This window comes from Patagioenas fasciata, chromosome 1 (assembly GCF_037038585.1).
Source record: "Patagioenas fasciata isolate bPatFas1 chromosome 1, bPatFas1.hap1, whole genome shotgun sequence".
In the NCBI taxonomy this organism is placed as follows: Eukaryota; Metazoa; Chordata; class Aves; order Columbiformes; family Columbidae; genus Patagioenas; species Patagioenas fasciata.
In genome coordinates this window covers 119485063-119761766 of record NC_092520.1, presented here as the reverse complement: position 1 = coordinate 119761766, position 276704 = coordinate 119485063, and the positions used below count along the sequence as shown (strand labels likewise).

The following is a 276704-nucleotide window of genomic DNA, read 5'->3' as shown; positions in this document are numbered from 1 at the left end:
AAGACTTATTAGAGCATATTTCAATAGCTTTCCCTCACAAGCTCATGACACATTAAAATAAGAATGGAAAGTAACTACTTAATCAAATGAAAAACAAACAAACATACAAGTCTGCATCAGCTAACTTGGATGATTAATAAAAGCCAAAAGTGCTTTAGCAGGGTTGGAGGGGGCAGCTTATAGATCAGAGTCAGTTTTTTGCATTCTTTCCCTGAATTTGCTATTTGTCCTCAGTCATAGAACCATTTCAGTTGGAAAAGACCTTTAAGATCATCAAGTCCAACTGTTAACCTAACACTGCCAAGTTCACCTCTAAACCGTGTCCCTAAGAACTTCGTCTACACATCTTTTAAACAACTCCAGAGATGGTGACTCAACCACTTCCCTGGGCAGCCTGTTCCAAAACCCGACAACCCTTTCATTGGCAGGTTCCTGGAAAAGGTTGTTTTCTCCCAAAATTTTCTTTGCAACACAACAGCTGGGTGATGGACATTTTGAAAAAGCATGTTAGGTTGAACAGAAATCCAGCTCCCCACAGGAAACTACAGGAAAAGAACATGAGTAGGCCTTCTAAAACAGGCACTAAGGTGTTAGGAAGTGTCCATCACTATCTCCAGCAGCCTTTTAAAATCTTCCTGTGTTTTGTTTTTGAGACATAAGAGGGTATGATCTGTTGTGAAACCAAGAATTCTGAGTTATAATCCTGTCCTCTCCAGACAATGTCCTCTGCTTCTGTCCTGGGTCACATAATCCTTCTGTTCTATTTTTCTCTGTGTGAATTACAGATGATAGCTACCTTTTGTGCTTTAGAAGGATGTCAGGGGCTTGTTTAGAATAATATTTTTACAGCAGCATGAAGGGGAATGGTATCTGAGGTCATCAGTGGTTTTATTGGCACTTATGCATTATTTCCCTGAGTTTATTTGCTTTCTTTCCAACATTAGTTCTCTATCTTATGATTTTTACTCCTCTGTTGTGCTGAATGACAGGTTCCTGCATGTTCCTTCATGCTTGCTGCTCTCTAGTGTTTCATTCACATTGATTTCTCCAATACCTGACAGACATTTCTGAATGTTAAACTGCAAAAGCTCAGTTATATCTCACATTCCTCTTCCAACAAGTTCACACTGACAGCAACACTGTAGTTTATCCATCAGAAGGAAGGCATGGAAATTCCTTTTCCCTCACCACTCCAAAAGTTCCTCTTGCCTCTCTTGATATTCAACAGCAACTGTCCTGTAAAAGGTCTGTGATTTGAAGTATTGTTTATTAAAAATACACAACATGGTGTTTATCCTGATCAGCAGCTTTGGCTTTTCAGTCTGTAGTGTTTTACTCTATGAAGTTAGAATCACTTTTGTAGTCCCAGGGAATGGCATAAATGCACCCAGAGAAGCTGGATCTCTTTCTTAGAACCTGCAGAAGTGACTGTCCTGCTTACACCTACTGCTGAGCAACATGGGCTGGAGAAGACAAAACTTACTCTGGTGCTGTCAGAGAGGTAGAAGAAAAAAATAAGGAAAAGAAGATTTAGGAACAGAAAAAAGCAGCAACTTTCTTTCTAATGAAAATATACAAAAACGTAACTCTCAAAAGGATCCCTGTACTTAAAATTAAGATTTATGAAAACCAAGTGAAAAAACCTACAGTACTTGGAAGAAGTAATTGAAGAAGTCAGGTGAACTTTAGGTGTATGTTTCTGTAAGGAATTCAACAGGAATTGCGGTGAAGAAGGAGAGTGTCTAGCTAGATATGCTGTATTTCCTGACATTCAGCAGAACAATGTATCTGCTGTTCACAGATTATAATCGTTCATAAACTGTAACTGGAAAGGAGCAGTTGCTTTTCATTCTTCTGACATTCAGTCAAGCCAACAACAATATACAGGATCTCTGAAGACGTCTATTAAACTAGCATTTGCTAATGTCATACATTTTATTATCTCTATTGGGCACCCAAGTGTTTCATTAAAGCCATGAAGACAAGATAGGACAATGAGAAAAAACAGGAACATATAAATACAATATAAGGGAGCTGTCCTCTCCAGGATGTTTCTAAACAAGATGAAATGTCATTAATTAAGAATCAAGGTTCCACCTCAGCTCGGAGAACGTAGTGTATTTTATAAATCTGACAGAGAAGATATTTCAAATAATTTGAATCATATGCATCAGTCTTCTTTTCATGGCACAAAAACAATTTCAAGAGATTCTGCTGTTGTTATTGGATGGAACCTTTCTTATAAATATTAATTTCACTATCATCTCCTACATTAGCTGCATTGTAATTATACCTCTCAACTTTTGGTACACTGTCACTCTTTTCCCATCATCTTTCCCATTTAGGATCCTGTTCCCAATTGGGTTGTATCTGGAGTTTCCCTCTCAGCTGCATGGGAAACAAGATGTTGTAATAATCTTTGACTTACAATCAGAGAAGGTCATGAAAGTCCCACATGTACAGTAACGATTTCTGGCAGGGTAAATATGTTTTGCTTAGCCTCGCAAATGAAGAACGGTTAATCTCAGATAACTTTCTATAGGGTTCTGAAGAAAATTGTTGTGGAAAGTCACCTTCACTCACACAATTATGTCTGTGTTGCCCATATCTAGAGAAAAATGAGGGTGGTTGGTTACTGGAACAGACTCAACAAGGAAGTGGTCATGACACTGTCAGAGTTCGTGAAGTGTCTGGATGATACTCTTAGTAATACTGTTTAGTTTTAGGGAGTCCTCTGAGAAACAGGGAGTTGGACTTGATCCTTATGGGTCCCTTCCAACTTGAGATATTCTATGATTCTATGACATTCATGCAATATAATCCTTTCACATCTGGAAATTCTGCCATCTACTATGTAAAAACACACTGCTTTACATTTATTCACACCTCATGCCTCTACTAATGAGGCTTGCTTAAACATCATAACAGAAACAAACTTTAGATGAATGAGATCAGAAATATTTCTCACCTTTACCAACAGTGCAAGCAACACAGTGGATCGGAGAGCACAACATAACATCAGCATAAGAAATGTCATTCTCTGAATATTAACTTTATTAGGTCACTGCTTTGGAGGTCACTAGCCTCTCCAGTGTATATTTGGCATAGCAGTAATATTTATGTAGTCATGAAAACCATAGGTGACTCTAATTTTATCACCTCTTCAGACATCTTTATTCCTCTTTAACAAAGTAAATAAATATAGAGCTGCATTCAAAAACATCCTGTGCAGGTTCTTAGTCTGTGCTTTGCATGAATCAAAACTACTTACAAAACCCTCATGTGGAAGTATACCTAATTCAAATTCTTAAGCAGTATTTCCTCAGAAATCAGAATGCATATGCACCTTCACTTTCTAGTGGCATCCTTGCTTCACAGATGAAATTCAGTGGGTAACCCCAGCCACATTCATCTTGCCTTTCTTTAGACAATTACAACGTGCATGTCTACTTTAGAACTATGCAGAATGGACATAAGAAATATCATGCTTCTAGAGGGCCTATTTCTCTCTGTAGACTTCAAAAGAAGTATGGGATGGCTAGCCTACATATGGACACCTAGGATGTAACTCAGTTACGTACGGGTGCCTATTACCATTTTGAATCTACAAAGTTATCTCAACTTGTTCCCAGGTCTGTCCTTCTGTAGGTCCTGTATCATACTGTTAGCAATCAGAACACATAACCACGGGCGTAGTTATATGCGGTGCTTTATTCCAGCGCTGGGAAACCAGGGGTTCGCACCCAAAGCTGTCTTCGCCAGTCAGTTTAAGTTACACAGTATTTATACAGTCCATTCACACACATATTCATATATTCATTAAGATACGTAACAGTTACTCAATATTGATTGCAACATCGATTGCAACATCTTGGAACTATTTTGATCATGCGCAGTGTCCTCTGGTGGTCTTTCAGGGGGTCTTCAGGATGAAGTAAGTAGTCTTCATCACTTCTGTCCTTTTCACCTTTGGGTACTGCACAGGCATACTACTTCTATAGCTAGATAATTGCTGACTTGCTCAACCTCCAGAGATACTGTATGTACTTCTTCTCACTCTATGTGTATTTGGGCTAAGATAAAAGCTAGGTTGATAAGATAAGAGTATACTCGAATCCCTTGTTAGGTAAAACACGATGTGCTTGAACATCCTTTCAGGGACAGTTGACAAAACTGATTCATCCTTTCAGGAACATTTTGTAAAACTGATTCTGTTACTAACAATACCTAACTGGCCTGTGCAGAAATCTCAGGTAATATTGGGTGTCTGAAAAGCCCTATGGTTGGCAACTGAAAACTGCTTCTGCACTTTGAGCCTCTGAAATTTGATTCATGAATCCCACTATTTGCTTTACAATTGCATTCGTTGGACCCTCAGAGAATGGGTATCAGGCTACATGTGGAGTAAAACTCCAGGTGCCATGGAGAATTCTGGCTAAACAAAAATACACAGCATCATTTTAGAAATCATGCAGTGTCCAAGATGGGTGGATGAGGCTGGTAGAAATGGCTGAGGAGTGAAGGTAGGGGTCTGTCCTTCAGAAAATGCACAAAGCAACCAGATGGTTTTTCTCCAAAGAGGTGGAACAGGAGTAGGTACCAATTTTTAGACAACTGAATTATCACTTATGTGGAAATTAAGCCTAGGACTGAAACATCATCAGGTGTCTATGTCGTAGATATCAGCTTGTATGCTACATGTCTAAGTTCTCATTATCATTAGTAGTGATCCAGATTTTTACTTGATCACCTATCATTAAACTGAACTGATCAGTAAAGACAAAGTCTAAAGACATCTTTTCAGATACGGAAACACTGGCATCTGAGTTGTCCAAGCATGAGATGGATAACTTGCTACAATCTCCTCTACCGGCTCCATCTCAGGAACTTAGACATCTGTCTTAGATACAGACACCTGGAATTCAGTGTCTCAGTCCAGAGCTGAATCATCCCCCCCACATTTGGAGGTTTTCTGGGATCTCTGTCTAGTTTCACACCTTTAGAAAGGCATAGAAGGTCAACTTTCTACATCTAAATGTTACTGTCAGATGTCCTTGATCTCTCTCGAATTTCTTCTCCAAGCCATGTTCCTCTAAAGCCAAGAAACTGTCTCTCTGCAAGACGTAGTGGAGTAAATGCATACCGTAGCCTTTTCTGGGAAATCAGAAAGCCATACTCTCACCCACACAAAGGTAGCAGAAGAATATAGTGTAGTCTTGCATAAGCATTCTTTCAAAAGCAACACAGTTAAAGAAATCTTTTTGCTTAATTTTAGGAAGTAAAGAGTTCATACTTCATAGAGAACTGATCAGGGGAAAAATTTGTAATAACTCCCCAATGTACAATTATTAGTAAAACCGCTGCAGCATACAAAAATTCCTCAGCTAGGAACCTTTGCATTGTTATGTGTTCTGACTTCTAAAATCAGTATGTATTTTTTCATGCATTACCATTCATTACTACTGCTATAGTTTCTGTACAAAGTGGAGGACCCACTGTGTGTTTTTCTCTCCACTGGTAACAGGACCATTATTCCATTCTTCAACAATTTGTTAAAAAATAAGGTGGGCTAGGTGATTTCTGTAAAAAAGTTGGCACATTTATTTCAGTTTTTAATGAAATGTTGTTAAACGTAAGCGAATTTCAGACAGATATTTTGTGGGATCATTTTTTTTTAATTATTAACCTTGCAAAATAGCTCAAGATGAAAAAGATAGAAGAGAGTAGCTAGTCTAGAACTCTACAGAAAACCTCTTGAGAAAAGTGTTAACAAGAAGGTGCCTTCTTCCATGAATACCAAAGACATTTTAGATTTAACCTCAGTTAGGGAAGGTGAGTCCTCATGAAGTCAATATTCACTGTGCATATGCTAAGAAGCTGTTCTGGGAATCTGAGCCTCAGTTATTAATGTAAGGGTATATTAAATGGAACAAGCAGATCTATAGGCACTACAGGACATACTTTGAAAGGGAGAGAATGATATGTCTGAAAACTACTGCCACTAAACTCATGAACAATAACAATCAATCAGTCTAAACCACTGTATTCAAGAAACAGTTATTTTGCTGCCCAAGTCCTTAACTCATGAAGTATCTTCTCAGTGCTAGCCAGATTACTTTTCCTTACTGAGTCTCTCTTCAGGTTATTGAGAAACCTTCCCAGTAAGTCCCATCTGAGTGAGGAAGTTATCAAAGCAGAGCTCTTGGCAAAGTATTGGAAATTTATTACTATCTGGTTTACAGTCTGAAATCTCCTTCTCCTTCTTGAGAATCACCTCTCTAATTCTAAGTTTCAGTTTATCAGTTCCACTACAGGATCAGGTCTTGGTTTCCATCATTTTTGCACAAGATAAACTGGGCCTAGAAAAACTTTGCGATGCGCACTTTATTCTCATTAAACTTTTGCTAGACTTCTCAATTCACAGAAACAAAAATAAACAGATCTACTCCTAGTGGAAAGTTCTATGTACATATTGTTCAAAAGGGATTATTTTTACTGAACTACAGTAATTTTTTAAGAGTCCATTATGGAATATCTTTTGCTAAATACAGTTGCAATAATGCATTGTCCAGCTTACAAACTACACACAGCTGGAAATTGTGGACTTAGAGTAAATTAGAATATCATTCTAAAGATAAGGTTAGATTTAAATATCAGATTTGCACCAGTGTCTGTTGAAACATCCTTAATGTGTCTACAGGGCACAATAAACTGCAGTTATTCTGCACAGTTTTGAATAAAAAACGGTGACTATCAAAACAAAAGAATCTCATTGAAAGACAGCTATACTTTTTTCACTGTCCATCTATTTCACTTGGAATCTCATATAACCACCACCTGGAAGTCAAACATGCCATTGCTTCCAAGTGTACGTTATAATAAAACTAGCTAAGGTTTCATTAGTTTCCTTCTGCTACACACAGTTAACAACCAGGCAAGAAACAAAATATGTTAAACTCTGACAGAAAAAATTTACTGGTTAGCAAGGAATTCAAACATTACCCAGTAAAGCCTGCTAAAAACAGCAATATAAGAAAATGCTGGTCTTCTTAGCTATTATGACATACAATGCATGGTGATTAACACAGAGGAATATGCACAGGGTCAATTAGCCAGTGGGATGAGTAACCAAAATTAGCAAGTGATCATTATACCATTTTTACTGCATCCTCTTTTCCCCATTTCCCCCTGCAATTAGTATTCAAGTTTCTTTAAATTGTTTGTGATATTTTGGAAGCTATCAGAATACATTTCTTTCAATAGAATTTTTATTACTTTTATCACCACAACTTTATAAGTATGTTTGCCAGGAAAATTATAATCTGCAGTTCTCCTCAAGCACTTATTGCTTTCTATTTGACAACACAAATATTGCTTCACCTCTCCATCTCTCACAAAAGGATGGACTCTGCAGTGGGAAGGGAGACAGGGACAAAACTCTGGAAAGTCTAGTCACTGACACCATAATTATGTGCAATCAATGCAAGGTTATATAAAATAAAAAGAAATGGTATCTTAAGATGTTTGAGGAGAAGGAGAAATATAAGAGCTATTGCAGTATTAGTCGCAAAATTCATTAAATACATACATTTCTTGTCAGCTATGGTTACAAAAGATAAATTGGATTTGGAAAGGTACAGAAGGAGATACCATGATAGTAGAAGCATGAGGATTATATTATCTGAGAGGAGATTAGAACAATTTATTAATCTGATCTGATGAAGTCTAGGCCAGGAGGAATGCTGGTGAAAGCTTACCAGAGAGGCAGAAGAACATGTAAGGAAGACAGAAGACAAATACTGGCACAAGGAAGAGATGAGTTTAAACTGACCATGAGCAGGGTGGGACTCTAAGTTAGGAGAATGATCCTAAATATGGGAGCATCCTAAATACTCTGGGTCAAATTGTCAGCAGGGAGAGTCAGAGGGAAGGCCATGAATAAGTTTCAGATTGAGCAGATAAGCTTATAAACAGGAGGAAATGGCATGGCTTTCCCCCCTGGCTCTGCATGGGAAAAGAGCAAAGAGGTGCCAGCCCTACTTCCCACCCCTGCATTTCAAGGTTGGCTGGGGGCACAGGCCTGCCACCACGGCTGTTGCAGAATCCCTGCCTGCTAAGGCCAGGCCTATGGGGCAACAGCAGATGGTGGGCAGGGCGACCCTGGGACTTGCTCCCCCATCTCACAGTGCTCTGCTTACACGTGGCATTGGGGTATCTCGCTAGCTTCATGGGGGGAACACAGTACAGGTGGCATTTGTGAGGTTCAAGGGAAGGAATGAAGTAATGTGAGGGATTTATCCTGTGTGGGCATCCCACCACAGCAGCAAACTGGGAGGACTTTCAGTCCAGCATTATATCAATTCAAAATTTTCTGGAAGTAAAAATGTAAGACAGTAATATATTTTTGTTGGCAGCACTGAGATGGGTGATGTGAATTTACACAAACCAGTGAGTATAGCATTGTCACCTTAAAAAGAAAAAAACTACTCCTCTTCAGCTGACCTCACTAAGGGGCAAGTGCAGCGTTATTTAAACAAAGAAAAACTTTTTACAGCTGTTAATATGAAAATAATACATGTATACAAAAAATGAACCAAAGAAAATGTTGCATACTTTTATCAATGCAGATATTTTCAACATCTCAACCACATTCCAACCTGCTCAAAATGCTAATGTCATTAGCGAAACCCCCTGTGTGAATGACACAAACCCTTGTTTGTCTTAAAAACCATGAATACAGGTTCACACTGTACTCTAAACTCTACCTCACATATTTCATCTAAATCCAGTTTGGAGTATGGTGTTCATCTGCATACCGTTCTTGAATAATAATAGCCCTAATGTACTTGTATAGTCCAAAGAAATTCAAACTGTTAATTCTTAGTTCACAGTATTAGGTCTCATATGGATGGATGGGTGTCCTGGCTTCAGCTGGGACAGAGTTTTTTGTCTGTCTCTCCTTGATTAATATCTTTGGTCAAAAGTCATGCTGAACATGTATGAATATGGAGCGTTTTTTTAATGAGAGAGAGCTAGGAGTGAATAAGAGTTCATTGCAGAAGAACATTGACAGGCGAGATGATTAAAACCTTGTAAAAGGTTTTATATGTGTTTTACTGCAGAGTTAAATTAAAATGTGCATATAGCCTTAACTACCAATATTATTCTTCCTCTAACAACACAGTTATCTATTTAGTTTCATAATCAAAGAAGCCTAACTTTACTTATTTGAAATATTTTTCAGATGTTTTAACAGAACTATAACTGTCCTCAGAGAATATCCTCCCTTTTGGGGGTCAAAGGTCAGAATGAGGTCTACCCAAAAGTTCAGATCTCCAAAGATGGCTCAATTTCAGTATCACATCACTATTTAGGGAGGTTTAGCACAGAAATAGCGTATGTCATCTCCTTAAGAAGTTAAAATAAAGAATGTAGTTTTTTCCATATTTGTAATTAATTCATGACAGCATTTATCGATTATTAACCTTCACACTAATCTGTCTAAGAGTATTTAAGAGCTTCTCCTTGAAAATGTCTGAAGTATTTGTTCATTTTTCTGCATGTCTCCTCCATGCGTGCCTTGCAGACATATTATGTGATCTCTCAGAATCTGTTAGAAACTTTCTATAAAGAAAGATTCATCAAGATGAATCAGTTGACCATCACTATAAGGATTTTGAGGCATAAATTCACCTAAGCACCTATTTATGATTAAAAACATGTGGTTTTTTGTTTATCATCCTGGTTTAGCTCTTCTTTAACCATGATGTCCTAGTGTTATCACTTCGCAAGTCAGAAATGAATCATTCAGTGTGGACTTCTGAAAGATTTAACCTCCACACCAAAGTCCCCACTCTTTCAGGCTTTTTCTGAAAGACCTGATTTATCATTTTAGAAAATCCTATCTTCCTAGTATAACTGATTGATAAATCCATGTTATAACTAATTTTATAGTCGTTATTACCACCTCCCACCATTACAAATCAGACACAATCAAGTTCTCTGAGCATTGTTAGGGATGCTCAGAAATGACAACATTCACCACAAACCATGCATCTTCTCAAGCCTATGCAAGCATGTCCAGGATGAAATGAAGGCATAAGTTCCTTACCTTTATCAAACCTACCAATAGTTTATATAACAGGTTTTGTGGAAGATATGCTAAGAAAATACACTTTTCTCATTCTTTAATGAGTAGGATGTCTCTCCACAGATCCCTTTCAAAATTTGTCAATACAATAATAATACCCAAAGAAGTGTCATCATGACTCACAGTAGCTTCCAAAAGTGCATGAAAAAAATAGATCCTTAGTCCAATCACACCGCTTCTGCCATTGATGTAACTGTCCATCATAACCAAAAAGCAAAGAAATAAATTTTTGCTCTATTGGTATAACACACTTCTGTTCACTGGAAGTTTATTATTCCTTCAGTGAGTTATTCAGAGACTTCACCTCTTTTCACTTTCTGTGAACAAGACTGAATGATTTGCTCATCTCTAAGGGAGAAAATATCAGGAGTCAGGTCCTCTGCTGCCTTGTATCTTCCATTGCAAAATAAATACAACCAACCTCATTTTTATTTAACAGCATTTTTCCTTCTTCAAAGGCAATGAACACCTTAAAAAGTCTCCAGGGAATCTAGTGCTATACATTATTTATGTAGAGAGAGTTTTCAGTTCTCTGAGTTCTTATCTCACAAGCCATAAATCAAGAGGCAATGGTGTTAATTACACTCCTGTTTCAGACTAGACTTTGTCTCCAAAGCTGAACAAGAGTTCATTTAAGCAAGGAACACCTGACCTTCTAGAAATGTCATTGTGTTTCTGCCCATGCTATAGGTTTCCCTTGTCAGAGATGGGCAATAATACCTGAATTATTTACTGTTTTCCAAATTTCCACTGAGCCTATCCTTGCCAGAAATAATTTTTCACAGTTATTCTTATTTTAAAATCTTTGTGAAGTCATCAATATTTAAGTGATGAGGACAATATATCTAGATGGATATTATTACATGTACTATGCTATAAAGCTAAAACATACAAGGAAATTTAATTAGCATGTAATTCACTGTTACTTCATAAGCTTTCATTTCACTGATTTCCTTTATCCAGCTCTTACCTGTCTTCTCTCTCTCTTCTAGTCTTTTTCCTTTTTCTTCCTGCCCCATCTGTCCACCAAAACACAGCACAAACAACGACAACAAACAGAGGGAACAAGCAGAGCTCACTCAAGCATGCAGAGATAGGACTGAGAAGCACAAGCAGTGAGCACTGGCAACATTTCTCTGAGCCTGCTGCCCTGATTTCCAGCATTTTAATGAAGCAAAACAAGTAAATCTTAGTCATTGAATAATTCTGGAAATAGCTGAAGCAAGCATAATGGATGCAAGGATGTGTCTTTGACAATCTGTGGACAACCTTGTGCTATACCTTAGAAAAAATGGAAAACGTCCCTTTTCTGTGAGATGCTGAATCCATTGTCCTTATGTGACTACTTTGCTGTCAACGTTGTAGAAATCTGCATTAGTCTTGCAAGAAGGAAAGGGATTTAAAACTCTGTCTTGTATATTGTGATCTATATCTCATTTCAATGTCAGAACTCCAGTGTTTGAAGAAAAAGAAGTAGGAGCTTTTCTCTACAGGGAAGATGGCAAATCTAAGAAATCTGACATGGTCCCTGAGCATCTTCAATCCCCTGAAAACAGTCATTAGGAAGGAAGTAACCAGTTCTACAATGTATTATTTTTTAATATCTCTACAGTCTTCCACAGGCATTATTTGATTTTGGCAACTTTCTCAAAGTCTATTTTGCGCACTTCAAACCAGTAGGATAATCAATGCCCTTTTCCAGGTTTGTGCTCTACAGACTTTTAAACCAAAGAGAAAAGTCCTGCACTTTTCTAATGGACTTTTTTTCTTTTTGTTTTAACTCATACAAAACTCATATAAGACAGACTTAAAAAAGAACTCAAGAGGTCATTCAGTCTATCTGTTTGTTGAGGGTTAGGATTGCGGGGTGACAATCAAACCCTGGCAGATGTATTGTTAACCTCCTCTCCCCCCCCACTTCCCCTTTTGCCCCTCCCTCTCCCCCCTTCCCACTCAGGACAGGCGATCGGGAGGGAAAGAAGGACAGAGAGAAGAGAGTTGGAAAAGTTAAAGATGTTTTACTAATGCTACTAATAAGAATAGAGAAAATAATACAAAATATACAAAACCAATCTTGTAAGTCTCAGTAACTGCAGAGCCAGCACCCAAAGTCCTGGATTAGACTCTGTAGCCAACCGGAGCTGGATTCAGTCTCTCACTAGGCCTCAGTTCGCAGGGACGACCAGCAAGGTCCTCTCCTAATGTCAGCCATAAGGAAAAAAGGGAAAGAGAGCCGAGATCCTCGTGATCTCCCGCTTTTATATGAAGTATTCACGTGAATGGAATGTTATACACCGTTGGTCAGTCTCTCGATCACCAGTTTCTCGTTGCCCCTCTCGCGAGATGTCCATCCGTGCTTATCAATAAGTTTGCATTCCATTGCTAGGTTTAACCAAAACATGTGTCGGGTTCTCCAGGAAAATGCAGCTAATATGAAGGCTTTAGCTGACAGGCAAAAATTTGCTAAAAGAGAAACTTGTTTTTAACAAAACCAGGACACTGTTTCACCCCACAGTTGAACTTGATAAAACCATGACATTCCTAGTAGAGTTTCCTAAAAATCTCAAGTAAAGGAGCTGTTTTTATCCCTCTAAGCAATATGTTCCTGTGCTTAACTGCAAAAACTGCTCAAGAGTCTGTTTAGTGTCTTAAAAAGGATACCTTATAAGTGGTAGACTAACATCCTGAAAAAAAAATAACTTTCTGGTTTTACCACAAGGAATTTTTTAAATTCCAAGTAATAAAAAATGTGTTTAAACGACACAAACAGCTGGAATACAAAGGTTTCCTAACCTGCTTATTTTACTGTATCTATGCTGCTATTTACTTCAAAACAGCAAAAGAAACATAGGAAAAATGGGCCCTATGTCTAAATTATATTCTTTGTAAGGACAAAACACAGACACATGGAGCAGAGGAGGCAAAGGACCTTGTTACATATGTAAGACCTCACAGCCTGGATGTCACTCTCCGATTTCCTTGTTGACACTGGAGATGGCCAAGCTCTGTCAAAGCAAGCTCAACTCAAATCACCTAAATACCACAGGAGGTGTCATCTTGGACACCACAACAGGCACTCCAAATGCAGCCAGAGATGCTACAGATACCTAGGAGTTAAAACATTACTTGCAATAGCTCAACAAATGCAATTTATTGAAGTGCAATGAATATGCCCCAAAGGAATACAATCTGAATGAAAAAATGTAGAGGGAGTGTAGTGCAGTGAGTTGGACTCTGGTTGCACAGATAATTAAAAGGAACCCCTAGCACTCCCTGAGGATTCGACTTGTTCAATTATCGGGATATGGCTGTCATAAAGCTGCCCCCTCTAGTTTTGGGGGTGTTGTTTGATTGGCTGGTTGATTTTTGGTTGGTTTTGTTATTTTTTTTTATGTTTATGTTTTTGCATTTTTTTTGTTTGTTTTGTTTGCATTATTGGTTTTGGTTTAGTTTGTTTTCTCTTTTGTTTCGGTTTGTTTTCTGTTTTTGTTGGTGGTTTTGTTTTTTTTAACTTGCTATCAAACACTTTGATATCTGTGGCAAAAATAATTATGCCCAGAAGTGCTTGAAGACAAAGATAAATGAAGGATGTAACTGCAGAATTGCTAGTGCCTTTTAATAGCCAACAGGGACATACTCAGTGAATCTCAGAAGTGTGATTCTTGACTTGCCATGGGTTTGAAAAAAAAGGAAAGGTCTGTGTGAGGTTTTCCTTGGTTTTAGGGGATTGCACTTCAGTCTTTTGCATCATCTAGTGAGTCTGGCTCAATGCTCACTGAAAGATATATGGCAGCCATTAAAAAACACATGATAATTGCTACCACCTCTCTTAGCCTTTAAACTGAGACTTAAAAATCACCTGTGTATGATGTCTACTTTTTGCAGATGCAAGGGTTATTTGGAAGGGAGAAGAAGGAAGGCTAGATCCTTTTGTTGATCTTCAAGTTAAGACAGATGGAGAACATCTTCATGTAAAAATTCAACAAAACTTTCTATTATTAAATAATTTATTTCTCTCTAAAAATACATGTTTGTTGTGCAAAAGATTGCATCATTCCTTATGTATAGTAGAATGGCTGGTAGCAAGGATAATTATATTTAGGTTACCTCTGGTTTATGTGAATCATTCAGCTGAAAGGAATCTTCTTTCTGACTAGAGCTCTAATACTTCTTATAGGGCAGTGTACTAAAAACTCTTGGGGATTTTTTCCACCGAGAATCACAATCATGAGCCCTCATCACTTACAGTTATTAGAGACTCCCTGGTAGTACTCATAAGTGATAGGGAGAGACACACATTTTCACCTTGGCACAACATTCTCCGAATGACTTGTATATGCCTTTGAAGTTATTACTGAATGCACTACTCTTCGTCTCCTACCCTGAGCTTCTAGTCGAACCAAGGGAGATACAGGCTACAGCTGATGTTGTTATGCAGCTTATCTCACCATCTTGGACCCAAGTCCATTTGGGACTTTTCACAAGTGTGCAGAAGGTGTGAAATGTGCCTTGTAGAAGGGCTGGGCCAGGAGAGGTAAGTCCCCTTCTCTGACCAGTAGATCCAAACCAGTATAGTACACTGGAGTGATAAACTATGCTTCTGTAAGTATACTAACATTCATGGGAATCTGTTTGTATGTTCTCTTGGTGGCCTGCACACCATACTGTGCCTGTGGAATAGCGTAGGCATGTCTCAAATAGCCTAAATGAGCTAGCCTATACACAAATTCGAAACAATGAGCTTGACACAGGTTGAAAAGTCCATCTGAAAGGCTCTTCACAGTTCCAAGCATCGTATGTAAGAAGTAGCTAGCTGAAGCTGCTTCCAAATACGACTGGGCTATGGTAGGAACTGTGAACAAGGCCAGGTGGAAAACTGGCATGTGAGCTCCTAACTCATATACCTAGATCTGTTTGTGGGAATCTGTGATTGTGTGGGGGCTCTACAGATTAAGAGTCTGCCCTGAAGCAGAGTGGGTCCAGGCATGGTCCCCTTGGGCTGAGCTGCAGCAGTACTCCCTTGGTTACCCATGAAAGGCACTGAACAGCCTTTGCAGAAGAGTTTGGTGAGTGTTTTGCAACCTAAACCCTGCTGACTTTCAGAAAGCTTAAGGCAACTGAACACCCAAATGATTTTTAAAATGGAAATTCTAAGGGACATGTAATCTGTTCACACCATAAAATGAATGTGGCAGATTTAATCTAGACAGCAGGGGCAGCAACAGCAACAAGGGTGGGATAGTTTCAGTGTCAACATGTACTGTTGGAAGGCCTATACACATAACCCATGTGGCAACTACAGGGTACTCTTGATAAGTGTCAGTCCAGAAGAGCTGCAGACTGGGATTTTAGGCCTTGGAGTAACTCACAATAAAAATAAAGAGATCTAAGAGGATGGACTTGATTCTTGTTTTTTGTATCGTGACCAGAAGAACTGTTTCTTGGTGTGACCAAGTTTAGAGGAAAATTAGAACTATAGCGTGTTAATCACCTCCAAGCTTCTGGAGACTCATGAAAGGCAAATTATACTGCCTGGAAGTGTTAAAATCATCTCCTATCTTATATGAAAGCATGGGCATAAAAATTGAAATAATCCCCTCAGGGCGCAATCCAGGGAGAAACGACAACATGACCCTGAGTTATAAACAGGAAGAGATTTTCAGTGTACTGCAGGGGATTTAGTGAAGGCATCCCCATTAATGTTAATAGGAGGCAGAAGGATGAATCTCATGCACCGAAGTGGAAATTTAGCCCTTCATGTCAAATGTTCTGAAAACCAGGCAGATTGGTGCTGCCTGTGTATCTAGTCAGAATCTGGATGAAAAGAAGGTAATTGCTTTTTGATGTTTGAGTTGAACCAAGGACACAATATAAGCATAAGGCATCTGGAAATAATTCTCCTTTTAAGAAACCTGAGAGGTAAGTGCCTACTTCACTGCACAGAAATGAGATCCCTCACTCTGCAGCTCTCTGGCAAAATCTAACATGATCGACATTTAGATTAGAAGAGATTAACCTCAAACTTCATTGCCCATGCAAACAAGGCAATCTAAGTGCACTAACATATATGCTAACCATTTTTATCAAAACATAAGTGCTTCTCTCTGCAGGGCTTTTAAGCAAATTACAAGCCAAAATGAGCATAAAGTGCAAAATGAGCTATTCTGTTGTAAAGGTCTTGTGTCTTTTGTATAATTTCTGAAGCTTTTTATGCTTTGTTATGTTTAGTAATGTAAACTATAAAACATTCTGGTGTATTCTTCATTCACTGCATTTTTTTTCAGCTGAAGTTTGTCTTTTTACAATAGAAGAGTCAAAATATCGAAAGAAATGCTGGTTTACTAAAGCAAATGATGGATTTCTCACCGTTTTGGAAGTAGTTCAGATTTAATTAACTTTTTTCTTGTGCATCCAAAAGTGAGGAGAGACAAACAATGGAAAATAAAAATTAAAACCAGTGAAGGGAATAATGGCAATACACAACAACTGAAGATCTGACCCTATGACTAGTTGTTTGAATGCACAGTTGTAAAATTTGCCATGAGCTCCAAGACAGTCGTGATTAGGGAGTACTACCTAGTCCTACTGACATCACTTGAGGACAGGTTAAGTGCAACATATATGCAAATTATTATGATTTACCAACTGGAGTGTGGGTGAGCGGCTGACAAACTGGAGGGCAGGGCTGCCAATCAGAGCAGCCTTGACAGGCTGGAGAAATGGGCTGTTGGGAACCTCATGAAGTTCAGCAAAGACAAGTGCAAAGTCCTGCACCTGGGCTTGTGTAGTACCATGCACCATGACAGGCTGGGGGCCCACTGGCTAGAAGATAGCTTTTCAGAAAAGGCACATTGGTCTTGGTGGAAACCAAGCTGAACATGTGTTAGCAATGTGCCCAGCGATGAAGACCAACCGCATCCTGGGCTATAGAGGCAATGTTACAGTCAGCAGGTCGAGGGACATTATTCTGCCTGCTGATCATCTGAGAGACTGCTTCTGGAGCAGTGTGTCTAGTCTGGGCTACCCAGTGCAAGAGAGATGTTGACAAACTTGTTACTCCAGTCTTCAAAAAGGACATGAAGGATAGCCCAGGGAACTACAGGACAGTCAGCTTCACCTCCATCCCTGGAAAGGTAATGAAACAGCTAATTCTGGACACCATCTCCAAGCACATGTAGAAAAAAAAGGTTATCAAGAGTAGTCAACATGGAGTCACCAAGGGCAAGTCATGTTTGACCAACATGATAGCCTTCTATGGTGGTATGTCTGGCTGGGTAAACAAGGGAAGAGCAGTAGATGTTGTCTACCTTGACTTCAGCAAGGCTTTTGACACTGTCTCTCACAACATCCTCATAGGGAAGCTCAGGAAGTGTGGGCTGGATGAATACAGGGTGAAATGGATCATAAACTGACTGGGTGGCAGAGCTCAGAAGGTTGTGATCGACAGTGCAAAGTCTGGTTGGAGACCTGTAGTTAGTGGAGTTCCCCAGGGGTCAATGTTAGGTCCAGTCCTGTTCGACCTGTTCATCAATGACTTGGATGAAGAGACCGAGTGCACCCTGAGCAAGTTTGCTGATGATACCAAACTGAGAGGAAAGGTTGACACACCAGAAGGTTGTGCTGCCATTCAGCAAGACCTGGACAGGCTGAAGGATGGGGTAGAGAAGAGCCTAATGAAGTTTAACAAGGGCAAGTGTAGGGTCCTGCACCTGGGGAGGAATAACCCCATGCACCAGTACACGTTACAGGGGGACTCGCTGGAAAGATTTGGGCATGAGTCAGCAATGTGCCCTTGTGGCCAGGAAGTCCAATGGTATCCTGGGGTGCCTTAAGAAGAGTGTGACCAGCAGGTCGATGGAGGTTATCCTCCCCTTCTACTCTGCCCTGGTGAGGCCACATCTGGAATATTGTGTCCAGTTCTGGGCTTTCCAGTTTAAGAAGGACAAGGAATTACTGGAGACACTCCAGTGGAGAACTGCAAAGCTGATTGAGGGTCTGGGGCATCTTTCTTACGAGGAGAGGCTGAGAGGGCTGGATCTGTTCAGCCTGGAGAAGAGAAGGCTGAAAGGGGATCTCATTGATGCTTATAATATCTCAAGGGTGGATGTCAAGAGGATGGGACCAGACTCCTTTCAGTGGTGTCCAGTGATAGGATGAGGGGTGACAGACACAGACAGAAACATAGGAGTTTCCATCTGAATATGAGGAGAAACTTCATTACTTTGAGGGTGACAGACCACTGGAAAAGGCTGCCCAGAGAGACTGTGGAGTCTCCTTCTCTAGAGACAGTCAAAAAGCCATCTAGATGCATTCCTGTGCAATCTGTTCTAGCTGAACCTGCTTTAGCAGGTGAGTTGGACTAGATGATCTCCAGCAGTCCCTTCCAACCCCTATAATTCTGTGATTCTGTGATTCTGTCTTATCCTTTAAAGCTGTGTATACACTGCTTGCAGGGTCTCTGCACATGTTAGAACAAGTGACCCAAAGAGGCACCATCATAAGAGTATAATTTTGAGCTTTGCAGCAATGTTTGGGTTTGCATTTTGGGGTTGGAAAAAAATTACCTTTTAATCTGTCATCTTATTAGTCAACTTGAATTGATTCAAAAGCATGAATGTTGTGTGAATAAAGCCCTCAGGACTATTCATGCTACTGTTCCTGACAGCTTTCTAAGTGGTTAGTTTGCTTGGGAATTTTGTAATTAATGTCATTTCCAAACACGTAATTGAAGACTAGCATTTCTCAAGGGTTTTCGATGCAGAGTCACTCTTCTTTTTGCAAACTTTGAGCAATGAGCCATGAAACCAAGGGTAGCAGCATGATTTTAGGTAATTTATGCATAGTTGACTGTTGGTTTAAAATTATTACTCTTAAGTAAAATTGCCCGCTTTCAGTTTATAGTAGTGGAACTCCTAGAACTTGAAAATATTCAAAAGAAGTAGTAGCAATATCATTTAAATTACCATTGACTGAAAAAAACACCAGCATCTACTGCGCTACCAGGGACCACCATAGTCTTTGCCAAGGGCATCATGTCATCCCCCAGAGAAACCACTCTCCTTACCTTCTACCAAGTTCTTCTTATGCTAGAAATCTCTGTCAGGTGCTTGTTCTTTGTCAATAAAACAGCATTACAAACAGACTCCTGGCTGTTAGCTCTTTTACTCTATCTTATTTAACTTGCCAGATTTTTGTCTTCCATACTCATTAGAGCTGTTGATGTTAAGCAACTAGGCAGGGTTCTCTTAAGAAATTTGTTTCACATAACTTGGACAGGTTAAGCAAGCATGTTCTGTCTTGATAAGAAATTCTCCTGGTTGACCAAGTAGCTGAGACCCTCACTTTGTGGAGGGAGACACCTTTGCATGACAGCAGATGATGGTCATGAAAACATCACAGGCTCAGCAAGCCCTAAAATCTTCTCAAAGAGGTTACACTTCCACACCCATCAACCAGAGCTGTTGGCATATTTGCCATATACCTAATATTCCCCCCCTTTTCTTCAGCAGTATGTTGCCCATTGGGAGGTCTAAGCCGAAATCTAAATTCCTCAGCTGAAGTTGTCAAGCTGGCTTCTTAGTAATGACTTATAGAGCCAGGTATCATTATTGCTCTGAGAGATGCAAAGGGAGGAAACTGAGCAATTAGGAGAGCTTGTAAAACCCTGCCAAGCTGCAGAGTAGTTAATTTATTTTCCTATTGATCTTGCCTTTCTTTGAGGAATAATGACTGTCTCATCAAATTCCTCAAGTTCCCCATGTCGCACTGTGACTTAACCTTTGTAATGCTAAAGATCTCAGATTTTTCACTCTGTAATCTTTCACCTAAACTGCTGTGGTGATATTTTTCCTGCATTGTTCTCCTGCTGTTATCCTTGTGCTGTTATTCTGAAAGAGCTTTTCCAAATACATGGTAGATAAAACTAACACCAGAGGCAATGTAGGCCTACTGATGAATGAGTTGGGTGCCCCAGTAACAGAAGATAGAGATAAGGCAGAATTACTGAATGCCTTCTTTGTCTCTCTCTACACTACCGGAAGCTGTTCTGAGGAGCCTTGTACCACTGAGGCCTCAGAGGAAGTCAGAACAATGGAGGAGTTTGCCTTAGTTGATGAGGACTGGGTTAGGGAGCAATTAAACAATCTGGACATCCATAAATCCATGGGTCCAGATGGGATGCACCCGCGAGTGCTGAGGGAGCTGGCTGAGGTCATTGCTGGACCACTCTCCATCATTTTTGCCAAGTCTTGGGAAACAGGAGAGGTGCCTGAGGATTGGACGAAAGCAAATGTCACTCCAGTCTTCAAAAAGGGCAAGAAGGAGGACCCAGGTAACTATAGACCAGTCAGCCTCACCTCCATCCCTGGGAAAGTAATGGAACAACTTATCCTTGGTGCCATCTCAAGACATATCAAGGAGAAGAGGGTCATTAGGGGCAGTCAACATGGCTTCACCAAGGGGAAGTCATGCTTGATCAATCTCATAACCTTTTATGAGGACATAACAAGGTGGATAAATAATGGCAGAGCAGTAGATGTGCCCTATCTTGATTTCAGTAAAGCATTTGACACAGTCTCCCACAGCATCCTTGCAGCTAAACTGAGAAAGTGTGGTGTGGACAATCGGATAGTGAGGTGGACTGGGAACTGGCTGAAGGAAAGAAGACAAAGAGTTGTGGTCAATGGGACAGTGTCTAGTTGGAGGCCTGTATCTAGTGGAGTGCCTCAAGGGTAAGTACTGGGACCAGTTCAACATATTCATCAGTGACTTGGATGAGGGAATAGAGTGCACTGTCAGCAAGTTTGCTGGTGACACCAAGCTGGGAGGAGTGGCTGGCACGCCAGAAGGCTGTGCTGCCATCCAGCGAGGCCTGGACAGGCTGGAGAGTTGGGCGGGGAAAAAATTAATTAAATATAACAAGGACAAGTGTAGAGTCTTGCACCTGGGTAGGAACAACCCCAGATTCCAGTATAAGATGGGGAACAACCTGTTAGAGAGCAGCATAGCGGAAAGGGACCTGGGGGTCCTGGTGAGCAGCAGGATGACCATGAGACAACACTGTGCCTTTGTGGCCAAGAAGGCCAATGGTATCCTGGGGTGAATTAGAAGGGGGGTGGTTAGTAGGTCGAGAGAGGTTCTCCTTCCTAAATAATCTTTTGAGGTGCCTTCCAATCCCTAACATTCTGTGATTCTGTGATTCTCATGCCCTTTCATTTCTAAAATCAGATATCAGATTTCTTGTAGGAGATGATTGCCTTTGCATGACAATTGCCCCTTCTCCCCTGCTATTCCCTATACCATGTTGTTTAAATTTTGGTTTAGTTATATATCTGATGAGTATTATGCACTAATATACACAGGCAGTGCTTAGCCAATGATTTCTCCTTCTGTACAGATGTCCCAGAAACAAACCTGAAGTCAGTGTTCATCTAATAGGCTACTAATTAAAAGCCTGTTTTAAATTTATTTGGCATATGTTGCTGTTGCGGTTTTTTTAATTATTATTTTTAAGGTGACAGCAGGATGTTGTGGAGCACTTTGAATAGGAATGGTGTTTTCCCATGAGCCAATTCAACTGCAAGTGTCATGGACACTGAATGTGACCACAATCTAAGTGCCACCACAGAGCTAGGGCACCAACCTGGACTACCTATGTATCTATTCATCTTAGGTTAAAAGTATTAATTTACTTTTATATCCTTGGGTTTACAAATACTGAAGAAAATCGGAGCATTTGAAATCTGAAATCCCCTCTGCAGATATAATTTTTGGGACAAATGGCGCCTTATTGCTACCTCTTGGGCTGGATGTGAGGACTTGGGCAACTGAGACATTGTAGCTGGCTGTGCTTCACAAAATCACTGTGCAGATGAACCTCTGCTCTCCCAGGACAGCCATACTCAGCCAGCCACACGGGACACTTACACCTGCTACACAATTTGTGAACTCTCCTGAGGATATTTCGTCACAGCAGATACATCAAAAGCAGGTTGAATGACAGAGCTAACCTCTTTACCTACAGTCCTTAAAATGTCCCAGGCCAAGTGTTTGCATGAACAATGTCAGAGTGATCAGCACAGCACCACAGTGTACAAAGTCTTACCTCTGGGCTGCTGGGGCTTACGCCAAATGCATTTGCAGGCAGAATGTGTCTTACAGACCTGAAGGTGTAGAGTAGAGTCTGGCACAAACAGAAATGAGTCTTATTGGGAGTCAGAGAGTCACAGAGGAAGAGAGTTCAGGAAGCACATCTAGCCTTTCCCTAGGTCAGATCAGCTGCTATCATGTAATTCCTAACAAATATTTATCTAACACCATGGTTCAAGCTTTGATATATTAGTATCTTCTAAACCTTTTTTTTTTTTTTTTTTCCCATAACTTGAAAGGAATCACTTAATTCCAGTTGAGCAGATCCAATGGAAAAAGGAGAAAGTAAAATTTGAGTATCTGTGGGTTATTTGGTTTTGCATTTGAAAAGCAATGTCTCATAGATTGGCGGGCAGCATTTTAGATGACCTCAAGCCGTGGCCTGATGCCAGGCTGGAGGAGGTTTAAAAAGCTAAATAAAGAAACATTTAAATCTAGATATAAATGCAGGAAATAATTCTCCCCTGCAAATAATAGTACTTTTAAACAAGCAAACATAAAAACTTTTATTTATGTTGAAGTAAATGATTCTGATTGAGTTGGAAATATTATGGTTTCTGTGTAACTTGAAGGAAGTAATTTAAAACACTAAATAAATAAATAAATGTTTATCTTCCTCAAATCTCAGATTTTTCTTATCTTGTTACTCAATTACCATAATGAAATTTCTATTATTTGTCCAGTTAAATTTTTGAGTAAAAAATTTATATTCTGGGAATGGAAATCTAGCCCAGAGTGGTCAACTCTTCGTCTAAAATTATGTCTATGATGAAGAGAATTTGTACAAGAAATCTTGTTTGCTCTCCTGAATTTTTTCATGAATTGAAGCCTTATTTTTGTTAAAGTCATCCCTGGATTAAGGCAAATACAGTACCATAGCCAAGCTTTCTTGCAATTCTACATAATGAGCCAGAATAAAACAAAAAAATAAACGTTATTTCTCTTTGTAAGCACACATATATTAAATGATAGATGCCTTGTTGCAACATGCAGAATTATCACTCACCACAAAAAATGGGCCAGATTCTCTAATCTGGTATCATCACTTTGCACTATATTGCAAGTATAATCCAGACCTAAAGCCTTGTTAGCTGACATGGTAAGGATTATCCCATTGCAAAGATAATCCTTTTGAACACAGACCAAGTCTTAGAGCTCTCCTGGGGCTTCTTCGTTTGCTATAAGTATAGCAAGGAAAGAAGGGTGTTGCTAAATGACAAGAAAAAATAATTAGCATCTTACGTCACATCAGACAACCCCTTATGACGATTTGTAGCCTGTCTGTAATAGGATTGCCAGAAGGACTTCCCCCAAATCTTGCTATGTGTGTGCAAGTGGGTGAAGAGGATTGAGCTTGATGGTGTAAGCCTTCTCAGCTGACTATTTATCCTCACTTTCTGGGGGCATCATGTTTAACCTGATTCTGAGTCTCGCTTGAGTCCCCACAGCCAATCTACAAGGTAACAGTATGATAATACGCTAAAAATTCAGTCTAAAGAAAGGACTTTGATTTCAGATACTCTGAACTTTTTCAGTATTTGTGAACTCCAAGCAATAAGTGTGCATCACGGGATACTCAGAGATAAAATAAATAAAGATCTATCAAAAAGACTGTGTATTCAACGTCTAAAAATTTTGCTGGGTCATGTTCAGGACATTAACAGAACCAAGAAATGGCAGTCAAAAATTATTAGGTGCAATGTATCGAATTAAGGAGGAAAAGAAAGGGTAATGAGATAATTCCCAAAACATGAGGCAGTGTCCTCATAGCCAGTCAGATGTCAGCCAGGCCTGGAAGAGGGAAGAGGCAGTCTAGCCTGGGTTGGCACTGCCTTGGATCTTGTTCCCTGTCAGTGGGGCTAGGCTGGGCTTATCACAAAAGTCTCTGGAAAACAGACCCCTCTCCTCTCAATATGCAGACAATGTGCTACCCCTGAGCTGCTTGCTGACATTAGTAGCAGCAACATTAGAAGTCAATCCTATCTTTAGTTCTCTTACTATGCAAGGCAAAGCCAGGTGCTTGGAGAGCAGAGGATCATTAACAGAGAAATAAATGAGTCAGATACAGAAACCGGATTCCTAGGTTGAAAAATTCTCTTTGGAGATGGATGAACTTGTGAATAGGAAACCAGAATGGTGTTGGAAAAGTCCAGCTCTCCCTGCGAACTCTGTGTGAGCTCAGATAAGTCACCCAGACTACCTGACAGTTCTTTTATCTGTAACACAGCAAGAATAATCCTTTGTTTTCCGTATTCTGTGACCATGTATTGTTCTATTTACTGAAACAGAGGCCATCACAACTGTGAGCTGTCCTGGACACAAGGACATTTTGAGTTTGTTTATTGACATCCAAATAATAGCGATAACAACAACTGACTGGACACTCTGGGATGAGTTTAAAACAGGTAAGGAGAGGCCACTTGAACCATTTTTCATTTAGCTTGTAATATGATCTCATCCTAAACTGATATATCAGTTGTCCCTAGGATGGAAGAAGAAAAACATGATTCAAAAGATATGCCTAATCCAACAGATCCTCCTAGGCTTCAGTATTATGGAGAATTCTTCAGGTGTTAATAGCAGCTATAGTTTACAGAGAGCAGCTAACGGGTATGCCTGTGGCCTCCTTAGCCATATAGAAAACCATATCAACCTTCTAATAGATGAGATTTCTTCACACTTGTATAAAACACATGAGGTTATTCTCTAAAAATACAACTGAATAATGTTCACATGGGTCTTGACTCCCACTAACATTAAGCAAATCTTTGAATTGAGTGACCCACATAACTGCTATCTAAACACTAAAGTCTGGTCTAGGCATATACCATCGCTAAGCTCATTCTCCTATTTGGGAAGATGATAACAAAAGCAGTGTGCACAGCTGCTGCTGCTCAGACAACCCATGTAAATACACCAGCACTGCTCCAAGGCATGTGGCATCTGAGCTTGCGGCCAGTGGGCACTTCACCAATTGGGCCTGTGCAAAACCCTGTCAAAAAAAACCCTGTAATCAACGTGCCTGTTGCATGGAAAACAGCATGCTCCCTTTTTAAGAGTAATTTCATTAATTAACTGAATTTGTAAGCATGTCCCTCATTTTCTCATGCAACTACAGTTGAAAGTAGTTGAATTTAAAAGTAGTTAGAAGTTGAAAGTACCTCAGCCAATAATTTCAGGGAGGCTGTGGCAATGTGTTTGAACTCCCATATGCACTACGGCAAATGTCTGAGCTGAAAAAAAAAATTATGAATTGTTCTATGGAACCCATATACTACATGAGCCCTGTGACAGGTAGAGTCCACCTACCTTCTGAGATGGGATGTTGTGCCAACACCAAGTGTCTGTTTAGGAAAATACAGTGCAGAACACATTGCAAAACCTTTGCTGATGCTGGATCACTGTGGTTGCCACAGAGATTGTATTTTTCTACCTACATGTGGAATCTGCTGCTCTGTGCTACCACCTTATTTTTGTTAGACACTTACAGAGCTTCATAAGGTCAGTACACCCGTGACATCTGAAGAATTTTTGCCCATGTGTTTATTTCCTAGAGAGGTATCTGTGAGTGAAACAGTGGACTGTGTCCTGTCCTAACAGATGGGATGAGGGATGAGTTAACTCTGAACACATGTCCTGACTCAACAGATGAGACCAGGTGTGAGTTAACTCTGGGTTAATTCTGTGTGGTTATGCAAAGTGAATGACAGACAATCACCTCCGGGGTCCAATTCAATTATGAGTTTTACTAAAAGTATGTGTTGGAATACTAGTTACAGCGAATAGTGGCTTGGCAAAAGTATAACAGCAAAAAGTCCTTCTACAAGCAGTGTATTGGCAACCATTAGTAGCTATAATATAAAACTTAACAAGAATCCAACAGCAGAGCTTAAGATAATGCTACTCTTATATGTTCAAAAGGAAAAAAGAGAAAGAGCGTGGCAGAGGGGGAAGGAAAATTAAGGTATAAGAGAGAGAGAAAATATAAAGAAATTGGGGTAGAGAAGAAAAAAGAGAGAAGCGCAGAAAGAAAGGAAGAAAGAGAAGGATGAGGGATCTAGCCACTCTTACAGCTCTGTAGCGTGGATGACAGGACTTGTACGATGATGTATGGCCTCTGGTTTCCCACGGCGAGGATACTGGGGTTTGTAATTCAGGAGCAAAGCGTCCTCCGGTATCTGGTCCAGTTCCCACGGTGAGGCTGGTGGGCAGAGAGTCCTCAGGGTGGTGGGTTACCTGCCAGTGCTGTTTTAGGTGAGCTTTTTTATAGCTCTCCGAGTAGAGGAAAAGTCTGGGGGAAAGGGGTGATTGCCAAAGATCGACAAGTCCCGGGCCATGTTGAAGAGTCTCAACTTTTCTCCTTTGTGTGCCAAGCTGGGCATATCAGAAGATGTAGCTATGTGCCCTCCGGCACATCCCCCACCTCCGGTATCGGACATCCAACCTGGGCTGTGGCTCATTAGCTTGTCATTGATATGTAAATAGCACTTCACCCTATGCTATGTGTTGTCTCCTGCTGCAATGTTTGAGGCATGATTCCTTTCAGCCTTTGACAATCCTGGGGCTGGAGAAACTAGTTTTGCCACAATATTTCAGCCATGATCCTTATCAATACACAACAGACCGAAATAACTCTTTTGCTCTTTACCTGTACAGTAATGGCATAGAAGTGATCTTGGTGATTTGTCCTTCATTTCCACATGGGTAAATATCTGTTGTCAGATTAAATAGGGAGTTTACTGGGGAATGTAGTTTCAGCTTTGACCACATAAGAAAAAAAATAAAAATAAATATCTTGGTTTTACATTTCTAAAACTAAGAATGAGGTTCCATTGCCTTATTGTAGGTACCTAGAGACATCTGAACACTGCTTGAATACCCCACTTGGCCCCCACTGTGGAGCAGCCTGGTACCGGTCTCCCAGCTCTGTAGTTCAGCTCATAGTTCAGCTATGCTAAGACAGATCACATGGCTTTAGACACTCATGTTTACACATCTGCATTTCATTCTCAATGTTTTATTTTTAAGGACCAGTACTTTGATGACATGCACAAAGAAGAGAAATGGGGTGTCATTGTCTATTCTCCCTCCCTGTCAGCCCCTTGAATCCATGTTGGTGAGTAACGGCGTTTGTCAGAGACATGAGATATCCAGATTCAAGTCTCCATTCTGCCTGGTTCGAAGCAGGGATTGAAACTCTCCCCAAAGACACCTAAATTATCAGGTAAGTGTAGAGTATCTCCTGTTACACTTTGTATAAAATGAATATTTATGGAAACAGGGATTCAAACCTACATTTTACAGCAAGGTCCTTAATTAAATTATAACCAAGATTTTCTTCCTCTGTCTACTGTGAAGAATATTTAGCTATATGAAGAGTAACAGCTACAAATGAAGAGCCTTATCTTATAACAGTTTGTAAACATTTGCAAATGTTTCATTTTAGTGGGCAAATCAGAAACTCAAACAGTTGAAGAGCTTAGCTGTGGTTGTTCTCTAAGCTTTAATGTGGTCTTATAAGTAACAGACTATAACAATGGCTGATTATAGAGATGTTCAGCACGCAACGAATTCAGTGTGGAGCTCTTCTGTGAGAAAGTGCACTCAGCACACCTATAAAATTATGAGGAGTATATTGGCAAAGAAAACAGTTTTCTTTATATAAATATTTATTCAGGTTTTAGTATTCTGTAGCAAAAGTCAACAAACCCTTCTGTTCTTTTCTTTGTCCTTTCCTGAATGAGACTTTTTGATTAAAATTTTTTGGCACAGTTGGTCTTACTACCCAATGCAAATAGAAGATGTCACCCTGAGGAAATATCTTGCTAAATTCAACAGGATTAACATAGCCTGCATTCATCTTTCAAAAAAAACCAAATAGAGATCCTGGGCTAGCTAAAGAATGGGTGTTCAAAGGCTTGTGGACTACATTTAATACCCAGGCCACAGGTATCGACTTTTCCAGTCTAAGGTCTTTCAGGTTTCTCTCAGTGATTCCCTGTTGCTGTTTCACCAGAAGTACACTTCTGAAGCAGCTTTGCCTGTTGTGCTTTAGTTCACATTGCTGAAGTGTCATCGGAATGTACAAACTAGATTATTCTTGGATTAAAGTAAACTAGAAGATGTGTGCCAGGAGCACACCTAAAAAACTCCAGGTCCTAAATGGAATGTAGTCCACCAGACCAAGCAAGACCTAGTCCAAAACAAACTCCCCTGACAGGCATTTCTAAGGTCTTCACAAACATCTGCCTCAGTCTGCAAACCTGGTCCTATTCATTTGTTGTATGGACAATGCAAAAGTAGCCTCTGTGTCTTATCTGTGAAAAGGCACCTCCTTGCTCTGGAGGGAGCAGTCACAGTGGTGAAGACAGGGAAGATGCATGTTTGGACAAAGGATATTTGGTGTGACAGGGTGGGAAGAGGTGACAACTCCCCAGTGCCCCTAAGAGGAATAGTGGGACCCCTTGTGCACAGCATGAGTGTTTCCTTATCTGTCAAAACTCACTGTACATTCAAGAGACCTCCAGGCACAGCTGGGTCAGGAGATGGTCACTCCTCACAGCCCCCTACATCCACCCTGCACTGTCCCTACTGATACCACTGCCCATCACAGTGCTGTCACCCCTGCAGTGCACATCTCTGAGTGCAGCCAGGTGCAAGTTCATCTGGCTGAAACTGATTTCAATTCTGACTTTTGGAGACATACATGTACACGGCAGTAAAACTAGTTTTTTAAAAGCAATCTGTTTGGCATACAATGTTTTGCATGGGTTTCATACTGAAGCAGGAGACAAAGTCTCTTTAAAATATTTCCCCTATTTGCTGCCTTCTTTTGAGGGCAAAGGGCTGAAGAGGGAGAGCACTAACATGTGGCAAAATCAAACTATTTTTCTGGTTTTCCTCTTTGTTCCTCCGTAAGTGGGGATAGTGCCTGCAGCTTCTCAGATAAGAAAAATCATGTAATTTATTGTGTAGTATATATTAACTTTGAGCAAATGTCCTTGTCTTTACTGGCAGTGGAGAAAATCAGATATCTTTATGGCTTCTGTTTATAAAGGCTACTTTTATCAGCTGAAAGAAAAATACCCATCTACTATGCATTATTTTTCTCCTGATATTAGTTGTCTGCCAAATAGCATCTGCCCATTGAAATGACTGATTTAGGTGTAGAAGAAATCTTTATTTAGACATAGGGAAGACTCCAAGTAGGAGGAGAACTATCCAAATACTTTAGCTGAAGGAAAGACTTCTGAAATAGCAGACATCCAATATTTTTAGCTGTCGGTGGGAATTCAGTAGGTTGAAAAATGTGTCCAGTAATAAATTTCTTCTATAAACTAAAGAGCAATCTTGCAGGGAGCTACTGTGGAATTGAAAAAAGTTATGTCTAATCACATTTTCCTACTCTTCTGGGAAATTACAGCAAACATTTACAGAAAAACCTGCAAAAAATATATGTATCCTAATTACAGATTATTTCAACCCAAACCAAGCAACTTCCATGCGTGTTTTTAAATTTAATGTATACATTAATTAATTAACAAACAAAAGGAAAGGACTAGGCAGCAAAATCACTTGGCTCTTTCTAATCAGTCTCTGGCTGCATGGTGCCAATTGCGTGGTGTTAGCTGCAATCTGCCACTGACAGATGTATTGAGGTTTGGAAGCTGTTACTTAACCTAGAGGCAGTGACAGTGTTTGGATAATTCTGATGTTATCCTGAGAGGATTAGGATACAAACACAGATTTAAACTCTCTTCTCCAATGCGTATTTGAAGGTGATGTACATTTGCAGGGACCAGGCTGTCACAAAACTAATTTGGCCCATGGTTTTATTTGAACATATGTGGTTTTTCAGAGGAAGTGGATTGTAGGCAGAGATGAAAGCAATCCAATGCCTCTGATCTCTGGGTTGTCACTTCCAAATGAGATCACCTTCACCGCACATTTTTCTTTTCTGGTGCCAATCTGGGGAATTTTAGAGAACTACAAACACACTCTTTTATTTTCAGAGTTTTAAAAAATTAGACTGGTTACTCATTCATTTTCTTCCTCTTCAACATATAATGCATATCATAGAAACAATTTGGGGCTTTGCTGTTTTCAGGCTAATTTCCTGAGAACTGAAGTAAACAGTATTTTCTGAAGACAGACATAATGATACCACCAAAAAGCTTCTGTTTCCTCCACAAATCTGCAACAACACAAAATGCATCTAGAATCCTTTCGAACTCATTTTATTGTCCCCCCCAAAAAATAGCAGTTCAAGGAAACTATCCTTTAACTAGTAAGAGCATCACCACTTTTCAGAGGTCGAATATAAAAGCTAGACCTGTATTTTTATACACAGTACATCATGAAATCCTTGTATGCTGAAAAGAGTGAAGCAGAGATCAAGTTCTTCCACATCAGAAAAGTCAAACTTACTCCTGCTCTTACGAGAGATATGACAAAATTGTCATTTTCTATTTCATCTCCTATTTGTTGGTACATTTTAATAAGAAACACCGCTGTAAGATCCACTTTTCAAATGACAAATTGAGATGGATAATACCACCTCTGTTGCTATATTGGCATTTCAGTAGATACTTCTTACATCTGAAAATGTATTATGATAGCTTTGTGCATCTAATCTTCCCAGGTCATTAAGGGGAAGGAGGGAAATGTACTTCTAAAAAGAAGTTAAGGAAAAAAGATATGGTATTAAGCATCTCTGATGGAGTTTCTTACACCTTAATGACTTGGCTTGTAAAAATTAATACCTCGTATTTATACGCATATAGCACATTAAAAATGTTGAATAACACCAAGCAGGTTGTAGCCACTCCCAGATTGTGGACAAAAGTTTAAGAAAACAGTGAGCTTAGTCTAATGGTACCTTTGCCTGACGCGATGCTTAAAGACCCATATGGCTTCCAGTTTTATTTTTAATAAGTTATTTATTTTTCAAATAAAAAATAAAACAAAGAGACAGCAGTTGTCACAAGCATTTGCTATAAAACATAGATTTGCTAAAAAGAAGCATATTAGCAAACAGCCCCTAAACTACATGCCATGCCTCAAAGTCAAGTCATCATTAGGTACCACTTGCCATTAGGAAAAAAGAAATGTATATATATTCTTAAGGGTTTGTAGAAATGTGAACAACACCTTGAGTGTAAAGAGCTGTTCAGTATTTACTGAGCTTAGAAAATACTCTGATTTTACTGTTCCATGTTCTGCCTTGAAATGTTATTTCTGTATGTTAGGCATAAATACTGATTATATAGTTCCACTGAGGATCATAACTACAGAATGCCAAACTGGAAATGCATGAAGGTTTGAGGTTTAGACTTACATGTTCTTAAACTAATTGTGAAAACAGCCACTTTTTTTTTTCTTTTCCTTCCTCATCACTCCCTCTTTATTTCCAGCTGAAATAAACTGTTATTTTTGCATCTCATTGTAAGACTGTTTTCATAGCTTTTGAATTGCATGTCCTTTGAGTCTGCTGCAATTTTTTAAAAATATTTCACATTAAAAACTTGTTATATTGCCTCTCTGCAGCACTCTTGAGGCGATCCAGACTTCATTTATTATACCAAGGAAAAACAATGGAAGAGATGAGTGTGAAAATAATTTTTTATTTTTTAATACTATATATTTTTGTTCCTTATATTCTTCTTCAAGTTGCCACATTTCCAGGTTTGGCATTTTCAAGTTTTCCTCTGCAATAATGAAAATTAAAAAATGAGAACCAGGTTTTTGTGGCTTTGAGACAATGACCAAATGTCAAAAAAAGTTAGCAACTTTGCTTACAAGAACACAAGACGAATTTCACATGGAGGACCTTTTGCTTTGTGCAGGTGACCTCTGAATTTCCAGGGAAGATTTTAAACCTTCACAGAGGCCACTGAAGTTGATAGGGTCTTATTCAGACAGAAACCTTTAGCCTTATAGGTTGTTTCCAGACTCAGATTTGTGCTGTCTGAGACTGTAGAAAAATGCAGGAGGAATATTTCTCCTGATATACTGAGATTAAATCATGAGCGAGAAAATACTTATTAAACTTCATTATTGCAATGCTTACTTTTAGAAGGTTTAGCTTTAAGCTATTTAGCTAGTCTGTTGTAAATTTGGGCTCATGTCATTGCCTGAAGAGAATGTCTACACTTTCAAAGAAATCAGATTGCAGAGGAGGGAGAGTTATAAAGTTAAACATGGTGTGGTACTAGGAATATATTTGTTGTTACATTATGTGATAAAAGTTTGTCTGCACACCTGCACAGGAGCACAGTGGGAAAGCCCACCTAACGCCTTGCTCCAGCTTCTCCCAGGCCCATCACAGGAGCCATCAGCCCATCAAAGGCCCATCTCAGCAAGCTCAGAGGAGCACAGTGGTACAAAGGCAGGTCGAATCCCAAATTAAAGACTCAAAGGAAAAGACAAGCTGTCCAGACCCTTCTCAGGGCTGACCAAGGAGACCCTCAGCCTGATGCCTCAGGTGTGAAACCCATCAAGAAGCGTCAACCCCAAAGCACCTTTTGGGCTTAAGGAGGATGCTGTCTAGGGATGTAGGACAAATGATGGTATGCAGGGGGACAGCATTTTGGTATTGTTCGTTATGGGATGTTTAGGGAAGGAGCCAAAAGTGGAGGAAGTCATGGAATTAGGTGATTTGAGGAGGAACAAGTGTGGAAAAATAGAGAGGTGAGAGACAAAAGAAGGCAGTCACCTGTAAGCAGTTGGCTGGTTGGTATCCTCGTCCGGCCATGGCCTCTGTGTGTGAATGGGGATCTGACCTTAGCAACTGGAATGAGCATGGATGTGTGAGGAAGCATGTGATGTTCGGTGAGGATTAAGGCCAGCTAGCTAGTGAATAGGTTGCCTGGGAGCCAGAGCAAGATCAGGGTGTGTTGGACAGTGGGGACCAGGGGACTCCCAGCCAATGCCAGCGAGACATCAGAGTCCAGGGTTTTCAGGTGTGAGTCTCATGTCTCTGTGTGTCTGTGCTCAGGGTCTGTACCAGCAACTGGACAGTGGTGGTGGCCTTGGGGACTCAGATATCCAGACTGGAGCCAGCAACTGGGCAGACTGTCTGAGCCTAGCTACTGGAGGGATCCAAACTGTACAAGTGTATATATATATTCCTACTAGTGTATCTTCATCCTGCTCAGCCAGAGAAGCTGACAGGATAAGTCCATTGGTGCTGTCTGTGCTCATGTGAGTGTTCTATGTGTCTGTCTGTGGTTTGTGTGTCTAGCCATGTATAGTTATATATATACCTATAAATATATATATTCTGGAGTATGGGCACTGTGTGCAGGTGCCTATTGGGAATGCATCTTCAGACTCTCTACTGGTTTTACCTGGGGCATGGAGCTACTGCAGCTTCACCTTTCTCAGACTGTCAAATCCAGTGCATTATGTTTTTCTCCTAACATTTGTGTTCCACTTCATATAGGCACAAAAATCATGCCTGTTCTCCCTTCATTATTAAACAAACAAAAATTAGACTCATTCAGAAACAGACACAAGCCTAATTTTCACTTGTATTTTAAACTACTCAAGGAACTGTTCCATGACTAATTCCAGATGAAGCATTTAAGGTTCATATGTGAAAATTAAATATGATACCATTAAAAAGAAATTAATTGCAAGGTTCCAGAAGGACACAGTCTTTATACAAAATATACTAAGAACCATAGCGGCATATGCCCGGGCTCCCTGCAGCTTCAGTTCAGCTCTTCCTGCTCTGGTATTCGCACTTCAAATACTGTGTCCAGTTTGAGGCCACTCATCATAAGAAGGACATAGAGGTGCTGGAGCAAGTTCAGAGAAAGGCAACGAAGCTGGTGAGCACTGTGGAGCACAAGTCTGATGAGGACTGTTCAGTCCTGGAGAAAAGGAGGCTGAGGGGAGACCTTATCGCTGTCTGCAACTACCTGAAAGGAGGCTGTAGCATGGAGGGGGTTGGTCTCTTCTCCCATGTGAAAGGACGAGAGGAAATGGCCTCAAGTTGTGCCAGGGAAGGTTTAGACTGGATATTAGGAAAACTTTCTTCACAGAAAGGGCTGTCAGGCATTGGAACAGGCTGCTCAGGGAAGTGTTTGAGTCACCATCCCTAGAGGTGTGTAAAAGACATGTAGATATTGTGCTTAAGGACATGGTTTAGAGGTGGACTTGGTAGTGTTAGATTAATGGTGGGACTAGGTAATCTTAAAGGTCTTTTCCAACCAAAATGATTCTATGATTCTGTGATTCCTTCCTCATGTATGTCTGTTGCTAGGTGACCAGGTGGCATCGCGAAAGTCCCCTGCTCACCGACTGGGGCTCAGGAGTGCAAAACTCCCTGTGTAGCCAGCATGATTTCTTGAGCCTTTTTCAGCTCAAACCCTGCAAGCCTACTCTGCCTTTCATTCGCTCAGATCACTGCAGCAATGAAGCATAAAGAATGCTCCTCTACTGCCATACAGTGTCTGCCAACAAATGACCAAAAGGAAGATTTTCCCAGGTTTGCCCCAGCAGCATCTGCTGGTTGCACTCTCAGTGCCTAGGGATGCTTTGTTTGTCAAAATATAAAGGGAACAGAAGAAAAGGAGAGACAGCAACTGCTCTTACTGATGGTAGGTGAGGGAGGTGGTGTTATAGCAGAAGTTTCTCTCCGCACTAAATTCTCTCTTGAGAAACTTGGAAAAGTCTCCATATTCTCTCTTCAAGAGGTAGCAAAAGAAAAAGAAAACTTGTACGGAACTTCTCATTTATGCCTATAATATGTGATAAGCATGGTAGTATACTCCTTATTTTACAGATGTAGAAAGTGAGGTAGTGATTAGGTAGTTCCCCTGTAACTGCAAATTGCTGTGAGCCAGAGAAAAGGAAGAGGGATAAAAGAAAAATCTGCACATAGTATTAATCGCAGACAATTGCCCAAAAGCCTAAGACTCATTACAGTGCAAATATTTTTTTAATTATGATTTTGATTCAGGCCAAAGACAGACCCTACCTGATTGCATGTAATATTTCATCGTTTCATATTCTTAACCACTGTTTGGTTTTTGATGTTTTGTATGGAAATGAAGAGAATTAATAATAATGTGTTTTCACAACAATGCTTTTAAAAAATATTTTAATATATTTTATAGGATCATTTTGTTATGAAATACAAATAATATGGGGTAATATGGTGGGTAACAGGCCAAGGTATGAAAAAGACTGATGGGAGAGCAACAGTCCCAATACATAATTACATTAATCTCCTTAATAAAGACAATAAAAAGACATTGCTGTACATTTAAGGGAAACTACAAATGTCTGTGTGCAACTTAAAGAAGCTTGAATCAGGAGAAGCATGCAGAAGGCAAGTCCATCACATAGTTCTTTCTGTTCCAAACATTCAGTCCAAACTTCATATAAACCAAAGAGAAGTTCTCACTTAGATTCTGACTGCTCTTTGTTTTTGTTGAGTCATTGAGCCAAGGAAGCAAAAAAAGTCACTGCGTTTGCAGAATGCTCATCCTTCAAACGTGGGATAGAAGGAGGCCTATTTGTCCACAGAAGACAGCAGCTGGAAAGAGACCAATTTCAAAATTTTAGGCTCACAGTGACAGCACACTGGTGCCTTAGGGGAATGATAGACCAGTGGAGTATCAGAACACATGTACTTCAGATCTTCATTTACACCCTATCACTTGAATAATTGCTCAACTGATTCAGTGATTTCGTAACACTTTCAAAATTTTCACTGAGTTTGGCTCTGCTTTTAACCACCTGCTAGTGTGATAGGTGTTTAATCTGCAACACTGGATGCCATCTCCCAGAAGTCTGAGAAACACCACTTGTCATTTCAAAAGCTGTGATTTGCAGCATGAGTTTGTCTCCACGTCTTTTTCAGCAACTTCGAAATACCAAGATCATAATCTGCTCAGAAAAAAAAAGCAGCTGAATAAATTTGCAACTAACCTTTCTAGTCATTTTGGGTTTATTTATTGTAATGACCTTGTATCGAGTCCTTGTTCAGCAAGATATCATCATTTACTTAGAATTTACAATAGGATCAGGCTTCATTCTTCTGGAGGTTACTGGAAATTTAGGAAGCCATTTGTATTCTTTTGAAGAAGATCAGCTTCTTCAGACTTTGAGAGTGCTAGTTCTTGTGTCAAGTTTTTTTTTTTTTCAGTTAAGGAATCCAGACTGTATGAAAACTTGCATATATCTGCAGTCAGATGCAGGTTGTCCCTAAATACTGTGCAACGCTAACACAACTGGTATCAACTGATGTCACTGACATCAGAATGATGGAGCCACCAAAGCTGTTGAACCTGGATGAGCACATACACTTTCCAAAGTGGTTTACTCGGAAAGGCACGACGTGCTTGGTAAACCAGTGAGAGCCAGAAAAGTTAAGTTACTTGCTGGAAACAAAGCTCTTACATAACTTATTTTTCTTTCTTGTTCTTTGCCTTCTTTTCAGTCAGGCACAACTTAAACTATTTTGTTTTAACACCTCGGAATTCTTCATCTTCTTTGTACCCCATTCAATCACTAGTCTGACAGTAGTACTTGTGCAGGCTTGAGAGACAGAAACACAGCCAATACCATCTGAAAAATGGCAGTTTTTATTTGGCCTCTGGGTTTTGTAGCATCCTTTTTTTTTGTTATTGGGTCGTGGTTTGTTTTGGTTTTGTTTGTTCATTTTTTTCTTTTTTTTAAAGAACATAAAATTAAGAACATCTAGACTGCATCACTGGGAGACGATGAAGCAGCATAGGCATAATGCCTTGATTATTTGGGATAACTGCTGTTTTCATGATTCTGCTAAGTAAAAATCTGCTGTCAATAGATGCTCTAACAAAGAAATGATTGAAGTTTGGCTAACAGGCATGACAGACAAGTCAGACACATCTCAGGCTTCAGGTCTTCAACAGTGTCTGGCTTTTCTTTTCTAAGTGAAAGAACAACCTGGAGTCAGGTGGGGATGGGAAAAAGGAAGAGGGGATAAAAGTCAGTGAGAAGACTTGGAGGCACTCTCAGAGAAATGACAATGTCAGACGTTCTCTGATGTGAGAACTCTACCACACAGAGGGATGAAAACAAGTAGTAAAATGAGAAGAAAAAGTTTGCTATGCTTCAGAAAGTCAGGAGAGGGAGCATGCAGGGCAGGCAGAGGGGAACAGGCAAGGACAGAGAAAGAAAATCCAAACCACAGACAAATGGGTCTCTTGGGGAGTGATTCTGCAGCCAGGGAAGGAAAGAATCAGGTTCCCTGGCAGACCAGCCTTTAGCCCTGTCAGCAGCAGCCGGGTGGGCATCCTGTCCTCTGGGTGACACATAAGATGTCTTTTATTCCAACAGAGTTAGAAAGTTTAAAAAGTTATTCCTTTTCACATCTCATCTGTTTCCCTAAATTAGTAAAAAAGGGGAGTCTATGTTTCTTCTGCTACAGATATTCCTTTCCTTACAGCTGTCTCTTCTTTCTAACAGAGGTGATAGTACTATATTACCTGCAAATCACCACTCACATCTCTGCTAAAGGAAATCTTTATTGTAGTCACATAACTTCTGTTTTTAACTGCATCTTGTTCCTTGCTTTCCTGATTGTTTCAGTTTCTTTTAAGATTTTTGAAAAGGCTTTTGAAAGTCCCAAATAGTGATGTCCCCCATATGAACAAGAGATTTTTCTGTTTAATGGGAGTGGAGTCAGGGGACCTGACTGCTAACTATGACTTTGAATAGCATTCCTGTTTCAGGTAACTGAATATCTAATCTTTCAGCACTGACCAGTAATGACTTAAAGTGTAGAATGTTAAAAAAAAAAAAAATAAATAAATTTAAAAAAAAATCCACTTGTCTTTGAAAATTCTTAGACATGATGGAAAGGAAAGGGGGCAAAAAGCCAGTTTTCTGCTTTCCAGTCCACCAGTTTTCTGCTTTCCAGTCCACCTTTAAAGTATTTCAGCTACAGATTGTGCTTGATCTCCAACTGCTCTCTTGACATGTTATGGAACAGTTATTTGCAATTCAACTGTCCTCAGAGGCAATCATGATTTTTTTCCTGAACATTGTAGGCCTTTCTTGAGCACTGAATGCCTCTATAGCATTCCCCACTGTATGACAGGTCTGCAATTATCATTGTTGCAAACTATTATTTAAAAAGCTCCAGCGTGATCCTGAAGCTGTTAAAGGGTATGAATTATAGGACCTGCAGCAGGAATGTGCCAGAGAACATTTTTGTCACTGCAGACAATTGTGAATCATGTTTCTACTCGATGGAAATAGTCACACATTGCACTGCAGTCAAATGATGCAATCGCCTCTTGATTTACTATTTACTATTTAAGACTTTCTTTTTCCAATCAATTTTGCCTTTTAAAATTATGACCTGGCCATACGAAAATTCAAGACAACAGAATAGGGAGAAATACAATTCAGTTTATTTTGTCTTGCAAGAGATACAGGAAGACACAAAGGAAAATGGCTCCAACACATGAAAACTTAGTTCTAGGGAGGTACTGCAAAAGAAGGAGAGATTGTTCTTTGGCATGAAAAAGCAAATAGTAATTTTCAGGTATGGAACAAGTCTATAAGATCCACTCGAGGACATGACTCTGCTGCTAACAAATAGAATTCTCTGAGGACAGCTAGTGTTCTACAGAAAAGAAAAACAGATCAAAGGTACAAAAGCAATTACCTGGCATGAAAAAAATATAGAAAACAAGAATAATACTGAAGAATGGTAATGTCAACAATGTCTTGGTGCAATAAAAAGTGGGAGCAAAACCTTGAAGATTTGAAAAAGAGATAGAAATAATCAGAAAGGAAACAGCCCTTGAAGATACCATTCAGATTTGAATGTCTGGCTTCCCCATCACCTCTCTTCTTTTTATTCCCTCTACTAGACTTATGGACCACATTGTTGACCCAAAAGCCAAAGAATCTCCTCTTAGGAATTACATATCTTTCTTGTTGCCAATAAGTACCTGCACCCATAAGAAGCTCAAGGACTTAGGTGCCCAGATCCTTGGATCCTCTAGGACACATCTGGGATTATGTCAGAAAGACAGTGGAAAGCTTCAGAACTGAGTTTTCAGATGATCCCATAAACTTTCCTGCTCTTATCCCAAAATTATTCTCTAAAACTTAGCTGAAAATAAGGTTGGAACAGTGTATGGTTAAAACATGCAGAAGGAAAATGACATTTCCTCTTGTAATGCCCATTTACACAAAGCATATGAATAACTAAAGACGACTCAGGCAGATACATGGCTGTAAAGTAGGAGCTGAAAAGATCTATTGACCCCATCTGACATGCTTTGCAAAGCACAACTCCAGCTGAGTGGAGTGATGCCATTCAAAGGCGGCTGATAAGAGGCAGCACAGTGTCCTGAGGGGACCACACTTTGTGAACACAGACAGTGATTATGCTGAAATAATTAACACCTCTAATCAAGCAGAGAAGATGCAAGGTTCAAAACACTGATTTTTTTCCTTTTATTTAAGAGAAAGAAGCTGTTCTTTTATCCTAAACACTGTATCAGCTCTATGCTCACACTGCTACAAGTCACAAAGCTCTTATTTTTTACAATCCATTCTGAACATGCCAAACTGTGCACAGCATGAACTGATAAAGCTTGACTTGAACATTTTTTTCTGAATGTAAATTGCTGCAGGCTTTAAAGGATTCCAGATCTCCCTGGGGTAGGTACAAACTATTTTTTAAATGGATTTGATACGACGTCTGTTTTAAAAGTCAATTTGAAACAGAATATGTTTTTGCTAATGGGAGTAAATGGGATTGTGAAACACGCTGCAGGCCTTTTCTTTTTAAAGTATGTGAGAATGTAAGCAAACAAACAGTAAAAATAATAGCAATACTAATTTAATATGTATTCCAGTCACTGCATACACATCCAAGTGTATTGATGTCATGACAGAGACATACTAGGCAACTGTCTATAAGTCTCAGAAACTGTAGCTGAATTCCATGCTAACAGCAGCCAGTGCATAACATGGGGGCAGAGAGGGTTCCTTCATGGAAAGTGTTACAAAAACTATTTTATATGTAGATATGTACATAAATACATAATGTACAGACTTTTACATAGATGTATGTACATGCATATATATATATACACACATTTATGTACATACTTTTTGGACAAGATTTCCACAGCAGTTTTCAACTTACCAGCAAAGTGTCAAAATACCAGCTGTTCCCCAGCCACTGATGTATTCCCATCTTTAAATGTCTCTCCTCTCATCTGGGCTCCCAGAGAGCACTCAGCATCCCCAGAGGCACACAGGTGCTTCCAGGAGTAAGGTAAGGAAGCACCTCAGGGAAGTTTCTCATCTCCAAGGAAGGTGGTTCCTGGCCTACAGAGGACAGGAAGGAAGGCAAGAATCCCAGACTGTCAGTCCTGTGAGATTCTGTAGAAATGTCTATTTGCAAAAGACATCTGTGGCAAAACACGAAAATGAAAATAAAACATCTATGCATTTTAAAACCAGGTAGCATTATTTTCCATTATTTTCAACAGAGACAAGGATTTAGCAGTTTTCAAAAGGCAACATGTGTAAAGTATTGCCCCCTTGGGTGCCTCAGCACAGCGGTGGATGAAAGGGCAAGCAGCAGTTTCCCAGCTGCATGACCTCCCTGCCCTTGTACAGGAACTGGGACGTGCGGAAATTGTAATTTTGTTTGGCGACTGCTTCTGGCTCCATTACCATCCATTCATCCTTTCTCTGCCAGCATCTGCAATCACAGTCTGCCAAACTCAATTCTCTAAAAAACAATTAAAAAAGAATAACATTACCTTTCCTCAAAGAAAAACACAACAACAAGGAAAAACAAATGAACAAACAAACCCAATACAAGGAGCCAACCAAACAAAAAGACACCACAGAGTTAAACAAGAAACGAGACAGGAAAAGGGCACTTTAGAATATCTTAGAGAATTAAATTGACACATTTACTCTGAATAATTTATCTCATAGAAAATAACTACCTGCTCTCATCAGCTTGTTCTTTATCCTTGATGCCACTGCTACAAAACTATGCTATAAAACAGTGGGCTTAAAATGACTGTTTCAATCATGTTTTATGAAACTTCATGAAGCTGTCAGTCCACCTGGGTAAATTCCCCTGAAAAAAAAAAAAAGACAACTTTTTAGGTACTTCTCTGATACCGGGAATTGACAATTAACTAAGTAACACTTAAAGAACTAACACTTGACACTTAAAGAACTAACCCTACCCCACATCACTAGACACTTAGAGAGCTAACCCTTTAACCCACATCACTATTGCCTAGCCTTGCTTAGCTCTGTGTAACTTACTGTACGAGACACAGGATTTCACTGACACCTTGCAGAGATGATAATCCTTGGATGCATCCTTGGTGCATCCTTGGGTGAAGTAGATAACAGAAACTTGGGCACAGGACAGGAAATATGGCAGTTTTAACCAACTCAGCAGTCTGAGGCCTAACCAACTCATCACACTGGACCAAAGATGACCGTGTACAGAGAAAGAAGACCCCAGGTCACGATCACTGTGCAGCTGCAACAGGAGGAGCCAGAGGTGGAGACTATGGAAATGGTCTCCTGGAACTCATTGTAATAAGAACCACCTTCTTGTGGACAGGTTATGAATACATATAGGCATTCCTAAAAACTTTCATGAATATGTAACACTTTATTGCATTTAACCAAGCTCACAACTACTGTAAAATATACATGTATTAGGCAAAATGATTCGCCATGTGTCCAGCATTGTAAATAAATAGGTAAAATACATACCTTCCTTATAACCTCAAGGGTTGTAAGGTCATTTCCACGCCTCATTTCAGCTTAGCTAGTGAATTCCCAGAGAGCTTGTTTTGACTTGCTTATAATTTCTTAGAAGTGTCCAACATGCAGGAATGGACATTTAACCCCTATTTTAAACCTCTGTTACAGTGTAGGCCAAGATGAATAGGGACCTGAATGTTGTTTTGGTTTGTCACCAAATCATTAGAAGTGATGAGAGCTATCACTCTTCTAGCAGTAATGGTAGCATTTAAATGGTAATGTGTAGTAGTAATAAATTCGACGAATCCAGACGCCGGCATAAGCTCTTTGATCGAACGGGCGGGCCGGGCGAGAGTAAGGAGTCTAATTCAATGTGAATTTACCATCCGTACTCTTTAATGAACTCTTAAACAACACTGAATATCAATGTCCCCGAGACCACGTTTTTCCAAGCCTTATATACTCTATACCAAAAGGCCATGCGGCAAGTGCAGGCTACAATTGGTTACACTCACAGTCACTCATCCCCCCCCACTATGGTGATTGGCTGCAGGGCACTGTTCACAGACTGTTCATGCGCAGTGGTGACGCCCCTCCTGCAGCCTGGGTCGAGGGCAGAGCAGCTTCTGTCTACTTTCTTTTTGTCTCTGGTGTCTCAGGGAAATCCTTCCGTGTAGCACAGCCGCATCAAGCCCTGGCTTGTTCACAGCACACAGCCAGAGACTCTCCACAGTAATGGGGGCATATAAGTGAAAATCTTCCTTCCTTCCTTTTAAGCAAAACTATGGTGCTAATATGTCAGTGTCACAGTGCCTAAACAAGCCCGGGCCCTACCGCAGAGCTCCACCATCAGCAGCATGACAGTAAAAATTCTTCCACTTCTGAGATGTAAGGGACTGAAGACTGGCAGCACCCCTAATTGCAGGCTAGTACCATGAGTTAACTCCTACTGTCAGTATAGAATTAATAAAGAACCTGATCTTAACAGAACAGACAGGTGTTTATGAAACCTATGCTAAACCAGGAAAACATCCCTGTAGGCAAAGGTGTCAAGGCTACAAAAATCTGAAAGTAAAATTGGTATAAATAATTATCTGGAACCAATGAGGCAAGAAAGACAGGCAAATATTGTCAGTAGAGAATAAAGTACAGTTTTAAAACCAAAGCTGCAGGAAGCAAGACACATGAAAGCAAATCATTGCTATAAAGTACAAGATAAGAGGAACAGTACTGAGGTGATTTTGTTCCAGTAGAAAAAATGATACTATGAAAAACAGTTAATCAAATCCAGAATATTCATACATTGCTAGTTAATCTAACTTCACTTCTCAAGTGTTCTTGTTTTCCATTTCAAACACAACTATAGAATATGAATATGTTGATTAATCTAATACTGGAATTAATTTTTATTATAACTGGTGAATATCTGTACAGCAATACTATATTGCTGAAACACACCCTACATTTTCAATTTAGTACTGTGAATCCATGAATGCCTCTTTGGACTGAATTAGTGGAACCTTTTAAAAGGTTTGTGCTCTGGTGTCAAGTGCTTCACATAGATGTTTCCAAAGGGAATGCAAAAACCATCAAAGTGAGGTTATCTGTGCTTCATATCCTTATATTTGCTGGCTCACATACCCTCGCTGCAGCACAAGCCTTTGGGACTGTTGTTAACCTGCACCTAACAGGACCCTTTCTTACCTTTGTTCATCCTGCCCTGGCAGGCTGAAGAAACATCCTGCTCCTTCTTCTCAGACATGCTGGTCACTCAGGACAAATTCCCACACTCATCTTTTTTCTTCCGTCTCCTTCCTTCCTTCCTACTCCTCCACCTGAGATGAAGTGTTTTTGCCTAACCCCTGAATTCTTGAGCAAATCGCAGCTGGTTATTTCTGATCAGCCTCTTGGACATCGGGGGGCTCATCCCCACCTTTCTCCCAGGCTGCCTTTCATGGGGTCCAAACCACAGACCAAGAGCAGTGACCACCACCTCTCAAAGTTGCTGACATCCCCAGGGACCACTTCTTCCCTGTCTCCTCTAAACATTTTCTGTTTCTGCACTGGAAAGATTATAAGCCACATGATCAGCTGGATGTCAAAAATAATAAACTTGTGGATTTGTTGCTACAATCAAAATTGCCCATGTCAGCATTTACAGAAAGGAGATACTCATGGAGCTGGTGGCCAGGGCCTTTAGTATCCATTCACATGAAATTCAGGAGTCACAGCAAATCGAGCAGAAGAAAATATCTTCTTCCTTGCCGAGACCTCACAGGCAGGGAAGGCAAACAATTAATATTTTCTTCTCTGCGTATGTGATGTTGCTGAAGGCATCTCTCTTCTGAGAAGACTCAAGATTAGAAGAGCAAGAAGATGCTGGAGGTCATAGAGATATATCTCATATCGCTGAGGCCAGCAGCTCTGCCAAGGGAGATCAAGTCTCAGACTTCTGAGCTGGCAACTTCAACACTGTACCTCCATAGTGCTTGTTTTGGTCTCAGCTTTGAGGCACGGAAACCATTCAGATCCACCCACAACAAGCTACATTGCCCTGAAACTAAATATGAATCTATACACAGTTCATTAGATCACTGTGATGAGAATGTCTTGCTAATGTTATTTTGCTTAAAAATTGTTTACAGGGATTTCTGCTTACATGTTTTCCCATGTCTCCTGTCTGTAACTACACAAGTCTTTGTCCATTCAGTGGCCAAGTTGCTCATACACCTTTGTAAAAATGCCTGAGCATTGTGTCTTGCCATCACATTGTCACAAAATACTTATATGCTGTTGTGGATCACACTGTTTTAGAGCACTTATATTTATGTTCAAAGCAAGCTATTATTAATTATATCCTCATTAGTGCATTTATAACTTACGGACACCACAGAACTCTGCTGGGACTACAGTTGCATTTGCTGGCACTTATTTGAGTTTGTACTATTTTGAAACACAAAAGCTTTATTTTTTTTTTTAATTTCCAGCTTGTAGGCTACTGCTGCATGTGTTGTTTACAGCATATATGTCCTGCAACAAATAGATTTTTTTTTAAGCCTCTCATTGAGGAAGGTGGCAGTCATATGAAAATGGTGTGAAAAATCCATTTTTACAGACAATAAGAGGATTGTCTAGAAAGAGACTGGAGAAAGAGAAGTGAAGTGACAGAAAAAGAATCTCAAGGAGCTAGATGAAGTTAGGCAAAAATACAAGTCTAGGACATAAGAGAAAAAGCGGAAGGCAGAAATGGGAAATGTATTCATCACAAAATGTAGATGTGCATATCTTACAAGGGAAAATTTAAAAAAAAAAAAAAAAAAGAAGGAAAAGTAGGAGAATTCTAGTGAGAATGAATGATCATGTATCTGAGGCAAAACAGCCTCAGGGAAGGAATAAGGACACAAAAGTCGTATTGCTTTAATCATGCTATGTAGTTACACCAGTAAAACCTTCTGAGCCTAGACTCAGAAGCATGTTCTTATCAATAGAGCATACTAGTAAATGAAATGGAAAATCTGCAGGGCACTCAGCTAATAGCAGCAAAGGCAAAGCAACAGTCAGGTTGGAAAAAAGAGATAAAGAATTGCACATTCTACTCAGCAGTAACAACAGAGCAGCATTTTAATGGTGCCTCTTGAGTTATTTTGCAGAAAGGTTTCACTTCTGCAGTCAAACAATAAATTCAGTTTTCAAATGAAGGTTTCCAAACCTTGCATGGTTTCTCCTCATGCCAAGATAGTTCAGGCACAGACTTAGACTGCACACTTTCTGGTACATTTGCTTTGCAGAGAATATTCTTATCAGCTTAGGCGATTGCATTTGCCCCTCACGCACACTGTTGAGGTTCTGTGTAAAGTTTTAAAGTTTTGGACTTTCCACTTTAGTCCTCTTCTCTGCAGTTAAACTCCAGGCCAAAGGCAGATGACAGGACTACCCACCCGTACACTGTGCTGGGATCCACTGCAGTCAATACTGGACTCTGCAGAGGTAGTCCTACATTTATGTATTTCAAACACATTTTCAAATGCAGTTATAAATCACACCAAAAAGACTGTTGTACAGACTAATCCTCTTTTCTCTTGGGTTTCAGAGCAATTATGCTGCATTTGAAGCACCGTGAATTTCAGCAGACTGAACTAGTGACTGGACACCAAAGGCTTCTTGGTAGATCTAATAAGGCAAGTAATTCATGCACAGTTGAACAGCAGTTACTGCTATGCTCATCCCTTTCTACCATTTATATTTTTGCAGCTGGCTTGCTTTCTTAGATAGGGGATAATAAAGATTCACATGATAAAGACCAGGGTCTCTATTATTAGTGTGCAAAAGCAGCCTTCAGTAATGTCTACTGACAGCATGACCACTTAAGTGACTCAGTCTGGTGTCCTTCAGTTACAGCCTCTTGAGGGCCGAGGCTTTCTCTGTAGCAGCAGGGACCACTTTCACACTAAACACTGATGCTCAGTTAATCCAAGTTCTAATTAATTGGTTTTCTTTTACTGTGTATTCATGTCTAAAAGGGATTTTTATATCAATTTATCGCATTTAATAAAGCAGCACAAAGCAGAGTTAGAGCTGTTGTGATCATTGTATTCTTTTTCACTCTGAGTGAATACAGAGCATCCATTTTAATTCTAGTGCGAGCAGGTATATCATCACAGAGGTCTGTCTTGATGCAGGAATGTGGAGTGAGATCCTGGGTAGGTCAGTCTTAAAGGCAATAGGGCTCCATTTCACTGCATTATGTATGCATAAACCCCGTCCAGCAGAGCCAGACACATTCCTACATTACAGAAATTTCCATAATGAGGCATAATCAGTGGAGTTGAACTCATTAACAACAGAGCTAAGTGTATGTTAACACAGTAACAGGTAAGCTAATAATTATTAGAGAAAAGCTACTTCTGGAGAAGCAGATTTGTGCTTCCATCAGTCATTGTCTCAGTGATACAGATAGAGGGAGGGTTATGTCTCATTCTCTTTCTCTCAAAAAGACGGGTGCTTTATAATATAGGCACAATAGATTTGCCAGCCAGGGTTTTTCTGGGCAGTAAATACAGGCTGATCTTTCTACATTTTGAGTCACAAAGGTGTTACCATTAAGTGTGACAAAGGTAACCTCTCAGCAGGTCTTATGTATCAGCTTTCTCTGACCCCTCTTGTGAGATACCTATAGATGTCTGTGCAGTCACTTTATGTTAGTATATTGGCTTGCATATCATCAGATGCGGTCCTAGGTTTCCACAAAATAAACTAAATTTCAATTCCAGTTGATAGCTTTGGTTTCTAAGTACAATTTCATTTAACACTAGCACAAATTTACAATATTTCAAAGCTATTAGCTTACAGGATAAGATCATTTATTCTGCTGGAAAACTTAGAAAGGTTCCTTCTCCTTGGAGATAAATAGGAGAGACAAAAAAAGCTCTTACTACATGGGGAGAAAATGAGCATTTCCAACAGGAGCACTTCAAGGCTTCAGGTACTTAGCTGAACTAAGTTTAAAAGGTCAGAACATAAAGTTATTTTGATAAAAAAAAAGCTATAGTTTGGTCAGAAGAATTAGGATTGGACTTAACAGGGACCAAAACACCTCCTAAACAAAGGATGCACTAAGCTCTGTGCATGCTAAGGTACTGCCTTAAAACTATTTACCCAACTCATAGTCACTTGTGTGGATTATACTTACTAGACTTATTTCCAGATTCAAGATAGGCATAGGCTATCAGCCATCCTTGTACCACAGGAATCTCTTGTTCCTCCACAGTTCCTAGGTTTTATTTGCCATTTACACTATCCAAATACTAGATGCATGTACAAGAAAGAGATCTAATCCTTCATATGGTTTTATGGGTGACAAGGGAATTCATCAGCTCCTCCTTCGCACATCCATTTACTTCTGCCCAAAATCAATATTAAAACCCACCTAGCAGTACTTGCACTGACATTAACTGTAACTGCTAGAGTACCCTGCAGGTTTTTTGATCATGGCTCAGTTATTCTTTACCTTCCATATCAGTTGTGCATGAGAGAAATTGCCTTAAGAGACACAATTGCTGGCATTGCTTACGGCCATGAAGCCTCATTCCAGCCTCCACAACCTCTGCAGCAGAGAGCAGGTCCTTCCAGCAGACTAAATGATTCAAATATTTTCTTTCTAGGAAGCAGAGACTCATGCAGCCAGGACCTTACTGGTGCTTTTCTTGCATCTGTTTTCTCTTGTGAGCTTTTTTTGTGTATGCTGCCTTTTGCTTTTGGTCCTTCAATGGTCCCCTTGGCTGTCCTGAGCAGACATTAAGAACCATCATTGGAGGCAATAACTATAAAGCTTCAGCAAAACTGAACAACCCAGTGTGAAATGAAGCTGCTGTCAGGAGCCACTGGGATCTATGACCCTCAGGACAGTTTGGTGGGGGGAGTTGTTTTCATACCACCAGTCGGAACTGGTTCCCGAGCACCACACCCGTGGCAAAGTCCTCCTTCTTGCTTCATTGCAGCCTGGGAGAATCCGTTGCAGAGTCCTAGATCAGATCTCCTGTGAGGGGGAGCCACAAAGCCCAGAAAAATGGAGGCACAAACATGTCTCATGTCAGAGTAATGGCTCCATCCCGAAGGGTTATTTTGGTTCATGAGCAGGGTTGGAGAAATCCTCTCTCCCTTTCATTGCCTTCCTTGAGCTTTGTCATTCTTCAGTTACCAAAGCAAATGTCACTGCTGTGCTGTTTGAAGCAGCTCTGATTAATTCATCTCCCAATATAATGATGATAAAGCCAACAGAAGGGAAAAGCTCACAACCAGCTGCTAGGCACCAGCTAGAAATGCCGAAAAGAGAGCAGGTCTGACTCTTAACTGCCCTGTTAAATGGCATGGAGATAGCAAACTGAGCACACATTTCTCATTTGCTGCATCGAATCTCTTCCCATCCTTTTCCTCCATCATCCTGTGAATTGTAATGAAACACAGTGTCTTCACTGCTCACTACATCCTGCAATTACAAGACATTTTCCTTTGAAGCACATTGAAGAGCTAAATGTGTATTTATGGTATGCAAGCTACTTTGCTTAGCATTATAGAGGAGAATACTGCATGAACCCCTTTATATTCTATTACTGGGGTGTGTTTATCATTCCACAATCAAATGTAATGCAAGTTGGCACCTATTCTACTAAGAATAATAAGCCAAAACATAATGCGAATACATAAAAAGTGCTGTTGACAGCTTGTTTACAAAATCCAGGAGTTTAATGCAGATTTTGTTTTAGCACAAAAACTATTAACATAATAAGAATACTGTCTGCTTCAGACAAGCTGTTATCCCTAGCTGCACTTTTTTTTTGGAGAAGTCATACTTTCTCAGACACACTGAAACTTTGCTTACACACAGTTCTCACTGCCTCTAGTCCCATGGATTTCTGAAGATTTTATGAAGGCTTCTCTACCAACTGGTATGGCTGTTCTTCCCATTGCCCAGGAGAGATAGATACATTTGTTTTATTAAATGCTTGTACTTTAGGTACACATTATCTTGTAACCCTCCAAATTCAGATTTGCATATGCAAATAGGGTAATTAGGTACACATTTCTGTGTGTCAGCACATTTTCAGGGACAAACTCACTCTTTCTCCAAGTGCTGAGAGTCAAAATAAATAATCTTAAATATTCGGTCTAAGACACATCTCAAGAAAGCAGTTACATAAGTGTTTCACCATTCAAGAAGAGCAGAGATGTCTTAAAAAAACACACTTAAATATTTTATAAATAAAAATGTTTTCCTGAATTAAGGAGTTTTTCTGAAGAACATCTAATTAATATATCAGACTGGAAGAAGCAGCTTCACAAGAAACTTCCTGAGTGTTTTTTCTTTCAATCTGGTGTCTTTATTAATCATTATAACAGAAAACATAAACCATACATTTGAAATCCAGTGAGGACTGCTGCAGGCAACACTACACAAAGTGAATAAATGCAGCCATATATCAAAAAAGGCGGTGCATAGTGCCCTGTTTTAACTGTAAAACACAAAGGAACAAACCAAAGCTTGGGTGTGTAACTTTTATTTCAGTGTTCTCCAGCTCCCAAGTGCTTGACTTGCAAACTCTTTTAATGTTTGTCTATGAAACAAAAATCCATATTGAATCTTTTATCCGTCTCAAGAAAAGAAAAATGTATTGATGTGGTGGTTCTTAAATTTGTTCCCATGAGAAATGCCAAGTTTGATAAATCTTTTACATAGGCAACAAAAAAAAAAAATCATGTCTAATATGGACCATGGAAAAATAATGTAAAATTTAATATTGTTAAGGGAAACTTACAGTAAAATTTAAAATCCACTTGTATCGAATGCTAAATCCAAAATATAAATATTTACAAATTTAAATACGTAACTATCTCCTGCCTGTTTATACGCAGAATATATAACATGTTCTCTGCATTTTGTTGTTATCTAAAGCTATCTACAGTAATTGACAAAAAAATCCAGATTTTGTTGGTACTGTAGAATATTTGTATTAATTTTGAGTCCATATTTTGAAACAAATTTCCAAATCTAACCTGCATTGGAGAAAACCTGAAAATCTGACAACTAATTTATTTTTCCAGTCTGACAGTGGAAATAAGATTACAGTGAGTATTTTATTGCACACAGGAAAAAGAAAGAATTTGAAAAGACTGCAGAATCAAGAAATACCAAACTAAAAGTTTTACATTCTAGTTAAAGGCAGCTTCTTTATTCATCTGCTTTATCACACAGTTTTCGCTTCCATGATTACATGATTTTTTCATTAAAAAATGCAACCCTCTTTAGTCGACAACTGCTATGAGTAACTGTTTGGCATGTTGCTTTACATCAATTCATGATGTAGTCACACATTATTCATTGAAAGTTGTTCAAGCTTTTTCCTCACATCAGAATTGCAGATTTCCTCACAGACATCCTCGCGGAGATTCACAAACCTTATTCAACTTATTTGCACAAGAACCCTTCAGCGCGATAGATGAAGTGAGACAGAGAAAGTTTAAGAAAAAAAAAAGCTGTTTGCTAACTTGGAGTTCACAATTTGCAACCGTGACTAACCAGTATGTCAGGAAAATCAGGTAGTAAATTCTCAGTTGAAAGCCTTGCTCAGCCTCCAGCGGTGTCCAGATGCAGTATATGCACTGCAGATACCGTCTTAGGGGTTTTAACTGCCAGCCTAAGCAACAGGTAAGATTTTTCAGAGGCTTATGACAAGGTCAGTTTGGAGGACTTTTCTTATAAGACACCTAGAACTATGTCTATGACAGTACCTCATTCTCTGACAAATTTCAAACCCTGAAGTCTGCTTCTGAAAAACATGAGAGCACTAAAGCTCTTCAACTGAAAGGATTGTGTGATAAAGTATTTAATATTCATCTTCCCTTAATCTTGTTCTTGACAAATAACTAGAACTGTCAAGGGGCCTTCTTTACTGGCAGCGCTGAAAACTGCCTCTAATGAAAATATTTATTACCTGGAATATATCTTGTCAAGATTTTCCTGGCACTCATCATGCATGCTTTACATGTGAATGCCTTATGTCCTGTGCAGTAGTTGAACAGAGGTCTTTGAGCTCAAGCAAATTACGTTTGGACTCTTCATTGACTTCAGATGACATGGTACAAAACCTCAGCATGTTATTCATATTCTTCTTCAGTCTCACATTAATGTTTCTTCCCATTTTCACACAGTCAAGACAGAAAAGTATCTTCTTCATATATATTTTGGCCAGTTGAGTCACACTGCTTGGGCCCAGAGCTGGTGGATCTACAAGAGAACACTTTGCTCAAAGGTCAGAACATAGGCTCATATTATGCCCAAAATGTTTTTTTCTAACCATCTCTTAAAAATGAATATTCAGTCATGTGTTTCCTGAGATCATGGACTGATCTTTGCCTACGGAAATGTGTATACCTTTAAGACAGATAATGCATGAAAGAGATTACATTATCCACAGCTTTAATCACCACTAAAAATCTGGATCAAAGTTAAATATTTTCATTTACCAAGTTAGTTACTCATAATTTATAAACCTAAAAATATATATATGTAATACTTCACAGGATTCCGTTTCTCAGGAATTCTGGGAGCTTAATAAATTAATTCACTGTAGCCACCTGAGCTCAAAAGGGAATGCAGAAAAAACAAGAAGAAACAAAACATCCTGAAGTATTAGCACTTCTGAGTCAATTTGAGGAGAATCTTAAGTTTCCAGTCTATGTTCATGAGCCTCAGCTATGTCAGACTTCCTGTGATTTTTTACTTCAAATCAGTGTCTGTAACTTTTTTCATGACTGTTATATGAAATGCACATGAGAGGTTATGGATTGGAAAGTGTAATAGGTGAATATATTAAGTAGAAGGATGAAGACAAAAAAGGAGACTGCACTGGTAACTATGCATATCACTGACATTAGTATATTTAGGAAAAAATAACATTTTTCCCTATTGTCCTTAAGACTGCTTGTTAAGTAAGAGGTTCTCCCCTCCCATCCTCCATCCCCCATTGAAATTTATTAAGGGTAAGTAGGCAGAGGCCATCTGGAGAAAGAAACTGGAGACAAAATAAAGAATTTAGGGATTTGTTTGTCAGCTCATTGACTGGAGGAACAGAATGCAAATGACCAAGGAGTAAAGTTCAAAAATAGCAGATGTCTAGAAAGGGAAAATGTCTGCTGGACAATAAATTCAAGTGGGAAGGGAGAGACAAGGGAAGAAGCAAGAAAAAGAGAAAAATCTATAACTCCCCACTGATTGTGCCTCTTGTTTATAGCACACTACAGCTCCCTTCCGCCTATTATCTTGTACAGTTAGGGCAGCCCATACATCATGAACAAACCAATGTCTGTTGATTTTCTTAAAAATAGCAGCAGGTCTTTTGCTCCAGCCAGGATAACAGTAATGATGGCCATGGCTACATCTTGAGGGGGTTTTCTTTCCATTACTGATTCATTAGGCAAAGCAGTAATTGAAACTACTGCTAATAAATCACTGTTACCTCTCAAAGTTGCAATAGCAACCTGAAAAAAAAAAAGAAAAAACAGCTTGTGATCAACGTTAAACACAGTACAAAAATTCTTTTGCTTCTTATTATTTTGAGTGGCATTGGATATTGCTAATCCCATAATATTATCCTAATAAGAAATGTGTGAGAAAAGGTTTCTTCCCTCATTCTCTCCCTCTAGAATATCTACAGAGGAAAATTTTAATCCTTCTCTCAATAAATCTCCAACACTTGTTGATTTTCATATGCTGACTTCATCTGAGGTGGTTAGCACTTATTGTGAATTGCTAGAATTTCCTGTTGTAAACTCACTTCAGAAATATTAATTTAATGCTTCAGATATTTCATTATGTTTTCTGGCTTGGTTCCAAATCATTTTCTTAGCTTCGCATTACAACAAAAACAGAGGCCCATGCTTAGAATATTTATTTTCTGTCTATTTCGGATGTCACTGATTTTCTGCCATTTGGAACCTATGAATTCTTTAATGGTGGTTAAAGTAAGAAGTAACCATCTGATAGCTGTTAGGATGATGTTTCCACATTTTTTATTAGTATCTTTAAAATAATAAATGATGTTTGTATCTAACTGTAATTCCCTGCTATTTGATCAATGGTATTTATTTCTTTGCAAAGCCCAAATCTACCCTTTTTTAAAGCACTTCAGAAAGCTAGGTAAAATCAGGAAACAAACAAATAAGTTCATTGACTGTAAAAGGTTACACAGAAATTAGCAACACAGAAAGAAATAGAAGACTTTTCTTTCTGAATCTATTCCCATACATTAAATATAAAATCATTCTGAGTCACTGGAGGAAGTCTGCAGTACAAGATGTCTGAAGAGAGTTTTTGCAAATACTTTGCAAATAACATTTGATTTCTTAGGTGAGACCTTCCTCTTTCTAGGTGGTCAATTTTCATTTCTAACTGTACCTTTAAAATGTGGTTTCTTAGAAACAATACACTTTATTTTGATCTTTTTTAAGAAAAGCAGAATGACTTTCTAGAACTAGATTTGATGTTAATGAAGGCATGGTACAAGAAGTTTTAGTATGGTCTAAAATAAACTTTAGGAGTAGCTATGGAACAATCCATTCAGTTAAGCAAGTTTCCTTCTATAGATATGAGCTGAGGTTGGCTTACTCCCCAAAGAATAAATCACTAGATCTTTTTCAAGATAGTTGGATGTTTCTAAATCCTTCAGTATAATTTGAATATTCTTACAGAAATGAGAAATGTTTTTTCAATTATACCTCAGTAATATCTCCTAGCAAGGTGTTTACAAAGCTCACTGTGCAGTACAGGAAATCATTTCCAGCTTTTAAACTCATTTTGACTTGTCTGCAATAAAGATAGAGAGTAAATATATTCAGTCCAACAGCTCTTAAAGAAATTAAACTACCACAGGATAAGGGGTATGGCCCTTCCATGATGCCCTAGAGGGTGTTAGGCTAGCTCTGCAATGGTCAATGTATTTTCAAGTGGACTAGATTTTGAAGTAAAAGGTTAAATGTGAAAGTCATTGGGTTATTCAGAGTAGTAGAGACAACAGTTAATAGTAAAGAATTACAGAAAACCCATACAAGAGCAAGTTATTAGGGAAAATTAGCCTGTGACATTCACTGTGGACAGGAGTGAAGTAATTTAGACAGAGGAGCAAAAATATATTTAATTTTACATAATAAACAATGCAAGTTAATAACAATCACTCAGGAAATGTATCTTGTTATTAGAAGATGTTCTTATATAAAAACACATTTCTCATCTTATTTGTCAATAACAGTCTGAGAATTATATCTTTACAATTATCAGGAATAAAATGGAAAAGCAGAAATCAGCAGGTTGCCATGTAAACCCACTGTGCCTTTGTTTCTTGGTTAATGTTTATACCTCTCATCCTTCCAACTCAAAAAGGCTATAGTGAAACTTCAGTAAGTGAAAAAAGGAATGAGCAAAGATATGAGAGAATTTCCATATAACAAATGAGCAAATAGGCTGTGATCTCCAGATTGGAATTAGGTCTATATAACAATGATTTTGAAAAAGGATGGTTATACATTATCCCTTCCCAATCAAAGAATTTAGGAAAGGTCTTGGGAGAGAGGTGTCATAGAAATTAAATTAGCAAAGGGCAAGTTCAAAACAAACAGCTGGAATATTTTTCCCACAGTGTATAGTTTATCTGTGAAACTCCCCGTGACAGATGTTAAATTTACACAGATTCAGCAAGGAGCTGGCTAAGTTTGTGAAAGGAAAATCCATCGGGTGCAATGCAATATAAAGATGCCATCCCTCATTCAAGAAGTGTCTGAGTCACAGAAATCTCTCAAAGTTTGGATAATATTCTGGGAAAACATTATTTTATGTTTACTCTTAGTTCTTCACAGACACCTACCATGTCCGATTGTCAGAGAGAGATGCTGGGCTGGAAAGACTCTAGGCCACTCTCACTGCTGTTCTGTTTCTGTCTTTCCTTGCTTTCAGTAATTGCTGTGCTAATCTGCTGGAGATGGCTTCTTTAAATGGGCTTTGTTTACATTGCCATGCAGTGCCGTAATTCGTATATTGTTGTCTGACTGCATTTTACACTATTCAGAAAGGGTAAATTAATCTCAGAGTAGTCATATATTTATATTTACTCCATGGCTTAAAACAAATGTCACCCAATAGGCTAAGGCGATCTCAATGAAAAATGAGAATCCCGTCCTCTGAGATCAGCCATGAGTATATAAAGATGATACAGTTTTACATAATTTATTACTTAACTAATATTTTGTTCAGCCTTTTAGAGAGAATTTCACTGCAAAAATAAATTCCACCCACTCTTCAAATTCACTCAGTTTTTATGAGATTGCACACACTAGTTTTGTCACTGTAACTTGTGCCTTTCTGATGTGCAGATTAGGGTGGTAACTATAATGGAAGCCAATGAAAAATATACTTCATTACCTTGAAATGATCTGAAGTACCTGGGTAATTTTCATTTTAGCAGATTGTCTGCTAATGTGAGAAACAACAGCAAGAGGCCAGGAAAACATGTTTATCACTGTTATTTTGCTGGTTATTGAACATTAGATTACACTCACGTAGAGACCTGTGCAAACAAACAACTTTATCTTCTTCTTACAATGAAGCAATATAGTTGTTTAAAGAAGGAAAGCCAGTTTATTTGAAGGAAATCCTCAGGAAAATAGTATATAATAAAAAATTTCTAGAAGCAGAATGAGTTTAGCCTTAAGTTTGGTTGTCTAAAAGTGTGATCAACATGATTTTGTACTCCCTGTGCACTACTTACCTTCTTTTGACAGGACAAGTAACATAAGGGGAAGAAAATCTCATTTAAGCCACACTGATGTATCATTTCTGAAGCCAGAGAGATGTCTCTCACACCATAGTGCTCCAGAGCATTTGCCAAGATGAGTGAGTGGAAATGAATTGCTGCAATTCTATCTTCCTCCTTCCAGCAAACTGTAAATGCAGACATGCATTTTCATGTCAGCTAATGTGTTCATATTGTTAGCATGAGTTTGCTTAGGATTTGCAAGAGGATCAGGTTTTCTTTAGGTTTTCTACTCCTTTAAAGGAACAATAAAAAATAATTAGTAAGTTATGCTGTTACATCATCTTATTTTTATACTCCTACAAGCCAATGGTGTTTTAATGGAAGAGAAAATAAAACCTTAAATTGTTTGAGTGAAAAAAAAAGAAAAAGAAAAAAGAAAAAAGAAAAAAAACCAATCCACTCAAAACAGATAAAAACAAATGTGTTTTATCAGAACCCTGATTTTGCATTCTCCAGGGCTTAATGCAACAGCTCTTGCACAACCAGTGACTGTACCAAGATTGCTCCAATGTGAAAAATGCTGAGGGCTATAAAATACTTTGTGAATATTTTTAACCAGGGATCAATGCTAAGCTGATTAACATAAATGTTTCTTTAATTGAAACAGAATTCCATTTATTACAGAGTGAACTGCTCTTACAAATGAAAAGTCTCAACATTGAGATTGAGACAGGCCAAATTCAATTTCAGATAAATTGTCTGAAGGAGTATCTTTCAGGCTTACCTATTTGTTTTGTGTTTTAATCCAGACTTGTTGCAGGGGTTTGGTTTGGGGATGTGAGGGGCAAGGGGGGATGTTTTTTTTTTTTATATTATATAAAAGTAAGTGGAAGTTATGTTGGTTCTTGGCAGAGGATCTTGTGATCTGCAGCTGATCACTGTTAGAACAGCCTCAAGGTTTCTCAACAGTGCTGCAAAACTCAGCCCTGTCACAGGAGACTTCACCAATCCAGGGGATCCAAGCATGGATGGGGTTGGAAGTCTTGGTGGGAGGTTTTGGGGCAATGGTGAGAGTTCTTCACCTCCTGCTCCACATGCTTCCTCTGTTACCACTGAATCTACCAGGAGGGAGTGGGATCCAGCCTTGCTTTGCGTGCGTGCTGTGACTCATTTCCATTAGCCTTTTAGCATCATATTTCAGAATTTAAAAAAAAAAAAAAAACACAAACAAACAAATATTTATGTGAGAGAGACAAAACCTGCATGAGTAAAATGGGATCTGTGATTAAGACACCCTCTCTGGTAGAGATACTGCCTCTTTCTCACCAGGTTATCTTGAGGACTAGGCACAAGTAAAAGCCACATTTGATCATCTCTACCGGTTTCCTGTAATTCAGCCTCATTCACTTGGTTTGTGCTCACCAGACTGGCAATTTCTCTGACTCAGGATAAAACAGACCCACCAATAGTTAAGACCACTCCCAGAAAGGTATTGAAAGAAGGGGACTGAGACCTTGAATGCCTCACAGGACTTAATATAATAAGAAGTTTGACCTATTCTGGTAGTCAATTATATAAAACAACATATGTGGTTGAACATATTATTATCAGAGAGAAGGAAATCAAAGCCAAGGTATGATCTCATTCTTCCATATTAACCTATTAAAAGATCTAGAGTACTTCATCACAGAAATGAATTAATAATTAAATGGAAGATGTCCACTGCTTTATCACATTTTATGTCCATACTTTGCTAAGAAGAGAAGCATTAGTTTATTCTAAGAAAAAAGGCAGCTTAATGCTGATTAGGAGCCTCAAGACAAAAAAGCAAAGCCTCCATAGAAAGCAATCCCAGTTGCAAAATAATAACTCTTTCCAAAACACATTTTCAGGAGATGTATTTATTTTTAAATGTATATAATGATACATCCTTCATAGTGTACAGACTTTCTGCTTAACTGTTTATTATTACAGCTTGAATATTAGTTACTTTAACACAAATAGCTAAATACATTGACAACAACAAATGAAGCCCTAAAAAGAAATTACTGAACCTCTGCTATGGTGAATGAGCTTTCATTTGTGACTATACTCAAATTGTGTCAATACAAACTTTCAGGCACAATGTATTCCCTTCTGATGGTGCCTTTTCATCTGCACAATAGTTTTATTCATAATTAAATATACAGATTCTCTTAATTTTGATATTCTAGTTTTGCAAATTGTTCACAAGACAGAATGTTAAGAATGACCAAACCTGACGCAGATGCTGACAATCATTTTGATTGATGCCATATGTTGGGGCTTCAGACATTTTGTTCCTGTGATGTGTGTTCTTAGTGTTCTGATATATAAACTAAATGAAAGAGAAAGCTTCTATGAGTCTTGAAAGTATAAATTACTATGAGTTCCAACCTACTACGACATGAGCAACAAGAAGATAGCACATCCCGATGGTACAGGAGACAATCATCATGGGGAAACCTAACCTGAAACAACAATAAAATAAAGGAAATATCAATAAGGATATAATACTTTGTTCCCCAAGCAATCTATGAAAAGGAAATTTAAGTTATTCTACACAATCCAAGCCTCAAATATGATTATAGTTGTGCCAGAAACATGGATGTACTGAGAGTATGACAATGTCTAGGAGTCTAATATTCAAGCTCACATTTCTACTTCCAGCCTATTTAAGAGATAAGCGGTCAGAATTAACCCAATTTCATTGGCTGCAGGGCACCTCTTCCAGTTTACTCTCAGCATCTGGCATGTCTTGTTGGTTTGGTTTTTTTGTGTTTCCCTATAGACAACATGCAATTATATAGGTAAAATAACAATTCTTACAAATTACACAGCATTAGAATATATCATCCAGCGTGTATAACTTCATATTAGGTGTGTAACCCTGGTATGGCACTTGTAACTTAATTTAAGGCTTAAACTCAATAAATTGTTTCCCTGAAAATCTGTAGTGATTTACACCTGGTGTTCCTCATCTGCACCTCTCACCAGGTTTAACAGACTTGAATATTAATGGACATTTGGAAATAAACCACAGACAGCTGTAAAAGTGCTCAAACTTTGCTGTTCTGTCAAAACAGTTGTTTGCCTTTCACCACAGATTAAGCTTTTCAGATAACATCCAGATTTTATAGCTTTCCTTAGACTGACAAACACAGGCAGCAGAGACAGACAACTGGAAAGGATGCTGTGAAGTTGGCCAAGTCTTACTCTGCTAGATTTGTACGTCTTGCATATGTGTGAGAAGAAGGGAGTTTTCTGAAACTTAAAAGCATTATTGTGTGATACTAAGGGACTGGGTACAATTGCTGTGATCACTCTCCTTTGTTTTATGTTACTAAAATCACAGGGAGAACTGAGATGAGAGATGACCCTCCTTTCATACTTGCTTTTGTCAAGTTCAGCCAGGAGTTCCCACAAACCTCATTAAAGCATGCAAATGTTCTCTGGAGTGCAGAACTTCATTTATTCTCTTCCTTGAAGTACAACCTGTTTATTACATGTGGGCATATTAGTTGTGTCTTTTTGCCTTGCTCGTTAGGAACCCTCAGGAAGGTTCCTTGAGCCTGTTCCTTTCTGCCACTGCTGATCAGAGCACTAAGGAAGAGGTGCCCATTTAGTAGGTGACAAGAGAATAACACCTTCTGAGCTATGGTGGATCAACAGCTCCTTTCTCTAGGAAGTTACAGCTAGAAGGAATCTCTCAGGACATATAAGTCTGACCTTCACTTTCTTGAGATATGAAACCAGTTGTATGAAATGAAAAACTTCTTGATGGCTCAATGCAATCTGTTCTTTATACCTGCAACTGCAACATTACTCTAAACCTAGAGATCCTCATACGTCATGTTTCTTTCATTGCTGTTTTACTGGAAAGCTGACTGAAGAAGGCATAGATGAGACCAGTAGATTAGAGGTGCTTTCGCCTTTAACAGCCATTTGTTCAAGTTACTGACAAGGGAATTTTACCAGGAACAAGGGTCACTGCAAACAAAAAATAATCAGCCCTGACCTATAAAGTTTGCAGGATAATTAGGAAACATATAAAACCTAAACACTCTAAAAAGTATGTTGAAATTATTTAGTGAAGAGCAAACTTGTTCATAATGCCTGCTTCATGGCCTCTCTTGACCCATTACCAACGTGAGCCTATCCCACATACTGGTAGAAACAGAGGCAATCCACAAACAAAACAAAACCTTTGCAAGGCTAGAAATGTGCAAAGAGCAGGACTGTAAAGTCTGACAGATTATCTCATTTCTATCTCCTTGACATCCCCCTGAAGAATATGGTGTGTCCCTGTGCCCATGACCAAATATTGTCTGCAAGATGTACCCCAACAGGACAGTTCCTATGCTTGGCTCCAGAGGCGTTGTCTTCTATCTCTCTGGGAGTTAGGACCTGGTGCGCTGGTCTCTTCTGTTGTTCTGGTAACAGGCTTTAGTATAATTATTTTATTTTTCAAATGAATTTGTGTTAGGTTGGTATTTGGAATTGAGAAAAGAGAAAGGGAGGAGAGACGGAAGGGTTGGACATATGCAAGTGTTGAAAGGTATGAAAAATTGTCAGAAAGGGCCATAAGATTGTCATATAGATTTCAAATATTTCCTGAAAAGTCTGAAATGCATTTGGAAAATTTCTTTTCCGGTTCATATGAATATGCACAAATATACTGCAGATAAGTGTTATTTCTTTTCCAGACTGATGGGTCAGATCCTTGTTTTTGAATGACTCAGTACCTGAAAGAGCTAAATCACAATCTTTTTCAACCTAAAGGATTCTTTGATTATTCAGTCACTAAACTATGATCAAGCTGATAATATTGTAAAAGAACAGAACATCTCTTGGAATTATTTTAGTAATAAAGTAAAATTAATTAATAAATTTGATGGCTAGCCAACTGCTTCTCAGACCCTTTCCTTCCTTCTCTCAGCAAATCTGATCTCTGATCTCTCCTAATTTCACCAAGATAAAAGTGTCCACATAGGACATAAAAGCAAAACCAGCAGTGGCTGTAGAAATAAAATAGCATGGCTAAAAAATCCTTCTACATCCTTTGGTATATCTCATTAATGATCCCTGCAGCAGTATCCACATGACAGGCTGGTGAACCGGAGATGGCTGCAACTCTCATAAGAAAACTGACTGTAGTTTGACAGAAAACAGAATTTTATTGACCTCACAGCAAACAATGAGCTGGTACTGAGAGGAGTGGGGACAGAACAGTACTGATGCAACCTAACAAATCTCCCTGAAGAACACATAGCACCTCAGCAGTGAATGGCAATATAATGCCTTTGTAAAGACTGGCAAGGGGAGGGAAGCATTCAAAAAGATTCAAAGACTACTTGACCACTGGACAGGGAACAGAAAAGCTAGTTCCAACTTGTAGGAGGTCCCTGCAAGAAAATGGCTGAATTATGCAGGGCCACATATAAAGACGCAGGAATTGTGATCATACCCCCACTATCACTGTGCCAGTCCAATGTGCAGCTGGAACCGTACACAGCAAGTCCAGGAAGGAACCTCATTTCACTTAGTGTGGGTGCTTGTATTGGCCACAACTGCGACACCATTACTCTCATTGCATGGACAATTACCCCTCAACTTGAGGTCTGAATTTCAGGCTCGCTGGCCTGAGCACTAATGTAATTGGATCAAATTCAATGTGCAATTTGTGTACCAGAGAGAGGATAGATAAAGCTCAGTCAGTAAATATTAGTTACTGTAGAGTTAATCAATTACTTGAGTTGATTCAATGTCCCATTATGTTATTACACTACCCATTGCTCTCCCCCAAAGGAAGATACAGCTGTAATACAGCCCAGGCCACATACAACGTAATGCTTAAGTACATGTGCTTTCTTTAGTTATACTAAGAGTGCATTTTAAATAATGCAAAAATTACTTTCAGCAACTCCCATTTTCAGTATATTCCCTGAAATTAAAAAGCACCATGTCACTCTGTTGCTCTTGGCCAGGAAAAATAATCAGCGGAGTTTAGAAGTCACAGAAAAGTTTCTTGAGTTAAAACTTCGCATTCATAAAAAACACTAATTAGCATCTTTGGCATTAAAATATATTTTTACATGATCTTGTAACAGCATCTGACATGACATTTTTATGCACAAACTAAGGGAACAGGGCAGATGGGTCCTGCACAGGGCAGTCTTTTCTTCCCTCTCCTCAGCAGGCAGGGAGTTACACACCTACTGCACAGTACTAAAGGTTCATCCCAACTCTCCGCAGTCAGCTCAGGGATCAGATGCAAGGAAAGGATGGATGACAGGATCTGGCATTCATCCTACTCTTCCCTCCTCCTCTTTGTACTAGAAACTTATACATAAAGCTGCAATCTAAATGAAATCTCTCAGCTTAAATATACACAACAACCAGATGTTAGTTCAGTGAAAGATAATGAGAGCATTTCAAGTGAGAGCCCCTGGGATTTGTCTTGAACAAAAATTTTCCTTATTAATAACTTCAGCGATCCAGTAGTGAAAACCTTGCAAATCACCCCAGTGCAGGAGAGATGTCAGACTCCATGGAGAACAGAATTCAGCGTGTTCTTGACAAATTAAAATGAGAATTTGAAATGAACAAGATGAAACTGTGAAGGTAAGTGTGAAGTATGTATTAGAAGTCAAACATGGGCACAAAAACAGAAAGGAAAGTGAAGCTTTTCACTGGTAATGACCTAGTTATTTCTGATTCTGCCTCTCTGCAAGATTTATGGCTCTGTATTTACTTAGAAGAAAAGGAAACTGGTGCATGATTCTTCTGGGAATAAATCCCACTTCTAATGAGTATCTACAGATGTGAATACTACAGTTTTCTTAGGTTATAAATTCATCCAATATTATTTGCTAAACAAGAATAACAAAGCCTTTGTAGTGTAAATTGTGTTTTCCTGGACAAACTGATTTCCTACCTTGCAGGTCTATTTTGTGATGCTTCAAGAGCCAGCAGGATCTGGGATGCACAAGACCCAGGTCCAGCGCTCTGTTCTGCCTGATTTGGGACATGACATATGAAACATTCTCACACAAAAAAAAACACTCCTACAGGCACTGCCTTCCTTGACAGCTCATAACTTACACAGTCAGGGCATCCTCGAGCAGATCTGTAGAAGAACCATGGCTCCAAAGAAATAGGGAACCTTCAGTGGTTCCTCAGTGGAAAAGCAACAGCAGAAATCTCCCAAGACCAAACCACTGACAGTGAAAGAAGCCTGGTGGTTGTCAGGGGTAAGAATTAAAAAAGAGTTAAAGCGAACTTCTACTGTCATTTGTATTTACAATTTAATGTACAATTTAAACTCAACTTATTGACTTTTCGTCAGACTTAAAATTGTGCTTTTAGAGCTCCATATTGGTTTCATACTGCGAGTTCTGTAGAAGGTATAACCTTATCTTTGCAGAAAAGGCCCTGGGGGTCCTGATGGACACCAAGTTGAACGTGACCCACATCTGTGTTCTAGCAGCAACAAAGGTAAATGGTGTCTTGGATTGCATTAGGTAGAGTTTTGCCAGCAAGTTGAGGGAGGTGATCCTCACCCTTTACTCAGCACTGGTGAGGCCAAACCAGGAGTGCTGGGTCCAGTGTTGACCTCCCCAGTACAAGAGCAACATGAATATAGTGGAGGGGGTCCAAAAAAGGGCCACAAAGTTGATGAAGGGAATGGAGTATCTCTCCTATGAGGAAAGGCTGAGAGAGTTGGGACTGTTCAGCCTGTGAAAGGCTCAGGAGGAACTTACCAATGTGTATAAATGCCTGAAGGGATGCTGTATAGAAGACAGAGCCAGGACCTTTTTAGATAGGACCAGAGGCAAAGGGACCAAACTGAAACACAGGAGGTTCCCTCTGAATATTAGCAAATGCTTTTTTATTGTGATGTTGACTGAGCATTGGCACAGGGGAGATTGTGGAGTCTCCATCCTTGGAGATGCTCTGTGAACAAGTTTTTCTGTAACTCAGCTAGGATTACATAGGAAAGTGAAATCCTTTTTTGGGGAAAAAAGAGAGGGGACAAAATTACCTTTATAAATGTAACACTTGCTTCTGAATATTGTATTTTATGAAGTTCTCCATGTTTTTCCAGATTTATCCAAAACAATCTATAAATTATTTGTACTAACATTCTTATATAACTCATTTTCTTTGTGATTATTTGCTGTCAAATTCTCCTATGGAGAGATTTTTCTCAAAAGTTTATTTTGACTTTTCATCTCAATTGTTAAAAAAAAAAAAAAACAACACCTCAGAATTCCTTGGGGGAAAAAAAAAAAATAGGTCTACTGATTAATTCCCTACCTTTAGGGAAATATTTTAAACTTGTTGTCTGCCTTACTCTCAAAGCCACTAGGAATATTCCTCTTGATCAGTTTTTCTGTTGTTATTATACCTGGGGTCACCTTCCTGCCATCCTATTTCTTCTCTCCCTTTCTTTAAATGCAGATTACTTTATGAATCTCCTGTTATTTTGATTGTGTCAACCTTTCTATCATTCCAATTCTTTGACATACTGAGTCAGTTTACCTGAAAGGAAAGCATGGACTTTACTAAGAAATTTAAGAAAACAGATTCAAAATGTTTATCACATGCCCATGACACCTGTTGTAGCTCAGAAAACAGGTGGTTAAAACTGCAAGTGATCATTAATACAACATTAAATTGCTGTGAATTTCATATAGTCTGGAATTACACAAAAATTGCAGTGTGGTTACCTACTAGTTTCCATACACAGGAGTTACTGTGTCATTTAAACCACAGAACAGAATAAAACCTATAATTCTATTTTCTTCTGATTGCTAATATTATAATAATTTCTCCTTATATTCTATCTGTTCTGAGTGTATGCCAAGATTTCCTGTACAGTCACTACCAGGAGTGAGAATGAGATAGGCAAAATCAGATCATGAGTGAGAAAAATTAAAGGTGTTAGCTTTTGCCTCTCACAATCTACAACATCTTCCTAAAGGTGTTTTCCTGTAATCTTAACACTTTTACATGTGGAACGAGCAACAGGCCTTTCCTTGGTCTTCCAAAATTTCAGCCTTTCATTGTAAGAGGACAGCTAGTCTGTTAGCTCCACCTGAAAGATTCAAATGACTAGGTTTCTGTCTGAGCTGAAATACAGAACTGTCTGAATAAGTGACTTTGATAACTATCTAAACCTATACATATATGGTAAGCTAGCAACCTGGATGAACACCACAAAAAAAAAAAAAAAGTGGAATACACATCAATTCTAGCAAAAAATACTCTGATTATTTAAAAATCATCAAGACACTAGTTATTAGATGACAGTAGCATCTGATCTTTCACTTAAAACTAAACATAGGAAATGCTGAAAAAAAATTTTGTATCATGCATATGGTCTCTTCAGAGATAAAAAGGTCCTTCAAGACAGCTTTGTATTTAAGCCATTTCCCCTAAGTTTTAGTACTGCTAAAGTCTATGCAAATTGTTTACCATTACAGTTACCAGAGATGAGATAAATTCTGCAAACTTAAATTCGCACATCAAAAAAATTCTACCAGTAGACTAAGTTTCAATAACTTAAATTCACATGAGTTTCTGGTCCATTAATGACTTTTTAAATTATTATTATTATTTTTGCCAAGACTATTTGAGTCCCCAAATATTCCTTAACAATCTGTTACCTGGTGCTTTAATATGAAAGTCCTAGAAGCAGAGTAGATTTTCCCTTTATTGTTAGGGGAACATATATAGACAGACTCCTTTCTGTCCTACTAAAGAAGTAGGATATGCCATGATAAAGTGTGGCATAAAAATTCAAAATGATCTGCTAGCAATTTGTTCAGTTTATCACAACTTCCTGTCACCTTTGGATCTATTCTCGTATATTAGCAATATATTTTCTCTCTACATCCCCCAGCAAGACCCCAAAACAAATTTTGTCCTCAATTTCTTGTTTCTGTTTTTGTTATGAAACCTTCACACCTTTCTAAAGTCTAGGAAATGCACATACATTAAATTGATTCCACTCCTTGGGAAAGCCATACTTATTTCTCTCCCTACACATCTGTGTAATGAGATGTAGTTGTGAATCTGAGCTTAAGATTAAAATTATTATGGGTGGCTAGAAGAGAAAATCAGTGAAGTATTTCTTCCCTGACAATACTTCAAGAGACTCACATACTGGTCGTGAGTAGAAACCTCAATATTCCTGGTAGTGAATTGTTCTCTTGAATTCTTTGAATGGTTCTGATACCTATATTCTACTAATGAGATAGATATATACAAAACTAGTGAGACATACTGTGATAAAATGAGTGCACTGGGACTGCTGAAACAGTTTTTGCAATGTTTACAGTTAGTGTTTCTGTATTTTATGAAACATTTAACATACTGTGAACTGGCTTTTGATGATTATAGGTTTTTTGTTTTACAAAAACAAATCTGAGACTTATCCATGTTTTTGTTTAGATATCTTTTTATAGCTCAAACCTCTCTGTTGTAGAAATGTCTCAAAATAATATTTTGTCTATTTTTGAAACAAAATTTATCTACAAAAAATATTAGCCTACATTATTTTTCTACGTAGTCTAAAGAAACCAGAGATAATGGATAGGGCAGAAATTAACTGTGATTTCTTTTAGTTGCAAAATGTTTCAAATTAAATTACCTTTACTGACTCTGTATTATCCTGCTTTTTCTCAGTGAAGATTCAGGAATGGAAGTTGCCTGAACGTTATTTCCATTAATTTCCTTAATCACAACCCCCACAAATGGCATCTCAGGGCACTTTTCTTAGGGTTTGGTTTTGGGGTTTTTTTGGTGTTTCATTTTTTGGCTTGTTTGTTTATTTAACTTCCCTTTGCTGCCTTCCCCCCCGCCCCCCACATGCTCTAATTTGATGAAAGCAAATTTTATTTTTTTTTTTTTTTTAAGAATAAGATATTTTACATTAGGGATTAATGAGTGAATTCTTTAATAATTACAGCAGAGCACTGTCAACTATATTAGAAGTCCTGGACTTTGCTAAAAAACCAGATTTACATAAGAAATACTATGTTCCATCCCATTCTCCTCTTTCTCACCACTTTGAGACTCCTATTCATGTGTCATGTGATAATAGAGAACTCATGTACAGTAGTTTACCAGGACAAAGAAGCAATGTAATTGCATTTTGAACTAAAAAGCAGAAAGATGTTTCCTGTGCATTAATGATTATTTTTCATCATGAACTCAGCAGACACCTTCTGATAAAAGGTTACTGATTTTGTAAGGCCAGTTTCCACCACAAACTCTGTGCTTCAGGCCACCCAGGTTAAGACAAGGACAGAGAGTGGAGATTTTCATTCCAGCGGGGTGCACTTGGAGACTTCTTTCCAGCCCACCATGAGATGCCAACCAAAGGCAAAGAAGGGGGCAGCTGGAACCTCCCAAGCCCTCCCTGCCGCCACGGTTCATTGCAGTGTACAGGTCTTCCTACCTCAGAAAATCCCCATATCTGAGCTCTTATGCGCTCACTATAAGGAAAGATTTTATTAATCACAAGTCTAATTTTAAGTGAACTAGAAAATTAAAGTTAAATCTACTGAATTTTACTTTAAGGGCATCAACTCCTCAGCACATTAAAGCTCCCACATACAAAGCATTAGACAAATAAATATTAGACAAACATATTCCTTCAGATATACCAACTTTTCTTAGATGATGAAAAGAGGAGACCTAACAGATGGACAAGATAGAAAAAGTATAGTATAGGGACACACATAAGTATCACTAGCAGTATGTTTTAACATGGGGTAGCTGCTTGACCAGTTCACAGGTGTTGCAAGTCAATCGGAAGCATCGATTGGAGTTCACTGTCTAATTGTTATAGATGGCAGATAACCCTCAAGGTGCTTCAAGTTGAGAGGTCAGAGCTTGAGAAACTCCAGTTCTCAACTCCTAAAAATGCACTGAATTTGCAGAAGTTTCTTTGAGAAAGACTGCATCAGTCCCAGTGTTGTCATCTAACCCACTCTTCTAACCCACACTATCATGAGTGTTACTCAGGCTTTCATCAGGATTAAGGATTACAGAGTGACAGAAATTAGGGAAAAATTAGAATAAAATTATTAGACATTTAAAAAAAATATAAAGAGATTTTATTATCTTCATATTTTCAACAAGTGGGAGAAAACTAAGCTAGTTACTTCTCTAACTTCTGCCTTCCTCCTTGTATCTCCATCACTGCAGTGGAAGAGCTGGGTTGCTGCCAGCAACTCGAGTGTGCACCCAGGTCCCTGGACATTGTTTCACGGACCTACACTTAGCTCAGGACATGGCACAGGAGTGTCAAGGAAGTTCCTTGGCAAGTGAGTTATGCAGGAGACCAGATGGTCTAGACTAACCATTTACATTAATGCTACATGCAACTCAGTCTTCCTCCTTTACTGTTTTAGTTTTTCCACTTCCTTTTGAACAGCTTGGACAATCAAGTGGTTGGTTTAAGTGTCACTGAGTGATTCTGAACCATCCCTAAGTCCCACCACAGAATCACATAATTATCTCTCTAAAATATCAGGATCATTGTTTCAGATATGTGTAAGACATTTTCCACTTTAGTTTATTTCTCCGAATTTGTCCTTTTCAGCTAAGGTCAACAGACTTTTGAATTTCCTGTCTTAGAAGGCACAGAGATTCATTTCAGTTGTAACATTATGAAAAAAAGTCTTGAGCAAAAGCTTGCAATTAATATCCTCACAGTGCTAGAGATGGAATATGAATATTTCTTGACTGCTTGGAATAATTTAAGGGTTTTTTTTTTCCCTTTGCCTTTAGAAAATGTATTCTTTAGATAATTTGCATAGCACTAGGAAAACTAAGTGCATGGATGTCACTTGGTTTTGAGCCTCAAACAGTTTTCATTCAGCTATCATTATCAGGAAGCAGTAAAAAACAACAAATGAACAACAAATATAATCAGCTTGATCATAATTTTAAAAAGTTATCAGAAATCACTGCTAAGTTCAAGCAATAAAAAAGCAAAGGATATAGTAAATACTACCACATCTTCTGTGTGAGAAATATCATCTAATTTGCACAAAAGAAAAATAAAAGGCTATTTACTATTCCATTAAGAGCACTACTTCCTTCAAGCAGTTCTATTTTCAAATGCATTATAACGAAAATAATGTAAACAGAAATCCTCCTTTCTTCTGACCATGTTGGAAGACATTATTTAGTAACAGAGGGCAAATCACCTTGCTAGCTCTATTAAAAATATCAAATCATTTGAGAAAATGAAATGTCACATAAAACTATGATTCTGATGCAATACCAAATGTCTGTATGATGTTTTGGCAAGCAAACATGAAGCATGAGATCAAGCAAGCTCAAGATGAGGAGAATTAATATACTCTCTTCAGAGGCTTATTAGTCAGGGTTCATACAGCAAATGTATGTAAGCTTCATCCTTACAGCATTCTCTTAGTTTTCCAGACTTCATGTCTCTTCCAGCCATTTAAGTTAACTCTGTGTTTGGATCTCCTGCAAATTGTTTTTTTAAAGTACCCTTTTTATTTAGAAAATCACATTCTAATTTCAATAATCTTTCAGTAAAACTCTTTTTCGGCAGCTATAGTGACTGTCTAATCAAATTGAGGGTGTTGTAATTAGCTGGAAACTTGGCATGTGATGTAATAACTGTACGAAACTGCAAAAACTAAGAATTTTTTGGATAACAAAAACTGTTTATGCCAGCACATATGACATTACCTACATGAGAATTCAAATACATCTCACTCATACAAACAGCTGTACATTAATTTTATACCTTCTCCCAGGTGGAATAAAAACATTAATCATTCTTCCCTGCATCTTCCTAAAGCCGAGTGGCACTATTGCTTTGCTGCCTGCCATTCCCCAATTATTTTTTGTTTGCCTTTTGATGCCCTCTCTAATAGAAACTCCACATCCTCTCCTGCATGCTTCATCACAACTATCCTTACTAAGGTAATTCACGTATATGTGAGAAAATAATCTATGTTGTGGGACAAACCTGTACACATTTACATCTGAGCTACTGGCCTTTCTAAGATAGAATATATTTTACCTTTATTATTTTTTGCGTTAGGATGAAATTAATCACCTTCTAAAACTTATTTATCTCTATTGACTACAATGAGAGCTGGGCATGGAAATAAAGGTATCAACACTGCAAAATGGAAAAGTGTGGTGAGATGAACCTTTCCTTTACTGACAAGCAGCTCTATGAGCACTGGAAAATAATGAAGCTTTATTTCCTACCAATTTGTGTCTTAAGTTCAACTGACTTTCTGTCTGAGTAGAAAGCTCTAGCTGAAGCTTTCTTCCATAACTTACAATGACATTCACCTGCATGATTTTTTTTCAGTGTGTAAAGAAGTGTGGGCTCAGACTGCACTTTCCCTCACTGGGAATACTAATAGGGTTTCTTTTTCTCTTCCCAGCCACTGACTTTGATGAAAATTCAGGGATTTTAATTATATTTGAGAAATCAAGCCTCCTTTCACCACCATCCTTTCTCCTGTCAGAAGTGTTTGAAGTTGCTAAGCACATTCAGAAGTTATTAGGTGGGAAACACAGAGACACATTCACAGCAGTATGTTTGCACAGGAAACCAGATTGAAAGTTGGGCTTTGATGGAATGAGGGGAACAAAAAGCTTTTCAAAAGCATTCTTTTTCTTTTTTTCCTGAAACATACTTGTTAGAAGCAGCTTTCCATTTAGCAAAATATTTTAAAACAGCTGTATGACTTAATGTCTTAAAAAGTTCAAATAAAAGGAGCATTTTAATCAGTTTACTACTCAGATGTATACCTACTGAACATGAAATTATTGCTGAAGTAGGGAATAATTTGTCATTATTGGTCAGTGATAATACTTCTGAATGCAGTCTGTTTTCTGAATAGTTAGATTCTGAATACTGTTCAGAAATCTCACAAAGCAAAAAATTAATATTCCAGTAGTGTACCTCATAACTGAAAAGTCAAATTATTCTTCCTATGAAGAATAATATATGCCAAAATACAATGAACAAGTGGACTGCTTGTGTATCTTGGTTGAAATTATTAAACGTGAAAAATATACTTGAGGGTTTTTTCTAAATGCAACTGCATCATTAGTTTGGATGAAATATACTGTGCCCTGGTAGTTACAATGGAAATAAACAACTTGCACAAGTGTCACTGAAGTAATCTATTTAATTATAAGCTTTAGCACATGTTTAGTATTTCAAATTCTTCTATGCATTGACATACTAATTGCTCACACTTCAGAATATACACTGACCGCATATACTTTGTGTCAGAAGATATAGTCAGTAGATTTTCTGTGCAATGTTCAAAACATGGGATAATCTTAGCAACCATTTAAGTGAGAAGATACTTATTCTGCAGTCTGACTAGTACAATGATAGAACATCTAAGTCTATGTAAACATATGAAGTGATTGTAGATTTAACCAACAGCTTTTTGGGTGTCAGTGTACCAGACATAAAGCTTCTTTTCCTTGGTATGTATGCACATGCATTTACTTCAGGGAAAGGAAATCATTTTACCCTGTAAGACAAAAAGCCCTGCAGGTCATGTAGCTCTCCCCTGAGTTAGTGTATACATAAGTATTAGAAAACAGGATTTTCCTCGACTAAGTTGTAAGGTAAATTACTACAGTCAAATGACGATTTCATTTCAGGCCAGAACTTGGCCCTAAACCTATTCCTTTTTTTTTTTCATAAGTCAGTGACAGGAACATCAAAAATACTTTATAATACCAGAGCATTTCAGTTTATTACCAACAAAATCACTCTCACTAAAGTCCACTCCACAGACTTCTTCAGTGAAACTAGAAGCAATATTTCTTCCTCATCCTCTTAGCAGAGTCACTGGCTTTGACATGGCCACCTGTACTATTCTTGACTTTGGAGGCTGCCTCATCTTCCAGCTTTCCTCTGATCTCACTTTGTATGTGTGTCACTGTGTCCCCTTGCTTTCAAGATTCTGTGCTTTACCATCTTCTCCCTCTTCCTCTACTTCCCATGTCTGGGTAATTTCATCACAGACTACATTCAAGCCAGCAATGTTTCCTGTGCTGACAATTCACTGATGTCCTTCCCTCCAATTAAGCTAACTTCACTCTCTTCAAATCACAGTTCTGTGCCCTCCTCTGACAGGTCTTCACTGATGTCTAGCTATCAGTTTACTCTCCATGTGAGCCTGCACGGTTCTCATTTCCCTCCCCCTGCAAATGTTTCCATTTATTTCCTTTTTTCATAGCACTATCATTGTAGTCCTTATCCTCACACATCATTTTAGTCAGCTTGGGTCTACATCTCTGTTAAGAGCTCTACATTCAACCTACATCTAAAACTCTTGCAGATTAGCTCTCTGTAACTGTGCTTTCCTACCTATTCGTATAACTAAAATACTAACCTAGAGCTTTCTCACTTCAGTTTCTCAATGTCCCTTTCTTTCACCTCAAGAAATACCAAGAATTATTCTCTAGCTCCAACAGTTCAATCATTGCAAGAGCCTCTTTGCATCCCTCCACTAGTTCTTTTTTAAAGAAAGCAGATTTGCTAACTTTCATAGACTTGCAAGGTATGCTCGTTTTGGCTGGGATAGAGTTAATTTTCTTCATAGTAGCTAGTATAGTAGTATGGGCCTATGTTTTGGATTTGTGCTGGAAACAGTGTTGATAATAAATGAATGTTTTGGTAGTTACTGAGCAGGGCTTACAGAGATTCAAGACCTTTCTGCTCTTCATACCAACCCACCAACAAGGAGACTGGGGATGCACAAGAAGTTTGGAGGGCACACAGCTAGGACAGCTGACCCCAACTGACCAAAGGCATATCAACACAATATGACATCATGCTCAGTATATAAAACAGCAAGTAGAAGAAGGAAAGGAGGATGTTAAGAATGACCCAAGTAACCATTATATGTGATGGACCTTGGCTTTCCTGGAGATGGCTGAACACCTGCCTGCCCATGGGAAGCGGCGAATGAATCCCATGTTTTGCTTTGCTTGCATGCACGGCTTTTGCTTTACCTATTAAACTGTCTTTATCTCAGCCTATGAGTTTTCTCACTTTTACCTTTCCAATTCTCTCCCTCATGTCACCAGGAGGAGTGAGTGAGTGTCTGGTTGGTGCCTAGTTGCCATCTGGGTTAAACCAAGCCACTTCATTAATTCTCTGCTTATTCACAGTGCACTGTTCCCAGCTGCATCCTGGTGTCAGTCCTCATCACCATTTGTCGTATTTCATGTTGGTACCTCACTCCCATAATGCTTCCCAGCACTGGCAGGGATCCTCTACAGTTGTCAGTAAAGTCGCCTTGTCAGTATTCCTCCATTACATTTTGCCTTGGCACAACTGGCAGTACAAAGTTGTCTTCAATGCAGTCTCAGTATTACATTTCTTTGTGTTTCTCTCTCAGTTGAACTTACATCACCCAACATGGGGTGTCCAAAACTGAGACACTCTGAAATGGACTGCAGTTATCAGAAAGAGATCAGCACTTACAGGCATACATGACCATTGTGATTCCTATGTATCTTGCACATTTTTTCCAGTTATACTTAGTAAGTTTGAAAAGAATTTACTTTTTTCTACAAGTCTTGTCCTTATTATGACCCCAAAACATGTGGCAACATCTCCCAAGAGTACAAGCACAGGATGACAAGGGAGGTCCTACATGTATAAACACAAATCACAAAAGGTCAATTACTCATGGTTGAAGGGAAGCCACCTTCAGGGACAGGCAGAACTGGTTTTAGGGCATAATAAAGAGAACAAAGAAGATGTATCTAGTGTATGTAAAACACCATATGTATGTTTAAAATGCAAAGAAGATAAGAAGAAATTATAAAAGCTCGAATATGAATGATAGCAAATGAAGAGAAGAAAGAAATAGCTCCAGAATGGGATCCCACACATCTGACCAATACTTCCGTATCAACAGGGCCTTCATTACCTTTGGTAAAGAGTCCTGCACTTTTGTTTAACTTTTACAAAGTTTTGCTACCGCAACTCCATAATCATTTGTAGCATATTATTATTTACTATATAACTGGGCTAAATAAATTACTAATTCTAAGGAGATGTGTTTTCTGCTCCAATCTCCAATTTGCTACAGTTACTGATATTTTAGGGCCAAGCTAAATTACATGCAGATACAGTATGACATCCATGAGTCTTCTGTTTATATTGACCACACAGGAGGTACAGGGCAGGTTAAACACCTCACTTTAGTACCCTAATTAGGTGAGATGCACCCTACTTTTTGTATTCATTTCTATTGAACAATCCTGTACTCAGATTATGTAATCCAAATTGGCTGGACAGGTACCATGTTTTTGATCAGCCCTTTTACAACTCTTCTCCTTTTTACTGTGCTGGGCCTTGGCCAGTACTGGGCTCTGTGGTAACAACAGCTGCACTAATCAGCACAACAAACCCACGTGGAGTCAGCAGCTCTGGGTTAAGAACATGCACATGAATGCAATCCTCATGAAACTGCCTGCACAGTAACCCCACAGCAACCCCACCTTGTACTAGCACAGCATAAATCAGAATCACAGTATGTTTCTAAATGAAACCAAAAGCATTTACGAGAAGAAACACAGTGCTCTCCGCAAACTGAGCTGATATCAAAAGAACAACAAAATATTCTGCAACACTGAAAGATTTTGCCTAGACTGTTTCAGTTCACAATCCTGACCATCAAGAGCAATTTAGCTACCACATATTATGCCAGCCTCAGGAGCTGACAGATAACTCCTACAGTCTGGGGAAGTGAACTTCTGTTACATGAATTTCTATACGTGCATCTTATTTGATAATGTGTGTTTCTGTGAATTACATTTAAATTAAACAAGCACTGAAAGAAAAGAAAAGGTGGTATCTGCAACTAACAGACTCAGATACTGCTAGATTAACCAGGTCATTTTGGTCCCAAAGCTAGACAAATGGCCCAAAAGCCATTTGCTGTTTTATAAGCAGCCCTGGAATCATCTGTCCGCCATGAACAGCTCCATCTGACAGAAGACAATATCTTGCATTAGATTTCTTGTATCACCTCCCAGCTTACCCCACATTACTGAACCATCTCATAAACTCTGTATATAATCCAACAATGCCTACAGTGACAGCACATAGTCTAATTGTTTGCACTAAGGGAAAGAAGTGCCCTTTCACAGGAAGAGATAAAACAACTGTACAAGAGATTCTGGAAATATCATTAAATTGCAAGGAAAATATATTTTCTTTTTTGACACTATCATCAGGACTCATATTTGTTCCAGAAATGCCTAACCCTTAAAGAGGTGTGAGCCACAGCTAAGTATATAAAAAAAGCATAGTCTGGCCTAGTTCTGCCCTCCCCTAAACACACTGAAGAATGCCCCTTAACTTCAACTGAGATATTGGACCACCAATGTCACACAATGTGCAATCACAGTCCTCACTCTTTTATTTAAAAAAATGAGATAGGATCAGCCTTGGCAATAACAACAACAGAACAAAACCAGGTTCAGCTTCTGATATTTCCATCTGTCTCAGAAACAAGGTTAAAAGTAATGGCGTGTGACATGAACCTCAGCACAATGAACAAAACAGAGCTCCCTCATCCTGAGCACGCGTTCCTCTGCGCTTCAGCCATCCCAGCTCATGGCCGCTACTCCCTGTCATTCACCAGCACACTCAAAGCCTGAGGCTTCCGGGACAGTGATAAAAGCTGTTGCCTTAAAATATGTAACTCAGCCATAGAATCATAGAGGTGTCCTGAAAAAAACCAAAATGAAACATGCAATAAAACCCAAAACACCACCATCCCCCAAAACAAAACAAAACAACAACAACAAACAGGTATTCTGTCAGTCAGGATTTGTTCCATTGTCTGTGAAGGTGCTTGCGGTGTGTGGACATGCTTCCAGTTTCAGTTTTCCACTGTTTGGCTTAAGGGTGTTCATCCCTGGATATACACAAGTTGATGCACGTGCCCTAATATAAAATCAATCAAATCATTCCTTTGGCAAGAAAACAATGGCTTTCCAGTTTTCCACATTCTACCATGGCTGCCATTAAAAGTATGGATTTTTTTACAGCGGGAAAGTTTTCTTGGGGTATACTTCACCACAGTTACACTAAAGATCATAGCACAAAGTGGATAGTGTGGACAGGGCTGAGATAGCATTACATCTGCAAGCAGAGCCGACAGCAGCAGTCTAGTCCCAGCATCATGGAGCTCAATGCATTCCACTTCATTAACCATGGAATTGTGATGACACTGCTACAGCCGATCAAAGGCATCAACATCTGCATTACACTGAAGTCACCTGACATGACCTGGACTGTGGGATTCAGCTCCAGATTCAGTCACCTGAACCCAGGTGCCTGCTATAAAGACATCTACATGGGAGGTAGCTAAGTTTTCACTGCAGTCGATGGGGACCAAGTCAATACAGCAAATGGAAACTGCAGAGGTGTCTGTCTCACCTTGCTCTGTATTTGGTAAGATAAGGAACTTTTTAGAGATAGCCAAAACACTTCTGAGGAGAAAGATTTTTTTCTTCATTGTTTAAATAGACTGACAAAGTAGAACTTGGAAGTATTTATTTCAACTTTCCTTATTTTTCTGTAGTTAAATCATGCCTTCCTTCCACTATGACTTTGCATAAAACTGCATAAAGCACAGGCTATCTCTTTGTAAAAAGCCAGCTTTTGTGGCAGTGAAATTAAAAGATAAGCCAGACAAGTGTATTTTCTCCCACTGCCACCACATCCAAGCGCCCCTGTTATTATCTAAGACTTACTTGCAAAGCAAGCCCATTCATCATTCACCCCTAAAGTAGTAAACAACTCTTTTAACCCTTTTAAACTTGGATATTTGGGCTCCTTTTAAAGCAAGGATGTATTCATTTTATAACTCTAGATATCAGGAGTTTTCTTGTGTTTGCTGTGAACTACATACTTCCCATTCTTCCGTGTTGTTATACATGTGTGGCACTTGAGCTGCATGAAGACCAAAGATTTTCTGGCCTACTGAATTAATTGTATCTTCATATAAAGTAGCAGGTCCTAGGCCAATTCAAGTAAGTATGTGTATGTTAGCACAGTTAGAAAAATCATCTGTTAAATAGAAAGATAGTTCCAATCTCAACCACCTCCTGCATCAAATGTTCAAGGAAAGTAAAAATAAATATTTTCTGAGATAAATCCTGATCCATACTGACAAAAATATTTTAAAAATATGTATTAATTACTTGCTAGCAAAATAGCCCTGTTTTATTTCTAGCTAATGAACTATAAATATGTCCAACAGACCTTACTTTTAATTAGATAAAATGTTTTAAGAAATGAGATGTCAAAGTGAAATAATAAAACAATATTGATATATTGTCTCTGAGGATACATTCTCCTTCAAAGCTAGTCAAGTAAACAGCGGTTACTGCCAGAGCAGATGTTTTCATTTCAGATTACCATTTTTGTAACCCAAAATAGCAGAACACATAGATAGCAAAACATACTTCGTGGACACAGGTATGTGGAACCCTTCCCAGTTGAAGCAAATTTTAAATAAATTTTTAAAAAACAAAATTGACTGAAGAGGCAAACATCATAAATTATGCATGCTAAATTCCAAATTCAAGACTGACTTTATTAAGAGTCAGCACTAGCCACTGCAACAATAATATAGAAGGAAACTACTACAGGAGAAAAAAATTCTCTATTGACTAACAATTGCCTTGTTCTTGTGGAGCATTTTAGGAGGTTATTTGAGGAGACCGCAAGGCTAAAATGTCACTGAAGGAATCGTTACACAATTTCTATGCAAAAGCCATGGAAAAAATATTTCATTGATGTGAATTTTAATTGAAGTTGAATTCTATCTTCAGGTAAATTATTGTATTGAAAATCATGATACTTTTGTTACACAAAGATTAGCCAGAATGACAATTGTATTAAAATCGTGTATTAATTCACTCCTTGGTTCTACACTTTTCTGGAATAAAAAAAAACCTTTTTTTGTGCTTACTTGGTCAGTAATATCTGAAGATTGCATTAGAATGAAGTCTAAATTATTTCAAAATCTATGTGGGTTTGATCTACTTATTTTTCAATGGAAGTGTTAATTAAAATTTGAAATACTAACTTTTAATTAAATGCACTATATTACTGTAGAATTACTCTCAGTTACTATGTCTTTCATTGACATATGCACATTCATGCAATAATTCCACTAAAAATTGTCAAGATAAATTAATTGTTTTACCCTTTAGCTCTCATGAATCTGAAAGTAGTAAAAGTAATGTCGTGCATCGTTATCTCTTTTGTATATGTGCTATAGTGCAGACTTTATCTAAGAGCTGCTAAAAAATAACTCTATTGATGCTTTACCTAAGGTACAATTTGCATTATTTAGCTTTAAGACACAACAGTATAGCATTATTTTTAGACAGCTGAAAGAAAGAGATTTCTAGAAGGTAATTCTTCCCATTTCAGGATATCCCTTTAAGATGTCATGACAAGTGTTCCCTTTTCCTCTCCACTCATTGCAGATGAAATACAAATGAATAGGTTGAATGAAATGGATTAACTCAGGTATGATGAGTCACATTTCAAGTCAAGTATCCTAACAGTTGTCTTGTTTATAAGGAAAATTCTGGAGATACACAACCCTAGAGAAAAACTATAAGTTCTCTGAGGTGAAGGTTCACCCAAATGGTAACCCAAAAAGTCACTATCCAGGCTAAATATTTTTAACTCATACTCACACTCATATTCATACTCATGAGTTCAGGTGAGATTAGGTATGCAGTTTTTTGTGTTGTGTCTTACTACTCAATATGCACAAGACAGAACAGCCAGCAGACACTGCTCATGTTGGTAAATCATCTGATTTTCAATTACACTGCAAATCTATCACAGCCGTGAGGGCACCAGTCACCACATTGTCCCTGAGCAGCCTCCCCGGAGCTCCCGACCCACTCATGGCCCAGGAACCCCTTCCACCACCCTCTGTGGCTCCTCCACCCAGACATTCTTAATGTCAGGAAACAGTGTTGTACATGAGACAGCAATGTGTTTTAGCAAATGGTGGAATTTTTTAGCAGTCATCTGCATTAGGAGAGAATTTTAATAATTTTTCTATGTTACAATAGTCCAGAAATCAGCTGCTTTTCTGAAAAGTATTTTTGAAATTTCTACGTAAGAAGAAAATTTAAACATTCCTAAACCTGTAATTCTACTCCATCTGCAACAGTAGTTACAAGCAGCACTGGCTTATCATGCTTTTCTTAATTATTTCAGTAATGCTTGTTTATTGCATTTATTAATAGTCATATTCACTGTCTCAAAACTTATAGAAAAGCTGACCACTCATTCTGAATTTATTCTATCTCTTCCTACCTGAATAGTCATAGAAATTAATATTTTTATGGCAGTTTACTCTCTGCATAAAGTGTCGAATATTTTTAACCTCTAAACTAAGACACGCTGTCTGTCACTGAACTTTTTGAGTTCGACATCAGTTAAAGTTCTCCCATTAAAAAGGAGTTATTAGAGTAATATGACGACTTACACAATCTGTCAAAAAGATCTTCCTATGAAATCTTCAAAAGAAAATCTTTCTTGTCAAACAGGCACAATTTGTAGGTGGGAGGCTTTAACTTCAAAATTAAAGGTCAGAGATCCCAAAGACCCTACTTGGCTCCCTTGTCTGTGACAGATAAAAGCAATTAAAATTAAGAAATAAAATGCGACACACTGTGTATTATACAGGAATATAGCCACGTTTCTCATCATATTAGCCACTAGGCCAAATACTCCATACAGTGATAAACCTAAAAGTGAGATGCAATCTAAGATGCCCTTAGACTCACACAGTTTATTTAACTGTATAATATAGAAAACACTATAATTATATTATAGTAAATTAGAAAAGATTATATTAATATACTAATGACCATGTACTGGTTGCAATAGTCAATGGAAGTAGTGCATGGAAATATCACTATCAACAACAATCCAAAGTCTTGTGAATTTAAATGAGACCACTGATTACAATGATTTTTCCCTGAAGCAGTAAAAGCAGAGGCCTCCATAAGCAATAAACCTGTGTTGGGCTGTTCTCCCAGTCACTACAAATAACATTTAGTATAAACAGCCTTCATTGATATGTTATATTCAAGAAACACAACAGATATTTTTTATTAAAAAAATCCCAGGTTTTGGCTTTTGCTGTTTTTTGAATGGTCTCAAGTTTGTGTTCGCTCTCCCTGGTTTGATTATTCATAGCTATACTGCTCACCTTCTTTCTTTTAACATTTTATTTATCACTATCACCACAGACAGACCTCCTGCTCTTGCTAAGAAAAGCACACTTTTCAGATGCGAAAAGCTCCTCGTTACAGTGGGACAAGTAAAAATGTAACTCAGCCTATTTCAAAATGAATCCCCTTCAAGGCACACAAAGTCTCAGTCACAATGAAATGAATCAATGAACAAGGTTCCCATTAATAGTGGGGGCAGCATCTGAGCATCACTCAAATTAATTTTTTCAAATAGTCTGGCCAGCACCTCAGTTATGTAACAAACCAACTAACAGCGTTTCAGTACAGCTTCTGAATTTTTTCAAAGTACAAGAATTTAGGCAAAAGGCAACAATTTAGAACCTCCCTAGAAGATGCCTTGCAAGAATAAAATGAAAATTGTAAGATCAAAGAAGCATATGCAGTAGCCACTGTCTTTCTGACAAAGAAATGGAAAAAGAAATGAAAAAAAAACCTTAAACATGAAAGTAACAAAATGCACACAGCTGTGAAACTGATGTAAAATGGCAAGAAAGCTTCCAGCAAGTCCTGTTCCATACACAAGTCCGTACATTAAGAACTTGAAATATTTTACAGGATTACAATTAACTAGTTTTTTCTTCTTTATGGATGGGCTATTTACACTGGCCTGAATGGCCATAACATACAGCTGCCCAAAGGCAGGATCTGACCTGATAACCTGAATGACAGGAAGCACACATCTCCTATGCTTTGTATGAGAGAGCATCTTGGATTCAGCCATGCCAACCCCAAAGCTAACCTCAGCATGATTAACTACTTCTGGGCCGGGTGTCACTCAAGAATAACTAATGAACCATGAGCAGGCAAATTGTTTAGTTGTCCGCAAACAGGTGTTCTAATGTACAACTATAAGGATTCAAACAGATGAATTTCCTCCCAGAAAGTCGGAGGGAGAGGAAAGTGTTTTGTACATCATATTTACTGTTGGATCAGGCACAGGAGATGGATGACTCCTAGAATAACAAATACCATGAAAGAAAAACAACTTGTACTCTAATGAAGGGAATAACACGATTATCTGCTGCCTAAAGAGAAGAGTTTCCAGTGAAAAACGAAGTCAGACTGGACTATTTGAACCCCGATGGTCACAGGGAGACAGTGAGGGGGCACCATAGCTGATGTGAATTTAGAAGTAACCTGCACGTTTCAGAAAACTATACTTGTAACAGCATGGACTTGCTCTTTTTTTTAGGGTTTCTGTTCCATTTCTTATCATATTTTACCACTGTAGTTTAAAATACACCAAAGGCTTACCACACTTGTGGCAAACATCTCATTTTTATAAATATTTTCTAAACCACATTAACTAAGATTAAGATATTGCATTATTACATTTTGTCCCCTTGCATAAGATACAGCTCTTTTACCACTACACAACACACAATTCAATTGGGCACCACATCTGTCAAAAGGAGATCCTTTCCTTTTCCATACACCGCATGGACTGAGATGTCTGCAAGAAGAAATCCAGCCCAATAGTTAACTCCAAGAGATGGTTGAGGAAAGCAGCAAATATATTCTTCTAAACTTAGTTAACAAAGCTGGCAATATGAGGTGGGCATGACCATCAGTGAGTGGATTCACGCTGAAGAGTCTGTGGACACTCTCTCCTTTCTTCTTGCATGAACCTATTCATGGCTTGTAAGGCACTAACAAACCTTTCAGTTAATGAGCTGCAATGAAACACGAATGCTAGACCATGATGCTAGCAGAGATGTGGATGCACTAACCCTTGACACATGGCCCATATTCTCATTAGCACTACTGACATTGATGAATTATCTAGGAAAATAATGCACTGACCTCTTTTAACTACAGAAAATTTCTCTGATTTAATAGGATCCAGGGGGTTTTTAAATTTTTAAATCACAATCACAAAAAGCCTAAAAGTATAATGGTACATATGACCTTCATTTTGTGCTTTTTAGCATTTAGCAAAAGCATATTTACCTCAATGCAAAAGCAGGAAGGCTCCAAATTAACTCCTGCTTTGATGCTTTAGAAGCTTAATCAACTAAAGGGTATTCCTATTTTCACTCCAGATGCCCCTAAAACTGGATCCACCTATTTTAGTTATATCTTACAATGAACCATGAAATTCTATACATTCAGACACAGTACCATTCAAACTAGTTTTAGAGAATCTGGTGGAAATCAGACTCTGTGAAATGAAAAATGAGGTAATTTACTTGCCTTTTAAAAGCCTGCTAGAAAGGTGAATATTCCCAGCTAATTTCAGGCCATATTAGTCGTGGTAAAATATGAATCTTCATGGCCAGACATGTCAGCAAAGAGTTTTTATTTAAACTCCATCACCTACCAGTGAAAAATTGTTCCCTGCAGAATTTTCTAGTAATTAATTTTTTCATTTTTTCCATGACTAATATGTAAAGAGACACTGAAGAAGCACTACACTATTCTTTGGAGCAGACATTTTGATTTTCAAATCCACTTTTCCGCAGAAATCATAATCTGCTACTAAAATCTTGGGCTTTGGAGATAATTCAAGAATCTTTTCATTAAAATATTTTTCTCTTCATTTTAAAAAAGAAAAGTATGGTGTAAAAGTTCCACCAAACACTTCCCCAAACCTATCTATCTCACCCACCTAAACATAGACTTTTTCTTCTCTTCAGCTTCCTTTATGTATTATTAGATAAATAAATACAGAAATACTTGAGTAGTCTAAAGAAAAAAGTCTATAAATAAATAATCTATTTCTTACTGCAATATTCAGTTACTCAACAACTATGATAGCTCTGTAACTTGAAAGTGGAATTAATTTAGAAAGCTTATACAACCTTGTCATATGCAAAAAGTCAGCTATGGAGAAAACAGCATTAAACTAGCACCTAAAGAAAGACAAGATTTTAAATCTTTCACAAATGTTAAGCCAAGGCAAGAATGAACTTCTTCACAGATACTGTTTAAATCTCTATTTTATAAGAGATCATTTTCTATTCAGGACTTCTCTAGAAAAAAAAAAAAAAAAGGACAATAAATGAGATTTCTTATGTATAAGTTAAATACAAATCCATAGAGCGAGCTAACTGTGGGTTAGCTACAGGAACCATCCCATCCTGATGCACATCTGCTTTAGACTGTGCATTTCAACATTCATCTATATGTCAAAACTCATTAAATTTAACAATTCAACACGGTGTTGGTAGAGAAGATGGCCAAGAAACATACAGGTGAAGATTATGAAGCTAGGTGTTAATAGCAGTACAAGAAGCCTTGCTCTAGAACGTGAGCAAATGAGTCTCTAAATGAGCTGTGCTCTAGTCATGTGCCAGCTCCAACCTGAAACTGGACCTGGATGCACAATGACCTCTCTCATTCCTCCTTCTCTATCTTCACCTCTTCTTCCGCTACTCCCCTCTCCACCTCCCATCCCCCATCCCCCCAGTGTCTGTAGGAAGGAAACATAAGTAGGAATGTTAAATTAGAAATGCAGCACGTTTCGATCCATTTCTCAAATTGGAAGACCTAGGGACAAGGAGCCTAGGGTGAAGGACCATGTTACCGCACATCTGCACCATGTAACATTAAGTCACTTCAAGTACAATCACGTTTTTCTCCAGAATTCAAAAAATGACAATTTTGTTCTTTTTTCTAGTTATGCAGCTGCCCTATAATTTCAAAATATGAATCAGATAAATATGAAGTTTTTGTTGAACCCAATTTATCACTTTTGTTATCTATAAGAAGTCCCAAACCAAAGTTCATGACAGGAATACATCTTTTTCTCTTTGCACAGATCTTGGTGATGGGTTCTGGTAACAGGTGTCTCACAGAGTAGTAGAGACAAAAAAGCAGTTATTAACAGTGGTAAAAGTTAAAGAAAGCTTATATACACTTAAAGTTGGTGATGCCAGCCAGATGTTAGCTAAGCAGATGAATATATTGTTATTTTGTTTTAAATGTGTGATCATTTATTCAAAATACTTCAGAAAAATATGTGTTACAAGAAGCAAAAAGGCATTGCTGTTATGTCCTTGCCTTTTCCACTCTAGGGAAAAATCACTAGCATTTTTATGCTGGACTTCTTGAAAGCTGTTTCATGTTTCCAGAATGCGTCAGCATGTCTCTCAGTTTCTTTAATATCACATTTCCCTTCCTGGTCTCTAGCTTCCACTTGCCATCTCTACTGAACACGAAAATGACGATTGGAATAGACAAGAAAGGAGTTCATCTTGCAAGATTTTACCTGTGTACAGGTGACAGGCTAACTCTATGCTCAATATAGCTACAAGTATGTGCACAGAAAAAAATCCATTCCATGTATTTTAAATACAAAGCTGGGAATGTAATTCTTTCCAGGTGTACTTATGCAACTTTTTAATGTAGATTAACACTGTAGAATACTATAGATGAACATAATTATTGAAAGGTGACTCCTGTCCCAAGAGGTTGTATCAGCCTGATGACACAACTAGTGCAGATGCACTGGAGGGGGAATTTTATGTCTTTTCTTCCATGAAGGGAGACACAATTCAATATCTCTTCAAAAGTCTTTGCATGAAATAATTTGTATAGAATAGAGCTGTACAAATCCAACAGGATAACAATTTTCTGACATTGCCAAAAATATCTAGAAAATATTACTGTTAAAATTACTTTAATTCCAAGTGCTGTTGGGAAGTTATTAGGTATTGATTCAGTTGGTAGCCTGTATTTAGAAAAGATGACCAAGTATGTGTTATAGTCAATGTTACAAAAATCTAGAGATATATTACATTTACTACTCTCCACATTGTTCATTGATTGGTTTTTAAATGTTAAATTACCTTGTTCGGTTTGTGACTTATGGCATCCATTGCATGCAATTTCTAGCAGAATACTCTATAAACATGATCACTCCTATAATTTGCACATCTAGTAGAAGCACTAATGTGATCACAAATTCTCTAGTAGCAAACCTAATTCTTCCATCCTTACTGAATACAACTATTATGTTTTTTCAGAATAAACCAGGATCAGTAACCTGCATTTCAGCTAATAATAAAAACTAAATTCCCAGCTGGTTTTACTGTGATCGAAAACAGTCTTTCTCTCTATGCTCTATTTTATTGTATTTATTTTCCTTTATTACTTTAGTGATATGTAATGTCAGATATTCTGAAGTCCTAGGAGATTATAATCAGACCTCTTAAATGGACTCCAACGCTTCAGAATTTAAAACAAGAACATTTGGGAGCATGAAAAAAGTTGATCTGGCTCTTATCTTGATATGGTTTGTTTTTATTATTCAGCTTGCTTTACTTTTTTTCTCTAAAAAATGAATGTATGTATCTGATAGTCATTCCACAGTCATGTATCTTCATGATATGAGGTTACAATAATTCTACCCACTTGGGGTACTACCATTCATGCTTGGTCACTGCTGATTCCTACTCAAAATTTATGCCAATAAAAGTTTAATTAGATTTCTTCATGTACTTCATGTATACATATATGCATTGAGTATACAATTCATAATTGCTTTTAAATCATTCTTCAAACCTTCAGTGTGAAAGTCTTGAAACTAATGATTTTATGATAAATTCTTCAATTAATAATGTTTTGAATAAGTATCATACAAATTGAACATTGTACATTTTTGCTAATTAATATCTTAAGCTAAATAAATAAATGTGTTGTATATATCATATTTTACTATTACTTGTTTCCTAGCTTGAAAATGTCACTTAATGAAGTCATGGTTTAATCCCAGGTGGAAACTAAGCACCACCCAAACACTCGCTCACTCCCTCCCATCCACACCCCTGGTGCGATGAGGGAGAGAGTTGGAAGAGTAAAAGATAGAAAACTCCTGGGCTGAGATAAAGACAGTTTAATGAGTAAAGCAAAACCCATGCATGCAAGCAAAGCAAAACAAGGCATTCATTCACCACTTCCCATGGGCAGGCAGGTATTCAGCCATCTCCAGGAAAGCTGAGCTCCAGCATGCGTAAAGGTTACTTGGGAAGACAAATGCCATCACCCCAAACAAGCCCACTTTTTTCTTCCTCCTCTGCTCTATATGCTGAACATGACATCATATGGTATGGGATATTCCCTTTGGCGACATGGGGTCACCTGTTCTGGTTATGTCCCCTCCCAGCTTCCTGTGCACCTGCACCTCACTTGGCAACAACCAAAACATCAGTGTGTTATCAGTGTTGTTCTGATAATAAATCCAAAACAGTGCTATACCAGCTACTATAAAGAAAATTAACTCCATCCCAGCTGAAACCAGGACACAGTGCAATAATTAATTGGATATAGGCTATTTTGTTTTCAGTTCTGTTGCTTGAAAACTGCTTGGAACATTTTTAGGTTGTTTTTGGTTTTTCTGTGGTCTTTTTTTTTTTCTGTTATTCAAATAATTTAAATAAGATCAACACAGAAGATCAAATAGATCAAACTCTGCTACTTACATGTAAGGCTGAATCAAAATTCCCATTTCAACTCAAACAGCTATTTACAAAGAGTTTCTTTCTTATATTGGCACCAATTTGAATACTAGTACTGGATATCATTGCATACCACAACAGCTGTGCAAAGTTTCACTGGAAATACCAGATTGTAATCTTACATTGGTTGAAATGGTAGAAGGTAGTGCCACCGTCCTGCAGGACTTGGACAAACTGGAGGAATGGGAAGACTTATAAAGAATTATTGAATTATAAAATTCAACAAGGACAAATGTCATGTCCTATCCAGGGGGACAAAAAAGCTCCTGAAACACCACCATCTGGAGACAGAGTCTCCTGGGAGCAGCTCTGTGAGAAAGGCCCTAAGGGCAGTGGTCTGCACATAAACCTGCAGGAACCCCATCAACGAAGGCAGCCAACAGCCTCCTTTGGCTGTATGAAGAGTGGAATGGGCTTTAGATCTACGGAAGAGATTGTTCCCTTCTACATAGCACTCATTAGACTGTATCTCAATACCACATTCAGTTTTTGATCCTCCAACACATGAAAGACATGGACAAACTGGACAGAGGTGATAGGGGATCCCCAAGGCAGTGGGGTTTGGAGCATTTGCCCCATGAGGAGAGGCTGAGAGCTGGGCTGAGTCAGCCTAGAGAAGAGACAACTACAGGGGCACTAACAGTGCCCCTGGCACCTAAGAGGGGTGACTGAGAAGCTGGGCCCATGCTTCTCAATGCAGCACATGGCAGGACAGCAAGAGAAAAACAGCATAAGTTTAAACGAAGGAGGAGAAACATTTTCCTCATGGAGACAGCCAGACAGTGGAGCAGGTTGTCCCAAAAGGCTGTATTGTTTCTGTGTAGCCCATAATTGACCCTGCTTTGAGCCCAAGGTTGAACGAGAGACTTCCTAAGCTGCCTTCCAGCCTGAATTTTTCTATGATGCTGTGATTAGATACTACTCCCATGAGGATACACCATAATATTAAAGTGATGCATGTGTGTCTGGAGGATCAGCGCTTCCTATGAAGCCCAGTGAAATACTAGATCGTTGCAATTGTTTTTTAAATGTTCTTTTTCAAAAATTTAGAAGAAGAAACACACTAGACTTTACAAGACAAAATAATTTTTTAAAAAATTAATATCTGAATCACATAACTTTATTTTAAGCTGGGTAAAATGATAACTGTTTAAACCCCATCTACCTTTACCGGAAATTAATTTGCTAATCCAAAAGATTTCATGGCAAAAAGAGAAGAAAAAAAAGTAATACTTTTCTGTCCACAAGGAAAAAAATACAAATATGTTGGCACTAATTGTAAGAGATAGGAGCATGTTAGACTCCATGGAAAACTTCACATGATACAGACAAATCCTATTCCAAGTTAGTAAAGGAAATATTCTCACATTTAAAGGAAAAAAATACTATTTCTCCCTTTTTCCTTAAAATAAATGAGCTAAAAAACACATTCATTTGAATTTGAACTTACAGTATTTCTTGACATTAAATAAAATTTTAAAAAAAAAAAAAACAACCAAACACCTTTCAAAAAATCCATCCATAGCACTATAATGGTTTTTTAAATGTTTTGTACCACACTACTGCAGCAATACTTACTTTCATGGGGTTTCACGCAAGCTGTGCAACTAGTTAAATCAAACAGCACTCTGATCAACTGCCACTGATGTCAATGTAGCATTTGCTTGTTTGAGAGCAGTTGTTAGATCAACACTGACAATTTAAAATCTTGCAATGATTGTTCTTGGATAGATGAAAGAAAACTAAAATTCTTAACAAACCCAGCCTAGAATCTAATATTGAAAGATTAATGCATGCTGAGATACCTTCCTATTTTGTGGATTGATCAGTTAAATATTAAGTTTTTCTATAGCTTTCCCCTTCCTAGCATAATAGTGAATAGGATGTTAAAATCTAAATTACATTCATTCAACTCAGTTCCCTAGGTCTGATAATAAATAGAGATTTTCATATGTAACTGGGTATGAAATGTGTGATAAAAATGAGCTATTAAAAATAAAATCTAATATTTTCCTTACTCATGCAGAGAAAAAAAGCTAAAGATGAAAACAAGCTGATGTAGTAAACTTAAAAGATCCACATTTTTAAAGTTAGAAATTCTATGAAGCAAAAGTTGTGAAAATTTAAAACTTGCTTAAATCGGAATGGTATATTAGTACGTGTTTGTTGAGAGGTCTTTGCTCAAGTGTTGCATTTGCACTTATTTGAACAGAAGAAATCTGTTATCACGTCAAAAATCAACATCTCACCCATGACCAATTACTCTTCCTTACTGATCAGAAAAGTACGTTGAGATTGAGCTAACTTGTGTATCACAATCACTAAACCTTTACTCTGCAGTTCACTGAATCTTCATTAGATAATTTGAACATCCCAAAACTCTGTCTTCTGGAGAAGCATAGTTGATCTGAAAGCCTACAGGTGAATTCTATTCAGGTATTTGGATGTCACATTCCTCAGCTGAAGTCTTCATCACAAAAATTCACACCCAAAACAGCAGTCTGGTTTTCTGATCAGAATCAGCCTTAAAACAGCAACAATGTTTGGCAGAGCAGTGTTAATAGCAAGAAATAGAGGACACTGAATTAGCAGGAATGAACAGGACTACAGCAGTCTAACACATAATTAAGTAGAGACATTTATATGGCTTCACAGAGCCCAATGTTTTTTGAAAAAACAGTTATTTTCAATAAGTTGTGTGAATAGGATACACAGTGGGCAGCAAAGAACATCACATTTGTCCTCCCACATACATGAATGACAGTTCTCACAGGAAGCACTGTTTCACAGTCTTTATGGGTTAGTGCTTTCAAGCAGGCATAAATGGGTTATTCTACTGTAAATATTTTTACTGTGACTATGTCTCAAGACAAATCCCATGACGAAAATAAATTCTTTCCTAAGCTATTATCAGAAACCAATACTTTTCGACACTTCCAAATTATTGTTACTCACAGAGGAGACAGAGAATATTTATTCAGCTCTTCAGATGGCATATAAAGGGAGAGTAATGACATAAAAATGCAAAACCTCAAAGTACGCACAATGCTTTCAGGATCATGCCCAGCTGACATTACCACTGTAATTTAAATTAAGTTCTTAGGCTCATATCCTGTTCTTCTGGGCAGACTGATTTCCTCATGTATCAAATAATCTCATATTCTTATCCCATTACATAGAGTTATCCAACCCATTCTTCTCTTACCTATATATCCCACACCATGATATATTCACAGTCAGCCAAAATTTGCTTGAAATAAAATTAGACTATTTCCCATAATACTCACTTTCCTTTTGTGTCCAATAGGTTCAACATTTATCTGTGATTCTTTTTTTTTATCACATCATGCATCACAGACACATAGGAGTGATTGGCATTGAATTACAATAGGATGAAGGAACATGACTTATTTTATGTTTGAAATACTATCTATCTTTATAAGGTTATAAATGCCTCTCTTAAAGACAAAATAAAATCAAGCTGGAAAATTTATTAGCAAGTGGAAAGAAATAATTCAAGCCCCTACAGCAATGAAAACTTCTTATCCTCTGAAACTGGAAACAAATTTTTCATTGGTAACAAAAAGATTTCTGTGAGTCGTTTTCATATTTCATAGGGTGGATCGACCTAGTGGAATGCTATACTGGAACAAACAAACTCAGAGATAAATTAGTAAAAATTTAAAAACTAACATGAAATGAAGTATCTAGATTAGAAGAGACATCTGCAATGCTATTTCTTTTATCTTTTTTCTCAGGAAAAATAAAGCTCCCTTGATTATTCTACAGTCATAATCGATATGAAATCACTATGTTAACCTCTGGAAATCATTCAGGCAACAAGACTATACTGTCTTATCTGACCATTCACTAAGAGAAATAGTACTGTCCTACATTTGGGAATTTCCTTTATGTTAAGCTCTTACTTATGATTTACTATTTCTCTGATAAGTAGACTAAAAATCATATTATCTTTCATATATTATTTTTCCCTGCCTTCTGTTTATTCATTTATGCTGTCCCTGAGCAATTACCTTCATATTATTAACACATTAACGCGGATTAACACATAATAATACATATTATTGACCCCTAAATGGTCAAGACTAAAAAGAAACCTGCTCTTTTCTCCAGAATCCTAATGCTCATTTGTTTACTCTGATGTTTACTCTCGGCCATGTACAGCAAATATCCCACTGCTCTCTATCTCCTTTTCCAAAACCCACTGATTCACAATTATTTCAGTTTTTACCACTTAAATATTTTTCTTTGTGTTCATCCTCTAATTCACTTACTAGATCACATAGTACACCAATTCAATTTTTTCTCTGTCCATTGATCATTTGTTAATTAGAAACACAATGTAGGCAAAGTGTAAGAACTTGTTGGAGAGAACAGATACACTCACACTCAGCTAAGTAACATGAAAGCTGAAAGAGACTTGGATTTAACAGTGAATCACAAATTAAACAGAAATTTGAAATGGCCTAGATTAACAGTGAAAAAGCAAATAGCTCTGTATTTTGCATTTAATCTTATATTTGTAAAATGGGGAAAAAGTAAGAGGGCTGTGCCTGGAATATTGTATTCAGCTCTGCCTTCTGTATTATTAGAAGAATAATGAAAACTTAGGGTACATATAAGATTTTTTCACACAGTGGCAGTTCTTCATTGTTTGCCTTGGGTTTGTCTTGGGTTGGTTAAAAGCTAGATCCCAGAATGGCTGAGCTTGGAAGGTACCACTGGGGATCACAAGCACCTTGGGGAACACCACTACTGCCTGGCCTCCAGCTGGATTTTGTGTTGCAAATCACAGCGCTGAGAACCTCTATCTTCTCCATGTCCCTTGTCAGCAGGTCGTTTCCCCATTCAGTGACAGGCACACATGTACCCTAATCTTCCTTTTGATGCTGATACACCAGTAGAAGCCCCTTTTTGTTGCCCTACCACCACGTATTACAGATTCAAAGGTAAAAATACTTCCATAATGATAAAGTTTCTTACAGTATTTTTATATTCTAAGGGACATGGGAATCTTTTTTAGAGGAACATAATGAAGTGTCAAGATAAGCTCCCAAGGGCCAGAAACAGCAAGTTGAATTCATAGCAACAGAGGAACCTTTTCACAGAGGCAGTCTTGTCCTTCCTCTTGTGAGGACTGTTTGGGCAGAACTGGTTTCTACATTTGTTTACAGGTAATGTGGGCAAAAGGAACAAGACCTGAATGTGTTCTGGGTAAGATGCTCGGTGATACTGGCCAGCACACTTGCAGCCGGACATGTATGGCTGGCATCTGTTATCTCCTCAACCAGCAGCATACTCTGGACACCAGGCTGCCTTATGGTGCTTCAGGGGGGGAGAACATATGCCTTTCTCCTTCCTTTCTCATTGTAATCTTTCCCACCTACATGCCACTCTACTGGGACCTCCTCAGAGGTGCTGCATTTCCAGCATATAGGCCTGAGTTGTGTGGATGTTGGGACACCAGGGCTGGCTGTCCTCCCCTTTCATCCAGCTATACCCAGAAGTCTGGAAGGAGATAAGTGCTCCCAGCTCCTTGGGCAGGTAGCACTCTTTATCTAAGGAAGAAAGCAATTAGACGTGGGTCTGAAGGGCAACCTTTCCCAGGATACTAGATTTCTGTTAGACTATAGCATTCATGGTCATTTAGGCATGGCACCCTCCTGGCACAGGATTTCTTCTGCTGAAGGCACTCCAGATAGTAGCATATCAAGCTGGTCAGCCCAGAGCTTTTGGGACAAGTTATGGCACCTGACCACCTAAGGCTTTGGCTGGGTAGCAGAACAGCACTGGGCTGCCACTGCTCCCTTCTCTAAAAACAAAGGGGCAGAGGAACCTCAAATTGCACCAAGTGCCACTGCACAAAGATCCACATGGGAAAGGTCATGAGCCCATCATCCCATTTACATGACACAGAGACTGTTTCTTGCCTTTTCTCTCCTTACACAGAGTCATCATGATGCCTCTCACCACGAGGCACCCACAGCCTCCAGAGCCTCTTCACCCCTGTTTGTGTCAAGCAAGGTGTACTTACCAGCCATGCTTAGCAACCTTGCCAAGAGTCTCTACTCAGACCACCATGTCAAAACATGATATGCAAATAAGCTGCTTCTAGCAAAGGCCCTTGAGAAGAACAAAACAATGCCAGCCCATGTTGCACCGAAGACACCTTTTCAAAAGTCAGGCAGTAGAGGGCCATCATCTCCCCAGACATGGTAGCCATGATTTTTTCCCTGGTAACTCACAGGGGTTTGCAGGATGAGAAATTAACAATCTGTGTCTGTAATTGTAGAAGCACTCCAGGGGACTCTGAATAGGAATGTGAAACCTAACGAGTGATCTTGGGCAAAGAGGAAGAAAGGTAGAAAAATCACTTCTTGCTTTAAGACAACCTTCATAAATAAAAGCAAGCAAGATCAAAATCCTCAAGGGATACATACAACACTTCTTAATGCCTCAGAAAATATTGAATTGAGGCACATTCAACTGAAACAAATCATTTCCTAAGACAAATTACAAAGGAGTTTATGATCTGCCTGCTTGGCGATTGAGAAGAAGCCAATAAAAGTTGGCTTTTACATTCTTTCTGATAATTAATATCCATTGCTATCTTCCTGTCATCACTCTGGATTCAGTCGTCACATCTTTGCTCACAATGGCTACAATCTTCCCCAGTAATCATTTCTACTGAAAGCATAAGCATAGAAGATGATTTCAGAACAATCTGTATATTGTCTTTAGTGTTCCCAAAGAATTCCAGTGAATGCTGCTAAAGAGGACGGTCAAGCTTTACATCTTTTTTTTCTGCTTAGATACTCAGTCAGTGTCATGGAAGCTTTGAGAACATTTCATTACAAAACCTACACAGAAGACACTGTTAATGCTAAATACAAGTTAAGTCCTGCAAGACAAGAGGAACGCTTGCAAAACATGAACAGAACAATCCACAAGCCCATTATTGCTGTATTGCTATCATTTTGTACAAGGGTTTGATGTCCAAGAGGTCTGTTAGTTATCATTGTATACTATGTAAGACTGTAGTTCAGTCTCAAAGGTCCTGACAACCAAGACTTTGATTTGGTAGGCATTCTGCCTTTCTAAGACATATCATCAGAAAACTATGGGTGAAGAGATACACTGTCTTGTGAGCAGCACATGCTCATAGCAATAATTTTAGCAAGAATGGTTTAGATTATCTTTTTTTTTTTAACATTATTATTGGCTCTGGTCTAGACATCCCTGTATGTTTAATCTTATCAATTATGCAGGTTTGAAGGCTTCGAAGTAAACAATGTAAAGGAAAGTTGAGAAATTACAAACTATTGGTTTGAATTTGACAGTATCCTCTTCCCTAAATATGCAGAAAAATAAAAAGGAATTATGTTTCAGTTAGATCAACTATACTTTAACTTCATGTCTAGTCTAGTATTCGTCCGCTTCCCTTCACAGTTTTCAACCACAGTCTCAAAAACTGAAGGTGTTTAGAAAAATATTAAACTGTTGTATGCATTAAGTACATTAAGTACACCTTGTTGTTTAAATTTCTGCTGAAAAATGATCTGCAGAGGAACTTCCATTATCAAATGGCAATGATTAATTATTTATTAAACAATTATTAAATAATTACTTGAGCTGTTATTAGCTGCTCATTGCACCTTCACTCACACTTGCTAAACAGTTGGTCAGAATAAATAATTGCTTTTAGATAAATAATTTTACTCAGGGGATCACAGAGTAACCTAAACTGTAACATCCCACTTAGATTGAATATTTGTGAAAATGTGCAGATGAGACTATATGTTTAAAATGTATTTAACAATAAAGCAACAATTTAGTATTCCTACAGAGCTGAAGATAAGTTTGAGGGTGATAAAGCAGGAATTTCTGAGGCTTTCTTTCTCCTGGGATTCCACTGTGTTCCACCACCTTTATGCATTCTATCTACACAATGCAAAAATAAAGTGATCTGTCCTCCACCCACATTTCAGTTGCCAAAAAAGTTTAGGAACACAGGTCTATTTTATAAACTCTTTCACCAGACTTTCTACTTGGAGGATCCATTGTTTGCCTATGCCTAGAGAAATAAAAAGTGTCAGATTTAAGGCAAGAAGCTTAAAATTGTACCTGAAAAACTCCATGAAAGAGAAGCCATACCCATGTTGTTCAGCAATTCCTGCACAAACAACGTTCGCAGATGCTCCAATCAATGTTCCATTACCTGCAGTTCAGAAAATAAATACCAGTTTACAGTTGTGCTCTGTTTGTCACCCGTCCTCTGTTTATTCTGCACTAAATTCCCAAGACGTACCAGTTGGAAAAGAAAAATCCATTTCTGTTGCATAGGCTTGAAAACATACAGACTGTGTCTTCACATTCTATAAAAATTTCACGCTTTGAAATATAAGCCTGGTATCATTCTCTGATTCTACGTAAGACAGAAAAATAAGGAAGGAATTTAACACCAATCTAGCAGTTGTCAAAATGACACCAGAGACTTGCATTCAAGACAAACTTTCTGGTTTTTGGTTTTACAGACACAAGGGTGGCACCATCACCATCTGAAAACAAAGGATGAAATAGCTTGAGGATGCTGAGAAAAACTGATGCTTTTTATCCTTACACAAACCTAACACTGAGAAACTAGTGACCTTTTTATAGAGAAGGTAACTAATTACTAAGATTTTTTTTTAGCAGAAATTTAAAACACAAGGAGTGGCACAATGCAGGGGAATTGATCTGTTTCACATCTCTCTGGTAAGGCAAAGGGATCACTACAGATACAAAGATTTCTTACTAAACTGCAATGGTTCTTTATTACATAAAAGAGTATAACCGCATTCACTGAACTTCACTAAATTATATTATACAGGTCCCCTTAAGAGAGGGGGACAACAAAGAAAAATAAGCTGTTGTGTTTATAGTGTGCATCTATCCTTTTGAAAGAACTACATGCTTCTCTTTGCTCCTTAGCCTTTTCCAGTAACAAATCTATATCTGTGTTTTCTCTAAACTTTTAACAATCTGGCAGAGAAGTCAGGTATTCAGAGCTCAAAAAGACTAACCTATTTTCTATAGCTTTCCCATGAGTAATGCCTCGGACTGAAATGCTGTATACTTGGCTTCCACAAAGCAGATATCTTCAGCAAATGTTTCTGATCTAAGACACGACTCAGGAAGTGACAGTGACTCCTACATTCTATTCCTTCACTTAAATTTTGAACAAAAGCACTAACAATCTAAGAGAATTTTTTTTTATACTATGGCAAATCATCTCTTTTGTCATATACCATGATATTGACAATCCTTTATTGTAAGCACAAGCCTTCCTTGGCTCCCATTGGCACATACTTACACTTCTCATTATGTCCCTGTTAAACATTACTGCTCAGTGGATATTCTTCTGGTCTGACTTTGAGAGAAACAGTTCAGAAGACAATACTCCTTTTTTTTACTTAGTAAATGTTTGAGGTCAGCCAGAGATCAGTTTGCCAAATAATAGGTAGGATTATTCCCCTAAGTATTCACACATGGCACCCATATAGACTTCTGCACCTGAAAGTGCACACGAAAAGAGTAAACTTCTAAAAATAGTCTCTAAAAATAATAGAACACAATTAAAGTCAAATAAAATTAAGTGATAGAGTTCAGAAGTAAGGAAAAATGAGAGATAAGATGTGATGTGGAAGGAACATTGGAGGAAAAAACATCTTCCTCTTCCAGTAAGTAAAAGAGTAGGAAAAAGAACTTGATCGAAAATATTTTCAAAACTGTACCAGTGTCAAAGGACTGTCAGACTGACCAGTCAAAAACCTGTATCTCACTATCCACTGACATTGGTATGGCTTTGAATTCAAACTGGGAAAGAGTGTCAACTTAGAGAAACAACTAACACTCAAAAACATGTTCAGGAGTTTTTTTTCTTTTAAACTTGATTTCATGAAATCCAAAGCCTTCCAAGAAAAATTCCTTGTGTGACCAAATGTTTTTCAAAATTGAGTCCAAAGAGAAAGCATGATTTTTATTTACTGCAGGATGGACAGTTATTATTGACAAAAAGTAGGCAGCAAACTGAGATTTTCATCGTGGAGTTGAGATCTGAACATGGATATCTGTTGACTCAGGTGAGTGGCCTAAACACCATCTATTAAGAGTCGGAGACTGGTTTTGTTTTCTCATCAGCAACCTCAAACAGCTTTGAGCTGCTCCCGCTATGGAATGAGAAAGAAGCTGATATCTTGCAGACAATGTGAGATGAGAAAAGCATGCCTCCCCACTCCCTGCATGTCTAAAGATATTAAACTGAACTTGGAACATCACCGTTCCTGGTAGGTTCTGGCAGGTAAAAGCCAAGACACAAAGTATGTGGCTTAATGTAAAAACAGAATAAATGAACACAGCTGATATTATTACAGAAGTCAGGCAGGAACACTTAAGGAATTTTCAATTCCAAAACTAATCAGTAGTCTACAGCCTCCAAACATTTCATAAGAGGTTTCTGCTCTACATGTAGCACAATCAAATATCACCATCAGAATAATATTACTGTAGACAACGAATATGACTCTGGCTTCAAATTAAAGAAACAGGACTGAAACTGCACTTGTCCCATGGCTGTGACTAGATACAGTTGAGATCTCCAAACAGCATATGCTCTATACTGTACACAGGCTATAGTAATGCCTTCACATAATGAAGTATTACAGAAAAAGTTTCTGCTTCAGCAGTGAATTGATTTCCCCAAGTAGATTTTACTTGAGGAGAAATTGTCACCTTAAATGTTATCAGAAAGGAGCAGCATTTCTTTTTCATTTGTTCAGAGCATGTGTGCAGTTTAATGAGGTATTGGCTCTGTGGACTTCAAAGAACTACATGGAAATTAACAGCAGAGGCAAACTTTTGTTTCTCCTCCCAGGAACATCTGTCTACATGGCAGACATTTAACTCAGAAGTGAAGCAGCAACACTGTGACTTCTGAATCACAGAAAACCCAAGACTAGGTTAATGTACATGGAAACCTGCACACCTTAAATCAATTCCAATTGATGCAAATGAAGGATAAGCATTTTCTAGAGCTTCACACAGTCTTGATTTCATCTTTAAATCATCTTCAGTCTTAAGAATAATAGAGCTTAAAAAGCATAGCTTGTTTGTATGCTCAAAATGTTATAACACATGGGTGAACTGTATCAAAGAACTATGTTGTAATAACCAATGTATTCTGATGACTCATATTGAAACTTTTTTTGATGACCCCTATTGAAACTCATCCTATATCACAAGTTAGATGGTTATTAAAACAACTGGATTCATTACAATTAATTAAATATTATATTTCTAATATCAATGTTATGTGATATGTTTGAGGTAAGCTATACATTTTATCCTACATATCTATTCTGCCTTTTATTCTTGGTAGACTACATGCATTATTATCAATAGTAATAATTCATAAACATGAAATCAAGAAAGATTTTTTTCTTAAAGAAAAAAAATCTTACATTGAAGTGTGATCATAGAAATATACAGACGTGCCACCTAAAGAACTGGTGCTGATAAGGTTACAGAGAAGAAAATGACAGAGAAATCCTCACAGATCATTTTTCCATGGACCTGCCCTAGCCTTGAACAATCATTGCAGAAGCTCAGCAGAAGGTCTTCTACTGTTTCTATCCAGAAAGGTGACATAAAAATATCTTTCTGATATTTCTCAAGGCAAACTACTTTGAATATATTTAGCGAATGTGAAATCAACTGCACATATAAGGAACTAGTCAACAGTCTTTGTTAAGTATAAACCTACCAAGAAAGGCTCAAAACCCACACATTAAACCGTGCCTTTGCATTCCCAGCTAACTTAGACATACAAGTAGGAAGATGTTGACAAGGTTTGGTAAGCCTGATCTGATAACTGCCATGTCCACCAGTCCTGATTCTTCCAGCCTTCTGCTTCAATTTGTAGCTACTTCTTCTCAAACCTGTTTTCAGTTATCACCCTGTGCTACATCGCTCCTTCAGAGGCTGCCAAGTTCAGACCCAGAAACCACACACCACAAGTAATGCACCTCCCTTGGGCTCAGACAGTCTCTCCCTCAGTAAACAGAATTTGCCCAGGTGACTATAATGTGAAATGTGCTGAAAATAAATTCTGGGAGAACTCATTAAGCTTACTAAAGGCAGGGGCTGGGAAATTGGGGTAGAACCATAGCAATCATAGTATTTCCTCTCACTTTAAGTCTCATTTTCCATTCTTGATTTTTACTTGTCAGCAGCACATCTAACATATCTGAACAGTGTTAGTTCTCAGGACTCTCTTCGGTATTGCCCAATTTTGTTTGCTCAAAAGCAAGCCTGACCCTTGGGTTTGCTGCATTAGTTTGTTTGCCTGGAGAATCACCTCAAAGTGCCTGGTAGGATTAGTGCTTACTACTCAAAGCACTGAGAAATCAAAGAGAAAGGATTATCATTAATAAAGCTATTTGTCCTAGCGTGAGCAGCCTTCATAAACAGTAACTTTCTCAAACATAAAGGTGATAGTGCTTTGTGCAACAGCAAGCAAGCTTAAAAGTGGATTGTCTACAGAAAAGTGTTGCTTTGTTGTGAGCATTTCAGACCACTGCTCTTCCATGTGGTCTGACAGTGGATAACACTACACCTGTGCTTAACTGAGACACTTTCTGAGTCTTCTCTTTCCTGTATCTCTGGCTATCTAATGCAGACGCAAAAAGACTACCCTGTTTCCATGTCAACAGAAGCCATGAAAACAGCTTTTCCCTGGCTGTGGACAAACATCTGTGCAAGGACCAGATTTACACGTGCACAGATATTTGCAGTGTTTTGTCCCAGGCAAGGGTTCTCACTCTGAAACCAGGAGTTTGCTCTGGAGCCATAGGTTGAGAACCCTCAGCCCTGCTTTGTTGCTGTAATCAAACCGTCCCATTACAGTGTCAAAGCAAAACTTACTGAGGGAAGATAGCTCCTTCCTTTCTGTCCATTTTTGAGAGAAAACTCTGGGCAGTCTCCCACATGATTTACAGTATTAAATAAAGGTAGACTGACGTGCGTAGCATCTTTCTATAGCATATTCCATTTCTCTATTTAAAGCACAAACTGAGCAAATGTAACATTTGGTTACAGAAGTGAACAATGGACAGGGATGGTTTTGGTTAGTGTTACAGGAGACAGCCTTCATAGTTTTCAGAAATTTTCTGTTTCACACAAAACTAATCCAGATTTGCCTCATTAAACAAAGCCATTTATACTCATCTGTTAAGTGTCTGCAAGTCTTGAATATCTTCTAATAATTTTTATGTGTAAAAATTAATGAGCCTTGTATAATCAAACTTTGCAGTCAATAAAGAGCTATGGAATCAAGGTCAATTAAACCATTAACAGTTCCTAAAATAACAAGGAACCACAAGTCATAGGCAGCAAGGGGAAGAAGGTATGCATGAACTCATTCAGCGTTGTTATATGTTATAGATTGCATATGATATCAACTTTTTTTTGAATGGGATGTTTCTGCACAAATACATACATACAAAGTTTATTGGAAAAAAGAAAAAAAAAAAAGTGAATCAAACTTCTGGGTTAGTTAACTTATAAAAAAATTCACTGAACAGTATTCAGTCCAACACTTCTAATCAGGTGAACTTTGCCATTTTTTATTACCACTACTACACCACCAATAAGACAGTTACTGTAAGTATTGCACTATTCAGTGCTCATTACTTTCTTTTGCTATAAGAGGAAAAGGTGAAATTTAAATTTGTCACTTTTCTACCAGAAGTGTGAAATAAATAATGCAGGCTGCTGAACTTCTTGTACTCGCTGGTTTAATGACATAAAAAAAAAATCCATAAGCTTCTTTCAAATCCAGACATCTGTAAGAGACAAAATCTGAGGAGAATAACTAAAGTCACCTCTCTCCTCAAAGGCAGCTTGCACAGTACAAGGGTAAAATAAATGGGTATAACAAGGGACAGTGTAAGCAGTGTACTCTGACATACCATTCCCTCATGGCCTGAAACATATATTCAAGTAGTTTCCATTTAAAGCCTTCAGTGCTGCACACAAGCCCCAGTTTGCACATTTTTTTATTTCTGATTTTAGATTCGGTGGCTAAAACTGTGTCAGCTCAGTTTCACAGCTTCTCCACATATGGCATTATTAGGGATCAAATATTGCAAAACAGTATAGACAGCTGGCATAAAAGTACATTATTCATCTTTATCATAACTTACTTGGAAGCTGAGCAGAACAAGATGATGTTAATTAATTATATATATATATATATGTCCCTCCATTAAGTTATTTTAGAATTTTAAGCTGTTTTAATTTTAGATTCTGACTTTAATCAAATTGACTTTTGATTGGAGCCTACCTGTTATGTTTTGCTATGGTTCAGGTTCCTTGTTTACACAGTTTAACAACTCCTGCTAGTGTACATTTTTGGTTTAACTGTGCTAACCACAACTGTGCTATTTATTAATATTTATAGATAAAATATCTAGGGTATGATTATAACTTTCTTTAGCATCATATAGAGGGTCTAATTCATCAATATAAATCAGTATGGATATTGCAGGCTGAGATTTTTTTTCTCTTCTCTGTGGCACCACTCAAGGTACAGAAAAGGGGATATTGTCTGGAAAGTGTCTACAGAGGAAGGAAAGTAGATAGTCCATTATTATCTTCTGCACTTAAGTGATTTGAAGCTTACTAGAGCTTTACTCTCTTGTTCTGTCTGATAGTCTGAGTGCTACCTTCTAACAGAATATGCCTCTTCCTCTGACAACTCTGCAGAGTCTGTATTCCTGTATTGCAGCAACTCACCAATACAACGTAATGAGTTTGAATGTTCTATATTATTCTGAAAATAGAAGTAGCCAAGGCTTCGGGAAAGAACCTTCTGTAATTTATGATAGACAAATGCACAAAGCAAGTAAATATAATTAAACAAAACTGCACATATGCTTTGTAGGAGTCTTCGATGTCATCTCTGATCACTATCCTATCTCTAATTTGCAGAACTTCATAGCATGCAATTATTTAACACAGATTGAAAATCATTGATACAAGCATTTCAAATTCATGAGTAATGCAAGAGTTATAATCAAGTGATTTTGATGTTTGGTATAAATTATTTTTCTAAATCAATTTAAATAGAATAGAATTCTACATATTACAGAAAGCTCTCTTCCTTTCCATTTTAAAATCTAAGATTTACCATTGAAACAATAAATCCTCATCAGTACAGGTGAAACAGCATCCTTTACCCCATATACTTCATATTTCATCCTTAATAACATACATACATCTATATATGCATGTTTGCCAAGGTAGCTCTTTCTAGGCTTAGAAAAATGTCCTTGCTCAGAAAAATTGATGAGGTTCAATACGTTTGGGTTGTTTTTCCATATTAACTCAGTGTCTTAAGGGCAAGCAAGCCTCTGATATTGCCTGAACACAGACAAAGGTACATCTATCAATGGTACACACTCAGTTTTAGCTGCTTTTACATTCCACATTCACAACTTTCTTCTGTATATCCTCCATGCTACAGATGATTATCTTTGGTAATCTTAAAGATTAGAGAATCTACTTTAGCTGCAAGGGCTCTGGTAATAAGGCTGGCTCTTACACTAAGGATTTTACAGAACTGCTGGGCTTCAAGGACTTCATGCTAAAGAAGTATGAATATCACCCAGAGTTTGAATGTTGTGAAAGAGCTAGGGAAAACAGCAAGTGGATTTTTATAAAACCTTACACATTCTGGCGGTTCCAGAAAACTGCAAGAGGACAGTTTTGGTACTCAAATATCAATATAGAGAAAAGATTCCTTGTGCTTATATCTGATGATGTTGTTCTTCATGCTACAACAAAACCCCAAAATTTTGATTTAACACCTGGATGAGTTCTTCATTAAGAACAAGCAACTAGAACTGCCATTGAATGGATGGATAGCAATCACTATTTAAGTCTGTGTTACTTATTCCATTGTTGCAAACATCATAGACACAATGCAAAGTATATTCAAAAAGTGAATCGGATATTTAGTGTAAGATATACAAAATACCTGCTGTATTTTGCCTCTCGATCTATACAATATAGAGGCACTGCTAAAGACCGCACTGAGTTCTTTCGAAAAAAACTGAGAGACATTTCCTGAATTTCCTTGTTTGTTTTGCCTACTGTTCAAAGTCAGGAGCAGCAACATCCTTTTCTTTCGAAAGATCTCAAATCAATCCCATTGCCCAAAATATCACTCCTTGATTTGGATTATGAGTTGTTTATCCATAGATAAAATATTTATCTAAATCAGGGCTATCTCACTGATAAGACACAAAACTGAGCCCCAGGATTTCTCATCACTGAAAGACTACAATGGCCTTACAAAAACAACAGGAACTTTCAATATCAGTGACCTGCTTAAATTCAAGCTCACGTAAAGACATTCTCTTCACTAAAACTTCTTCCTATAGATTCAATTGCAGATTGTATGCAACAATTAAGTTCAAAACCAAATCTGAATAGTGGTTCTCTTTAATAAGTGCTGTATTTTTACTCAATACATTCAGTTCTTAATATACTTCTTGAATCTTTCAAATTTAAAATTGTTATACAAATTTGATCTATTGTAACTGTAAAGGAACTTCGAAGGATGTACAGTTGTGCTTTTTTCATAGTATTAATTATTCTGTATTTTAATACATTTTATGTTTTATTGAAGGCTACCACTTTTCCCTCATATTGCAAAGAAGGAGAGTTGGTTTAGGAATATAAATAATATTTCTAGGTTTATACCTTAACTGTGTCTGGAGCTTTAGAACTAGTTTAGGATTTTATTGAGCAGGATCAGTAGGAATAATAAATCAGTGATACTCCACTGTGCAAGACCCCATGTGCACAGGGGACTGAAGGAGGGGTGCCAAGAGACAGAATAGCTATAGTGCTGGACCACTGAGAGAAATCCAACTGTTTAGCTACACTGTGGGTTGCACTCCTTTAATAGCTGTAATTAGCACAGTGTCCTGTGGATAATGGATTTTACCCACACCTGGATTTTGACCCTGTAAGGTTAGAAGAAAAGAACCAGTTGTCCCCTCCTTCTACATTCTTGAAGCAGAGCCTACAACTGAGATTGTGTGGTCAAAACAACACAGCTGTATGCATTGTAGAGATTGCCTCTTTCTGCAAGAGTGTGACAATTGTGACTTTCTGGTGTCATCCTCCAGGAAAATATACAGAGAAGAAAAATAGTGAAAAACTATACACTGCAGAAAATATCCCCTTTGGACTTTAGTGATAGTCACTGCAGCAGAGATATTTACTGCACTTTTCTACACTAGCAACTGAGAACTCAAAAGGTAAGGACTTTCAAATACGAGCTCAGTCATTTTTTAGCTCAAGCTCTTTCTTTTTTTTTCCAAAACATACTTTCTATAAATCATGGAAAAAAAAAAAAGAGATAAAAAGACGAATAAATACCAACTCTTTAAATGTCAGATGTAAAAAGACCCTTCAAATAATATCTTAGCTATAGCCTCTCCATCTCAGTGAAGAATTTGCTTCTAAACAATTGAACGGTCTTAACAGATGGATTTCTGGCTGTGTACTTACTCAAATTGAGTTGAATCCTTATTTCCTGTTATTTTAAAACATATGAGCCAATAGAAGCCATGCAACTAAATCTCCTCTTGCTCTGAAATTACTGGAGCTAGCAATCTTCATTTATCCTCCAAAATTTTAGGGTAGCATTCCTTAGATGCTTTTGGAAGATGTATATACAACTCAGTTTCAAGAGGTGCCATAATTTGGTCATGTACTAGAATAGGAAGCCTTAACAAATAAAGCTTTATTCAATATCCTCACCCACAAAAGAAATACAGATGCAGATTCATCACAGATTCACCACAGAAAACAAGTGAATTCCTTGTTAATTTCCTTTAGTTTATTTTAAACTTCCCGTTTTCCTTCACTTCATGGACAAAACATAACCAAAATCCTGGCAGATAGTACATAAAAAAAACTACGAGAAATACATTTTTACCAGCTAGTACTTAACCTGATCATTAATGCCCAGACAGGCATGAACTAATTGGGTTATTCATAATTCAGAAGTCCAAATTAGTTTGACCTGTTTTGGGGCATTCCTCACAGCTACTGAAGTTCTGCATGTGAGGCGCTCTGATGTTCTTTTCAGAGACCATCTGGCATTTTCAGTGAATGGAAAAACATCTATCTCCTGGACATGCTGGTCTACTCATCACCAGAAAGCCTGGAGCATCCAGACTCCTAACTTACCACTCAATTTAAGTTCCTAAAGATAGCTGGGACAGATATAAACCTGAGTTTCCAGAACCAGATCCCCTGAAAAAAACTATCAATCACATTTATTTCTTAACTGTGCAAGATTGACGAGACCTGAGCAAGAAAACTTCTGCCGGAATAGAACTGGCAAACTCAAAAGACCCAAAGATTTCCAAATTGTGACCATCTAATCAGGAATTGCCCGTGGCCACCACTGAGTGTTCTCAGCTTCCTTGACTAAGAGGCAGGATTTTTCATCCTTTCTCACTTTCAGAGACACATTTTACAGAGCAAATTGCTTCTACACAGTATTCGTTTACACCTCATGTCTGAGCCCAGTGCCATGAAAGACAGAAATCTGATAGCAGCAGCTCTCTCTTTTGGGAGACACTGCTAAGATGACAACAATGTGGCAGTTATACTGGCAAAGGTCTCTTCATCTTGCTTGAGACTGATCATGCCTTCTTTCATTTCCAGGAAAAAGGAAGGAAGGGAGGAAGGAAGGGAGGGAGGGAGGGAGGGAGGGAGGGAGGGAGGGAGGAAGGGAGGAAGGGAGGAAGGGAGGAAGGAAGGGAGGAAGGGAGGAAGGGAGGAAGGGAGGAAGGGAGGAAGGGAGGAAGGGAGGGAGGGAGGAAGGGAGGGAGGAAGGGAGGAAGGGAGGAAGGGAGGGAGGAAGGGAGGAAGGGAGGAAGGGAGGGAGGAAGGGAGGAAGGGAGGGAGGAAGGGAGGAAGGGAGGAAGGGAGGGAGGAAGGGAGGGAGGAAGGGAGGGAGGGAGGAAGGGAGGGAGGAAGGGAGGGAGGAAGGGAGGGAGGAAGGGAGGGAGGAAGGGAGGGAGGAAGGGAGGGAGGGAGGAAGGGAGGGAGGAAGGGAGGAAGGGAGGAAGGGAGGAAGGGAGGAAGGGAGGAAGGGAGGAAGGGAGGAAGGAAGGAAGGAAGGAAGGAAGGAAGGAAGGAAGGAAGGAAGGAAGGAAGGAAGGAAGGAAGGAAGGAAGGAAGGAAGGAAAGTGAAGGAAAGTTCCAGTGAAGGAAAATTACTGTCTTTCGATCATCTTATCATCTTCCAAACTTATGGCTGCCTGTGCACTTTCTGACAATAGAAAAAAGTAATTGCATCCATTGGAGAATTTTCAGGACAAAATGTTTCATGGCATTTTCCAAGACGCATAAAAGGTGACGCACTCTTCATGGACACATAAGCATATATCAGTGTTTACTCTGAACCCCAGAAATGCTACCAAATGACAAGAATTGAAGCTCTGCATTATTTAGTAAACAATTAACCCTGAAATTTGTAGCTATAATGTATTATTTTTTTCAGACTCTTCTGCAAAATGTCTTTGGTTGCATAAGTAGTGATAAGGTCCAAACTTTTGCCTTAAGCAGCAGGCAGTAATGATATAATTGTCATCTACCCCTTCCACAGTGGGATTAGCCTACCTTGAGGATTCTTTCACACCACTTCAGTGCCGATAAGACTTTTCTTTTGGAAATAATTTTTAAAGGTCATTAATACTTCCTTTAAAAAAAAAAAAATCCCTTTTCCCCCACATTTGGGGGCTATGAAACTCTTCAAAGTATTAGTTTTTCTACACTTTTCTTTCCTTGAAAATAAGCTGCTGTCCGTTAGCTTTTAGTTTTGACATGGGAAAGTCAGAAGTGTACTAATTTTCAGGTCAACACTCCTATGAGACATTTGCCACTATAACTCAGCATGTGCTCAGCTTTATCGTAATAGAGCACAGTCTGGAAAGTTGAAGTTTTTGCTAAAAATGATAATCATCTAACTTTTTATCGGAATATTTATATGAAGCCCATCTGAGTACCTGGGTACTTCCTATGGATCCTTAGTGCCTTTAATTAAAATAATTCCCATGGTACTGTTTATATTTTTACTTTTGTCTCACAGTGCATACACACAGAAGTCACTGTTATAATCCCAGAACTCCTTCAACAAATTAAATTAAAGTAATTTGGGTTAAGATTATAACTGATACTTTAGGAAAATTGGCTGAGATTTGTAAAGGCTCAAAGGCTAGTGAAGTACCTCCCACTCAGAATATGTCAGCATAAACTTGCCAAATTTATATTCCTTATGAGGTTTTGTTGTTGTTGTTGTTGTTGTTATTGTCTTCTTTGTTGTTTTGTTCATCGGAAGGTTTAATGAAATCAGAATATGTTCGGTGAGTAGCAAATTGTGAAGAAAGAGTATGTTTTTATGGCAAACATCTATATAAAGATATTCTGATTTTCAAAACACCGGTTTTAAAGAGGAACAGATCAAAGCCACGATATAATGATGAGTAATTATGAGTACAAAAAGATATTCCTCCAATGAACAACCGTTGTTTGATATAAATTGTCCTGCCTTTGCAACATGCTCTTAAAATTCAGTCTCTAAATTACATGATTATGATCTTTGTTATGTATCAAGGTCACTGGCACTAGCAATCAGTTAGCTAAATAAATGAACTTCTATTACGGGCAAAACTAGTTTTAGGTTTAATCTCTGTAAAGTCAAGGAAACTACGTGGAGGAGCATAGAGGGGGAGAAGGCATGGACTCATCGCAGAATACTGTTTTTTCCATTTTAACTTTATTTAACCTGACTACCTAAATATTTAGGGATCAAGCCACAGCCCAATACAATGCAATTAGCATTAAATTTCTCAGTCATAGAAAAAAAAAAAAAAACAAACCAAAACACCTTTCTTTCTCATTAAAAACTTACACATTCTAATTACACTTAGAACATTTGCTGCTTGGAAAAGTTGCAACACCTTCATAAACCACTTGCAAAATGTAAAAAAAAATAATCACCTTTAAATTTCAATTTAAAAACTAATGAATGACTATTCTCTGTTATTGTTATAACAAATAGGGGGGAAAACCTGGGCCTACAATATATACATGGTACCTTTTCAGTTAAAAAAAAAAAAAAAGTAATGGAACCACCTGCTTGTTTTGTGCTAATGCACTGACAATGCAAGAAACCTCAGTTAACTCCAAGATAGGTACTAGGAGAATGGTTATTAGCTTTCATTACCAGAGGTACATTTCTCAAAGGTATGAAAAAGACTTTCCTTAGAGTAAGGGATGCTAAACAGGTGAGTAAATGGATACTCAAACCATTTCTGTGAATCAGCCAGAAAGCCTCCCAGTGACTTCAGCAGACTTTGGATCAAACCTTCAGATCTCAATTATTATGCATTTTCTGCATCTCTTCAAAGAGAATGATGAGTCCCTGTTCTGAAAGCTAAATGTATCTTTGTGTTTTCTCTCACAAAAGATCAGAATCCTACAAGCGCCATCTGGACTGCTGCTTTGTGCGTCTATACTTTATGCAGATGCAGCCTTCAAACACTGACTGCAAGAATCCTATTGTAGCAGCAGGCAGTGGCTTGGATCCCTATTCGGGAGTCCTTTGAAGTCAAAAGAGGCTGGATCAGGCCCTCCCTATGCTTTTGCATAATAAAATCATTGAACCTATTGTGCCAGTTTATACATGCTATAATTGCATAGCTATTACCTTTTGTCAGCTTTCTCAGATAAACTCTTACCTCCAAGGCATGCACCCATGGCCAATGAGAAGATTAATGGTTTCATAGGCAAGTTAACATCAGGATCTTTACTCAGGTTGAGAAGCACAGGAATCTGTGGTTTAAGAAGAGATAGTCAGGAGACATCCAACCACCAGCACAACATAAATAAAATTCATTCAGGTAAACAAATTAAACCACCAGTAAGTCCAAAGAATAACTTGTGGGTGTTTTGGGGTTTTTTTCTCTGTCCTTTTTTTTTTTTTTAACTTGGTATCTTTGCATCATATTCTCAATCTCTGCTCATTTTTCCTCACTGTGCTAGTACCACAAGCCACAGAGAAGGTATCTGCAATGTTATGCCAAGCCTGACACAGGCACTGCTAACAAAATTGAGGATCTTGTTAGGTTATAAGTGCCTCTCATTAGATCCTTCTGGTCCAATAGGGATCTGCAAGTGACTACAAATAAATTCCCGCTCCATTTCTTGAAATCTAAGGGACAGAGCTATATCTCCTCTTCCTGCTGGACGCAGCTGTCAGAGATGCCCAGACCTTCACCATCAAGATGCCTGTAGATCATGTATCAATAACTAATAAAATCCTGAAGGCTAGTTATAATGAAAGTGTCTGATCTGTTAGGGAAAAACTGAGGAAGAACAATGTGGCAGGCTTCTGAATTCATAAGCAGTGCTGAGCTATTTTACTTTCTGTTTACCAGAGAATGTAGATTTAGCTCACTGGGAAATGTTTGCAAGTTTTATGAGTTTCATTTAATCATTTTAGCAAATAAAATAAAATAAAATAAACCCCCTGAAATGTCAAATGAGGCTTGTAGGGAAACGTAATAGACTTCATTAGGCAATTGGTATAGAGCCCAAAAATAGAGCAGGCAGGTTTTCTAGTAGCACCAGATCTTAGTCAGTAACATCCTTCAAATCTAAACAACTTTCACCTTAGTTGGGAAAAACTGGTTTGTGTTCAACTGAATTGTGTAGCCACTTGGTTTGAAAGAAAGGTTCAATCAGTACCTGTAGAGATAAAGTCATTAGCAAAGGAGAGAGGTGATAATGTTATTATCCTGGTTTTGATGTGTACAGAGGTTTGTGGGACCAAAGGGAGACAGAAAGAATAAGCAAACATGGAACAGCAAGAGATCAAGCAGGAAAGGATTTGTGGAAATAACTGTGATATGCCTTAAAATTAATGCTTTTTCAGAATCTAGGATTTTCAATGGTGAATAGAGTGAACAAAAGACTTTTAATCCTTCAGTTTGCCATTTGAATGTATTTCACAGGTCCATCTCAAGGGGTATGATTTCAGAGATGAAATAGCTTCTTCCTGAAAAATGTTTGCTCTTTGATGGCTGAGTGACGCTCACCTCTACTGACTGTAGGTTTTCTTTCAGTATGGAGCAATATATAGGCTTTATGAAGACTTACAACCCTTTTCTCATCCCTCCTGTCAGTGGTGTTAATCATCCCTCTTAAATTCTGTTAATTGATTAATCTGCATGAGTTAATGTTGAAACAGTTATTATTGAATTGCCTGAAAATGTCTGTTTCAATTTTAAGGCCTGAAAAAGGTTCAGCATGCCCAACATCTTAGAATCATAGAACCATAGAACGTTAGGGATTGGAAGGGACCTCAAAAGATCATCTCATCCAATTCTCCTGCTGGAGCAGGAACACCTAGATGAGGTTACACAGGAAAGTGTCCAGGCAGGTTTTGAATGTCCCCAGAGTAGGAGACTCCACAACCCCCCTGGGCAGCCTGTTCCAGTGCTCTGTCACCCTCACTGAGAAGAAGTTTCTTCTCATATTTAAGTGGAACCTCCTGTGTTCCAGTTTGTACCCATTAACCCTTGTCCTATCATTGGTTGTCACTGAGAAGAGCCTGACTCCATCCTCCTGACACTCACCCTTTATATATTTATAAACATGAATGAGGTCACCCCTCAGTCTCCTCCAAGCTAAAGAGACCCAGCTCCCTCAGCCTTTCCTCATACGGGAAATGCTCCAGTCCTTTAATCATCTTTATTGTCCTGTGCTGGACTCTCTCCAGCAGTTCCTTGTCCTTCTTGAACTGAGGGGCCCAGAACTGGACACAATATTCCAGGTGTGGTCTCACCAGGGCAGAGTAGAGGGGAAGGAGAACCTCCCTCGACCTACTAACCACCCCCCTTCTAATACACCCCCGGATGCCATTGGCCTTCCTGGCCACAAGGGCACAGTGCTGGCTCATGGTCATCCTGCTGTCCACCAGGACCCCCAGGTCTCTTTTCCCTACACTGCTCTCTAATAGGTCGTTCCCCGCCCAACTCTGCAGCCTGTCCAGGTCCCGCTGGATGGCAGCACAGCCTTCTGGTGTGTCAACCACTCCTCCCAGCTTGGTGTCATCAGCAAACTTGCTTATCTGTTTTTTTTCCATGAAAGTCATGAAAGGTCTAATTTCTCTCACAAACTTTTCTTCTCTGAAATCATCACTGCCAGAACATGATACGCAATTCGAACTGCAGTTGTATTTATTGAAAAATAATGTCATATTTAACCGTAAAACAAAATTTTAATACAAATACTAAAATGGCAGGATAAGCTGTCTTGCTCAACCTAAATAAACCATCTTTTCCTGCTATATAATTTTGATCAGAGAACCCAAAGCAATTATTTAGTTCCTCAGATTAATTTGCAAGTATCCTGATGCACTACAGTAACTCAATTGTTGCAGGACACAATCCTGAACTGTGCAGACTAGCAAAGGCTTTTTAAATTAGGCAACTCCTGGTGCATGCTCTGCACAGCATAGAGAAGGTAGTTAGGCAGAGAAGATTAAAACTGTAATTCTTTTTTCTTGCTGTTGAGGTCAGTCCTAAAGCTGGTGCCAGCCAGCTCCAAAGTGCAGAGCAATGAATGCCATTTTCACACCCCACGGGTGAGAACCATGCAGAAAGCAGAGCTTCTATAGCCCTCCGGAAGCCCCCTCCCTAACTACAGTGCTGTGAAGGACAGGAGAAGAGGGAAGCAAAACAGAGATCCCGGGCAGAAAGTCCATGAGGTAATACTCTCCTAGGTATTTGCAGTTCTATATGCATAATACTTCCATCAGAAAATTTGCTTCTCTTTTTAATGAAGGAGCTCAGCATCAGGAGCTCTCATGTCATGTAAATCTATTCACTGAAGACACAGAAACTGCCTAGAAGAAAGTCGCTGCACAAAGGTTTCAACTCACTGTGTCTTCTTTTAAACACAAAGATACATTGCAACGTATTAAGAGAAGGTGCAATGGTGTAATGCGCTTGAATCTTCATTTCTTATTTTTTTTAAACCCAGCAAAGTTTTAGGAGCCAAAATATGCACTTAACTGCATTGGTTTTATTGTTCTGTTCTTGACATAACATTGTTTTTAGAAATACTGTGAATTCTTCTGAAATTACTTCGTAATAATTAATCATCTGGGTTAAAATTATCACTAGTGATGTCCTGCTCCCAAGCACATTAAGAGGTAGTAGGGCTAGATCAGGAATCTCTGCTTCCATGAATGTTGATTCTTCTGGCAGAGGACAAACATTGAAATCTGTCCTATCAATACACATTTTTGTACACTTAAATTGAATATTCCCCTACTTAAAGGAATTCATCTCTACCAAAGAATAACAGTTATAAGTTGTAAAGGGAACAGAAGTCCTACAGACTTCTGATACATGCTTGAAGTTAGATTTAACATGAAAATACCCTTTGTAAGTAAATGGTATTTCTAACAAGGAATGGTTTGCCATAAGTTTCAGTTTTGAATACAAGGATGAAAGACGAATGCAAAACATTCAGTTAAATTTCTAGTTTTTCAGAGAGAAATATTTAGTTGATCCATAATGTACACTATTTTTCTGGCAAACATTATGGATTATCCCCTGTGACAACTGTATGGCACAGTGTCTCCAAAAGTCACTGGCATCTAATTATTTCGGTCTAAAACTAGACACAATACAAAAAGATTGTTCTAATTTCCATCCCAAGAGCTCCCCTGCTCCAAAAAAATTGAAGAATTAAGAAACATAATCACCAGTAAGATGCAAAGCACTTAAAGCCAATGGACATTTCTCTTTGTTTGAGCATTTACATTTTAAATAAATAAGGAATATGCACAGGCTCAGTTACAAAGGAACCTGTTCTCTGTTTTCCCAAAAATCACCTTTAACATTTTCACATTTGTTTATGCAAATATGTGTTAGGTAACATTTTTGCTCTACCAATATCCCAAACCTCAGTTTCATCTACTGTTATAGTCAATCTGAGTACTAAAAAACTAAAGAGAGAAATGCAAAATATAAAAAGGTTAGAAGGAAACTTTTCACTGTAGTTTTCAATGTTTTTGGAAAACTGAGTTGGTTATAGAATCACAGAATAGTTTCAGCTATAAAGGACCTTCAAAAGCCATCTAGTCCAGCCGCCTGAAATGAGCAGGGACATCTTCAACTAGATCAGGTTGCTCAGAGCCCCATCCAGCCTGGCCTGGAATGTCTCCAGGGATGGGGCATCCACCACCTCTCTGGGCAGCTTGGGCCAGTGTTTCACCAACCTCATTGTAAAAAAATTTCTTCCTCATGTCTTGCCTGAATTTTCTTTCTTTTAGTTTAAACCATTGCCCCTTGTCCTATTGTAACAGGTCCTGCTAAAAGGTTTGTCCCCATCTTTCTTATAGGCCTCTTTTTAAGTACTGAAAGACTGCAGTAAGGTCGCACCGAAGCCTTCTCTTCTCCAGGCTGAACAATTCCAACTCTCTCAGCCTGTCCTCGTAAGTTCCGCAACTCTTTCTGATTCAAGTCATAAGCATTTACAATAGCATCAGAAGCACTCCAAGCTAGGATACTTTGCCAACTCTGGTATAGTTTGCTGTGACACATACTGTACAAAAATCCTGCCATATTGATTTAATTTATTGGGATGCAGATTTTTTCATGGTTGTAAGAACTGCTGTCCCTCAACAGAGAGAAAAAGAGTAAAACAAAACAAAGCAAATAAAACCTCACACATTAAAGCTCATGAATCCTCGTTTCCTTAATTATCCCCTCTTCAGATTATGTAAACGGCACCTTTATCAATATTAGCAGGAGAATAATAATGTTTTATCAGGAGAATATATTTGATTTCTCATACTCTTTATTTCAAAAATCTTACCAGGATAAAACTCTGTTGGATTAGTTTCTAGAAAACTTGCTAATTTTGTTGGAAAGTTTGGTACTGAACCACCCCACATTGCTGTTTGATTGACAGGGTTTAGACAAAATGAGTAATGTAGCTTAACAGAGCAAAGCCAAATCCTCCTTACACAGAATCACAGAATCACACTCATCATAAGACTCTCTGTCTCCCAGTTTTAAAACAGAAAAATGCAACTCTAAGAAATAATGATTGTACCTGGGAAAAAAAGAGAGTATCTTCAAAGACTTGATACAGAAAGGAAATAGCCTTTAAACTTGAGTCTATTTAGGGTGTTATGTGTATTACATATTTATATATATACATATATATATATATAGGATGTAAGCCGATGCATAAAGAACTATTCTAGCATCTACAGATGTTGGCACATTTGTTTACATAAATATTCTAATTGAAATCAAACCTTGTGAAGAAAATGTTTGTTTATACCATAAACTGTGAAAGTACATAAGATATGTTACAAATATAAAAAGAATAAAACCAGAAAGGTATATATTTTCATCTTTCACACTGTTTTTAATCTTGAATCAATATTCTAAGCATTTAAAAATTGGATGGGATTGTATTACTGTTATAAATCATTCACCTTTCTGAGAAAACCTCATCTATCAACAATTAATGATAGTAGAAACTAATTAACTAATTCAGACTCAAAAAATACAATTCTGCAGGACAGTGTATTTCTTATTCTCCCTCTCAGTTCTCTACAACAATATCCTGAAAATGTAAGCCAGATGAAACACTCAAAAAGAAAGAAAGGTCACCTTTTACTTTAAATAACTAAAACTAGACAAGAATTATATACACCAATTACTACTAAGCTAAATTTCACTAAATATTACTCATTTTCTCATAACAATCCTTACATTTATATTGAGGTATGCAGTCCTTTTTTTGCTAAAAGAGACTGGTCGTGATGTTTGCACATCTCAGTTCTGTTGCTTACTTGACAGAGGTCTACTTGACACTTCCCAAACCTTGTTGCTTCAAGGTTTCTTTGTACAAAAGTGGAATGAAGACCCTTGAATATTTTACTTTCACATTTTCTTTGATACATAGACTGCATCCTTTTTAAGTAAAATCACAACCAAAGAGTTGACATTTTCACACCTTGCTATCACATCCTCTTTTCCAAGACTCAAAACTACCAAAGAACCAGTTGAATCAAGACCTTTATCCTATTCACCTATTTAAAACAAAAGCTTCTCATGAGCATGGCATTCCACTAGTCAAAGAGATGAGGTAAGTTTTGGACCTTCTGAAATACAAATAGAAAATACAATTTAGCGTTACCAGCTGGACCCTGGACATATGGAGAGGAGACCAAAGAGGAGGTGCATTAGTCCTTCTCTGTCAGTGAGCGTCTCCTCCTGGGATGGCAGGAAACTCATAAAAAACAGCAGAGTGAAGCCCTCTCAGCTACTTCTGCTTCCCAAAGATAACACTTGTACAAGTAATCGCACATCTCCATTGTGCAAGAAGAGTAACTTAGACAAGTTCATCTGATACTTGTGCAACGCAGTAGAAGGTATCAGCTCATAGCACCGATTTTGTCTATTTGTGCAAAATGAGAATGAAACAGCAATTCCTGTCTTTATTTTAGGGATTCATGGCTGCTCAACACCAGGGGCTTTAACATCACACTCTTTGCTAAGAACTGTATGTGGTAAAGATGTCTTCTGTGAAAACTGCAGAGAATATGCATTAATAGAAAAAAGCTTATTTGTAACTTCCCAAATTATTGATTACTGTCCTGTCTTTGCAGACAGTTACGGCCCAGTCGCATTTTTGTCAAGCACTTAAATGCACGACATAAAAAACTCTCGTAGGGCAGATAATAAGGAAGACCTAAAAATAAAACTGTCACTAAGAATATAAGATATATACAGAATACTCAGTATTGCAAATGAAAAGCCTTTGATAGTTTTAGAGTCAATAAATATTGAGTCAAAATTTTTCCAGTTTCTAACAAAGATCTGTGAAAGACTAAGTTACCTTGCCAGCCAGGTGGTTCATGGAAAATGTTTGCCACACTATATTGAGGAAATAGTATTTAAAGTCAGCTAAAATGGGGGGTTACTATGGCTGTATTTTTGGTTCTGGTAATAAAAGAAAAAATATAAACAGATGGCTCCAGCATGTGCAGGTGATAAAACATGTCAATTAAACTAAATAGCATACTGGTAATAAAATCATGTCACCTAACATTCGAAGGGCAGAAATTCATGCCTATTTAAATGACAATATTAGGAAAGTGCAGGCCTTAAAAATGAATAAGTCTGCCTGTCAAGGAATGACATTGTTACTTTAGCCTGTTGGAAAAGGAGGGAAACTATGAAAGCATCAATAGAATGGCTGAGCATCACTGCATGATTCACTACATTTATTCTTCCAAGAAGGATGGATATTCAACATGAAAAAAACCCTTGTCATTCAAGAATTAAAATGTGTGAGACTTAATAAATAAGCTGCTGTTTTATTAATTGTATATGCATAGAACATTTTGTGGGTGTTTTTTGCAAATCCCAGATATATCTATTTATATTAAATTTCCTGCTGGCAAGATAGTCTTTTGCACACAGTCAGAGCTCATGGAGTTTGTCATAAAGTATATCTCAAACTCAAAATGTTTTGCCACAGTACATTTTTTACATATTGGCAAAAAAAATTATTGATTTTCCTATCATGATTGTTAGGCATGTTTATGCAATGAAGTACAATAAACACTCATATAAACATATGTTTAATTGGGGATCTGGATCTTTACTCTCAAATGCTTAAAGAGAAGGGAAAAGTCTGGGAATTACAGCTCATCATGCAAGTTTCAATCTCCTCTTCTTGTTTTGGGGCAGTTCATGATCTTTGCGTTCAGGACAAATTATGTGAAACAAGCAGCTGGAAGATACTCCGAAGACTGTTTTGTCTTTGTGCGGTTCCAATGCTTTTAGTTTAACACAAACAGAATTTCACCAAGACAGAAACAGTAAAAGCAATCAACCTATGATGAGCTAAGCGTCCCTAGAAACACATTCCACTGTTTCTTGTATGCAATTATCTTTCTGCAGCATCCTCTGCAGCATAAGATATTTGCTATGATCTGAGCTCTTTGCAGAGATTTCAGTTTATCAACCTCTGTATGTGAATTCCATATAGTACTGACATTTTTGATGGTGAGGTTATACCAGACTTATCTTTGTCTAGAGCAAAGAAGAATTTGATGAATTACAATGTTGCACTGAAAAGGTATTTTCAGGGTAAGATGCTTCAAATACTAAACTAATCTAATTATTGTAATTTCAGAATTTTTTAGTAAGGAAGAGTTCTTCTCCACAATGCTGGTGCTGAAGGCTGCTGAAAAGCATCACTCTGTTCAAAATGTTTAAACACATGAATATTTTGCACCATAAAACATTTCCATCTTAAAATAACTGAAAATATTTAGGTTTTGTTCTTAAGACTGCAGATAATGTGTTGCGTTTATGTTTCCAGGTAAGCAAGGATCATAATTTATGTACGTAGATACTTAGCAATTCTTGAAAATGCTTAGGTATTCTTCTAGGAAAGTATTTTCCTTATGTGTGTTCTTTACTTCAATTCATAAAATAGTTTGTTTCACAGAATTATTTGTAATGCTAGCTCACATATATTCATATTCTAATTACCTTCTTAAAATATTGATCTACAGCTTCCACTTTTGACATCCAACTAAGGTAAGAATCTGCAAGCTATAAATTTTAATGCTGTCAAGTCTGAATATTAAAATGGACCAGTCAACTTTATCTAAACACAAATAAAATGAAATTTTTAGTCTTGAGATCCATTAATTAGACATTCACATTTTCTTCATTTTTTCTATACACAAAGCCAGTCATTATGAATCTGATTATCCCGCTAGTACAAACAAAGACGGTGAAATGAAAATTTGGACAACCATCCTTTAACTTGTTGTTGTGGTTTTTTTTAAGAAACACAGTATCACAGTTATTAACTTTCACATCTATAGTGATAAACAGATTTTCAAAAAAAAAATATTGCTTGTTTTGATAGTAGGAACCAAGTGACAAAGGAACAAAAATAATTTTAAATGAAAGTTTACACAACCTTATGTGAGAACTTGAGACTTAGTTACTTCGGAATTTTCTGTAAGTGTTTTATAATGTAGAATGACAAAGACCAAAGTATAAGCCCATTCATTCAGCTAGATGATGCTAGGTCTCAACTTTTGTGTTCCATTAGTGTTCCATATAACATATTAATGTCTTAACACCTCAGCTAATGACTGTTTTGCATAGCTGAGAATATGCCTGCATTTTTCTTTCTTCCTGTTCCCTTCTTTGCCTAGTTAAATACTAATAATTAAAAAAAAAAAAAGTAAGAGTCTCTTAGGTTCATCTCAGAACAAAATGAAAAAGATATACATTTTAAATGTCTAATATGTTGGCAAGGATCCTTTCCTGTCTACCTGTATTTCTCTCTGCCAAAGACACAAAAGTGGTCTTCAGACACTCGAAAAAAATCCCTTATTTTAGTCCCATTCCCCAAATCATACTCCTTTAAAACACAGTTATTTTCAAAACCTGTAAAAGACCTTTTGGTTAATATGCATGTAGGTTCTTTTTGGTATTGGTTCAAAACAGTTTTTCATAGACTGGCTGGATATGAGGCAAAACCTTCTAAGCTAAGATTTCTACAGTTTTGCTTAATAGTCCTGAAGTGTTTGCTGAGACGTGACTCATCCTGAACCAGTCTTTCCTTTCATGCTTATTGCTTGCAGTCTGTTGTTGTTAGATCAATATAATTCCACAGGAAACACCACACTAATCAAACCAAAATACCATATTAACATATCCTTATAGTGCACTTGCAAATCTGTTCAACCTGTCGTGTGCCCAATAAGAAGTGTCTTAAACCTGGATGCAGGTTAAGGGTGGACGTAACCAGCCAATAACAATGGCAGAAAAAATCATACTTAGTTGAAAACAAGCTGTAACAATGAATTATTCCTATGGGACAATGAAGAGATTATTGCACTTTAAACAGAGAACTTGATTGAATAAACCTATCTGATCATGCCCTAATTTGTTATAATTTGATATTTTTCTGATATTAAAACTCAGCTACTAAGCAGCATTTGTTATGCTTAACCTTATTTGCTGGTTTTTAAACTAATTACTTAAGCAAGGTAGCAATAAAAGGTTCAGGTGTTAAAACAGCATTAACATATCTACACAGTACATAGAGGGAAAATATTGATAGCAGTGGATGGATAGCGACAGTTTCCATCAAAAAGACAATTTTACTTGTCAGCACGGATGTGGATATAAGAGGCAAAGTGCAAAACCACAGTTAAAACTGTGCCTCTAGTTCCACGGCTAACTGTAGCTGCTGGCAGCAATGTCTGGCTAGATGCCTAAACGGTACAAATAAGCTTGTAATAATATTCAGTCTTGAGGGATCAAGTAAATGACAACACAGAAGAGGTGAAGAAAAACCTGAATTGTAGTCAGCAAGCTCAGTTCCCTCTCCACCACCAGGAGGAGGATGTGCAAGGGCTGTGCAGAACCCACGTACCATTGTAGCCGTGAAGGGGATGTTGTCGATCACAGAGGAGGCCAAAGCGGACACCCAGAGCACTAAAATTATGGCCACCGCCAAGCGCTGGTCCTCAGGAACCCCCTGGAATTGAGAGAGATCAAATTACAACGTTGATGAGATCGGTGTTGCTCTGTCCCCTCCATGGCATAATTGCATGTTCGTCAGAGTTTTAATTTATCAACATTTATTACTCCTTCAGGCTCTAAGATAGGAAAAGCATTTTAATGAGAACAGCCCGACATTTAGTGATACAATTATTGTTCTTTTGCCAAGAAAATTTGAACAAATAGAAATACAAAGACTATTATTTCTAGTATTCATACTTGCACATTTCTAATACTCCTACTTGCATTTCAGATGAGAAATAAACTGTGCAGCTCTAAATTTTCCCCTTTTACTCTTTATATTTTAGGGGTTTTTTTAGACTACAGAAAGGTTTTCCCTTTTGCATTTGTAGCTATGTTGATTCTGGCTCTGGACAGATATTAAATATTAAATATCACCCATGCCAAAGTATAACATGCTTTCTTGATACTGCTGATGCAGGAATGCAATCATTGACATTAAATTCAAAAGGAAAGTATCATGCATTATTCTATTGGAGTAAAACTATTTTCCCTATGACTTAAAAAACCGTAAATGTTTTAAACAAACCTTTATTAACAAAGCTGTCTGGTCTCCTATATAGTCTATTAAGTGCAGATTAGCCAAAGCCTAAAAAAAAAAAAAAAAATTGTTATTAACTAGTGAAGTATCTACTGCAGTTTCTTTTTTTCAGTGGATGTAAGAGAATACAACAATTCCTTCCCATTCACAATTCATTGATATTCATCTCAGGTAGCTTCTATAGCAGGTTTGCAATTGGTGGAAATAAAAGACACAACGGAAATTTGTAGCTAAATTTGCAGAAGTGGGTCAGTTGTACTGGAACAACTGGTGGGATTGCTTAAGAGTATGGGGCAAAGGCATCAGAGAGTGGTTGAAATTTAATTATGTCCTTCAGTGGATGCAAGTTTTCCTTAATACCTGAACACAACTGATTTTAAACCAGCTTCCCCAAAACCACAATATAGATAGAAGTAAATCATGCGTTTAAAAGGTCAGATGAAATCTGACTCTGCTCAGTCCCAGATGAAGAAAAGAGAAAGCAAAACATATTTTTCTGTTAAACAGCTTCCTCAGATCCATCAAAAAACAATAAAACAACAAAACAAACAAAAAAAAACACCACCATGACTAAAAAACACCACACACAAACCTGTCAACCCATCTGTAAACTAGGCCAGAGATCTTGGGTGAATGGAAATTGGCACAGAAACAGCAGCACCTGAAGGGCAGGAAAATCAGATCTCTGATCCCCATGTCAGGCACCCAAACCAAGGTGAGCCCTGTAAGCTTTGGACCAGGGGACTGCCTGGACCAGAGCGCTCTGTCATCCCTGTGAGACTCATTCACATTTGTACAGGGTGCTCAGACAGCAACCCGTACAACCATGTTTACTACCACGCATGAAAAGATATACCAAGGCTCCAGCCTAGAGATGGTGGCTCTGATCTCTCCTTGGGCGGACTAGAGAATATAAACTGAGAACTCACACCCTGGGAGAATGATCTATTCCATCAAACTACAAGGTTAAAGAGGAATTTTAACTCATGAGATCTACCCTTTAACTCACTTCGATTTTGTATTCTTTTCTTATAACAGTCCAGAATGAAGTACTATTTCCAGGTTGAATGGGGTATATCTATTTTGACACTTCTCAGTTTCTCAGAGGAAGAAATGACATCATTTTTGGTTCAGCCTGAACCAAGCTGGTTGGCTTTCTTTCATTTTTCTTCTACCATGACAAAGAATCAGCCAGCTGTGATGTCTCGCTTACTGAGTCCATTCCCACATGGAGCCACAGAAGTCAATATTCACATGACACAGCTCCATGTAACACCCACACTTGGCCATCAGACAGAGCCCTTCAGAGACAGCAGTGAAAAAAAAAATCATTCAACTCGCACACTGTCAAATTCCATGACAGAGATGAACAAAGATCCTCATAGGCGCTGAGTGGCGTGGTATTAGACACGATAATGTCAGAGCGATAAAGGGGCTGCCATTCAGATCGACAGTTCCTGTACCTGCATCTCATTCAGGCAACAGCTGAGTACTAGTGGTTTGGGCATCACCACATGTTAAATTTGGCCCAGAAATTATATTTCCTTTAAACAATGTGTTGCACAAGAAAAGGTAGATCTACATTTAAAAACACAGCATGCAGAAAACAAGTGATAAGGCTTTTAGATACACAAACACCCCTCTTACATTAAAAAAAAAAATAAATTAATTTTTTCATTACTTTGACTTCTCAGGAGAAACTTTCCTACGAAATGGATTCTTGTTGGTAGTTTTAAATTACTGGTTTCATTCTAAGCTATCTACCTTGCTTTACCAACTCAGAGCTTATTACAGGGACTTCTAAAATCTATGTAAAGTCAGTATTTTTAATGAACTGTAATTTTTTTTCTGCAATTGCTTTGTGTTGACACTTTAAAATAAACTTTTTAGCACATAGCTGTCAGCAACCAGGACTCAGAGTCACATTCAATTAACATTGCTGCCTTATTACTTAATTATCCATTAACACAATATATTACTTTTCAGCAACACTCAAAATTTATTCTGGAATGCAGACATGATACCACAAAAGAGATATTCAGGAAAGAGGGAAGGAAGTGAAGAGCACGCACATGGTTCCTGCAAGACAGTCAGGCTGCCCATCATGTTAGAGACAGAACTAATCACGTAACCAACTTCAGGATGTCTCTACAATATCCAGACCGATTGCTTGCAAGCACCCAGACAGAAAGTCCGCAGTTAGCATCCTGGCACTGACCTCCCCTGGGTGTAAACCACACAGAGGGCCTCCTGCATCTTCCCGTGCTTCTAAGAGGAATAAGTATTACTGCATTAACTGATGCCTTCAAGCATACTAGCTCCTGTCTGTCAGCTCAAAATAGAGTTTTACTGCAGAAAAAATAAAGTACCATTTTAGATCAAAATTTAATTTATGCACAGAAGTTTACATGAAACCCTCATATGGACAGCATGTCATGATGACTGTTGTAAATACACCCTGCCTGAAGGGATTAAGGTAAAATGCCAATTTTGACAATAAAATTGAACAGAAATATTCTATGCTGTATCCCTGAGAGGCACAGGAACTTACATCACAAAGAGACAGAAGGAGAAAGAATTTATAGCCTGTAACAGCCAGTTGTCAACAAGGACTAAAAGACAGTTGTAAAGATGAATTACATGAAGGACACAACAGAAAACAAGGATTTCTGACTTTTTCATTGCAAAAGATCTCGCAGACCAGACCAATGAGCACCCAAAGGCAGAACCTCCAAGAGTTCCCCGGTGGCTCTGGAACTTATTTCAAATTTTCCAAAATGACTTGCAGACTAAGTCCTGCATAGGCTTTTAAAAGTGCCTTGTAATAGGAAAGGAAACATTTATATCAGTAAGAAATAGCTTCATACTGAGAACCATCCAAGACGAAGGATCACCAAGGATGAAGAATATGAGTTGACAACTGCTGAGTGCCTAGTTCATGGAAAGATTTCTTATTCTTCAATACATATCTTTATTTTGACCTGTTTCTTCTTGACATTGTTAACTTAAAGGAAAGAAAAATGCCTTGGTGAGGACTGTCATATCCTCCTAATCCAAAGGGTAATAGATTCAGACCAGAATTAGCAGCAATGATACTTAGAACATTTTTCTCATTCATTTATGGGGAAAAATTTAGTGTCTCTCACTTTTTTCTTGATTATGTGTACAAGTTTCTTTCATGACCTTAAACTGCTGTTATTCCAAACTGTTCACTGGTGACCTGAGAGACCATAAAAATGAAGTTCAGTGAATTACAACAGTCATATTTGAAGTCTGGCAGTAAATGACAAATAAATTCCTATGTGTTTTTATATCTTATTGTGTAGCCACACAGCACCCAAATCAAAACTCTTCAATCTAAGCTAAACCAATAAACACATCAGGCAATGCAACTAATAAACTGTTACAGCAGTAGCAGACAAAAGAAACATGGTTTCAATATGGATTCTCTATGAGAGCTAGAAAATGCAAGGATATATAGAGCATGATAGCACAAAGAACTAAAAATTGTCTGTACTAATGGGTGTACAATAAAGCAACATTTCCTGATGACTTTTAGAACTACTAGCTCTCAAACAAGCTTCCTAATGATAATCGGAGTTTCTATTTGTATTCTCAGAGGTTGCTAGATTTTGACTTCCACTTTGGCATTAAGTAGAGTTGGTTGAATTATTCACTGTTTGTACTTGGTTCAAATTTCATCCCTTTTACTGTTGATGTTTTTGTTGGTGGTGGTTTTCGGGTTTTTTTCTATAATAGATCCCAATTTACAAATTCTTGGGCTCTTTGCAATAACTGGGGATGAGGGTGAGGGAAGGAGTCTGTGCAAGCAAGTTTGTTATACAGGCTTTGCCCAGGTTGCTCACTCAGACAATTCACTAGCCATGGCAGTGCAAGTGGTCACTTGAGTTTCATCAGTAATGTTTCTACAACATAATTACATCGCTTAAACCCAATAAACAACAACTGAAAAACATGAAGCATCTAATGGAATGCACAGAAGCCTGATTGACGACTAAATGTGGGTATTCATACAAAGAATTATACAAGTATTTGGGGTAAAAATAAATCCTCTCAGGCTATACAAAGGTCTCAAACAGTAAATAAAACAGGATACAAACATGGATGGACAGTTTCTAATAGGCAAGCAAACAAATGAAAAGAAACTACACAGCAAGATATCCAGGCATTTCAAGAACTGAATATCTTTTAAAATTACAATTGTAAACTGAAATTCAGTTATATTATCCTTTCACAGCATATTCCCATGAAATCTCTTAGGCCATTTGGTAGACAGCATGTAGCAGACAGCATTAGGACCATTTTTCAACTTTTGTTCATTCCTATTCTTCTATATTTCCGAAGACTTATCTAAGTAATTGCAAAGCAAACACATAAATACTTATAAACTATCTGCACACAAAGACCGCTGACAAAACTGGAAACTAAAATTCCACTTATGGGAAATGATTGTGTCAAATATATTCAGCAAATGAAGCAGAAAGAGAGAGAGAGAGACCAAGCCTACAGTGAAAAATTAGCTCTCAAAGAGGTCCAGTCATCTTCCACTACTCTGCAATTTCTCTCTGTACTACTATGACTACACTCAATCTTCAATATTCCAGTGGGACTGAATCTCCAGGAGGCATCTGCCCAGGAATATAATTCACATTTTAAGTCAGTTGTAAATCTTCGGGCTTCAGAAATCACAGTACCTTACCTCCATGAGAACAAACAATGCTGCAAAGAAAAGCAGGGTTGCCCATTCAACTCTGTTCAATATCATCTCAAAATCATGGATGTCTGCTAGCACTAGCAGCCAAATGGCTCCCAACATGGCAATCCAACCTACATGAGAAAAAGAGAGAAAAACACTTTATAGTACTTCACAGACTTATTATATACTATCAACATAAAAGCTACAGCATCGTGATTTTCAAAGATTCTTGCCACACTTTTGCTTTGCTGGTGTAACAGAGAAAGTTCACAGATACCCCAGGATGAATGGTCTCTGTTTGCAAATTTAAATAAATTTAAAAAGCGGGGAGGGGAGCAGAGAGGAGGGAAGGCAAATATGGCATATTTGGGTTATCCCAAATAATCACTGTGTTTCAATGACAGAGAAACCTTTAGGTGTTTAGGAGGCAGACTGAGGGATACTGCAGCCCCTAAAGGTCTGGCTGCAGCCCCACCTGAAGACTTACTGGCTACATGCATGAGCAAATAAACAGAGGAAAGGAAAATCTCTTTAAAATAGAAGAGGGATTGAATTTGAATAGCAAAACAGGCTCTCTCCAGACAGGATCCCTCTATACATCCTGAAGTGTTTTAAGGGATATATTCAGGTAACTGATTGAAAGAAAATGCAAACCAAATGCACAATCAGCCAGAGAACGTAATCAGCAAATCTTCCATCCAAGCAAGACTCGCTTTCTCTCTGCACAGTTTAAATGCTTTCTGGAGCTGTTTTATTCCTCTGGCACTTTTATCTTAAACAATAGAATGGCATTTCAGACATGAAACAAAAGGATTTGGGGTGGCTTTTTCCTCAGAATGATCCTCCCCTTTCTACCTTTCTTCTCTATTTTTTCCCTTAATAGTAGACATTTTTTTTACATATAAAAAACTGACACATGCTTTTAGCTTTTCTTTAATTCATGGAAATAAAGCCTTCCACATCTTCAAGTTATTTCTCCCTTTGTTGTGGTTATTTCATACATCTCATCCTATTTCATACATTCAGTCAGAAGGTGATAGATTCACAAAACTGCAGAAAAAGTGAGGAAGAATAACAACCTCTGCTGGCAAACAACTTTAAGTCGCAAACTTATAATCAAATACCAAATGTGAGTTAGGGAGAATAGGCCTCTGCTAAAAAGTAGATAGATGAATTAAATGAGCCCTCTCCAAAAGTCTTCAATAACCATAGTTGTAAGAATATAAGATAGAAGACTGTTTCATGTAATTTTAGGCCATTCAACTTACAGTTTATACATAGTGGTTTTCCATTAAGGTAAAAGAAGAAAGTGATCCAAAAACATCCAAGTTTAAAATTAAGCTATATTCCTTTTCAATCCTATTTAAATATAAGATAAATAAAGACAACAAAGGTTCTTACTGTTCATGAAGCTGTAAACATTAACTGTTTTCTCTGAAAAATCCTGTACAGTGTCACATTAAGTATTCCCCAATCAAAACATGCATCTTGCTCTCTCAAGTACATTTTAGGAGTTTTCAGTGTCATACTTCACTCTTTAAAGGAGAATTTCAGGTGAACTATGATCAGTAAGCAACATCCGCTGAATATATTGCAGTTCAGTGCAGGCAACCAGACCTGCCCAGGCACCAAAACCAGCAGTTCAGGAACTACTCCAGCTCACCTGCTTGGTAAGGAGAGCTAAACCAGGTACCTTGACATCACCTCCAGCATTCATGCATTGAGATGGTTTTATTTTCTTCTGCGGTATTTGAGCAGCAGGAATATCACACTTCTTGCATTGTTTGGCTCCAAAAAATGAACAGCCCTCAGTGACACCAACTCTTCAGTCAAGGATCTATTTGTTTCCTCTCAAGCATCTCCAAGTGTCATCTTCTTTCCATTTCAGCTCTGATCTTGATGCCCCTAACGTGACTTCTGTCCTCTCTGCTTAGCTGAAACCATGTTTTCCAGTAGTACGAACAGCTGCTCACTTCACCAGCCCTCTCCCCATGATCCTTCTTCTTGGAAAGCTTTGACACAACTGATTGCACTGGCCTTGCCTGTTCCTTGTAAAGCAGCCCTCATAGGATTTTTTTCTTTAGCCTGGTCCAAACCTAATCTACAGTGAGATGCTGGGAAATCCTTGTAAGGAAACAGGTGTGAAGGACAAGGATATGGTTTGTTAGCAGAAATACCACTATATAGGTGGAAACTTAGCCAAAGTTAAGCAGATAGCTGAAAACTGAAGGAAGTTTGTATGTCAGATATTTTAGCTTCAGTTCCTACATTGTTCCCAATACAGATTTTGAGTATAAACTGATCCGAGTGCCTCACTGGATCCAAAAAAACATGTCTCACATCCAGCACTCTTCATCTCCATAGACAGAAATGCTGCCATGCTGCAAGCTGAGCAAGTCTGTTCCCTGTTTTGGTCACAGTGATCTAATCCAAGCATGTGGTTAAAGATAGCTCATGCATGAGCATCATACTGCAAGTGAGGAGAAGAGCAAAAACAACCACAGAAGAGAGCAGGGTGGGAGTATCTGGTCTCTCTCACAAATCCCTTCCTAAAATCCAGCAGGGAGGTAAAGCTGCTCTCCCTTCCTTTCAGGGAAGCCCCGCTCTGAAAGTAAACTCTCCTTTGTCCATTCTTTGCCCTAGGGGATTCAAAACATGTCACAGGCAGGATGAAATCCACCCCGTGTCACCGAAGCAGGGAGAGAGATGCCAAGTGCTAGAAAAGGTTCAGTTTGACTGTATGAGGAAAGCTGGGTGTGGTGCCCTGGGGTAAAACACGCAAGCCCTTCATACTGTTATGGAGTTTCTCTTCACAAAGGCTCATATTTTAGAAAATTGAAGAAGTGCTGGGCCACAACCATCTCAGCTTTCCAAATTTTGCAAAGGGCTAGAGCAGCTGCCCTCCTCTGTTCCCAAACATATCCCTCAGCCACTTCAGGTACCACCGCTTTGCTTCTCTCCAAAGAGCTGCCAAATTTTCCTGTGAAGAATGGCATTTTTATCACTCATTGGCAAGAGATTCCAGGACTGAGTGAAGAGTGGTAATATTCCTTACTGCTTAGGATGAATCCTGGATTCTGGAATAAGCTGAAAATCTATGCAGTTTTTTTGCATACCAGTCTCTGGGTATGTGTGTAGCTTGAATGTTCAAATGGTAAATGTCATACAGAGGATCTTTGAGGAAAATGTTCTGAAGATTCTTGATAATCTCATTCATATCAAAGTCAAATCAGACTTGGCTAAAACAGTTACAAATCCTAGGAACAGGACTGCTCCAGGAGTTTCCAAAGTTGCAAAAGAAAGGGAGGAGAGAACTGTCAGTTCATGTCTACCTCTAGGAAATGAACTGGCTAATTTTCTTGTGACTGTCAAGTCTTGGTTGTTCTCTGAATTCCAGCAAAGAACAGTGGGTTCAGCTCTACCTTAAATAAACAAAGATGATAGCAATTCCTATGAGAGCAATACTGCCAGAGGAAGAAGATATGTGCATATTAGGAACTTAGCAGCAGAATTTTACTGCTATTTTTTACAAATGTAACTGACAACACTACATTTTGTTACACATACTTTGTATGCAAGTACAACAAAGTGAAGAATTAAAGAACAGCAATTTTCTCAATCGTTCTGGAACAATCTGCGTAATATCTTGCCATTATTTCTACCGCCCACCTCCAACAAAAACAAATCACCTTGAACATGCTATACAGAGATAACAATTATTAGCTAAAGCTGATGAAACATAACTGAATGGCATGAACGCTGGATAGAGCCAGGCATTTTCTTGCACCATGAGTGTTATCAGCACTTCTTAGCTCCATGTACAAGGCTCTGCATGAGAGAACGGTGCCCTGTCCTGCAATATTGTTCCCTGAGAATATGGACAGGCAAGGGACATGTCCCCCTGCAGTGCTCTAGCAAGCACGGTTCAAACACGTCAGCTGCCAGTTTTGGCTGAGCAGAGCTTATCTCAGTCTACACACACAGTCTGTTCAGAGTATATTGGCTTTCCTTGCTATGCCTGCAATGCGGAGATGCAGCTACCCTTCTCTGAGAGGGATCCAAGAGGAGAGCAAGGACGAAGTATCTCAAGGAATTTGGGGCATTTTATGCAACATCTCCATTCACGGTGCCTTGTAGTAGCACAGTTTCACCTCAAGCTCCCTGCAGCTGAATGAGAGTGAAGTTTTCTTCTGAAGCCTGAAGGCCACAGCAGTTAACCTCTGCCATAACTGCTTGACTGACAGCTCTCTGCTGAACTATTTGCCAAAGTTAACCACAAAGTTAAGGAACTCACGGCAGCCTGCCTTTTCAAGTGGGCAGCATTTCTAAGGCTATTCCAAGACCTTCGTAATACGTTCATGAAAGCGAACATATTATATCAGGGTTTTATGTATTTGGGGAGCTTTGCTTTTGCCCTGGATTCAATTTGACGCTATTCCTTCCTTTTTGTAGAATTGAAAGTACGAGGATACATTAGAGAGTGGCTTCTCCATTTATTTTCTAGCTTACTGGGCCACAAAAGATACCAGGAGGAAGAGAAATAGAAATAATTTCAAAAAATAACTTCTCATTACTGTAGTGAAAGCAAAGCCCAATTCTAGTTCCACAGACCACTTCCTTTACTGCCTTTTACTACCTCTGTTTCACAACAATTGATGTTCTGGAAATATAACATGGAGAGAAACTGAATCTAAATTCCATTTCTGCACTTATATGGTACCTGTTGAAGATAGTGATGGTTTCTATTTATTTTAGGAAAAATAAAAGGAAATTTTATTATCAAATGCACCTTGCAAATTCATAATGCATTCTTCACACAAAAGATTCCCCTGTCTTCTGCCTGAGATCAGAAAAAAAATGTACAGCAGAAATAGCTTGAGTGCTTTGCTTTTCTCCTACAGTTTACCCAGTAGGGAAAATCGCCTTTGGAACAATAAACGGCTCATGATGAGAACACAATTGCAATCCCACTAAAAAAAATAAATAATAATAATAAAAAAACAAATTTATTTTGAAATAATCAAGCAGAACTTGAAAATAGAAAACAATCTGATAGAGTCAAACATAACTCTAGAATATGTGGGAGGAAGGGAGGTGAAAGAGAAAGAAGTGAAAGAAAAACATACTGTATAATCTGTAGACTTTTCAAATGCTCATAATGAAAAACTTATATTCCTTAGTAAAAGTAATTTTGTCTGACCTACTACCAGCTAAAAATCATAATAAGCTTCCTCCTAACAATGTGAACATGTAGACACTGTATGTTCACTTATGTGCACAGAATTTCAAATTATGTCATTATGAATACTGAAAGCACACTTTAAATTCACTTTTGTGGAAACTGAAACGACATTTGAGACACTTGCACTGAAAACCAAAGCCAGGATAACATTCACCATCTCAGTGCTGGACTAGTCAAAACATTGTGCTGCTCAAGAGAGACAGGCGCAGGGTACTGCATTTGGGCAAGAAGAGTAACATTGCACATATCCAAGATGGGAAGCAACTGGGTGCCTAACAGTCCTGCAGAAAATACTCAAGAAATATAGTGGACCACAACTAAATCTAGTCGCCCACTGAAATACAGAATAAGAATGATAAATGGCAAATCCTGTGAAGCAAGCCGCTCTCTTCATCCCCAGTAAACCCTGAGAAGATATACTTTAAGAAAGATGCATACTCATTAGGAAACACAATGCAGAGTAGCAAGTACAATCAACAGTCTGCAAAGTTGAGTTTTGAGGAAAAAATTTAACAATCCAGGATACTTAGCTCAAAGATAAGCAGATTAAATGGGTCCTGGCAAGTCTTTGGGATAGTACCAGATAGCTCCAGAGGGCAGAGAGCAACCTGCTCAAGGCAGCAGTAGTGGGTGGGACAAGAGAGAGTGAAGAGGTCTAATAGCAGTGAGGAAGGTTCAGGCTACACAGTATTCAGGATCACATATTTAGAGTGGTTGAGAAGTGAGTTTTCTAAAAATCAACTAGACCACCACCTACCAGATTAAAATATAATACTCCTGTCTGCCAGCAATGGGATGGACACACTGATTTTTCAGACATCTGTCACTGACCACAGTATGATATTCTTTTTCTGTGATCTTAACAATTCTGTTTTTGTGAACTGTAGAAACACTTTTAGCCCACAATGTCTATAACAAGCTTACAAGCTAAAACATGTTTGGCCCTTATCTTTGAATAATTGTTCACACAACATGTTATTGAACATAAAAGGAAGTAAAATATATCACTGTGTTCCAACAGCTTAATCAGAAGTCTGATAAGTCCACACCCCCTCAAAATTTAGCCTAAGGATCTATGCCAGTCCTTCATACACTATGGTGTAGTTGTAATGTTATGTAAAGCATACACTGTACTATATACTTATATATGTATATATGTATACAGAAAAATTTGCTCTACTCGTGGAATACGCTTTATCAGCAGCTCTGAATGTGAATGAAAATGTCCTCTATTTCAGTTTCTGTATTTTTTTGTTTTATTTTATCAGGTGTGCCTGAAAATATACATTCTGAAATCATGCTAAATATTTATAAGTAGTACTTGCTGTCAATTGATAAACACTGTTTTAGCTCTAACACTAATTTTTTATAAAGCTGCCCTCTTACAAAGCAACTTGCTGGTCTTTTGAGCAGTCTCTTTTCATAGGTTTAGTTTCAAAAAAAATAATTTGTTCTGTGCTATTTGTAACACCACTGTTTAAGGCTACTCCATGGGGGCAGAACAGTGATGTTGACACTCCAGGACAGCTTGCACCACAACAGGAAATCCTTGATGCAACATAGGAGGATTGAAAGAACATGAAAAAAGGTGGTGGAAACCATAAATGCATGTAAGGCAAAAGAAACAGAAGACCATAGTGACCGAAGGTAATTGGGAAGTTAAAAACCAGAAGTGTAGCATAAAACAAGCAGGCAGAGGACTATCTACTCTGTAATCACAGATCAGCACATGTGTTTTAGGAAAGGATGGGCTGGACTTTGTGGCACAGCTCTAATACCGTGAGGTCAGAATGCAGAAATCACATTCACCTTTGTACTGCTATGTCAACACCAAACTGTGTTAATTCTGCAAGTGTGATTTCATAAATGAGATAGGATGGCATTCACAATAGAACAATGTGAGAGAGAAACGCTGGTTAGAGATTCCTATAGCTAGGTACTCTATCTAAAGGAAAGATGTGTTGACATATATAAAGCTGTGTACATTGCATCAGTCCTTAAGCCTAAATAACTTACAGAGTTATCCCAGTAAAGGTCACTACAAAACAACATGCTCCATCGCCATGGCCTCATTAACTCTTGTGAACCAAAAATAATTTTAGAAGATGCAAACACTAAGAAAGAGGAAAGGTCAGCTTATCTAGAAGTAAGCAATAAAGTGCAAAAAATGCACTAGCAGATACAACTGTTGCTGGTTCTTGTTTTTCTCGAATCAAGTATGTGGGCAGGTGCAAGCACAGAGGATATTTTCCATGCTTAATTACATGTTTGTAAAGATGACTGTGCAATTTCAAAGGCAGAATTTTTTTCAAAACTATCCTAAAAAAATGAGACTGCAAGGATCATGGAAAACAGATTTCTCTTATTTTCAGGTGCAAAATGCTGTGCTAAGAAGGAGGAATAACTAAGATCTGGACCAGACTTTCAGAGTCTGAGTCAGCATTGACTGCATCAGTTTAGTTCCCTTCCAACATTCTCATTATTACAAAATAATTATCAAATTTATTTTTAACTCATTTTCACATATACTGTACCAGGAATTTTTTCAACATAGCTATGAATCAAAGATGTACTAAGTGTCTTAAATACAGTTACATCCATTCTAATTTTAAAACAACAGTTTATATCTTTGTGGTGCAACCAAATTTCCATAGCACATACTCAGAGGCCAGCAGGTCAGCCACATGCAGTGCTCTTCTTGATCTCAAGGTAAAAGTACTAGACAACTTAAACCAACACCACTGTATGCCAGAACAGATAAAATAGTAAGTGAATGAAGCAAGAGCAGGGAGGCAAAGAGCAATAAATAAGGACAAATGTGTCAAACTCCACTGACAGTTGTTGCTGATTCCACCTGGGTAAAGGGGCAGCAGATCAGCCACTGCAAGCACAACTGCAAGGACCTGGAAGGGTCTCTAGAAAGAGTTGGGGACTTTCAAAGAGGACAGCCTAAAATTATGGCTCTAACCTGATTATATTTTACTACATCAGGCTGGACACCCTTGTCAGATGCTACAATTTGCTGATCTGCTTACCATTATCAGGCCAGGAGCTAAAACAAGCACTTTAGTCACAGAAAGCAGTGTCACAGCTTTGTGTGGGTGGAGTGTTAATGGAAAACAGTAAAAGAATGAAGAAGTTTCCACAGATGAGAGTGCGTAGGATAAGTACTTGCAGCTAAAAAGGGATGCATAGATTGATACTAAAGGCCCCAGGTTTATCAGCAACTCAAAAGCAGTTAGTTACGGATGATGAAGCAAAACTTAGAAGATGGTCAAAACCCATTTTTAGGGGTAATAAAAAGCACAAGAAACAAGTAACATACACACAACATACCTCATATGATAAAATTGGGCCTAATACAGAGCCAAAGACTGAATTTGAAAAAGTAAACTGTAAAGGTTTAGAAAATTCATAAAAAAGAGGTCAAGGGGACCCAAGCACAGAGAGGAAGAAACCATCAACATCAACGCTATTCAGCTCCTGGTAAAGAGAAGGAAGACACCTCTATCGCACTTATCCCAGAAAAGACCTGAATATATCAACACTTTGTTGTGACTCCTCCCCACCTAGGCCTGCGAAATTTGACACCTTGCAGAGCGTCAAAGGGTGACCCTAGCATCAGAATATAAGAGGGAGATACTGGGACTATTTGGGGTAGGGTTTGTCTTTTTTTTTTTTTTTTTTTTTTACAACAGTTTTAACTGCATATTGTTTGAGTTTTGTAGTAACTAGATAATTTGAACTGTGTAAGTATTATCTTAAGAGGACTAAATATATCCATTTGTCATGTTTCGCTTACGCTGATACAACTTTTAATTAGAATAACAATAAATTCTTAGCTCCAGTTATAAGGAATGTTCCCCTTTTTGCCCACAATATCACAAGCATAGCATCACCAATGATATTTTGAAAGCTGGAGCCTACTGGCATGCACAGAGAAGGCATCCCTAATCCAAATGTTTTGGGGACCAAAACCATTTACTTTACTGAAATGTGTGAAGGAGTTTCCAGGCAACCACAGATTATTCAAGCTCGTATTTTTAGCTGTATAGAAAAGGCCCCCAAATGTTGCTTCCCAGTCTTTGCATCTGGTTCCTTAACTTATCAAAACAGGTTGGAAAGCTTTGCAAAGTAAAAAAAAAAAAAAAATTAAAAAAATTAAAAAATTAAAAAAAAAAAAAAGAAAACACGATTGATAATTCGGTATAATTTGAGCAGTCAATATCTACAAGCTTTCCTCAGCTAAAACTGATTCGTATCGTAGACCCTACATAATCTGGAGATAAATGTTAGATTCAGTGGCAAATTAAAGAGCAAATGTGCACTTTTTACACTGATGACAGTTATATAAGATGTGAAATATGAGATGTGCTAAATATAATTTTGGGGCTTTTGACATTAAGCCCATGCTTCCTTAAATCTCTGTCATTCACCAGTTTTTACAGTTCAATAGCCAACTGTCTCACCAGGATTTCATTTTTCTCTTAAGCACTGAACTATTATACATCAGCTTAATAAGCTGACCTGTTTTTTTAAACATTTTATAAAATAACTCCCCAGTGACATAGACCGAAATAAACCTTACTTTTTAACTATTGCACAAATTCACCTGAAACCAAACATTTCCAAAATATGAACAATTTGTCTTTTCTTCCCTCTCTGACTACAAAGACTTAAATTTTGAGAGCCAAGTTTGTTTTTTTCTGTACATATTATTTTATTGCTTGTAAACAGTGTCAGACTTATACAACTCCAGCACCATACAGGATAGTAGTTTAACATAGTTTATTTATCACTGATAGCAGATGGCAAAAAAGTTCAAGAATAACAATTTAAAGTGTCAAAAGAAGAACCTTATGGATGCTTTGACTTTAACACCCCTTTCAGACTAATGGGGTCTATCCACACCTTTCTCAGCCCTGTGGTCCTTCTCCATGACCATTTATAAATCTTTTGGTCCTAAGTTCTGCTGCACACTGTCAAGCAGGATCTTACTCACCGAGCTGTGGGGGAAGTGGTTAAAGCTTAAAAATATTTTCACTATTCTAAAGAAACTTCTTAGCACAAGTTGAAATGTACATACACACTCTATCCCAGGGCCCAGATGAAAGCTGGGGAAAAAGCTTATTAGAGTTCTTCTTAGTCAGCTTCCTAGGCTGCACATTCAGGACAAACCCACACAGACTACATTTATTTCACTTCTGCAATATTAGTACTTTTTTAGCTTATTGCATTAAATAATTTAGCCAAAGATCTCTAAGTTTAAGGTTTCCATCATTGGTTACAGAACTGCTATCTCCTGTTCAGGCTTTGACACAGACTGAAACACAGGAGGTTCCATCTACTCATGAGGAGAAAATTCTTTACTTTGAGGGTGCCAGAGCACTGGAACAGACTGCCCAGGGAGGTTGTGGAGTCTCCTTCTCTGGAGACATTCAAAACCCGCCTGGACACCTTCCTGTGCAATCTGCTCTGGTGAACCTGCTTTAGCAGGTGGGTTGGACTAGATGTTCTCCAGAGGTCCTTTCCAACCCCAAACATTCTGTGATTCTGTGATCCTGTGGATCAGTCTCAAAGTTGTAGGGAATGATCATTGCTGCAGTGAATTCGTTGTGCAAAACACTGCAGAAAAGAAAGTTGGTAAATTAGTTATTAAAACCTTAGTAGGCTGCAGTAGTAGAGGACTAGCTACAGTGTTTCTAAGCCAAGTAAGGAACAATATGGAACTTCTGACATTCTGTGATTCAAGAGCAGATCTAAGTAAGTTTGTGAAGCTCTCTAGGGCAATGCAGCCCTTTCTTCATCACTAAGCAAGCTACCAGACAAGTGCTATTCAGTCCCAACTCTATTACAATTCTTGGTTCACCTAGGTAAGTGACAGTGTAAGCTGCAAATCATGCACATCCACTTCAACAAATGCAGCAAGAAAATCAAGAGGGAGAAACTTCAGATCCAGTCCAGACTCCTGAATTTGAGGTATCACACTTCTCTGCAGGTTAAAGACAAAATTTTTGCTATAATTTGCATAAAATTCTCTGTACAGCTCATTTGGGTCCTTGTTCTTCTGCTGAAGCCCTTTCCAGTTATTTAATTTATCTGGTGAATTTCAACAATTTTCCAGTAAATTATGGAAATTAGTCAGAAAATGTGACAACTGGTGTACAAAGGAGTGACTATAAAACAGGAACCTTTTGTATTTACAGCAACTGAAAACTTTTCTCCTTTAATTCATCAGCAATAGAGTCCTGCACATCATGGTCTACCAAACAAACAGAAGTCAGTTCAAATTAAAAATGAAAACAATTATATCCCTAGTTTTCCACTATTTTAGTCACAGTTTTAAAATGTCTCAATGATGCCAGATACAAATGGTTAAGACAAATTGCTAAAAGAGAGTTTCAGATCCTCAAAAGTATCTGCAGCAGAATTTGCAGACCAAGAGTGCAGTCAGAAGTTAAACTGCAGTGAATATAGAAGAGAGTTTTCCAAGAGAAGATAGATTTAACTACATAAATGAGGTGTCATCCAGCAAAATAATCTAAATATAATCTAAAACCATAACTTTTTTAAAAGTTCATAAGCCTGGATTTTTTGCTAACACTGTTTTAGTTAATATCATCAACATATAACTAATTAGCAAACCAAATGTCCATCTAGCTATCATGTTTTTTTCTTATTAATTGTCTAAAACCAAAATTTTGTATAGCTTCAGAAGATGCTTCCTGGCATATCAAGAGTGAAGTGACGTAGGATAAAGTGAATCATTTCATTAATTTGACCTTTAAAGTAGGTCAAATGAATCACAGGTGTTGATCACCTCTTACTGATTATTGACCTCCTCCAGAAATTATTTTGAGGGCCTCTGGAGATGATTAGCTTAAACACTGATGTCTGAAGCACCATAGACATTGAAGAACCAAAATAACCAGAATGGAATCAGGTAATAGTGTGAGGACTTAACTACTCTGCAAAAGAAAAAAAAAAAAAAATACAACCCAAAATAGCTCACTCAAGGTGTATGATTTGAAACTCCCAGTCTTCTGCTGGGGCTGGAGTAAATAGCAGTCCTAAATTATGGAAGAATTCAGTGAATCCAAAAATCTCTCTCTTTCACAAATAACTAATTCATCAAAGGAAGATAAGAACAGCCACATATGGTAATACTAAAGATTCACCTAGGCATGAGCCTTGTGTCCAACAAGGGCAGTAGTGGCAATGGTGCGTGAATGAATATACAAACAAGGCAAACATACAACTGTAATTCTACTGGCATAACTTTCCAGCTTCCAGCAGTCTGCAGCCAATGTAGAAAGAGTATCTCCACTCTGAAACTAGGAATATCTCTTTTGTTTGCTCTTGGGTTTGCACCTTGTTTCTTGAAGATGGGAGGAGAAGAGTTTGTGGCAACCCTCTAAAAGGAGGAGAGGACTTTCCCCTACCTCAGAAAGTACTGAGCCTGGCCCTGGGAAAGAGATGTCGAGAGGTGGAAGAGAGCAAGAGCGAGGAGGTCTGCAAGGAGCAAGGTGTCTGCATTGCAGGCAGAGGCCACTGAGAGGGGCAGACAAAAGCAGGGCCACAGAGGTGATGGGTTCCTCTGTATGGATACTGGAAGGAGCTGCACAGAGTTCACAACAGCTCAGTAACTCACTGAACTGGCTGAAACCAAATCAAGGAGGAAGGACCTGCCCCACAGAAGCAGAAGGAAATAGGTTATAAATTGATTTTGTCTATTCTTTCTGACCCAGTCACTTAGAGCATACTCTATTAAAAATAAAATCTAGTTGATATTTCAACAAAATCTTGCTTATTTCACTTGAAAAATCCTTCGTTACTTTTGTGGAATCTCATTACAGTTCCAGGCTCTAGCCATGACTCCCCAGAAGTTAAAGACAAAATAGGAGTCAGGTACAATCCTCAAAGGGGCTTTACTTTCATCTTTTGTCATCTTTTCTCAGATGTTTCATCATGCTTTATCAATAAAGTAAAATCCCATAGGGCAGAATGTACTGTAGAAGTTTAAAGTTTTCATATCTATTATTCAAAGTCTGAGTACTAAACTTTCGTTACCATCGATACTCCATAAGATTAGACTAAATAAATAGATGAACAGATACAAAAAAAAATTAATAGGAAAGTGTTCTGCATTTTAAAATGCAGCTAAGTATGCAAATTTTATTCTTTAAATTAAAATGTCAGTTCCCTCAAATTATATTAATGATTCCAAGTTCATAATGGAAAAATTGTATCAAGGCTAGGGACTGATAAAGAATTCAATAATCTTTCTAATTCACTCTACCAAATGCAATTAAAAGTTATTAGATTTCTAACACTTCAGCTTCTATATAAAACATTATTCTGGTACAAAATTAAACACTTTCATTTTTCTGAGAAAAACATATTGAACAAATTTACCCAAACCATCAGAGTACAAGATGTACTGTATTTTAGGAAATTCATTTCCACGCACTAGAGAACGAAAGTCCATAGAGACTCACAGTGGCACTACTTCAGTAATGATAAAAAAGTGACAGCTATCATCAAGATAGTGGAATTCAGGAGGCACCAATGAGATCTCGGTATAAGTCCACAGGTTACATTAATTGTTAACAGAAATTACAGATATGCTTTAATAACACTTATTCATCAATTTGGCAGGTTTGCCTTGAATATGGAACAGGAAGAAATTATACAAAACATTTGCATCCCCTATTTACTTTTAAGGTTGCAGTGGAAGACCAGCTTGCGAATAATAGAAGCCTGCACTTCCAACCATGCCAATTTTTTTTCATTTATTTTATTGACATAAAGTAGGACAAAAAACAATCACCAGTCATTAAGTTTTTTCTAGTATTGACTTCAACTACTTTGTAGCTTTGAAAATACCTTACCAGGAACATATATAACCAGTACTATATGGTCTTTACTGACTCCCTGTGGCTTTTGAAAAACAATTATCAATGTTGGGTTTAATTCAAGGAATCCTACATGGTTCAATGCCTACCTATCTGAGACAGAAAAGTAAGGGTGAAAATTGATTTCTTAAATTCCCAATGTGAATGCCTTCCTTATGTTCTTAGCCACCATGACTTCAAATGCCTTCAAGTGTCATCAATTTCTGCATCTTCCTACACCTTAGTAACATTAAACCATGTCCCTAAGAACCTCGATAAATGCCTTTATTGGCGGAAATCTCCCATTTCCATGGCAAATACACAGGCAAGCTATCACAGCAGCTGTGGCACTGGCTAAAACACCAAAGCAAATCTGGTTGTCATGTCCCCTTTCCTAAAATCATACATCTCCAGGGCACCGGGACTTCCACTGCATGCCAACAAGGTCTTGCTGGGTGTATTGATACTGTTAAATGGATACTTAGCCTAAGCCCAGAGCAAGGTCCTGGTTCCCCAAAGGCTTTGTAAGTGTTGCTTTGCTCCCAGGTTCTTTTGCATCGACCCAGCTTATTTCATCTGAGATAAAATAAACTAAGGTGCAGTTTTGGAGACAATTAATTTCAGGGATCACACCCAAACAACAACATGGACGAGTCTGAATCAGGTTTGGGTCTCCATTCTGTACAGTTACTTCAACATTATCCCAGGAGGCGTTGTGCACTCAAACTCCATCACATGTACCAGATAATGCAACATATGCCCTCAGCCTCATAATGTTAAAACACAGCTCTTCTAGGCTACAACACTGCCCTCACTGTGAAATTAAAAATTAATTAAGCCATGCATTGGCTTAATGTCAAGAGGAAACACGTGGCCAGTTGCTGTGCTGTGGAGATATGGCCAGCCTGCTCTGAAGGGACAAGGTCTGAGCAGGGTGGACACAAGCCATCAGGCAGCTTTAAGGCCTGGGGGCTGGGGATCAGTCCCTGGAACAAACACATTTAGCAGCAAAACTGTGCCTATGAAAACACATTGCTCCAGACACAGTAGTCTATATCCTCCCACTGGTGTCAGCAATATGCAGCCCTTGGTGTTTCCCTAGGTCTCAGCAGGGAGAACAGCCTCCTGCTACCAGTACGTTTCTAAGCCAGTCAATACACCGGAAGTGTCAGCAGCAGATATAAATGTCTTGTTTACAACTTGATTGCCATTGTACAGCTATAAGTAACTCTATATTATGCACAACAAAGATGGATTTCAATGTAGTATCTATGTAAATGATGATGCAATCAATGTTTTATTGATTATGAGTTACTTCTTTTCAAGACTGTTACATATTTCAACCACTGGGATGGATGTACACAGTGGGGGAACTCAGATTCCACGAAAAAAAACATAAATCTGAAATTCCGTAACTTTCAAGTGCTCAGCAGCCAAAAAAATATTTTTAACTTTTTGTAGGGCAACAGACAGGTATGTTTTATGACTCTCCTTCAGATAAATATGAGTTTTAATTTGGTTCTGTTTTTAAGATATGCAGAGCCTGTCCTCATGCAGATATACAGCTATCTATATAAAAACCTGCATGTATAGGTATATATGTAGAAAGTATGCATACAGCTACTTTCATTTCACACATATAAAAGTGTCTTTCTGATTTTATTTTGGGAAATATTGTGTTCTAGAGATAAAGTAATAGAGACAGAAAGTTATACAAAGAGTTACCTGTAATTAAGAAGTAATGGCAGACTACTATTTTGCTCTTCCATGGAGTGCATCTTAGTCATTCACTCAAATCTACAGTGCAACAATGCCAAGGTAAAATTTACTCATTCTATAATGTTTAGCAAGCTCGTTAGCATTAGGAAGTCAGGAAAATGAAGTCATGAGCACTCTGTTATTCCTCCTGGGGTGACTGGGACATGACTGCATTTTGAAAACCCATTCTGAGAAACTGATCTACTGATTAACCTGGTGGGATTGCAAGGCCAGAGACATATGAGAAAGGGCTTTCTGAAAAGATCCAGACTCAGAAAAAATAATGTTTGTTTTACTTAAAACAAATCTGCAAAACTTACCAAGATCTAGGTAGATGCCTGGAACAAATGAGTTGAGAAAAAACATAAGAATAACACATCCCAGCACAGCCAGACATTTGATGAGAAGAATTTTGTCTGTTATTCTGTGCTGCAGACAAGAAGAAAAAAAATTAATAACTATATTACAGAAAGAGCTAAGTATTATGCATAGAGCTCACAACGCATGGGTGAAGTGCAAACTTCTGTTCCTATATTGCATATTCTTCTTCAGCATAAAAGACAGACATATTTAAATTGAAGCATTTTATGCATACCTAGAAAAACAAGGAATATGTGGCCCAATATGATCTGAGATACAAATAGCTAGCACCTGCTGAATAGATTCAGCTGTGTTCGGCTACCCACATCACAACTTTAGTAGATGTAGGGTTGAAATGCAATTCCTACTACACAGGGTACTCTGTGGTTTCATGACCCTGGACAAAATCAGCCTTTTTTGCACATATGCCTTGAAAACCTATAGCCTAGCCTAGAGGTCGTATCTCCCAGCCTGAGTTCCTCTCTCATTTCACATAGTTTAATGCTCTCCTAAAGTACAAGTAAGTCTCTGTTCTTTAAAAAAGTTTTATTTTATGCAATGCCTTGAAAAAGGTGTAAACTCTAATGAGAAATCCTGTTGGTTTTGTTCTCTTCTGGTGTGACACATAGGACAGTGATGTCCCGGTCCAGGACTTGAGCTCCCAAACAGAGGTCTGAATTCATTAGTGATGCCAGTGAGGTGAAGAGGATGTGACATTTAGACAATTAAATTTAGGTGTACTTAATCCCACTAGAGAGTTTACATCTCATCAGACCTGACTTCAGCAGAAAGACTTATGTGGTGTTAAAGTATGCACAGCAAAGAGAACGGGATTTATCCAAGGGGTTTATCTCTACTTGAATAATAAAGCAGGCATGTCATAGACAGTGTAGTAAATCAGACTTGGTATTCGATACATCAGCAGGAGTGTACACTACCGTCATGAATCGTGGCTATAAACAATCTATTGACAACTTCTGAATCTTTCTGGCCATGGATTAAAAATTTAAGAAAACATTGCTGAATGATGTATTGATCATTTAAATTGTATTTTTCTAAGGAACAAAAGTATAAAACCTAACAAAAACTCACAATGTAGTTCAGTAACCTCATCCCACAAAGAAGCTCACCAGCCTGCCTGTTAGCTTTTCTGCTATCATGAGAGTTATTAAATTTACATTAGATTCAAAGCACTCTCTCTGTGTAAAGGCACAGGCCTGCTCACACAGATAGTGACAAAAACGGTCATCTATCTACTTACTTTTTTCTGGAGTTCCTGAATATTTGTTTCCCAGTTTCTATCTTCTTGTGAAATTTGCCTGAAAGAAAATGACACCTGCTTTTTTCCAGAGTGAAATTAAAGCTCTACCAAGACCACTGGAATAAATCCCTCTCATCACAAATAGATCACCCTTTCCCCCATATGGAGCAACTATTACCACAAAGGAGTATGGCCTTCTTAGAGGCAGCAGAAGCACTTTTATGGGGCTTCACACAAGAGTTCACTTCTATAGCACTCTCCAGTAATTCACAAACCCTTCAATTCATGAAGAATGCAATACGCTTGGAAAGAGCTGCCCTCCAGAGTATGGACACCAGCATAGGATCTGGCTATATGCAATACGTAGTTCCCTTGGCAATTTCAGAAGTGGATATATGCCCTATGGCAATAAAACGAGGGTCATGTGCTAATATCAACAAGTCAGAACACATATATTTTATATTTGCATTTTATAATGAGGTTTTTAAGATCCAAATAACTTCATTGTGTTATCAGCATAGCCAGCCCTCCAGCAAAAAGCCTTGGGCTTTGCAGTTCACGAGTGCTGTTGTTAACACTAATGAATTTTTACATTACTGTAAATGTACTGTGCTGGAGGAATCCCGATTTTCAAGATTAAATATGCAATTTTTTTATACTTCAGAAGTATCTTCTTTAGAATGTCATGAAGTCTAATAATCTGCCATGATCTCTTAAAAAAAGAGGTGATTTTAACAGCCTTTTTTGTCTTCAAGTAATAATACAGTCATTCCATTCAAAGTGCATAGTATCAGCAAAAATTTTATAAACAAAAACTATCTCATTACTAGAAGAGGTTAAGAAATCATATCTTTACATGTCCTTGTCCATGCTGCATATTTAACATGTTTATTAATAAAAATTAATTATTTCAGTTTCATTTTAGTCAATTACTTTCAAAGTATTTATCACTGCTATTCTCAGTCATCAAATTCTATAGCACAACAGTTGTTTTTGCCAGAACATAAACAAAATAAGGTTAGCGTTTCTGCAGTCCCATTTATAAAAACTTTTCCTTTTCTATATATGATCAATTAATTGTGTCCACAGTCATGTTCACATCGAAGATTTGATTATGAAATTACTTATAAATTCAGCAATTCACTGGTGATATATTTTTCAAACTCAACAGTTCACTGAAGAACACTTAAATTTTTCAGTTAAAAAAAACCAGTATTTTAATATGCTGAAGTCACTATTACAAGGAAAAAATCTAAATTTTTCTAGCGATGTATTTATGATCTTTTTAAATCAAAAACTACCTTAAATTTCAAGGCCTTGAGATATGGGGCACATTGACATGCATTTTCCAGGCCTTACACATCAGTTTCATCCTAAAACACTTTGTGTTTAACTGAGGCTGAGGATGGGTCTTCATGTCTGCCCCAACATGCCTCCAATCAAGAGTCAGCTAAAAATACTGGTATCATCCCAGAGAAGATCCCTGAAAGCCTTCACTTTTAGCTCTGCCTAAAATTACTGGAAGTAAGTCCTCAGCCCATTGACCAAACCAGAATATCAGCCCTGATGTTAACCAAGCCACACCATCATCCCTGGCTGTAGGCTGAGATGAGGAAGAGCTCCCTGCCTGTTCCTGGGGCTTGATCCCGCCGAGGGTCAGAGCAGGGGAGGTGGGACATGCTGGTCCTTGCTCACCTGTGAAATGTCCTCAGCTTCTTCCTCAGGAGCGTCTCCAGAGTCAGCACCTTCTGCATCAAGAGGCATTTCACAGCAGTCTCCTCTCTGCTGGCTGGGTTAATGCGCTGTGCGGTCAGTCTCCAAACATAGATCTCATGTTTCAGCTCTAAAAAGAAGCAAAATCACTTATCTTAAAGCAGGTGTGATTCATATAAAACCAGAGATGCACAAAATATGTGTAATGTGCTCTGGGCTCAAAGCTATTAAAATTATATGAATGGTTTCCTAACAATTTTCAAAGTAGGAAGTTTCTCTTACCATTCATTTTGCAGAGCTCAAGGGAATGGAAAATATATAGAAACATTTCAAAATTTTAAATAAATTAATCTCAATGTCCTTTTCCAAAGAAAAAGAAGCACTGTCTTTAAACGCCTGCAAATGCCTTCCACAAGCTTTAGTGCTAAAACTATATCACATTCATTTTTTTCATCAGAAAACAAACTGTCAATACATATGGTTATACAGCTAACAAGATACTAATCACTTTGTAGTTAGGAATTACAGCAAATGCTCCTTCACTGCATTCAGAATGGACAACATGATTTCATTCATTCTATGTTCATACAAGCAATTTTATCAGTGTAAGGCAGAACTAAAATTTAGCGCTGTCTCATGGAATATTGTTTAATAGCATTTTAAATGTTTCCTAAGAGGATTTAATTCTTAGGCACTGAAAATACCTATAAATACAGCTACCGTCACCTGTGTGCAGGCCTGGATTACATCTGATCCTGTGTAACTTCAGATAGGCTAATTAACACCTGAAATAAGCCTCCAAAATCTTGGCAGGATTTTCAAAATGTTGGAGGATGACTGAAAAGCATGTATTCCTATTCAGGAAAGATCCTAGACTGGGTATACCAAAAAAAAAAAAAAGAAGCTTTGGATCTTCCACGAAACCATTAAAGAAATAAAAGTAGAATATTCATTCAGAAATTCATTCAGAAACTGTCTGCACAAATGCTTCCTGATGAAGCAACGGGGTATTTCCTCACCCTTCATTTCTGTTCCACTCAAATTTCCTGTCATTGAAGACAATGCATCAGGAATTCATGGCTTTATATCTTAAGATGCCCGTTCAATAAGTGAATTGTTCTTGTCCCAAGAAATGGATGTGGAAGTCTTTGCATCATGTATACAAACTAAAAGCATTACTTATTTAAAAAAAAATAACATAAGATATATTGAAACAGTTTGTTGTAAGCAGACACTTGCACCTGCAAATTCTTAGTGGTTTGTGGTATCTACTATCAAAAAGAGGACTAAATGTGTTTAGTTCCCCCACTTTCTTTGTGACCGGGTATTTATAAAGATAATACAGTGATTGATATAAAAATTGACCATAAGAGGGAATTAGACTTGACAGAAACTCAGATATTTAGAAACAAAAGTAAGCATGTCCAGAGCCTGCATAATTGACACAAAAAAGGGATATGAACAGCAATTGATTCACGTTTTGTATGGTTCATAGTCATAGATGAGCACACATACATCAAATTGGTAATCTTTGCCCGAGCTTTACAGTGCAAGACCAGAAATTCAAATTCACACTATATAAAGCCCAGTGACTATCCCAGGTTATTAAACAACTAGAGCGTGGCTAAAGCTTTTCCTCCAAGAAGGGATTCATACCTGAACCACAGATATCAAAGAGGTGCAGAATCTACCATTTTTCTATGTAATATGTTTGGTGATTCTTGCCAGGAGCATAATCTGGCAGTAAATTACAGTAAAACATGGATAGGTCCTGCTTATCAAAGGATCCATGTGACTTTGTGTGGAGACCCTGTCCTGGCCATCGTTTTTTTTTTCATCATTCATGACAAACACAACAGTATTAGCAGTGATTTTTCCATTCTTTTCCAGAACAAGAAAATGCCAGAGCTTTAGGCCGCAGCTGATCTTCTGATCTTTGCTACAGGGGAAAAAAACAAACCACACCAACCAAAACCAAACAAAAACACTCTTTTTGAGGATAAGAGTGGATGGGAGCTGTGCAAAACCACCTTATTTTAGACCACAGAAATTGTGGCTTTTTTTATTTAATAAAATGATGATATTAAACTTTAAGTCTCTGAATTTGTAAGCAATGTAATTAACAATTTCTAAAAGAAGTTAGTGACCACATGTTTGTGGTCTGCTTCAGCTTCACAGTTTCTGCTCAATGAAGAAACCAGCTGTTTCAATTGGCAGCTTTCACATCATGGCATCTACCTTGAAAATGGTCTGAAATTGTGATCTAGGAAGTTGTTAGTTCCCATATAGATGAGCAAGAGTAGATGGAGAAACATTGGAACATGGCTTTCTTGCACACTCTCTTGTACAATTTCCCAGGTGAATAATTTTTTTTTTAAAGTTTCCTGAGCTTTTAGGGGAGAAAGAAATATTTCTGTGATCATGCATGCTGCCTTAGCCTGAGAGAGATAGAAACCTTTGTATTTAATATAAGCAGGTGAAGTGGGTGAATCACCTCAGTAGATGAATAGTCCTTTCTGTACTGTTTCCTCATACAATTTTCAGGTCAATTGACTTTGAAACTGTCTGCCATCATCAGCCTAAGAGAAAGAGTGTTTTTTTGTCTTTTTCTCTGGCAAACGCTCATGAAGAATGATTATCCAGTTTACCATCCTGCTTTTCTGCAGCTTGTCTTTGCTGCAACATCTTTTCTGATCATGTCTGTTCATCCTGCCATAGCATTTCATCCCCTCATTTCCAAGTGAAACTTCACCAAGGGTCTTGCTGATGGAGGAAAGTTGAATCTCTCATCATCTAACCAAGATGCAGATCCCCAGCAGGTATTTTCATACAAAGAATCTTTATCTGCTCTCCTCCAGAAAGGGGCAGATACTGTCACTGTGTCTGTGCCACAAATAAACCCACAGAGCAGATAACACTACAAATTGCGTTGAAAATTCCTGTTCCATATCTGAAGTGCCAGGGGGCTAATCTCTGGGTTCAATTACGTCAGCCTGATGCTTTCTAGTCTATTTTTTAAAATATACACTTTTTTTCACATGTTTTTGATCTTGTCTTTATGTACAGAAAGTGCATGCTTGATTGTTTAGTCCTTAGTTTTTTAAAAACCGCAATAATGTGACCATCCCACTTTCTGTGGAATTTACTTCAAACCAAAATGTCCTTCGAAAATCAGAACAGCCGATGCATCTGTTATACTGCGACTCCTGTTGCAGTAGCAATTTGTGAAGAGGTTTTCTAGGTCATCCCACAGAATGTTTCTCCTCTTTCTCTTTCATGCATGCTCTTATTGTAATAGCCCATTATGGTATCAGGTGATGCATGTGCATTAGCAATAGTTTTTGCTTTGAAGAAAATATAATGCAGGACCCTTGAGGTCAGTGAGAACACTGAACCTGGCCAAAAACCTTTGGGCCTTTCTATACTCCTCCCGTTGCAGGTCTGCAAACCTTAGAGTTTGGGAACATCTAATATTTTATGACATGCTGTGTTACACATCATGAACAAGGGTTTAATGCAACTTTAAGGTCTTACAATCACTTTGAAATTATGGCTAAGGCAGCATAAACACAGCATTTGGCTGCCTCTGATTGGGAAGGTCTCACACCCCATTTTCCCATGCCCATAAGTTCCTGTCCCCTCCTCAGAGGGGATCTAATAGTCATGCTGTACCAGGGCGAAGTCACTCCACTCATCTGTCCAACAAAACCCAGTCTGCAGGTTTTTCACAGAGGTAGCTTCATGGTGGATCAGCCTACTAACCAATTTATCTTGTCATAGTTAGGTCTGTTGCTAATAATTGAAATGGTATGTGTGTGTGGCATGTGTCTTTCATGGCAGTCTATCATTAAAGCAGGTAAATTAACATTTAATTGCAACTGTAATAACAGTAGTTAAAGTGGTATAAGCAAGGCAAAGTTTAGTGTGCAGTGATATGGACTAAAAGAAGACAGGAGCGCTGCACCTCGCTTGGGGAATTCAGACCATTATGATATTAAAATCTTCGTGAACATGGTACTGCTCATGAAGCTCACAAGGCAGCATGTCAATATACCTAGCATTTTTATTTCATAAAATTTTTCCTCTTTTCTTTTCCAACAAGAAAAGAAAAAAAAATGGTTTAGTTCTAGGATCACATAAAGGATCAACAAACATGTAAACTCCATACTGCTAATTTGTTTCGGTTTTGTCATTATCATATTTTATCATGGAGACCACAGATAAGATGTCCCAGACCCAGTGAATTTTATGGATTTTCAGCTACTGACCTGAGGTGTGACATTTTAGAAAATATGAAGTTTCATTTAAAAATGTATATTCTTCCTGCAATCTGATAATTAATAGTCAGACTGATTTTTCATTTAATCACACATTTCCATCCACCTGACCGCCAATAACAAAGGACACATCCTCAAAAACTGACTGTAATTAATTTGCAGTTTCATAATTTGAAGAGGACGGTCTTGTTAATTGAAGATACTCAGAAGAGCATGACCAACCTTGATGAGATAAGAATTATCATAAAATGGCAATTCTTAACTTGCAATTGTACTAAATACTTTAACTACCTTTCTGCAAGCAACACAAATTTCCCTCCTGGGCTGGGACTAACAACATGCAAAGCATGTTCCTCTGAATGCGTTTTTTTTCTCTCTCCACATGCTATTGTAGCTTAACTTTTTTTTTTCTTAGCTAACTTCTTAGAGCAAGAATACTTCCATTTAAATGTTAACTGAAAAGCAAATTAAGTACGATGAATTATAGCTTAATCTAGTAATAATAATATCTATAACCTTTAGTAATTTTAAAAATCCCTGATATATAATTAATCCTCTAAGCATTATTAGACAGTAAGTGTCATTTCCATTTAAAAAGCACAGAAACTAAGTCAGGAAGGTGAAACCTAAGTGTAGAAAGAATTCACCTCAAGTCATGTTCCAGCTGAACAACTTACACCTCTCTCCTAGGAGACAAGTATTTGTCTCTAATTAAAGAAGAAAAAAAGTGCATGAAATGTCCTTGTCTTTATTTTTTTTTGAGTAATCCAGTTTATCAATCATGAATAAAGGTAAGCAGGGGCATAAAGGATGTAGAGTCTTCAAAAGTGCAATAAGACACACGTTGCCATATCCAGCTAAACCCTTGCCAAAGAATGCAAGAAATCTGCACAATGCTGCAGAAAGCAATATGGAGCATTTATACAAGCTTTGCAATTCAAAGTCTGACAGCTGGGGCCCCATTTGGTCCCCTAATGCCAGTTCAGATGCCCAGCATGGGCTTGCATCCATGGCACAGGATTTACAGAACATTCTCATCCCTGCAGCAAAGCAGCTGAAGCCCAGGCAGAAAACTGCAAAGCTCGGATGGTGCTACGCACCCAAGTCACCTCCCAGGAGTCTCCTCCTGGGCAAGCTGGGACAGGCTGCAGCAGCCCCAGGAGTCAGGCTGTTCAGAAAGCTGCAACACAGCAAGTATCCTTCTCCTTCAAAATGTAACTGGAATTTTTTCTCGCCGTCCTTAGGGTTTCCCCCTGTAATTTTAACTACTGAAAGAAACTACACCACTACAAGCCTACCCCTTGTACTTAACAAGAGGGTAGTCAATTTAATACCTCTACAGTGGTCTCATAACACTCAGATGGAGTAATCTGCAGTTATTAAAGAGGGTTAGATCTCTTGAAACATTTCAGGATGGTTGATTAAAGACATATATAACTCTTCAGCTGGTTTGTCCCTGAACAAGGGAAGGGATCTCTCTCACATGACATGGGCTCTGTCCTCATCCCTGGGTAAGTCAGACTTAGAATCACAGAGTTAATTCAGTCCTTGTGGTTTTGCCCCTTAGCTTCCTCTACTGCAGCTCCCCATCTTTCAAACGCAGAAATCTGAGTATATTTGGGTTTCAAATGTGCTCATTAACACTTGCCTAATGTGACCACAATACTCTCTTCTGTTACACTGAGAATGGCACAGGGTCATGAGAAGTAGAGCCAAGTACTTCGAGCATTCATTTACCCAACATTCCAGTGTAGTTTGTTTCAAAAAATTTTCAGCAGGTTTGAAAGCTAGAAAAATAAATCCAGTTAACTCACTATCAAAAAGTTTTAACTCAAACCACCAGATTTAACTATGAAAACCAAATAATTTTGTCCGTGTTTTGCGTTAGAGTCCCACAACCAAAAATAAAGTCTGTTAAATTCATCATGCTCTGCTCAAAAGTTAATAGATGCATTCTAATAATAAAACATTTTGCACCAGACATAACTAATTCTGAGGTCCTTTCAATACCAGCAAAAAAGAAGGGAAGTAAAAAATAAAATAAAATAAAATAAAATAAAATAAAATAAAATAAAATAAAATAAAATAAAATAAAATAAAATAAAATAAAATACTTAAACATGGTATTCCCAAAGTCCTATTAATGAAAAAATCATTAAAAGGTACAGCCTGAAGACAACTCCCATAATCCAAAAGATAGTGCCTCATCTAATGCATTTAATAGGGCAAAATGAAGGGCAAAATAATGATGCACACTTCAGACTCACCATATCTTTTAGCAACTGGTTTAAATGTAAAAATGGTGACTAATAACTTCCGCTCCTTTTGATAAATAAAACTGGCAGGAATAATCTAAAAATCTGTCAAGGTTCCACATTTATTTGAAACATCATCACAGTGAAAGCGCTCTGCAGCAAATAGATACTGAGCAGGTGTTAAATTAACCTAAATTGTTCTCCTAATCTCTGTATATCAGGAAGATCTCGTGAGCTTCAGAGCGATTCAAGTAAAGCGAAAAATGCTGTCATAGCTTCACTAAAACACTGTTAATTATAAGACCAGTGTATATCAGTATAATCATCCCACAGCTGTGATATGCACACAACAATCCTGCAGGCCAAGTACTGCAAAAGAAATAGGAGGTACCACCTCCTAAGTTTGAACCTCCCATCAGTGATTTTTCTGTACTGATTTCCTTCTGTGAAAAATGTATATAATAAAAATAAGAAGTGTTGCTCTATTGATTCAAAATGCCACTATATTTTACTTCCTTTCTGCATAAGACAGGTAAAGTAATATTACAGTTGCCTTCTTCTGATGGCTATATTATCAATGCACTAAACAAACGAGACTATCATATTTCCTTATTTTGCAATGTCAGTATACTATTTTCATCATGAAGTCAGATCAACATTTTCCTCTTTCCAAGGAGAATACTCCATCAATTCTAAAGCAGTACAAAGTACATATACAGGATTTGAAACATAAATGATCTAAAATGTTTAAAAGTATGAAAATCTTGAATCTGTGTAAAGTAAATAACTGCACTTATTTTCATCCCTGATCATTAGAAGACCCTCTCTTGTTGGAGAGGGTCCAGAGGAGGCCACAAAGATGACCAGAGGGCTGGAAAACCTCTCCTGTGAGGACAGGCTGAGAGAGTTGGGGTTGTTCAGCCTGGAGAAGAGAAGGCTCCAGGGAGATCTTGTTGCAGCCTTTTGGTACTCAAAAGGGGCCTATAAGAAAGATGGGAACAGACTTTTTAGAAGGGCATGTTATGTCAGTACAAGGCCTAATGATTTTAAACTAGAAGAGGGGAGATTCAGCCAGACACGAGGAAGAAATGTTTTACACCGAGGATGGTAAAACACTGCCCCAGATGTGACAGATGCCCCACCCCTGGAGACATTCCAGGCCAGGCTGGACGGGGCTCTGAGCAACCTGATCTAGCTGAAGATGTCCCTGCTCATTGCACGGGGTTGGACTAGATGACCTTTGAAGGTCCCTTCCTACCTAAACTATTCTATGATTCTATGATTCTGTTGAAGCTGCAAACAATAAAAGATTTTTTTTCCTTACATTTTCAAGCATAAAACCATGACCCTCATAGATCCTGGTATATTATCCAAAAAGGAGTATACGCAAGGTTTGCAAGAACCACATGACTACCTTGCTCCTTTGAGACTGAAAGTCTTCCACTCCCTTAAAATAAAAAACACAGTATGTACCAGAAAGTTAGGATCTTAAATCCCAAGATAATTTGTAAGAAAGTTGCATCTTTTTGTGTGCTGTCATCTACAGTAGTAGAGTTAAAATGTTAACTATTCATCGTTAATGAAGAGGGGGGAAACACAAAAAAAAGCTTTCCTTTTCCACATTGTTTTTCACGGTCTAAAAATGCTTCCAATATGTTCCCAAGAATTTAGCATCTTGGGTGAGGACAGCAATGCATATTGCAAAACTGTCAACCAGATAGAGCTTGGAGTTGAATGCCTGAAAATATCTTGAACTATCCCTTTCTTTGGACATGATTCTACGCATAATCTGCCTGCTGGTTTTCTCATATGAACCAATTTGCCCACTACTTTCAACAGTTAAATTAAAATACCAAGATTGTTTTACTGGCAGCTAGTGAAGTACCTACACAGGTACAGATGTACCTCAGGACTGAGACCTTTCAATGTACTTAATCCAGCTAGTTACTTGAACCTCACTGATTCTAGCAAGAAATGGTTCCTATGGTTACAAATATGTTAGTAGTTAAAATAGGGCTATGAACTGTTCCCTGACCCTGAGTAGTGCACATAGCTGTACTGATGCTGCGTAACTCCTTAACCTGGGTCCCCTCTGTGCTCCTGTGGTGTCCTTGTGGCCCTGGACATTAGTATTATTTTATGTGGACTTTTTTCAATTCAAGCAGCATAGGGGTTGGCTTGCAAGTCACGAGAATAGTTCTTCTCCAGCATTAAACCAAAAGGTTTTACGTCACGCTCCAGGGCATGATGTGGGGGCATGTACCACTGTTAGAGGATGTGGAGGCCACCCAGACACCCCATGACCTGAGAAAAGAACAAAGCTGTTACCCCCTTAGCCATGGCCACCTGCGCTGGGGAGCATTCCCTCAGGCAGGCATCTCAGAGCTAGGACAGGCAAGGGGCTTCACATGGGCAAAATAATGACAGCACTGAGCTATAGCTTGTGTTCAGTTACAATTACAGTTGGTGTACGCTTGGTCAGTCTCGTGCAGCACAAAATACTATGGCAGACACTATGGGACACAGAGGGGAAAACTCACAGGACATTAAATGAGTTTTTCAGTTTTACATTGTTTCCTCTCTTGATCTTCACCTTATCTGTGTCATGCTTTGGACATTTTCATGCAAAACAAGGCCCCACATGATCAGAACTTAGTCAAGTCCAGGAACAATGGCTGGACTTTTTGGGTCTGCAGCCACGCAGTCCTGACAGTTGCACATGCCGGACAACCCTCAGTTATCGCTCCCCTGCTTCTTTCCTTTTCTAGACATTCTACCGTTTCACTGACAGTTTTGTAGATCTTTTTCTCCTCCTTCTCCCCGATCTCTTCTCTTGGAGAAGCAGTTGTAAAACTCCACATGGAAGGAAGAAACAGATTTGCTCACTCCTCTGGTTACCACATTTCACGTCATGGGAAACAGCACTGTCTTTTTCACACAGTAACATTTTACATGACTATGATTAATTAGAAAATTCCTTCTGTTGTATGCTTTACATACTGGCTATCCTACTAACTGTAGCAGCATTTTCCCAGCTACTGCAGACAGTGAGATACACCAGAGGGAATAACATGCTCCCCCTTTCCTGGCATCACCACTTCAATAGTGGGTCTCTCATTCAGCCAGTGAAACAATCAGAAACCGGAGCAAGCAACGCAGGAGAAATGGGGAGCTGATGCCAAATTAGTTGTAATGCTAAGAAAAAGCCCTTCCTCTTTGGCAAAAACTGCAGTAATACTACTTGTCACTGGACCACACGAGTGCACTGACCTGGGACAGCAACTTTCTCAAACACTGAAGTCTATCCACATCTCCGCAGCTGGGACATAACAGTGTATTGTCATGCTACCCAGGGACTAAACAATGTATCGCTAACCCTTACGAGAGGTAAAAAACTTTGATTTCAAGTAAGAATATATTCTAGGGGGAAGAAAGAGAACACCAATTTTAATTCCTCTTCTACTTATATATTATTATTTAATTCCTACATAGTCTTTTGGGAAACTGTACCTATACCTTCTAAACCTTCTCAGCTTACTGCCCCAATCCTAGCATCTTTTTCTGCATCACACAGGACAAGGTGCAAGCTTATCAGCTGAAAGTGGCACTCAAAAAAAGTCTTCAAAGTACCCTTTCATTCTTAAAAAGAAATTGATTTTCTCTCTCATGTCTGAGTTCTTCACATTCTTTTTTCTTTTGTAATATGCCCTGCTTCAAGCTACTTCAGGTAGACAGTGGCTCCTGGGGAATGAACATGCATTTTTTCTGTTGTACAGGTGCTGGAGCCCCATTTAAAAAGCTGAGAGTTTAAAGACATTGGCAACACACAGAATTGAAATTAATCTACCAAAGTATAATCAGAATAACAGCATTGCCTGTTCTTAAAACTAGTGCTTATCCATTCTCAATAATCTGTGCAGTCCAAAACAATAGAAAAAAGCCTAAAGCACATGGCATATGGCAAAAAAAAACTGGGTAGAATAATATACCAATTAAGTATCACATATCTTGTTTAATTGCTAATTGAGGACAGGCTGGTATTTAGTTGATTAAAACAGCTGCTTCAAACAAACCACTCAAAGTTATGGCAAATTCATGGCAACCTGAAATGGAAGGACACCTGAAAGGACCTTGGAGCACATTCTGCAAATCCAAACCACGACAGCTACCTCCTAATGGAGCTGTGTTGGTCATTTTCTGTTCTCCTTTAACAGAAAATTTCAAGAGAAAGACTAGTGCTTTAGCATTTGCTATAATTGAACAGCTACGGATTACCTTCACAGCAATGGAGGAGCAGCTGATTATGAGAAAGAACACATGGTATACTGATTGGGAGACTGCTGTGTCTGAACATACTAGGCTGCAAGTAACAAAGATTACCGAGAGACAAATTGAGGGAAATGTGCCAGCCCCTTACAAGTGTGCAATGTTTCACCTGCAAAAATATTATGTCAGTACTGTTCAAACTAATTTTAAAAATGTTATGCATACCTGATTTCTTAAAAATCAAAAACATATGATTCAAAACATTATAGATGAAAGATAATAATAATTATTTTATTTTCTAAAATGTATATTCTCAAAATACTGCTATTATGTCAGGATCAAAATTGCTCACAGTTGGCAGAATAAATTGGGCTGTTTGGATATTACTTATCTCAAGACACCTTGCAAGCTGGCACTTTCAAAGAAAATTAAAGTAGCTAATAACTCTAGTTATTCATGAAACTGTCCCTGAATCTATGACTTTTATTGGAAAATAAGAAATGAAGAAAAGCAAATTAATTCTTTTTAAATGAGAAAGTTAGGAAGTTACAGAAATGTGCTGAGTGCCAAAGATTTAATAATATACTTCCAAGTAACAAAGAAAAGTAATCATTTTTATAAGGATGCGTAATTACAAAGGTTTCTATCTGGGAGGTTTCAAGGGTTCGCTTCCTCCCCAACAGAAAGATGATCTCTTCCACAAAGGATTCTCCTTTTCAGCCCTATGTAGAACAGGCAGGAACTTGCTCTATATTTAGCATTTTGATACAGGACCATAAAATGGTTTGCATTGGAAGAGACCTTCAAAGGTCGCCAGTCCAACACCCCTGCAATGAGCAGGTACCTCCATCCCTGGGAAAGTGATGGAACCACTTATCCTTGGTGCCATCTCAAGGCATATCAAGGATAAGAAGGTCACTAAGGGCAATCAACATGGCTGCATCAAGGGGAAGTAATGTTCGACCAACCTCATAGCATTTTATGAAGACATAACGAGGTGGATAGGTGATGGCAGAGTGGTGGATGTGGTCTACCTTGACTTCAGTAAAGCATTTGACACAGTCTCCCACAGCATCCTTGCCGCTAAACTGAGGAAGTGTGGTCTGGATGATCAAGTAGTAAGGTGGACTGGGAACTGGCTGAAGGAAAGAAGCCAGAGGGTCGTGGTCAATGGGGCAGAGTCTAGTTGGAGGCCTGTATCTAGTGGAGTGCATCAAGGGTCAGTACTGGGACCGGTATTATTTAATATATTCATCAATTACGTGGATGATGGATTAGAGTGCACTGTCAACAAGTCTGCTGATGGCACCAAGCTGGAAGAAGTGACTGATATGCCAGAAGGCTGTGCTGCCATCCAGCAAGACCTGGACAGGCTGGAGAGCTGGGTGGGGAAAAATTACAAGGACAAGTGTAGAGTCTTGCACCTGGGCAGGAACAACCCCAGGTTCCAGTATAAGTTGGGGAACAACCTGTTAGAGGGCAGCGTAGGGGAAAGGGACCTGGGAGTCCTGGTGGACAGCAGGATGACCATGAGCCAGCACCGTGCCCTTGTGGCCAGGAAGGCCAATGGCATCCTGGGGTGTATTAGAAGGGGGGTGGTTAGTAGGTCGAGAGAGGTTCTCTTTCCCCTCTACTCTGCCCTGGTGAGACCACACCTGGAATATTGTGTCCAGTTCTGCGCGCCTCAGTTCAAGAAGGACAAGGAACTGCTGAAGAGAGTCCAGCACAGAACAATAAAGATGATTAAGGGAGTGGAGCATCTCCCTTATGAGGAAAGGCTGAGGGAGTTGGGTCTCTTTAGCTTGGAGAAGAGGAGGCTGAGTGGTGACCTCATTAATGTTTACAAATATATAAAGGGTGAGTGTGAGGAGGATGGAACCAGGGTCCTCTTGGTGACAACCAATGGTAAGACAAGGGTTAATGGGTACAAACTGGATTACAAGAAGTTCCACTTAAATTTGAGAAGAAACTTCTTCTCAGTGAGGGTGACAGAGCACTGGAACAGGCTGCCCAGGGGGGTTGTGGAGTCTCCTTCTCTGGAGACATTCAAAACCCACCTGGACACCTTCCCGTACAACCTCATCTAGGTGGTCCTGCTCCAGCAGGGGAATTGGACTAGATAATCTTTTGAGGTCCCTTCCAATCCCTAACATTCTGTGATTCTGTGATCTTCAACTAGACCAGGTTGCTCAGACCCCCATCCAGCCAGGCCTGGAATGTCTCCAGGGATGGGGCATCTACCACATCTTTGGGCAACTTGGGCCGGTGTTTTGCCACCCTCATTGTAAAAAACTTCTTCCTCATGTCTAACATTGTTCATATCTGTGGTACAAAGTATACCATTTAGTCTCTCAAGGCTCTCCATAGGCTGCCAGTTGACTAGAAATTATGCACTGTGGAAATGCAGGTTTGGAAGAGCCACAGAGACAAGCTGGAAAGAACTTGGAAAGTTCTTCTACTCTTGATGAAATATCCTTCAGTAACCACAGACCTGGAAAAGATTGCTGAAAAGATACAGGGGAAGAAAGCCAGCAGTGAGGAAAAGTATCGGTGTACTGTCAGAAGGGAAACCTGGTATATTTCTAAGGCTAGATTGTGAACTCAATACCTTGAATAAATGTTATCTGTTGTGATGCAGAACACTCTGGTATTCTAGCCTATGGCTATAAATGATGCAAAATATCCCTATAAATTTTGAAATATATTTAATAATTCATGTCAACACCTTAACCTTAGCACCAGAAAAACATCCATTTCTAAAAGTCAGAAAATGTCTCTGCTAGAAATAAAATCTAAATTCTTATTTAAAAAAAATATATATCATTCAGAGACTGAAAGGAGAGTTGGCACTTCCACTTGAGGACAATATTGGAGTAGGCACTATTCAGTTTCTATTTAGCACATATTCAGTGTAGTGATAATAAAAATGTTTTCATGCTCACACTCACCAACAATTTCACTTGGTTCCTTATTATAAAGTTTTTTGTTCCAGTAAAGAAGTCTGAGAAAAGGAAAGGAAACCAGAACAACAAGGCAGATACCAACAAACATATGTGCTGTGAAGGCTGCGAAATCCAATCCCTAGAAATAAAAATGAAAATCTAAATTAAAAATCAGTTATTTTCCCATATTACCTACAGGGAAAAGTATTCAACTATATGTATTTTAGCAACCAATAGTTAATATAAACTAATAAAATAAATTCCAAATATAGTTTATGCTATATTTCATCTATTTCTAGGAGATGAGCCACATCACAACTTAACTCAGAGAACTAAAAAATAGGATCATGAGTTATTCTGAAATACATCTAGTGTTTCTGACACAGATAGAAAAATAAAAACCAAACCGAGTCATTAACTTTCACTTTCATCACTTGAATCACTGTAAATTCATTTAAAATTACACTGAGTCACATAGTTAATTTTTAATGAGCAGGTTTTGTTTTAAACTGATAACAACATGGATTTTTATGACAATTCTATCTGAATGAAAATTTCATCTAAATCCACAAATATTCTTCTACAATAAGAACATGATATGTCAATAGTCTATTTATTTTTCTGCCTCCTTAATAAATGGACACATTTATTTACATTTTGCACAAAGAAAAACTTTAATGAATGTGTTCTCAAAAAGATTAGACAGAATATATTAAAAAACTACTGTTTTAAGCAATGAGAATGAATAGGGACAACCCACACTAAAACTTTGAAGTTAGCCGTGCTTTGAATAGGACTTTGGACTCCAGGGCCCCTTTCAACAGAATTATTCCGTGATTCCATATTACGCACACTGTAGTGGATCAGAGTTATCCTTTGGGCTGGGATTTTCTGAAATAGTCATGACCTGCCTTTCCAAACATAAGTTGTCTGTGAAGCTCTAAGGCCGATCACATCCAGCGACTCTGGTAGCAAGGAACTGTCTTATATTCACAGAGCAGAGGCTGTATGAACTGGTGAACCCAGCAGAGCAGCCCTCTCACATTTGGAAGAAATATTGGTCCAAGCCCTGGATAACTCGGGTTGTCCAAACTGAATTTTCAGAGCATTTACTGATTTCCCAGAAACTCTAGAAAGTCATGGGCTCTCCCTGTGTCTCTACAAGGATGACAGTGACTTGCCTTTTACCTAATACCTTTGTGCTACCTACGAACTTTCTGTAGTGCTAAGACAAAGTTTAGAAAGTTGTATTGCCTCCTACTGAAAGACTTTATATGGAAATACCCCAGCCAATACGTCTCCGGTTCAAAAAAGGAAAAGTTTCTCCATTGCATCACAGGGCACAAAAATAATACACAATACAAGAAATTCATTAAAGTCATAAAGAACTTTTGTAGCCAGATAAAGATACTCTTGCAAAAGATCCATAGTTTGCAGACAGTTAAACATCAAACATAAATATACAGACCTAGGATTAGAATTTGGTTCTATTAAAAATATATATTTCAGCTTCATGAGCTAAAGATACCACCCTTAGCTGCTATTTAATGGTAGATTCCTTACCTCTTCTACTCTCCAGCCACTAAAAGGTGAAATTCTATACCTGTTCATTCACTGACCTTTCATTATAACCCGGCTACTGCCATTTCTTTCATGAAAGTAGAAAGAAGACTCTTCAGGAACTGGAATAAGATTATTTTAAGAATTGGACAGAAAAACGTTATACCACAAAGGACAATAATATACCATCATTCAGTTTGCCTACATAACAGGTCAGCCAGTGAGATGTCTGACATTTCTACAGGAAAGACTTTACCAGTCAATTTTTATAAATGCTCAGAAAGATTGGCCTCTGGGTATCAAATGAGAGATTCAGAGTTACAGGAGAAATTCCTATGAATGATGAAATCAACATTCACAATTCTAGGAAAGTTACAAATAACAATTAAATATATATATATAATTGAAATTTTGCGAAGGCTCAATGTTTTTAAGACCTGCCCCCAAAGTATATAAATTACACATCCCCCATGTATATTTCCTTAATTGCAGCCATTTTAGATTGCATTTCTATATGGATTGTCTCTAAGATTGCAGCCAAAAAAAAAAAAATCGGAAGATTTCAGCCAGAAAAATCAGAATCCTTAAAAACAAGGTGAACTGGCCTTGATTTGGAAATTGCTCAGGTATTGACAATGTGCCATTAAAGAGCTCAGGAAGTATGCAAAATAAGTAATTCATTTTTTACTGTCTCTAAAAAGACCTGAGGAGAGATAGAAAGCTGAAAGCAATTAAGCTGCAAAAACCTTGATGCTACACCAGCATAATAACAATGTCAAAATCTGACTGGAAAACATTTTATCTTCTGAAAAACAAAAAGACTGGGAAACAGCTAGTTGAGGAGCAATAAAGTAATTAGAAGTCATCAGAATATACTCAACCTAGAATTACCAGGATCAGGAAAATCACTTTTGCATTCAACCTAGTCTTAAAAAGAGCAGTGGACATGAAGCTTTTCTTATGCTGGCAGCAATGTGCCCATGTCGTAAAGAAGGATGCCAGCTACCAGGCAGAGCATACCAGCAGAAAGTCTCTGCAGAGGTACTCAAGTATAAAGCTAATTGCTAATGCAGGAAATAAAATATATATATATATATATAAAAGAACCTAAAAAATCCTTGGAAACTCTCAAATTTAAATATGTGATGTCTCCATCATGCGTTAATGGGATTGAATTTAAGTGTATTATTGCAAACAAGCACAAAGATTTACAATGTCGCTTGCTTCTACCGTTTGAATATCACACCATTTCCAGAGCAAAACAATTGTTTTCTTACTGAAATGTCACAATGCAGAAGATTCTTGAATAAAAAATAAAGCATGAGAAATGTGCTGCCTGAAACTCACGAAACTAATTTCTCTATGAAAACTAAAATCACATCAACCTAGAAGGCAAACTAAAATACTGTGGTTAAGAAGGAGGTCTCAGGTTTGACTGATAGTTGAAAGGAATTTAAATAAGATGGACATCACAATGCTCTTAAAAAAAAAAAAAAATCAGCTTTAACACAGCTTCATGACGTAAGAACTGACATAGATGAGCCTTAGAAGTGATTTGAAGACATCAATACAAGAGAAAAAGATTGTTTACTAGATATTTTGGTATCCTATGCAGGAGCTCACCCAAACTTTTCAAAGAGTAGCTGGGCTGAGATTCAGGATTTTGCAAAACTTCTTTAATATCACCCTATTGATCTTCCTTAACTCTGAGATCCCTGGGGAAAAAGAAAATATGTTGCTCTGCTGCAACTGCAGAACAGCTTTCCAATTCAGCTGAAACAAATCGTTTTCTAACAGGGAGAATGCCTATTTCAGGTAAGAGCTTGCATGACAGTATTGTCTGTCACAGTGCAAGGCTGGGTTCAATTCTCATCCCTCACTCTTGGCTTTCTTTCCCATTTCCTTCACAAGAGACTGTGACTGAAAACGAATCCTGACCATCACTAGCCTTGGACAACTTGCATCGTGTTGTGATGAGGAGGCTGAGGACTATTAACTTCACTCCTTTTTATGGCTGGTATGAGAAAGGCTCAGGTGAAAAACAGTTCACTGCCCACCCTGATGCTTTAGGCTGGTTGCTTAGTGCCAGCCTCTCTGCATCACACAAAATATACTTTCAGGGAAGGAAAAGGCAAATTTCACACCAGACATTGTCAAGTAGCTCGTAGTCAACTGGCAGCCTCTGAAGAACTTTAAGAGACTAAAAGGCTTACTTTGTACCACAGATATAAACAATGCTAGACATGAGGAAAAATGTTTTTTGCAATGTTGAACACTGGTCCAGGTTGCCCAGAGAGGTGGTAGATACCCCATCCCTGGAGACATTCCAGGCCAGGCTGGATGGGGCTCTGAGCAACCTGATCTAGTTGAAGATGTCCCTGCTCATTGCAGGGGGTTGGACTAGGCAACCTTTGAAAATTCCTTCCTACCAAACGATTTTATGATTCTGTGATGCAGCAGAGGATACCAAGATGGTGATACAGTTACTTCATCACTTGTTCCTGGGCTCTTCCCCGCACCCTTGAAAGGGCATGGAACATCTCCACAGAGCCTACATTTGTACACTTTGTGGCTGTGGATAACACATTTTGTACCTCCTGAGTTCTCTGTACCGCTGGGGTCAGCATTCAGCATTGTAAAAACACATTAAAGTGCTCCACATGCCTGATGCATACAACAAAATGTCATTTTCATAAAGATTTTCTTTTTCCTGCACAATAGACTGAAATAGAATTGACATGCACAATAGGCAAGAAATACTTTTCTTCCAGGAGATTTCAATCCATCAGATAAATACAATGCATGCTTCAAATGTCCCTTACTTGAGGCTGTGCCGATTGTGTTATATTTCTTCTGCTCCCCAGTCGACAGAAAATCTAAAGATTTTGTTTTAGCAAGAAAACTGCCTAAAGGTTCCACTGCCTACCAATTCAGAGCTGAAACAGAGTGGGCATCTTTCCCTGGTTTATACATTTAAATGCAAAGTCTAATATATTAATTTCATATTAGGAGCAAGTATCATACTGTTTCCCTAAAATACTAAGTTTCTATCATCCTGATTGTCAATTTGTTTTTGCTTTTGGAGGTGTGAAATTAATTTCTAGTAATTCAGACCTTTCCAGAAGAAATCTGACATTTTAGAGCAAAGAGAAAGCAAAAATTATAGCTGGATGCAGCAGATCAGGGAGTAGAAAACACTGTCCTTCTAGCCAAAATGCCCTTTACTTAATATTTTAAAACTAATAAAACGAGGAAGAGCAAGGCTAATATATTATTTCTACATTGGTTTAAACATCCCTTCTAGCTAAGTGATCGAGATCTACATTGTCTCAGGGGTGACTGCTCATGACGTTGCTGAGCCAGAAATCACTGAAGGTTTAGCACAGTTACATGAAGATAATACTTATCTGAGACACAGGCAAACATCCTTTTTTGTCTTGCAATATATTCTTTAATGATTACTTCATGCAGAGTTGGGAAAAAATCTGAAATTAGCCATAAACCCATAAATTTTATTTCATATTCCTTACCTAGGATTTAATTTTTTCTTCAGAAAAAGAATCAATGAAATATTGACAGAAAAGGTAGGAGTTCTACAAATTGATTAAAAGTTTCTACAAGCTTGTATCCAGCAAACTCAACAAAAATAGCCTAGTAAACTATGGGAATCCATTTCACAGTCTTCCCATGCTTGAAATACCTTTATAGATATATACACAGGATTTTCTCTCTTCCATTTTTCAGAATTGTCTACTTTCATTCATAAAATTTTGGTAACACAATTTTTCATGAAATATAATCAACTAAATATCACATCATGTTAAATTTCAGCACGAAGGTTGGAAGTCTCTGAAAGGCAGAAGAGCAGAACCTGATGGCTACCCATTTTCCAGGGAATTCCTTTTAAATGGCAGAAATAAGTGGATGCTGAAACCCTAAGATCCTCAGCAAACATCAGATTAACAGTACAACCTTTATCACATGCTAACAAACACAGTAAATAATCCAGTGGCCAGCACACACTAAAACTTCCTTTGCTCTTCTCATTTCCTCTTTTAGGCAGATTGAAGCTCAATACACTCTTGCACGCTATGTTCACACCATTGTTTTGCTCTGGAGACCTACTCACCATCCATTCCCTAAAGAACTTGTAATCACAGCCTAAGCTTAGAGCACAGGCAACGTCTGATTTCAAAGTCATGACTGTAGATACCTGTGACATTCCCAAATATAGTGGACTTAATATTCAAAATTTCGGAAAGCAACAACCTATTTTGAATATGTTCACACCCAATCATGCTTATAAAAATTGCGTTCCCAAAGTCTGAAGCACATATCTCTTCACCACGAAAATATAATTTTTCTAACAATGGCCTGTACTCTGAAGGTAGTAAAAAAATTTTAAAAGTTTTGTATTCACTGAATGAGTTTTCCATTTGTTCTTAAAGAAAACTCTTATTTTCCTTCCCTAAAAGCACAACATAAATACTATTTTGTGAAACTTCTTCCAAGTCCAAGAACAAGCAAGAGCACAACAAATTTTCCTCTCCTATTATGCAAATGTTCCACTGGTTCCAGGCATGATGGTAGGGAATATGTCAGTATTATAAATTAACCACTCCTACGAAGAAAAAATCCTTTTGGCATCAATTTGTATCTCACGACAAATAATCAGACTTATCCCTACATTTTAATGAGTAAACTGTAACAAAAGATCTTATTTATTCAAGCACACTTTGAATAAAGTATTCTTAATATGACATGAGTTTTCCCCAGAAGCTAGGGAGAAAAATCTCTCCAGCACTACAGTAAACAAAGACTAAAGCATTTCCAACACTATAACCCAATAACAACACCCAAAGTAACAAGGCTGTACTTCATTTTGTGTTGATTTAAAAACCAAGGTTTCTTAAGAATGTGTAAACTTCGATAATAACTTACTAGGCTGCTTTTAGAGGTTGATGCACAACAGTAAGACTTTGGGAGGATTGGTAAAATTCTCCTCTTGATCGCACCTAACAGAAAAAACAATCACCTGCATAGTGCCATACGCTATTCAGCCTCCTACAGGGGCAGCTGTCCAAGTACTTCTGTATTTACTATGCAAAAATAACACTGAAAAGGAAGTGCAAGGGGATGGAAAGGGGGATTTCAATGACCACATCAAGGATAAAAATTCTCTAGAATGGGAAACACATTACCATAATGCTAAAAAGAGGCAAAACCCAGGTATTTTCTGTAAGAAAGCATCATAACAGATACTATTAAAAATACTGCATGAAGTGCTGGTTCCGCTTTTACTTCACTTTTACTGCTTAAACACTTTAGAAAAATAACAACTTTTTCTTGATACAATCATAGCAGAGATGTCATGCATTTTAGAGGCAGATTTAGGGTTGAACATAAAACCCTTCCTCACATCAGCATTTACTAGATGATGTTTCAGAAACAAGACAAGAGTGTCTATGTTTCTTCTTCTCCTGGAGTAGACAGACAAAATTAGGAATCATGCTATCAGTTAAACAGCACAGAGTGTAAGAGGCCAGATGGTCCCGTTCTCAGTCTTGGCTTTATCCAGTTACTCCCGTCAGTGGTCTCCCAGGAAAATCTTTAGAGGGGGTGAGCCCTAAGCAGTGAGGACCTAAGCCAGTCCATGTCATTCAGTCTCAGAGCCAAGGATAGGCCTTTGACCCTCTTTTATTTATAAATAGAGGTATAACATTTGAGAATATAGGAAAGAAGTAGAAGCCCCTTGATCCTGTGTTGAATCTGATATATTTTCTTACATCCTCGTTTCTGTGGTGCAACAGAGATCTGAAAACAATCAAGAGTGAAAACATCTGGAAAGTTTTTCTGCTTGTTTCAAACACAGAATTCACTAAAATGTCACATTTGCTAGGATATTTATATAATACATCTGAGTCCTCCTAAAATTATCAATATCTCATTCAAGAGAAACGTAAAATTGTTCCCCTTCAATGTGATTGCTTAATTGCTTCCCATGTTTATAGCCACTTCTGAAGGGTCTACAGAGACTATGAGTTTCTGAGAATTTAGGAAAATCACCTGCATGGCAGGTGATAATTATTCTCTTTTAGAAAATATGGTTTAAATAGTTGCACAGATTTCACATTTAAGACTGTAAAATTTAGCTAACAAATTCTCAACCAGGAATTTTACAGAGTCTCAAAACTAATTACAGCACGTTTCAAATATTTGGAAGGTAAACATTCAATTTATTAAATACTATGACCTTTCAAAGACATTTTCCAACCTGGAAAGTCCTTAATTAATTTGAGTGTATTCAGTTAATTAGAAGGCATTCTTTTTTGGTAAAGAAATAGAAACATAACTGACTCCAAATGAAAACTAGAATCTTATACTACTATTCTCTAACCCCACTTGTGCAGGTATTTTCACACTAGCCCACACACTACATTGAATTATTTTAAATTTATTTATTTTGGGGGTTTACAACAACTGGACGAAACAGAAAACACATGCCTGGTGTCCTGACAAGACTTGCCTGTTACATTACTGCCCTTCCCATCTTGATGCTTGGTGGTGGTGGTGGTGCAGGGGCAGGAGAGCAGAGGTGCCCGGGCCCGGGAGAGGCTGCCCCCTCCATCCAGAGCAGACTGCTCCCTGCTGCCCACAGCACTTCAGAGATGGGTGACACACCAAGAAAATACCAGTGTTGTCCCAAAAACAGGGTTCTTTACCCAGTGCACATACAAAATTTAGCACACAGAGATGAGATACTGTTTTATTACAGGGTTGTGCAAGTGTGGATACTGGAATAAAGCCAACATGCCAGCAAGAAAAGTAGAAGGCATTAATTATATACAAAATTCTATCACTACAGTCAAATCCTAAAGAGCCAATTGGTTACACGTTTGTATATTGCATTATATAATCCTTTTAGCATATAATGAGCAACATTCAGCTAAAGGACACTTCATCCAACAGTCTTGAGATATGTGTTAAAACAAGACTCAACTAATTGTACAGGCTTCAAAATGTCTAAAGCTGCAAGGTCAGTAGTGTCTGTAGTTCATGATTAGGGGTTTTGCAAGTCACTCTTTGTTATATGAGCAGACTGACCTAAAACATATCTTTAGGTCAGCAATTGCAGACAGGATTCATTCTTTTAAGTGATGACAACACCAGGGAGCACAGTGGCAGAGGCAGAAGCAGGACTTGATGCCTTCCTGCTCAGGGGTGGCAGGGACAGCTAGAAGCACAGAAAACTCACACAACCAGCTCCATGCAGAGGCTGAAGGCTGCAAATGTGAACACCTGCCAGAAGTGGCTCTGTCCTCCACAGAACAGAGAGAGCCATGTGGGTGGGTGGAGATGGTGGAACCAGGACGGTGCTGCTAGCAGGAGTCCTGTAGTCCCACGCAGCACCAGCCACCATAGCCTCCCCTTCCCGTTGGCACTGGTCACCCAGCAAAATGACACAATTTTATCTATAAATAGGAGAGCCAAGTGCTGGAAGTTAAAATCTGTCACTGCAGCCCAGGGACACCACAGCGTTGGCAGGAGGTGGGAGGCAGCTGTGGTCTGTGCTGCATGGGAGGAGACCTCCTCTCCTCTGAGCCCCACATCCCCTTGGGCTGCAGCTGAAGGACAAAGTCTCTGCCTGTAGTGGAGATTTGCGTGACATGGGTCTGCAGGGGCAAAGCAGACCCTCACGTTGTGGGGGTTTGTGTACAGACAACTATTTCTGGTTTGAAATTTCTGAAAAGGAATTAAATTGTCTCAATAGATTCAGCTTTTGAGAGAAAGCCTATTCTGAAACATCAAAAAAATAACAAAACGAAACAAAAAATCTTGGATTTTTATCTTCATTTTCATATTTCTTTTTTTTCCCAAGTTGTTGCACTCCATTGTTTGGCTTCTTTCTTCTCTTTTCCACTGACAAGTACACCCTCCTACCACACACAAAAAAAAATAAATAAAAAGGGAAGCTGGTATTCTCAGCACATATCAAAATGTCTATTCTTCATTGTAATTTTCTCCCCAAAACATCACTCTGTTCTGTCTGGTCATCCTACTAAGAAAGGAATAGCATAGCAGAAGTGGACTGTATTCTGTCTATACGACTGTTTAGAGGAATAGAAGGTTCAACACTGCATAAGTCAACAGGTGTACTTAAATTTAGTAGTCAAACATCTTGCAATACATACCTTCTTCCTCAGCTCCTCCTTTGAAACAATAATCACATTTGGAGGATCCCCAACAGCTGTGGCAGCCCCCCCAATATTTGTGAAGATTACTTCTGCAATCAGGACATGCCTAGGATCAAGATTAAGAACTTCGCAGAGCCTGCGGCATAAAGAAAATGAAATTAACCTCTTATTCTATGACTAAATTACTTTAAATCTTAAAAATAGTCATTCCGCTGAAAAATTACAGGTTTTAAACATTCATAATCGTGTGCGTATATTGTTAAAGTTTAAATTGTGCTAAATTATATGTGCTACAGAAATTATAGCAATATAAATGAAAAAAAAGGGTTTTTACATTTATAATGCAATAATTAATGGTAACAAAATTTATGCATTCAAAAAAGTATTTCATTAAAAGTAATCAACTATTAAAAGAGTTGGACTACACAGAAAATATATTTTCAAATTTTCGGCATCATACAACTTTTTAAACCACAGTGCCCAGCTTACACTGACCTATGGAAAACTATACTGGGCAGCTGCAGGCTCTGCACTCACCATCAGTTATTAACTTTCATGAGGTAAGCAGTGGTAGAGAATTGCACAGGCAACCTATAAGCCATGAATGATCCGTTAGAGACCTCAGCTTTCAGCCTAAGTTCACCCAGCTTATTCTGTTGCTATTTTTCCCCTTCTCTAAAAGCTCAATCATGATTATTTCTATTTGTAATGCAAAAAGAGTAGAAAATACATATTCTTCATTATTTAAAAAAATCTCAAAATATTTTAGCAGTTAAAAAATATGTAATCCTTCTTTAGTAAGATGCTTTTTTAATAATTAAAATTCTTCTTTAATAAGAACCATCTTAAGTACTCTGGCAAATTCTGGGATTGACTCAGTATCCTCATGATCCATTTCAACTCAGAGCCCACTTACACACAGTAAGCTTCACACAGACTACTTCAACTAGCACAAATTACATTTACTCACAGATCTGCACAATCCACTAATTTCTGAAGGACACATTTGACTTTAAACTTGGGCTGTGTTATTAAAGGCTGAAAGTTAAGGTCACACCTAAGCACTTGGAAATAAGGAACGACTCCTTTTCTGTTCATGGCTTATCAAAATGTTGCTCTGGTGTGTCAGGATGGAATCCACATTGAAATTATTGTTTGCTTTACCCAATATAGGGTGGGAAGAAGAGTGGGTAACAAGAATGCTTTCTTAGGGCTGCTTTCACTGTAGTGCTGTCACATGTTTCCCTGTAGAAGAGCTGAGCTTTACTGTTCAGTCTAAATGTGTATTATTAAAACCTATATTTCAAAGAGGAAAGAGTGTATTGCACAGAAGCTCAACTTGATAGACTTATGCTGTCACCAAGAGTGTCAATTTAAATCTCAAAAAAACCCACTGTAAGGTGACACATAGATCAACACTTAAAAACTCCAAAACAAAATAAGTGTGCAAAAATACACTATTTCCCCAACAGTATAAAATTATGCTATTGAAGAGTACTTTCTTGTACTGCAGGCCCAATTGTACCAATTGTGGTACAAGACCAAAATCATACTTGTAATTTTACCTCTATCACTTCTTGATTTCTGAATGTTTCAAAATATAACCTCATTTATATTTAACTTTTCCTAGTGATTCTTTCTCTTTGATGGGCCTAGTGATAGCCTGAAGAAAGAACATATGCCAAGAAAGGCCAAGCCTAAAGTATAAAACCATCAGAATGTGTTAGCTATTATATACGGTAGGATCAAACTTCTTCAGTTTACTTACCCTAGTTACACAATTTCCCACGTGAACAACCATTAGCCTTTTCCATTTCCCAGTAAAAAGTAACTTGAAATTACACTATAGCTATACACTATATACACTATAGGGAGTAGTTATTATTTTTTTTATCAACTTACAATGGAGTGAAATAAGGATCATGTTTTATGTCTTATTAACAGAAATATAAAGCCTTATGTTCATAGAGTCAGTAGGATTTTCTGCAAGCCTTATCTCCATGGCAATGACAGCACGGCACAATCTAGTGAAGCTGTAGACAAGGGCTGAAGACAATGGCAGTAAGATAAAAACAAAAAATGACCCCTAGTATGAAGCTTTTGGAAACAGGCAATTATTTAGTTTTACTAAGCAAGATAATTTTTTATTTTAGCTTTGATATTGATTCAAATACAAATACAAATGTTGTTTCCTGCATACTGAATTTCCCCTTCTTCAGTGCAATTCATTTAGTATAAAACTAAAGTACTTAGTATACATTTAGTATAAAACTCCAGCACTTAAAGGGTGGCTACAAAGACAGAGACTGCCCCTTCAGAAGGAGCCACACGGAAAAGACAAGGGGCATGAGTACAAGTTGCACTGGGAAAGATTTTACCTCAACATCAGAAAAAAAAAAAAAAAATATGGTGAAAACAATCAGTGGAACCACCTCTCCATCACTGGGGGTTTTCAAGATGCAACTGAACAGTGTGCTACATTATCTCATCCAGGCTGCCTTTCCCATGAAATGTTGGACCAGATCATCTTTCAAGGTGCTTTCCAATTTGGGCTGTTCTATGATTCTTTGAAAATCGAGTAAATGCTACAGTAGCTCTGCCTGTGAAGAGTAGTTCATGATGCACTGATGTCTGGATTTCAATCTATTCCAAATTATAGTAAATTCAAATTATTCTCTTACACAGCTAAAGAAAAGTTGATGCTTAATAGTTCCAGTGATTTTTATTGCTAGAAGTGAAATTATTGATTGGAGCCAGGCAAAGTGATCTCTTTAAAATATAATCTGACAGAAGACAAATGGAGCTTTCATTCATCGACTGTTTCCCAATCTAGAATAAATTCCACTTGCAAAATTGGGTTTTACTGCTTTACACTACATTTTAAAGAGGAAGCATATCTTAACAGAATTTTGTGTGCTTTAATGTGATGATGACTGCAAATATTGCATCACTCAGGATTGTTTTAAAAACACACTAGGTCTTTCAGAAACTGAACTGGATTAACCAGATTTTCCTGGTCAGGCACAGGTTAAGTTTGGGTCAAACAGTAATTTATTATCACATATTGATTAAGTGTAGTTGCAAATCATGTGTTATTAATTTACAGATATATGAAGTAATTAACATCTCTGTTCTCTATTAAAAGTTCCAAATATCTAATCTCGAATTGTGGAATTAGCCAGTGGCTGCATCAATGTCATGATCACCATCAGAGTCTCATATTCCAAAACAAAGCTTTTAGTTGAAATCTGGGGAGTTTTTTAATTTATTTGTCACTAGTATTAGAAGGGATAACAACTTCACTAAAACATAAATTACCATCTAAAATTGTATGTCTACATTAGCCAGTAAGTGACAACACAGCTTTAATTAAAAATTTCTCTCTGCTTACAGGAAAAAAAAAATCATTTGGTGCAATATGCTATTGCAGTTCAGATATGTAGACAAACCAGAACAGTCAGCTGCCAAGTCAGTACAACAGGCTTCAGATATGTGCTCACTATTAACATAAAACGGAAAAGGCAACACATCCCTTTGAAAATGTTTGTTCTTTACTCTGCTACAATAAGAGTATTTGAAGTTTTGATTTCCATTTAGATATCAAAAGAACTCCAAACAAGCACTTTGCACACATGTCTGCTACTAATTGCTGGCCATAAAACACCAAATCCAAACCCATAACAGTAAAGTACCTTATGGTTACTGGAGTAAAGAGCAGCATAGTGGTAACATTGTCCAGAAACGCAGAAAGAATTGCAGCAATGAGGCACAGAAGTGTAATCATGGCCCACACCCTGCCTCTAGAGAATCGATAAGCCTAATAAAATCAAACAGATAGAAACAAAATTAAGAGAATGATCACTCCATCTTAATTTCAGAACGACAGACAAAACAGCTTCATCAAAGATGAGGCAAAAGTGATCTCAGAGCATTTACTACTTCATGCATCTCCAACAGCACCCTCTCCAACACTAATTAACTTAGCGAGGAAATACTTTGTGGAAGCAGGCAAACATTTATATCATGCAGAGGAAGAAACAAGTCTGAAGAGACAACGTGCTCCATCACCAGGCATGAAGAGGGACTGTGGCAGATGCAGGGCTGAGCACCCACCTTCTGCCTGTCCCCTGGTGGGCTGAGGCACTTCAGACTTCCCACCCCCTCCACATACTGGGACACCTTCCCCATCCTCAGAGCAGCACGGAGGCGGCTGCATGGTCTGGGCATCTATGCAGACAGGGGTTGTGTCCACTTGTGTTTTTTTCAGGGGTTCTGTGCTCAACGCAGTCCTCCTTGTCACTTCTGTTTTCTTTCTTTCTACCCTTTTTAAAAATATTAAGCTTCGCTAATGCTTTGCAACCAATCCATCAGAATTACCCTTTTCATGTAATCTTTGGTTTTGCTACTGTGCAAAGTTCTGTGGTCGTTTAGCATGTCTAATTGTAAAGCTAATGATCATTTCCATACTTCCTCTCTTCCACTGTCAGGCATAAATACGGATTTCAGTTATAGAGGAACTGCAGTCCTGGGGAATTCAGTGAAATAACTCAGCTTTATATTGTCCATGTATCTATGTACTCTGCTGGGGCCTTTGCCTTTCTCCTGTAGAAAAAGAATTGCCTTAAAGACTTCCTTTCATCCCTAAGAGACTTCTCAAAATTACAAGTTGACAACTCACCTTTCTAATATGATATGTACACACTGCCCTAATAAAGGTTCTTCAAAGAAAGTGCTTGGTGTAACAGATCTGATCAAATACTAAATTGATTAATATAGTAACAGGTAAGAGTACCACAAAAAAAACCTACCTTTACTGCACAGTAGTCAAAGAATCCAGTCTCTGAAAATATAGCCACCAAAATCATCTACCAAAAGATGAAGAAAAAGATAATATCTTGCAACTGAATTATTACATAAAACCAAAGCAATGTAGTTTGTGATCCTGGCAAAAGTCCTTTTTAACTGACTGTGCTGGTTTGACTGAAAATGAGTTAAAAACTTAGAAACCTTCCTTTTCCATAGCTAGTATGGTCATTGTCTGGATTTAGTTTGAGAACAAGAAGGTAACACACAGGGACATAGTTAATTTTTTTAAATACTGGTCTAAGAGCCTCTGAGCTCTGCCCACAGGTGTGAGGCAGCCAGGAAGAGGAGCATAGATGGGGAAGACTTTAACTGACATGCAGACTGATCAGTAAGAATATTCCATCCCATTAACATCATGCTTCATATCTAAGAAGAGTTGGGATCTTCCAGTTAGCCCTCTCTGGACAGGGATGAAGACGTGTTCTAGTTCAGCCTTTTGCCATTCTGCCATTTTGCAAAGGCCTCTGGGCCTTTCTGCCTTTGCCTCTCTTTTCTCTCTGCAGGATCGACTGTTTGAGACCAGGGTGCTACTGCCTGGAACTGGCTGCTCGGTGTGGATGGAGTTCGTGAGGAATTGCATTGACTATCTTTTATTTTATATTTTACTTTCCTTTATATATATATTAGTAGTAGTAGTGTATTAGTGTTATTTTTAAAAAATTTTATTAAACTGTGTTTATCTCAATCCACAAGTTTCTCCCTTCTCTTTTGATTCTCTCCTTTATTTGGGAGTGAGTGAACAGCTATCCTGGTTATATTGCTAGCTCAGGTTAAACCATGACATTGACGAAGTCCGGAGAATCTGATCACCTTCTTATTAGGATATTCATTATAGCTGCCAAATATCTCTTGTTAATGCATCATATGGTGAAATTTAGTCCTCAACATGAACAGTCTATAAATGTCATACTAGTCTGGTTGAATTTTATCTGTAGTGACTAAGGGCATATCATACATTAAGTACTCAATGTATTTCCCTTATGTCATTAATCAAGAAAAGCCAATAAGTGTACTTGTTTTCTGCAGTAATGCTCTACAGAATGCAAAAGACAGCAGTTACAATAATTACTTGCACTTTCCCACGTTTCTGAGAGGTTTCCTGTCCTTCTGTCTTTGTTCCCAACAGATATTTTTTGGCTTTCTTTTTCTGTGGGGAAGGGATTGAGCAGGGAGCAGTGTCAGGAAATAAGAAAAGCTCAGAATGGCAACTATTTGTTATTTTGTCTCTTGTATTGTATATTTTGTGTTAGAGTTTAACAGCACTTGAACAACTCTACCATAAATAGCTCTGGGCAAAGTGATTACAACAATATATTATTATAATCTAATCAGATATTTCTCCTCCATTTCTGGTTTGCTTTTTTTTTTGCTCCAAACATAGCACTAAGAAAATCACTTTTCCAACAGAGTGTGTATGAGGAAGGTTTTGAGTAAACAAAATTAACAAGATAAATGAGAGTGATAATACTTGGCACTTAAGCAGGTCTCTCAATTTATAGACCTCAAGGATATTTTTACTATGTTATTAACACAATTTTACAAACAAAAAAAAATAGAAAAGGATCAACATTTTCCAAAGGCTCCTTCAGAGGTCTGATCATCTTCCTTTTTGATAAATCCCTTAAGGCCCACATTTTCATCATATTATGTCTCACTAAAGTACAACTAACAGGGAAGCATCTCTGTATTGAATGTAATTGTTTCAGCACATTTAGAGCGAAAGATACATTTTAGTTACCATTCCAAACAGCAACGCCAGTGTCTCATAATCAATCCACTCCACCACTTTGACCATACTTGGCCTCTGCAATCAAAAAATACAATTACCAGTGAATGCCACGAAACACCCAATTTGTGATTAGCTATGAAATATAAACTCTGCTTAATTGAAGAACCATTTAAATAAGCTATGATGGAAATTAATGCATTCCTACAAGGTACACAAAAAGGACTCTCTATTATTGCCATTATTACTATTATTATTACTACTTTTGTTATGATTGTTACTAATTTAAAGTACAGCCAGCATCCTAAGCAGGTCATTATCGAAAACCTACATTAGGCTATTGGTTTCTCTAGTTGTTCCTTACATAGCTCTACAGAAATAAAAGATAACTGAATTATATGGTACACTTCAGTTTCCCTTTTGGTAAGAGAAGAAAAGCATGCTGCTTAACCTGTGAACAAACCAGAGGGAATTTAAAGGAACATAGAAATGATGTGGTGAGCAGTTATGAGAAAAATTGAGTAAATCAATCAGAGGTTTCACTAAATAACAACCAAGAGTAAGCAGAGGACGGAAACAAAAGGATTGGATGGTGTAAGCATGAGGTGTAATTAGTTAGGATAGTATAAGGCAATGTATTTCCATTTAGGTTTGCCTGGTAACCTAACATTACTGAAAATAACAGTGTTAAAGTAACTCTGAATTAAGCTGAAAATGGTTGTACTCAGCTTCCTGCAAATCAGAACAAAACAGCATCTACTGATTTTTTTTCTCCTCTTCTTGTCTATAGCCTAGGCAGACTTGTTTTCCCCAAGATCCTTCCCCTTCCCAAAATCTGCTCTAGCATCTCTCTCTTACGAAACACTTCTGTGTCATGTGCCCAACACAACAGTGCAAACACTGAAACTTATGGTATCATACCCAAAACCAAAGTGAGCCCTTACAGTTTGTCAACTTACCTCCCCAACAGCAGCTAAGGTGGCTAAAGCTGCCAAAGAGCCCAGCATCGCTGCAAGGGTCCTGTGAACAACCTGCAACAAAGGGCAAGACTTTACCAGAGACACCTTCAGACATCTTACTATTAAAAAGGAGAGAAAAGGATAAATATTATTGTAACTGGTTCTTTTCTTTGGTTGGTTGGTTTGTTTTTTAACTTATTCCATCCCACCTCCCTTCAGAAAGACCTGACCAGAGAATGACTGGTTACTCTAACTCACTACAGGATTTCTTATTAGGAAAAAATAATAAAAAAAAAATTTAAAAAGCTATACCTGTGGGAAACCCTACTAGTGAGTCTCAGCTCTGATCTCAAGGCAGAGATGGGACTTGGACACTACATTCTCATATCAGCCAGTTGGTGACCCAAGAAGGAAAGAAATTAATCTTTCCTAACTTAAGGATCAAAACGCCCAGTCCTTTCACAGCCCATGGGAAGAAGACGAGGGCCCAGGAGGTGATCCACCTCATTCTTAATAGGTGCTTGTTCTTTTCTAATGTCTACAAAGCAATTCCCAAGCAAATAGCTCAGCCCTGGGCAGATAAATCCTACAGAGATATACCAGACTTCAAGTTTCCAGGTCCAGATTGTGGTCTGTGGCAGAAAAGCATCCAATAAGCCTGCTCACCTGTTTTCTGTCTCTACACACACAGAGTTTTCTTCCTTCATAAAGTGCTTTTTTTACATCAGTGTTTTCTCTGCAAAGTGTTTTGACTTCAAGAAAGCCATGTACATTAGGTAGAATCTGCTGGACACCTTTGCCACAGTCTCCTCAGTTCCTCAAAAGCTGCTTTCACCCACATATAGACTAACCTCACCTTGAACAGTGCTTCTCCCCCATTTCTAATGTTTCTTTATCATACAAGCAATGCATCTGAAAACAGGATCCAAACCTCTGACCACAACACATTCATTTAATACTGTAACAATTACAACAGGATATGGACGGTTGTTCATGTCTATGTATCTAATGAATAAATTGCAGTTCAGATTCTCAAGGATAAAGTATAAAAGCAAGCATGACCTGAAAATATGCTTTTTCTTCAAAGTGCTTATTTGTAGTTATTCAATCCACCATATCTGGAAGATCACAGATTGTGTAAAATAACTCAGTTAAAGTAAGAAGCTGATTAATGAAAATCACACCAAAAAAGACTGAATCTAATTAACTGCATTTACTATTAATGTGTTTAAATATTGTTCAGACAAAAGTGAGAATTATTTCTGAGAAAGAAATAAGACAGTCTAGAAATATTTCATTTACTGCTAATTTCATAAGAAATATTTTGCTGATACAAAACAATAGGATGTGAACATCTAAAGGCGCAATCACCTGCCTGTAAAGCAAAAGACAAAAGGAAAGATTTGGTTGTGGTTTTTTTCCTCAAATATGAAATTTTAACAGTAATGCTAAACAACTAAGCAATTTATCAAATTACTAGAAAAATAAATATATAAATGACTAATTTAGGAGGCAAAAGAAAAATCTGTCTTGTTCTATGTTTTTCTTCAAAATGCACTGCGGTACAACCTATTCATAGTGACAAAGCAGGAGATCAGACCAAGGTTTTTATGTCCTAATGACCCATGAAGTGCATAGCACAGCTTACAGCTTCCACCAACTCCCACAGAAATGTGTGTGATAAGTCACGGTTTCACCTTTGATTACCAGTTTCAGAGCATTGATACGAACACACATGTATGGCCCTTCTGATTCTACAAAGACAGGAGAGATCTGATAACGTTCATCAGTTCTTGTGGCTGATGCAGTAACCAGGTCTTACAGCTCCCTCCAATAAAAAACACGAAAGAAAGATGTTGGTTAGGGGAGGAGACAGCTTCTTACCAGGGCAAAATAAATTCAAGGGGAAGCTTCTGGGGAATCCTCAGTTGTCCTCAGACTGGAAGCTTTCTCCTCACCTAATCACCACCCAGGTTAGACAGCTCTTTTGCAGTTCTCAGAAAGATACCATGGGTTTTCTGAGATTTGATTTGGTTTAGATATTTTGTATACTACCACACAAACACTTCCGCTGTCTTCATTGTATACTTAAGTGCATGCATTGGGTTGACTGCATTTTCTATTTCCAAGAGTTTGCTGTCACCTATGGGTGAAAATTGCTTTGATTTCTGCAGAAAGATGGGGGGAAATGCAGTACAAATGGAGTCATCTGTCAGTTCCTTCATACTGGTGATTTTTCAAGAAGGATATGCAAAAGTATATCCTGGAGAATGAAAAAAAGACTATTCAGGTACAAGGCTCTATTATAAAACGCTTGTCAAATGTACGACTCTTCATTACAGCAAACTAACCAGTTGAAGTTATACAGTAACCTGAAGCCTAGAAAACACACTTCTGTAAACTTTGAGGCATGTAAATATTCAAAAGTTGAGATTGGTGGAAATTTAAGAAATAATGGATTACTCTTTAATTTTCTTTTCATGTTAAGCAAATCCTAAACAAATAATGTATTTGTAAAAGCATTTTTTAAAGTTTACAAATGGAGACATTAAGAGATACAGGTTGTAAGCTGTGACACTCTGTGAACCACAGTTCCTACATTTGGAGGGCATTATATTAGGCAAAATTCCATTATTTTTCTTTTGGAAAATAGTATAGACCTGGTACAAACCCTTTTGAAGTCTGGAAGGAGGATGAATATCATTTCAGGAAGAATCTCAGAGTGGATCCATAAATAAAAGCTCAGGTACAGAATTTAAAGAGCTCAGAAATAAATTACCACTGATATTTAACCACAGGAAAGCCGAGAGATTTGATGGACTTCTGAATCTAAACACATCTTGAAAGATGAAGTGAGAAATTATCTGTATTTATTTGATCCTTCTCATGCTTGAGAAAACGCATACTTTTGTGCACTCTCTTGTAAGCAAAGGCAATTACGCTGAAAGAACCCTGATTGACAATGAGTTTCTCTTTCAAATAAGAATTGCCTATAAGATCACAAATTTGGACTGGCTGCATCAGCCTGACTGGGTACAGTTTTCATTTTACAAGCTAGGAATGAAAGCAGAAGGAAATGACGGGCTAAAAGTTCCTTCAGTAACAAGAGCCGCTGAACGCGTGTACAAGACTCAACATAATGTGTCCTCATCAAAGACAGTGAAATAGTTGATACCTTTTGTGGATCTTATTACAGTACCTACATTTTCCTCTCTATTACATCTCTCTTTTTCAAAATCTATATCCCAGCACTGATGACCTCTTGCCTGGACCACTGTTCAACTACACGGTACTTGTTCCTTTGACAAAAACCATCACTAAAATTTTTTCCATCCAGCACGTCTCTTAATAGCCTTGCACATAAGTACCTCTTCACATACTGCCATACTCTCTAGTCCTTCTTATGTTGTCAAAGCCACATGCCAAAGTGACCTTATTTTTTCTTGCTATTTCTTCCATCTCACAATTGGATCCTCACATTTCAATGTAAAAGGTAATTGTTATAAAATTTCCTTGCATCATTTCCCTGAAAGGTTTCTTAAAAAAAAAAAAAAAAAGCAATGGCCACTGAGACAAAAAGAGGCAGAAAAAACAAGGAAGATACAAAGCTTTTAGGCTACACATCTTCATGCTAGAGCTCACCATCCCACAACTCAACTACAAACCTTTCAGTCTCTTCATGGAAGGGGCATTTTCAACATCAACATCACATTTATTTTTTTCTGAAGAATGTACTGAAGTGCTGACTTAATGAAATAACAAAGGATGGTGCTTGCCTTTTACAAAGGAAGAGTTATCCCGATACAAACTGTCTCTGAAAACAACACAGCCCAGATTTCACTCTTTACAATGCACAACTCAGTCATGGAGCTCACTGAGACAGGATATGACCAGGCTGAAAGTCAAAAAGATTTCAAAAAAGGGAATGGATATTCACAGGATTTTGTAAAAGTATTGAAAATACCCAAAGTTGTAATAATGGAGGTTATCAAAAATAACATCAATAACGTAGGTGTTGGTGATAGCAACATCATAGATTCATGTTATATGGTCAAATCAGAAAAGGAAAATATTAGAAAAACCTTCTATAGCAATTTTGTTTCATAGTTATTTGTAAAAAGCTTGTCTCACGATTGCCCATGATATGATAAACACATGTTGAATGCCAATTCTGTGTTACCTTCCATACTCTTAATTAAGGAGTTAATTTTAAGGTAAGAAATGAAAGCAACCCAAATAATTTATGCCACAAGTCTTTGTGCTTGATATTAATTAAAAATATAAATTTCCAGAGCTATAATGCAAACTGAATTTAGACAAGCTAGACCTTCTCCTGATTTACATTTCTTTATCTATCTGAGAGTGCTTTGGAATATTTGTCCAGAGTTCAGCAAATCTTTTGGGAAACTACAACAGCAGCATCATAAAAGTGATGCAAAATTCCAAACACTTTATCTTGTACAGGGCTCCAGGAGGTAAAAGGAAATTATTTAAAGTCAATTGAATGGTGATATCTATGCTATTTCAGAGCATACATTTCCCAGCTGAAATAAAGGGCATGCGTATTTCCAAAATGTGTTTCTGAAGATCTTTGATAAATGATACATCATAACAAATATTTTATTTCCACGAGTCCTTCTTTAAAAGTGATAAATGGCAGTTGAAAGATGACTGTCAGTGACTATAATGTAAAGCCTCAAATGCAGCCCCAGTTCATTTCTAATCCATTTTTTCTTCAGTGAAGCCTGTTGCATTAAACTACTTCTTTTACTGAGAAACTAAATTTCATATGATAGACTGGCAGCATTGCTACATTTCAACAGGAGACAGTAATCCCCAAGCCTATATCTACATATGGCTTTTATTCATATTCGACCTTCCTCCAGAGTAGCTGAGACCTTCCCTATAAAATCAACAGCCACATTCCTCTTGGACTCTATAAATTTACTAATTCAAGTCTTTATTCTCAGGGAATAGGGAGAGAGAGAAGGGGATAAAATTTGTGCCAGGATAGTTTTTTTCTGACTTTATATTTTATATATATATATTCCTTTTTATGTTTTAGTAGGGTTTATTGGGTTAAAAGAAGATATCCTCACCAGTGGAAGATGGTTTTTTTCCAAAGACAAAAAAATATTTTTTCCTAGAGATAATGAAGTATTAGTCTGACTGCCTCTGGGAACATGTTCCTCAGTCAGATCCCTCAACAGACATCATCTTATCATTTGCTGTCATATACTTTATAAATTTTGGTGCTCTGCACTGCCTTGCACTATTCCACCTCTTTTAGCAGGACACAGACAAAACTTCAGGCTTTTATATTATACATATATGATCTACTTACAGTTTGGAAAATTAATGCCAAAGCCTGAAACTGGCACCAGATCCTGAAATCAAAGCTGAAATTTGCAGGGAAAAAAATAAAATCATAATTTAGCAAAATAACGTAGGTAACTTTTCCTAACTCTGTTAAGAAGCATAACTGAAAATTTGGGATTATGTTAGGAAAAAACAAGGTTCAAAAAAAGTCTTGGAGTAGTTTGAGCTCCGCCTTGCAATAGATCCACTTCAAGGCTGAATGGCAACAAATCCTCAATTCATGAAAATTTGCTTTAGTTTTGGCAAATTGAACAATTTGGAGAGAACATGAACCAATAGACTAGAAATACAGGATATAGTCATGTACAGATGAGCTCAGAGCAACTTAAAAGGAAGGTCAATAGAGTCAGACGTATTTACTTGATATTCTTCATGCTCACCTGTGTTGTAGAGACAGTCTAACCAGTACCAGTTAGTGAAGGCATAGTAGTTTATCTCCTTCATTCAGCTGGTGATGGTAGCTGATGCTTTACCCTCCTCCCCCTTATTTGCTCCCTGCAGGAGCTCTGCAGAAGCAGTTCTGCAGCTTTTTCAGCTGTGAGACACTCTTCCCAGCACACGGGAGCACCTTGCAGGGGATGTGCCTCAACAGCTAGTGTAAAATGAATGATAATGGAAAAATTAATTGTCTTAGAATTACTTAGTTAAGTAGTGGCAAGTAAATTCTGTAGGGATTTTAATGAAGCAAAAGGGAGTTGTTTGACATAGTTTAGAAAGTATGACTTATACTGATGCAGTATTCGGTGATGGAGTGAAGCAGCTCTTGAGGCAAGTGCATAGGGTGTAGCTGCTGAAAGATGATGAGCATGAAGGATCCCAAAGTGACTACAAACATCACAAAAATCAGTGATGGCAAGTACAGCTATTTATATCTTTGTCTGCAGATTAGGGCACTATCTGTCTGTATTCTATACATGCAGCCATGAAAATCATAAACTAAGACTTTACACTAAGGTTAAATATTTAGAAAATCTTATTATCAGACTCACTATTGTAAGCCAAAACATGTCACAACTGCATCACTAAACACAAATATGCCTTGCTAGGAGAGGGAGAGGGAGAGGGAGAGGGAGAGGGAGAGGGAGAGGGAGAGGGAGAGGGAGAGGGAGAGGGAGAGGGAGAGGGAGAGGGAGAGGGAGAGGGAGAGGGAGAGGGAGAGGGAGAGGGAGAGGGAGAGGGAGAGGGAGAGGAAAGGGAAGGGAAGGGAAGGGAAGGGAAGGGAAGGGAAGGGAAGGGAAGGGAAGGGAAGGGAAGGGAAGGGAAGGGAAGGGAAGGGAAGGGAAGGGAAGGGAAGGGAAGGAAAGGAAAGGAAAGGAAAGGAAAGGAAAGGAAAGGAAAGGAAAGGAAAGGAAAGGAAAGGAAAGGAAAGGAAAGAAAGGAAAGGAAAGGAAAGGAAAGGAAAGGAAAGGAAAGGAAAGGAAAGGAAAGGAAAGGAAAGGAAAGGAAAGGAAAGGAAAGGAAAGGAAAGGTTTATACAATTTTTACAACAATTCAGTAGTGATTCAGTATAATAGTACTACCATATGTATGAAATACCTGCCCAAGATCAGTAAAGAGCACACACTAGAGAGGTTTGTGGACCTGGAAACATTAACTGTATATTTTAGTATCAACATGCACTGTTGTAAATCTCACAATAAATGTCTGATCCATGTAACTCTGTGAAAATAACTTTCAACATACATTCAATACGCTCTTTTTACAGGCAAATTCTCAACTCTAAAAGACTTGGGTTTTTAAAATAGAAACATTAGATTGTATAGCAAACCCTGTAACTCCTGAAGAATGTCTACACAACCCCAAGGTAAGAAAGCACCGATCTATGACATTCTGTTATAATATTCATTTTCACTCAAAGAGCGTGCCAAATTGCTTGTTATGATTCAATGTCAATGGAGAAAGTCATGGTATAAAGAACCCTGCCTTTAGGGAAAGGCATAGAAGGCAGCAATCTGCCAATTCCTAATGCAGCATTTCAAACATAAGATGGCAATACATAAGACGGCTATCTTAAATAGAATGTGATTAAAAGTAATGACGATGGGGGCAATGGGCACAGACTGAAAGGCAGCAGGCTCCATCTGAATATGAGGAGAAACTTCTTTACTGTGAGGTCCCAGAGCACTGGAACAGGCTGCTCGGAGAGGTTGTGGAGTCTCCTTCTCTGGAGACATTCAAAACCTGCCTGAACACATTCCTGTGTGATCTGCTCTGGCGAACCTGCTTTAGCAGGTGGGCTGGACTAGAGGATCTCCAGAGGTCCCTTCCAACCCCAAACATTCTGTGATTCTGTAATACTATATGGCATCCAACACAACTTAGCATCTTTATTAGTTCACTTTTACCTCTCTGTATGGTATGTTGACTGAAGAGGCTAAGAAATACATGACAGGGATGTCTTGGGAGTTTTGTCTAGGAAAGATATCCCTGAAATTTTGTGATTAAGTAACTACATTGAGTGTCATCAGCTAACATCAGTTCTTTCTATATGTAAAAAACAGTGCATAGCAGGGGCAGGGAGAGTCTTAAGAAGACAAAATTATTTTCTGTGAATAAAACATCTGATTAATACATTCCTCTTTCCTCTATAGGAAAGCTGTAAGTCAATACTAGATTCTGCAAAGGTCTTTGTTACTCTGTAGCTCTGTAAAAGGCTTGGAGTGAACAATTCATACAATTTGCAAACTTTTCACTGTGAGCTTTCTTCCCCCCTGACATCACTGCTTACTGTTTGTAGAGAAAACTGAATGGGCTAAATGTTGTTATAGGACATTGAACTAACTGGCTCAAAGTAACCCTCAAATGATGAATGGATAAATATATCCTTACTGTATGAGATTAGTAAGACTATCGAAACCCTCATATTTTAATGCTTTGCAAACTTGGGGGAAAAAAAGCAAAGCTAGAGAAAGAGTATAGAGTCAGGAAGGAAGGAGGGAAAAAGCATTTGTACAGATGTTGGCCAGAGGATCCAGAAGAGGGTTTATTTCCTTATGATGAGGGTTGAAACAGCTGTTCAACTTCTAAGCTGAATCTGGTTTTTAAATAGTCTCCAACCTCAGAATATTGTTAATAAGAACAAGCACGAAAAGATATAGCATCAAACCTAGGAAATATTTCTATCAGATTGATACAAATAAGAGTCGTCTGTCAAAACCATATAATTCCAGCCACGGATGGATGTTTTCCAGCCTCTACCTGTATGGATGGCTCTGATGTAAGAAAATTATTTTTATACACCTCCAGGAAACACCAGAAAGGGAATATCCAGTAATATGTGACAGTTTGAAAGCCCATCAGAGTCACATTTTAAAAGTGAGTGGTTTTCTTTGATATGAATTTGGAGGTTTTGTCTTGATGTGAAATTGGACAGAGGCACAGAGAGAGTTGATGTTCTGTAAATAAGGGCCTTGAGTCAGGTCAGATTAAAAGAAAGGTGAGCCCTGTGGAAAGACAGGATGGTGATTGTTTTTATGTGCCAAGGCACCTCACTACTGTAATATTTTTGCTATGAAAAGCATTTGCTCTCTGACTAAAGCAGAGACATCTGGTCACGAGCCAGTAAAGGACTAATGTTGCTACCTAGAAGATGATACTGCTGATATCAGACTGCTACTGTAGGCTAATATGACCAAAGGCATTGTATATTGACAGGACAGCCTGGCAACAAGCTTTCAGTCTTATAAAACCCTTTGTAAAGGTCAGTCCAGTTCTTCAGTACCTATCTGAGCAGGCCTTGCTGCCTACATCCAGTGCACACGCTCATTTTTGTGTCCTAAAAGCATTTTTTGTGGGGCCTGCAAGACCCTCATATTTTCAGTTTCAGAATGTTTTCTGAAACTGAAAAAGATACCATCATCTCAGTTTCCCTAGTTATATCAATATCCTCAAGGCCAGTGAGATTGTGAATTTCTAGTAAAGAAATTACACAAAACAAACCACAAAAGTGAGGGGCAAACCTTACTTTCCCTGTGTGAATTTTTGTCAGCTTTCTTTTAATGTTAGGGTAATAGGACAAATAGGACCATACAGAATTACACCCATGCACTATGAACAACAGTACAGCAAACTGCAGCACTTGCATTACCTTTACAGGTAGGTTTCTGCTCTATCCAGCAGTTCCTCTGAGAGTCTTACTTCCCTGACATCTCTTCTCTTTCTCACTCCAGTTTTGTTCTGTGGTTGTTTTTTTTTTTCCCTCTTTAGATCATGCCATGGCACCTCCAAGCCTACCCCCCACACTCTCTCATGTTTCTTCATTCTTTTTGTCCCTTGCTCTTGCTGAAGTAAGACAGCATTTGAGGCCCCAAAAGAAGCTGAGTGGTTCTTGTCCCTGTTTGTGTGCATTAGAAGTGTATGTGTGTTCTAATACGTTGTTAAAATTTTAAGACTTCATTGCTCTCTACCCCTCTGGTTGCCGCAGGCAGGGTAGAAGCTGAACAGCAGCATTCAATTAAGCTAATTTAATGTTCTATTGCCTGTCTCAAACAGAAAGGAGAAATATAGAGTATGCAAGACAGGGAACATATTTGTGCTTGACAGTCTTTCACAACTCGAACAAAATACAGCTCAAAATTCGTTTTAAAAAAACAATAGAAAATAGAAAATGGACATGTGGGAATTAGTTTTTACACTTAGTGTTGAAAATATGACTCCCATTATTTCAAAAAATTGCATTCTGTGAAAAGTGGACCATGGGTGACCGCATCTTTTAAAGCAGATAATCCTATGGAGTCCTTAGAATAGCAAGCAGCACCATCCAGTGGCAGTTTTTTCCCATTAAGTTCTTTATCAAGGCAAATTTACATACTACAGAAGCACCATAGCACCCAAAATAAAATATTTTACCTTAAAGCGTATATAGACAGAGCACAGCCAGACTTCTACCAAGACAGATGAAACAATTAAACAGGCAATAGTTAGTGTAAAACCAATATTCGTATTGGATTAATAATACAAAACCGTTGTTACAACATATCAAGCTGAGATCCAGCTGAGGATTTTACTAGTTGTTATGCTGCATTTTTGTTTGAATTTAAACTTATCCTGTCCCTGTTTCACAGCACTCTGCTTCCTTTATAATTCCTTTGTTGCAGTTACAATAGGTAAAAGTGACTGTAGCCAGCTCTCTCCTATTGGATGTCCTCATTGATGGCAGTGGTTCTGCTCTACTCAAATCCTGGTACTTCTGGGGTACTAATCTACGGTTCCTCATAAGAAGCAACTTGTAATGCTCCTGCACAGCTGCTTTAAAATCATTTTAAGCCTCTGAAAATGCATGGAGGCACAGAGATCACACCTTCCATCTAAATCAAAGAAAGGCAGGGAATGACTGTAAGCCTTCTCAGTCCATAGTGCTTAACTGCTAGCTCAGTTGCAGGCTGTTCTCCCTGGCACAACATCTAGGGTACCATTTGGTGAATATTTCACTCTAGGGGACAGGCTGGATGGATCATCTGGATCCCCTTGTCCTCCAATACGTATCTCAGCAGGCTTTGCTGCCTTCATGTGCTCCGTGTGCCTTGATACCATTCTCAATGCACAGCCTCAGTTTATATTCTAAAAGCATTATTCATGGGAACAGAAAGACTCCCCCCATTTTATTGCACATTTTCAGCTAGGGGAAAACAAACAAACAAACAAACAAAAGCACGCTTTTGAATGGTAATGGTGTTTTAGGGTTATGGGGACTCCAAAGCAGACCCACAACCACATGCTGCCCAGGGAGGATGCAGCTAGCTTGCTCCAGAAGCAGCTAGATTTTTCTTCATGCTAAGTTTTTCTACTGGATTTTGTGGTTTAGGCTTCACTACATTGGATTCATGTTCCGTGCAACTCCTAGAGTCACAGCATTCATTAATTCTGCCTCACGCTGGGAAGTTCTTTCTCCAGGCCCTATCTCTTGGCTTCATTTCTGCCTCACTGTAAAACACTGCAAATAATCAAGACAATCTCAAGGCAGCCTCCTCTCTCCCCTGGTCAGGACCAGTAGTCTCTCAAGGAAGGCTCAGTGTGCAGGAGAGCATCCTTGGCTTGATGGAAGGTGGCCAGCCCACCCAGCAACACTGCCTTTCCTGCTCTGCCCCAATCTTGGGCTCTTTTGCTCCCCCCCAACAAATGAGAGCAGATGAGGGCAAACTTTTGTTCTTGCCCAGGGAGGTATGGCTCAGATTCTTCACCAAAGAGGATAGATCATTTCTTCTGATAATCTGCCCCTAATTTTCTGCCAACATCTACCACAGTGTTTTAATTCCTCATCACAATTTTTCCATCCTTGAATGACTGGAAATAATATCAGCAGGAATATATTATTTCCCAAAAAGTCTGGGTAGAGCAGTAGCTACAATTTTCTTTTTTACACCTTGTTTTCCAATAAAGTTTATGGATTTTCTTCTGTCCCTTTTCTACTGATATTTCAGTAGTATATATGTTGAGGTAGGAACACTCTAATCCACATTCTTCTCTGTCTGTACTTAAAGACAGATCAATATGAGAATGGATGAGAAGCAAGAATCCATGCTGAGTAAGCTGATTACTGGTTTCTGTGACTTTCCTCGTCAGAAAAATTCTCCATTAAGAGTAGCCTATTGCCATCACTTAGTATCATGTTCTGTATAACAGTGAATATTTCTTCTGTTCTCCTAGTCCCTCTCCAAAGCATCATTTTCCACATGGAAATAAATAGCCTCATTACTGGAAATAAGCAAAAACTGGACTGTGAGAATGTAGACAGCAGTAATAACAAATATCTGATTTCATTTGTAAAAATGCTTCCTGTGAGGAATCATTGGTTCAACCAGCCCACAAAGCTAGAAAATTTATCAGATCGAACCACATAAAAGTTCTGCTCTTTGCAGCTAATTTCTGCTGGTTAGATGTTATTAAAAGTCACTCTGCTTCAAATTAAAGAAATTAGGCTTAAGGGATATTTATTCATAATTTAAGCCCGTTAATAATAGAAAATTAACATGGAGAGAAACTGCCATTCTCCATTTCCATTAAAGTAATAAAAACTGTGATTATAAGCCCATGCTTCATGCTAGTAAGAAACTAGAGTTCTTAAGGCCAGATCTTGCACTTTCTAGTATTTGTGTTTTAAGGAGAAATACAGACATGTAAATGTTATTCAGGATGTCAGATCATTAAAATGCCATTTGAAAGATTCTAGCAAAATTCTTTCTTAGTACTACCTGCAAGACAGGATATGACACTAAATGATAACTCTTACGAAAAAAAAAAAACCTATGGAAGCTCTCACAGAATTTCTGATACTTGCTGGTGTCACTTTTCTGCCATTTGATGTTCTATTGGCATCTTTTCCTTTTTTTTTTTTTTATTTAATAAAATTAATTTTATTCTGCCTGACTAAATAAAATGTTTTATGGAATAGCTTTTAAAAGACCATTACCTTCAGATTTGTTTCTCCTGGCTCATTTAAGTATCATAAACAGCTAACACTCAATTTTAACCCGTAACACAAAACAAATATATTATTGAAGGAAAATATTGGACAAGTGCACACAATAATTCATTCAAATGAATGAGCTTTGTCCTTTGATAATAAATGTTTAACATTCCTTCTTACATATTTCTAATATATTTCTAATTAATGCAACTACGATATAGCTGCAAACATGCAGTTAAGAATTACTAATAAGAGCTTTATCAACTCAAGAAACTTTTCTAAATACAAATAAAATTTTATAATACTAACAGGTATTTTAAGATATAGATAGGCAGATATATTTCTCTTCTGGGTAACCAGTGTATCATCCCATTCTTTGTATACATAAATATAGGCAAAAAGAGACAAATCTAAAATATCTTACGGTATTGCAAAGAGGAAACAATGGGATTTTGTCTACGCTGCATTTCCTTAACTATGCTGTATCACCAGAAACAGCCATTATTGAATCTGAGTGAACAGGGTGTAAATAGTCACTTGAGTTATAAACACAGAAAAAAGGTTTTGCTGGAAAAATAATTGAAATCAAAGAACGCAAAAGACAAAACACACTCTTAGCTGAAAGAACAAACATGTTTGGAGTAGAAAAGTGTAAAAATTACATTTCTAAGATTTTTTTCTTAGATTTTTTTCAAGTTTTCAATCAAAAAGGGTACACATTTTGAGGATCAAAATAAAAAGAGCCTATCACCAAATATGTTGTGACCTAATTTAGTTCAGCAACAACAGCATAGAACTCTTGACATCTGCACTTTTTACAGGATGTCCCTGTAGACCAATGTGAAAACACAGCTCATCTTACCTATGTTCCTCAGTAATTCTGAGGTGTCAGACAGTAGAGCTGAGATCAACAAAGGTAAACCTGGAATACGTTGGGGTTTTTTAGCAAACATTTTTTTTAATTTCCTGTGTAGTGTATGCTTCCAAGAACAACATGAAATACTTTGTTGTTTTCAACAAGTCTATAAAATAGATTAATTAAATAATACGACAAGAAGCAGAATTTTTTTTCTCCTTTCTCCTCTGGGAGAAGGGGAGGGAACAGAAGACTTAAATGCAAAGAGAGAACTGATCAATACTTGAAGAAAAACCAATTTCAGGATAATTAATGTCTAGTTACTGAAGAAAAGGATGATTACATGGTGGGGTGGGGGTGGGGGGAGCGGAAAAAGCTCACAGATTTCAAACAGAAAATGTAACTAAGAGATGTCCATCTGAAGGAAGTTAAAAGCAAAATACCAAAAACTCAAGGGATGGAGTAGGATCATTAAATAAGAAAATAGTATTTGTGGCAAGTATAAAAAATAAATCAGAAATTAAAGAGGAAAAAGAGGCATCTTTTTTTAACCAGAAACATATTTGTATTTTACAAATACGTAACACATTACCAGTTTCAAATGAAACACTTAAAATAAAAGCCAAAATAAATGACGTTCAGTAACGTAATGTGTTTTCTGAAGAAGAGCATATCCTGAGTCAATAAGGTTTCACTGACAAGGAGTGGTACTTGACATACGTTGGCCTCCTAGATATTTGATGCCAACAGAGAGGCAAACAGTTGTTTCAAAGCAGAAATTACTCTGTGTCTTTACAGTGGTGCAAGTTTGGTGACGATGACAGTTTACAGTAAATGCATTTCGTTTTCGAGCTGGAACCTCTTACTTCATTCACTTTTTCCATCATCTGTATCTGCAGGAGGCAGAAGTCCTTGCAGCCTGTTCTCCTGCACACTCCCTGGTGACTAAGGTAGCAAAGGGCAAGGCGGGAAGGGGAAGGAAGGATTAAAATATAACAACAGTGGGGTTGAGGAGGTTGTGGGCAGATCTACAGTTCATGACTGGGGAAAAAGGCCATGCAGAAAGAACAAGATTTCACATGGCTCTTATGAGTTTTAGCAGATAAAATGGTTCTTCTTTCTTCATTGTTATAAGAAAATATGTGACAACATAGCTCTAAAATTTGTTTGTGTGTCCGCACTGTCTGAAGTTGAAGCTGCACTGTCAATGACAATGAATAAAGTACAGGAAGCTAATAAAGACAGATAAAAATGGGGAGCAGCAACACTGAAAATTAAAATCCGTGAGAGATTGCTCCTGCAGCAACACCAATTGATTTCTTTTAACAGTGTAGATGGCTAATGGAATAGAGTGCAATGTGTTGAGAAAGCAGGACTTCAGGCACTGAAGTTATAAATACTGAATATAAGGTAAGCCACTATTACATATTCTAAAAATATTAACGTCCGTCTCTTGCAATACATCCATGAGGGAACCAAACAGTCAATTTTTGGTTTTATGACAGTTATTTCTAATTTCCAGCTTATATATTTATAGTTTGAAAATTACTCTGCTTATAGCATTTGTCATTCCTAGAGATGTTATGGAGAAAACAGCTAACATCATGATAAAACAGGTGACTTTCCGTGTTTTATAATTCAAAAACCTTTACTCTAAGTATCTATTTCTACCTTTTAATTTGCAAAATTAATTTTTCTGACAACAGAAATTTTTCCCTGATCTTTTCACAGAAACAATAAGGTAATGATCTGGTTTATGGCTTTATTCTTAGAAACAAAAGAGAAATGCATGCTTTCCTCGGGTTTGCTTTTCAATTTCAAGCCTCTGTTTCATTTGACACATGAATTGTTCCAAAGAAGCTTCCTAGGATGCAAACATAAAACCACCTTTTACATACAGATAAAAAACGTTATGTTTTTGCAATTGATAAAGGCTTGCATTGTTGGGGTTTTTTGAAAATAAAAGCTGCATTTTAGAGTATAAAGTTTTTTTGGCACTGTGCTGCATACCTACATATATTTACAGTAAAAGCTATTCCAGTCCCCTTCAACACTTAATATTATATCCCTTTGCTCATTTATAGAGTACATAGAGGCAGTTTTCATTTCATAAATCACCATTGCTGAACAACATAATCTAAAGGTCTAAAGCATCTGCCGTGTTGTGTACACTCATTATTGATGTTTGATTAGAAGCTGTTAGACTATCTTACCATTTCAAGGGGCAACAGGATGAAAAGCTTAAAATATGTAAGAGATGTGGAAGAAAACGTAGCCTGCCAGATATATTTACTATGGAGCACTTTGTAGACTTAACAGTGTGGATGCTCACACAAATTTAAAAAAAAAAAAAAAAAAAGTTCCCCCCTGTATCTGTTCTGTATTTCATGATAATTAGACAGTGTTTTCAGTTCAAAGAAGTCAGTCCTATGCTATTGCTGATGTGTTTTCCATCCTTAGTGACGATGCAAGTTTTTTTGTTGGGTTTGGTACCTCAAGGCTTTGGAATGAACTTGCAATATATGTTTAAAGTTCCCTTGCCCTTGACTTCCTCATGTTAATTCAGACTCCATTGCCTCTTTAAATAATGCAGTAAAACAATTTCTAAATGTCACTCATTTAAAAGTGTGCTTAGTTTAATCTTTTAAAACTACGCTAAATCCATAGTGTAAGGTGCCTTGGAGAGGGTGACAACCAAAGCTTTTTCTCTTTTACCTTATCTTAAAAACAATTAACTTAGGTTTTCTGCACCTTTTATAAACCAGACTTATTTTCCCTCTCACAGCCAAACTATAATCCTGTTAAAATATGGAAATACTAATAGGTCCTACTAGAAAAATACACAATATCACTGTAATGTTAATGTAACTTACCAAAATCAGTTACAATTCAGAACAATTTCCTTGTGCATATCTAATTCATGCCCTTAGGAACACTGGCAAGGATTCATATACACATTTTAGAAGTATATTAAATGCAGAATTAAACCTTTCCATATGTTCCATTTACAATGCAGGAGGAAAATAAAATCAAAGTACTAAGCATGACTTACTTCCAATATGATCAGTACGTAGACACCTACTAAGATGATGGACGCAATTGTTACTTGTGCCTCTATATTTGCGTGAACATACTGATGTTTCATGGAGAGAGGAACACTTCTAGGCTCCTGTAGGAAAGCTTGAATGTTTATGAAGATGGTACCTCTGGTGAAAGAAAGAGTAGTTTTTCTTATTTCTGGAATGAATTACCATTAACTTTATTTATGCATTATAATTTTCTATTGTTATATCTTTACAATTGCAAGACACTTTTCCAACATTTTCACTCTATCCCTCTAAACAGCATTATTTGGAAAGTAACTCAAGTACAAATCAGCCCTGTAAATCCATTTACAAAGCAACAAGGAGTCATCTTTTCCTGCCCCTCTGAAACAGGCAGAGATAGATTATTTTTAAAACATCTGTTCCTTCACAGGCAAGTCAACGTAAGCTACTATTTCATATCTCATTCTCTTAGCTGACCTGTTTGGTATCTGAAAGGTTCTAGATGTGATGATTTGCTGATTTCTTCTTGAACTTAAGGGTAGAGACCAGTTGTATACCACCTGCAAGAGAGCCACATTTGGCAATATATGAACAAAAGTCAGCGGAAGTGATATGTCTCCGATCTACTTATTCTTCTTTGTTCTCTCTCCTGTACACTTAGGAGAATTTTTTTGTGGACAAGACGTTACATATACCAGCCTAAATTATTACACCTGATTAGGTATGTTACAGGTGCTCAGGTTGGAGCAAACACATCTTCATCCCCTCACTCAATCAATGAATGAGAGATATCCCCAGGAGGGGTTCCAGAGCAGGGGTGCCAAATCATACTTTCTGCATTGACTATAAGGAGCATCTAGGCTCAGAGACAACAATATGGTTCACTCCCAAAGACTGCCTGGGAAGAAAACTAACATATATAACATGAAAACAATGAGAGGTCCAGGACCAACATTATACCCCCAGACATTATGAAGAGGACAAGGTAGAATTTCAGCAAACAAAAATTCCAGTTTCCATATCTTCTAGTAAAAAGAAACAAATAACCTACAGAAAATAAACACTGTCTGAAACTACCTATTGCTACACACTGACATTCTCACTGTTTTAAATAAAATGAACTTTAAAAACCTTCAAATTTGGTAAATAGGAGCCTAAATCTTGAGTCTGTCCTGACCCTGTTGGCTACAAATTGCAGAAAAAAAAGCAGCTTAATCAGCCAGCTTGGAACATCTGACACAGAAAATTGTCTAAGAAGCATGTAGGCAGGGAAGGTTCTTTTGTTCACCTACTCCTTTGGTCATGTCAGGACTGCCACTGGTGTGGCAGCAGAGGTGAGCTGCTGCAGGTGACTGTACCCTGGTCACCCCACAGCAGCATGAAGGCTCCTTGGGGATCACTGTCACCAGCACAGGCTCCAGCAGCCTCCTCATCATTGGGTTGGGTGGTTTAAGAGAGTAATTGCCATTATGGCACTGTTTGCCATGCTGAGGTAGTGGGATTAATCTTTTGCTGTAGACTGTGAAACTGGCTTGTGCTGGTTTGACTGAAAGCAAGTTAAATTTCTTCATGCAGTTAGAAACTTTTCTTCTTCATAACTAGCATGGTCATTGTTTGGATTTAGTTTGAGAAGAAGATAACACCCTGGGACAGAGTTACTGTTTTTCTTCAAGTAACTTTCCAGTGTCTTTGGGTTGGAACAAAGAGAATGTAAGGGCTTACTGTTATCTGAGTTGTTGTCTGGGAGCCAAAACTTTTCTTAGCTCTCTGCTCACAGGTGTGAGGCAGCCAGGAAGGCGGCATAGATGGGGCAGAGCTTGACTGACATCCAGACTGATCAATAAGAATATTCCATCCCATCAGCATCATGCTTCGTATTTAAGGAGAGTTGGATTTTCTGGCTAGAGGGAGATGGAAACCCATTCCTGTTCTGCTCCGTTTTGGCTTGAGTTCTGTTTTGGAGTTTCTTTTAGTTTGGCTTTTTGTTGTTCTACGATTTTGCAGAGGCCTCTGGTCCTTTCTGCCTTTTTGTCTTTCTCTCCCCCTAAGATTGGCTGTTCAGGGCCAGGGTGCTGCTGCCTGGGACTGGCCGCTCAGTGCAGTCAGAATTACATTGAGCATATTTTACTTCGTATTCTGTTTTCCATTTTATATATAGCAGTAGTAGTAGTGGTATATTAATATTATTGTTATTTTATTAAACTGTGTTTATCTCAATCTATGAGTTTCTCCCTTCCCTTTTGATTCTATCCCCTATTTGGGGTACAGGCAGTGAGCAAGCGGCTATCGTGGTTATATTACTAGCTTGGGATAAACAGCAACAAGATGTAAACAGGAATACTGTCAGCATTGTTCAGATGCGCTGTAGAGGCAGGCCATCCTGTCATGAATACGGAATGAGAGGCAGTTGTTTGTACGTCAATGCAATTTATTAAATGATAAAGCTTATTTTTATTTTTCAGTGATATACATGACAGGCTGTAAAAGATCTTCCTTCACTGAGCTGTCTGGGAGAGAGCAGCAGAAACTTGCTACAAAAAACATCAACATTCAGAAAGCCTTAAGAGAAATAAAGCCAATAAATGTGACATATGTTTGAGGAAATAATTTGGAAAAAAAAAAAAAAGAGTTAAAATGCATTTCAGTGAGTGCAAAAAGGCACTTTACACTTGTTTCTTCCTTCTAAGGCAACCTTTGAAACATTGCCAATTTTAAACACAAGAACTTCCATGCTAAGTGTCAGTCAAGAGGCATAAGTATTACAAAATTTTAATATAGGAAGCTAAAGGGAGTCTTATAAAGACAAAAGAAAACGTAACTTCCCTCTTATCCTAAAAGTTTTCTAATACTGACATTGACACACTTCACAGCAGGGAAAAGCAGGACCACCTAATCCACACAATGGTGATGGAAATATATGTGACAAAATGCATCTCAAAAAGTGAAAGAAAATTTAAAGACCATCACCTGCTGCTGGCGTCTTCTCCTTGATCCAGGATCTTCAGTCTGAACAACTTGTACTATAATGAATTCCTCTGTTTCCTGACTAACTACATCTGCTGCAAATGGGCCTCCTATTTCTAATTTCAACAGAGCAGAATCATGAACATCAGTCAGATTCATAGCTGTTAGTAAAGTTGTTAAGGTGTAAATTTCCAGTAAAAATTAGTATAGGCTGTACAAATTCCAGAAAAAAAAAAATAATAAAAAAAAAAATTAGTCAACTTATATTGAAAAACACACTCTTCAGCTAAAATGTTTAAGAAACTATGAAAATTACAAAACAGATGTCTATGTCTTCACGAAGTAGCACTGTTTCATGTGAGTTTCCTAAGGAAAAGGATTTACAGAGCAAATACTTCTATCCTTTCCCAGTGACTTTTAAGATCACTTGTACTTTCAGCTGAAACTGCAGATGTACCCAAGCTCCAAAAAAAAACATATGGAAATAGACAGAGAAGTAAGGTTCTTTAAGGGGTTGTACTAGATGAAAGGCTGCATCCTTAGCACAATAGTTTAAACATCACAGAATTCATACTGGGGAAAACACTGTGGAAATTCCAGCAACGGGGAAAACTAAACCAGAATCAACATCCTATTCAGGCCAGATGATTTGCTTTTTAGTAAAAATTTTACACACAAGTTTTCAAACATCTGAAATACATATTCTCAAGTTCCACTCCGTTGCAGTACTCACAGACTCTTTCTCCTCCAACTCCCTCTTCTACTTTTTCTTTCTTTCTCGGACATCTAGTATAAGGTGTGGTCAAACTACATTCCTAGTCTCATACAACTGAAATATCAGCCAACCATGATCCACAAATCCATTGGAAGCTTGGCTCTATTAGTCCCAATACGTGTAGGACTACATAAACCTAGTACTGTCTACTTAGTATTGTCTACTTCTGCTGCGGTTGAGTAAGAAACATCCCTGTGGGTCTGCAGAAAAGGGAAAGCCTGAGCTCTTAAACCCTTTACAGTCCATTTGTTACTATAAGAGAGCAATATTGTAATTGATTTGCTCTTATCTGTCACCAGATAGATAGCTAAGGCACCATCACAAAAATAAAACAAAAACAAAAACAAAAAAAAAAAAAAAAACACCACTTGATTTTGCAGATATACATTCTGCTGAAATAATATTACTTCATCATATGTTTGATTGTCTTAACAGTTTTAACATCTGACATTTAATTGAGCACATTTAATTGAGCATACTACAGAGTGAATCTATTGCAAGAAAATGTACAAGATATATATACCTACCAGAAGGATTTTCCCAGAAAGACATTTTGTTGCCCACAGAACTCAGAGATTTTAACAGGAGAACAAAACCACCATACACTTAGAGGGGACTCAGGGTGGTATTTTACCCTGCTTTCCAGTGAGCCCCAGTAAGGCCATCCATGGTAGACCAGTCTCTAATTGGGAAAGCTTTATGACAGTAGGCAGGGGTCCTTCATCTTCAAGAGAGTTGTTGCATCTGTCCACATTCCCAGCAGGAGAACTGGTTCTAGAAGAGAGATGTCTCTCACGTTGACCCACAAAAGACCCTAGCAGATCTAGCAGCAGGTGAGCAGCCAACGTTTTGCAAAGCAATATAAATGTCACCCTGCTTAGCACACTGGGCTGAGCAATTGCCACCTATGTCATTCATGTGCTATTCATTAAGACTGAACCTTCCAAACAGCTATTTGCTTAAAGGAATCACACTGAAAAGGGTATTAAAAAGAAAAATATCTCAGCTGTAACAAGTCAGGAGAATTTACACACACAGCCTTTAGCAAGCATAAATACAAATTACAACAGTTCTATTCTGGTTCTGAAGGTTTTAAGTGTGATTTGGCATCAGTTTTTTTGTGTCCTAATTAATACATGATATTAATCTCAGCTGGAACTATGGCTATACCTTCAACTAGAGACATTAATTATACCTTCTAAAAGACCTGCTGACCTGAAGTCATTAACCCAATGATTTGGGACACCTCTGGACAGTCTGCCTTTTATTAGGAGTGTAGCCAGTAATTTGTGTCTCAAAAAGCTTCAGGTGCATATAATTATGGCATCTTGCTTTTAAGCAATACTTCTAAAATAAATCCCATAATTACCTAGATGGCACATTCAGGAGCTATTATAAAAGATGCTTTAAATTAAAGGGGGGAAAAATGAAACCTTATTTTCAAGAAGAGTGGTTCTATCCCTCTTTTCCTGTAAAGATGAAGATACTTCAGATGTTTTTCCATTCCTTCCTGTGAATTTATAAAACCATCAAAAAGAACCCTACCAAAATAGGTTCTCCTTTGATTGCAGGCAGAACTGAACATTATTTACTGGTCTGCATTGAGGCTCTGAAATCCCATCAGAGTTATCTTTCTCCAAACAATATTAAAAAGACTCTGTCATAATTCCATTGTTAGTCTGCAGCAGATCACATGCTGTATGAAATGGGGAATCAAAATAAGCCAGGAGAAAGCTTCAGCCATGCTTATATGAATCAAAATGCGTTTTTTTTTTTCATCAAACTGCTCCTCAGAACATTTTTGTTCTGCCTTATCTTGGTTTCACATTTCCCTTTAACTGCCAGAATGTGATTTCCTCTATATTTCAATCATTCAGATGTAACTAACTTTTATTTTGCAACTTAGCCATGCTGGGACTTTCTGTCTTTTCTGACTTTTTTTTTTTATTGTGGTCTCCAGGGTGTGCATTTAAAGCAAAAAATCTCCCTGAACAGATTTACAGCCAGAGCTGTTATTTTTTTATTTCACTTGAGCTAAGCTGCCTCAATTTTATGTAGTTTCATTCTTGAAATTATATTACTGCTGTGAATTATCCTGTCAAGGGATTTGGGTTTGTGTATGCTTTGTTCGCCATTACCCAGTGGCAGTCCGTATTTGTATCTGGCACCAGGTTGGGTCCATTGGTCAAAACTAAATCAAGAGCTATTTTTTCTGATCTGTATTTTCTGACTAGTTGTTCCTAGAAGGTATTGCAGGGTGTGTAAAAGCCTCCTCACATCACTTTACTTTTTAGTAGTTTCTGTGGACAACATGGTAGAATGGTATGCAGTGGCTAAACATCTAAATTGGTATTCCTTCCCCACAATTTAGTCTTCTCTACTGTGGACATCTGCATCCAAGTTGGTTACTCCCTTAAAATCTGTGAAAAGAAGGTGCTTTTAAGATGGAAGTCATTACTTTACTTTAGAACACCACACAAAGATGAGAGGCATCAGTTCTCTTTGTTACCTACAAAGAGAGCCCAGGATGACTAACTCAGGTGGAGCTGAGATGAGTCACTCTAATTACGGAGTCTCTACTCTACCCTCCATCGTGCCATTAATTCAGTAGGTACAGAACCAGCTGAAAAGCCATGATTGACAGAGATTTTCTGTTATATTTACATGCAGATGGCTGATTTTATGCTTGCTTTAACATCTACTTGTATTGCCTACTATGAAACGTACCTTCAGAATACTCTATCTATTGATTATTTTCCTCCAAGTTTCCGAGGCGCTTATACATTTTATCCTGATTTATGACCAGGTCACTCATGCTAGTTTCTCTAGGATACTACCATTTTAAAGAAGACAACCTGCCTGGCTCTTAGCATTTATTTTTACATAGTGTCCTTAACTGAAGTTATTTCTGCATCACTTGGTAATTTTCTCTTTTGATGTCCTGTCTCTGCTTGTAGTTTATGATGTTGTTTTTATATCATCCCTTCACAACACACCAAGTTGAACCACACACTTTTCTATACCTATTGGTTTCTCCATCTGAAGAATGCTCTATAACTTTTTTGCCCTTTCTAGAGTGTCAGCAATCTAGTTCAATTTTCATCTACATTGGATCCATCCTTTCTCTCTGTGCTCCATCAGTTATAGAAGTTTTGTAAATTCTTAATAAACTCTTTTTCTGCAGTCTTTTCTCAATGATGCCTCAAGATTCTGTTTCTTTGCCTGCCTCTGCACGTGGTCCTGGTCTTCATCCATCTACTTAGAAGCTTGAACATTGCCTGCAGGCCAAAATGCTTAGAACATTTCCAACAACATCAACAAATATAAATGATTTTTAAATGTGTTCTGCAGGGAAAAATGCAGAAGTGTCTGACAGCAGAGAATTAGAGTTATAAATTTTTTAAAAATTCAAAGGGTAAAAAGTACTAAGGAGGTTAGAGAGGTTATTTTATTAAGTTATGCTCCCTGGGAAAGTAGCACATTTTTAGGACCTCCATGGAAGCTGAAAAGTCTGCTAAAATCTGACCATATTCTTGGCCTGACAGTCTTTCTTTTTTTTTGCTCATGGAGCGGGAAAGGTGACTTGCGTTGTCACTAATGGTCATGCATGATTACAAGCTTTACTAGTGAACTTTTCTTGCTCCGTGATTATCACAGTTGCACCAATCATTCAAACTCATGCGGTTTCAGCAAGGAATTTGATAATAAGGTCAGCCCGTTTACCAATCTTATGTCTGCTCAATCTAGAGCCTCTCCATCAACTTCCATATGTCGAATTGTTCTGAATAGTTCCACTGAATCCAAATGAAATGAGAGATCCAGCCTGTGATCTAAATTTCAACATATAATTGCTATTGAGACGCACCTTCTACTTCTGAATTAGGGATCTTAATCTTGGACTGGATGTAATGAAATCCCTTGGAGATACTGAGAAGGGAGGTGAGTCAGTGCAAATGGTCACTGACTAGTCAATTTGATATGTCCAGTTTTGTCTAATTTGGACTGACTGGAGAACCATTCAGCTATAACTTGAGATGATGTATTTTCACTATGTCTTGTATGTAAAGAGCAAGTTAGCAAGGAATCCCTCACACTTGGTACTATAAAAATACATATCTGGCAAAATGTCAGCCCTGGCTCCAGAAATTTTACTGAGGAGATGTAAAACATTTAGAACAAACAACCAGATTCAGGACTGAAAAGCTTTAAAATGTATTTACAAAACTGCAATATCCTTGGCCAGACTCGGAAAGAATTCACAATCCACTCCCCAGTTATTACCAGGTTTCAGGTCCAAGAGAAGGAAGTTCTGGCAGTCAGTCTGAAAAGGGAAAACAAAATTGCTTTACTTGGACTGACCTAACTTTCCCTCAGCTATAACAGGAACCGGCAGGAGTATAGATGTTGCAAGGGAAGAAAATAAGATTGTTACCAAAACACTTGCCACTGACAGAATAAAGATGGAAATCCACAGCTCAACCAAGTAGGTATGAGACCCATTGCACAGCAATGAGGTAGATGAAAATTTACCTTTTCTTGTAAAAAGAAAATACTTCTACTATTGAGATGAGTAGAAATAGCAGTAACTGTATCAGGTAGGGTGAAAGAAAAGAAGGCATTGTATGAGGGAGACAGACACTTCTTTAAATGACAGTGTAGAGAAGAGTTTGATTGCATCATTCCTTAGTAGATTCTATGAATCCTCATTACTTTTTTATTTCATAAAGCCTAGTTCAATTTAAAAAGTTACTGCCTGTTCCCCATTACTGGAGACAAATGTAAAATTTTGCTTTGATCAGAACAGAAGTTATTAGAAACAAAGGACCAAACACAGAGTAATTTAGCATTTCAAATTATTCAAGTCTGCAAATCTATGTAAGTTGTGGAGAAGAACAAGAATATTTCTCATTCACTTTTTCCTCAATCAGTTAATGAAGAAAAGTTACCTGAAGGTTTGAATGGCCAATTACATAAAATAAAAATGTTCATGTCTTAGAATAGGTACATGTAACTAAACTAAGAAATGCTGGAATTTATTCAGACTCAATATCTTTTCTTCTGGTTTTATAACCTGCTTTCCAAAGGCACATCATCTTATTAATTATTAATGCTTCCCGTTTAACATACAGCCTTTGATAAAAAGATCTAAAAATGCTTCACACATTTACATCAGTAGAGATACTGAATCTTGCTTCCTGCAGAAAAAGGTCCTCTAGCCAGGCTTCAGTATAAACTTACTTCTTTCTGGTGTCGGGGAGCTGACTCTTAGAACTTATAAGCCAATTAATCCCAAGTGTTGTCAAAAAGGAAGAATATTACCACTATTTTGAAAAACTGAATTTGTATCTGGTGCCAATAGTGAAATCAGTACTAAAAAAATTACTAAATATAGAAGAATGTAAAAAAAAAAAATTAAAAAAAAAAAGAAAAAAAGAAAAATCTCAAAAAGCTTCTATTAATTCACAGGAGGCAAGATGTTGTTTTCAGAAACTGCAGCCAGCACACCCCTCAGTGCTACTTGCCAGGTTTGTATCCATGGGGATGGACAAAGCAAAGAGAGATACAAGTGGGCTAATGAAAAAGAAGTTAATGGGGAAAAAAACAATGAGAGTAAAACCAAGCAAGAGATAAAGGTCTAGAAACAAACAAACAGGACCTAGAACAAGTGGTAAATGACTGGCTAAGGGATCAGGAGCACAAGTAGCGTTCTCCTCTGATCCCCCAGTTGGAGGGTATGATGAAGAAAGATACAGAAAGACCCAGCAGATCAATACATGGCTGCAAGACTGATGTCACTGGCAGAATTTGGAGTCTTTTGATCATGGGTCGGTCTGCATGACATCTGGCCTGCTAGGGACAAATGGGATGCACTTGTCTCAAAGAGACAAGGGGAGAAAACCAGATACAGCAGGGGCAAACTAAAGGGTGGCATGCCAGCATTTGTAGGATGGGGTGCTAGCAAGGCCCTCCAGTCTGCTGTCTCAGTGGAGGTAGGGCATGAAGACCCATGCACTAGAAGACACACAAGTGTTACAGATGTGTTAAATACTGCAGACATGCCTGAGAATGACCACAAAGGAATTAGGGCTTCTCACTAGAAAAGGATGGGTGGCATCAATAGCCCAGCTGAAGTGCATCTATACAAACACACGCAGCATGGGCAACAAACAGGAGGAGCTGGAAGCCATTGTGAAGTGGAAAAACTACAACATAGTTGCTATCAACAGAAACACGGTGGGATGATTCTCACAACTGGAGTGCTGCATTGGATGGCTATAAATTCTTCAGAAGCAGTAGGTGAGGAAGTAGAGAAGGTGAGGTAGCCCTGTATATTAAGGATTCTTTTGATTGTCTTGAGCTTGATGAGGATGATGATAGGGTTGAGTGTTTCTCAGTTCTTACCCCATAGAATCAAGGGGAAGACCAACAAGGTGGACATCCTGGTGGGGGTCTGTTACAGACCACCCAACCAGGATGAAGAGGCAGATGAAATATTTTGCAGGCAGCTGGGAGAAGTCTCACGATTGCTAGACCTTGTTCTCGTGTGGGACTTCAACTTACCAGATGTCTGCTGGAAATACAACACAGCAGAGAGGAAACATCTAGAGGGCTCATGGAGTGTATGGAAGACAACTTCCTGACACAGCTGGTCAATGAGCCAATGAGGGAAGGTGCTCTACTGGATCTGTTGTACATGAACAGAGAAGGACTCATGGGTAATGTGATGGCTGGAAATTGCCTTGGACATAGTGATCAGGAAATGACTGAGCTTTCTATTCTTGGAGAAGGTGAGCCTAGCTACTGCTATAAAAGGCAACAAAAATGCTGCTATAAATACATGAGCAACAAAAGAAGGGTTAAGGAGAATCTCCATCCTTCGGTGAATGCGGAGGGAAACATACTGATGGAGGATGAAAGAAAGGCTGAGGTACTAAATGCCTTCTTTGCCTCAGTCTTTAATAGTAAGACCAGTTGTGCTCCAGCTACACAGCTCCTCTGAGCCAGAAGACAGGGACAGGGAGCAGAATGAAGCCCAAATAATCCAAGGGGAAATGGTTAGCGACCTGCTACATCACATACACACAAGTCTATGGGCCCAGTACCCAAGGGTACTGATGGAGCTGGTGGAGGTGATCACCAAGCCACTTTCAATTATTTATCAGCAGTCCTTGCTAACCAGGAAGGTCCCAGTCGACTGAAAGTTGGCTAACATGGTGCCCATCTACAAGAAGGGCCAGAAGGAGGATTCGGGGAATTACAGGCCTGTCAATCTGACCTCGATGTCAGGGAAAGTCATGGAACAGACCATCCTGTGTGCCATCACGCAGCACATACAAGACAACCAAGTGATCAGGCCCAGTCAGCGCGGGTTTATGAAAGGCAGGTCCTGCTTGAACAACCCATCTCCTTTTATGATAAAGTGATAGACTTAGTGAATGAGGGAAAGGATGTGGATGCTGTGTACCTAGACTTATGTAAAGCCTTTGGCACTGTTTCCCACAACATTCTCCTGGAGAAGCTGGCAGCTCGTGGGCTGGATGGGTGTGCTCTGTGATGAATAAAGAACTGGCTGGATGGCCTGGCCCAAAGAGTTTTGGTGAACAGAGTCAAATCCAGTTGGTGGCCAGTCATGAGTGGTGTTCCCCAGGGCTCAGTATTGTGGCCAGTTCCGTTTAATCTCTTTGTCAGTGATCTGGATGAGGGGCCTGAGGATTAACAAGGCCAAGTGCTAGGTCCTGCCCTTACGTCACAGCAACTCCAGGCAGTGCTACAGGCTCAGGGAAGAGGGGCTGGAAAGCTGCTTGGTGGAAAAGGATCTGGGGATGCTGATTGGCAGCTGGCTGAACATGAGCCAGCAGTGTGGCCAGGTGGCCCAAAAGGCCAAGAGCATCCTGGTTTCCATCAACTACAGTGCAGCCAGCAGGCCTAAGGAAGTGATCATTCCACTGTACTTGGTGCTGGTGAGGCCCTACCTTGAATCCTGTGTTCAGTTTAGGACTCATAACTACAGGAAAGACGTTGAGGTGGTGGGGAGAGTTCAGAGGAGGGCTAGTGAAAAATCTGGAGAACAAGTCTGATGAGGAGCAGCTCAGAGAACTGGGGCTGTTTAGCCTGGAGAAAAGGAGGCTGAGGGGAGACATCACTCTGTACAACTCTCTGAAAGGAGGTTGATACATGAAGGGTGTTGGTCTCTTCTCCCAAGTAACGAGCAACACAAAGAGAGGAAATGGCCTCAGTTTGCACCAAGGAAGGTTCAGATTGGATATTAGGAAAAATTTCTTCACCAAAAGGAGTGTCAGGCCTTGGAACAGGCTGCCAAGGGAAGTGGTTGAGTCACCATCTCTGGAGATGTTTAAAAGACATATAGATGAGGTTCTCAGGGACATGGTTTAGTGCCTCAGTTAGGTTATGGTTGGACTTGATGATCTTAAGGGTCTCTTCCCACCAGAATCATTCTATGAAAAGTGCTAAAGAGATGTCATATGAAAAGCAGGTGACCCTCATGTCAGCAGATGCAGGTCTCTCCCAGCAGCCAGACAGAAAGTCCTGCTTCCAAGCAATCCTAAGTTCTAATGGGCATGACAGAAAAAAACAAAAATACTTAAGTGACACTAAGATGATGAAGGATATGAAGTCCAAAGGGGATCACCCTATTTGATTTTTTTAAATATTTAAGACTTTGTTTTGATTTTTTTCTAGTGTATGCGGACACATTTTATGCATGAGCATACATTCATAACATTAATATGCATGAGCATTTTGGGAAAGAAATAGAAATGAGAGGAATGAATTTAAAAAAAAAAAAAAAGAAATATACAGTGTTTAATACCCATTCAACACTTCTTAACAGCTTTTGAGGCATGAGCAAGAAATGAGGTGTTCATTTGCATAATTTAGCATCATATGAGCTGAGAGACTTATTTTCAACCCAAAGCGGTCTCATATAAGAACCTCTAAGGGTTTTGTGACACGGACTACTGCAGCACACCTATCAGCCTACCAGGACATTCTTGTAGACATTCAGAGAGTAAACCCTAGCGTCCACTGGGAATACCACAGTCTGTCAGCCAGCATAAATCACATCTTCAACACTACCATGTCAATGGTTAAGAAGACTACACAAAAATATTAATAATTTATTCACTATGTAACAAAGTAGAGGATAACCATGTGAGCTTACTTCTGTGCAAATGAAGACTGGCAGTGAGATGACGTTCAGAATTGCCTGTGCCTTTTCCAAATCTCTTTTAAAAATGCAATATTTCTCCTTGACCCTTCTGCTTGAATTAGCACATCACCTTGAAAATGAATCATGGCTTTATTGGGTTGCTTGCCTCTCACATATTTTTCATTAGCTCAGTGACCTCAGATGGGAACACAGGGACAAAACGTTCAGTTTTCAACACACATGACACAAACTAAGAAGCTTCAGCTCCAGGTTTGTCAAGCAAGAAAGAGAACTATATTCTGACTGTCTGACAGCTTTTTGGCTCAAAGCATCCTGACGTGATAGGTAAAATATGAAATACAGGAAACAGGGCGTCCTTACTTGCACTCAAATCCCAGTCCCACCAGCACTTCCCTGAAATAAGCAAAAGGAATAACTGTTTGCAGAGTCAATGTGTAAGGTGCAGCAGTAATAATTCCAATCCAAAATCGGTGGAAAGAAAGCAAAACCTCAACCTACGCTGTAAGAGTGGACTAAAACTCCAAGACTTCCTGCCAGTACACCCTCATTTGGCAGACTGGGCCATGGCAGCTCTCATGCTATTCACCACACATATATAGAAGATTTCAACAACAGTTCAGGGACACAAATATTGACATGACCAGAATACTGATGGGAGTTTACAGTTGAAGTTGTCACTGGTCCTACTAAATTTTCACTTGCTTTCCTCCAAAAAAGCAGTCTCAACATTTAATTATAAATAGCCCTCAGGCACTAGACTTTTCTTATTAATTTACCCTGCTAATTGTAGTGTTATATGGTGTCATTATTGGCAACAATAAGAATGCTGATAATCAAATCAATTTAAAATGGACTATCCCTGATTAAAGCCATGAAACTGCCCAGTTAAACAGAAAAAAAATCATCATTTAAAAAATTAAATCCTACTGTACCTTTTCAAAGCAAGATATCCCAGGAGCTTGTGAAACATATCTATAGGTAAATCACATTCTAGCACTAGTGAAATAAGAGCCAAGCAGATTACAGACCAGATTGATTAAACTAGAAATATACTGGAAATAGGAAATGTAATTTATGTGCAAAACTTTTTGTTTGTTTACTAACAGAATGTTCATCCCTCAAAGAATTTTCACATTCAGATCTGCATTTACCTGTGATTAATCCTGTTACTTGATCTTTCTGTGGGCTTAAATTCGCTATTGAATGGTGTTGCATGGAAAATTCATGAAGTAAACTGCACCTCCACTGGAAAATTTCTACAGAGCCACAAATCCAGACATATGGCTGGGCTAAGCTGTTCTGGAAACATATCCATGAATCATCTAGTTTCCTGCTTTTGAAGGAGATCACTGGGCATTATGGTGCTACTATACACTACAGATGTTAGAGATGACAGAATACAACTGGCCTGGGGTGCAGTTGCTGCAGCCAGATGCATGTCACAACCATGGTCCTAGCTAATTGCTGGGCCTTGATCTTACTGGGTCTGCAACCCACTTCCACATTCTTGGCTTCATGCAGACATAGAACACGAGGACTGAATAAGCGCCACAAGGCGTCGCAGACAGGTGCCATTCAGCGTGACTTGGACAGGGAGTACGACTGTGGCCTGCATCAAAGGACACATTTACATGCAGCCCAGGCTCTGAGGACACCCAGTCCACTCAGGGTGTAAGACAGAAAACACCCACCCATTCAAACAGTTTATCAATGGAGCTTCAGCTCTGTTCTGGTTTTTTTTTTTTCAATGAAAGGATACAGAAGCTTTCCAGAGGTGATACAGCCAACATCTGCCAGGACACACTTTGATCTGGATAAATGCCAAATAAAATCTAGGGCAAGGATAAAAACAAATCATGCATTAATAACACAAACTGAAAAATACCTGCTACACCTATCTCAAATATTTAAATAACACTCATTCAAACTATACATTAAACTGCAAGGTTCCTTTCAGTATTTTCAGGGATGTTTCCTTGACAACTGAAAAGCAGCCCTGAGATACATAACAAGGACAAGTAATATTCTTTCCTTAAGCTTACTGCCAAAGTCACATATCTCTTAGGACAAAGTTGAAATCTTAAGGGTCTATCTGGAAAGCAACACCCACATCTAAGGAAATCCAGTGTCATCTATTTCGTCTCTGATTCAGAAGCTCTGCTTGCCAAAAAAGGGCTCCTCACAGCAGCTAACAGGACAAACTTCAACTTTGTGACATATTTCTCAAGTCTTGCAGTTTACTATTTTGCAGATTTTGAAGATTTTGGTAGAAAAGGGCAGGTCTCTGGCAGCCCTGATAGGGAGCTGCCCACCTCTCCTTGGCCTTCTACCTTTCACACCTGGGAGAGCTGCAATTGCTGGTGCATCCTCCCCAGCACAACTTTTCCTATTAACATTCCCCAGACGTTAGCCAGTATGTAAAAGCTCATCCTAAATTCAACAGGCAACCATTAAAGACATGCAAATTTGAGTTTAAGCTGCCTCCTCAAACTCAACTGCCTACACTACCATGTCATCCATTGTGATGGCTAGTACACCAAACAGTGGTCTGATTCAGTGTACTGCACGTTATTTTCACTTTTTGCCATCTTGTCCCCACCCTTAAGACATGGGTTTTTTTAGCTGAGACCAAATATCACACCTCACTTTAAACTAATCCTAAAAAACTGAAGGAGAAAAGGAGGGATAGGGTTGCCAATTCAATACTTACAGAGCAGACGACTACAAAGATAAAAAGGCCTGAAACTTTCAGGAATTTTAGACAGCATCTGAAATGTAAGAAACATTTATTTACATGTCTAGATTCAAATAAATCTTTTCTGTTCTCTTAATAGCTCTGACATTTCAGAAGCATCATGGTGAGCACTTCTGGTTGATAATATACTACGTCAGAATACGGACACCACTACGCGGGGTTAGCAGAGGCTTGGGTAGCCTCAATCAACATAGGGGAATTCTGCTGTACAGAAAGATTCTACCCCTCCAGCTGCAGCATGAGCTGGTGCTGGGACCCGGAGCCACTTCTGAACTGCTGCTGCCAGCCCCTGACAGATCCAGAGCCCATCAGCTCTCCCTGGTCTCTCCCAGGGAGACAAAGGAGTATTTCCATGGCAGGGAGGTGGCAGAGAGCAAAGCTTGCTGCATGGAGGAGTCGTGTCATGAATGACTTCCTCAAATCTGGACTTCTGATATATGATCTGAAAGGTGTTGGGAAAACACAGTTTGAAGTCAAGAACAAGCTTCAAGAATTTCTCATTTTTAACAGTGCCTCTTTAAAAAAACTATACGCCTTGAGCATCTCTAGATAAACCAGCTAGCAAAATTAGAATTTTTTTGCGTAGCACAGCTGCACCCGTTGAAGGAATGCCCAGTTCTGGAGATTTGATGCCATCAAGCTTTCTGAAGTGTCAGAGCTTACTACTGAGTGGTTTAAGAAAGAATAACTCTAAATAAAAATGCAGATGTTGAAAATGCATGCTCTTGAGTAAGAAATCTTCAAGATTTAGCACTTTCAAATTACCACTTTTTTAATCTTACCATAAAAGGTAACTCTTAACTAATTATTTTTTTGCTGCCTATCAGTATGTCACACAGATGTCTTAATTTAAAGAACTCTTTTTGGTGATTTACTCTTATTACAACTTTTCATTAATTGAAGGCATTGATTTTTATCCCATTTTTTTCAAAAGTAAACATTCAAACATTGCTTTTCTGACAGAATTACAAACGTAAGGTTTGATTCAAGCCTGATGATGAGCAAGAAGGAAAACATTTCAAGTTACTAGGATAATTAGTTGAAAACAAGGGCAATAAATAGTTGCATTGACAGGTGCTATAGACCAAAATATTAAAGCGGAGCAGTCTGAAAAGAGTCAGAAATAATTTATAATCACAGTGGAAATAAGTCCCTAAATCAAGTTCATTGACTGAAAACAGCTTAAGGGACTGGATACACAATTTTTAGAAACATTGTTTTCTGAATATGTCTTTTCTTTAGAATTCTCCAAACAGGCAGAGGAAAAATGGGAGGAGGGGCAGAAATGGCAGCTAAAGCAGCTAACAAAAACATGTTGCCACAAACAAACTGATACAAGGGAGCTACGATAACCAATAAAATACAAGTGGTAGCAATTTTATGCAAAGTTTGCACAGCATAAAATTCTAGAGAAGGGAGAGGAAGAGAGGAAGCCAACTAGGTGGCTTCTTCCAGAAATGCCAAGTAGCCCTGCTCTAATGAAAAACAAGGACGCAGAGAGGGAGAAGAGGTTAATAAAGTCTTGTAGAGAGAGGAATGACAACAAAAGTCATTATCAGCACCTCACAACTTATAACTTCTTTTAGTACTGTGTGATTTATGGATAATACTTAGTGCCAGCTTAGTCACGTATCCTCTCTTCTATTTGTCTGCTCTCTCTATCTCTACATTACAGTTCTATTTTGGTATTTTTGAGAATTTGTTATGTTAAGAATTATTAAAGCCCAGTCCAGATTGGTTTTGTTATAATGCACTTAATACTTGGTTTGCACTTCCAAATCAATAATAATAATTCAAATTATTATTGAAACAAGAAATGTCAGTAACTTGATTTTAAGACATAAGAGAAGTCAAAACCCATAAATTAAGTGTTTATAAATTCATAACCACTTGTCTGTAAATAACAGAAATTCATCAAAAGAAGCTGGTTACGCATAATAAAAAAGCTTTTGGGAATGGTTATTTTATTAAATGTAGAATTTAGAAAGCACTTTTCCTCTCATCTGTTTGTTTTCACAGCATTTCATATGAGGGAAGCAGCGCTTTTAACAGCTTGCAGTTGAGAAGTGATCAGCCTTTGACTCACCCATGGTTTGCAATCTGTCTCTTTCTACAGCACTAATCTGGCACAGCAATGTAAGTACAAACTCTGTGTCAAATCCCGCACTGATACATGCCTACAGCACAATCCCATTTGACTTCAGCTGGAAATGTATGAAGTATAAATCTATGAAGGATTTCATCCCCTGGTCCAAATCAAATGATTTTTAGTCCAATCTGCATGTGGTGTTAGGCAGTTTAGCTCCATTTATTATCTAAGCGGAGTTATGTTGATTTATGGCGGCCAAGAAGCTGGCTCCAAATGTACAGCCTGCACTATAGCAATGAAAATATTTCAGGGGAAGGTCTGCCAGAGAAATGCACTACTCCGCAGATTATAATCCTATGCTGTATTGGAAACAACGGATTCTACACGCTCGCTCGATGCCTTTGCTCCATCAAATACCAGGATAAGCTACCGTGAGTGTGAAGAAAGACGCCTGCCAAGCTTCTTCACATCTGCTCATGTTGCACTAGTTGCAGCCACTGAAATTCTCCTGCTCCATCTGTTCAGCAGCAGTGCAGGGTAGAGGCACTTCACACAATACTGAATGCACAATGAAAGGAGGAAAACAATCGTGAAGTGATTAGCTAAGGCAAGGCACAGATCGGGAAAAGATGCAAGGACATCTCACTGGAAATGCTCCACAGATCAACACAGAGACGAGGACATGCAGTGCTGGGCTCCAAGCAAATCTGCAGAGGGGAGGCCAGATCAAACTAGTAAAAAGTGTTGAAACTCTGGAAGGGGCAGAGAGAATCAGTATAAAACTTTAAAGTGTTTGCTCATTAAATCCCAGGCAAAAATATCCCAAGAAAACTCAAATTTAAGCTCTTATCAGATTTAAATCTTTTAATATATGAACAGACTCAATTTCCTCTATGCCTAAATGAGCTAAAAGACTACTTCAAGCTAAAGAGTGAAATACATTAATGTTCTTAAAGATACAGAAATGCTTGGTTAGATTGTGCAACGTGTGCATTTGAAAAGCTACGATAATAACTACAGAAAGACTGTGTTAGATACATATTTTAATAGAAGTATTTCATAAAAGCAACAAAACACTGAAGAATAAACCTGTTGAATCAACCAAGGGACTTTTAAAAAATTATTTCAAATTAATGTTAGAAGCTATATAGGAGTTATTTAATTACAAATTTATAATAGGTGTTATGATTGAGGTTTGTAAGAACTAGGGGCTATTGATCATTAGGTAGAGGATACAATCAGTTTCACCAGGGTTTGTAAACTATCGATGGCAAGATGCAGCCTAAATATGGAGTGTCATTTTATTCATTTGCAGAAAATAAATAACTTTCTAGACATCTATAATAAAAATAATCCCTGCAGAAATTAAACAACAAAAAAAAAAAAAAAGAAGAATGGAAAAGGAAATAAATACATGTTTGAATTCGGACCTCATCTTTGACAAATTGAACTTGACGTGAAGGTTGTCCAAGATTTCATATTTCTCAGAAGAAGCAGATCTGGACAAACTTGTCATTTCACTTCCCAGTTGAATCCTTTGCTCAAATTCTGCAGAGCTGTTGTCCCATGAATCATCATCTGTGGTAAAATCTGGATTATGGAGAGCCATGCACTGCAACCTGTCACACATTTTCAGTGAACACAAAACAAAACAGCGGTTTATTTCAACAGATAGTAGATTCAACAGACCTCACATATCTTTAGGTTCATTGTTACAGATTTTAACTGAAAAATTCATAGAAAGAGATTCATTCAGTACAGACTGAGCTCCCCTTGGTGACACGGGTGGGTAGACTGGGGAGCAAAAACAAAGACCCCATGACATTTAGGTGCACCCGGGAGAACCAGCTTTCTGAGGCACCAGGCAGATGCGCTTCAGGATTTGGTGTGTAAACCCCCTATAAGGGCCGTGCCTATAGCTCTGCCGTATACAGCCTGCAGTTGCCTACCCTCAGGGCTCTGTCATCACCCTGACCTCAGACCTTACCTCCTTTCCTTCCCCATTTACAGCCCCTTCTTTACACTCAAGCTCTTCCAGAGTAATTCTCTGCTCACAACCCCTGCCATTCTCTTTATTTCCCAGCAGGTTTGATGTCAGGATATAAAAAGAACCATGCACAATTAAACAGAAGAGAGCTTAGAAAAAAAAAATTTAGAGTAAAATGAAAGTAACTCACCCATTTTCCTCTGAGGAAACCTTCAATAGTGGTGTCTTCTCTGTAAAGCCAGTGTTTTTTGACCTTGAGCTGAATAATTTGGAAAAATTGAAGTGATATCTTTGGAGAGGAGAGGGGAAAAAAAAAAAAAGGAACAGTAAATCTGCAGCACGATGATTCACTTCAGTTCTATATATTTACAGTTCTATATATTTTGCTACAAGTCCATCTAAGTAGTTAAGTATCCTTTAAGAATGGTGTTCACCTAAATTAAGGTGTTCATTAAGTTTGAACTATTCATGGTAATTGCTTCCTTACAGTCGTGGGGGCCTCTACTGCATACAATAAGATAAATTTATCTTATCCTAAAAGCAACATCAAAAATAGTCAATTAAATTCCCTCTGGATGCCATAAGAACAATAGACACCTAACTCGCACACACATGCTTATATTTTAGACACCTAAATTTACAGTGGAACAAGTGCACTGTAATATTAGTGAGGTGAAATTCTTAAGGTAAATAATTACATATATTCATATAAGTTCACATTAACATACTTCATAAAACATAAAATAATAGGATCACTTCTGTCCCGTAAATGTCACTTGTGACATGGATCACCAGAAATCCAGCAATCTCTACAACAACCTCAGCACCCCTTCTATATGAGAAGAAAGATTTCTCTGAAGTATAAATATTTCATTCTTGCAGCACAGTCTCTTTCAAAGTGTTTCTGTCAAGTCTCGGTCCTGGTGCTGCACATAATTAACAGAGTAGGCTACCTCTTGCCATATTGCAGCTTAGCATTGTTCAGAAGCTTTTTGCTAAAATATAAATCTAAAAGCTTAAGAAACAGCTAAAGACAAACACAATCACAGGGGTTTAGCTTTGGGGCAAGCTACTGGGAGAGATTAAATAACTAAGCCATTTTAGAGCTCTCCCCAAGACCTGGCTCTTCCAGAGACATTTCCCATCAAAACCACCATTATTCAGACATGCTAAGATTTATTCCATTCAAAACTGCACCACTCACCACCAGAAAGTGCCAAAGAAATCTGCCAGACATACAACTAACATGCAGATCTCATTACTCCCAGAGACACTTAGAGGAAACCTAAAATATCTTCTGCTATTGCTGGACTGTGAGGGGAAAGAAATTATAAAACCATAGAAAACTAAATAAATACACAAAGGTGGCTGGTAATTCAATGTTCTAAATGTAAGGCTAGTCTGAAAGAAGAATCTGTGTATTTAACTTTATAACACAATGGAAGACAGTAGAATTCCTTGCAATTTGTAAAGGTATGCATGAACTCAGACTGTGCAAATATAAAACCCCCAGTTAATGCTTCAGCTTGCTTGCTTAGTAGTGTTATCATTCAGAAGCCAGATATAGAGCAACTGGATATGGTTATTTCAGCCTTGAGTGGCCACAACACTCACTCAAACTCTGCTGTGAGTACCATATTTGCAGTCTCAACAGAAAAGAATGTATAAGTTAGAGAGACAGAATTATCCGGTACCTCGGGTCAAATGTTGGACAGATTACAATTCAGGTGCTACTTTGCACTGGCAGTTCATCTGTGAAGAGATGATTGCATACTCCGAAACTACTGAAGTGCTTCCTTTTTTGAAAAGGAGAATATCATTCACACAACAAGTTTAAGTGGAGAAATTCTGGTATTTTGAAGCAAGTGCTATTCTAATCTTATCATAGCCTTAGATGTGAAAGATTGCCCAGAGCTTTTACAAAATGCAATTCATAAGGATAGCAAAAACACTATTAGGACTTGAAATGTGTGCTCACTGAGTCCTACTGCTATGCTCCTGGCTAATCCCTGCATCCCAGTGTATTCAAAGTTTGCATCCAAAGGTGACAATTTCAATAAAAATTCTGACAGTGGACCTTGAACTTGCATATTCAGAAATTTATCTCGCACAAAGGCCGATTAGCTGTTTCTGGTCTTAAACAAAATTATGCCACTTGTTCCACAAAACAGGCTCCAAATAATATCTGCTACATGCTGTTCTGGTCTAAATTCACAATACACACACCATTAAACTTCCATACTTCCTTTTCTTTTTTTCCTCGTAGGACATGTGCAAAATCCAAGCTTAATAAGCAGAAAACTATCTACAAAAATCTTCCATTTTCTTCTGATTGTTAGAGGTTGATACCAGTGCTGCTTTGTGTTACATAGGCATATACATCTGCTGACACTTTCCCAACTTACTAAGCCTTCACCACTGCCATGAGTGATCAGTCTGCAAAGGGGGGTGAAGGGCAGAGCAACCACAGGTTTGGTGGAAGGTGGTTTAAATGACAGAACCTGAAGTGAAGGATCCAGAGGGCTAGTTGAGGTCATCACCCTCACTTTCTTTTTGCACACTTGGTGGTATAGGGCTTGCCCCTTTCAAATGGTAGAGCTTCACAAATTGCCAAGAATGATCCATACAGTGAAAATGGAAAAGGTTTTCAGATAAAGTGAAAACATTTAGTGCATGACAACATCTATTTGTAGAGAGTAAAAACACATGGACAAGGATAAGCAGCAGGAAACAGCCAGGCTTGACAAAACAAAAATAATTAGCGAAAAAGCAGAAGAGCCTCAACTCCCCCGTGATGTGATTACTCTAATTAGAGAATGAGAGTAATATAAACAATAAAGCTAATTAAGGCATAAAAGAATCTTGAAGGCTGAAAGCTCTAGAAAGAAAAGTTGAAAAAACGTCAGGAAAAAATAGCATGGATTATAAAAACGAAATTCATCCCTTAATGGAGAGCCTAATCCAAGCCCCTCTGTATCTGTTATACTTCCACAGAGACACGGTTGGTGTGATTTGGTCATCCTCTTAATCAAAAGACAACAGAGATCAACTGCAAGCAAAATATCAGAAGGCTCAAAGACACCCTGTTACTAAAGGAGCAAGTCTACAATGCTCAAAAATTTCTCAGCGTCATTCTTGTTGCTCCTCATCCATGCAAATGGATGATAATTATGATACTGTGTAAATAAGGGAAAGATATCAGTGTGACACGTTTCAAAAGCTAGGATCAGTTTACAGTTTGAATGTTTCTTCACAATCAACTGGTTAAACCTATGTGCTGGAATGGAGTACAGTCTATCTCAGCTGAGCAAGTCAGCAACATTACCAAGGAACTGATCACCAGGTCAGCTCACTAGCCCATGTGGATAGACCCTTTCACAGGATCAGAAAAATTGGTCTGAATTGATACTATGTGAGGAGCTGATAAATCAGACACCAGTTGTGTGCAGTGTTCTTTTCTCATTATTAGGGCTCAAAAATCATCAGCATTTTATACATGAAATATCAGAAGAGACATTAAATAATTGCCTTTACATATGTATACATTTGTACGTAGATACATGCATAGATCTTCACAAAACAAATTAACATTCTCATTTCCCTTTCATTCAAAAGCAATGGGAGAAAATTAAAACCAAAAGTTATGGAAAGAAGTGTTTGACAGGGACTTCTTCAAAGACTTACAAAGCACCACTCATACAGAAAGATCCATGTAGAACTGACATCGGAAAAAAGTAGCATGTCCTGTCTCCTGTACAACCACAGTTGTGGCCACTTTCATTCCCACGTTTGCTACAGCTGGGCATGTTGCTTTTTTTTTTAATTAGGAAAATCTTTTGAACAGAAGATTGTGTTCTTAACCACTTTGCTACTGCTGTGACAGTCGTATATGAAGATTTTGGCTCTCCCTGCAGAAGTACAGGTATGTTCTGAAGAAGTGTGTATTTTCTGAACTGGTTACTTGCAGTCAAAGCCATACTTTCCCATTGCTAATCTTTCAAGCAATTACAATTTCTGACTGTCTCCCTAGCAACCCAGAAGAGAAATCAGCATTGTAGGAGGGCTGTCCACACCCCAGAAGATAGAGCAGGTTCTGCCATGTCATGGAGATGTCCATAGAAGAAGCTCCAGCTGCCTGACAGCAGTTGGAGAAGGATCTCACCCACAACATTCACAAATAAAAGGGTCCAAATGCAAGCCCTTGGCATCTATTGCAGAAGTCTCCACAATGTCTTTCTGTGCCACTGCTTCCATGCATGAGCAAGTTTCACAGTCTTTTGGTGTCAATTTGCACCTCTTTACAGCTGTACAACAGTGGTGTGACCTTCGTTCTCCTACACTCATTTGGGGACTTTGAGGAGAAGCAGGCTTCTCCTGCCCTCCTGGCCATGTGGAGAAGTGCAGGGTGAGCAGAAGAAGAAACAAAGAGATATGGGACACTCCCAACACACACTGATGGGCTGATGACTCCTTAGACATTATTCGGAGTTGGTGGCTACCTTCCATTACCTGCAGGTGATACCTTCCAAAGTCTTCGGAGGACTTTGGTTGAAGCCCAAAGAGATAACTCAATTGCTGCCATCGGGCACTAGACTTGCCTACTGACTGTATTTTCAGGCATTTCCTAATGTGTTTACACATGCCACTTTCAACAACAGGAAAAGGAAGACTTTGTGGTAGGAACTGCAGTTCAGCAGCAAGCAGCCTTTCACCAAATACACTACAGCAGAGGACACCAAAAGAAGCAAAGTCCTACAGAAACCCGGGGAAGAAAAAGACCATACTCATCCTAGTTAGCTGGCAAACACTTAAAATAATCACTAGGTCTGGCTGGAGCATATTATTTAGCCTTATATTGAAAAGATTAATCACGCCACAAAATGCATTAAGTTTTCATTCCCTATAATAAAAAGCATACATTTTAAACATGAGCTAATATAATGCTTCATCTGCCATATGCTAAGTCGTGCACAGAACTATCAGTAAAAGAGCTATTTCTATGACAACAGAAACCAATAATTCTCACTTCTATGAAAGGATTTGGTCAGAATTGAAGAAGAGGTGAATATGAAAGCAAATGTATTGTTCAAGGACATCAACAGTTTTGAACATAACTTATTGGAAATTTCACTATATAAAACATTAAAAGCAGAATCTCTTCAGGAAAAATAAAAATTAGCATTCTTCCCTGAATGTGTAATCACTAAAGCCATTATAAGTGTAAGGTTGCCCCTTAAACAAAAGTCCAGGAATACTACTGAGCCAAGAGATTACAACAAATACAATAAAAATTTAAGCCAATTTTCCTAGTGGAGAAGAAGGCCTGAGTAAGAATATAAGAGCTAATTAATCATGCAGAAAACTAATAACAACTGCAAGACTTTAATTTATCTTTTCTACATTCTTATAGGCTAACACCTTATTTCAGAAGCACCATCTTCCCTGAAGAGAGAACATTTATACAAATCGTATGTAACGAACTAATTACTCTTATCATAACTGTAAACAAGCACAATGCAGAAATAAATTGAAAAACAGAGGTTTGAAAATAAATAAATAAATATAGTTGTTGACTGCACTTGAAACACATTCTTATACCAGATTTGGTATTTGTCAGTTTTAAAGTCCACTTTTGAACAACAGTTACGTGGTACAAACTGTGTTGAGTAACATCATAGCATTCAGCTTTTAAACATTCACTCTGTACTAAGCACCTTTATACATACATCCTTCAACATGATGATACGTGTGCCCACACAGAGACACAGCCCGCCGTCATGTTTTTTCCTCACTGGTAGCACGCCATGGGAGAACAGTCATGACTACCCATCACAAATGAAGTATGGTCAACTGATACACCAAGAGGCAAGGGAAGGATCAAAGACTTCAGAACTCACATCTCTAAACAGGCTCCAGGCATTTTCTAATGACTGCTTTATGTAACTTCAACTAAATCAGCAAATAACCTCTAGACCCTTTAAAAGCATGCACCATTAAAATGTCAGAAAAATTTAGCAATGAAAGCATTACTTAATACAGACTCATTTTCTGTTTGACTTTCCTAATTTCCTATTAGACAGGACTGTACAGGATTCCCCAGACGACCATGGAACTGGTACTACCTGACAGCAGGACACTGCAAGAGGCACAGCCAACTGGCAGGTCTTGTATTGAGAGGTGTCTGCCATGCCAGGACCCCAGGCAATTAGAGAACATTCTCAAGGAAGATGTAGCAAAATGTGTTCTGAGCTTTTCCAAGTTGGAAATGGTTCCTTAGAAGGACACACACAACATGCCTGCTTCATTCACTTTTGCTGAGTTCGGAGAGTGAACATGTCCTGAAAGGGCATGTGGTAGTCCAGTCTGTTCCCTCCTTCACTTGTGCAATAGTGTTATTTTAAGAAATAGGGCATTTTTAGGTTCAGAAATAGCTTGGAAAATAGAGTCCTTCATGTATTTATTTTTTAAAAAACAAATCAGTCTTTTAAGGGTCGTTATACATGCCCAAAAAATTAAATTTTCAGATACTTCCTGGACTTGGTAGCTTCTTTTCCTCAAGAGGGTTTGCCTGCCTCTGTCAGGGGAAGTCTCCATCAAGAAAACATCAAGATGTGCATAATAACCTAGACATACCAGGACCCCACTGCTGTGTGTGAAGGTAAAAAAAAAAAAGACTTGGTCCTTAAGCTGTCCTGATGCTCCTCTGACTCTCCCTAAGAGCACAAAGCTGTTCACACGTTTTCTGCTCCCATGTCAGGGTGCTGCAAGGGCCGGCTGCCCTATGGGAGCGAGCCAGGAGCAGAGGGTGGCTGGGGGTCTGCGAGGTCTGTCCCTCCCCAGCCAGGGCCCGTCCCACAGCACCCAGCAAGGGAACAGGGATAAGATGGGGACTCAGGCAGCCCAAAGCTTTGTGACCACCCAGCAGGGCCATAGTGATGGAGCAGGTCCAAAAAGCCTACTACCCTTTGAGGGCCTAATAAATCACAATTAGAAAGCATAGCTGCTGTTTCCTCCTCTCCATTTTCTGCTTCAGCAAAGAAAATTGGAAAGCTGCAGGAGAGAGCACACAAAAACTGCAGACAGTCTGAAGGAGAAAATACATTTTCTCAGCAGCAGGTGCTGCCAAAACCGTTTAGCTGTTGGTGAGTGCCAGTAAGCTGCATATTTGAAATAAGCAGGAGTAGCCAGTATTGGTAGCGGTCCAAATTCCAAAACCCCAGTTTTTCCCTGGATTACACAGGTAACATGCTAAGAGGTGTTATTCTCAAATGCTGCAGAGCATACTGAAAAATGAATCTGCTATAGGGAGGCAATTTATCAGCAACACTTTGAGCACGGCTGCGCTTGTAATAATTCAGCATATTCTGCAAGCCACGCTTTTCAATGCCGGTGTTTCTCCTTGGCATTCACAATGGGCTTTTAGCTTAAGCAACTCTGATGTTAACTGAATTTATGACAAATAAAGGGTGTTTCACACTTTTTTTTGTAGTCTGTGAGGCAATTTTAAGCATCTTAAAAATTAAGCAAGTGGTGACAACTTAATGTTTTAACTTTATATCAGCGAGACTCTCTTAAAGATGCAATATGGGGCACAGGGATGATGGAAACACAAAGATAGATCTGAGAAACAACTGAATGATGTGGCCATCACTAGAGAGGGTCATTCTTCAGACATTGCAGTGATATAATGTTGTAGTCTCAAGCATTTGGGGGAATATATGTTGAAGTATGAAGATTCACTTTCAGACTAGCTAAATTTAAGGATGATACAAGAAAAGGAAGCATTATTAAAAAAAGAACATTGACCATTTCCCAGATGAGGGAACACTTTTCTACATGATGATGAGATGGGATTATTTTGATTTGATTTTCCTTAATGCAAGCAATATACTAAAAAGCTGTCACATGTGATCATGCTTCTGGCCTTCATAGTCTTCTAATATGCTCTTATGCCACTCACCACAGCTTTGGAGATCGAAATGGGTAATTAGCAAGCTATGCTTAAGGATGAAATCATGAAGAAGCTATTTTCTTCTTTTTTGAACATTGATTTAAACATTGTATTTCTTTATATTTCATTCCAATAATTTGGTGAAAATATTTTTTATACCTGCAACTTCTGGAGGAAAAAAAAAAAAAGTACCTCTGTGACTATAACCAAAGTGTTTCCAGTTCTTAGAATTAAAAAGAAAAAAAAAAAATATCCAAACAGACGTACAAAAAACCTGATTAACAACATGAAACAATATGCCTGACTTCTGTGCCTGGAGACATGTTAAAGAAAGGATGAGAAGGAGAGCAGTAGGCCAGTGCACAGCTTAAAAAATTCAAGTTGTCATCAAATTCAGCTTTGTTGCAAAAAAAAACATCATGGCTCCCAACTATTGTGAGCTTGCTGAAACTTGTATTTTGTTCTTTGATCACAATGAAATAAAACAAGATGAGTTCAAGAACTCTCATATCTGGTAAATAGTTGGGTTCCAATGAAGTATTGCAATATAACAAGGAAAACTTATATGACTTTTATGTAGATCCTGATGTCAGTGGACTGGACCCAGTAAAAATGCCAAAGTTATCTTCAAAGTTGGGCATTAAATGCAGTACTCAGCACAGACAGACAAGAAACAACAGTAAAATTTTAAGATTAAAATTAATTTGTAATGCGACATATAGCTATAATATACTGAAATAACACTATTAAGTTTATAAAATAATGGGATTTTTTTCACTATAATGGACATCCTTTCATTATATTTAATTTATTAATTATTGTAATTATAATGGAGGTACTAAGATTTCCTTTTTGGCTTCTGGCTGAGCGTAAGACACTGAGGTTATTCATATAACTGCCATCTGAAAGTCTGGTCTAGGATAGTTACAGTCACTGGCAGGGGAGAGACCTTTTCAAATCATTTCCATCCTCCCCATGTCCCATGTTGACTATACAAGAAACCTGGAGGATTAACTTTGAGCTAAAAAAAGACTTTTTCACTAAATAATGTATAAGCCTCACACATACAATGTCTATATTGCAGTGTAGTTTTTATTTGCTCTTGATATATCCTTTTGGTACAGAAGATTTAAAAAAAAAATAAAAAATAAAAAAAAGTGATTCAGCATTCATTAGGAATACAAAGAACTATGAATAAGTCCTTCCAAACATTATTTCCTCATAACTTCCGAACAGGTACGTTCCAATATAGAGTAAATCCACATCGGGCTCTATCAGAGACAAAATTTTTTAAAGCACTGAAAAACCCAGAGGATCAAATTAAAGGAACTGAACAGAACAAAAAGATATCTGATAACAATGCAATATTTGCTCTTATATTCAAAGAATATTCTGTGAAACCATTCAAGAATAAGTGTAGTTTTATCTCACAAAGATGGTGTTCTTCCCTGCAGTAGCCCTTCACTAAGATCACTGTAACATGTTAACATATGCAATTTACAAATCTCAGGAAACTCATTCTATACTATTGTGTTCTCATTTGCTACCAGACATCTTCTGCCTTGAAAGGTCTCAGATATTTACAGGTACCTCAAGGCTATAATGTCAGAGAAGGAGCTATCTAATTTATGTTAACAAGCAGCTTTAAAATACATATTTTTGAGTCAGTGCTAATGGGAGGTGAATTTGAAACACAAGATCTGAGCTCGTAAACACATTCAACTGAGATTCTCAAAGAAAATTTAAAAAGGGAGGGAGGGAGGAAGAAGAAAAATACAGCATCAATTTTAAATAATGCATTCCAAAGAAACACTGAGAATTTCCTTTTCTCATGCAGAGTAGCACGCAAATTATATTCAGCAAGCCTCCCCCCACAGGTGGGGAAACTGATCACAAAAACACAGAATAATGATGCCATTACAGCTTCCCTTCCTCCTGATTTAAGCTGTAATCCTTCTCCAGGTAAGAACATATTCTTGTGCATGGAAAAGTCAAAAACCAAAATCATACACTTTGGGGCTCAGAAGGATATTCCTTTTCCTACATGGCAGATGGCTTTGTTCTGGCAACACATTTTAACTATACATCATGTTTCCTTGTAGTAATGATGCACAACTTTACTCCCAGCCATATAGATGCCAGACTCTCTGCATTCCCTTTGGTCCTATGTAGAGTGACACTTCAGTTACTCCATAGTCTCACAGAGGTGCTTTCCTCCCATCTTGCTCCTGACATTACATACTCTAGATGAGAAATTCCATAATATCTGCTATGAATAGTCTTTAAAAAAAAAGAAAACAAAAAAACCTTTCCTAACGCTAAATAAATCCCGGACATTGATCATCAAAAAAAAAAAAAAACACGGTAGGATTTTGCTCAGTAGCCATATGGATAATTAGTCTTTGCATACGCATGAAAATTTCTGGCCATCCAGCCATGAGGTTGCATAAACAAAACCTCATTCTGTGCTCCCAAAGGAAAAGAGAAAAGGAAAAGTGCCAGTATTGCTAACTTAAAAAAAACAAAAAAACAAAAAAAACCACAATTCTTCAGCAAGAGATTATCTGCAGCAAAGGGGAAACCCCATGCTGACATAGCTGCCCATTGTCATCAGCTTCTTTCTGTCTTCTTCCCTTCATTAAAGCTGAAGGCTCCAAGCTGCTATACACAGAGACAGATGAAAAAAGCAGCAGGTCCTTACAAATGAACCCCATTAAAGAAGCAAGACTGATATGACTGTCTCCAAAAGAGGGAGAAGTGAGACGAAGGATGTCTGTTACTGGTCTCACCCTGGCAGCAATGCTGTGGAGCACAGCTAATTTAGACAGTTAATGACAGAAGAAAGTTTAGAAATGTTTTGTTTCTTCAGGCAGATATAGGGCCAAATAATCTATTAATTTTCAATCCAAAACACATTAGCATTTTAAAAAGCATGAAAAAACAGGCTTTTCATTTAAAATGACCTAAAGCTTGTCCTTTGCTACATGTTGGACCAGGCAGTTCAGCAGATACTTGATTTTAAACTGAAATAGATCAAAAAATGTTTACTGCTCTTGAATCAACAGCACCTCCAAAAAACAGAAGCCTGAGACACACTTCAAATACCTGAAAGTTGGATAAAGTATAGTACTAACAAAACACAGTTTTCCATATATCTTTTGAATAAAACAATTCTAGAAACTGTTGCCGAGATAAACAGCCACTGCACTAAAAAATGTCTTTGCAATACAGGAAAATTGAGGGATACTCGGACAATATGTAAAGGCAAAGGAAAAAGACAAGGGGATGCTCTAGGAGGCAGAATAATACACAAAATTACAAAAAAAAATGGAGAAACACTAAAATGACCATAACCAGACTAAATTCTTCAAAGTTAATGTATAAGGTAGCTCTTCTGCACCTCAAGAATCAACACAGAATAATGTTCATTCCTCTGCACAAAAATAACATCTCTAAAGCCCAAATAATGGAATCACATTTGAGTCACGGCTCTTAAAGTAGGTTATAATTGCAAAGAAATGTTTTAAAAACAAATACAAACAAAAAAAAAAAAAAAAGTCTAGGAGAAGCAGAAGTCCACAGCACATTATCACAAAGAATAAAAAAAAATTGTACTATTTAAAGGTTATGCAATGTGAAAGTTAATCAGAACAGTGGAAGAACTAAAGCTACAGGAATTATCTCCTCCAGAAGCATTAGGAAATTGCGTGGGCTGAAGAGAAAAAATATCATGACACATGGCAAAGCTAAAAGAACAGGCTTTACATTAAGACAAAAGCATATAGACATACTAAGTTTTAAAAAGGTCAGTGATTTAGAAATGAAAAATGGACTCCATCAACATTTGTTCTTCATTGCAAGAAGTATGGTTGCAGTCCCAGCTTTGTAGTGTTACTCCAGTTTATATACTAATTTATTTTGTCCAGTAACCAAACATTGTAACCTCAATAAGACAAGGTATGCTCCTACTTGCAGCTGTCTTGTTAATGAAGGTTAAATGCAATGTAGATCATGGTACTAATAAAGACTGCATCCCCAAAGAGATACATATGCAGCACAGGTAGGATCCTGATGATTACTTCTGCATACAAGTAAATAAATTCCACTACATATAATGAAGCTGGTGTCAATGCTTAATTTTATTATCTCAAAGCAGAGTATTTATGACCTAAATCTCTCCAGACTCATACAGTGTTTTACAAGCATGAAGAGATAGAATTCTCTTTTCTGTCTGCTTGAGCCTAAAACATTTGTTGAATTTATACATCAAGAAAATTAAATGATCAGTTCTAATCTAAATTGCAAATAAATTGTTATATTTGTTGCCTGGTTTTGAGGTGGATTTCTTACGTGTTCTGCCTCACAACCATCAGATTTCCTGCTGAAGGAAAGCATGACAGGTCTAACGACATCAGTGGAGCTTTTTCAGCTTTTGTTGACAGACCTATAGGTTCAAAATTGCCATTAGCATGATACTCACATACAAATCCTTATGACAAACTATCATTCTTTTCTGCCAAGGGTAGCCTGTCTTCTGTCAAAACGGGCTAGTTGGAATAGTTCTGGCCCTGTAATTCTCTTCAATACTTTTATACAAGTATGAAGAGATTTGTAGCGGGTTTATGCTGCCATTTTATTCATGGTTAAAATAATAGTTTTCCACGTGCTGATGTTCAAAATCTTTACTCTGAAACATGCCTTACAGTTCTGGCTTAGCTTATTTTTGGGCACAAACTACCGTATGCCAAGTAGCTGAAAGCATTGTCTAAAATTCACAAATTCCACCACTTCTGTGTAGAGCATTTGGTCTTGTTGGCCTGTGCTGGAGAGCACTGGGAGGCACTACATACAACACACAGAGCAGCCTGGCAAAGAAGCCACGTGCTCCCAATGGATGCAACAAAACTGTGTATTTATATACCATTACAACATAGCCCTGCTGTTTTAGCTTACACGATTGAAGACACATCAGAGAAAACAGAAGTGCATTCCTTGCTACCCTCCATTCTGGGTTTACTGTTCCTTTTATCAGACAGATTCACTAAATTCAGGTTCATGCTTTTTCACTGTAAGAGGTTTACATCATGAACCAGCTGTCAATATAAAGAGGATTGCAGCTCACGTGTCATTGACATGGATGAGGAGGTAGAGTTGTTCTTAGAAAGATTAGAGACAAAAGAATATTTGAAGCTGCTTTTATTTCTGTATTTCCTAAGCAGCAGAGAAAATAAATTACATAAAACCAGAGGAGTGGGTGGAAAAATCACCGAGAAATATTTACCTATCCTATTCAAGGAAGTATTGTATTAATCCAGGATTAGACTTCTTACAATAAATTCTTGAATGGCATAGCGCTTCCTCGTCAAACAGCAAGTGCAATGCCCTGCCAGACATACCAGTTCAATGCAAGTGCCAGCATGACCATCCAGGACAAATACTTTCATACTCCACCATTGCCAGAGCTTCACTTGTGGCAAGCGAGTCCTTACAAAAACTCCGCTCAAGGATGCCAGAGAGAGAATGCCAGATGGACTGTGTCTGCTGTCCTTACCGACTCACATGGGAAAGTGGGTACTTCAGGAAGTGGGAGCAAAACCTTCAGCCTTTCACAGCTGCTTCTGAACGATGCTAATTCACAGACAGTACTGAGTCACTACTTCTGCTGCACTTCTGAAAACTGAGTTGCTCAAACTGCCAATCTGTTTTCTATCTGACCCCATCCAGAAGAAATCATATAAACCATGTACAAAGAAAAAAAAGGGGAAAAAAAAAAAAGAATCCCAAGTGCATTAATTCTGAACCTACCCAGTTCTGACAGACCTGGCTCCAGCTCACTGCACTGTCCTTGCCTGAGCTCCGACCTGCTGTGGACAGAGCTCTGCATGGTCTCTGACTTGTGCTGGTCCATTAGCACAATTATCACAGGTTGCCCCCGCAGTCCCATTAGTACCTATCAAGCAGAGAATTGCTTGCTTGGTCACTGTCTGTAGCATTTCAGTGACTCATTTATCAGCTTTTGCTGTATTTCAGAGAGTAAATCACTTGAGCTCCTTATGAATAGCAGGTTTTTAAAAAAAGCCATATGATTTGCCAGACTACAGACTGTGACCCTATTTTTTTCTAATTCACTGGCTAATTTCTTCCATCTGCATTAATCTATTTTTCCATCAACTACATTCAATTTAACATGAACTTCAGTTCTTAAATGTATGACCATCACTATCCTGGAAATGTTTGTTGTGGCTAAGGGATGATTTCCAGTACTCCTAACACAAGAAGACAAAGCACTCTGATGCTAATTAATTCTAATGGAAGAGGCATTTAAAGTGTCAGGCAGACTGGAACACATCTCTATCACCAAGCAGAACCATGCTCTAAAACATCTGCTCCTAGCAGTAAACTATGAAAAAATAAAGGAAGGGAAGGTTTCTTTCTGTACCCCTTGCAGGAATTGTTTTATTTTTGGAGGGATCATGGCCTTCCATGTTTTTATCTTGCCAATAAGTCTTATTTTTGTTTGGAAGACCAAGCTGTAAGCACTCACTAGAGCAAGGCATTCAAGCATAAGCAAGGAGAGCCATTAACTATGGCTTGCTTCCAGGTTTGGGACTGACAGTTTCACACGCTTTTGTTAACTGCAGCTTTGGGTGGAGCGAGGAATTTTTTATCCTGACTGAGGACTGATTGTATCAGAGTCTAACTTACAATCACAATATTAACTTTCTTTTATCCAATTCACTCCATAGCTCACTTACACCCCGGCCTCACGTTGTGTTTCATGCTGCATTTCAGCTTCGCCCAGCATTGCTCTGTAGCCACATGGAAGGGTTTCCATTCATCCTTCTTACTATTCTTACTGTCTCTGCATTTTATTGATATCTCTCCTTCCAGGTGCTTCTCCTCCCACCAGTGTCTCAGAGTCCTCTCTCCCTCGTCCATGCTCAGCAGCAGCTCTCCAGTAGCCTGAGCAGAGGATGAGACAATATTTTATATTTTAGGGTTAACTAATCTCTCACTGGACTGTCCTTACTACTAGGAAAGACAGTATCCTGAAACCCCTTCCTCTTCTCTTTCTTAAGGTACTTACAGTTTCAGCAAAATATAAGGAAAAGCAATAGGAAGAGATAAACAAAACCATGCTAATTATAAGGAAATCTACCTAGAAAATAAAATATCCAAGTTACAGTTCCTCTTTCAATGGATGTTTCATTATTTAGAGACAGAAAAGTGATACACTGAACGACCAAAAACAGAAACAAGAGTGCCTTGGAGCCTGATGGCCCTTACACTTACTCAAGAGTTAGGAGGTATGTGATCAGGGTGGGAATTGTACATCCGCCTCCTACATCTGATGTAAACTAATTGAACAGGACATTCATAGTAAGAGAGTTGCACCAGCATTGCTTCTCTTTTGACTGGATTGTGAAACCAAGCTGCCCTTGTCCTGGGCTCTCTCCTCTTTTCCTCCTAGGCTCTGCAAAGTTCATGGGCCCCCAATCCACCCTCAGGCTCAGTGAGGTTCAAGTCTTAATGCAGAATAGCCCAAACTTACTGTCAAACATCAGTTTCCTCTCCATGTCTCCATTCCTCAACTATTTTTGTCTACATTTTCAGGTTTTGTCTTGCTCAGTCCTTCAAGTGCAGGGCCTGGGCCCATGGAAAATTTTATCATGCAGACTGTTTATTGTCCAACAGCAGTGCCACAGTGGTTGTCTCTTCACATGTCCAGCTGATGCAGCGATATGTGTTGGGGCTCTGCATTTCCAATACTTTAATTCTCCCCAGTCACTGTCAGTGAAGACTCAACTATTCTTCCACACGTTAAGATTTTGCACACCTACATGGCCAAAAGCTGGGGACAAAACTGAATTCTTATTAATTAGTATAATCTGACCACTTGTTAGTGCAAAGTTCTGATTCCCACAAATTATTCACTGTGTCAGAGCTGCCACCCGTACACAGGCACATCAGCCAGGAATGAAGCACAGGGAACAGTTTTTCAAAGAAAAAGCTTCATTGAGAGCCACTGAGATATTTACTTCATCTTACATAGATAGCTACTCCTCATGTCAGTTTTTTAAGCCCCATGCATGGCCTCCTGCTCAACTGTGACTGCATCTGTGTGACACATTTATTTTCAAAGTCTGGCTGTCTAGTGGGCTTAACTCTTCAACCTTATAATGTAAAAAAAATCATTGCTGACATTAAAAGCCTTCCTCCATTTAAATAGAGGTTTACACGAAGAAACAGCTGTCCAGCCCCAAAGAGGATTGAAGCTTGCATGTTACTGGCATCTTTCCACAATTGGTCTAAGAGGTCTAATGAAGACAAACCCCACATAACCATATTATTAACCATTAGGAAGAAAACAGCTGCTTGCAAAATTCAACAGTTTTGTGCAATGTCACAGGGACTCAACTGAATAATTGATCTTTGTAGGTTGGTACACTGCAACTTTTTCACTGAGTGCTGAGTTCAGTTTTTAGCCTGACAGTGATAAAAGCGGGAAGCAGTTAATTAGTGCCCCATAATTCTTTCAACAGAGCACTTAAAAGCAAAAATTAATAGTGCTGGATTTTTGTTTACCAAAATGTCTTGTCAGAATCAAAAAGCACTTGAGTAGCTACTAGGGAGTGCTACGGTTTTGGTCTGCTGATGACAGAACAGAAATTGTAGCACATGACCAATCTGAGAAATTGTGAATAATTATAAGAAATAAACACTGATTTGATGAATAATACACAGCAACAGAGAAATTAAATAACTCCAAAAACAGAGAAATTTGTCATGAATGAGGTCTGTGTCATGTTTCATTAACAGCAAAAACTGTTAAAATCAATCTTTTAGTGAACACACATCTTCTGCTCAAATGTAACCAAACACTCTCCTAAAGTTATGCCATACGACCACATTTCTGTCTTCTTTTGTTTACCATGCCAAGATGCATTTTTCTAGGCAATGGGGAACAGCAAGTTAGAAGTGAGCAGCAGAACATTCCAATAATGTATTTATTTACCTATTGTGCATAATGTCATCTTTCTGTTATAATTCCTACTTTTCAAGCTAAAGGTTTCCCAGAGCTGCTTATTGCTTGTTTTGAGTTTTTCAGGTTTTGAATGTCATTTTGTGATGCATCAGGGACAACAGCAGGGAGCTCTAATCTGAGCTAAGAGAGTGTCAGCAGTCTCATGCCCCCTACACAGTTTGCTTACGATAAGATGTGTTGCAGCCACGCGCCCCCATGTTAGCAACAAGAGCTTGAGAGTGTATGTTCGAAACCAAATTAATCAAATAAAATCAATTAGCAAAGCCATGAATTTAAAACTTCTTTAATATTATTTGTTCATCACAGTGTCTCAGCACTTGAAAATCCTCTCAGGTAATCAAAATCAGAAACATTCACTATAGATAAGAAGTTGAAAGAAAGCCAGAAATGTCATCATTCAGGCAGCAAGCAAGATCACCAGAAGCCACACAAGACTGATAAATGTGGCAGTTTGCTGTGAAGTCATCTATCTGTCCTGGACTCTTCTTGATTGATTGACACGAAAAAGTAGAATGATTCCTACACAAACATGCGATTATGATGTGAAAATGACCAATTTCCTTGTTTGACCATTGAACAGAAGATCATTCCATTTTATTCTAATAGCCAAAGATCAAAATTAGTCTTAGAACATGCAAAAAAATATGGTTTGAATGTTTCTGAGCTGTTTTTTTCCTCAGTCTGTTTCCCTTGCTGGAAGATGCTTTTAAATTGTCACATAAATTTTACTTATTTAGACAGTAACCATGTCTTCTTGACATCTAATTCTAAGTCTCATAAATGTCCTTTAAAAGTACCAATACATCAACATAATTAAAAATCAAAATTGAGATTTGTAATCCCTCACTGCTAAAGACATAAATTCACTTTCACATTGACTTTTCACTATACAATAGCTTATCCTCTCACAGTATCACAGTATCACAGTATGTTTGGGATTGGAAGGGACCTCAAAAGATCATCTAGTCCAATCCCCCTGCTGGAGCAGGAACGCCTAGGTGAGGTCGCACAGGAATGTGTCCAGGTGGGTTTTGAATGTCTCCAGGGAAGGAGACTCCACAACCTCCCTGGGTAGCCTGTTCCAGTGCTCTGTTACCCTCACTGAGAAGAAGTTCTTTCTCAAATTTAAGTGGAACCTCTTGTGTTCCAGCTTGATCCCATTGCCCCTTGTCCTATCATTGTTTGCCACTGAGAAGAGCCTGACTCCATCCTCATGGCACTCACCCTTTATATATTTATAAACATTAATAAGGTCACCCCTCAGTCTCCTCTTCTCCAAACTAAAGAGCCCCAGCTCCCTCAGCCTTTCTTCATAAGGGAGATGCTCCACTCCCTTAATCATCTTTGTTGCCCTACGCTGGACCCTCTCCAGCAGTTCCCTGTCCTTCTTGAACTGAGGGGCCCAGAACTGAGCACAATATTCCAGATGGGGTCTCACCAGGGCGGAGTAGAGGGGAAGGAGGACCTCTCTCGATCTACTGACCACCCCCCTTGTAATACACCCAAGGATGCCATTAGCCTTCCTGGCCACAAGGGCACAGTGCTGGCTCATGGTCATCCTGTTGTCCACCAGGACCCCCAGGTCCCTTTCCCCTACACTGCTCTCTAATAGGTCATGCCCCAACCTATACTGGAACTTGGGATTGTTCCTGCCCAGATGCAGGACTCTACACTTTCCCTTGTTAAATTCCATCAGATTATCCCCCGCCCAACTCTCCAGCCTGTCCAGGTCCCGCTGGATGGCGGCACAGCCTTCTGGCGTGTCAGCCACTCCTCCCAGCTTAGTGTCATCAGCAAACTTGCTGATAGTACACTCAATTCCCTCGTCTAAATCATTAATGAATATATTGAATAATATTGGCCCCAGTACTGACCCCTGAGGCACTCCACTAGATACTGGCCTCCAACTGGACTCCGCACCATTGACCACCACTCTCTGGCTTCTCTCTTTAAGCCAGTTTGCAACCCACCTCACTACTCTATTGTCGAGACCACACCTCCTCAATTTAGCTGTGAGGATGCTGTGAGGGACTGTGTCAAAGGCTTTACTGAAGTCAAGGTAGACCACATCCACCGCTCTGCCATCATCCATCCACCTTGTTACATTCTCATAAAAGGCTATGAGGTTGGTCAAGCATGACTTACCCTTGGTAAAGCCATGTTGACTGCCCCTAATGACCCTCTTATCCCTGATGTGCCTTGAGATGGCACCAAGGATAAGCTGTTCCATTACTTTCCCAGGGACAGAGGTGAGGCTGACCGGTCTATAATTACCCGGGTCCTCCTTCTTGCCCTTTTTAAAGACTGGAGTGACATTTGCTTTCCTCCAATCCTCGGGCACCTCTCCCGTTTCCCAACCAAGACTTGGCAAAAATGATGGATAGCGGTCTAGCAATGACTTCAGCCAGCTCCCTCAGCACCCGCGGATGCATCCCATCTGGACCCATGGATTTATGGACGTCCAGACTACTTAATTGTTCCCTAACCCAGTCCTCATCGACTAAAGCAAACTCCTCCATTAACCTGGCTTCATCCGGGGTCTCAGGGGTACAGGGTTCCCCAGGACAGCCTCCAGCGGAGTAGACAGAGACAAAGGCGGCATTCAGCAATTCTGCCTTCTCTGTGTCTTCTGCCACCAGGGCACCCACCTCATTCATCAGTGGGCCTACATTGCCTCTGGTATTAGTTTTATCTGCTATGTATTTGAAAAAGTTCTTCTTGCTGTCCTTATCCTCTCCCACCTTCTTCAGCTAACAGGAAATACAATTGCAATCTTTCTGTTGTATTGCTGCAAACTTAAAATTCAATAGACATTTTTACCTCACTGACCTTCTCATTGCAAACCAATTTCCTTGCTGACCCTGGGACCACAGATTCAGGGCAAAGGAAGAGTTGGATTTGGTTGATTGTTTTTACTTTTTCTTACATAAGTGAGCATTACGTAAGTGAAACTGAGGGACAGGAAAAATGCTGAGAGAAATAGCTTTGCTTGATGAAACACAAATTCAAGCAGATTCAAAAAAATATATTATTTTTCGTTATCCCAGATATGAATCTTCTTAATGAGGCACAGAGTTGAAAGAGAAGTTCTTCCAAGGACTATCATATTAAATGACCAGCAAATTCCAGGGCCAAATACATCCAAATATAACTTCAGTAGAGTAATGCTAGGGCTCAGTTTCACTACCTTCCTTTCACAGTTCTTATGAAAAGTTCACAACATAATGAATGCACAATTGCCAACATTTTTTTCCCTAAGTAGATAATGTTATTATCTGACCACCTAAAGGAGGTACAGCCAACAATTACATCAAAGAAAGAAAGGGACCAAAAGGGCAAGGAGAAATGAATGCCACAGGGCCCAGTCATTCTATCACCCTGCTCTTCTACCATCTTCCACCACTTTTCTATTTCAATGAATGCCCTTCTTTGCTCAATAACAGAGTTTTAAATAGCAACACAAAGTAATTGGTTACATGGGATTAAGAATTGCTATTCATCTCATTTCTATGGATGGCCTTTGAGCCGCACTCACTCCTAAGCTGCAAACATGATTTCTCCCCTTTCCTGTGGATCACAAAGGAGGATTTCAGATTTGGATAATATAAGCACAGGTCATTAGGCTTTTTCCACAGAAGCAGCAGTGATTATGATGAGATCAAGGCAACCAAGATGCCTTTTCTGTAGCCACATGCTGTACAGGCAGAGACATGATGGAAGGAAGCAGCTTGCACTTTTGGAGATGTCAGGGCTGACCTGAAGAGCATTGCCCATGCTGCCACAGAGCCACACAAAATCTTCCAATGTGGATTGGACCAATGTTTTTTGACTACAAAAGTCACCTACATGTAACTGTAGTGAAGAAGAGCCTGATCAATCCACTGTTTAAAGGCTGGGGAGAATGAAAGAACTGCAAAATCAAAATCCAGACTTTACTGCCATTTTACAGCAATTATAAACTTGCATTTCCAATAGACCAAATTACACCACAGCACCGTGTAAACACATGCCTAGGCCAGGTGCACTCCCACTGAACGTCACTGGAGAGCATTCATAGCCCACTTCAAAGAGACAAACCTGCATGAAACATACTGAAGGCAGTATGTTTCTTGCAAGAAGCATGACAAGTTTATTTCAGAAAGAAGGATGCTCTGGAAAGATAAAGTCATTGGCATGACCACTGTGGATGGTTCAGACCTCCTCACAGAGAGCCCAGGGAGCCTAAGGCAAGGCAGTAAAAGCTGGAGTCAAAACCGGCTGTTCTTCAACATGCAAAGTAAATGAGACCTGTTGGAGAGGGTCCAGAGGAGGCCACAAAAATGATCAGAGGGCTGGAACACCTCTCCTGTGAGGAAAGGCTGAGAGAGTCAAGGTTGTTCAGCCTGGAGAAGAGAAGGATCCGAGGAGACCTTATTGTGGCCATTCAGTACTAAAAAGGGACCTACAAGAAAGATGGAGACAGACTTTTTAGTAGGGCCTGTTACGACAGGACAAGGGGCAATGGTTTTAAACTAAAAGAGAGGAGATTCAGGTCAGACATGAGAAAGAAATCTTTTACACTGAGGGTGGTGAAACACTGGCCCAGGTTGCCCAGAGAGGTGGTAAATGCCCCATCCCTGACGACATTCCAGGCCAGGCTGGACGGGGCTCTGAGCAACCTGATCTAGTTGAAGATGTCCCTGTTCATTGCAGGGGGTTGGACTGGATGACCTTTGAAGGTCACTTCACACCAAAACTATTCTATGATAAGGCATTTTGAGAGGCAGACAACCTGTCAGACATGCACACCAGCCACAAATTGTCTGCAGGATTGTGCTGCAGTGAATTGGAAAAGTTCAGTCCAGAATAGGGTGAACATCTATGTCCCTGGGAAAAGGGCCCCACTTAACACAGGAACAGTTTCTTAAAGGTAATTTTAGCAACTGAGATAAATCCCTTGTTCTGTTAAATAGATTCTTTGGAAAGTCTTGTTTCAGCGTACGTTTGAACAATTTAGAGAACTGGGGAATCTTATCCGTGAAAGATAATTCAGCAATTTAAGTTAAGTAGATGCATTAAAACAAATGGTATAGACATGTCACTTTTGTGAACCTCTTTATAGGAAAAAAAAAAAGAAATAGCCTCCTCTTTTTTATCATTAGTAGTTTTCTCTGGAAGCAAAAGAACAGTTTACATTAAAACCTAATTTTCATTCTAACGAAACTAATCGAAAAACTCCTGATTCTGCAAAGGTTTATCTGTGGTTTTGTCTGCATTCTGTCAAGCAGCCCAAATGATTTAAGGGTAATTACTCATACTAGAGGGATCGCACAGACCACATCAATACTTCAGCTGCACCTAATGTACATTGGCTAAAATACATGCTAAGAAGAGCCAGATAAGATTAATCTCCATTCGAAAAAAATCAGTATTGGAGGACCAAGAAAGGTAAAGAACAACAAGGAGAAATTTCAGCAGATATTTCCTTAGCCCTAATATATTGCTAGGATTAGATACCAATTTGTCTGTAAGGGAGCATGGGGGTTGCTTTTTAATTGTACATCTATTCCTAAAGCGTACACAGTGACTACATTTTATTCAACAGGAAAACAGTGTTATCAAAACACCTGGAGCTACCTCCCGCATTTGCAGGAAGGTGGCCTCTCCTATTATTCAGTATTTTTCATCTCTGACACCTGTGATCATGATTTCCAAACTGTGGTTCATAGGTTCACAGCAAGGTGCATATCATCAGTATGCACATTCCAATCATTCACTGGAAAATAACAGAAAGAGCTTTAGCCACAAGAGCAAGAGCTGGTTCATAAGAAAACAATTGTGGTTTTTGTTCTGTACCAGGATTGTTAACTGGGTTGTAAATAGCACTGGTAAATACACCTGTAGCAAGACATATATATGAATACACAAAAGAAAAACCTAGTCTCCACATGCACCCATCCTCACATATATGTAGTACTCACTGTGCTTTTTAAAAACAGGACAACATTAACTCACTCCTGCCACATGCTGAACTGAAAAATTTTTACAAGATTTTATTCCATTGGTATAACTCTTAGTCAACACAACAAATCCTCAAATCTACAAAAAATCATTTCTAAAGGATTTATATGACTTTTGTGGTCAAGCTCTCAATTTGATTATGCTTTTAATATTTGGAAAGCATAGCTATAACAATTTCCAGTTCTCACTCTGATGGAAATACTTTCAAATGCACATAAAACCTTGACTTTGCTGTAGACTTTGAGAGCACACATACACTGCAGGTAAGGGGGGCAGCAAATCTCATCCAGCTGGCCTGGCTTCCCCTTGCGCAGATCAGGGAACTTATCAAAATGCCCCAAACCTCCTTTCCTCCCAGTGAAAGCAGATTTCCTTCTAACTGATACCCAGGGGCCCAGGACAGATCTCAGCACTGCTCAGTAATGCAGTGATGTGACAGCTATGCTCAGGACTGTGGGGAGCCCCCAGGACTGCACCTCCCACCTGACATGAACAGCTGTGGAGAACCACAAGAAAACAAGATGGGGAAGGAGAGACACGAATAAAATGAAAATTCTGTCTCTTTGGATGAAAAGCCTAGCTGACTACAGGTAAGACTTACCCAGGATTCTGATCTGTATTACATTTCTGTTCCACTTTAATTACATAATTAAATAAATAGTGTATTTATGTTTATTTAATTTTAATTAGTTTTTAAAAAATTATTTAAACATTGAACTACTTTGAAATCCACCCTGTTTTTCCTAATTTGCAGCAGTGAAACGAGTTACCAGCATCAGGTTCTGGAGACTGTGCTGACACTCTACTTCACCCAAGGCAGCGTTTTAAGGCCTGTGCTCCGCAGGACCTTGCATTAGGTACAGCATTGTTCTCACTTTAGGCTCTGTCAAGTGACTTCTACAAACTCTCAAAACTACCCAGAACTGTTGACAGTCCACCCTGGCTGCCCTCCACACGGTGCTGCTCATGTAAAGTTTGCTCCATCCTGTTACCAAAAGAATTTAACATAGTGAATGTGTGAATAGTTAAGCCTGAAAAAGCCAGCTGCAATACTCTGGAGTCCATAAAATATTCCTGAGCACTTATAAATAGAATTGTTTATGTTGTATCTGCTGCAAAAGGAAAGACTCACACCCTCACCCCCAAACCTGTACCTTTCCTGATTCAGGAGAGGATGCACAAGGAGCACACATTCCTTGCACGCTTGATATGTGGTGTGTCAGCTGTCACAGTTGCATTATTAGTGCCATTTTAATGTTCTCACTCAGCCACAGTGATTCAGTTTACAGCCTTATGATGCATTTTTCTGAAAGAGGTGAGGGGTGGGACATGAAAACTGTTTTATCTCTGTGTTTTGTGACACCAAGGAAGAAAAGCCACGTGTCTGATCTTGAAAACACAACAAACTGGCCCATGGCTGCTATTAAAGCTGAGATTAGTTCAGAAATCCAGTGATCCATGATCTCCCACAGCAATTTAGACTGCTCTGATGTCCCATTAAGCTTCCTGTTCTCTATGTGGGAGAAACAACAATTGCTTAATGAACACGTTTCTCCTCTGCAAGGAAATAAAACTTAATTTGGATTAGGAGAAAAAATATTCTGTTTGTCCTTATTCTTACCTTCCCTGCATGGAGACAGGAGTGAAGTCCTTCACCAGAGCAATGCAGCCATCGTCCCCTATCGCTGGTTTTTCACACAGGGTCTGTGACTCTCCAAGGCTCGTCACCATGCCATGATACTCTTTTAACAGCTGCAGCTCATTGCAACTTCTGGTCATCGGTTTGGCTGACACTGTTGCAGATAAACTGGTTTGATGTAAAGATGGCTGATCTAGCTCCATCTCTTGTTGTCTAGAAATTGTAGTGTCATCTCTGCTGTCCAAGTACATCTGTCCCTGGGGGGTGTTCTCCTAAAGAAAGTGAAAACAAATATATTAGGACTGAATTGAATTGACTCAATGTTTATTTCAGTACAAGCGTGTTAAAAATGCCAATTAGAATATTTTTCTGCACCTTTGGATATTTTTCATGTCGGTTTATTTCCACCAGGAATAATTCCAACATTTTAAACCTCTTTGCAGCTTCAAAATTAGCCACTAAAAAAAAAGGAAATACAGAAAGAGGTGGATCTTTGCCTTTTTCCATGTCTACCATTTTTTTCTTCCACAAATTTCCCAGGAACTTGCTTCTACCTGTCTCACAGAATAAGTCAAAATCATCTCTGCATCAGACATGTAAGAGCAAGGTGCAGAACACCTTCCCAGCTTATAGAATCATAGAATCATTCTGGTTGGAAAAGACCTTTAAGATCATCTAGTCCAACTGTTAACCTGGCACTGTCAAGTCTACCAGTAAACTGTGTCCCCAAGCACCACAATTACATATCTTTTAACCACTTCCAGGGATGGTGAATCTACCACTTCCCTGGGCAGCCTGTTCTAACACTTCACAACCCTGTCTGTGAAGAATTTTTTCCTAATATACAATCTGAAACTCTCCTGGCACAACTTGAGGCTATTCCCTCTTGTCCTGTCTCTTGTTACTTGGGAAAAGAGACCGACACCCACCTCACTATAACCTCCTTTTCATGTAGTTGCAGAGAGTGATAAGGTCTCCCCTCAGCCTCTTTTTCTCAAGGCTAAACAGCCCCCATTCCCTCAGCTGCTCCTCATCTGACTTGTGCTCCAGACCCCTCACCAGCTTTACTGCTCTTCTTTGGACATGCTCCAGCACCTCCATGTCCTTCTCATAGTGAGAGGCACAAAACTAACACCACTGCTTCACCACCTCACTCAGCTTTTCTCCAGTGGCTGCAGTGGCAGCAGCCCCGCCAAAGCCATCACTCTCCTCCCAGCCCATGGGCTCCTTCAGAAAGCCACTGTCACCATGAAGCTCCTCTGTAACCGATGGCCCCTCATTAGGCAGAGCAGATATTCGAATTTTATGAAGACAGCACGCCATTTCAGCAGTTGCCAGTGGCATTTATGAAATGTGAATCAAACCCTGATGAAAATTAGGTTCTATTATATGATTATTAATGGTGATTATAATAAAACTTAGTGCATAACAGTCAAAAGGCTTTTATGCTCTCAACATTAAATTTCAGCGTGAAAAGTTATAAAAAACACTTCATAATCCTACCAAGTGCACAAATCAGACAGGAAGACTGAGTTAAAGATCAGCCTGTCTTAAACGCATGCTGTGGAGTCTAATCTCAGGAATATTTCAGACTAAAGCGCTGAAGCCACTGCAAAGGACAGCACGAGCTCAGGAAATGGGCCCTTCAGCCTCCAACATCCCCACAGTTGGGGAGAGCAGCCTTGTTGGAGCACATACATGTTCCTCCCTGCAGAGACCTCCACACAGGACACGCTGGTAGACCTGCAGGGCTTTGGGACAAAAATAGCACAGTAAGAGGGAATAGGCTCTGCTTTGGTCCCAGCAGGAAAAATCACTAGAAACAGAAATAACAAAAAAGCTAGCAATGTGTTGAGCTCTCCCAGCCTTAGAGGTTAGAAGGGAATGGAGCCTCCTGAAAGAAAAGTCTGAACATAAAAGTCACTACAAATGGAGATCATGTCTCCAAGCAAAGGCAGGGTTGCTAGCCAAATCTAAACCAGGATTTTCCTAGGTGGCATTTCCTTCTCCAGTCCTGCATATATTTTTCTTTCTATTCCAAATGCCCTTAGTTCTCATATCCTAATCTTCTTCACCTGTCCTTATGAGTAGATTGACTGACGTGACTCTTCCATTTATTACACAGTAGCTGGAGTTCTATGTCTGGTCCTGGTCCCCACGATTGTAAAAAAGACACCAACAGACTGGAGAGAGTCCAAAGGAGGGCCACAAAGATGATCAAAGGGCTGGAGAATCTGCCTTGTGAGGAAAGACTGAAGGAGTTAGGTTTTTTCTCTGTGGAGAACAGAAGGTTCAGGGACGATCTCATCACAGTATCCCAGTATTTAAAAGGGGCCTACAAAGAAGACAGAGGTCCTCTGTTCACAGGGAGCCACACAGGGAAGACAAGGGGCAGTGGATACAAGTTGTAATGGGAGAGGCTTCATCTCAACATGAGAAAGACATTTTTTACAGTGAGAAGAATCATTCTCTGGAACAACCTCCCCAGGGACATGGCACAGTTCCTCTCACTGGAGGTTTTCAAGATGTGACCAAACAGGATGCTAGATAATCCCATCTAGGCTCCCTTTCCTGTGAAAAGTTGGACCAGATGGTCTTCCAAGGTCCCTTCCAACCTGAGCTGCTCTATGACTCTATGATTAGCAGCCTGGAGAACATCATCATCAATAAGCCTTTCATTACTTGTTCTCTCTTGGTTTTCCTGAAAGGACGAAAACGGAAAAGAAAGGCAGGGAGAGTGTGGTGAATTACTGAGAGGTGACAGGTATCAGCTTCACAGGGCTCCCATTTTTTTAACATGGCTGGCATACATCAAGAAACACTGAAGACATCTCAGTTTTCAACGAATAATACCTCTCCCCTAGCTATTTTCCTAAAGGGACAAACCCTGTCATCATGTTGTATAAGAAGCACAAGCATGGCTGTTGTAATACCAAACACACTGTCACTGACCTGGTCCAGGACTCAACACAGCCTGGAAGGAACTGAATTTAGGTGATCCAAAACAAAATTCTGAGCGAGAGTCCTGGAAAGCCAGGCTTGCCACTCCTGCACCGTGGGATCTGAGGTTTCCCTCCTAATCAATAACTCTGAAGTGCAAATAATTCCAACTTCAAACAGAAAAGATAATTGCTGTTGTCTTCAATTTCACGCTATATGTTTACATGCTGGCTTTATTAAGATACTCTGTAAATCATAATTAAGATATCTGCCCACTTATTCTATTTTTCATAACATTTGCTTGTTTGAGCACCTGCTGCGAAAATACACAGATTTTTATTTCAGGCTGTGGAAACATGAACTTAGAGCGGCTCAGGCTGTACTAGTTTTTAAAAGATGAGAACCTGGACACAACCTCTAAAATTGATCCTGTCTCACCATAAAAGTGGGAATTGAGGTGAGTAAGGACTAAATTAGTCAGGCTCTCATATGTATAAAGCTTTAACATGAAAGACATCTATTTTCAGAATTACCATCAGTGAAAAAATAAGAAAATACCAAGGACAAGAAGCTTGAGAGAAAATCTGATGCCTGGATACAAAACCATAAACCACATTATTGCACATTCACAAAAGCTAAAACTAAAATAATACAGCATCATTTTGCCACAAGAGACAGGTTTGATGGTGATTACCTACGTAGCTAAAACATTGCTAAGGCAACTATCACCATGGTATCTAAGCTTCTAAGACATCAGTGCATTTACCATTCAAGAAATTCTCAAATGATCACATCTCTATGTAGTTACTTTTCTTCACTTTTATTTCACCTTCCTTTTTTTTACCTTGCAATCCCTCCATTAGCAATGAGACATAGATGAGATGTTATCATGTGAAGCTGAGGAGAGAATCTAGCCAAGGAAAGTTCCTTCAGGGTTCATCTCTCCGAAGCCATGCACCAGGAAGGGATTTTTAGCCACAGCAACCACCCATCCAGAGTTTTACTATAAAAGGGCTAATGCAGTATTTAAGCCAAGTTTGTTATCCCTTTTCATCCCTTTCATCCCAGTCCAAGCAGCTGAATATTCACTTTTAAATTACTAGTGCAGAAGTCTTCAACTTTTTCAAGGTTTTCAATTTCTTCAACTTTTCAGGTGCTAATAAAATCAACAGGCTAAGTGATTTTATTTAAGAGGCTTTGTGTAGCCTGCTTTTTGTTTGCAAAACAAAATGCTGAAGGCAAATGATGTAGCTGATGACACACCGTCATTTTAAACATTATTTTCCTAAGTATTGGTAAGCACAGCATTGCCTTTTTGCAATAAAAAAAAATGAAGCAGAATTTGATCTTGGAGGCCATTAGGCTAAACAATATTACATCTGCTCCTGTTAACACTCATAAATAGCATGTTGTCTGTCTTGTGCATCTTATTGTCCATCAAAGCCTGTCTCCTGGCAAGACAAGAAAAAGCATTACTTCTGCACTGTCACCTTCCCATCACCAGGCAGAAACCCAAATTCTAAAATATTACCAGCTGAAGAGGGAGGGTGCAGTGCTGCTGAGGGGAGCGTGCCCACACACCTGCTTTGCTCAAGGGAAGGAGAATATGGCTCTTGAAGCAACACTCATTATCAGCCCCCAGATCCTGCATGTCTTCTGAGGAAATTTCAAGGCAAATCTCACCTGCCTGAGAAGTCTCTATAGCACCTGAAACTAAATAAACTTGTCTCCTTCTCTGACTCCTCTCAATGTGCCCCTGTGCCAGGAGCCTCTCATTGACAGAGCAGGCCAAGGCAGATGTGTCACCGAGGCACCTCTCCAGATTTACATTTCCCAACAGCTGCCCCATAAATCAGGTAGGTGATGTCATATTGGCCTCCTGTGGCAAAGACACCTTAAAATGGTCTCAGCAGCAGGGAAGAGAGTCATTATTCTTAGCCTGTGGCCTGGAGAAACAGAGCAGGGCTTCAGCACTATATCTCAGAAATCCTCCCATTGTAGGCTTGTCCTTGCGTGGCCATTGCCACACATATCCCTGATTCTGCCATTCTGGGAACAGTGGAGAACCGTTCCCAGGACTGGCAGATGAAAACTCAGCTGAAAAACCTATCCCTAGAGCTGCACTCTAAAAACAAAACACCACACACACGCATGCTCCCACACTACCACTAAAAGCCACTTATTTATATTTACTTATTTTGAGTGAAGGAAGGGTACTGCAATGTCTCATACTGTGATGTGCAAGCAAGAATTCTCAGTGTTTTTTAATTGGTATGTTTTCTCTTATAAATAGAAAGTGCTTCTAGCTGTAGGAAGGAGGTAAGAGTGGTTTGGAGATACAGGGAGTGACAAATCACTTCTACATCCAGGATTTCACAGCATGTTCCAGTGCAGCTGTTTTCCACAAACAAACAAACAAAAAAAATGTCTATCCTACATACAGGATCCCAATTATCCCATAGGGACATGTTAGGGATTGCACTGCACAGAATGCTGCTGCACAGAGCAGCCTTCCCATGCATGACCAAGTGTGAAGGCAGCAGAGCATGGGTTGCAGGGCACAGTAGATTGTCACTACTGACTCTTCCATGTTTTGGCATCATCTTTCTCCCCACCTATAAGTGACAAGAGGAATGATGTGGATAAACCTTTATGATTATACACCACCTATATAAATAAGACTTCCTGAGAATCACGTCTAAGATGAGTAAGATTCCTTACTTATGTTCCCCATGAATTCTTGGCCCAGGGCTGCAGGGAGAACTATTTGGCAGGTGGAAGCAGGGTGATGGGCTATAAGAACCTTTGTCTGCATTGGCCTGCCCAAGAAGAAATTGCTTCAAATTGTTCCCATGAGATTCGTTCCCAGGTGATGACTCCCACACAAAACAAACGATTGAAGCCCAGATACCTTATATCCTCTCTCATCAGGTTGTAAAGCACTTAAAATAGCACAATTACAAACTCGCAGAACTTCATAACTTCCAGCAAGTTCCTGCGTTCCCTTAGTCAAGAGGACAGTTTCTACCTGAGAACAAAGTGCTTTACTTGTACTATATGGCCAGATCTGTTGGAGGTGGGGCAGCATGAACCCAGTTACCTTGGCCTCATGTTTTATGTTGTCAATCTGGAATGGGCACCCATGTGTCAGGAAAGTAAGAAAGGGCTCCAGTATCTTGCAGGAATTCAGCAGAAGCCCCTAAACTTTGGGGCAAGATGGTCTCTGCTGCCCCTTTGGTGGCTTCCCGCAGCTGGGAGGCAGCCTGTGCTGGTGCACAGCTCTTAACAGATGTCCCAGCACAGCAAGAGCTCTGACACCTTGCTGTCCAGACCCTGCTGCTTGGACCCTGCTGCTCAGAACTTACAGCTGCGGTGAGGCACGAGCCCTAACGCACACACAAGACCTTGGAGAGTCAGAATGAGTAAGTGGGAGGTCTGCACCAGGGGAATGGTGAGGGAAGCTCTGGGAATGGCTGGTGACAGCAGCTGGTCATGATTATGATGGTCGTGATAGAGGGGGCTACCTAGGGAACAACCTTATTGTACAGACGTGATTCAAACAGCTTAGGAGTGGAGACCATTTGTGGGCCACAAAGATAAAAGCTGTGGAGAAAACACTTGCAGGGAGTGGACAAAATAAATAAATAAATAAATAAATAAATATAAATAAATCCAAACTTTGTGTTATTTTCCTTTCTGAAGTGCATCTCCACAGACAGTTGCATCAGTGCAACTCTCTAGGCAGCAAATCACAGCACAGGTGCGAAAGCAAGCAGCCAAGGTGGGACCTCCTTGCAGAAAGAAAAAGTGCTGTTTGATTGTATCCCAAGAAAGCACAAAACCATCAGGCTGCACTGAGTAAGAAAAGCCAAGAAGTGAGTATGACAAGTAAGTATGCTGGAGCAGATGTAATGGAGAGATAAAATAGTGTTGACAGATGTGGCAACCCCTTTAAAAACCATCCTGCCACCAAAACATCAAAGGAAGAGTGTGTCTTTCCCGGATCTCATCTCAGCACCTGTAGAAGAGGCTTCATGCGTGATTCTCAGGCACACAGAGCTGCGACAGCAGGACTCTGCCTTTTCTGGGATGCTTTTGGTGTAGTTCTGTGAGGCAACACTAAACACAGAACCATAAAATCATGGAATCATAGAATGGTTTGTGTTGCAAGGGACATTCAAAATCATCTAGTTCCACCATGCCGTACCACAGGCAGGGACACCTTCCTCTAGACCAGCCCCATCCAGCCTGGCTTTGTAACACTCCCAGGGACGGGGCATCCCCAGCTTCTCTGGACAGCCTCACCACACTCATGGTGAAGAATTTCTTCCTTACATCTAATCTAAATCTACGCTCTTTCCATATAAAGCCATTACCCCTTGCCCTATCACTATGTGCCCTTGTAAAAATTCCCTCTCCAGCTTTCTTGTAGGTCCTCTTCAGGTACTGGAAGGCTGCTGTAAGCTGTCCCCTTGCTGTGAGCCTTCTCTTCTCCAGGCTGAACAACCCCAACTCTCTCAGTCTGTCCCTGTAAACATCAGCAGAAGAGTTTCAGTGCCGCCGAGAGCCTCGGGTATTCCCTTGGAACGGCCGCAGCCTGGCGCTTAGGCGGGAACAGGCTGACCCCTGCTGGCAGCCTGGCCGCCGCTCTGATTAAGAGATGCTGAGAAACCAGGCAGGTTTAAAAGGAAAAGCAGCCTCCTTCCTGTCATGACCAAAGTGTTAACACACATAGGTTTTTCTTCTCTCCTTAAGCTATGTCAGTTGCTTTTTATGCCATAATGTTTCTGCATTCTCTTATAAATGAGATCAACAGCAAATGCCCTGTGTCAAGAAAGCTAAACGGCCTGTTGAGATGCCCAAGGCCTTTGATGGCACCTCTGTGCAAGAATGTGAAATTATTCACACTGATGAGTAAAACTCCAGCAGTACAGCCTTGCTAGAGGACTTTTGAGAGCTTGGTACTTCTCTATTGTACTTTCAGAACCCATCATTACATAGTCATGGTACAGCAGTGAAATTTCATCCTCTCAGATCATGTTGAAGAGCTTCTGTGCGTAACTGCTGGGGTCTCAAGGTAGAGACAGAAAAGCCCAAACCTGCACCCTCTGTGACTAGTCTTGGGTTTCCCAAGCTTCTGCAAGTGAAAGCAGCACAGGATGACAGCAATCCAGGCAGAAAAGGCTGTTAGGAAAGAGTATTCTGAAATCTTACAATGGGCTTTTATCAATTATGACGGATTGCTGGTATTTTTATTTTTAGTTCAGGTTCTTTACCCTTCAGATATGTCAGGCTAAGTACATAACAGTTCCCTATTCAGTTATTTGGTGCTTAAAAAGGTCTTTATCTCTTCCTTTTTTAGTAATGAGCAAGACAGTAGGAAGGAGTTGATTAATTTATAATATATTTTGAAATCATTAAAATAAGCCTGGCTAGTTTCAGGGACTTTTGGGAAAAAAAAAAAAAAAAAAAAAAAAGAAAAAATCAGGTTGCCAAGTGTAAAAGGAACACCAATATCAGAGGTTGGGTTTTTTGTTGTTGTTTATGCCCATATCCTACTAATAAATGTTACAAGTTCTGAACAGATTATTCTACACACTTTCAAGCTGAACACCAAACTCCCCTAAAACAAAACGCAGAAAAAATGTGTTACTGCCACCTGAATGACGTACCTAGATGATGATTGTTATTCCCACAATGTCAATCGTTCTTATGTCTAACTTGATAAACTGCAGGTGCTTGAAACTGCCGCAGCGGCTAGAATACTGATACGCAATAAGTGTTCATGTCACATTTTTCTTGTCCGCTGTTAGCCTAAATTTACTTTATAGAAAAGATGATGATAAGGAGTCTCTTTACACAAAGGAATTAGAGCCTCCATATGCTTTGGCAGCTGTACCATGGAAAAAGATAATACCAACAGATGCAGAAGAGCAGAGTTCATTATATTGTTGGTTTCACCTTTCTTCCGAACATGCAGCAAAGTAGGAAAAAATAGATCTTTTTCCTACAGAACCCAAGTGCGAATTGAGGTAGCAGTGAGATAAGACTTAACAGCTTTCAGCTGGTCTCTTTGTCCTAGTATCATTAGACCGGAGTTTTGTTTGAGAAATGCCCTTCGATGCAACAATTATTTCAACTGGCAAGCAAAGCAGCATACTATACATGATTATACTTTTCAAAATTATTTTAAATTTTTCACAGCCTGCTATGGAGTTTTTACTTCTCTGCAGGTAAAAATAACCACTACTTGATTTGTTGACACTGGCCATAATACATCCAAGATAATTAAACCAAAGAGGAGACATTAAGGGAGCGAGTTAAGTATTTTGTATAGATCCATTTCCATATTCATACTCAAAAAAGTTGGAGTTTCTGTTTGCTTTAAAAAATTATTTTTATTTATTTTTAAAAAGTGTTTCCTTCCTCTACTAAATGGTTTCATAGATACATTCAGAAATTAATCATCACCACAGCACAAAATTATTTCCTGTTTTACAGAGCAATGAATGCAAAAATAATACTCTTCTGAGACAGCTATGGCAAACAGCGAAGTATTCCAGGAGCCAGACAGTGGTCCTGTAAATGGGCATAGTTGTATTGATTTCAGACATTGTTAGAACTTATTCTTCTTTCCAGACAACCAAAGTCAAAGTTTTGCTTTGATTTTAGCAGGGGCAGGGTCAGACCTGATTGAGCTAATAAGCCTCAGTTTGAATTAGAAATTTCAGTGCTATTCTAATAACCTGCTCTGATATGAATTAAAAACTGTCTGAGCCTACACCAAGAAAGCCAGGGTGAAAATAAAAACAGACATATTTAGAACTTTCTTTTCTGAATTTGGGTGTTCCATTAGCACCCTACTGCTGTGCAGAACTTTTTGCCTGCCTCACATTGCGAATGAGCCTGCTTTTAAGTACAGTCATACTTCTTAGATGGAAATGATCATGCACTAGAAGGAAACACAGCATCTTCAATGAAACCTGGTATTTCCATGCTGTCGATGCCACTGGTTTGTGTTATAGGCCTGACAAATTCATTAACTTCTCTCTCGGCTTTAAAGCATGCTTACAAAACCAAGAGGCCAAAAGCACATGCTATGGGATGTAGATTTGTGAAGCTGGCAGCTTTCTGCAGTGTTAAAGCTTATGAAAATCCAAATCCAAGCTAAAATGTATGGAATGTGAGCCTCACCTCAGGCCTTTATCCAAAATTCACCAAGGCTACTCAGAGTCCTTCCACTGACTTCACTCGGCTTTGGACCAAGCCCTTCAAAGATGTAAAACAGGCTTGAAATGCTTAGCTTGTGAGAGAGATTTGGTTACAAATAGAAATTGCCCAAATCCATGACTCTGAGGGGAACACTGAACTTTGCAGCCTCGGGGCCAGAAGGTCAAAATCACATAGAGAGACTGCAGTCACCATGGTGGCAAGTCGGCCCCATGGACACGGGCAGAGGAAAGGCAGGAAGGGAAGGACACCAGACCAGCCCCAGTCCTCAGCAGAGGAGGAGATCTATGCATAGCAGTGCTGCGGCTGATGGATTTCCACTTTCTTGCACTGCTCCCTGGAGTCCACAAGGTTTCCTTCTCCTGCAGCTATGGCAGGCACTCTTTTCATGTTGGTGGGAAAGCGATTATGAATAGTTTTATTTAGATGTCCCTGGGAAGAAGATATTTCAAATACAGCACAGAAACAGAACTTCCCTACCACAATAAAAAGAAAGTCTCCAAAGTGGTTAAGCAACATAAATGTTGCAAGAAAGTCTCCGAAGTGATTAAGCAACATAAATGTTCCAGCAACCAGGTATTGCTGTAAGCATTTAAGAGGAGAGGGTGAAGCTACAGCCTAGCGGCTGTCACAAAGAAACCAGAGGTGGAATTTCTGTTCCCTGATTTATTGTCTGTTTAAGCTTTCTCAGGGCTAAGGTGTACGTTGTCTGCTCAATAACATTTGTCGAGTGGGTTTCATTCAGCAAAGCTGCAAATTATGTTGAGGTTTTGAGGAAGCACTTTATAGTAGTAACAGCAACCGCCTTTGCTCATCAAAATGCTTTGACTCTGCCTAAGAGTACACCTGAGTATGTTTTCCTGAAAGGGGGAGCAAGGGTGGCCTCTCTGCTCCAATTGTCTTAAACTGTCCCTGATGAATGATTACGTTCATTGGCACTGGCAGAAGACAGCACCTTCCTGGGCAGAAAGTTCACTGCACAGAAGAGTCATTAGTGAGCCCTTCTGTGAATCCCTCCAAGTCTCCAGAAGGTCTGCAGGAAGAATGCATTTCTGAAACAGCTGCTTAAAGATCTGAGGGAAATTTGGCTGGAAAAATAACCACATGATCCTTCAGCCCCTTGAGTATTTTTGGCTCTCGAACACTAAGTCCAACGTGACATGACAGCCTTATACAATCAAAAACTCACCACTGACCAACAGAGCAACACAACATCATGATGGTTAAACAAAGCGGGGGAGGAAGATGCGCACCCACGTTTCCCTTTCCTTCTTTATTCTCATTCAACGTTTTTTAGCCTTTAACAACTCAGATGAAAGAGAAGACTTCACACGGTGACGCTGGCTGTCATGCTGGGCAGCACACTGGCTGCAAGCGAGCTGCCCCGAGCGTGCGTGAGCATTGTGCTCACTTTGTGCCAGGGCAGACCCATGGGCACAGCCAGCTCCAAGCTTTCAAAAAGTTTGGATGAGTCTCTTTCATCTCTAGCTCTAGCCCTCCATCATCACACTATCCCTTCAGAAATCCCTACTGAAGAATGTGAAGCTACTGAAAAATATAATTTGCAGGTCTCAGAGCTCAGCAGAAGGCTGGAAGAAACTATCATCTTGTTGTGTGACAATTGGCTCCACTCTGCTCTTGATCCCTATCCTTATGTTCTGGAGATAAGACTGTGGGACACAGGTACAAATAAGAAGGGGAAAGGAGACAGAACTGTTGGGCCTGGCACTCACACTAATGACTCTTCTCCCTACCATAAAGCTAGAGAAAGATACATTTGCACTTACTCTAAAACCTCTTCTCACAGTCAAAGCAGTGTAAATGAATGCTGGGGTTGGTAGGAATAAGAGCTATTATCTTCAAAGAGATAACTTGACCTGTCTAAGCTTTGCAGATATTTCACTGAAATACAAAATTCTCTCTACCCCAGTACAGTTTGGAAATCTCACCCTAGCAGTCATAAGAAAGTGGAAGACAATGCCTAGATAATTCCACACATCCCAAAGTCTTTAATCATGGATTATACTCTAGGAAACATATTAGTCACGTGTGTATGAACTTCATATCAAAGTGCAGAGGTTTGTTTCTTTTGCTTAATGTAAAGTAACCACTAGATTTTGGATAATTGTTACATAAAATAGTCTTCTTTCCATTTATCAAAGTTCACAAATGTTACAGCAGAAATAGTTCTGAGTTAACAGAGTAACAAAGAATTCTATATTATTAACTTTCTCTGACATTCAAGTAGTCTGTATTTTAAAGCTAAATATCAGTTATTAGAAAGCAAATTGAGTCTCTCTGATACTCAGAGTTGTAGCTTAGCAAAAAATCCAAAAAAAGTTACATTTATTCCATTCAACTTTTTTCAAAGTATTCATGAGATGTGTTGCATTCTGTATTTTAAACACTTTTTTCTGACATATGGGACTTTAAGCAGTCTGTCGGTGGAGGCAGAATAATCTGTTTACCAAAAAAAGAATAATTAGTTTCTCCTCTGTTTCAATAAAGCCAAGGAACTGGACCTCTGAGTTGATTTCTAGAGCAGAGAATAAGTGGCTAAAACAAAACCAATCCACATGAAAAGGAGAAAAGGTGTCTATAATCTGTGAATGACTGATAAATATATGTAAAGCACGTGTAAAAGAATGCATAACTTCTTCCCTTTCAAAATGTAAGGAAAAACAGTAACAGTTGCTTAGCCCAAGTATTGCATTGCCTTGACCTATTGTGAGAAGTTTCTCTTTGAAAATACAGACACTTTTAGCTTCAGGTTATATGCCCTAGAATTATTGAGATACCTTTTGTTCCATGGGCAACATTGCCATCTGTATTTTTTATAATTATAAACTGGTGTTAAGGCAGTCATCTGGGTCCATTTAGAACAAGCATCTCTGCAAATAGATCTATGCAAATAATAGGCCTAAAATCTAGAAATGCAGCCTATTTACAGAAAACGAAGTTACACAGGAAGGAGCCATGGCTCTGCAAAATGTTCTGGCGTTAAACAGATAGACTGCAATCTCCTGCACCATGTAGCAAAAAGGAAAAATGTAATCCTTGAAGACGTAAGTCCAAATAGTGGGTAGGAACGGAGATTGTTGTTTTCCCTCCATGTCAGAATTTGTTACCCGCTAAATGCTGGGTACAGTGCAGGGGCTCTCCTTTTGGAAAGGAACTTGGAAGAAGGGAGGCAGTGCAGAAAAAAAACATAATGAAATAATTCAAGGGCTGGAGAAATGCTCTACTGCAAGAGAGACCAAAGGTATTGGATCTGTCCCATTTGTCAAAAAAAAAAGAAAAATAATGGAGCAATGGCTCAGTTACTGGCCCACCTTCACAGAGGGAAAACATGTGGTATTAGAACGCTCTTGCAGTGAGTGAACATGGCATGACATGAACTGATGGCTGGAAGGTGAAGCCAAATAAATTCAAACAGGAAACACAGCACAATTTTTATGACTTTTTTTTTTTTTTTAGGATTAACTACTGAAACAAACTACTGAGGACAGCAACCTTGACCGCAACCTGGCAGTGTGTTCTCAACTAGAGTTATCACTGAGAGACCTGCTCAGATGAGGCATGCTGTTCAGTCCAGTGCTTGGAAAATTGGCTGAGATGTGCAAGTGTGCAATAAAAGCATGGGAGTTGGAGTCAAGGGTTCCCATTGAGCCCCTAGTGCTATGAAAGTCTGGCTGTACAAACTTCATTTCAGTCCATGTTCTCAAAATCATTTGAGCTTAATTTTTCAGCTCAGGAAATGAATCAGTGTCAATATCGACAGAAATTTTTTTAGATCTTGTCTTTACAGATCTTTGATAACAACCAGGTAAAATGGAAATTATTACCACAGTAGAAAAAGATGTTTCAAGAATGCCTACAGCAATCTGTTCCTTTTGGACCTATAAAACGTTTAGGAGGCTTAGAGGAAAAAAAAAAAAAAAAAAAAGAAAAAAAAGAAAAAATGGCATCTAGTTACTGAGATTTTTTTGTACATATTCATGCTTAAAAAGCAGTTTTCATTGAACACTGTTATTTATAGAGCCACTTCAGCAGTGAAATAGGAAGCTGTAATCACACTCCACATGCTTTGGCAGCCCTTGACATGGGCAGGATGTCTGAGATGTTCTGTACTCAGACTTTTTCCTTTCTTAATAACAATAAAAAAAAAAAAAAGAAGATAAAAATCTGCCTTCAGAGCTTCCATATAAAAGGGGAGAACTCATTAGTTGAGAGACATACAAAATGCAAAGAGCTCGTTGTGCTTTTGCGATGAAAATTCCAAGTTTAGCCAGACATTATATTTTAATTGGATTTTCCAGTAGTAAGAGCAGAAAACTCTCAAAACAAACCCCTCAAGGGAGGAGAAGAAGTGACTAATCTTTCTCTTTGAGCCCCTGTAGCCAACGAGTCATCTCCAGATCTTTGCTCCTCGTGACTGCAGCCACGGTGGAGCAGATCCCTCACCCACCCTGAGGAGAAGGAAGCTGCTGACAATGAGTGATGGTGCCTTCCCAGCCCTCAGCTGCTGAACCTGCCAAAATACCTTCCAACAGCCCATGCCAGAGAGGGGCTTTTATTATGGGCTCCTCTCATCAGCCCAGCTCTTGTTCCAAACCTGAAATACCTCAGCCCCAGCTTCTTCTCCTTGGGAAGAACCCGGGACCCTTGCTCCTAAGGGGAGCTCAGCGAGGCCAGTGGGACCCACAGTCATTTGCCTCAGGCAGCTGCACTGCCAGGAAGAAGCTTCGCTTCTCCAGGCGAGCTCCTGTTCCTCAGCACCCAAGAAATAAGCGCTGAGTGGCTTTGCTTCCTTTTAACACTCAGAATAGGGGTAAAAAGCTCAGAGCAGGTTGCTGTCTCACATAATTATGTGATATGCACCATACAATAATTCAGATTGGAAAGGACCTGTAAAGGTCTTCTAGCCCAAACCCTGCCCAAACCAAGGCTAGTACCAAAATGAATCCAGGTTCCTCAGGGCTTTGTCCAGCCAGGTTTTGAATATTTCCCAGGATGGAGATTTCTCAGCCTCACTCCGCCTGTTGCAGTGCTAACCCACTCTCAGCTTGAGAAAAAAAATCCCTCACATACAAGCAGAATTTTTCTTACTGTAGCTTGTGTCTGTCACCTCTTGCCTTTTACCATGCACCTCTGAGAAGAACCCCGATCCATCTCTTCTATAACCACCTTGGACTGTTGAAGACAACACTAAGATCCCCTCAAAGCCTTCTCTTTGCCAGGTCCTCCCAAGAGAGACAGAGATCATAAACTCAAAAGCCTTCACATCACGCTTTTCACATCACTGATACCTGCATGAGAAATAAACACCAACCAGCATGTGCAGTTTGAGGAAGCGAGGGCAGGGGCTTAAATGGGAGCCCTACCTGCCCAAACATGTCACCTCTGGTCAGTGCTGCGAAAATCTTGGGTAGCCCCAAGAAAACCTTTTAAAACCTCTGTCTCAGATCTCCTGCATCTAAACACTGTATCAATAAACTTCATCTCATCAGACATTTGAAATTTGTTGTCATTTGAGATTAAAACAGTCTTAAGACACAGCAGTATTGCAAGTCCATCAGCAGCAATGTTGTCTGTGATCAGCCAGGCAAAGAGTAAAATATTCTGTTGCAAATTGAAAATGTATCCCTAGTACATTTACTCCTGTTTGCACCAAGCACATAAGGCAAAGAGAGAGTCAGGACTGCCAGTCCAGCTCCGTTCCTTCCTGCTCTAAGCCCAAGGGATTTTGTACAAGGTAAATGGCTTCATGCTGTCAGAGGGTTTTGTAGGTCTCAGACCTTTTTTTTCCAGCTGATCAGAGAAAGAAGGTACAGGAAAATATTTTACTGAGGACAATGTCAGACTTGCTGTGCTGTTATCCATAGGAAATGCATATCCAGAAACATTTGCATAAGAACTGGAGCAAAAAAATCATGTCCATCACAACAACTACCAGGTAGTAGCTGCCCCCTGACCGGCTAGCACCTGAAGCTAGCAAAGCAGAAATCATGAGCTGTGAGATGACAATCTGTGGATGGGAACATACAAGCACATTATCACCGTGAAGCTGGGAACGTGGTCACGGTGTGCTGGCTCTGCCCCCAGTGCTGCCCCTCTGACCGTCCTCACCGCGACCTCTGTGTCAGACCTGGAGACGGGTGACCGCAGGGGCACCTGCTGCAAAACATCAGACACATTCCGTCTCAAACGGTAACTCTTCCTCCAATAACTTCTTTGGGTGTTCATATCCCAGAGCTGCTTTAGGAAAATACTTCAGATGAAACCTTCCTTTCCTTGAAATGAGAATAAATTTGTCCCTGTTGAAGTCAGTGGCAAATATTTCCTTCTTCGTACCCCTGGCAAAACAGAAAAATCTACACTTCTGAAATCAAAATGAAGCTGTCTGTGGCTTCATAGTTTCAGTCAGACTGCAATGACTTAGCTTCATTGTGGTTCCTACATGCATGCAAATGACCTGGTTTACTATAATTAATTTGGAGCATTTAAGTTAGTGAAGCTGAAGCACGTTATGTTGTGACAGATTTGAGACTTAAGCCCACTTAAGCTATAAACACTAAGATATAAGAAAGAGATGCAAAAAAAAATGCTATGAGGAACAGTGGGAGGGAATGGAAAAAAGAGAGTCACTGCTGACATCATCAGTCATAAAATCTTCAGTACATGCAGGAGTTTCATCAGGACCTTCAACATGTCACCTAGGATGACTTCCTTACAGAGACTTACCCACATACACTGAGTTCTAGCACTCAAACAGCCTGTATGTCCAAGATAAGAGAAGAGCCATGTAATGAAATCTGATGCACAGATAATGTTAGCAGAAAGTGGTATTCACAGGGAGTTATGACCACGCAGCCTTTATAAAGATATACACTCTGAAGTTATAACCTTCATATGTTGGGCACTTACGGGTGTTAGAGTGTGTGTACACAACAAAGACACCCCATGTCAGCCAAATACAGGTGACTGAGTGACATACTGCAAAAATTAGCACATACCTGCTAAAAAATTCCTTGAAAGCAGAAAACAGAGTGTGCACGGATTGTCTCCTGATACACTGAGTCCCTGTTCAACCCCAGACTAAGTTAGGTGTTGTGTTAGTATGTGAAGTTACTCCACTTCTTTGATGGCCAGATACCACTTAAATTATTGACAAACAGATTTTTTTGGCCTCTAGCTAAAACGTCCAGTGCTCCTGCAAAGCATAGTTTGCCTGGTGAAAGTATTTCAGAGATTTTGCTCTTCTATTAGGAGCTGAAACATCAACTGCATTACATACAGACAGTTTAAAAGGGAAGCAAGAGCTCTTGTCAGCATAGCCACAGAGAGATATTAGAGAACTGACCTAATAAAGAGAGAAACACAACATTTATCCTGGGCTGGAAAAATGCCAGGAGAAGGCAGGAACAGAAGCATGTTACGATATCTCATATATCACCCTGCCCTGACTGGTATCCTGAAAAGTAATAAAAGAAGACAAAAGTACTAAGCTGTCTGTGGCTACATCTGTGTTAGTAAGTAGTGTGGTGGAATACGAAAATGTGTGCAAAAATAATGAGCACCCACATCCCAAAGAGAAAAACTACAAACTTATAGCTGTAACCATTTGTTAAGAACACCTGAACAACTGCCTCCAAGGAGGGACTAACGCAAAGCATTCTCTTCGCCAGGGCAAATCCAGATAAAATTGTCATGGATGGTATGAAAAAGTTCACTGCTTAATGGGTCTTGGGAGCTAACAAGGATGCCGCACAGAAAATGTCAAGAAGAAAAAGAACAAAATTCATTACTACACAGTGCTTTAAAAAAGCCATTAGAGTATTCATTGATATCAAAGACCATATTATTCACTGAAATTACTCAGCTTCCCTCTTCAGGAGAAAAATGCTCCAGCATTGTACAATGTTTGGGAGGGAAGGAGTGTCTCCTAACAGCCCAACAGTCCCTCCCTATGAAATGCTAACCCGTCAGGGGTCATTAAGGATACAGACACAGAGTAACAGCCATTAAATTCTTAAAGCAAATTAAAGTTCTAATTGTAAGTGTTTATGTGTGCTTATTATATGTACTTTTTCAAAGAAGATGCTGTTTTCATTCTAAATTCTCATTTACTTGTTCTAATCTCCTTTCATTTCTTGTTTTTCATTTTTATTCAGCTAGGAAAATTGCTCAGAGGCAGGCACAAGCATGATGTGCTAGCTGCTGCCCAAACTTATATGTGCAATGAAAAGTCTGCAGCTTAACAAAACAGTAAATACAAGAAATTCTCCTTTCATTCTCTTCTTCAGTTGAAGTCAGTGTTTGCAGAGACATTTATTCCATAAAACACGTAGATTAGGTTGTAAGACTGTCAATAAGATACATGATCACATTAGGATGTGGTCTGTGGAGGAAGAGCGACAGTGTTGCTGTTGAAACACAGCAAGATTAAGATTAAGGTTAAGGCACAGCTCAGCAAATCTGTTCACTGACAGCCAAGGCCACTCTTCCAGATGGGCCATCCCAGGGTAGCTCGGAGCGACTCTCCCTCACCCCAAGTCCCATGTCCTGCTTTCCCCGGTCTCCAAGGAATTGCACCTCCTGAGCAGGTGATGGTGGCTTTGTTCTCCATGGCCCTTGTTGGGCTTCCATAGCGTGAACAGGTCCAGCCACCTTTTGAACCCATGAAAATGTCAAGTATTCAAAAATTCATGTTGCAAAGAGCTCCTGGTCAATGACACTTCATTGCAAATGATATTTTATTAGAAGAAGGTTTTTACTGGACAACTGCAGACATTTTGCTTAAATCCAGGCTGAAAGAGGGACCCTAAAGCATCAAAAAGACTAAGGGGTCATTGGGAATAAAGAGAAGCTGGATTAAAATCTCTGGTCTAAAACAAATTTTGCATCTGAATGACCCTCCAGCCCAGCATTTGACCTGACTTTGGGTATTCTGCTGCTCATATCTACCAGGACAAGCTGTTGGAGTTGCACTAGTTTCTACAAACTGGTTGATTACACCAGTTCCTGTTTATCTCTTGGGTCAGAGAAAAGGAGACTGGGCAGCCTGTGGTCAGTGCATTCACTTCCTGTGGGTAAGATGCAGCTTGAAGCTTCTTTCCTTGCCAGAAGATCTGAAACCATCTAAAGCTCCACTGTGAAGGAGGACACAGAATCAAGAACAATCCCACTTGGGAGTGACCTCTGGAGATTGCCTAGTCCAGCCCCTGCTCAAATGAGGCCTGGCTTCAAAGCTGGGTGAGGTAGATGATAGATGAGGGTGCTGCTATCAGCTGGTGTGCCCAAAGTAACCCAGTATTTGGGCCAGGCACTCCCTGAGTACATGAATCCACTGTGAGAGGGGAGTGGACTCCCAGTAGACCATGTGTTCTGTCCCATGGGAGACACAGATGTGGAGTTTGTCTCCTGTGGCCAAGCTCATCAGTGCAACCACCAGGCTGTCCTTAAGGGAGTCTTCATCTGCCTCTTATTCCTGGATTCTTTATTTCATCTCAACATCAATGGTAAATGTTTCAAAGTGTCACATTTTCTGTGGACCAGACACTTAATTCTCTATCTGGAAGGGCATAGGTAGAACTGGGTATATCCCAATAATCTGCAAGGGGAGGTGTCAAAACTAATTTAGGTCTGTCTTTCATCAATGCACTTCTGAAAAGTTTATCCTCCACCCCATCCTCACAAGCCAACACCTGAAGCTACACCAGAGGCTGGGCCCCAGCCTGCCCACAAAGATGTTAAAAGGGGCTTACGAGAAAGAAGGGGACAGACTTTTTAGCAGGGCTTGCTGCAACAGGACGAGTGGTAATGGTTTTCACAGAATCACGGAATGTTAGGGATCGGAAGGGACCTCAAAAGATCATCCAGTCCAATCCCCCTCCCAGAGCAGGAACACCTAGATGAGGTTGCACAGGAATGTGTCCAGGCAGGTTTTGAATGTCTCCAGAGAAGGAGACTCCACAACCCCCCTGGGCAGCCTGGTCCAGTGTTCTGTTACTCTCACTGAGAAGAGGTTTCTTCTCAAATTTAAGTGGAACCTCCTGTGTTCCAGTTTGAACCTGTAATGCCTTGTCCTATCACTGGTTGTCACCAAGAAGACCCTGGCTGCACCCTCCTGACACTTACCCTTTATGTATTTGTAAACATTAATAAGGTCACGCCTCAGTCTCCTCCAAGGTAAAGAGACCCACCTCCCTCAGCCTTTCCTCATAAGAGAGATGCTCCACTCCCTTAATCATCTTCATGGCTCTGCACTGGACTCTCTCCAGCAGTTCCCTGTCCTTCTTGAACTGAGGGCACCAGAACTGGACACAATATTCCAGGTGTGGTCTCACCAGGGCAGAGTAGAGGGGAAGGAGAACCTCTCTCGATCTACTAACCATCCCCCTTCCAACACATCCCAGGATGCCATCGGCCTTCTTGACCACAAGGGCACAGTCCTGGCTTGTGTTCAGCCTGCTGTCCACCAGGATCCCCAGGTCCCTTTCCCCTACACTGCTGTCTAATAGATCATTCCCCAACTTATACTGGAACCTGGGGTTGTTCCTGCCCAGATGCAAGACCCTACACTTGCCCTTGTTATATTTCATTTAATTTTTCCCTGCCCAACTCTCCAGCCTGTCCAGATCTTGCTGGATGGCAGCACAGCCTTCTGGCGTGTCAGCCACTCCTCCCAGTTTCATGTCATCAGCAAACTTGCTGATGGTGCACTCTATTCCCTCATCCAAGTTGTTGATGAATATATTGAATAGTACTGGCCCCAGTACCAACCCTTGAGGCACTCCACCAGATACAGGCCTCTAACTAGACTCTGTCCCATTGACCACAACTCTCTGGCTTCTTTCCTTCAGCCTGTTCGCAGTCCACCTCACTACCCGATCATCCAGTCCACACTTCCTCAGTTTAGCTGCAAGGATGCTGTGGGAGACTGTGTCAAATGCTTTACTGAAATCAAGGTAGACCACATCCACCACTCTGCCATCATCCATCCACCTCGTTATGTCCTCATAAAAGGCGATGAGGTTGGTGAAACCTGATTTCCCCTTGGTGAAGCCATGTTGACTGCCCCTAATGACCCTCTTATCGTTGATATGCTTTGAGATGGCACCAAGGATAAGTTGTTCAATTACTTTCCCAGGGATGGAGGTGAGGCTGACCGGTCTATAGTTACCTGGGTCCTCCTTCTTGCCCTTTTTGAACACTGGAGTGACATTTGCTTTCCTCCAATCCTCAGGCACCTCTCCCGTTTCCCAAGACTTGGCAAAGATGATGGAGAGTGGTCCAGCAATGACCTCAGCCATCTCCCTCAGCACCCGTGGGTGCATCCAATCCAGACCCATGGATTTATGGATGTCCAGATTGCTTAATTGCTCCCTAACCCAGTCCTCATCAACCGAGGCAAACTCCTTCATTGTCCTGCCTTCCTCTGGGGCCTCAGGGGTATGGGGCTCCTCAGGACAGCTTCCGGCAGAGTAAGCAGAGACAAAGAAGGCATTCAGTAACTCTACCTTCTCTGTATCTTCTGTCACCAGGGCACCCACCTCATTCATCAGTGGGCCTACATTGCCTCTGATGTTAGTTGTATCTGCCACGTATTTGAAGAAGCTCTTTCTGTTGTTCTTGACTCCTGTCACCAGGTTTAATTCTAAGGAGGCCTTAACTTTCCTAGTTGCCTCCCTACACCCTCTGACAACAGCCTTATATTCTTCCCAAGTGGCCAGTCCCTTCTTCCACAATCTATAAACTCTCCTCTTCCACTTGAAGAGTTTGAAACTAAAAGGGGAGAGATTTAGGCTAGACATGAAGGAAAAAATTTTTACACTGGGGGTGGTGAAACACTGGCCCAAGTTGCCCAGAGAGGTGGTAGATGCTCCATCCCTGGAGACATTCCAGGCCAGGCTGGACAGGGCTCTGAGCAATCTGATCTAGTTGAAGATGTTCCTGCTTGTTGCAGGGGGATTGGACTGGATGACCTTTAAAGGTTCTTCCTATCCCAAACTATTCTATGATTCTATCTTTGCTTAAAACAAGCTGGCGATGCCTGTAGCAAGCAGTACCAAGCAAGGGTCAGGCCCCAGCGCACATGACAGCAGCGAGAGCGTTTGGCTGACGCTTGCATCTCAGCTGACCGGCCTGACCGTTATGTAAAGTTCCTCAGATGGCAACGGGGAATTCCTGGTTAGACACAGACAGTCTGAGGAGTAACTGGATGCAAAACGCACTGTTTGAGGAGATGAGGATTTATGAATAAAACCCCATTTCCTACACCAATCTGCCCCGACTGCCTGCTCTACCAGAGCCTCCCTACAACTGTTGCATGAAGGGTCATCCATGGACAGCAAGTTTGCCGATCTCCAGCTCAGATGAAAGATAATTTTCCACTACTGACAATAGTCAAGCACTTCTTCTCCTGTGCTTCTGAGCTTCTTAGTGCAATGGACCACAAAAAATAATTTCAATGGGAAATTGTTTCTTCAGGGTGAAACAAGAGTTTGTAAATTAAATGAGTCCCATTTGGTGTGCTATAAAATTTTAAAGTAAACCAAGCAAGGGCTTACAGGAACAAAAGTGTCAATTTTGAAAAAAAAAAAAAAAAAAAAAAAGTGTTAGCAGTTATAAAAGCAAATAGAAGATGTCAGCACAAAAAATTAAGGGCCTCTTGCTTCCAACAGACTACCAGATTGAGTTTATTGTTTAAAAAGTCAGGTCTTTGTCTGAAGCTTGAGCCGTGTTTGAGGGTAGTTAAGGCTCTCCTAGTAAGTTTCCTTGTGCTTATTAGTGAGTGTGTCCAACTGCTTCATTTCCTACAGAAGCACTGCTGAAGTGTCTCTGCCTCTCCCTCCCTCGTCGATTTTCGGGAGCTTTAGCTCTAAGGCACACAGCTGTCTCATTCACATTTACCCCAAGGCTCACTTTGGCTTTTTTTTACAATTTTTCTGTGATATTTGTATTGAAGGCCCTGTAATTAGCCCAGTGCCCTTCATGACTGCCAGGTAAAATTCTCCCTGCTACTGATGAGATGGAACAAGAAATTTTTATTACCTAATCAGGAAATTAGAAGATAATTAATAGGTTTATGAAGGTGCATTGTGTCTTTGAAAAGCTAAAAGAAAACATATTGCCAGAGCTACTAAAAAGTTGAAACTGTTCTTGCTTTAAACAACCCCCATAACCAGACATCTTCCTGCATACATTCCTAAATACAAATGGCAAATATTCAAAAGTGCTTTATGGTATCAACATTACTGATGATAAATGACACATACTTCTGTCTAAAGAACTCTGGTTAGCTTGATGTAAATTTTTTCTATGCTATTCATCTATCATGAAATCTCCACAGTATTGTGAAATTTGCAGCAGCTTCTATAACATGAATTCTACTAGGAACTGAAATTAAGTCTCCTTGCAAAAAGCAACCATGACCAAAATTAACAGACACTGTTCACAAAGATCACTCACTAGAGACAGATCTGCAAACACAGAAATGGCTCCTTCATAGTAATACAATTATTGGATGATGTCTCTACAGATGAAGAGATATTGCCTCAGCTATGCACATGACTATAGGTTATAATTAATGTTGGGCATAGGAGAGGCTGCGCTTTAAGAGTAGTAGTAGTTTGAGACTAGTGCTAGATCCTGAACAGCTGCAACATCTCTCCAATTTGTATCTTCTGGCATTTTTCACCTTCAACACTGCCCCGTTCACAAGAACGTGTAAAAAAAAAAGCTTAAATATTTGTGGCGTTTATGACTTAAATACAGTTTCCATTAAGCATTTTAACCAATGGAGGTGTTCTGCTCAAAAATGAAATTACAAACTTATAAACCTGCAAACACGCAGCAAAAATGTATTTCTAGGACAAGCAATTACAAAATTCTGCATTTCATTACTCCGCTGAAGCTCTTTCAGAGGGAAAATCACCCATAAACACTCTTTGGGGCTGTTCAAGGAATAGGGAATGGCGCCACTTACATTTCTGCTTTGATTTAGTTTCAAACACACGCCCTTCCATTGAACTTCCTGCATCCCCATTGAAGCTGCTCCCTCATCATGCAGCTGGAAGAGGCCCTTTGCTGTGCTCACCCTGCTGCTGCTCCTCACACAGACCTAAATACACCCCAGCTGTGCCTTGTGCCTCCTGGGGCAACCGCTTCCCTGTGCAGTGATTAACAAATCCACGCTAATCACAAATCCAAAAGAAATCATGTAACTGTATTGGCTTTCTGACACCGGACTGGGAGGGAAGTGTATGCTTCAGTTCCTTCTGGTTTGACAACAGATAAATAAAAATGAGATTTTTAACAAACGACCTCGTGAATAATGGAAAACACCTCATAGTTCAATGTAAGGCCTGAGACCAGAACAAGCCTCTGGCTTTGGGACAGCCCCAGAGCACCCCAGCACGAGCAAGTCTCTCTCCATGATATATGACTAAACATTTCTCAGGGGTCATTATTTCAGTCAGGGAACACTGATGGCACCAACTCTAATCCTGAGGGAGAAGAGCTCTGTGTGAGCAACCTCTGTGAGGCTGCTGAGAACTGCAGCCCAGCTGCGGCAGTAGTTGAATAAGGCACAAACTCATTCCCCAAATCCAGACCTTCCGTGGCTGAGCTGCAAGCTGCAACACCACAGCAATATTAGCAGAAAGTTTTGTTGGGGCTAAGCAGAATTCAATAGCTGGGAGCTAGCAGGGGAAAAAAACAAACAACGACAACAAAACAAACAAACAAACAAAACAACACAACAACCAACAAACAAAAATACCCTGCTGTCCCTTTGTGTGAAGCAACCAGAGACATCATAGCTCAATCTATTGAAAAAGAATAATCAATGCTGTTATCAGTTTTGAAATTACAAGTTATAAGGCCCATCATGCCAAGATGCTTTATTTAACTAAAACAGAAACGTAGCAGATCGATTTTTTATGTCAAATTAAACTAATAACTGTAATGATATGTGTGAAAGAGGTGAAGTTCTCTGCTGCAAGCAGTTCATGTCAGAGAAGAGAAATGGTTAGAGAAGACCTCAAGCATAGCATGCTGGTAGTTTCATAGATCAGATAAATGCAACAATAATTAGCCCTCCCAAGAGAGTAAAAGAAGTCATGTGTCTATGCAAGCTAGTAAGAGTCAATGAGCACCAAATGAGAACTCTACAGTGTTGAGTCTGCTGATACTTCCTCTGCAGTGACATATGACCATGGAAGAAGATAAGGCTACCTGCTGTCCGTGAGGGGGAAGGCTGGAAAATGGCAAGCAGACAAAAAAAAAACCTGTGGACAGATGCCTCCATACCATTGTCCCATAGCTAATGAGAGTCTTTTATGAGAATTCAACAACCCCTGGATCAGGTACCTTTTGCACCAGAGCCCCAGAAATCTCCACTGTGCCCGGTGCTACCAATTATCGAAGTCCTTTCTTTGGTACTTCTTTTATTCTTTTTTATAGGCTCCTGAAATACCACAGATATAGTACCTAAACCTACTAAATGCTGCAAAAGGATTTCTGCCAGCCTAAGTCTCTCAATAGGTGTCATGAAGATGGCTTCAAAACAAGTTAATGTGTGCTAGAAAATTTCATGAATCAACAAGAAGATCCTGTACCCTGCAAGAAGCAGGTTTATCCACTCATTTCCTGAACAGGAATGCAACTTTCATTCCAGGCTATCATTTTTCCTTTAAAAAGACTTTTTCTGCTCTTTTTGACAGGAAAATGCTGGATGCGGTTATACTCCTGCAGAGATTAAGAATTTCAATATTTTCAACAAGATCACAGGTCTAGGATCAGAGCTAAAATGTGGAAATGCAAAGAACATGAAAGCCAAAATGTCGATTTATGGCTGAATACAGTGTCTTCCACACATCTTGGAGTGAACGGATCACTTTGGCAGCACTACGTAGCTCTTCTAATGAACACAGAATGGTTTTTTTCTTCTCTCAGGCAAATGAAAATATCAGTGGGTTCATTCTTCTTTCTTGTTTTATCTGTTCCTGGCTGGACACACATGTTTTAGAGTGGGTAATGATCCTACAGTGACCACATTAAAAAAGCAAACATCTGCCAACCATTACCACACTGTGGTTTCTGAGATAATGCTCCATTTGTTCCCACTCAGAGCAGTGACACACACAGCGTGTGCCTTTCAGAAAATAGTAGGATTACTGCAGTGTTCTAGCTCCATTGCCAAAAAATTGTAGGAAAGGTCACCTAACCTTTGGTACACAGATTTCAGCCATTTTCTTTTCAAAGCAGGGCAGGCTGATGGGGTTTTGTAAAGCTCTTGAAGAAGAAACGGAGTTATCACTGTATCAATAGGCAAAATTTAATGCACTGTTAACACAATGTGGTGATATTTGCTCTTTTCTCAAATTCAGATTTTTTTTTCCCTTTGTTTTTAATTGAGTGAAATATCGTGAACTGAATACAGCTGCTACCCTTCCCCTAAAAAATATATTGGCTATGTGGCTAGTCTGCAAAAGTAATTTACCAACACTCCAGCAGTTTAATCTATTCTGCGAGAGTAACAACGGCCAAGTCTTAACAGTAAGAACCTGAAGGCTTTCTGCTGTAACAGGATTTAGCAATAACTTTTAATTGGCAGTTCAAAGTTAATCCTCAGGGGAAAATGTGATCTGGCAAAAGCACCCAGTCACAGAAAGAAAAAAAAAAAAAATCACCAGACTGTGGGGGATTTTCTCAGTATTTCTGCAGCTATTGTTATTGGGAAGCATTATAGAAATAATTGTTGCATTGTCTCAGACTAACAAGGTTCTTCTTATGTGATATGTTTTATCCCTTTTGTACCTTTTTCTCTACCAGTGAAGAAGAGGGCAAAAGTTTAAATATTTCAGTTTTCCTGGTCGGTTATAGCTTTATTTAACACACCTTCTGAAGGGAAAATCATATGCAAATCCCATAGACTAACAGTCTGCTCTTGCCTTTTTGTCCCTCGACATCAGTTTCACATGACCACAAGACTAAATATTTCTTCTCTTTCTACTCAAACAGCATCCCCAAAGCCTTGCGGTGAGGAACCATTTCTCCTCCTAGATTTAGCTGTAGGAAAAGCCAATAACCCAGACAAATCTTCTCATTAACTCGTCAGGACCTGTTCAGCTCTAAATGTCAGCAATTCCGACATCCACGGTTTCCCTTCTTTGTTCCAGTGATGTTTAAGACTAATACAGGGTGACCTGCTTAACTCAGAAGAAAGCACATGGATGCTTCAACAGACAACTGACGAGGTCCAGTTTAGCCTCCCACCAATGGATCAAAGTCTGCATTGAAAACTAACCTTTCAGCAACAATTCAAGAGCTGCCCTCATGAAGGTGCCAGGAATGCTGACGGCAGCATGTGGGAACACCAGCTTTTTTGGTGAGAGTTCAGGCAGCAAATAAGCATCTGTTTTCCATCTATGACTATATTAAGAAATAATAAAAAAAAATCCTACATATCAGTTGAACCACATCTCTTGAAAGCAGCAGCTCTTCAACATCTGTCTTAAATGAGTAATAGATTTTATCCTCAAAAATATATGTATATATGAGTATTGCCCCCCCACACTCCCTGCAAATACAGCTACATTAAAGTAACAGGTCTCCTTGACCTCTTGCCTTAAGTTTCATTGAAAACCAAACATTCGCAGCTAATTTGGAACATCCCAAGCTCTTGGGAAGTGGGATAGTTTCACCCTCTTCCTCCTGCAGCAAATGCAGGGCTGTGCAGGACAGATCAGCCCATTGTCGATCAGCAGACTGCTCTCTGGCTGGCAGACTACTCTAGCAAGATGACTGGAAAAATCACAACAGCTTGTTACAAATACAGCCAAGATGAGTAAAATCCATGAAAAGCAATGCTTCAGAGAAGTAATGGCAGCATATACCTGCTTCATTCATTATTCATTAAGTCAGTTCACTTGAGACGTGTATTCACTCCACAACATCAATGTGTTATCTCAACACACAAAACTAAACATCGATTTTAAATATGAAGGTTCATGTTTTGCAGACTAGCCCAAAAAGTAAGCCTGAACTACTTCCCTTACACATAAATAAGAGGCACAAAAAAAAAAAACACATTAAAAATCACTGTAATTTTGAGTACCTAAAGAATCTACAATCTAAGGAAAGTTCAGTCTTTTATATATTTAATATTCAGGGGAAAGTTAATGTTTGACACAATGTAAAGGTAAAAGAAAATTTAAGTAAAAGAACTATTAAATACTATAGTATATACCTTATGTGGCTCATTGACGTTTTAAAATGCTGAATGCTCAGGTACATATAAATGCTGTTCAGAGACCCTGCATCGCAAAGTTTGAATAACTTTTAATACGTAATATTTTATTGCACATATTAAAACTCTTCCTCTCAAAATAACAGAAATGCATTAAACTATTCCAGAAAACATTTATTGTAGAAAAAAAATGCATTTTACCTGCTTTTCTGAAGAATTCTTGAAGCGGTTCTTTTGTTTGAAAATAAAAACCTCTAAAATGAAAAAGAAAAAAAGAAATGAAGGTGTACAGATGTTAAAAATAGAAGAAATGTTTCATCTGAGGAAGCTGCAAGATGTCTGGTGTTTTCCAAATGGAGAGTTTATTTGGGTAAATGACTTTGTTGCTGTGGAATTCAGCTCAGTCCTTTGTAGTAAGCATCTCTGGATGGGGAGAGAGTGACATTGCATCCTGTGCACACTCATAAATGAAGCAGGAATTCCCAGATTTGCCATCATGTGATTTCAGTGTGGAACGAGCACTCGACTTACTCCCAGCACCCGTTACTCTCTGCCCAAACGCAGCTCTTCCCAAGCCCGAGGTGGCTGTAACAAGTGGCAAAGAGAAAAGGAGTATACAGACCACACTTAGCTTCACTGAGCAGGCACTTCACGTGCTGCCCTGAGCTTGAGCAGGAGGCAGGAGAAGAACAGGGTGAAAGTACCATTGTTAAGTGGCCACAGAAGTTATACAAGAGCAGCTTTAACAGTTCTTGCTGTGAAAAACTGGTCGTATATGAAAGCTGGGAGAAAAAGTAAATTCTCTTTTTCTGCCATCAGAAAGTACTGAAAAGATTCTCCTGACAAACATTCTCATTCTTTATACTGGAATTTCAAAGATTTACGAATAACACTGCAGTACTCAATGCAATGTTAATTAAGCACTACAACAGCCAAACTCTTTCTGCCTGTATCAGAAAAAAAGCTGATAAAAGATAATATAATCTACACTCTCTATACAGTGTGAACTGCCAACTGGAGAAACGGATGCTGAATTAATATGACAGTTACAAGCAGAATATCACAAAAGAAAACAATACAAAATTCATTCTTCACAAAGAGAATGATGCTATTGACATTTTGCTTTGAAGAACTGCATTAAGTAGTAATGATGGTTTCTGCTTGCTGAGCCTTCCTAAAGAAGCAATTGCTCTTCAAAGACAAGTAACCATTTTTGACCTAAGATTCAAGGCAGAGCTGAACACTTCCAGCTCCTTCAGGATTATCCATGAGTTCATCAATAGTTATCTGCAATGTTCTCATTTGATGTGCATCATGGATGTACAACCACGGCTCGTCTCTTCTCTCTTGCTGCTGGAGACAAGTTCTTACTAGACAAGTCTGGTGAGGAAATGCGATATAAGGTGAACCACTATGCAATTTCTATTAAAATGTTCCATTTGTGCTGTTGCTGGAGGTACTTAATCACCTAAAAGTGTGTTTTTCAATGTTAGTTTGTAGTTTAATTTAAGATTGTAGAGCACATATAATGGATTCTCTTTTATTGTAAATTAAGTTCCAGTTTAATCTAATTGACTGCAAACACCAAGGTGACAGTACCTTAGGCTCTAGGAAGTTATTTACAACTCTATAACTTAAGAAGTACCCCGTCATGTTTTGAGAATGCAAATCTATTTATACCTATCCCCAGGATCACAGGACCACTATTCCCTGACTGCTCTAGTGTGGCAAGAGACCTGCCAGCATCAGATGGGCCTTTTTAGAGTCATAGAATCATAGAATGTCCTGAGTTGGAAGGAACCCACAAGAATCACCGAGTCCAACTCCTGTCCCTGCATTTGATAACCCCACAGTTCACGCCATGTGTCTGAGGGTGTTGTCCAGTCTCTTCTTGAACACTGTCAGGCTTGGGGCCGTGACACCTCCCTGGGGAGCCTGTTCCAGTGCTCCACCACCCTCTGGGGGAAGAACCTTTTCCTTATGTCCAACCTAAATCTACCCTGGCACATCTTGCTGCCATTCCATTGGGTTCTGTTACTGGTCACCAGAGAGAAGAGATCAGCACCTGCCCCTCCTCCTCCCCTTGTGAGGAAGCTGTAGCCCCATGAGGTCTCCCCTCAGTTTCCTCTTCTCCAGGCTGAACAAACCAAGTGACTTTAGTCTCTTCTCATATAGTTTCCCCTCCAAACCCTTCACCAACTTCATGTCCCTCTTCTGGACACTGTCCAGTAGCTTTATATCCTTTCTATCCTGTGTTGCCCAGAACTGCACACAGTGCTCCAGGTGAAGCCGCAGGTGAGCGGGACAATCACCTCCCTCGCCCAGCTGGCAATGCTGTGCTGGATGCACCCAGGACACAGGTGGCCCTCTTGGCTGCCAGGACACACTGTTGGCGCATGTTCAACTTGATGTCAACCAGAACCCCCAAATCCATCTTAGCAGAGCTGCTTTCCAGCATCTCGTCCCCAGTCTGTATGTACAGCCAGGGTTGCCATGTCCCAGATGCAAAATCCGGCACTTGGTCTTGTTGAACTTCATGTGAATGATGATTTTCCACTTCTCCAGTTTGTCCAGATCCCTCTGCAGGGCCCCTCTGGCCTCAAGAGTGTTGACAGCTTCTCCCAATTTTGTGTTATTGGTGAACTTAGTATTCCCTCAAGTCGTGTGTCCAAGTCATTTATGAAGACGTTGAAGAGCACTGACCCTTAGATGGATCCCTCCGGAACCCTGCTAGTGACTGGTCGCCAGCCCCACATAACCCCATTTACTAGAACCCTTTGAGCCAATTGCTCACCCCCTGCATTGTGTGTTTATGCAGCTGTATACTGGACATCTTGTCCAGGAGAATATTGTGAGAGACAGTATCAAAGGCTTTACTGAAATCCAAAAAGATCACATTGACAGGCTTCCCGTGGTAAACCAGGTGGGTAACGTTGTCATAGAATGAAATTAAGTTGGTCAAGCAAGACTTTCCTCTCATTAACCCATGCTGGATGGGAGCAATGACTGTGTTGTAGTTCAGGTATTTTTCAATAATTCACAGAATAATCTTCTCCATAATTTTGCCAGGCACGGAAGACTGACACAGAAAACATAATTTCCATGAAAATATTAAGTTACAGATAGAATATAAACATACATGTTCACTCCCATACAATTTTATGAAGACAAGTGAATCCAGTTCTCCTTTCAAAGATTATTCTGATATGAAAGAAAATAATCCCTTTACTAAGATAAATTATTTGCCTCCAACTTTATAGTAGTCTATTTGTGTTTCTCTTGCTTGGACAATTCAGCCATGGCTGAGAACCCCAAAGTAGGAGATGCTATAAAAACACAGAAAGAGATTAAATTTCCCTCTATACAAATGATGTACAGCACAGGAGACAACAAACAGGATAAGGACAGAGTAAGACATTGCTGATCTGCATAGTAATGGTAGTATTTCAAGAGCGCACACATGAAAGGGATGTAGGCTATCCTGTTTGCCACGATAGTTCATCAGATATTCATGACCTAATTTAATCAGTGCTACATCACTGGGATTGCCGTACTAACAGCAGAAGGCCAGGCAAAAATCCCAAGCTGAAAAAAATGCTTCCTGTGAAGTTTATATGTTAAATAGGCAACTTCATGCACTCTAATGAAATGAGAAATAAAAGTCATCCTTTTGCATCTGTTTCCTTTAAACCTTTAGTTGGACACCTAGCAGTAGAAGTGAGGGTATTTCCTGGTGAGTGGGGAATAAATAATGTGCCTGCAAACAGGCTGGCTGTTGTGTGAAGTTCACATAGCTCAGACCAGCAGAGAGAGGCTTTTGCATTTCCGATGGATTTTCCAGGCAGGAGATTGCAGCCTGCCCAGCCTGAGGGCTGGGGGCAGCGGGGAAGACCGCCGGGGTGCCCTCCACCCATGGAAGGATTGACTCATCCACTCACCATCTCATCCCCTCCCACTGTGCTGCCGTCGCTGAGTGAAAGGTGGGGGTCTAGCCTGACTGCTCTCCTACTCTTCAAATAAAGTTACAGGCACCACTAATGGACAAATCATCCTAGCCTGTAGTAGGAAGGGATTCATGCTGGGAAACGTGAGGTGTCTACATAAAAGCCACAGGTCTAAATTCCCACTTGTAGTCCCTGGAGATGCAGGGTCAATGCAGTCACTGGGGTGAGAAAGGGACATCCCAACCACAGCCAAATGTCCACTTCAGGATGAAATTAAAAACTCTTTGGAATGTATCAAGTGCGTTGATTAAGCCTCTGGATCCCAAAATAGGGAGAATAGGCACATGCACCCTAAATGATTTTATGATTCTGTGAGTTCACATGTGGACACCTTCATGCTAGACACCTAGGTTTAGGAGAGATTAAGCTTTTTGGATTCCCCAGAGGGAGATGTCTACATCTCCTGCACAATGAATATGAAGAGGGAGATGCCTTTGCAAGAGGTATTTCTAACTGGGAATTATTTGATTCCCCTAAGGCAGGTGTCCACATTCACCACCCTGTAGCTGCATCCCCAGTCCAGCTGTGCCTCATCTGCCCCATCTGTTCCTTTCTCATCTAGCTGTCATTTTTCTACTTGTGTGCTCTTGGCTCTTCCTCTTGTTTCCTACCCCTCCGAGGGCCTGTCTGCAACAAAGATGAGATCTGCAGAGGAGAAGGATGGTGAGAGAAGTGGAAGTGAGTAGAATTGGTGAAAATACAGGGACAGAAAAGTCCATTTGCTCAACACCAACCTGAAATAGTATAACTTTTTTCAGAAAGGAAAGCAGAAAGGTAAAAGACATGGGAGAGAGGGGGAAATCTAGTCTATCTGCAAACCATCCAGCTGTAGTGAGTGTGACAACTGGTTGCTGGTTGGCTTCCTCTGCAGTTACTGAACGGGAACAGTACAGTTAACAGCTGGATGTTGATCTGCCATCTTGAACTGACCAGCCAAGAAGTCTCTGCTGATATATGCCAGGGTTGACAAAAATCAACTCAGTTAACCAGTGAACTTATATGAAAGATTCACTTTCTGGAGTACATGGGAACAAGCATTTGCTCCAGGTAGGGCTCCAGCAAGGAAAACCAGAGGAAATCCATCTCTAGCAGCCAACCTCATGATATTTTTATTTCAGGATGAGGCTAAGGCAGTACCTGTGGTCCTGTCATTCAGTCCCCAATGATATTAAACAAACCTACCCTGTACTCTATAGGGACTCCACTACTGGAGGTCTCTGAGTGTTTCATATCCAGCTACAGTTTTTGTCACACTGGACAGCCCAGCACCAAGCGTGCCTCATGAGCAGCAGGGGGGTCTGCATGGAAGGGCGGAGCACCCACAAATTTTCAATCCTTGCTCACAGCACGCCGCTGGCAAGGACACAGGCACGCATCCCAGCCCTGCTGTCTGTGCCGGCATCCGCTGTGAAAGGCTGCACGCAGCAGGTCATGGGATGCGTTTGGGGAGGGACGCAGATAACAAAGGTACCCTTTCAGCCCAGGGCCCTCCCTGAAAGGTGGCATTCACTGGCTGATCAGCACTGCTCTCGCTCTCGGCCACAGCCCCCAGCCATCGCAGCTGTGCCACATGCCAAATGCTGCCTGTCGTCACAGGCCAGGGAGCTGCTGGACACCTGTACCTTCCTTCAGGGGCCCAGGGACAGAAGAACAGCATCCAGGTGATGCAAAAAGGGCTACTAAGGCCATTACGTGACTCTCTGTATAAGAAGACTTGATTCCAAGAGCAAACGCCTTTTTATGCGTGAGTACATACGTCAAAACAAGCATGAGACAGTACTCATTGCACAAAAGGAGCTTCATATTCAGAAGTCATCCCATATCCTTAGGGTTAATCATAACTCAGCTGAGCCAGTTACAAAGATAAATCCTTATTTGTGCAGATCTCTCATCTCCATAGAGAAAAAAATACTGAGTGGATCCAAATTCTAATCCCTCTGCACCACGTATGCCCTTCTCCACTTGCTCACCCTGCACTGGTCCGGAGTGGAGTAAGAAAAATAGTTGATCCAGAATAGTTACACTCATGTCTGTGCCAAGGCAAACCTCAGTTTTAAATAGGGTTATGGGCCATTATTTTTGTGTGTGAAGCAGAGCAGAGAATATGACTCTAGCAGACACAAAACTAATTTGCTTAAACTGGGAAGTTTTCTGAATTTTTCATAAAAGAAGGAGATTGACTTTATGATTTTTCAGTAAGTTTAATAGGGGTTCACAAGTTTTTTTCTTCCCATCAAAGCTACATATTCCTCTCCCATTTTTGGTCCACATTTGAGTATATTAATAATATTACATAATGATAATTAATGATACATACTTTAGACACAATTCTACTAAGAAAGTTGTAATGATATTACACATTACCTAACGTGTCCCAGCCCCATTTCACAGAATCTGTCATGTTAGTCTCATTGAGCAGAAACATCTCCACTTCCGCAGTTTCACTCAACATTTGCCAAACTGGTGAAAATCATTGTCTTTCCAGGCTCTTTAAAACATAGCTGGCTCCCATAAGCTCACCTATAAGAACATCTCACCATAAATCTTCATCTCCACACTTGACTTGAACAGAGGAGAGGTGTATTTCACAAGACACTCTTTCATCTCACTTTGCAGTTTTTGTTTCTGACTTTTTACTCTCCATGGGAAAGAAGCATTTGTGTCTTTGGGAATGACACAGATGTCTCACATCAACATCAGCGGGGCTGTTAAAAGGTCCAGACCCAGTAATGCCCACTGGCTTTTTTTGGCTTCTCCTTTTCTATCTGTTATATTGCTTTTTTGTGCCAGCCACAGACCTTGTGAGGTCTTGTCAAGAGTTAACTCGCCATGGGTGATGTGGGTGTTTCATGTCTTTAAGGGTCTGGTATCCTGTAAGAGAAAACTGCAGGATTATAATGACAATTTAGTAAAAACTCTGTTTACTGATGTAATTCCATCAGACCAAAACCCATACTAAGATGAAACCAACTCTGCACCTATCACCAGGGACGTCGTCCAGGGACCATTGTTGACCTCAGGTTTCTGAGTTGCATGCAAGTGCTCATCCTTGACGGGTGAATCTTGCCACACAGGGTTCCGAGGGCTGTTCAACTCTGGCAACCCCAAATCCATCTCGGTAGTAGGAAAGCATCATTTCACTTCATGACAATTCATAACTCACCAGATGGAAGACCTCAGTCAGGCAAAAATCTCACCCTCACATATTACAGTATAGCCCCTTCTCAGAGCAGTCTCACATCCCTAATATGGCTTTGCAGGCTAGTTGATGTTTAACACAGAGCAGATACCTCGCAATCCCTCCCAACACAGGAGCAGCATAGTTATGATGTTATTAGGTTCTACTGTCTTCTTCAGGAAAGAGACGAGTTACTGAAAACTCATGAAGTGACCCCAAGACCAGCCACATCAGTAAATAAGTACTCAGTAGCTGTGATCCACCTCTTTCCTAAAAGCAATAGGAAAGCTGGATCTAGGCTCTTGATGGGTAGAGGAGGCAGTGACTATTCCTGCAAACACAACTGCCTCAAAGTAGTTTTGAGATCACAAAGTAACCTGAATTTCCCAGAGGTGCCACAGAGCACTTGTTTTGCCATCTCCCATAAGGCCTTAGCAGCAATTGTGACCACTCTGTAGGAGATGAGAAGGTGACAAGACAGTTTGTACCACTCCCAAGCAGAACGAAACAGCTTGTACAGTCGTCTTTCAAATTAAACAGCCTGTAAGAAAATTCTAGCTAGGGATTTTGTTCTTCCTTCCAAGGCTTGTGTAAATGCATATCCCAAAAGCATACTTTGAGTATGTGAGCCATTTTTGTGGCCAGCTACTGTGAAGAAATACTTACTCAAGCTGTTTTCCATTAGTTGTCCCTACATTCTCTAGTTTTTACATCTTTGGAAGGCAATACCCAGATCAACATTAGTGTATAAACATGTAAGGGCAATCTTACTTGCATTTCTTGGCTGTGGTTATGCTGACCACATCCTTCCCAGGTCTTGTGACACGGTGTGACACCAGTAAGCACAGTTACCTTTTGTCTTCTCTTTCCTTTTCCCACTCAGTGCTCACCACTTTGAGACTATTCTCATGGACACAGCGATGTACATTTTAGCAGACTGGAGATCATCGGTGCTGTTTGTCCTTGCTCCCTTTTTGGGATGGCAGCCTTTTCTAAGTGGGATGAGCCAATTCTCTGCAGTAAACCACTGGCAAGAACGAAGCTTTGGTCCCAACAAAGAAATGTGTGCAGCACTCCTACAAGATCACTTTTATCAATGCAGCCTATGTGTTGAAATAGCTTTTCTGTACAGGGCAGGAACTTCAGTCTCCTGACTTCTGGTCCTGTGCCTTAACCACAGAAGGAGCTTGAAAAGTCTCCCACAGATTCTCCTCCTGGTCATGTCTATACACGGGTATTGTAACACCACTGCAGGCTGTCTGGGACACAAGCAAGACCATCTTGGAAGCAAACATCAAAATGGTATTGACATCCTGCAGCATGTGGGCAGGTCAAGCCCAGAGACTGAAGCCAAAAGTTATTTCACCAGGAGCCAAGACTATTGATGTCACCTGTAGTCATAGTTGCCTGTTCTTATGAAGAAGTTTATAACTAACACATTTCTTATTCCCAGGAGCTTTCCTCCCCTGATACATTATGATGTCTAATATTGGTCTTCTGACAGTGCACAAAAATGGTTAAGTAGACTACTGCCTTTCCAAACAGTTGCCATTTTCACAACAAACAATTTGGATTTGTGCATAACAACTAGAAAGACAGATTTCCTGGCCACAGGATGGCATTCCCACTGAAGCGGCCAAGGCCCACAATAGAAAATTTGTGTCACCTTCATGCTGGCTCCAGGACAGACAGTAACTGACACTACACTGAGCTTAGTTACATCTACTTTACCTGTAATCACTTGACCAAGTTTGAACTAGTTTAATGAGTCTACACAACATTTAGTTACCCATGCCATGGGGCCGTGGCACTTTTCGTCTGAAAACAGAAGCCTTGTAGTGTTACTTCCAGGCCCCTGACCCAACCATGCTGGGTTATCTCAACAAAAGAGCCAGTTAGGATGCAAACATTGATTCTGCAAATGGGATCAAGATGAAAGGCCTCCAGATATTCACAGTGTCGTGTGACTCAAGGGCAGGGCTGGCTTAGCAGTGCTGCTTGTCCCTCATCCCCATCTTACTGGCCCAGTGCAATTGGTTGTGGAACCACATAATAAACCAGAGAAAGGAAATGATCACACTGATAAACAGCCACCAACAGCTTTTGAATGGGAGCTGAGGAAGGAGTCACTCCTGGCCATAAAACAGAAACGCCACTACACTTGGGTGCTATGAGAGCTTGGCTCACGTGGGGTGGAGGAGACTGCTCATCCCACCACACCAGGCTCAGCCAGAGTGGTGGCATCCGTTCCCTGCAGATGTGCAGCTCTGGCTGGGGCTGTAGGAAAGCACAGGGGAACTCTGGCAGCTCAGAACAACACACTGTCTCTATCCTAAATGATAAGCAAGCCCTGATGGGGTCAGGGAGAGCTGTATATGTAGAGCTGCTGTCTCGTTAAGGAAGCTGTTGCTGAAAAAGAAAGGATCCTGTCAAACCAGTGCAGGTCTGTGCTAGAAAAGCAGGCAGCTTCAGTGTCTTCACTCTTAGTAACTGATAAAGTTTTCAAGGATCTTGTCTACAGTAAGTCTGGATATCTCAAGGCATCTTGTTTAGAACATAATGGACAGGGCACCATCGCAGAGTGTGTTGTACTTCCTAGAAATTCATTTTTAGAGAAACTAGTAATGATCTTTTCGCTCTCTACAACTACCTGAAAGGAAGTTGTAGCATGGAGGGTGTTGGTCTCTTCTCCCAAGAAGCAAGAGATAGGACAAAAAGAAGCAGCCTCAGCTTGTATCAGGGGAGGTTTAGATACGATATAATGAAAAAACTATTCACAGAAAGGGTTGTCAGGCATTGGAACAGGCTGCCCAGGGACATGGTTGAGCCACCATCCCTGGAGGTGTTTAAAAGATGCATAGATGAGGTTTTTAGGAACACAGTTTAGAGGTGGACTTGACAGTGTTAGGGTAATTGCTGGACTCAATGATCTTGAGAGTCTCTTCCAACCAAAATGATTCTTTGATTCTATTAATAGACCATTTCAGGAATAATAAATAAGCTGAGACAACTCAAGAAATCAGTTCAGGGAGTTGCATGACTGCAGGTAGATCAAGTGCTGTCAGGTCATCACCAAGAGATGTCTAACAAGGTAAATAACTTTAATCAAAATTCATGTTCTGCCTAGGCTGGGCATTCGAGTGCTTAAATGTCTCTCGGCTTAGAAAGTGTGAGGCGTGGGATAGGGTGTCATGTACCTCTGCTGTAAGGAAACCATTTCTTCTCAACCTGCTTTGGAGAACTGTGGACAACTGGTCATTTCTGTTCATTTTTTTTTAATCCCAATGTTTTACACAGTGACAGATATACGATAGTGTTTTTCTCTAGCTTTTCTGCATCAGACATTCACACTCTTTTCAACCTCTCCTTCATGTCTGTTTTATAATACTGCCAGAGATGTGCTTCCCTTCGTACTTTCTCCAGGGCGGATGCCTGTGTTTTAGGGAGTACTCCAGTCAAGACTTCATTCAATGTCAGGTTAAAATGGACTTTCTGCCTCTGAACGCCAGCGAAACTCCCCTGGAAGGACGCTTGTTCCTTTTGTAACGACTTGTCATAGCTGAATCGTTTGGTCTGTGGTCCTCACATCCTTTTGCCCACTAGCATTGCCTCATCAAGAAATTCTTACAGTGTTGTTTGGCCGTGCTGCAGATAATTACATACACTCTCGACTTCTTCATGAAGCTGCGGGCCATGGCTTCATTTATATGCATCACGTACATAGAAAAGCCAGGATCCAGTAACCACATATGAATTGCCAGTAGAACCCAGTCCCAATACAGAAGATTTTGTCCACTACGCCTACAGGTGGAGACCACTGGAAAAAGCTCCAAGTCTGTCAGACCTTGCACAAATGCTGTCAGTGTGGGCCTACCCTCAGCTATGGCTGGAGATCCTGCAGCCTGTCCTCACAGCTTTCACCTCTGCAGGAAGGGTCTTTGTCTTATTACATGAGAGCCAACTCATTAGCCTCCTTCCTGTAGGCCATTACCTCTCCATACACACGTTCAACCCACTGGCCACATCTGTGCCTCTCTGTATGTCTTACAGGTGTTTACACAGTCCTTGTCAAGCACACACCAACATTGTAAAACTGCTCCTGAAGTGAACATTTCATCCTGCTGGGTAGAAAGCTGCTTCTTCATATGCTTGCCATCAGTTCAGATGTTTGGATGTCCACATCTCCCCGCCTCAGTGATCACCTCCAGGTAGGGCACCGTGCAGCTAATTCCTCAGCCACACAGTCAGCTAACAAATCATGTCTGATCATAATTGCAAAGGAATGTGGGAGGAGAATGTCTGCTCCTTTGAGCGTATCTGGTCAAATGAGCCACAAACAAGAAGAGAGAGAAGAGAGAGACAAACCTGACTGGCACATGATGAGGGAGATGAGGATGAGAACAAACCACGTCAGTCACAGTAATTGGTAAGGATGTGTGGAGCGCAGGAATGCTTATTTTATCAGTCAGGAGGATAA

The 276704-nt window shown here is 39.0% G+C and overlaps 1 protein-coding gene across 2 annotated transcripts; it reads right to left on the bottom strand.

Annotated features, from left to right (window-relative positions):
* Window positions 1–58297: 58297 nt before the first annotated feature.
* On the bottom strand, window positions 58298–265603 carry OCA2 (OCA2 melanosomal transmembrane protein). 2 transcript variants are annotated; one of them, XM_071803651.1, is made up of 24 exons: window positions 265247–265603; window positions 236602–236891; window positions 212174–212272; window positions 211427–211615; window positions 207863–207920; window positions 206912–206984; window positions 195191–195348; window positions 192701–192783; window positions 192229–192382; window positions 175537–175608; window positions 174590–174655; window positions 172794–172850; window positions 171678–171802; window positions 167983–168121; window positions 158237–158369; window positions 144473–144620; window positions 142778–142835; window positions 141477–141585; window positions 125266–125393; window positions 120534–120593; window positions 119856–119960; window positions 109088–109181; window positions 95346–95439; window positions 58298–58853 (listed from the first exon to the last, which is right to left on the bottom strand). In XM_071803651.1, the coding sequence occupies exons 2-24, from the start codon at window positions 236868–236870 to the stop codon at window positions 58766–58768; spliced, it is 2559 nt and encodes an 852-aa protein (XP_071659752.1). In that variant the 5' UTR covers window positions 236871–236891; window positions 265247–265603; the 3' UTR covers window positions 58298–58765. The 2 variants fall into 2 exon arrangements, with proteins under 2 accessions (XP_071659752.1, XP_071659753.1); XM_071803652.1 differs by lacking the exons at window positions 236602–236891; window positions 265247–265603 and adding an exon at window positions 225740–225822.
* Window positions 265604–276704: the final 11101 nt, after the last annotated feature.

Coding starts and splice junctions, on each gene's coding strand:
- OCA2 (XM_071803651.1), bottom strand. CDS start 236,870: ATGTACTTGGACAGCAGAGATGACACTACAATTTCTAGACAACAAGAG. Junction 175,609..192,228: donor ACGTACTGATCATATTGGAA/GTAAGTCATGCT, acceptor CCTTTGTTGCAG/GTTGTTCACAGGACCCTTGC. Junction 142,836..144,472: donor AAGCTGAGGACATTTCACAG/GTGAGCAAGGAC, acceptor ATTTTCTTTCAG/GCAAATTTCACAAGAAGATA.